Source organism: Sceloporus occidentalis, unplaced genomic scaffold (genome assembly GCF_023333645.1).
Source record: "Sceloporus occidentalis isolate IW3139 unplaced genomic scaffold, rSceOcc1.0.p SCAF_1, whole genome shotgun sequence".
Lineage (NCBI taxonomy): Eukaryota > Metazoa > Chordata > Lepidosauria > Squamata > Phrynosomatidae > Sceloporus > Sceloporus occidentalis.
Genome location: NW_028316981.1, coordinates 31,407,539 through 31,656,859, shown reverse-complemented (window position 1 = coordinate 31,656,859; position 249,321 = coordinate 31,407,539). Strand labels below are relative to the sequence as shown.

Here is a 249,321-nt window from a genome sequence, read left to right as displayed (position 1 = left end):
AATTATTTCCAACTTCACATGTGGGGAGAACAGAAATTATATTTCTTGCCCTTCTACAGATAGAAGAAGAATTATGTGATCTTGTAGCACCTTTAAAACTAACTGAGGAAACAAGTTTGTAGGATAAGATTCCATAGACTGGGTCTACTTCATCAGATGAAACTGTTGGGGACAGTGTTTCTAACCATTCAGGTGATGAGGGAATAGAATATCTACATTGTTCGTCTAGTTTTGTGGAGATTCTGCCACAAAACATGGCAGGACATGACTATGAGGGACTAAACTGTCTCATCTTGTTACCTGAGGGATATTATCACTGGATGTTAGATTTTTCAGTGGAATTTGGAAGTGACAGTGAAAGCAAAACAAACACTAGCAAAAGATGAACAATACAAATACCAAAAGACTCCAGTTGTACCTTAAAGGAGTAATATTTATTGTAGCTTAATCTTTTATGGGCTATTAGCATACTTCATCAGATGCATTAAATGTTACTCACAATTTCAAATATACAATAGATATGGTTGTTAAGGGCCAGGAGGGAAATTACATGCAGAAAGTATTAACAGTGATTATTATGTTAGTAACACTGGCGATTCACAGAACTGTTGCTAAGATCACAAATGACAATTAACACGTTGCCTAAATCCCATTCTGATTAGAGTTGACTCACTGAATCAAATAGAGCTACTTAGGTGTTGATTTAATGGCTCTACTCTAGACAGGACTAACCAAGAGGATGCTTCTAGTTATATGACAAGATACCTTCATCCTAGTTCAAGCCTCTGGTGATAAACTAGACCTTTCTGATGAATTGTAACTCAGTGGTCCACAATTTTCCTTTCAAGTTTCTTTGTTCCACAATGGCTTTTTTTAAGGCCATAGTATCCTTGGAAGTTGAAATATTCTTCCACTGTTTTTCTTTCTTTGTAAAAATACTGCCATTTCTCATGTCCGATTCTCCCATACATTTATTCTTTCCGTGAGAGATTTGCTGGTTTGTGCTGGAGTGAATGCAAAAGAGGATAGCAAAAAGAATATGGCATATATCACATCTTAAGATAAGCAAGTGAACGAATTTCTGATGGTGTGGGTGACATTGGGAGGCCCTGTACTGATCTGCCAAACTGGATATATACAGAGTTGGCACCTGTGTTTGTGGCCTGAATGGGACCCTTTTAATCACATTTGACAGTAATTTTACCTTTTCTCCAGATGAAACCCCTAACGCTTGGACTTTATCCACATCCTCTCTACCAGACATTATTACAGAGACAGCACCATCTGGTGGCTTCAACTCTAAAATTAAGTGAAGAAAGCTATACAAAATATTGTGATATTTTGTTCAAAATAGAGAAAACAAAAAATAGAAATCTTGGAAGCTTAGAAAATGAAGATGGTCAGAGCCTGGAAAAGCTACTTTTGTTACTATATCTCTCAGAATCTCCAAATCAGCATGGTCTTTCTGGATGCTGTTGTTCAAAAAGTAATCCTTTCAAGCAGTGATGAAGATTATGAGGCAGAGAGTCAGGGTGCCGTAGTGGTTTGAATGCTGGTCTACGACTCTGGGAGACTAGAGTTCAATTCCCGTTTTGGCCATGAAACCCACTGGTTGACCTTGGGCATGTCACATGCTCGCGGGGGAAGGCAATGGCAAACCTTCTCTGAACAAGTCTTGCTAAAAAAAAACAACAACCATGATATGCTCCCCATAAGCTGGAAATGACTTGAAGGCACACAACAACAGCAGCAACAACATGGTCCAGAAAACAATGAAATGGTATTATAAGGATATGTTTTTTTTCTAGATCAGACCCAAAGGCCTGTCTAGTCTAGTTCAAGGTTTCCCACAGTGCTTGAAAACAAGATTATCTAGAATAGATCCATTTCAATCTGGCTTCAGACCTGGCTATGGGGACAGAGTCAGCTTTGGTCACCTTGGTGGATGATCTATGCAGGGAACTGGACAGAGGGAGTGTGTCCCTGTTAGTCCTGATAGAGCTTTGAGTGGCTTTCGATACCATCAACCATGGTATTCTTCTAAGGACTAAGGACTTAGTCCCACTTACCATGTAATTTGGTTTCTCATCCAAATTGATGAATCAGATCAGCCAAGACCTTCATTCCCACTAAGTGTGCCAATTTCATTAATTCGGATCAGGCACCTGGGTCCCAAGGGGCCCAGGGGAAGGCCATCCATGGCTTCATCATGCATTCCTCCTCCTCCTCCTCTTGGGATGCTTGCCCTGTGGGGTTCTTCCAGAGGCTTTGCAGGCTGTCTGGACTGCCTCTGCCATCATTCCCTGTTGCCAGCATATGGTGCAGCGGCGCGGTGGCGCAGGGCCCATGAGCCTTGGTGCTGGAGGCGGGGCAGCCCTGTCCGGAGCCCTCTTCGCTGCCTGAGGAGGAGGAAGAGGAGGAAGAGCGGGGGCAGCCTTTTCGTATGGCTGGAGGTAGGAGATGGCAGAAGGAGGCCAGGGGCAGAGAAGGCAGAGTGGATGGGCAGAGAGGCAAGAGGTCGGGGTGGAGAGGCTGGAGGGGGGGGGCCGCTGGGGCAGATTTGAATCCGCCTGGTTCCCATTGGGCTGAGTCAATTTATTTGAAAATATATCATTTCAGCCCAAAAGGAACGGAAAAATCCAGCATCTTTTTGACACGAGTTGAATGGGGGAAAACCATGTCCCCCTCTTGCTGAATCGGGTCTAAACCAATTCCCAAGTGGGGACGATGGTGGTTTAAACCAGATCGTGGTTTGGTACGATCCGGTTTAAATCATAGTGGAAATGACCCCTGAGCTGCCTTTCTGGAATGGGACTTGAGGGCACTGTTATATAGTGGCTCTGGTCTTTCTTGGAGGGGTAGATTCAGAAGGTGGTGCTGGGGGACGCCTCTCTGACTCATTGGCCACTGGCCTGTGGAGTGCCACAGGGTTCTGTTTTGTCCCCTGTGTTATTTAAAACTACATGAAACTGCTGGGAGAGTCATCTGGAGATTTGGGGTGTGGTGTCACCAGTATGCAGATGACACCCTGTTAGAAAATGACATGTATGTGACCACAAGATAGAGCTGTAGCAGAACCTATTACAGTTCCAGTGGCAGTTGACACTTGTATTATGGAATGGTGATGTTGTCAGTCCTTCAGAGAGAGAGAGAGAGAGAGAGAGAGAGAGAGAGAGAGAGAGTCAGTTATGACAGTTGGTGTTAGAGTAACTGCCTCTTTGTTTTTATTGTTATGGTTGTTTGGTTGGCAAAGTAATCTATTTATTAAAGTAACTTATTTATTAAAGCCCTCGTGTAGAGTGAAGGCTTGAAGTGCTCTTGTTGTTATTTCTCAAGCCGGGAGCTTAAGGCCGTTTGCAGTGGTGAAGGAATATTTTTCTTCTTGGCCTGAATATCTTTGCAGACATCTCTTCAGCTTCCTTCTCCCTGGCGTCCTGTTGACGTGGTTCAACTCTGCAGGTGGTCGTGGTGGACACAGCATGTCTTTCCACGCCCTAACACATCCAACTCCATCTCTCCTTTCCATCTGGTTCCAAGGAAGCTGCCTCTGTGCCGAATCAGTGTCTGCTGTCAGTAATGGACTGCATGAGGGCAAACTTAATCAAGACAAGACAGAGGCACTCCTAATCAGTCGGAGGGCAGATCAGAGAATAGGAATTCAGCCTGTGTTGGATGGGGTTACGCTCCTCCTGAAATCTCAGGCTCACTGCTTGGGTGTGCTCCTGGACTGAGCCTGGATGCCCAGGTCTCAACAGTGGCCAGGAATGCATTCCCACAATTAAAACGTGTGTGCCAACTTGCCTGTTCTTTGAGATGCCAGAGCTGGCTATGGTGACACATGCCTTGAATACATCCTGTTTGTACTACTACAGTGCACTCTATGTGGGGCTGCCTTTGGAAACTATTCAGAAACTTCAGTGAGTTCAAAATGTGGCAGCTATAATACTGATTGGGGCCAGTTACAGGGAGCATATAACTCCCTTGTTGAAACAGCTTCACTGGCTACCAGTTCGTTTCCAGGCACAATTCAAGGTGCTGGTCATGACCTGTAAAGCCCCACATGGCTTAGGTCCAGACTATTTGAGAGCTTGTATCTACCCATATGAACTAGTGGGAGCCCCAAGATCTTCAGGAGAAGGCTTTCTCTCAGTCCTGCCACCATCACAGGCTTCCTTGGTGAGGACAGAGGAGAGCCTTCTCGGTGGCTGCTTCCACCCTCTTGCATGCCCTTCCATGAGAAGCAAGGCCGGAGCCCTTCCTGTTTTCCTTCTGTCAGTTTTAGTCAGGCAGGCATTTAACATGTAATCATAGGATAACTTTTTTTACATGGGTGTATGCTATATGGGGTGGGTATCATGGTTTTACTGTGGTTTTAATTTTGTATTGTTCTTATATGATGTTTTGTTTTATTGTACTAAGTTTTATTTGTGAGCTGCCTTGGGTCCTTTTCTGGGAGAGAGGTGGCATAGAAATAAAATAAATAAATAAATAACAGTAAAAAATAAGGTACTTCTGGGAAACCCACAAGGAGCTTCAATTGAGCCTTTAAAACTCCCTGAATCCATCTGAAAACCCAGGCAACAATTCATGATTTTGACAGCCTCCTTGGCATTGTTTGGCAAAAAGAAGTAAAACTGGATATCATCAGCACAGTAGTGAGAGCCACCTCCAAATTCTGGAAGGCCTCTTTTTATGTAAATGTTAAACAGTGTTGTGTAGTGGTTTAAGCATTGGACTAGGGTTCAAATCCCAGCTTAGCCATGTAAACCCACTGGGTGTCTTGGCCAAGTCACACTCTCTATCTCAGATGATGGCATTAGCAAACCCCCTTGGAAGACACTTGCCAAGAAAATCCCATAATAGCTTCACCTTAGGGTCACCATAAGTCGGAATGACTTGAAGGCACACAACAACATCATGAGGGAGAAATTAAAGCCCCATGGAACAGAGCAAGAGTCCTCTCAGCACCAACTCCTGGAATACTCAGTTAAGGAAGACTAGGATGACAGCAACAGAGGCTTCTGCTGCGCTGCAGAAATAATGCAATTTGACACCATTTTAATTTACCATGGCTCCATCCTATGAAATCCTGGGATTTGGAGTGTGTTGTGACACCAGAGCTCTCTGACAGAGAAGGCTAAATGGCTCACAAAACAACAAATCCCTGGATTCCATAGCACTGAGCCATGGCAGTTAAAATGGTCTCAAACTGCATTAACTCTGGAGTGCAGATTAGACCTATGTTCCATAGGGTGTGCTCTGATATAATTTAGGTTTTAAGTCAGAGGTGGAGAACATGTGACTTTGCAATTCCAATCAGCCATAGTCAGCAGGGTCAATAGTGAAGGATCATGGGAGTTGCATCTCTGCCCATCCCTCTCATAAGCAGACTATGGGTCTCAGCACAGTAACGCTAAGAAGATTGTTGCATCACAGAACTGTTCTTATACTATGTATAAGAGTATTAGACAAACACCACAAACCTCCTGGAACTTTTCTGTTTAATGGCTGTTTGACACCATGCTTACATTTCTTTCTCTGTACTGTCTCTCACCTCCCACTTCACCTATAGAAGATCTGCCAGCTGAAGATAACGCATCATGCATCTGATAATGTGGCTGGTCCTGCACAGTATATGTCACAACAAAGGTGTTAGTCTGTTAAGGAATTGTAGTCTGAATTTGTTACTATGTATTTAGACATACAAAAAGGCAAAGGAAGCCATGTTGATTCAGTTGGGGGGGAGACCATATTGATATAATCAGGGAATATTTGTAATAGGACCAACGTCACAAAATAACAAAGAAGCTCTCAATGGTCCCAAACACACTGCAGAAATAATACAGTTTGAGACTGCTTTCATTGCCCTGGCTCAGTGCTAGGGAATCCTGGGAATTGTAGTTTATTGTGGAACCAGAGCTCTCTGACAGAGAAGACTAAACGTCTCACAAAACTATAGTTCCCAGAATTCCCTAACATTGAGCCAGTGCAGCCAAAGCTGTCTCAAATTGGATTATTGCTGCAGTGTGTTTTGGACCATGCTACACCATATTATTATCCAGCTGGATCAAAATTTCTGGACAACTCAAACTTGCTTGCTATTCCATGACTTTTTGATGGCAGTGTATAGACATACATGAGGCAGTGTGGTGTAGTGGTTTGAATGCTGGACTATGGCTCTGGAGACCAGGGTTTGAAGCCTGATTTAGCCGTGTAAACCCACTGAGTGCGCTTGGGCAAGTCACACTCCTGTCTTAGAGGATGGCAATGGCAGACCCACTCTGAAGAAACTTGCCAAGAAAACCCCCGTCGCCATAAGTTGGAAATGACTTGAAGGCACACAACAACAAACAACAGTATAGTCAGGAACTGGAAGCGCTGATAACTTCGACCAGGCAAAAGTAGGCTGGCAACTGTTTGATGTTCCCTGCAGAATTAAAACCAAAACCAAAACCCCAAGCAAGTAATAATATGCTCCTCTCCTGTCCCTGTCAAAATGTCCTCCCACTTCCCAACTAAGAACACTTCACATTCCCCCATCAGATAAAATTTGCCCATGCATCCAGCAGAGGACACTCTGGGTCCTGCATTTGGCATCTCTGTTTCCTCCAAAGAGGCATTAAAGGAAAAATAAAACAAAACCCCAACCTGACAGTTTTCAATAGCTGTAACTTCCGGTTCTGATTAAAGTCTTCAATTTGCCTCTTCTTCTCCTTCGTTATTTCGCATGCTGAAATAATTATTGCCTATTGGGATAAAATATCTATTGCTTGTGGCAATAAAACTGTGGAATGTAATGTGTTTTCCCTGCTGTAATATTAAAAACCTATACACAGCAGAACAGCAAGATCACTAAAGAAATTGACTCAAGTTATTCTAAGCTTTTGGCCTTTGGGACAACTAGAATAAAAAAAGGCTAAGAAGAAATGCATTATCTACCTAAAGAGAACATCTGGATATATTATAATGCCTCGCCAAGGCTCCATCTGCACTGCAGAATTGATACGGTTTGATGCTGCTTTAACTGCCATGGCTCAATGCTATGGAATTCTGGGATTTGTAGTTTTGTGATATTTAGCCTTCCCTGTCAGAGAGTTCTGGTGCCATGACAAACACATCACAGGAGAGGGGGGATTCAACAGGTGATCGTTTTGCTATCAGATCATGCATTTGCAGAAGTTTCACCCTCGTAAATCATTGAAAAGCAAAGGGGCCAACTTGCTGGGAACTTGTTTTGGGGGCAATCCTTACAGCTCTGCTTTGATTTGTCATCTTTTCTATTCCATCTGTGACACTACAGTTAAGAGACGACAACAAATTCTAATAAACCAATGAATGATTCCAACAAAGTTTTAATAAACAAATCCATAATTGCAATAAGAATAAGAATTAAGAGACAATGAAAAAGATGAATAATGCAGGGTCCCAACACTTCCAGCTCACAGAGCACCTTCAAGGGAAAAAAAGGGGGAGGACATGACCAAACAAAACCTCAAAACACTCCATTGAAATATATAAAGGCAGATTCATGCCTCTTAATTGAAGTCATGCTCCAAAATTCCAAGTGTGCTCTTTATAAGGGTTTTGGACTTCAGCTCCCAGAATCCCCGGCTACTGGCTGACATGGCTGAGGCTTCTGGGAGCTGAAGTCCAATAATCTCTTAAAGGGCACAGTTTGGGGACCACTTTCGAGAGAAAATAGATCTAGGTTGGAGCAGGACTTTTAAGCAGCCTGGATTTGAACTGATATAGGAGCATTGATTTGGCACCATGCCCCTACCATACACTCACACATAGGTATATGTCTGTGTGTGTGTATATATAGACATATACGTATATCTTGTGTGTGCATGTGTATATATGGCTGATACAGGCATGATGCCAAATAAAAACGCCTCTATGTTGATAGGAGTGTTTCTTTTGCACCATGCCCCTACTATACACACACATCTATGGATGGAGCCAAGTAAAGGCTCCTACAGCAAGGCAGAGCCAGGCTTCTTGAAAAGCCCGGTCTGCTCCCGATGGAGAGAGAAGGTGTTGTGTTTGTGGGGCAGCGTCCTCCTGAGGGAAGAAGGCTGAAAGGGAGGGCAGGGGCTGCCACAATGGCGGCCTCCTCCAGGCCAATGGCGGCGCTGGAGGCCCGGATGTAGAGTGCTGCTGCTCTCCTTCTCTCCTCCCCGCTTGCTTCCTTCCTTCCTTCCTTCCTGTTCCGGGCGAGGGCCTGAGTCACTGCTCCCGGTGCCTCCTCCGAGCCTCTCTGTCTGTCTCCCTGCCTCCCTTCGCCGTCTCCGCCATGCCCCTAGAAAACCTGGAGGAGGAGGGCCTGCCCAAGAACCCGGACCTCCGCATCGCCCAGCTCCGCTTCCTCCTCAGCCTCCAGCCCCGGCGCCCGGAACCGGCAGCCCGGCAGGAGCTCATGGACGCCATCCGGAAACACGGTGGGCCTCGGGCGGGACATATATAGGGACACACCGGGCAGATAACACGGTTTGGAAACGCTTTGGCTCTTTCTCTGAGTCTCCGCTATGGAATTCTGGGAGCTCCGCTCTGGGCCCCACAACAAACTCCACCTCCCAGAATTCCATAGTGAAGATTCAGACAAAGAGCCAAAGCGTCCAGTGCAATCTTGATCCTTAGGTGGAAGTGACCATGTTCTCCTGGAGTTTGTTATACAGTGGAAAGGAGAAGCCAGACTTCAGGAGAGCGGATTTCAGTCCTTAGAGAAGTATTGAGGGTGACCCCAGGGTCAGGAATACTAAAAGAGAAGGGAGTTCAGGACGGATGGGACTTTCTCAAAGGAGAGATGCTGAAGGCACAATCTCAAACAGTTCCAGAGAGGAAGAAACATGAGAGATGTCTCAAGAAGCCAGGATGGATGACTAAGGAACTTTCAACGGAGCTAAGTTTTATATGGAGCGTCTATAAGAAGACCCAGTAGACTGGAGGAGGGCAAACATTGATGTTTATCACACTATGCTCTTAAAGAGCTACTATTCCAGTGTGACTCCTCTAGCAGCCTCCTGTTGCATGCTGGGATTGGCAGTTTTTAGGAGGGGTATTTAGAATTCTCAGGCAGAGAAGTTCAGCTCCTTAAAACTGCCAATCCCAGCATGCAACAGGAGGCTGCTAGAGGAGTCACACTGGAACATTACCTCTTTAAGAGCATAGTGTGATAAACATCTATGTCCCCATCCTATATCTGTGCATTTCATTTTTCTGCCCTAAGTGCAGTACCTTACATTTCTCCATGTTGGATTTCATTTTGTTAGCTTTGGCCCAGCTTTCTACTCTGTTCAGGTCATTTTGAATCTTGATCCTGTCCTCTGGAGTGTTAGCTACTCCTCCTAATTTCTCCACACAGCCTCTGCCCAGCTTCAGAAGGTCAGGGGTAGGGGAGGTGACCTATCTAGATGACATGGGGAAGGGGGCAGTACTGAGTAGCCCCTTCGACTTAGCCAGCAAAGAACCCCCTCCAGATCTAGCAGCCTTGCTCCAGGCTATCATCCAGGAGGCTACTGTCATTGCTGCTGCAGTCCCTTTCAGGTCCAGGATCCACCAGGAGGATGAATGGAAGCAGGTAGCCATTGAGTCTCTCTTTTGCTGCTCAAACCCTACTGGTGCATGGGACCCCATGAGGCACGGGAGAACGTTTTGCCGGATCCCTCACCTCATCCCTTTTGAATTCTGGTGGGAAGAGGAGGAGGCCTTCTCTTCTTGCATAGTCTTGGCCATGTGACTGATAAGAAAACTAAGTGGGGCCTAACAGAGGTCGAGGGAGAAGTCTCAGCCTCTGACAGTAAAACAGCTTCACAGCTCCTCCATAGGCCATCCCCAAAGAAAGCAGCGTCATACCTCTGCCAGAGAAAGGATGGCATGTCGCACACCTCTCTGAGGAATACAGAGTGGGGCTGTGTCCTTCTGTACTGCCTGTTCAGAGGTGCAGGAGGAAGAGCTTTCTTTGGAAAAGGAGAAGCAAAAGTCCTCCGGCCCCAATTCTGTTTGGCTGTTTCAAACCAAAAATAACAAATCTATGGTGTGGGTTAGTTTGAGAGAGAGATATGCTTACACAGTAAGTTTTGAACCTGAGGAAGGATTTGATCTCAGGGTCCTCTTGTCTCCATTCACCTCTGACCACTGCACCACATGGCTATTCTGCTACAGGCTCAAGTAGAAGAACCAGTTTTCACTGTATTTTCTTCTAAATGTTCTACTGCTGTGCTCTTTACAGTTGAAGTCTATTTAACCAATCCTGTGACAATTGTCTTTTCAGACATGGCCCCATACTATGAATCCCTCTGCAAGTCTCTTGACTGGCAAGTAGATACCGATCTGTTAAATAAGATGAAGAAAGCAAATGAGGATGAGCTTAAGCGCCTTGATGATGAATTGGAAGACGCAGAGAAGAACCTGGGGGAAAGTGAAATTCGTGATGCCATGATGGCTAAAGCAGAGTACCTCTGCCGAATTGGGGACAAGGTAGGTGCAGGGCTCAGGATGCATAAACAGCTGAGTGATAACACTTGATTGTGCCCATGTATTCCTCTAAGTAGCATCTTGAAACATGCTTGGTTGGGATGTTCTTGTTTGAGGTTCTTATGTATCAGAGTAATGATCATGGGGAGAGGAAAGGCAGGATTTTCTGAGGCGGCCCTGCTTCTGCAGCAGTGAGTTGCCTGTCATGCAGATAGAATCCTGTGGCACTTTAAGGCCAAATTTTATTTGGTTTAAACTTTCATGGCCTACAGCCCTGTGTTCATCAGCTGCATGTGATTAATTGGAATCTGATCACTGAAAGTTTATGCCAAATAAAACTTGCTATCCTTGAAAGAAAATGTAGTAAGTGGAAGGCATGGGTAGACCATCTTACTCCCACCCCCACTGTTTTTTATGTAGCAATTGTGACAAGCAGCATTTTAATCCTCACTGTCTCTCATAAATTAAGGAACAGCAGTGGTAAACAAGCAAAAATATAATGGTAAACCTGCTGTTAATGGTTCTCAGATTCTAGCCTAGTTCATTAGAATCATAGAATTGTAGAGTTAGAAGATACTACAAGGGCCATGCCTAGTACATTTTGTGGTGAGTTTATAAATTTTGACATGGCCCATTCCTTGGTTGTATTTTCCACTAATCCTTCCCATCCATCAAAGACTCTGCATGTGTTAGAGTGCTTTTGATGATGCTATATGTTGAGTAACACCAGCATTTTTTCCTAATGTGCCGAAGACTAGTGGCGTATTTGTGCCCTTTGGTATCACCTGCTATTTTCCCCCCTAAAAATCACCATAGGCTGACAGCCATTGACTCGCAGACTGGCACAGGTCCATAGACCAGCACTTTGAGTAGCACACCGTTAGAGGAAGATTAGGAATTGTCTCCTACTACCCTGGGTTTTGGGAAAACGCACTTACCTGTTCCAGATAGCAGTGTTATAGAGAATTAGCATGCCCCCTGACCTGCAGGAAGTGCCTCTGCTCCAAATCTCAGCTTGACATAGAAGAGCTCTCCTGCATTCTCCATATTTTATGGGACTGATGCTAGCAAGATGATTTAAGAGAATGTGGCCTTTATTCAGAAAATCAAAGGGGTTAAATCATGATTGGAAAGTAATAACATCTTTCAGATTTCTTTAAAACTGCCAGATGAAAGATGATCTCTGTCAGCTAAGTGAGTGTGTTTTATTAGGATGGATTTGCTGAGCTGTGAGCACCTCCATGACCTACATTTCCATAGGCTGAAAAGACTCTACTTCTTGTAGTCACTTCCCTTTCTTTTCTGAGAGGTAAAATCTGGTGAAGGATCTTGGATATTGCATGTGAGGGCAGGGTATGTCTGTTACCAAGGCATATCTGCAGAGTCTAACATTAGCACATTGTTACATTGTTAGGAAGCTGCTTTGACAGCCTTTCGGAAGACATATGACAAAACTGTGGCTCTGGGACATCGGCTGGATATTGTGTTCTATCTGCTCCGAATTGGCCTGTTTTATATGGACAATGACCTCATAACACGGAACACTGAAAAAGCCAAAAGGTACCATTTCTCTTGTTTTAGCACTGTGTAGAGGGGTGTTCAGTTTATAGTTCAGGGGACTTGGATTTAGGAATCTGAGGTGTGTTATATGTTGGAAGCATACAGCTTTATGAAGCACAGTTATAAATGCCCTTTATTCTGCAAATGATGCAAAGTATTAGAGGATAGAGCTTCAGATTGCTTTGACCATAAATGGTTAACTGCAAGTTTTTCAAATTGGTAAAACTGATAGGGAAGCAAAATAAAAGTTGGAAGGTTAAAAAAAAAATCAGCACTGTACTGTATTGGAACATTTTATTATTCAGACTTAAAAATTGTATGCAGACCTCAGTATTTCCCAGAAACAGAAGAAACTCATATTTTTTAGAACGCTCAGAAACTAAATGTCCCTGTAGTATAGTTAAAGAGTATCCTAAAATGAGATAACTTCTCAGTAAGACAGTTTTTAGACATGTGATCTCATAAATACCCTGGAGGCACCAGATCTCTTCTGATGTCAGATGCTAAGCAAGGTCAGCCCTGATTAATACTTGGATGTGAGGGCACCAAGCAATCCCAGGTCCTTGAGGCTATATTTCAAAAGAAGGCAATGGCAAACCACCTGTTGAATATTCCTTGTATAATAAAACTTCATTAAATTCTTAGGTTTCCCATAATTCAACAGGCGACTTAAAAGTGTGTGCATGCATACACAAACACGTACAAACAGAAGCTGTTGCCTTTACTTCATTTGGGCATCTAAGTAAACATACATAGGGTTGGATAAAAGGGTTTGTCAGAACTGCAGACAAAATTAGCAACCCTGTTAGACAAAAGTCCAGACACCATGTTACACGATATAGATTATGTCTCCCTTATCTGAAACACTTGGGACCAGAGGTGTTTTGGAGTTTTTGGGGTGTGTATGTGTGGCATTTTAGAATACCTATATTTGCATATACATGCATAAGGCACTATCATGGAGATGGAACCCGGGTTTAAACATAAAATTCATTTATATTACATATACACCTTATAGAGATAGCCTGAAGGTAATTTTAAAAAATATTTTTTAAAATAATGTTATGCATGAAACAAAGTTTGTGTACATTGAACCATCAGAAAATAAAGGTGTCAATATCTCATTAAAAAGGCTTTTTAATATATATACTGTATATATATAGAGTTGAGAATTCTGTATAAGGGAGACTCAATCTCTAATATGATTGGTAAACGCCCAGATTGTATTCCTGGCCACTAGGGCATGACTTTCTTTGCTTAACTAGCTGTCTTCCAGCAGTTCTTCTTTAAAGAAGTGTGTGCATTGCCAAGGACTGTAGGATAACAACACACCTATCTGTTTTAAAAGTCTAATAGAGGAAGGAGGAGATTGGGACCGACGGAATCGTCTTAAGGTCTACCAGGGTCTTTACTGTGTCGCCATTCGAGACTTCAAGCAGGCAGCTGAGCTCTTCCTGGACACAGTTTCAACATTTACATCATACGAACTTATGGATTACAAAACCTTTGTCACATACACAGTCTATGTCAGTATGATTGCATTAGACAGGCCTGACCTTAGAGAGAAGGTAAGCCAAGCAGCTGCTTTCATAGAGAACCTGCAGAGCGTGTGTTTCCTTATTCCTCTTATGTCTTACGTTTTGGTTTTTGCCTAATCTTCCCTAGGTGATCAAAGGGGCAGAGATTCTAGAAGTGTTGCACAGTTTACCCAAAGTGCGGCAGTATCTTTTTTCACTCTATGAATGCCGGTATTCAGTTTTCTTCCAGTCACTGGGTAAGGCAGTGTTTCTTCTTTTTTCTGGTCTGCCAGATTTATTAGACTGAAAGTGGCTGACATACATGTCCAGTTCTCACGTACTTGCCTTATGTCTCTTAAGGCTGGCTTTCTGAAACTTTGTGGACTATGTACAAGTACAAGATGGCATGAGATTTTCCAGAAACAAGCAAAATGGACCAAAGCTGGTTCAGGTTATGAGCGGTTTAATCCTCATGTAGTGGAAGGCTGAACATGTGAAAAGGAAGGCAAAGTGTACTTTGTGAAACTGAGACTATGGTCCAAAACACACTGAAGAAATAATTTAGTTTGAGACCACTTTAACTGCCCTGGCTCAGTGCTAGGGAATTCTAGGAACAGTAGTTTTGTGAGATATTTAGCCTTCTCTGTCAGAGAGCTCTAATCCCACAATAAACTACAATTCCCAGGATTCCCTAGCACTGAGCCAGGGCAGTTAAAGTAGTCTCAAACTGGATTGTTTCTGCAGTGTGTTTTGGACCTATGTCTGCTCTCCTTATTTCACTATTGGATCTCAGCTGGGGCATACATTGGGTCCTTGATACCTGCTAGGGTTTGGTTCCAAGACTACCTGTGGATAACAAAGTCAGTGGATGTGCAAGTCTTATTATTAATTAGTTTATAATAATTAATTAAACTGCTCGGATTCCCAGTGATTGGGCAGTATATAAATAAATCCTATTATTATTATTGTTGTTGTTGTTGTTGTTATTTACAATTGCACTGTGAAAGGATGTCCCTTATATAAAATAGCAAAATCAAGGTTTGTTTTTTGGAATGTATAGCTTTTAAAAATATTTTCAAGCAGTAGATGGTTATATCGGTGGATAAAGAATCTGTGGATATGTAGGGCTAACTGTACTTTACACCATGTTAACATTGTTGCATGGCTCCTACCTGTGTGTGCTGAGTATTTCTTCTTTGTTGGGTGCATTAGCCACAAAGAAACGCATGCTGATGTTGGCAAGTGCACAGGTTTGCCTAGAACAGCTCACCTAACATGTCAATCCAACCTTAGAGCTAATTCTGGCAGGGGTAGGGAGCCTTCTGTGTGATATTGTCTTTATGTAATGTTTCTATATTTCAGCCACTGTAGAGCAAGAGATGAAGAAAGACTGGCTGTTTGCACCTCACTATCGTTATTATGTTCGAGAAATGAGAATCCATGCTTACAGCCAGCTCCTAGAATCCTATAGGTCACTTACGCTAGGTTACATGGCAGATGCTTTTGGAGTCTGTGTAGAGTTCATAGATCAGTAAGTATTTTTTCTGTTCCCCCTCCCCCAAACATATTAGTTCCACAGCATTCATATAGTCTGGTTTCTTCTATATTAGCAGTAACATCAGACAGAAAAAGAACCATCAGATCACAAAACTAGGACAAGACTAGCACAAGACTAGGGCAAGCAATATTTAAAAATGTTGGAATTAGACTAAATGGTAGGAAGGTGGATGCTTTAACTGTGGGTTTCTGCACTGGGAAAAGATTAGATGACTGTTGAGATGTTTTCAATTCTTCAATTGTATTATGTTATTAATTGTGACTGAGGAACAGCCAACTTTGCTTTCTTAGGAAACAACAATCTCACATTTTATCAGGAGAACTGTAGGAAGGGAAACATGGAATGGTTATCCCACTGCTCCATTTCAGATGTATTCAAAGATTTTACACATCAATTCATGTGAAAAAACTGGGATAAATCTGTTGTTTGCCTATTTCCTCTCTCCTGCATCTCCTCTGTGACTTGTTATCTTTGATAGTGACTGAACAAGCTATGTCTGAAAACCAGATTCTTGCTGGACAGTTTCCAAGAAAAGATGGCTGGGTTGGGTACCTGTGGGGATTTCATTAAAGAAGGCACATCTCATTTTGTGGCGTAGGACTGCATTAAGCGATGTGGGTGCCTTGTCCATTTCCCTGTTTGCCTGAAACTTTTTACACTATTACAGTACTAACTTGCATTTAATCACTGCTTCCCAAATATTTTATTTTTCTTATATAAAACATAAAAACTAACATTATCTTGTTGTTGAACACTGGCTAATTTTTAGTGTTGGTAGTGTGAACGGTCTTAACTGGTACAGAGATTTGCTGCAAAACAGCAACCATTTTGTTCTTGGACCAAAATTACCATTCCAGTGTCCAATGCAAAAAATGCATTTGGGCTGTGTATATAACTTCACTTATGGAGGGGAGTCTAAAATCTAGGTCTGTTTTGTTATTGATGCAGTGAAGTGCCTTCAGCAGGTGATTTTTTTTCATACTATGTATTTATTGTATTTCAATACTGCTTTAATTGTCATAGTTCGATCTTACTGGATCCAGAAATTTGTAGGTTGGGGAGGTATTTAGAATTCTCTGTCAGAGATCTCTAGTGCCTTATTGAAGTGCAAACCATAGGATTCTGTAGGTTGTCGCTGTGACAGCTAAAGTGGCGGGTGTGTAGTGCAAAAGAAACCAGTTTCTCTTCCATTGTTTCATGGGATAAATGTATTCTCATGGTGGTGGAGTGTGGGTGAAAGGTTCACGATATGATAAAACACCACTTTTTAGTAGGTGGAATTTACTGAAAGGAGATGCTAATGATGGCAACCAATACAGTAATAGTTACATAACCACACCAAAGTAGTCTAGGTCAGTGATGTCCGAAGTCTGGCCCTCAGCTGCTGTTTTGTACTTCAGCTCCCCAAATCCCAAACCTTTGGCCAAGGTGACTGAGGCTTCTGGGAGCTGAAGTCCAAATGGAGGGCTAGAGTTTGGACATTGCTGGTCTAGGACTGGGTAGTCCACAAATGGGAGTTAATTGTCACCAGCATGTTGAGCTGTTTTAAATGTGTTTGTATAATGTGTAAATGAAATGATTTTAATTCTTTTAAAATTTGTATTGGTAAAGTTTTTAACTAGTTTTATCTGACTGCCTCTGATTTTCTGGCCCTCATTAAAGATGGTTGTGTTGTATTTTTACAGTTATTCATCATGTTCTGACTTAAGGTAATGGTATCCCTGATCGGATCAGGCCCTTTTCTGCTATGATTATGACATGCTATACTCTATATAACATGTGCCATTCTCCCTATATAGCTTGGTTTATAATACCAAGTAACTATGGCACATCCATACACTGATGCAGCTCAAAGCTGAACAGGGGTTATGAGCAGCACCTCAGAAGCTGCCTTTATCCTGTTGTGATTTGCCAACTGCAGTGCCTGAATTTGATAACAATAAACAGATTAGCATTTTATTGTGCAGTTGCTTCAGTTTTGAGCAGCCTACTAGCATGGCTATAAAATGTCACCATGGCAAGTTTATTCAAGGGGAAATTCCTCCCTTACCATAACCAAGAGAAGTCCTAAAACATGTGGTTGAAAAATAGATGCTTTGGGACACTAATGCAGTTTTTTTTCTTTTGAAAACAGGGAGCTTTCAAGATTTATTGCTGCTGGGAGATTACACTGCAAAATAGACAAAGTCAACGAAATAGTAGAAACCAACAGGTACCAGTCAAGTTTCTTACTGCATTTGGGGACTATATGTGATAGTTACTAGGAAACATATATAAATTCTGGTGTCAAATGCCTGCCAGCCTCTGTCTAGCTGTTTTGAGCAGGTACTGACACAGTACTTGGGTGGAAGCCTTAGCTTGGGAGTGGATGGTGATTTATGCCTATGTTCCTGAGCTCCAGCTTTAAATATCCTTTGTATGATTGGCATTATAAGGAACAGTGTGTGTTTAACATTCCAGCTTTAGGTAACCTTCACATCATACACTCCTCAGAAAACTTGGGCATTTTCTGAAGTGTACTTAGTAGTTTACTACTTAATTTTGCCACACTGCAAAATTAATATAGTTTGACACCACATGGCTCTGTCCTATAGTATCCCGTGATTTGTAGTTGTAGCACCAGAGCTGTCTGATGGAGAAGACCAAATATCTCACAAAACTACAATCACAAGAATCCATGGCAGTTAAAGTGGTGTCAAATTGTATTAATTCTGCAGTGTAGATGCAGCCCAAAACAAGTGTATTTAAAATACATGGATGCTGTCTGCATTTTGCAGGAAAAGATACTTGTGAACCAGCTACCTTTGAAAGAAACCCGTATGCCATTCTTGCTTGCTTACTGCGTAACACTAGAACATAGTTTGAAAGCCAGTGATGTAGAATGATTTCTAAATTCTCTTTTCCCTCCCATCTGTAGGCCTGACAGCAAGAACTGGCAGTACCAAGAAACAATAAAAAAAGGAGATTTGCTGCTAAACAGAGTTCAGAAGCTTTCTAGAGTAATTAATATGTAACTTTTTTTAAAAAAAAGAGGAAAAGACGAATGCATACAAGAACAGTTTTGCAAATAATTATCATTGTATAACTTGTTATTCTATAGCTAAGAAAATGGCAGCCATGGCGTAGGTAGGAATTTTACAGGCTATTTCATGGTGTAAACAGAACTGTATAAATGTTCCGTTCATGTTTTCAGATCAACTTCATTTATTAAATGTGGAATACAGTTGACTTGTTTCTTTATTTTTGTTTTGGTGGAGAGGGTTGCATTAATGAGCTCTTTAAAGCTTAGTGTCTAATGCATTTTTATTTAAAGCTTTTTCACCAGAGACAGTTAGTGATGCTGTGAGAGAGAATTTGTAAGCTGACTGAAGGTCTGATATTGTACACATTAAACTGGGGATAAATCTCACTGAACTGTAAACAGGCATATACAGGAATACTTCATAAAGGGGTGGGAATTATGTGGCCCTCTAGATGTTGAACTGCAATTCCCAGCAATAACAATAGCAAGCACAGCAGCCCCAACAAGCATTGCCAGTGGGAAAGAACATTAGGAATTGCAGTTCAACATAAAAGCCCTACATATGCCCCTGTACATCTGCAGGACCAGTACACATGGTTTCACTTATCTACAGCTGAAAAAATATTCCCTGTAGGAATCTCTAGGTCCTCCAGTGCAACACTATGGTCAACCTCACCCAGAACTCATTCATTTCAACAGCATTCACTATTATCCATGCTTTCACATTTCTGTGGTAAATCCAGGAACATATCTGCTGTAGATACTGGGGTCATACTGTAACTTTTTTCTAGTGCTCTGTGGGACATAGCAATTTCAATTATTTCAGAATAAAATACTGCTTAAAAAAAGAAATGCTGTTGTAGCCAGTGACCCTGGACAATTAATCATACAAAAAGAAATATGTTGCTTTGATAAGTTGCTGACTTGAGTGCTTGGTTGCCAAAAAAGACTGGAGTGTGAAAACACTGGGAGCCAGAAGATAGATGGCACAGAACAGTTCAAGATGCTAATACAGTTATACGCAGTTATCTTTGGTTCCAAGATACCCCATGGATAACAAAATCAGTGGATGCTCAAGTCCCATTAAATATCATGGCATAGCAAAATGGTGCCCCTTAAAAAAATGGAAAATCAAGGTTTAATATTTGAAATGTACATATTTTAAAAAAATTTCAAACCATGGATGCTTGAATCAGCGTATAAGAAGGGCCGACTGTAAACAACCAAAACCAAAGAACTGATGTAGGATGTGGAAAGCAGTTCCAGAACAAATTATTTTAATGAATTACCAGCAGATGGCAGATGAGATGCACAAAAAGTTTAAAAAGTGCATCTAACACGAGTGTGAGAAAGCTGCGTACACATGCTGGATCAGACCTGCTCTGCACTTTAACCCCTCATGTCTGCAGGAAACATAGGGAAGGTGTGTTAGCTTCCAAGTAATTAAGCTAATCCTGTGTTTCCCAAACTTTGGACCGTCAGATGTTTTGGACTAGAAGTTGTAGTCCCAAACACCTGGAGAACCAAAGTTCGGGAAACACTGAGCTACACTTTCTAGTTAAAGCTAAGAAGCTTATCTTGTGGGGCAATGCTTGTAACACACTGTGTATTAGATGTGTGTCCTAAAGAGATGCACTTGATAGAAGACTACATAAGGTGTACCTGTAACTGACCTCTTTGTGAGGAAGCTCTCTTTTGGCAAATTTATAGTTCAAAACATTGAATGGCTCTTGGAGGTCACCTTGTACAATCTGCTGAATGAGGAATGCAGTGACAACACTGTGTTGATGGAATGGTTAGTTGTAACTGACTATAGAAGAGCTAGCGTTGTCCGAAGATGACTCCAGTGGTCATGTGGCCAGCATGTCTGCACTGAATGCTGTTACCTTTCCACCGAAGTGGTACCTATGCTTTCGAACTGCTAGGTTGGCAGAAGCTGGGACTAGTGACGAGAGCTCACCCCATCATGTAGCACTCAGGCCTCAAACTGCTAATCTTCCGGTCTTTCGACGATCAGAATTGGCGTCTTAACCACTAAGTTACCGCATCCCATTATATTGTCTTAAAAATCCATTCCACCCATTATGACATACTGAGGAAACAAAACATGAATAATTCCATCATTGTCTTAAGCAAACCTTTTGTTTTAATGGTTACAGGCCTCCTGGTGTGCTAAAAGAATGAGCAAATATTTTTAATCTGAACTATCCAATCACTGCTTTCTGTATGATAAGTTTTATGGTGTGCCTAAATGAGTGAAACACAGATCCAGTTTAACATAATGGCGGAAGGCACTAAATTTGGGGGCTTGTTTATTAGTTGCCACTTAAAATGCTGCCCAAATCCTCTGCTATAAATAGAGAACTGAAGAGGAGGGATAGTACAGAAATGTGGGAGAAACTATTTCATAGTGAACTGAAGGATACTTGTGAAAAATTATTTCCCCACTTCCAAAATCTGGGTCAGTGTACTTGAAGAACTCTGGTTTCCCAGTTTCAAAGAACTCAAGTGAATGTCATAAAGCCTTTTTTCCCTTCATGGGAGGCTACCAGAAATGCAGAAAAGCCAATTGCCTCCCTGAACCCTCTAGACTCTATGGAGATGGGGTGCCTATGAACTCATGTTAATATCACAAACTCCTTTCTACCTTACCACACGATCACATATGACAGGTAATCTAATGCTTACAGAAGGCTAAAATACTTTAGACACACCATTAGGTATCGTAACCTCTATCTTGAGCCTAAACTATGATCCTTGCTGGTTGAATTCAAGATATAGCCGTGTTAGTCTACAGAATTAGTATGTAGGGAGACCTTGTAGCACCTTTGAGACTAACTGAAGAAGTAGTCTCAAAGATGCTACAAGGTCTACATATGATCCTTGCTGTTCATCTCAGAAACGGTCTTAAGGAGACACTCAAACCTGCTTCACATTGCATTCATTTGCAGACAGAAGCTAAGTCCCCTCCTTCAGACATTCTTGGTTGTCATTATGAAGCAGAAACATACTGTGCATAAAGACATCCTAATTATTTTATTGCTTTGTTTAAGTCACATCTTGTTTATTCAACAAGTTAATTTCCTGGTCATGAAGCAAAAGCACAACTTTTTTCTTATAAATAGTATAAATTATTTTATTTACAGAAACTTGTTACAAAACAAATAGACTATATATTTATCTTCTTTTTTAAATATCCAAAGTAATTTTTTTCTACCCCATGACATTTGTTCATGTACTATACAGCAGCCAACACAAAAGTTCAGCTCTGAGCAGATGCTCTTGAATATGTATACAAATTATCAAACTATTCACACATTTTACACAGGAGATTGCTTCCCCACCCCTCTCTGTGGAGCCAGGCTCAACTCCAAAAACAAGAAGCTTCCATGGCCTACATTCTCATTGACATTATGTAGTGCTCATTAAAAAATAACAACAATAATAATAATAATCACCTTTCATAAAAAGTAAGATATTTTGCACAAAGCAGTTAAAATAACAGGTTTTCTGCTGAAGGAAAGCAAAACAATCTTTTCAAGTCCAATCCCCTTCACCATACAATTCCCCATTACCCAAGAGACAAACAGAAACAAAAGAATCCTTGGCAATAGTAACTCTTGCCGGAAGACGACTTACCGGAAGATGATGGGTTGAAATCACACTAGGAACACAAGCTTACTGCGAACCTCTCCCATTCCTCACTTGAATGAACAGAAAATTGTGCCTTTGCAGAACCCTGTTCATTTTTCATGAAGTTTATAGACAGAGGTTGTTGGTGGCTAGTGTTGGTAGTCTGCAAAATTGCTTTTGAGAGGTAACTTTTTTCCTCCATAATACAAAATAATGATAACATTCTGTATCTAAAGTTCTAGCTGACAGCAACAGAGGAACAGTTATTCAATTTTTTTCACTGAATATATCTCCAGAACCTTTGGCATTATTTATGAACTGGGGACTTGCTTCAGACTGATCTACTGCTTTGCTTTGCTTTACTTTTTATTATTCCCATGCATCCTCTCTCCCTCATTATTGGAAAGTCATATGTAGGTGGGAAAAGCAAGCTCCATTATTTTAATTCAACAGAACATTCAAGTCTTTAAAGGAGAAGCTGTCTAAAAAACAGTCCAAGCTTAAAATCTAGATATATAAATCAGGCACTTTCAGTTTTTCCATTAGTCTGAAACCATGTAAAGACTCACACAAAGGTGCACGCATGTGGGCACACACACAAACACACACGCATACACACACAAACGAATGCCAAAAAGAAAGAAAAAAAAGCAGTGTGTCACAACTAAAGGTTGTCTTTTGGGACTCAGGCAACTGTAAGCAATGTTGTGTATACCAGAGCAGGCTAACAGTATGCAACCAAATGCCCCACAGCCTTGCCACTTAGAGGAGTGGCACCTGTGGGCACAGGGCTGCAACGTCGGAGCCTTCCTTTGTATCCAGCAACTCCCAAGACATTAAAAAAGGGACACAGCTTTCCCCACTTCCCAAAGCAGAGACATCCCTTAAAAACTGTAAATAGGCATGTTAGCTATTGGCTTGGCAGTGAACCACTTCAAATGATAAAAAAGGGTATTTGCTTTTTTTTCTTTTTAATTAATAAATACTAGATGATTTTCAATTGTACCAAAACTGGATATAAGAAAAAAAGACCTGTGCAAAAATACATATTTAAATATGTACAATCAATTAACAAAATATGTCTTCTGAAATAGGGATACTTCAATATTTATAATAGAACAAGAAATTCCAAAATAAAGATACAAAAGTATGGGTTTCATTATTTCATATAATTCTTTGTTCATCATTGCAACATTTTTTTTAGGTTAAGAAAACTGCAGGAGTCATAATGAGAAGCTGGAAAGACTATAAAAACTGTATCTTAAATTAATACCAAAATCTTTCTAAGAAACAACCCAGCCACTGCAAATCTTGCAAGATAAATTAAATTTGAAATTTCCTTAATTATATACAGTAAGAATGTTGTCAGACATTAAAAGCTTCAAAAACAATAATTCCATTTATTACTAAGCTCCCCAAATGGAATATTGTTTGTATAATAGTTAAGCAAGTCTACACTGTGAGGGCAGGCATAAATTAAGACGTCCTCTAGTTCTATTCATGGCAAATTTTAAAATTATAAGCCATTACAGACAAGTACAGAACACAATTCCTCCCTGGAATGTCTTTTACATACCTGCTTCCACCACAGAATGCACCATCTGGGCTTTGTGCAAGAGCATGGCTGTGTTTCTATGAATTTCCCATCCTTTCAACATGGCTTTGTAATGCAGACATTCACAGTGGGAATTGGGTCCAAGGCTTCAACCCATTTAAATTAAACACAGTGGTTAACTACTAGATTTTCCATAGAGATCTACATGTCTTTCAAGGAGCCTGGGACTTGCTGTGATCTTTTCAGAGCATTTTATTTATAAAACAAACACGTTTTTGAGTACTTAAAGCCACTAAAGTTTTAACTTATGAAAAATTTGTTGACCTTCAAAGGTAAATCTATCAAAACCAAATTGCACTTGTGATTGAAAATACCCAACACATGGGATGGCGCCTGTGTTGATTTTCTCTCTGCAGGAGCAGATGCATTACTTTGGTTGTACCCTCCCACTCCCCAAATAAGCCAATTAACAATTGGTTTTAAAATTTTACAGAATCATCTATAAACTGAGGGGTTCGCTTAAAACTTCCCCGCCCCCCAGTATGCAATCATTTTAAATATTTGCATAATCATCACCATTGAAAGTACTTTTTTTTTCCTTTTCTTAAAAACAACACATGATCTTTTGTAATTTCAAGGCTTTAGAGTTGTCTGCATAGAGTCTTGTTGCTTCACGGTGTTTTAGTAATTCAGTAGCAAATTTCACGTCGATTTGGAAACGTCAATAGTTAAAATTCAACAAACAAAAAACCCCAAGGAGTTGCTGCTCGTGGTGGCTTTAGGATCCCTGATGTGCAATTTGCCACCATTGTAGGGAGAAAGGCTGGGCTGCATCAACAAGGTAGGCTCAGATTGTCTAATCTCAGCAAGATCTGGTGGCCCTTTTAAGGCAGAAGTCTACAGGCACATCCTTTGAGAGCTACTCCTGCATGAGCGCTGTTGATGTGATTCAGACAACCACTCTTCTTCCTCAGATAGTTAACCTTTTGGCCACATGATTACCAAGGGCTTGGAGGGGCTGAACCAAGCCCATAGCTAGCTGGTGTCCTCCATCTTGCCTCAGTTGATTGCTGCACAAATAAACTCACTGGGGAGGAAATGGCTGTCTGAACTCACAATCCAACACACTCCATTAAATGGATTGCAGGTGGTTTTTTAATACATATATATTTGCACTAGGAAAGCTCCTCATGGATTATACCCTATGGTTTGTTTGGATTTATACTTTTTGCTCTTTCCTTCATATAAAAGGTTTTAACATTCTATGTTGTATTTCAAGATTCACTACTGCTGGAAATAACCAGATCAAAGGATAATATTAAAGCCCTTCTAAGTTTTGATCCCTCCCCTAAAAAGTTTCTTGTGGGGTTAAAATCTAGAATCAGATAACATGTTTAAAAACACTCCCCTATTGTGTTCAGGATGGCGACACAACGGGTTCAATATAACACTGAGCTCAGAATTTGAACTGGCACTTAATGCAGTCATCAGAAAAAATCTGAACATGGGAGTTTAGAAATTGGTATATAGTATCAACGTACTGCAAAGTATTTCTAGGGAGGAAAAAAAAGAATCACTGAGAATTCAGTGTCTTACACTTTGTTTCAGTTTTGTACATTTATGTTTCAGTTTTTTATCCTCCGTGCCCACCTGAAAAGGTTGGATGCTACAACCGACTTCAATTGGCATTTTCTAGTTTCTCCTCCACTTACTCCAAACAACAAAGGCTTATGGCATACAGTATAGGTCAAGAAATGTTTTCTTTGGGAATAGTTTTAGAGGTCATTCACCATCCTGAATTTGAAAGTGGTTGATGTACATTTTAAAATTAAAGCAATTTTGTTTAAAATCAAGCAGGCACAGCCCTCCTCCAAACAATGCCACTGGCAGCCTCCGTTCATTTCCATGGGACTTTCAGAGGGCCCTCCCTCCCCAGGCTCCCCTGGAATGAACAAAGGATTTTAAGCAGCTATGCTTGGTGGGTGCTGCCCATACAATTATTCTGTACCATGTTATTTTTTTTCCTTTAAATTAAAACTTGCTTTTCTTTTTGGGTGATGGCCACATCACTCGGGGGGGGGGGGGGGAAGGGGGGAGAGCATGTGTTTGTTTTTTAGAACTCCTGACAGCTTCTTATCCCAAATCATTTTTATCCCCAAATGCTGGGTAAATTGTTTCTAAATTGTGCTATTTTTGCATTCCAATCAAGGAACATTACTATAAACACTAAAGCCATATTCCCTTCTTGAGGGCTTCTTTTTTTTTATTGTGCCTAACACATTGTGCCCCCTTCTTGAGGGTTTTTTTCATTGGACAGTGCCAAAATGGCAGTTAGTTATGCCTATGACACCATTAGAAGAAAAGAAAAACAAGTCCACAGTAATGTTCTTCCCCAAACTTTGCTTAGCCCAACCAATCTAGACCAAATAGTGGCAAGATGATGTATTCCTGTAAGTAAAAATCTGACAGGGATTTGTAGCAAGATGTCCAGACCACGGGTAACACTGATAGGAACAATCCTGTGGCTGGACAGCAATCTAGTGTCCATTTCCAAGCTTCACTGCTACAGACATGGCTTCAGGGAAACTCCTTGATTGGGTGACAGTCCAGTAGATTTCCACACCTGAGGACCGCGGGAAGCTGGGAGAACTCAAAAAGGCATCTTGGAGTCCAGAATTTCCAGATGGAGTTTTTTTTCCACGTGTAGTGAAAATAATCCAGTTCTATCACGGTACTGTCAACTGTTAGGGACGAGCCTTTGGCTTTTACACAAATGGAGGGAAAGGAAAAAAGAAACAGATAAATAAATAAATACATGAAGAGGTTCAGCCATACTCTGTGATCTAATCTTGGATACTAAACATATAATTTAGCAAAATCCAGTGACACTTGTAACAGCCAAACCCTTTGTTTAGGAGAGTGAACTGTTTTATTCCCATTAGATTACCATCAATAATATTTTTAGAGAGTTCTGTGTTGCAAGGCCTAAATACCCTGAAGGCCTCAGATTCTATCTGATCTTGAACACTTAGCAGGGTCAGCCCTGGTTAGTACCTGGATGGTAGGCCACCAATGAACACCAGGTGCTATAGACTATATTTCAGCAACTGGCAAAACCACCTCTGAGTACATCTTGCCTAAGAATACCCTATGAAATTCATGGGATCACCATAAAGTGACAGGTAACTTGAAGGCACAAAAAGCAGAAAGAAACCCTCTGACCTGTTCTTTAACAAAGTCCTAATGGCCTCTAAAAGATTAATAAGCTTACTGAAGAATAGCATGACTATATTCCATTGACGAATCTTACCCACTGGCCTAGAAGCCATCGTCCATTAGTTCATTTTTACTGTTTTCCAAACTAATCATCAGCAACATTTTTGCTTTTGACAAGTAGACTATATGTGGTTGTTAAATTTAAATGCATGATATATTTAGATAACACACACCTGAGTTGATTTCAGAGACACATCTGACCTGTTTTAAACTGCTGGTGTTTGATTCAGAGCCCATGGATTATCTGCTGCTGGCTGAGAGAACAAAAAAATCCACAGGTACACAGCTATCTTTGCCTTTCCTGAGTTGATTGGAGGGAAGCCCTGCAGGATATGCTCTTAATCCCTAACAGAACATGCTATTTCCTACTCAATCCCAATCTCAAAAGTTGGAACAGAATGAATTATGAAATGCAACCACATTCATTGTGAAAGAAAGGTTGTGAAAGAACAGTTGCATTTTAATTTCCCAAAAGTCCTCCAACACATAATAGAGACAATCAAGATACCCATCATCATTTTTTCAAGCAAGACAAATATAAATATGAGCAGCATTTAGAACAGGAATTGTCCAGCAATAACAAATTCATCTGTATATAGATTGACTTGAGAGCCAGTGTAGTGTAATGGTTTGAGTGTTGGGCTACAATTCTGGAGCCCAAGTTTCAATTCGCAATTCTGCCAGGAAACCCATAGGGTGACCTTGGCAAGTCACATGCTCTCAGACTCAGGGGAAGGCAATGGCAAACCTCCTCTGAACAAATCTTGCCAAGAAAACCCCATGATAGGGTTGTGTTAGGATCGCCATAAGTTGAAAACAACTTGAAGGCACACAACAGCAATAACAATGGGTTTGACTTAAATAAAATTTCATACCTGATGAAGGACAGAATTGTTCATCAGTCCTTGTGTCCCTGGGATTGCACCAGTGTGTTTTGTGTGAATGTTGTTCACTGGTGGCAATTTGGCAACCTTGTTTGCTTTGCTGCTGCTGTTTATGCTGCTTGAACCAGGCGAGCACTTTCTTTTCTTTCCTATTAATTTATCTAGGGAAGGATGTGAATGTGAAAACCCGCTGTGCGAGTTAACACTCAGTTCACTGGACTGGTGAATGAACGGCCCCAATGAGAGGGTGGAATCGCCACTGTTCACCATCACGCTCATTCTTTTAATCGATTCTGCAGGGCTCCCACTTGGAGGGCCCCTCCCTGATTGGTCATGTTTGAGGCTAACAGAGTTAGCTTTACTAGTCATACAATTGAGGCCAACACTGTGGGATGAAGACATCACAGGTGAGTGATAAGAAGCCCCAGAGTTTCCAGAGTTAACCACACAGTTTTTCCTAAAGGACTCTGTGGAATGAGAAGAAGGTGCTGGCAGCGCAGAACTGTTTTTACGTTTCTTTCCTGAGCTGCCGCTACTGCTGTTGCTACTGGTACTGTTACAGTTGGTGCTGCTAGCGGAAGGTTCCTTAGGCTTAAAAGACTTGCTGGATTTTAATTTCTGAGGTTTGCTGGACAGAGGTGAAGGTACTGAGGAAAGCACTGGAGGTGTCGAAGGGGACGTAGACACTTGTCTTGATTGCATACTGCAGGCAGGTTCTGCTGCACCAAAACTAGCAGGGTTGGCATTTAGCGTAGTCCCATGAGATGGTACTGATTTACCACTAAGAGATAAACAGGAAGGAGACACAAGTACTGGTGGAGACATAGCTGTGGTGGGTTGGTGGAAACCTGTTGTGCTGGCACCGTATTGGGACACAGGCGTTGAGCTTGTCCGGTGTGGAGCACGTACAGATGCACTGTTACTTGTTGCTGGAGGAATTTTCCTGGAGGGCAAGGGGAGAAAAAGAGTGCCGTTTGCAGATAATTATGTTATGAAGCCAAATATCTTAACTACAAGGCCCTAAGAAGAAACACAGGATGCATTCACATAAACAAAGCTCTTTCTCTAAGCAACCCCTCAGGGCCAGCTAAGGATCCCTGGCAGAGCAACGTAGCTTATCTGTGCTTTCCTCTTTTCAGGGTGCCAGAATCCTTGATAAATATCCTATGTCCTGAGGTTTGAAGCTACCAAATAGCATTCAGGTCTTTCCGAATCAGCTCCTTTCTATCAATTGCTTGTTGTAGGGAATTCTGATATGTTTTCAGGTTGAAAAGAAATGGACAAGAAACAATTCTAGAAAATAAACAATTTAACACCTAGGTCTCGTAGAAACAACCGCAATACCAGATATGGATCCCACAAAATCATGGATAATTTCAGTTCTTTCAAAAATGTTTGGTTGCTCTCTTGACCAGCAAATGAAAGCAAATTTTCCTTGCTCACCCTTTGAGTATGTGAGCAACAACATTTGACAATGAGACACACTGAAATCTCTTCAGTTTCTACTTACTTCCACATCTGTGAGTTAAGATGCTTGTCCACCATGACGTTAAGTGCACATCGGATATGGTTCCATCGTCTGTCAAACACGTAGTAACCTCTTCCAATTTGTCGACTACCAAATGTGCAAAACTGGGGGATGAGGGGGAGGAACATTCATTTTAGTGATTTTCTTAATTGAAAGCAGCATTTCAGCAAATATAAATGAATCAAAGGTAAACATGATAGTTGAAAAAAAACAAAAACAAACCCCAAATGCATTGACAAAGTCATAAGCCTGATTATGTGTCATTATAATACAAGAAAGAACACCCATTTGTAGCATGCAGGGCACATGTGCCTCTGTATCAGTGCAACTAGCCTGCTATTTCATTTTCGATCTGTTTACTAGAGCTTGGTAGCTTCTGTTGTCATACTACAGCAACCATGACCAATCCCAATGCTCTGTAATTAGAAACGTATTTTAAATCCAAATCCATAGGTGCATTTTGTTGTTTCTCCTTCTACACAATAAAATTAATCTGTAATCACAAATTTAGAAAACAAAGCCATCTCTCAGAAAATTCAACTAGGAACATACAGCAGCTGGTTGAGGATGATGATCTGAATAAAGACAATCCAGTTTTTCAAGTGGCTCTTCTTTTTCATCACATTCTCCCTCATCACTGGATAACCGAGATGCTGGCTCAGTGGCAGGCAGGGGAGCCTGTGGAGATTCATGGACTGACAGAGACTCACTAGGGGCATTCCCACTCTGTTGGGCTGGACAGCCTGGAGGCCTTCATAAGAGGAATCAACAAATAAAAGTGAAAAATTGCAGGCCAATATACAATGTTGCTTAAATATACCATTAAATGCATTTTTGCACACATCCTTCTATCATACCGAAAATCTTTCATAGACAATTGAATATGGCAGTGTACTATGGTTTTATTTGTGCAACATGAAATTCACAGAAAATGAGCTAACAAGAGCAAATTAAACCAACACCAGTCAGAAATAAACATGGTTTTACTAGGTTCAAGACAAGTACTCAGTCAAGACAACCTTTCATAAAAAAGTGTAGTACAGAAAGAGAGAGATCTCTCGTTTTATAAGACAAAGGCAACAGTCACACTGATTAAGAGAGAACTAGCACCAAGGCAATGGTCAGAGCATTAGACCTAGACACCTATGTTTGCATCCCAACTTATCTCAATAGACAACCTTGGATCAGTCACTCATTCTCGGGCTAACCTACCTGAGAAGATTATTACAAGGCTAAATGAAAAGGGAGACTATGTATGCTCCCTTGCCTTGAGCTCCATGGATAAAAGGTGACATTAAAGTGAAACAATCAAGTGAACAAGATAAAATCCCATTCCCAACCCAAACTCTTTCACAACAGTGCTAACAGGGACTGATGCTGTAGTTTCTCTAACCATTTCTTTTCAAGCAAAATTTGTAAAGTGGTAAAGATTAGAGAGGCCAGGATTCAAACTCAAAAATATAACACCTTCTCTGCCTGCCTCCCTGCCTCAAAGGTCTATGGTACATATAAGCCAGGTCTATGTACACTGCCCTACATTTCTTGAAAAAACACTGGAATAATGAACTAAGTAATAAGGAAAAGGGCCAGAGTGAAAGAAGTATGTATTGTCCAAAATCTGAAAAATCTGAAAAAACACAAACAAATATCTTCTAAATTATGTTAACACTTTTTGAGATAAAAAGGCTGGCAAATTTTAATATTCGTTTTTACAATTTAAAAAAATAACCTACAAGAGGTTCTACATTATGTAGAAAATAGGTGAAAAAAATCTTATCAATCAGCTATAAACTGGAAAATACTTAAGCCTCTCACAACTATGATCCTTTCTTCCTTAGCACAATTACTAACAGTCTTTCCTCAAATTTCTTTTAAGCAAGTTGCACAAAAGGGCAACTACAGTGTGTTTATTGCTGAAAAAAATCCAAAAGAAAGCTGACTGCACAAAGTATTTTACTCCTTTATGTGGTCATTTCTGGTCCATAATTCAGAACATACTAGATAGAATGATGACCAAGCTCTTGTCAATATTTTCAATCTTCAGCCTGTGCTATATTAATGCACTCATGTTTTCCAGTTGTAGAATAGGTCACAATGACCTGTATCTAATCAGCATGTTTATATATTACATCCAATATTGTAGATAGCATGCTTCTCAATGAACACAAAAAGAACAGTACTTTTGCACCTATATCCCGCTTGTGGGCTTCCCATAGATAACTGCTTCACCACTGTGCGACTAGAACACTGGACTAGATAGACCTTTGATCTGATTCAATATGGCTCTTATGTTCTTATTCATTTTGAAAACATCTAAGTGTTAATTACACTTTATTGACCTGTTATTCTGCCAAGTGTAACAAGCAAGTCAGCTCAGATCTAACAAGGGCTTTGTGGGAATGCCTGACCCCAGGAACCAAGCGTGGGCCTGGTCAGTACATGGTTGGGAGGCAGTTGGGAATCTGAGGGTTATAAAATAATCTCACTGCATCGCAAAAGTGCAAATTTCACTTTTCAATTAGACCATCAACTAAAGAATGATAACAGCTACAAAACACTTTGTTTGCTGTATGTAATTATCTCCAGAGGGATGATAATGTTGAAATAAGGACCAATGCAAGTAGTGGTAGCAAAAGCACTATCAGTGGAAGAGTTGGTGCTACTTGACAGACTAGACAAACATTTTCACAACTCATGATGCAAAATGTCATTCTTCGCTTGTGTTTGTTTACCAGAATTCTAATATTCAGATTGTATTTACCTTGGAAGACTGGGGGTATGAGGTTTGGGTTTATTAGGTACTAAAGGCTTTGATTCTGTAGGAATAACTCCATGAGAATTTTGGTGCAGCTCCTGGGAAGTTCTTGAAGGTGAGGGATGTGGTTCCCTGAGAGGGGGCATCTGCTGATGATGATCCAAATGGCGGAGTAATTCTTTTTCCCTGGTTTTGCTTTTGTGCTCAGCGAGTAATAAATCAAATCGCTTTCTCCGACCCTGCACAGCTCTCCGTTGAGTTAGGGAATGTGTCTGTAAATCAATGAACTGAGATTACTCCAAGTTGAAGAGAGATTGTAGAAAATAATCATTCAGTACCTACAAAGGCCTGGAAGTCTTATGAGGCCAGGGGCAAAACCAAGGCATGTAATGTAGCTTCTTACAAAGTGCTTTAGGTCAAACTGGAATTTGGAGTTAATGCTAGAAGGAAGAAGGAACTGACCAGGGAGGAACTCCTGTCTAATCCTCAGAGTTCAGGATTGGACTGAAGAAAGAATAATGCGGACATGGAAACAGAGACTTTAATGCCTATTAGAGTGCCATCTATCCAAAATATGTGAACTGGCCTGCAGTGACACACCACATGTTAAACTATCAGAAAAGACCTGTGAAGGGCATGTGCTATCCTTGCTTCTGACATTTGACAGCTATTAAAAGGGAGCATTCAGTTCATAAAATACTATCCCAGTGGAGCTTTTTTCCATGATAAATCAAATTTAGTACATCTGGTATTAGCTATATGTACTACAAGACTAGCCAAGAATTAATATTCCATCATGTTTCCAAATTCCTAAAAGTTGTGAAATTCCTAAAACCAGGACTCAGTCAACAGAATTATTTTAACAGCATAATTTAATGTCATTAATACCCCTTTAGGCACACACTTTGCAAATACATTAAATTGGCTGGTGCTCCCTCTGCTGACAAAACAGCAGTCATGCACAGTCATGGAAGGGTTATTTTGTTCTTCTGCTTGTTGTTGTTAGCTGCCCTCGAGTCGCTTCCGACTCATGGCAACCCTATCCTCCACTGCCTTGCCCAGATCCTGCAAGCCCCTGCCCATAACCCCCCTGATTGAGTCTGTCTGGTTTGTGGTCTTCCTCTCTTTCTTCTACCCTCAACCTTTCCTAGCACTAATGTTTTTTCTAGTGATCTGTGCCTTCTCATTATGTGGCCAAAGTATGATAGTCTCAACTTGATCATTTTAGCTTCCAAGGAAAGCCCTGGTCTGATCTGTTCAAGAACCCATTTGGTTTGCTTTCTTGGCTGTCCATGGTATCCTAAGTACTCTTCTCCAGGACCACATTTCAAATGAGTTGATTTTCTTTCTGTCTGCTTCCTTCACTGTCCAGCTCTCACATCCATATATGGTACAGTTAAAAATACTATAAAGTTAAAAGGCAATATGCATGAAGCATACTATTCAATCCTAGTCACAATTTCTTAGTTGTACATTATCTCACATAATAAATGAGAAAAAAAATGTCTGGTAAGTTGGCTGAGGCCATATTTAGATATAAGATTATTTCCCAAATTACCTAAATTATTCTCATTTCATATTTTGTTTTATAATAGAAATCCCCATATCAGAATTGCTTGTGTGCTTGCCCTTGTTTTTCCATTTCAAGGAAACCATACCTAAATAAAATTGTTATTACATTACGTCTCTTGGCTGCCCCAATCTTTTCAAAGAGAGAGACAGTGAGATAAGAGAACATTTGTGGTGTTCCACCTGGGCTCTCAATAGCCCCCCAAAAGAAGCACATGCACAGTCTGAATACACTTTAATGAAAATTTTGAATTTCTTGTTGCTACCAGGAGATTTTGCTGCCCTTCTTATTAGCTTCTATTTAACCATATCATATGTTGCTTTTGGGGTTGTTTGGGTGAATTTTTGACTTCTCTGTCCTGATATTTTTTTTAAAAAATTGTTCATCAGGAAAGCATCCTACCTTGCATGTCAAAGACCTAGTACAGGGTTTCTTGGTTTCTAAGTCAATGACGCCACAATAGATATCAGGGTCAAATTCTCTCTCTGTGAAAGGCAAAAAAGGAACACAATTATAATATACAGTCTGTTAAAAAAACATAATACATTATTATTATTATTATTATAGTTTATTTTTATAGTACTGTAAATGTACACAGCGCTGTACATACAAATGATCAAATTAATAAAAATGAAACCTGCCAACGGCGTACAATCTACAAAATATGTATAAAACAATAGGTAATAATATAAAATAGAATTGGTTAAATAAGTAGGCAACAATTAAAAACAACATTTACTATCCAATGAAATATCAGATAGATAATTACACAGTGCCTGGGAACGCTTCCGTGAACAAGATATATCTATTGGCAGGTGTAACTAAACTCAAAATTGCTTTCAAATGTGAAATATGGAGGTCTTATTATCTTTCCATTAAAAAATAGCCAATAGTGCACTTGGTTTCCACTCCCACTTGCAGACCTCTGTACACTTTGAAAGCCTGCTCTGGATGCTGCAAAACTCTCTGGAACAGGTTTTTGGAATCTTAGAGGGCTATACCAGGACGTTGGGAAGAAAGTTCTGAATCCATTGGTGTCCGATGCAGAATCATGCTATTGGATCTTGGGCATAAGAATGATTATAATTACATGGGCACTGTACTATAGTTTCAAATAATATTTAAGTTCAGTGTGAGTCTGTTACACCCCTGGCTCTGACAAATATAGAAAATGAAGGCAGCAGGTATAACATTTGGATATAAAATGGTTTTTTGTTTCATCTTTGTATGTCTACGACTGGCAAAATCTGAAGAATGTATTCCACAAAAAGTTTCAGTGACCCAAAGAAACCTCTGAATACATAGATAACACAATGGATTGTGTGATTTTCTTCAATTCTGAACAGAGCACTCCCAGAGTCAAAGCAGTAAGGCAACATTCAGAGCTTGTCACATCAAAGCTTTGAAATTAAAAACCACAGAGCAAAATCAAATGATGTGTGCTGTTTTTAGGCTACTTCTTGCATGAGGAAAATGATTTTATACCTCTGCATTAATCAACCAGGATTAAACTTTGTTTATCCCCTTATGCTCTTCAGGATCTACATGAAGATCCTGGGTGATGTCATTAGGAGTTCTGGGGTGAGATACCATCAGTATGGAGATGATATTCAGATCTTCTTTTCCTTGTTGTTGGTGGTGCTGGGGCTGCTCAGGTGCTAAACTGCTCCCTGGATGCTAGACTAGATTAGGCCAATAAAGGTGAATGCTTTTCTGAAGATGCCAACCACAGATGCTGGCGAAACGTCAGGAAGAAAAGCTTCTAGAACATGGCCACACAGCCCAAAAAACCCATAAAAAACCAAAGGTGAATGCTGACAAGATGGAGACTCTGCTAACTGGTGGTTCATAGATCTGGGAATTGGGTAAGCAATGTGCCCTGGATTAGGCTAAACTCCTCTGACTGAAGGAACAGTGCCCAACTTGGGAACATTTTTTATAACTTAACCTTGAGACCCAATTGGACTATGTGGTTTGAAGTGAGTGGGACCAGTTTTGACAGGTCTGCCAGCTACAGTCATTCCTGGATAGGGGCAACTTCATCACATATTAGTAACCTCCTGGTTAAACTACTGCAATGGACTGTGCCGGGCTGCCCTCTTAAGACGACACAGAAGATGTAGTTACTGCAAAATGCAGCAGTTACAAAACCTACAGAAGCAGATCATATAACACTTGTTCTGAAGAAACTGCACTGGCTACTATATGTTTCTGGTCTAAATTCAAGGTGCTGGTAATAACATTTAAAGCCCTAAACAGTTTGGGACTTCAGTATTTGAAAGAGTACTTCTGCATATGCCTGCCTGCCTGCCTGCCTGCCTGCCTGCCTGAAGATTGAGACCTGCTGGAGAGGCTCTCCTTTGTGTGTCCCATCAGTGGAAGCAATAAACTGTTTGAGGACATGGGGGAGGGCCTTTTCAGCTGTAGCACTCCAGTTGTAGAATGCCCTCCTCTTGGAGGCCCAAATGGTACAGATGTTGGCCTCATTTAATGCCAAATTAAAATTTGCCTTTTTATGAAAGTCTGTGGGGCTTAGTGATTTCACCCTAAGTGTACAGATATATGATTTTATTTTCAGCATGAACTGTTAAAATTATACCATATGTAATGTTTCAGAATGTTATTTTTATTGCAAGCCTCCTAGATATCTCACAATACACGATGGGAAAGAAACACTTGTAAATAAATAAATGAGAGCGTCACGCATGGTACTTTAGCTCCCAGGCAATAACAGATGATATTGAGCATTTAGACAGCACATCTAAAGTTCATGATGTTCCAATTATCACAGTAATTTCAAACATGCAGTTTTCATATTTACCTTTTTACATATTAGAAAAACATACTTAATTTTCTTATACTGTTAGAATTTGGTATCAACAAAACTCTAAAAATTACCTGATAATCGTTTGTGTAAAAATTTCCTATTGTTTGTACCCTCGTCTTGTTTCTTTTCCAAGTATGGAGGCACAGAGAGAAGACCTTTACCATTCAGTATCTGTCCAGGGGAAGGCAAGGGTGGCTTTGGTATTGAGGGATTAAGGCCAGTCTTTATTGAGGAGCTCACAGTAGTAGAACAGGTTGGACCAACAGCAGGTTTCAATAATGCACCATCTATCTTTGGATGTATTTTTTCCACTTTGACAGATGGAGTCATGCTGCAAGAAAGAAGTATGAGGAAAGACCATATGTAATAGTAACATAATAATGTCTCTCTTATCTAGAGTGTTTTAAAATGACCATGTACTGAATCTCAAATTTCCTTCCATTTCATTAAATACGTCTATATTCTAAACACTCCTGGAGTCCACAGCATTGGAGCACTTTACTAAATAGTACAGTATGGTCAGGCATCTTGCTTAGTAACTTCAGAGGGCTCTGGTATCTTGAGTGAAAGATGGAAATTACATAATGGAATGGCTGGTTTCCCTTTTATGAAAGATATACATTTCACATGATCAGGATTGTCTCCCTTTATGAAGTACACAATACTTCTCATTCAGATGCTCACCTTCATACTACCTCCATAAAATAATTTACACAAATTCTGACTTTAGTGCCACATATCTCTATGATTTCTACTATACACAGTACAGTGAGCCCACACCATATGCGGGCTCCTTATAGGCGGCTCTCAGCATACGCTGAAGCCGCCCGGTAAACGGGCGAATGCCTGGTGCGCGCACATGACCACATGGTGAGCACGAGGCCCATTATATCCAATGGGGCTCGTGGATGGCGCACGTGGCCGTGCAGTGAGCATAAGCCCCATGGGATATAATGGGGCTCAAGCATATGCATTCTTTGCTTTATGCGGGGGGAGGGGGCGCAGAACAGATCCCCCATGTAAAGCAAGTGCCCACTGTATAAATATGTGGGTTGTACCTCTAATTCTATTAAGACTCAGAAGCTATAGTTAATGCTATCACTCATTTTGAAACTGTTTTGGGAGAGTTTCTGTCAGTATTTCCCAAACTTTGGTCCCTCAGATGTTTTGAACTTCAGTTCTCAGAATTCTTGATTGTTGGTTCGACTGGCTAGGGCTTCTGGGAGTTTAAGTCCAAAACACATGGAGGACCAAAGTTTGGGAAACACAGTTCTATGTCAATAATTTTAACGATTTTTGTTTTTAACAAATACTTCATGCCCCAGTTTAATCTAACCATGTCCTGTCTATATGTACCACTGCTCAACTGTTACTGATGGGAAAGAAAATGAAGTGTGGGACAAAATCACATTACATCTACTTTGCATTTTAATCAATTGCTGGTTAGTAGCCATTGACCAAATTAAACATTCCCTCCAAGAACAGGCACACAGATGTCAGTATTGTATTAGAGCCAGACAGAGATAGACAGATAACTATCTCTACTCTAACTAGAGTTAGTATACACAAATAGAGATAGCATTTGTGTTAGTCCTAAAGTTTTATTCTTTCTCGACAAAACCATACTCACATTTTGTCATGGGGACCTTTGCTATGTACCAGATGTATTGGCCTATTGTTTCCACCAATTGGCAGCTTGTCTTTGGGTGATTTCAATAACTTGGAACTGGATGATGATGACACACTAGTACCTCCACCACTAGATGACCGATTGCTCCCCCCTCCACTGCTACCTTTGCTTTTTGAAGACTGAGATGAAAAGAGGGAGAATACTGAAGAGGATGTAGGGGTTAAAGGCGGTTTGCTAGAGGAGCTGTGTCTTCTTTCTGGAAGGAAAAAAAACCATATTGATGTTAGTGAAAACTGGGAACACAGAAACATTTCACCAAGCAAGCTGAAACTTCTCTTGCTTCACTGGCGAAATTTAAACAAAATCTCTTTCAGAAAGCCTTCCAGGATCAATTATTACAATGTGTTGGGGTTTGGGCACTGTGCCTGCCATTCTTATACATTGCTGCTGCAATATTATTTACTTTGTCACATATTGCTTTGCTACTTGTTTTACTTTTTGTATTCTACTCACATTTTGCAGCTCCATCCCATTTCTGTTGATGCTATGTGATTCCAAAGAAGAAGGCAGAGAGATAGTGCCACAGATTTCAGATGCCCTACCTAAAGCTGTATGCTTGATAACTAACTTCCAGCTTTTCTGGTGCCAGGCTAAAGTATATATTTTTCATTCATGTTTTAACAAATTTAAATTAATTTAATTAAATCTAAATTTATAAAACTTCAGTCTTACTAAGTGAAAATGCAGAATTCAAAGATATAGCCGTGTTAGTCTGTAGAATTAGTACATACAGAGATCTTGTAGCACCTTTGAGACTAACTCAAAGAAAGTAATTGGCATCATGAGCTTTCATAGACTTCAGTCTACTTTCTCAGATGCATTTGATGTAATATTGATACTTTCTAAAAATGTCTGTTGGATCTTGACTTTATTGTTGTGTATTAGGTCTTTAAATGTCTGTGTTATATATATAGCACGGCACCCTGGAATCCTATACACAAACCAATACCTGTATTGTGCATTAAAAATAAGACTTTTTTTGCATTGTGACAATACAAGTCTGAATGTTCCTGTTTCTTTACTGTAACTTGTATTTTGGTCATGACCTATAAAGCCCTAAACGGCTTGGGTCTAGACTATTTGAGATCGTATCTCCCATTTGAACCTTCAAGAGCCTTATGATCTGCAGGAGAAGGCTTTCTTCAGTCCCACCAAGATCACAGGTTTGCTCCCACCCACTGGAATGCCCTTCCTCGGGAGGCTCGGCTGGTTCCCTCCCTGCTGGCCTTTCGCCGGCAAGTAAAAACATTTTTATGTCAGTAGGCTTTCTGTACATAGCAGGGTGGTTTTATGGAGCAGGTGGGTTTTGAGTCTGTTTTTAATTTAATTGTATTTTATGTGATTTTATATTATATTTTATTGTATGTATGTATATAGATGTTTTAATTGTTTAAATTTTATAGGTTTTATCTGTGAGCCACATTGGGTCCCTCCAGGGAGAAAGGCAGGATATAAATGATATAAATAAATAATAAAATAAAAAAATATATATTTTTACCATAATCATCCCACCCTCCTCAAAACATCACTCAGAAGGGAAAGATACAGAATTTAGTTGCCATAAAACAGACAACTGTTGTGACATGGTGGCTAAAAGAGTCCAAACAGTAAATCTGGATGCTTGAATTAGGCAAGCCAACATTGGGCTCAGTCCAATTCCACACCATTCAGTCTACAGGTATGAAGCTGACCTACTTTGTTAAAATATTATTGAAATTATTCACTCATTTATTTAGGTATTTATATCCTGCCCTTCAGCCCTAATGGCTCTCAGGGCGGCTTACAATTATTATTTTTAATCAGACAGTTCCCTGCCCTCAGGCTTACAATCTAAAAGACATGAAACAAAAGGAGAAGGGAATGGTGATGGGAAAGGGGATGAGGTCCAGTGGTTCTTCTCTCCTTTATTTATCTAAATTATGCATAATACATTGATTGCAAAGAGAACTTAAACATATTTATACACCACCCTTCAATCAAAACATTTTGGCAAGTTACAGTATTGACAAAGCACAACAGAAATAAAACAATATACACTGGTCCCTCAACATTCTCTGCAGTTTGGGGTGACAGACCCCCATGAATGTGGGAAAACCCCAAATAAAAAATATTATTCTTTTTACCTGAGAGAATACCTCTTTAGGAATCTCCAGGTCCTCGAATGCAATTGAATGGTCAACATCTGACAGAAGTTGGTCACAGAATCATGTTGGAGGACCTACAAATGCCTAGAGAAGTGTTTTCTCTAGGAACTTCTAGGTTCTCCAGCAAAACTCTATGGTTTCCAGCAGAATTGCACTGGAGGACTTAAACATTCCTAGAGAACATATTAATCCAAACTGCAAATAATCAAATCACAAAAGTCAAAGCCACAAATATGGATGGCCAGCTGTAGTAGTTAAAGGAAGTAACAAAAATTGGGGGGGGGGGGGGGAATCGGTCGAGCTGAAGTAAAAGTATTTCTAACATATATTAGCAGCAACCACCATTAGAAACTCTTCTCCCCATTTACAGGAGGTGGGAAATCTAGTGTCACAACCAAGAACTCAGTAGTCACCACTCTCTCCATCCCAGATGGTAGTGGTACCTAAAGGAGATAGTCTGTGTTAGAGAAGGTATATTTGCAGATACCTGCATCACAAACTGAACAGGAATTTAAAGCTAAGCCGTAGCATTCTAAATTGTGCTCAGAAGCTAGGACTGAAACTAGGAAATCTTCAAGTGGTGGGATATCTTTCCAACAACCAAACACTATTAGTAGTCTAACAGCTGCAATTTTAATTGTCTGAAGTTTGGGACAGTCTGGAAAGGCAGAATTAGTTTGCAGCATAAGTGAGAATCATCCAAAATTCTACTAGTTATGTTGAATATTCTAGTGGTTTTCCCCAATGAAGCAGTGAATAGCTATATGGTGTCAGCACATGCATCAAATCTGAAAAATGGAAAGGCTTCTGTATACACATGGGAGTGTTTCAGTAAATTTGTGAAGGGTTGGGATTTTGCATTATTCTGCCATATCCTTGCACTTCATCAGGAGAACTGAAAAAATTGTGCAGGGGTCTGCACTTGTTTATGTCAAGGAAGTAATCTGTAACTATACGCTTTAGAGTTTGCATGGCAGCCAAAATGTGCATATTCCTTTTACATAATCAAGTTGCCATTTCACACTTTATCAATTGCATTGAAACAAATTCTCTAAAAAGTCTCATCCTCTGTGGAAGGAGTCTTGTTCACAGCATTAACAACACTGCCTTCACACATCAGCTTTTTTTGTAGGTGAGTGTTAGGTTTACGAACACTGGCATTGGTTTTGAGTCATCATGATCTGATTGGTTAACCATTTACTGTCTTCTTTCTATCTTGCTTCTTCAAGTAGGTTTTGAAAACTGTTATTTTGCAGACACTTATTTCCTTTGAAATTGCTGCTATAACATCAAGAGCTTTGGAAATACCCTTTCAAAATGAATGCAGAATAGCATTTGCTGGCTGTAACAGCTTTTTCATTATGTGTACCAGAAATACAAATCTTGGGTGAGTGATCTGTTGTAGACGTCCTATGGTTTCAGGGCGGCATCAGGGTCACTCTCAAAGAATTTGAAAAGTTCTACTAGATCTACACATGCTAGATACTCTACCCAACATTGCACAACAAGGCATTTCAGTTTAATGACATTATTTTATTGAAATATTGGATTATAAGTTAATTAGACTGCATCACAAACTTGAAAGAACTGCTTAATATAGACATTCTCTTTGCTGACAAAGAATGTACTATAACTAGATACAACTGGTGGCTGAAACAATGGACATAAGGAATTTTTTTTGTTTTGCAGCAATTTCTGAAAACCATCATATTTTCCTGTATAACACTTGTTTTACAACAGCCCTAATTTACAATCTGTTTTTCATCAATCTCAACATTTCTCAAGGTTTGCAAGATTATATTTACAGTATCATGTGTAGATGGATCAGGAATCTGTGCCATTTTTAACAAGTGCTCTTGAATACAAACTTCTAGAGTCTACAGAACAAACAGTATGACAGACAAGTTCCCTCTGTCAGCTTTGTCTTCAGCTAAATTGACTTCTTCGACCTTCAGTATAAAGAACTGGCAGTAAGGTAGAATTTGCCTCTGTTCTACTAAGCGCTAACTGCCTCACAATTGTGTGCTCACTTCTCCTGAGGCAATTACTGAAATTAACTACCCTGGTCTTCAATGGTATGCCAAGAAAGTAGTTAAGTTTGACTTTAAAAATTAAAGTAATATCTTTGAATATCACTCTTCATATGAAAATGGAAGATAGCATATCAAAAAGAAACTTTCATTCTCTTCAAACTATAGGTGCTAAAAGTCGCACACAATCTTTGTTTTTACAGAAAGACCTAGGGCCAGTCAGTGAAAACTACTTGTGATGCCTTTACCAGCAAAGTCTCACACATCAGACTTTGTTAGTACACAGGTTCACATGTGAAATGTTAAATAAGATGATTTATAATGGCCATTTTGCACAGCTGGGTGGAGGTCTAAAACTCTTCCAGCTTATACTCTTCAAACCATTTCTGAAATGAAATCATCCTCAAAGAACTCAATTATATATATAAACTATTAAAAACAAACTATGGGAATAATGGTCTCCAGCCATGCAAACAAAAATTTACAGGTCCCCATTATCAGGTCTAAGTTATTAAAGTTTCAATACGCTTCCTGGGCCTTGGAGAGCCAGCTCACTTTCCTCTCTGCCACTTCTCATGTCTTGCCTTGGACTTGTCTAAGCTGCCATAAAATTTAGGTGCAAAAACTTAGGCCTAACCACAAAAAGCACTGATAACACTGACCAGCTACGGAGGATGGCAGGCCACTACAGGAGGAAAGAAAAGATTATCTTTCTGAACATACACGCTCTACTTCAAATTACAATTATTTCTATATAATTTTCATTGTGCTGTGTTGTAACTAAAGATCATCTGATAAAGGTATCAGACATTTCTCATCCTGTCATCTGTCTCACTGTCCTATTGTCACAGGCGCACTAAAAGGAATGCTAATGGTACTTAACAAACACCCCACTGCCAGGCTACAACAACACAATAACTGGTGTGAAGTAACAATATTTTAATCTGTAGATAAGTTTACAGATTCTTTCTTGCTATGGATTGGAATTCCTCTGACTTGAAAGGTTAGAGACTGAAGATCTGCTTACAAAGAATGAAAATGAAATGTAGTGAGTGATTTAATTCCGAGTTTCTCCTGCTTTTTTAAATATGAGTAATTTAGGTTAGAAAAATACCACAAAAACCTGAGTTGACTTATCCATGGGTAGGGTTGCCATAAGGCAGGACCTCCAAACTGGGACAAATGTAGGACAAATGTAGGGCCAGATTTTCAAATGTAGGACACGTTTTTTAAAAAATGGAGGACACATGAAAAAATTGATAATTTTTTTAAAAATGTTAATATAAATGCATGTTTCTTAGGCATGCTCAAAATGGAGGACATTTTGGCATTATTCCTAGACAGAAGGCTGAAATGTACTTCTCTTTCTGGCCAAACACCTCCCCCCCCCAAATTCTACAAGAACATTTCCCACTTCCAAGCTAGCATTTGCAAGATCACAGGCAGTCCCTTGTGCCACTGCAAACTACATTTCCCACTCCCAAGCCTTCTTAGCAATTCCCCCCTTCCTCCTTTTCCTTGCCCCCTCCAACCCCCCCAAACCCCTCACCCCCTCTTTTTCCCAGGTATGTCTCAACTTAGGAGGGATTTATGGGACAGATCCAAAGCCTTTTTTCTTTTCTAATGGGGGCAAAGCCTTGAGAAGCCCTGGACCCCTGAGAAGAAGAGGAGGGGGGCTTAGAGAGAGGAAGAAAGAGAAAAAGAAGATGAGGAGGGGGAAGAAAGGAAGAACAAGGAGAGGGGGAAGAGGAGGAGGAGAAAAACAACGGAGTAACAAGAAGAAGAGAAGGAGGGGAAAGAGAAAGGGGGAAGCAGCTTGCCTGAGTGTAAATTCCTCCCTGCTTGGATGTTGCCCAAATAAGGAAGCAGAGGGCTGGCCAATAGAGGCAGGGCAGTGCAGCAGACCCCGCCCCTGCTGGTTTCAGTCCTCCTGCTGCTGTTCCAGGCATGCTTCACAGGCAGCACTCTATAGAAGGCAGGCAGCAGCCCTGGGAGCTCAGAGTTGGGCAGCCACCCGGGGGCGGGGGCGAGACGGGACCGGGCACGCCCCCCAGGGGGCGGGAAAGTCCCGCCCACCACCGTGAAATGGCAACCCTATCCATGGGTCAATGTAAGTACTGTACTTTAAATCACACACAAATACACATGCATCCCCTGGTGAAAGGCATGAGTTTATTTAATCTGCCCTGGAAGCATTGACCTCCCTCCACTCTTCCATCCATCCATCCTTCAGTGTGAACACGGTTATGCCTCCTGCAATTTTGTGTTCTTTGGCATCAGTTTCATTTGCTTCATTCTTTGGATCCTTTGTTACACGACCCTAAATCTTATTCTCGACTTATCCACAGGTCATATTAAAATCCATCATTTTGACCCCAAAACCTGCCCTCGACTTATACATGAAATCAACTTGTAGTTGAGTATATACGTTAAGTAATGCAACTCTTTTTAAACTGAAGTTTTTAAAATACTATTCTATTTGATAGAATAACAACATTCTATTCAGTATGCAGTTACCTGGGTTTGTCATGTAACCCTGTTAATCATGTTATGAAAGAGGTTGCTCCAACTCCACCAACTGATCATTCACAAGACTATTTCTAGAATAGAGCCTCCTCTTCTACTTTCCAGAATTTGTTTCCCTACCGCAGAAGATAGCTACTTTCTTTAGTAAACTGCTACTGTTTCATGGAGAGTCTATGTGCAAAGATGATTCCAGGAAATCACAGGGAAAACAGTACCATCGGGTGAATTTTGGGTAACCCTGCATGTGCTTTGCTCTACTCTAAGATTGACAGTCCAAATGAGATCCTTAAGACTAGAATAACTTCTTCAGAAATATCTAACACTGTTTTGGATCAAAGAACTGTTTGGCTATTTATAATTATATACATGCATATGGATTAGTTGTCTTTGGTGAGGTTTGCAGAATGTATTAATAGTGGATAAAAAGCAGCTTTCTTGTTTTACATTAAATTCTATGTTCTTGTACAAGGTCCATTGACCTGTCACATATAGAAATACAAACCAGAAGTCCAAACACAAGTTTACGACTCATGTTATAATAAATCAATTTCACAATTTTGTATACTACAGATTAAAAAAATTATTGAATTTTGAGATGGATGGCAAGATGCAATTGCCCCTCCTCATATGGGAGAATTTCTTCCTGAAAATATAATACTCCACAAGATAGAGCATGCTTTGAAACAGCAAAATTAACATTAAAAAGTTAATCATTTGGAATTCCATCAGAATTTGGATCAAGAGATTTAAATGTTTCAACGTGGTGCTAAAGAACACTATTTCTCCATTTACCTGGCCCTGCTGTATCTTTTCTGACTGGCAAAAACTAATTTATGGTGGCCATAGAGTTTGCATCTTTCCCAGACTTAGTGTTCAAGATCTTTTCACTGGCAATATGGGGAACAATGAAACCATAAACTGACTATTCTTTCAAAGAATAATTACCATGGCAGTGTCTAGCCACAAAAAGAACTACAGTACTACATTATGTACATATGATACACGTACTTGTTTTATACAAACTACATTTGCCTTGCCACTTTATTTCAAAGACTGTACAAAAAAATTCTGAGCACTGTTTATTTGTGTATGCTAAATTCATTTTTACACAATGGGAAAAAAAGTGTAACAATCAATATGTTTGGTCCAACCTTTCCCACCATCACCCAAGCCAGCACAGGCAGAAAGAATAGTAATTCACACTCATTAGATTAGCTAGGTAAATGTTTAGCTAATTCATCCCATTTTTCACAACTGTAAGGCTGCTTAACTCCTCTACTCCATTAACTAAAATCCTACTAGGTAGTTACTGGAAGAGTCAGTAATTGTCTTACTGCAGTAATTCAGACCTTTCCAACCATCAATCCCTGTGATCTCAATGCTCCCTATTCAAACAAAACATTATTTGTTGTAACAATTGACAGTTATTACAGTGTCATAATAAATACTGTCATAATCTTATATTCTAAGTACCTCAATATCTCTGGGCAAAAAATTAGTAGGGACTATGTTTTTGCACTGATAACATTTTCGGGATTTCTTTTTAGGAATATAGTCATAAATACTTATATACACTTCAAAACAAGAAAAAAAGCAAAATCTTTTCACAAATTTTTATTAAGTGCCAAGATTCTGTAATAAATATCTAATAAAAATAAAACCCAAATAAAAACCTGTTACAACACGCTAACAATTCCTAAAATAACTCCCTTTGAACTTATAAAGGCTTGTGCTTTCTTACTTAATAAATCTTCCCCCCTTCCCCCAACAACACAGGCCATTTAGCCTATTTACAAAACTACGTGCTGTGCAAGTGTATTTGTGTTTTACAGCCTAGTAAATTCTGTGCTTCTAAATAGGACAAAGTACTAAGTGCCAAGTGTCTTTTTATAACAATGGCGGGAATCCCAGAGTGGATTTGCTAAGTTACTATTTGGAGGCCTGAAAAGTTCAGAGATGCTTTATGATATTGTTAAAGCCAGTATTAGTCATGATAGAGCCCTTATATGAAGCAAAGAAATATTGCTGACTATTTCTACCCTCTTAACTACTATTCACTTGGCAAATTCTGTATCCCAATACATGTCACAGTTAAAAATAGTATCTGATCCACTACCAAGTTACCAGCCTCTTCCATTTTACATCTTCCTAAAACGACAGAAGAGTTCTCTCTTTATAACAGAACAACAAGGATAGGTGGAGAAAAATAACAGAAGTACTCAACTGTGGTGATGGCATTTTGACAAACATGTATCTAAGTACTGTTTGGTTTTGTTTTGTTTGCTGGACTAGCCAGTCAGTGTTAACTGTTTAATAATCATTTTGGCAGTAAGACCATCAATGGAAATTTTGCTAAGTTCAATATTAAGGCAGGAAAGATAAGGTAGAAAGATGCCAAGCTGCCTGAAATAAAATGCAAGCACAAATATTTCTGGCAATCATGTGTTCATGAAATGAGCTATGATACCTAGCAAAATTAAACTCCATAAAAATTCTTTTGTAGGAGACTGGGTTATACAAATGCATATTGTATCAGTTTGAAGTATGCAGTGAAATGGGGTGAAATTAAAGCAGAAATTGCTCTACTCTAATACAGGGAATAACCTCTTAGTATAGCCCCCTAGTGGACCCTTATACATAATATGATATAATATACATCACAGGGAAATAAAGGACTAAACAAATAATGCAGCTACCTTGTCTGAGTGGGTGATCATTAAAGAGAGGAGTTAGAAGATAAGAATCTGCAGCATCTCCAATAGTCAACGTATAGCTAACACAAGTACAGTCAGATCTCACATAAGTGAAATTAAGTGCTGAAATAAATTGTTACATAGTGTCAGTTATAAATTGACTTATTGCAGATGGAAGGTACAACTGTATAATTTTAACCGGAGTATACATGTAAGAAAATTGAAAAGCCTGAAAGGCATGAAAAAATAAATGTTATTTGAAAATCTATGTTTATATTCAAGAAGATGTATAGGAAAAAAGAGAACAAAAATAGGATATGCATTGGAATTATTCAGGTTTAAGAGAAGCAATATAAATTTAAAATATTAACAAGGTCTGTTGGGAAGGAAGTCATGTGTTATGTGTTAGCAGTCAAGTTATGTTATAGCATAATTAGTGAGGTTAGATTGAATGTGTAGTTGTAAATTTGTATGTTATAGTGTGTTATGGTTTCTGTCTTCCTGTTTTTTGAATTATTTACAGTGAAAAATAAATTGAATTATGGTGTGTGAGGTATTATTTGCCTGCAAGCCATTTCTGATTTATGGCAACATCTAAGGTGAAACTGTCACAGGGTTTTCTTGGTAAGTTCTTCAGAGGGGGTTTGCCAATGCCATCCTCTGAGGCTGAGAGACTGTGACTTGCCCAGTACAATATAGGCATCCAAACACTTTAAGTTAAAAGCATGCTGTATGAGAGCCAGCATGGTGTAGTGGTTTGAGCATTGGACTACGACTCTGGAGACCTGGGTCGATTCCTTGCTCAGCCATGAAACCCACTGACCTTGGGCAAGTCATACACTCTCAGATGAAGGTAATGGCAAACCCGCTCTGATCAAATCTTCCCCAGAAAACCCCATAATAGGTTTGTCTTAGGGTTTCCGTAAGTTGGAAACAACTTGAAGGCACACAACAAGAACATATGACAAAAACGCAACACCCACTTCTTGTGAATGATGTGACAGAACAGATGCCAGCATACAGGATTTCCAAGTTGCTAAAAACAAATATTTTAATAGTATGATGTCACACTTGGATGTAAATATGTGAAACCTTAAAGTATGAAGTAAGAGTTCACTGGGCATGAATGGCAAAAAGACATACCATCGTAAAGAAACTAAACAGCTTGCACACTTCCAGTCTTTACAACTCAGAGAAATATGACAGTGCCCTAAAAATTTATGTTACTTTAAACCAGCAACATGTTTTTATTAAATCACCTCAGTTGACAGAAACTGCCATTTGGTTCCTCCTCTCCCAGAACTGTCTCCCATCAGCAGCAGTTCAACCATCCTAGGGGTGGCCGGAGGACAGCACTGAGACACTGATTGTGAGTTTCTGAATGGCAGGGGGTTGGACTGGATGGCCCTTGGAGTCTCTTCCAACTCTATGAGTCTCCACTGCTTACTTGGACTGATGCAAGTTAGCACCTTCATTCCCAGAATGATCTGACATGGCAGACCGGTCATTATAACATTCATGTACCTTATCAAGTACTATGTCCTCAATTTGCTTGTTCTCTTGTTCCCATTGGTTTTGTTTCATCATATATATCTTGCATTGTAATCCTGAAGATGTGAGCTGGCATGGTGCAGTGGTTTGAGCACTAGACTAGGACTCTGGATACCAGGATCTGAATCCTGGCTTGGCTATGCAAACCCACTGGGTGAGCTTGGGCAAGTCACAGTCTCTTAGCCTCGGGGAAGGCAATGGCAAACCTCCTCTGAACAAATCTTGTCAAGAAAATCCCATGACAGGTTTGCGTTAGGGTCGCCATAAGTTGGAAATGCCTTGGAGGCACACAACAACAACAACAACCCTGAAAGACAGGGACCATCTTATCTTTTAAATCTCAGTTCCATGCTTAGAAAATGTTAGGTCATTTATATAGGAGCAGAATATAAGATCAAGGAGATGTAGTAGAAAGGAGATGGCAGGAAAGCTCTACTGCATGTGCAGCCCTCTGGTTGTGCAATGCTGGCTCAGATTCACAGTCTGGGTTAAGTGATACAACTCTTCAGATTGTAGTTAAGATTGCACAAAACAACTGTGGTCACAAAACAGAGCAAGAGACAGATTACGGGACCATTGGTTTATGGAATGCTGTGGCAAAAAATAAAAAAGGACTTATCACTGAAAGGTTTCTCGTTCTCCAAAGAAGAAAATGAAAATGAAACAAGAAAAACAAGGTATAGTCTGCTAAATGGAAGTATTTTACTGTGCAATACAAAATGACCAGCATGGGTTGTATGATAAATTAAACATAAAAATACTTCTTAGGTCCAAAGTACACGCACAGCAACAAAATAAAAACACAGTAAAAGACCAAATCTAAATTGTCTTATCCAGTCAAACTTCAGAATGTAAAACAAGGACGGGCAACCTTGGAGAATCTGAGACAACTCTCCTCCTGACAATACTGGAAGTGGCTTAATCTTTGATTAAAATGTGTTAGCTTCTGTAGTTGTGAAAATAATGTACCCCTCCTCCTTATTTTAGGGAAGAACTGTACCTGCTACCAGGCTTCTGAGGCACAATTCTCCCTTTTCTCACAAAAATACCAAGTAGAGGAAGTATTCTATGACATAGCTGTGTTAGTCTGGAAAACCAGTATGCAAATGGACTTTGTAGCACCTTTGAGACTGTCAGAAAGCAAGCAGGTACTTTTGTAGACTTGAGTCTAATTACTCAGATGAATGGGGTGGAAACAGACTCAAGTCTGTGAAAGCTTTTTCATTTCAGTTGGTCTCAAAGGTGCTACAAGATTCCTTTGTATAAAGAGGGGAAGGGTGATGGAGTACCAGGAGCTGCAAAGAAATGTCCTTAGGAACCACATGATCCTCATCCCTGCCACAGAATGATAAAATCAAAAACAAATGATTTTAAATTGCTGTCAACGTATTCAAAAGAGAAGAACACCATTCACAATACTTCACCATCTCACCATATATTAAGCAAAAGAATAAAAATGGAACTTTTTTTATCCACTGTACTTTTCAAAAAATCCAGGTTATGATGTGTTGCAGCCCCCCTGTAAGGGTTAAGAGATGATACATAAACATTTAAAATAAATAATAAATAAAAATACACCCACTAGAAAAAAAAATCCTGAGTAAAAAGAGGAAAAGATCCCCAAAGGGCTCTCAGTTTCAATGCAATAGCAAGTTGGGGACTTCAAAGGGAAAGACAGAACTTGGAAAATTCTAACCCGTCTAGACACAAGCAATTAATAACTACAAAGGTTGTTTGCAGGCAACTGTTAAGACATGCAAGGACTCTTAGATAGTTCTTGTGATTCTCCATTATACTTTTACATTGCCACTGAGTGAAAGGGCCAGTGCTTATTATACCCAAGGAATGAGAAACAGATCATGGGTACACATGATCTGGATTCACCACCTTTTCCTTGATTAGTGTGACCAATAGACTAGAGGAAAGAATGTCAGCTTTCTCTTGAAAATCTCGCAGTGTGAGATTGAAAGCAAAAAGGTATTTCATAGAACTGGAAGAGACCCCAAGGGCCATCCAGTCCAACCCTCCTGCCATACAAGAATACACAATCAAAGCACCCCGACCACTCCACCACCCTCCGAGGGAGTGTGCTCCACACTTGAACAGCTCTTACTGTCAGCAAGTTCCTCCTGATGTTTAGGTGGAATCTCTTTTGTTTTTTGTGGGTTTTTCGGGCTATGTGGCCATGTTCTAGAAGAGTTTCTTCCTGACATTTCTCTGAAGATGCCAGCCACAGATGCTGGCGAAACGTCAGGAAGAAACTCTTCTAGAACATGGCCACATAGCCCAAAAAACCCACAAAAAACTATGGATGTCGGCCATGAAAGCCTTCGACTTCACATTGGAATATCTTTTCCTGCAGCTTGTGTCCATTGTTCCAGGTCCTATTCTCTAGAGCAGCAGAAAACAAGCTTGCTCCATCCTCAGTATGACACCCTTTGACTTTACAGAGGCTTGATGGCCATCTGTCGGGCATGCTTTAATTGTAAGTTCCTGCATAGCAGGTGGTTAGACTGGATGGCCCTTGAGGTCTCTTACAGGTCTGTGATTCTACAATTCTAGTATTCATTAGCAGTCACCAATGTAAGTACTAAGTAAGGCTCATCCTGCTTAGCTTCCAAGATCAGCCAGGATCTGGTGCCTTTACGATACTGCAGAGACATTTGGCTGACTTGATACCATGGAGAAACCCACCTCTTAAGTACACTTATGACTACTAAATTTCTGTGGCTCCGCAGCAAAAATAAAAAATATGTGACAACTGTTATCATCCAGGAAATGTCAGGGAACATATAAAAAGAAGATAGAGTTATACTATTGTTATATCTAAAGAGATACATTTCAGATACAGTCAAGTAGCAACATCAATACAAGAAGGAGAGCAGAAGACTTAAGACTGGGACTTCAGTGCCCAACATAGGGCCTAAGACCCAGCCCCTCCCATAACTCATCTGTACATAATTATGAAAACATGCTAAATAGCCAAATGAATTGTACACACTTATTAGTGTATAATAATAATAATAATAATAATAATAATAATAATAATAATAATTTATATTACAACAATACAGGTAGCTCTTCAATTTCTATTGCACAGAATACAGAATCCTGTTAGCAACCAAGTACTTTAATGAACACTGGCAAGAGGATGTCTTCCACAACCATTCTACCTCATAGTAAAACATATAGGGGATAAAGGCTTATTTTAGAAAGGAACATCTGCATCCCAAAGAAATCAATCTCTTATTTTTTTTTTTTACACAGTGTCTAATGGGCTGGATTCATATCTACAGAATCTGGGAGAGGATATACACTGGGCCTTTGGTATATGCTGGCCTTTGGTTCCAGGATCGCCCATGGACACCAAAATCTGTGGATGCTCACCTCATTAACTACAATGGCATAGTAAAATCGTGTCCCTTATATAAAATGACAAAGTCAAGGTTTGCATATTGGAATTTATATTTTTTTAAAATATTTTAAAGCCGCGGATAGTTGAATCTGTGGATGAAAAATCTGTGGATACAGAGGGCCGAATGTAGTAGCTTCTTGCCTCACAGGGCTTTTTTAAAACCAAAATGTAACAAGGTTAAAATGGAAAAGCTTTTTCCAATTAAGAAGTGCTGTATAAAATGACAAGTGAAGTGATGACTATATAATATTCACAGCAGTACACCTTTAAAAATTCAACCACAAATTTAAAAATTAAATCTCAACCCTCAAGGTTTGCCTGTATCCATAAAAATCTTCCACATTCTATAACATTGTGAGTGAGCTGTATAAAAATCTGTAAACTTGTCTATAAAGATTTCATGCTAGATGAATTTTGATAATTGAAGAGACAAAAAGAGTCCAAATGCTGAAACTATGTATTCTATAATGCCACACTTTTTCAGCACCTTAGGTAATTTTAAAGAATCTACTAGTCTACATGTATAATATTTTAAATTCCTACAAACGTTAGTTCATCAAGATTTGATGAAGAGAAAGCTGGCCTAAAATGAGTAGAGACAAAAGTAGAAAACTGCAATGTCAGCAGATGGTGTATCACTAGCTCTCTGCAAATGAGTCTTCTCAATGATTCTTGAGCAAAGAATGTCGCTTGACTTCACTATCTGAAAATCAACTGAATTGGTTCTGCAAACAGTATATGGATACAGGTAATTTCTATCAATGGGACAGGGGAGAAATGTGTTGCTGCAATGATAGAAACTGCTTCAACTTTTAGCAAAGTTAATATTTTAACTGACATCTTCCTCAAGACATTAAGGTTGAATACAGAGGGATCCACATGCATGAATTTAACAGGATCTTAAGATTTCAGCATCAACAAGGAGTGCAAATGGTTTAAAACAGCACAATGCAAAATCATTATAAAGAGACTGGAGAAAGAGAATGACAGCTAACTACAAATATAGTTACAAACCCTAGGACATGCACATTTACTGTCCAGCCTTTTCTGGGTCAGCATATAGCTTCTAACCACCTGGTAATATGGATCTCAAACTGAATCTCAAAAGCAGTATCTTTGGAATTTAAAGTTGGTTTCCTGGACTGAATCTCCCAGCAGCCATATGGCCAGAAAGAGGAGGGTCCTACCTGCATGAATACTTGTCTATACCATATGAACTGAGGACAACAACCACAACGTTGTGATCAAATGCAGGGCTGTAACTAACTTCCCTCCTCCTGTATTGTTTTTAACACCTTTACCTGATGAAGAAGCCAGTGGAGGTTTGAAATGTTGCAACATGTATAATGTGTATTTTGGCTGTCCCAATAAAGGTATCCATGTCTTGTGGATTTGGGATGATACTGCACCTGGTAATATGGTATGAGATGATTTAGATAATTCTAATCCAGATTATGACCTGGTATCAGGACAGAGGCTGTCTGAAAACAGGCTGCATCTACATGATCTTGCTCACAAATCTCTGAAAATTTGCTCCAATTTTCCTGGTAATGTACTTACCGTTAAACAGTCAAGCACACGAGAGACAGTCTTTTTTTGGTGGTGGGTTTACAGCTATGAAACTAATTAACTGATTGATAGCCCACTTCCAATACAGGTATTTAAAACAGATAAGAAGACTTCTCTCTTTATAGTTGCCTTCAACTAAGACATTGAGTGACTTAATGAAAACAAGGTTCTTTTTAGCAGGACACAACTTGCTGACGTGCTTCTAGTGAGTATTTATTTCTCTTAATGTACGTTACTCTGTGAAAGCATAGCTCTGAAGAGTGACTTGTAAGTATTTTGAAATAAATAACAAAGGAATGAATGAGTTCTGGTGAAAGTTGTCTGCATTAGCTACTACATTTATTACTTTATAAGCCAACTCCCATTGCTGACAGTAATGCTGATTTTTTTAAAAGTATGCCTGTAGGAAAGAAAGAAGAAAACCAGGACTGGAAAGACCCTACACCTAAAAACATAATAATGACACCGAGTCCTGGCTATTACTAATAGTTTCACAATAACTATAATTATGTCAGGGGAAACTATGGCTAAATATTACACAATCTGCACGATTAATGTCTTGATCCGTATCATGAACATGGATCATCAGACAAATAAGGGTAAAGAGGTAATATTCCCTCTATCATTCTGTGTGTATTCTAACCAAAACAGAGTAAGTGAGAAATGCCTCAATGGTTTTTGTTTTTTAAAAACACCATACAAGAGACCTACACACAATGAGCATAAGCCTTACTCTCCTTCTGTACATCTGCTCTCTTCATAGAACCATGTCCTGTTACAGTACATACAGCATGCATGGAGATTCAGCGTTATGTGACCAATATTCTACTCCTGTTCTCCTGTTTATTATACTACATCTGATACAGACATTACAGTTTAAATGATCATTGTAACAAACTGAAAACTAGACATAAACTTAAGTCCAATGGCTACCTGGGGAGACAATAATTATGCTCAAAAGAGGGAATGAATTCTACATGAAATGATACCCTGAACATTCAAACCACTACACCACACTGGCTCCCCCACAAGTATTACCAACATTAACAAATGCATCACATGATTTATTTGAATACTGCAGATTTTTTTTAAAAAAAATCATAACAGAAGGAGTACAACATTCATTAACTGAATTAATTCACTGGGTATCTTTTATATATTTGTTTTTAGATCTAGAATTCATTTCTCCTCTTCTTCCAGATTTTATCAGACAACACAAACAGACCCTCTGGTCTCCTTTAACATCTGCCAGCAGGCTGACACAGACTTGAAAAGAGCTCTACAGATAGTTATGCTGCTTAAATACATGCTCTATAAGCTAATCTTGGGAATGCAGTTACAAGACACTGTACAGGTATATCAGCTAAGATCAAGGAAAGGTTTACAACTGGATAATGAGACAGTGCAGCCATAAAGCCAAACCACTATTTGGATGTCCAAAAGTCTCAGGGATGCATACTGTAATTTCCTCACTTCCTGCTTGTTAGTAAACTGTTGTTTACTATGTATGTAAACCAGGACTGGTAACAGACAGGCAAGAATCACAATGGGAAAGAGTAGGCAAGTGACCATGAGGCTCTTTCACATACTTGGAAAACATGGTTTTGTATCCACCTCTAACCAAAATATATAAAGGGGGGGAAAAACCAAACCATCAGCATAAACAAGACACTAGTTGCCTTAGATTTAGAGAATGATTTACAACCAGACAAGTTATAGAAAATCATCTACTGCCTGCTTATTTTAGTTCATGGAAGATGTGATTTCTGCCACTTTCACTGACAACTAACCAAGCAGGCAAGGTTTTGTAATGAACACACCACTGAAACACTACAGCAGTTCCTATATTTTGAGATGAGAAGTGATTTCAGCTGAATGGCAATCTATATTGCTGTTAAAGTTAGGTGAGGGACACAGGGGCACAGTAGTTGTGTCCTGGGCATGTGCCTTTGTTCCGTTGTTCTCATTTAGGAATTTTTCAGATTCCTAAATTTCTATTATTATAACCTCAGAGAAACAAAAAATCATATTTTTTCAAGAAATAAATATTTTGTTGTTGTTGTGATAATAGCTTACTGAACACTATTATTAACCAAAGTGTAACTTTGGGCCCAATCTTGGGATGAAAGTGAAATAGAAATAAATCTAATATACAAACACCATCATTTTCAAGCCAAATCTTTATAAATGTAATTAGCAGTCATATGAGGCAGCAACTTTTGATTCAGGGCAAGAGATGTTTGGTTATCACAGGGAAGATTCTTTCAATGCAGTGCGGTTGTCAAAATTTTCTAGACTCCTGTTGTAATGTTACTGTGTACGCAGCCTTGGAAGATTATCAGACGCTTTAGCATACAGTTAGGTTTTGGTTGCTGATATAATCATGCCATGACACAAAGTAAACAACAGGAGCAAGAGTTCCAATGTTTGCATAGGATTTATGTTTCAACATTTATTTTGTTTATATACAGAAGTAAAATCCAACAAGCTGTTATGGAGGGGAAAAACACTTCATCATGATAGAAGGTTGAATACAAAAAGTGAAAAATAAGTCAACATTTAGGGTCTTAGGCTGCAAGCCTGTACTCAACTTGGAGTTAGTTCGATTTACTTCGGTGAGGCTTACATTTGAATAAACACGTATGGGAATGCACTGCCTTTGTCAGAAGCATATCTGCAGACATCCTGATTAGGCCAACTATTTATTTATACATTTTAGTGGTATGGGAATTACAATAGTAAATGATCACCGTCCTCTCCTGTTGCAAAGGAAGATGTTGTTTTTTTTTTAAAAAAACAGCTCTCTGGTATGTAAATTTATATTACTCAGCGGAGCTACAAAGGGGAATTAATTATGCTCTTCAAGTGGTTAGCTGCTAATTTAATCTATGTGCTTATTAATACATTTTTAAAAATGAAGAAAAGCATTTTCTTCTAAATAATTACCTGAAAGAATTGCCAGACACTAGCCAGCTTCATTTGTTACATTTTGTTGCTTCCTTCATTTATGTGCACCTTCTTTAACACATGTGGATTTCAAATGTCTGCACAGAAGCAGTTTGAAAAGAGACAGCAGTGTTTGCTGAATTTATTTTGATCACAGAGGCATGTTAATGACAGTTATGATTAACAAAATAATGATTCAGAAGTCTGAAAAATGCAAAATGTTAACCATGATATTCTAGACACCAGCTTTGTAAACAACTGCACATCTTTACAATCCAGTTTGAAACGCACTACTATGTTCCAAAATACTGTGCTAGCTCAATGCAAACCTCAGCATTTCGTCTGAGAATAGCAAACTAGACTCCCATCTGCTTTTGAACTTTGGCCAAATCACATTTCAGAATGGCTTATGTGGGCCGCTTGCAGCAGTTAATCCCTCATTTTGAGATTATCCACTTTGATCAACTAACTCTGCAAAGGCCATCTACCCGATTTCAACACTATGCAACTGCACCTCTGGCAGAACAAACAAACAAACTTAGAAAAATGTGCAAAGTGTAAGTCTCTGAGCTTCATGTCATGTTAGTACAAAACTATACCAACCTTCTGCAAACTCCATTCAGATCTGGGCTCCCTGCCAACTCTTGCCTCTGAAAACTGCACCAGAAAAGTTACCCAGAGCTTTCAAGCTCTGTGCAAACGGGAAAAAAAGGAGGCTGTTCTAGAAAGCCTTTCCGTTTGACTCCCCCATTCACATAATTTGATTGTGCTTCACTGCACACTTGCTACCAAAGCTTTGCATCATAATTTGAGTCTGCCCACAAACCCCAAACAGGCTCCATGTTTGGGTTTATGTAACATTTGCTGTTACAGTGAAGTGCACTTGAGTCACAAAGGTCCTTGCAGATAACTAACAAAAACAGGGAGGTGGAGTCTAATTTTATCTAACTGTGGTCACACCAGGAGTCCTTGCTGATGTAAATTAATCCCTCTGTTTTCAGACAACCTGCCAGAGTTTGAAGAGGGTGTGCTTAAACAATTTGCTGTGATAATGTGCTAATCACTTACTGCCCCAATTTGTTTCCTTTAAATAATACTACCAGCCCCCACACATAAACAACGCTTGCTACAGTCTGCACTATGAAAATTCACACAACACTGCAAGTTTCCAAGACTGTTTTATACAAGTTTTCTTACATCAAAAAACCTGTCATACAAAATTACTTCATATTCTTATGCTCAACCTCACCCAGATCACAACAATGCTGTTTACAGACACTATGCACGCCTGGTTTCAAATTTAACAAAACAAAACAAAACACACACTATTACATTTTGCGACTTATTGTTTTTCTCATTTTCCTCTAATGTCAGAAAAGCTCTAGAGAAAAAGGATCATGGCAACCTAGGCCCATTTACTGGGATATCATTTCTTGTTTCCTCATCCTTCAGGAGGATGAGTAAATTTTAATCATCCTTCAGAAGTAGAAGTACATTATGGACAAGCCCTTTAAAGCATAAACCCTTTGGAAACTGCTTTGCTGAAGGTGTTTTACATTTGCATGCACCTTAGTCAGAATCCAAATTACAGTACAGCTAGCTTTAAGGGCCCAGTAAGGTTTTGAACCTTTATTTCTCAATTCTCCAGCCGTGAGACATAACAGGTTCCTGAAATGCTGAAGCCATTGGGAGGGGGAGGCTATTTTCCCACTCCCAGTTCCCAGAAAAAAGAAGGAAATTGGGGGGAAACTGGAAAAACATGCAATACTTATTTTTCTATCAAGCTCAATCTTATTTCAAACCTCTACCAACAAAAAAATGTCCAATTACTACTCTACTATGGACATTATACCATTTAGCTATTTGGAATGCTTACTGAAATTTGAACATATAAAAAGTTTCATTTTGTATGAGCAAAACTACGAATGTATCCTATATTATTAAACAGAGAATTGCTATCTACTCTAATCTAGGTTACTTACGTATATACATTTTCGTAAAAAAATAAAACAGAAACTACTAGTTTTGTAGTAGTAAGCAACCATAGTTACAAAAGAAAGTCACAGTCTTAAGGACCAGGCTAATAGCACATTTGGGTAACAGGTTTAGCTCAAAATTGAAAACGCAGTGGGCCTTTGATGTCAGCTTGGGTTTGGTTCCAGGACTCCCTGTGGATACCAAAATCCATGGATGCTCAAGTCCCATTAAATACAATGACATAGTAATGTGCTATCCCTTATATAACATGGCAAAATCAAGACTTTTGGACATTTAAAAAAATATTTTGAAGCCACGGATGGTTGAATCCATGGATAAAGAATCTGTGGATATAGAAGGCTGACCGCACTGAACTCTTTCACTGCTATATTGCCACAAGCAATAAGCTCCAATCCCCTCTTTCTGTGTATCCTTCTCATGGAGATGGACCATCCACTAGGATGCAGAAACATCTTGTATTTGAATGTTATATACATTTAAATTATGCACAGAAATTATTGCTCTGCAGTTTAGAACACTATTTCAGTTACAAATCTTCATAGCATATACTTCCTAGGAAACTAACTGAATAGACTAATTCCAAAAAAGAAAGTATTTTGTTGAATTTTTAAAAATATATTCCCCAAAGTTTCAATGTTTTCCCACATGAAAAACTGAAACACTGGGATTGGGGGGGAAAATCCTTCCCCAAACTTTTCCAGTTCCCCCCCTATGCTTCTGCCCCACAGTACTACATAGAAACATTTGAAACTTCAAAAGCAATTTGGAATATGGCTCTGGTGGAATGTATGCTACCTGAAGGGGAAAAAGACAAACATACCGTACTAGCTTTCAGGCTTTGACTCTTCATTTGTTCCTCTGTTTAATGGTTGCTGCCTGTTCCATTTTTCTTTTACAAGTATAGCACCTGAACTCACAATTAAGAAAACTGCCACCACTGAGTCCACTACTGTCCCTGTTGACTGAACTTATTTCCTATCATTTTATACCTTTCAGCAATCATATTCCCAAGGTGGAACAGGAGAAAAGGACTTATATATACAGCAAATTTGTATGTTTAATGTTCACCTACTTAACAGAGTAAAGATGCTATTCTATAGAAACTTACCAGGAGAATTAGACTCATCAAACTCAATGGGACTGACATTTGAGTACACATGTATAGAATTGCACTGTAAATTGAGTGTATTAACCGCTTCCTATGAACACTCCTCTACACAGAAACAATGCAGAGAGAATTTAGATCACTGAAACACATCTTTAAAACATTTTAAAATATAAAACATCTTATTAAAAATATTTTAAAACCCTGTAAAATAATGTATAGTTCAGAAAGCCACACATTAATTTGACTATATAAGTTCTGAATCATATTAAGTCACTCCATAAATAACCTATCCAATATTTCAGTCCATGTACATTTGACTACTGGAAAAACTGCTGAAATACTTAGATATCATATAAAATAATCCAAAAAATATAAATCACATATATATTTGTATATTTGCTAAACGAGATCCCAGTAGATTTAGGGCTTTCAATTTTTCTACAAAATCCACATCACTAGTTTTAACTCAAGATATTAAATATTTCTGCATTGCCATGTAAGGCTATTTAGGTATTTCAGAAAAGTATTAGGGTGATTTTAAAAGACAAAGCCAAAGCAGTTAAGCCTTAAATTGCACTATTTGAGTTAAACATATAAAACCTGGTACACTTAAGACTTTGATCGAAATTAAACATTTTCTATGGGCATCAGGAAGCAATGCATTCTGCTGCTCTTAGGCTGGAGAATGTCAAATGTATTATTCTGTTTTCTAATCAATGAGGAGAACAGGTGTAGACTATAGCTTTGTGGTTAATCACGGTTTTTTGTTCAATCATGTTGTATATAACCCTTACTTAATGCCATATTAAAAAGATTTGCTTTTAGTATGATTGGATGAGGCCAAAGGAAACCAGGAACAGATTCCTCAGTTAGCTCCCGTGAAATATTTGCCAGGCACTTCAGGGAAAAAGTTGCTCATATTTACTCAGCACCTGTTGCCACACATATCACAGACTCTGGAGAAATGTCCAGTAGATAGTCTAGTCAGTTTTTGTGGGATCAGTTTCCAGGGCTATGGCCTACTGATATAGACAAGCAGTCTGTCCAAGCCATATGGAACCTTCACCATTGACCATCTTGAATGCTAAGCTCTGGTAGAGTAGGACTGATTGAGTGGGTCCAGAGGTTGGTAAAGGCCTCACTCTGTCAGAGGGAAGTGTCTGGTGCTTTGAAAAATGCCATTGTACACACTTTTCTGAAAATGACCACTCTGGACATAAGAGTGTGGTGGAGTTTCCAGCTTCGCATGTTGTTCAACAGAGGTTGGATGGCTTTGATTCTGTGTTTCTGAATGGCAGAAGTGTGTTGGGCTGGATTGTCCTTGTGGTCTCTTTCAAGTCTACGATTCTAAGTGAGAACCGCTACTAATATCCCCGTATGGATAAGGGGATGCGGCCATGTGCATGTGCCGCCATTGAGGACAATGGGGGTTTCCCTTCTATAGATACTTAAATCCGTGGATGGCAAGTGGAATATACAGTGTGACCCCGTCCAGGACTGGATGGCAAATCTCCATCCCTGGACTAGCTATTCACACATACAGCAGCCACTATGAAAACCACTTATTACATTTAGCGAAATGCTTCACTGAGATGTAACACAATACCCGTGCAAATTACTCAATGTAAATACATATGGAAGTAGAGGTATTCACCCCTCAATAAACTTTGTGATACCTCAAATCATAAATACAAATCTAAATTAGATCATCCCCTATGAGTGTCGTACCATTGCATTTGACCCAGATCATCATTTGAGCAAAGAATAGTGTCAAATAGAAAAGTGGCCACTTAATGGTTGTAATATGACCTTGTTCTTTGCTAGGAAATGGAAAGAGTATGATATGTGCACAAGGAACATATTTCCAACAGTCGCAGATGCATCTGTGACACTGGCAAAAGCCCCACGACATATCCCTGACAATACTATGGCACTAACTGAAAGGCCTATAATATTTGTGTATAACAGAATTAACTGTCTGGTTATCTAGGTGAGGGGTTACACAAGGAGGGCCACCTACACTTCTCTATTAAGGAGGACATGAGTATGACTTTACAGGAACTAAGCAGAGCAGTGGAGGACAGGGAATCTTGGAGACGTCTCATCCACAGGATCGCCATGGGTCGAAATTGACTCGAGGACAAGTAACAACAATAACAAAAACTTAAGTCAGTAAAAGCAGCACCTGTTTGCTAGAAGATCATAATCCCTGTGGAATACTTCATCAATAAAGGTGACTTTCATATGATGTACTCAATCTGCCAGTAAGGAAATGTAAAGAGAAAGTTATTACCAAATCCTGTAGAATGAAGTTGGGTGAGGAAAGGTGGATATAAAGGGCAAGCATAATAGAAACAACTGGCCAAGTTCAAGAAATGTTATAGAATCTAAATTATGTCTTGGAACCAGAATTTTCTTTCTGCAGATAGAAGGGTTCCTTCTATTAACTGAAAGCTTCTGATTCTTCCAAGTATGTTGCGGATGGCATGAGATGGAATGCAATTTTAACACCTTCCTCCTTCTACTGCAGTTTCTTAGACCTACTGAAAATCTGATCTGAAAGTTTGGGTAAGCACTCCAGAACAATGCAGGAGGTGGTGCTGGGGACTACAGAATAAGCCAAAATACAAAGCTCTCACCTGGTCTGAATAAACTTTGGAATTAACCCTGTAGGGGTATGAAGGTATGCAGACATTTATGCATATATTAAAAGTATTGCTTTTAATTATACTGTTTGAAGATAATTGTGTCCAGGAATAATATTTGAATATCTGCAGCAATATTATCAGAACAACGTAACAAGTATCTTCCATACAAGTATACCCCTGTTAACAAAGTAGGTGTGTGTCTGGATACTATCTCTTTAACAGAAAATTTGGTGTCAAATGCAGAAATAACATGGAGTATATAGAGTTAGATTCCTGCACAACAAAGAAGAAAAGCAGCTTAACATGTTTCAGCAAACCTTTTATTCAGAACAAACAACTGCACATACGAAAGGAAACAACTAGGTCAGGTAAGCCTTGCATAAGTAAAGAAAATATTTTGAACCTTCCAGAGACCACCTGAATGCTTCTGCCATTTTGGTGGACAAAAGTTTTGATCTATGCTTTTTCAACATGCTAGGGGTTGCTGGTTAGGCTTATCTACTCTTTGCTTTTCTCCTTGTTTTGTTGCTGATGCATAATCAGCAAAGAATTCTGGAGGCAACTGCTCTTTACCTTGTGTGTTATTGGCTGACACACATAACATATTTTATTGTTTGTATTGTATTGTTAAAATGTTGTACACCGCCCTGATTTTTAGAAGGGCGGTATAGAAATAAAGCTATTATTATTATTATTATTATTATTATTATTATTATTATTACAGCAGGATTGGCTTGTATAGAATCCAATTTCCCCCCCAGCTCAAACTTTATTACATTGTTTACTGTATATGCACTGCTGTAAATTGACATCAAATGCCTTGCTTCTCCAGTCCTCCTTCACCATCTTCCCAACTGCAGTGTTGTTAAGAAACTTTCAGCTAGATCAGTGGTTCTCAACCTTCCTAATGACGCAACCCTTTAATAGTTTCTAAAAAAAAATTTTTTTTAAATCCATGTTGCTGGAAGGCAACGTTAAAACAGAAGAGGCGTTTTGAAGGAACAACAACAAAAAGTGACCAGGCAGGCAATCGTGACAGCCTTTATGCCATTTTCTGTAATTCTACAATCTGTTCTGCAGAATAACATTTCAAATAAATTAATCAATGCTAATAGAGTGAATTAAATGATTTCAATCATCGATGCTAGTGTTAACGAACTAATCTTCCCAGTTTCTAAAGGTTAACACTAATCAATTTTAAAGCCCAACATTCCAAGAATTGGTGTTTAGCCATAAAACAAGTACATAATCATAACTACTATGTCCATATGCTATGAATTTGCATGCATAAGGTTGCAATTTTTTTTGGATTATTAATGCTTCGTGTTAATATTAGGTCAGTGATGGCAATAAAATGATTTTTCAGATATAATTGTCTTGCATTGCTTAACAGAATTTTCCAATGAATAACTTGCATGTATACAGTATTTATTACAACTGATAAGATTTCACATTACATGTGAACAAAAGTCACATCCGCTATTTTATGTTTCTTGATCACATAAATGCAATTTAAATTTATCATCTGATTCTCCTGGAACCATACAATCTCTGCTGGTAAACAATTTAAGCAAACATCTTAGAAAAGATGTGAACTCTTGAATCCAACATCACTTTTTTGTTCCTATATGATTTTCAGCATCTTTGCCTGATAAAGAAGTCAGCTTCAAAAATGAGCATAACATATTTTGAACCTTTTGGTTGGCATAACAATGATAGCACCATGATCTGTATTTGGGATTTTATTGTATTTTGTTGCATGGCCAAAATGCCTACCCCTGATTATATTCTATGTAGAAAATATTCATTTAAAAGTGCAAAAATTAAAAACAGAAGGAACCAATCATAAGATCCTTGTTGAAAAAGCTGTCCATGAATCCCATTCTATCGGACAATTACCAGCCTGTTGCCAATATTCCATTTCTTGACAAGGTACTGAATTGTGTGGTGGCTTCCCCGTTTCAGGGACTCCTATATGAGATGGGATTATCTAAATCCATTTCTATCTGGCTCCAGGTATGGTTATGGAATGGAAACAGCTTTTGTCACTTTGATAGATGACCTATGGAGGGAATTATATAGGGGGAGTATGTCCCTGTAAATGTTGCTGGAGCTCTCAGTAGTTTCTTATACCATCAACCACGGTAGTCTTCTGGGCCACCTTGCTGGGATGGGACTTGGGGTACCGTTTTACATTGACTCCATTCCTAGCTGGAGGGGCAAACCCAGAAGGTAGTGCTGGGTGACTCCTACTCAAACTCTTTGGTGATTGGGCTCCATAGGTTCCATTTTGTTCCTCATGCTATTTGGAGAGGTTGTCCAAAGTTCTGAGGTGTGGTGTCATCAGTATGCTGATGACACCCAGCTGTATCTCTCTTTTCTACCTCAATCAAAGGATGCTGCTTCAGTTCCAAATCAGTGTCATTCGTCAGTAATGGACTGGATGGCAGCAAACAAAATGAAGCTTAATCCAGAAAAGAAAGAGGTGTTCCTCATCTCTTGCAAGTCAAATTATTAATAGAGACTGAACCTCTGCTGAATGGAATTACACTTATTCTAAAAAAGGAGCTTCACAGTTTGGAAGTACTCCTGGACGCAGCCTTGAACCTGGATCCTGATATTACAGTAGTGGCATTAGCAGAATTAAAACTAGTGAATCAACTGTTCTGACAACATCTGACCTATCCATGATGGTGTATGGCTTAGTTACATCTCATTTGGATTACTCTAACATGCTATGTATTAATCTACCTTTGAAGAATGTTCAGAAAGCTCAGCTGGTCCAAAAAGCTGCAGGCAGGCTGCTAACTGGGGTTGGGTACGAGGTGCACACAGTTCCTTTGTTACAACAGCTCCACTGGCTGCCAGTCCATTTCTAGACACAATGCAATGTGCTGGCTATGACCTATTAAGCCCAATAGGCTTTAGTCCAGGCTTTCCAAAAACTGTACGTATCCCCATCTGCCTCAACTGTAATATCTTTGGGGGAGTACTTCTGTACTTCTCTCTATCCCACCATCTCCGAAGGCACATTCGATGAGAAAGTGGGAGAGGGCTTCTTCATGTATGCTTCTAGACTCTGGAACTCCCTTCCTGGGAAGGCTACACTGGCTTTCTTTTTGCTGTCATTTTGTCATTAAGTAATGACCTTTCTATTCTAGCAGACACTTGGGAACTGACTGCTTTATATGTAGGGAGATCTTGTAGCACTTTAGAGACTAAATGAAAGAAAGAAGTTGGCAGCATGAGCTTTCGTCAAATAAAGTCTATTTCCTCAGATGCAGATGACTGCTTTATATAATCAGTTTTCTGTTAGTGCTCTACTGCTTTTAATCTGTGCTTTTAAATCAATGTTTTATATGGTTTTAATTCTACAGACAGTTTAATATTATTTTAATCTTAACCTTTTGTTTGTTTTTAGTTATTTGTGACTTTAGTTTTATTTCTTTTTATTCTGTAAAACAACATGCTAGGTGTCTAAATCCCACTCTTGGGAAAAAGATGGGATATAAATAATGTATAGTGATGGATTGACTGATTGACTGAAGATTGCTCCATAGAGCAGGAAAGAATTTCCGGGCACTGCAAAACAAGTGGAGTGAGCTGGATACTATGTTAATGCGGTACTACATGTACTCAAAGTAAGGACAAATAAGGATAAGTAAAAACATTGGTTGTCTTTTCTAGGCACTGAACAAGGAAGGTAAGTTACTTATGCTTTTCAGGTTTTCAAAATTCAGTACATTACTAAACATTTTGCTGTCTAAATGGCAGCATAATACATAAATGTGACATCATTTCTATTCAGAACTAGCAAAACTCCAGGAACAACCAATTTACAGATCAGACCATAAGGCTTTAGCCTAAAGCCAGGTGGAAAAAAAGCTTTAGTACTGGATATACATTCAACACAACAAGAAACAAATAAAGATAGCAAAGAATCAAGCTCTGTTACCCATTACATAGTTGCTATTAATAAATATATGTAAAATGCCTTTATAATCACATTCCACTTGACTCTCTTCAAGCAAGAGGCATATCTTTATCCATTTCTACTTCCACTTGAACTACCACCTGCTGGCACACGCAACTGAAAAATCATCAGAAAACTCAAAGGAAAGAAAACAATGGTCTTGGTTTGCTCTTTCTGTAACCTAGCATGTTATGAACACCCCCAGAAGCCTTCCCATCACACACACACACACACACAGATACACACGAGAGACAGAGAAAATGCAATAGAGCAAGAAGCCTCAGGAAAGCCACCTGAGCATTTCAGATTTAGTATCTTTGCAATGCCACTAACCAAAACACAAAATATTTCCACAACCTTATACAAATTAGAAAGGGCTCCAACTCCGAGAAGCGCAAGCTTAATCTACAGGTTGCCAAGCAACTGAGCAGTCTCAACTTCCCTGTAACTGTCTCACATCAAGCTGGAGGCTAAAATCAGTTCTGCAGAAGTTAATCACTTGTCCAGGAACACTGACATTAAAAAAAAGGGGGGGGGAGGGAGTTCAAGAAGAATAACTATTTAATGTCTTGGAATGGAAGCACATTTTATCTTCAGACCAAATGTGAGAGTCAAGAGTCAGGCATGAAGGAAGCAGCGTCTAAGGCAAGTTAAAATGTGGAAAAACGTAAGAGTAGTGCTGGACCAGCCAAAAGCCCATGGCCTCCACTTTTCTGTACCCACACTTGCTAACCATATGCCGATGGCAAGTTTGCAAGCAGGACATGAATGTAACAGCACCTTCCTTTCCGCATCTAGAATTCAGAGGCATACTGTTTCTGACAATGGAAGCACTTTCTTGCCATCACAGCTTGCAAATACTTAGAGCATCCATGAAAATTGGGTGAACAGGGGAGACTACAAAAGGGATGCAGAAAGAGGTGTAAGACTTATAAGTCAGATACAGAACTGAATAGAGTATGACCAAGGACCAAGGACAGAGAAAGAAATTAAAAGAGCCCAGAATGGATTCTTCCTAATTTTTCTCTCTCTCCTTTCCTCGGTCAGACTCTGTTCAGTTCTGGATCTGACTTACACGTCTTCTACCTCTTTCTACACCCGCTTTGTAGCCTCCCCCACTCACCCGACTTTCATGGATCTTTTAGTATTTGCGAGCTGTGATGGCAATGAAGTGCTTCCAGTATGCTTCTGAATTCTAGACACAGAAAGGAAGGTGCTGTTACATTCACATCCTGCTTGTGAGCTTGCCATCGGCATATGGTTGGCAAGTATAGGTACAGAAAATTTGAACCTAAATGGTCTCAGAGGACTCTAATACCTTTCACCAGATTCAGCTTGCTTGCCTGCCAGCTATGGCCTTCATCGGCTGGTTATTATCTCTGAAGTCCTAATTTTCTTGAGTTTCAAAACTTCTTCTGAACAATTCTTGCCAAGAAAACCCCATGATAGGTTTTCCTTAGGGCTGTTGTAAATCGAAAAAGACTTGAAGGCAGAAAACACACACACACCAAGTATATGATCCTCCTGTATCATCCTACCTCTGCCCCAAGAACTTCAGAGGAAGCCCTTTCCTATATAATATCACTGAGGAAGGTGCATTATGCACCTACAACAGAGTGAGCCTTCTCTATGGTAGTACAATGGGCCCTTGGTATCCACTGGGTTTGGTTCCAGGATCCCCCATAGATACCATAATCTGTGGATGCTCAAGTTCCATTATATACAATGGCGTAGTAAAATGATGTCTCTTAGATAAAATGTTTATTGGAAGTTATATTTTTAAAAATATTTTCAAACCATGGATGGTTGAATTCATGGATAAAGAATCCGTGGCTATGGAGAGCTGACTGTACCTCAACTTTGGGATGCCCTCCTGAGGCAAAAAGGATTGGCATCTGCATTCCTTTTAGAAACCAATTTAAAACATTCCTGTTTGATCGAACGGTTGGAGAATTTTGAAATGTTACAAGTGGATTGAATTCAGCATTAATGATTTTAGAATGCATTTTATTTGCTGGCTTTATGGTTTTTATCCCTTGATATTTTTTTTAATGTTATGTGCATTGCCTCTGCATCACTTTTGGCAATGGAGCAGTACAGTAAGATTTAAAATAAAGCTCTGACTAATGGAATCAGGAACAAAAATTGGAGAGGGTGAGATGACTTTTTATTATAATATTGCAACCATTTATTTCTATAGAGCCATCAGTGTACATGGTGCTTTACAAAGCAAAACAATTAAAAACAGCCAGCCTTGTCAATCTACAATATATACACACTCTGTATAGTGTGTATAAGGAAAAGATGGAGTAATATCAATATAGGAATGGAGGACTCTTGATAAAAGCAGATAAACTTCCTATAATGAAGGGCCGATCTTAATTTTTTTTATGATAATGAATTATGCTATCAACAAAAATCTTGCATTTCCATCTTCCAGGATGTACAAGGTCCTGAGAATCATTTAGATCTATTTACTAAGAAACGCTATGTTTTGATAAACTAAAGATTATTAAAATATTTCAGTATCCCCAAATTTTGATTTATTTGATTTGAGATGTTTACCTACTCAGATGGTCAGGTGAGCTGGCAAATTCAGATGCAAATAAAACTTTTATTAAATTGCCTACCTTTGAAACAATATAAATTTGAAAACCACAAAAATGAACAAACCAATCAATGTAAAGTGTGCAGATTCATTTTTCCCTCTTCCCATTAGTGCCTTAAGCTATTTTATTCTGAGAATGACAAAAACTTAAGGATCACACTATTAATTAGTATTACATTGAAATAAAAATGTCAAGGAACAGAGCTTTCGGGGCTGGGTAGACTAAAAGTAGGCCTCGGAGATTAGGCTAGCTTTATGTGCATGATTTATCTGCATCTTATCTCTTGCTCTGTTTTTCTGCTAAGTTCTGGTGAGTAGTACATTGACATGACCAGAATTCTCTTCATATGTCAATCTTCTGATAAAAACTAAGATGACACAAAGGGCAGGCAGAGGTAGAAAAAAATAAAATGCATCATTTGTTTCCCTTGACATGAGGGAACCTGCATGACTAATGTTAAAAACAACATAGTTTTAAGCTGTCATGTTGGGAAAAGGAATGTCTGAAGCAGAAACACTGCCATCTTTCCAAATCTATTTCTTGATGTTATGTGTCTTCAAGTTGTTTCCAACTTATGATGACCCTAAGACGACCCTATCATGGTGTCTTCTTGGCAAGATTTGTTCAGAGATTTGCCATTGCCTTCCCCTGAGGCTGAGAGCATGTGACTTGCCCAAGGTCACCCCGTGGGTTTCATGACCAAACTGGAAATCAAATCCTGGTCTCCAGAGTTGTAGTCCAACACTCAAACCACTACATCATTTCCCACATTGTTCTTCACATTATATCATGCGCATAAACTCTTAATGTTTTGGTAAACAAATTATCACAACATTAACAATGAACTGTTGACATTGCCCCAAAGTGTAGAATTTTAGAGTAAGTCCTGCAAACTAATCCAAGTGGATGGCAATCACTTATATTACCCAATACATAACTTGGTGCCATTGACATATTTCATAGATGTTACAGAGCAACTACTTCTGGTAAATGCAAAGATATTTCAAACTTGTATTGATTTCTTTCACATTTCCCCATATATCTGGATTCATGGGGAAAAGCAGATAAGAAATCATCACTGTATATTTAAATTAACAGCATGCCACATATGTAAACGTTTCCGACAACCTTGCAGAATTAAAAATCCTTAACTCTAGATTATGAATCTGTAGTTGCAATGCGAGATGCCAGCCATTTGGCTTCATTATAAAGAACAGAATTGCTACTCACATGTACCAAGGTTCTACTGAAAAATCATCTGTATGAGCAAGGACCCAATGCCAGGTTGATTGCCAGACACCAAACCAAGTAGGTGATTTCTTTTTTTAAAAAATATTTTTGTTGGTTAAAATCGTCATTTATTACATCTAAATTTATAATGCGAATACCTCCATATTTCTATTTACATCTTATTCTACAATGTTCACCACAATTACAGTAAATTATAGTATTGCAATCCAAACTCCCTTGCCTATTTTTTGTCCTAATTATCATAGTTTACATTAAGTAGGTGATTTCTATAGGCTTCTCTCTCCACTTCTCTCTCCAGAATAACCACTGCTAAAATCAGACTTTAAACCAAACATGAAATAAGCTTAATTTCAGTTTTTATGTCCATCTTCAAAGTTAGATGGTGCTAAGTAGTCATCCTGAACCAGCAGTTGCCAGTAACCAGGGAAAAAAGAATAAAGCAGTACACAGTCTAAGGGAGAAGGATGAACTAGGAGGGCAAAAATCATACAAGTCCATGGAGTGCTCTAAACACACCTCTTAAACAGGGATATTGGAGATTGGCCTACAATTACCAGGCAGAATTTTTCAGTAATCGCTTCACTATAGCCCACCTCCTTTTTAGAAAAAACATAACCCTGCTCTGCCACAGAGCCTTTCACCACAATAATCACCCACCACAGCTGCCCACTCAAAGTCCCCCCCTCTGGCAACTTTTACGAGCCAGAAAAGACAGGTCAACACACGTGTAATAGCTCTCACCTCTCCAAGGATTCTGTCCAAATCCTCAAGCTGCAGTAAATTAAATATATCCAATAACACAGAACAAGCAGGAGGCCATGTCACATCCACTGGACCTGTTTCAACTACAGCAACTGAATCAGAGTGGATGGGAGCTCTTATATCTGCAAAGTGTAGTGTGACTTCTTCACAGCATGATGAATGACCCAGGAGTTCACAAGGTATCACTTTCCACCAAGCCTGAAGAACAATTCAGCAGCTAGCCCTAGGAAACCAAATGCCTTACGATTTCTGATGCAGTAAGAACTATCTACAATTCAGCCCAGAGGCACTCTTGCATAGTGTGCCAATCAGGAGAAACATAATAGAACTGGGGGCCATTAAAAACATAAATTATCTTCCTCAGAAAGATGACGTTTTGTGGAAACACACATACTATATAAGAATAAAAGTCAATTTCCACAAGACTTTCCTTTTTACTAGGTGGATCTCCCATTGCATGTTTTCCTGGGACTGCTCTATACGATAGTCCTCCCCTCGACTCTCTTGGCAGCAGCTGGTTTCACTATACCAGAAATACAGAATAGGAAAATGTACCTTGAATGTCCAGAATTTAATGAAGCTTTCCATTTTTACAGACATTTTGAAACTTCCTTACCCACACTATTACGTACTTGAATAAATCCTCAGTCCCCAGATGCAGAATATGCTGCTTATTAAAACGAAGTGTACCCACTCATCAATCCTGTCTGAGAGCCATCAATATGCCCATGCCTACTGCAACAATATATATACAATAAAGAGAGGAGACATTTGACAAGAACACTGACACCTAAAATCCAAAAGTTTCAGACTGCAATCCTACACCCACTTTCCTGGGACTAATCTCACTGTGCTTTGTTTTGTTTTGTAGGCATGCATAATTGCCAAATAAATTGACAGCTGCACTGTCAAATAAATTATCTTGATCAGCTGCATCTTTCAGTAAAGCGATAAACGGCTACAGGAAAGACTGAAGGACCTAAAGAAATTCCAAATAATTTTTTCAACAATACTTAAAGCCTCCACAGATAACAGTGGAAGACCTGGATCAAATCAAAGGTAACGCTTGAAAGAAAGTACAGTTGGCCTTTCTTATACACGGATTTTTAGTACATGGATTCAAGCATCCATGGTTTGAAAATGTTCCAAAAAAGTATAAATTTCAAATATCAAACCTTGATTTTCCGTTTTTTATAAAGGACACCATTTTGCTATGTCATTAAATTTAATGGGACTTGAGCATCCACGGATTTTGTTATACATGAGGGATCTTGGAACCAGACCCCAGCGTATAACAAGGGTCCACTGTAATAGAAAATGTTCACTATTCCATTATATATCAACCAAATAGTATCAGACTGTTACCACAATGGACATGCATCATTGTGGTCCACAAATACTGCTAATTCTAAGGCACCCCCCTCCCTAAAAAATGAATTAAACTTGAAAAATCCAGTTATTTTAGAAGCTTTTAAGACATCACTGTAACTTCTGTGGACCACAAGAAAATGGGAACAAAGTACTATCTTCATGTTTGCACACTCATACTCTGCCTCTCCTTCTCTGGCTTCACTATAAGGAAGAGACCAAAAATGTCTGCTTTTCAGATTGAACAAATACAGTATAGCATGTCATTCAAACCTAATTAGCCTTAACCAGAGACTGGAACATTAGGTTTGAAAATTTATTTGATATGGCTAAATGTTAGAAATTGGAAAATTAATTCACTAGCAACACACTAATAACCAAAATTGTTTAATTAGTTACTTTTCATCAATTTACTAACTGATGCTAAATAATGGGATTTACAGAGAGTGACATGCAGGTTGTCACTCTGGCATATACAGTTCAGTGATCAAGTATCTTACAAGCCCACTCCTCATCTGATCTTAAATGTATAATTAAGGAAGTCTATAAGGATGAAGAAGACATCATCACTTTAACCAGTTTCAAAATGGAGTTGAAGACTATATTATTCAGGGAAGCATTCCCAGGCATTTTGTGATTGTTATCTGACTGTTATTTGATATTTGCTTTGATATGTGATATTCGATGTTTTTAATTTGTTGTTTGCTTGTTTTATCTAATGCTATCTTGTATAATTATCTATTGTTTTATAAGTATTTTGTTATTATCCTGTAGAATGTACACCATTGCCAGGTTTCATTTTTATTGATTTTTTAATTGTATGAACAGCGCTGTGTAAATCTACAGTGATATCTAAATAAATTTTAATAATAATAATAATAATAATAATAATAATAATAAATGAAGAAGAGAGGGGCAGGTGAAAAGGAGAATGCAAAGGGTGAAAAGAGAGAGGGAGTAATCAATAAATCGGGGATAGGCTTGAAGAAAAGTTTATACTTTACTATCCAATAGCGTAGCTCTGTGCAAATAACACACTTAAAAATGGCAAAAGATTTCATTGCAACTCACTCCAGATATTATAATGAGGAATAACATACAATAGAAACCAGGCTGGAATTTAATGATTGCATAGGGAGAAGGTACTGTATCCCCACCACTCAGAAATATTCTAAACTTTTTGTTTTCCTTTAGGTCCTTTTCCTTTAGGGGAGGGAAAACACTTGCATTTCAGCCTAAAAGGCCTTTCCTAACGGGTAGGCTTGCCATATCCCGGTGGGGGGCGTGACTTTCCCAGTTTTGGACCATGCCGCACGGTCACGGTCCGGTTTTGCCTCTCTCCCGGGATGGGTCCCCCCCCCCATTAGAGCGCTGCCGCCATTTTTTTTGTTTGTGTGGTGGCTCTTGCCGCCGCTGCCGCTGCCAATGCGGCTGTTGATGTGGCCCCCCTGGCCGCCGCCGCCACCGTCGCGGCCTTTGGCACCCACCCGGGCCCTGTGCCCTGCGCGCCCACACTCACAGTTCTGCTGTGGCAGAACTGTGAGTGTGGGCGCGCAGGGCTCTATCGGAGGCTGTAGCTCGTCCTATGGCTGGCAGGCTGGCCACGTGGGCCGCTGAGGGACTGAGGCAGCGGGCAGAGGTGGGCAGCGAGAAGCAGCCGCAGCAGCAACAGAAGCAGCCGACCACCCGCCTCTACCTCCTCCTCCTTTGCTGCCTCCTCCGCACGCTCCCTTTCCATGGCCATGGCTGGCTACCCTCTTCCTCCTCCTCCTCCTCCATGCCCTTCTTTCCACGCATCATGCGCCGGCCTAAAAAGGGAGCTTGTCCCCTTAAGGAGGCACAGCCTCGGAGGAGGAGGCGGAGTGGAGGAGGACTCTGGGCGAGGGGAAAGGGCTCTTTCCTGGCCCCGTATGGCTCCAAGCAGCAAGAGAGTGCTTCCTACTCATTTAGGTTTTTTTAGGACTTCAACTCCCAGAAGCCTCAGCCAGTTTAGCCAACTAGCAGGGATTCTGGGAGCTGTAGTCCAAAACAGCTGGAGAGCCCAAGTTTGGGAATCACTGACAAGACGAAAAGCAGGAGGAGGAGAGTGGCCATTTCTGGTCAGCCTTCTTTATTTATTTCTTTTTTCAGGGCAGGGTTGTGTAAAAGAGTCAGTCTGGCTTCAGTGTATTTATTTTTATTTTATTTTACTTTTGGTTAATTTTATTACTAAAAATATATAAGTTTCCCTTGGTTTTTTATTTTATTTTTGGTTAACCTTGGTTTTTATTTTATTTTTGGTTAATTTTATTATTAATAATATATAAGTTTGCCTGTCTAGGAATAATGCCAAAATGTCCTCCATTTTGATCACACCTAAGAAACATGCATTTATATTAACATTTTTTTTTAAAAAAAAAATCATCAAATTTTTCTCGTGTCCTCCATTTTTTAAAAATGTGCCCTACATTTGAAAATGTTATCCTACATTTGTCCCGGTTTAGAGGTCTTGACTTATGGCAACCCTACTAACGGGTCCAAATAAAACAGGTATACCAATTAACATAGATAGGTTCAAGGGCATTACTCCTTTAAAAAAATGTGGTGCCAGAGGCAGAAATCACATCGAAAGAATAGGGATAGGTTTCAACACCACCAAAATTAAAATTAAAATACAGCTTCAGCAAACTTTTTATTCAAAACTAACAATATGCATATGTGAAAGCAAAGGAGTCTCCTTTGTAGATTTTTAAACAGAGGCTGGATGACCAACTATCAGGAGTGTTTGACTGTGTCTTCCTGCATGGCAGAATAGGGTTGGACTGGATGGCCCTTGTGGTCTCTTCCAACCTTATGATTCTATAAAAGGTAACTACCAGGTAACATAAATCTTGCACGAGTAAAGCAAAATGCTTTGAACTGTTTAATGCATCCAGATATGATTTTTTTTTCAACTTCCACTTTTGTTATGATTTCCATTTTGTTGGATAAGCCTATAGATCTATGCTTTTTAACATGGCAAGGAAGCTTCTTTGTATATACACGGGGCCACTTTGAAGATGATAAATGAACGAACCTCTTCTGTGAGGTTATTTGGAGATATGGTGAGTGAGGTTGTATATTCTTAGAGTTCCACTGTCTATTTGTTACCAAGCCCAGTTCAAGGTATATGATGTGTGTGTGATTCTTCAAGTCATCTGTTGACCTATGGCAACCTCATGAATTTCATAGGGTTTTCTTTGGTGAGAAATATTCAGAATTGGTTTTGCAAGTTCCTTCCAATAAAATATAGCCCACAGCACCTGATATTCACTGGTCATCTCCCATCCAGTTACTAATCAGAGCTGAACGTGCTTAGCTTGCAAGCTCAGATGAGATCTGGGGCCCTTAGGGTATTGTTGCTGTTGTTGTGTGCCTTTAAGTCATTTCCGACTTATGGTGACCCTAAGGCCCTAGAGTTTTCTTACCAAGTTTTTCAGAGGGGATTTCCCACTGCCATCCTGAGGCTGAGAGAGTATGACTTACCCAAGATCATCCAGTGTTCAGTTCATGCACAGAAGACCCAGTGTGTTTTTCCATGCTCAAGTCAGGATTCAAACCCTGGTCTTACAGAGTTCTAGTCCAGTTACACCATGTTGCTAGCTCTAAATTAGACAGACCGAGTGCCCAAAGTGCAACCCAGACCCTACTTATTTATTGCAAAAGATTCGAAGTGACCTGAACGGACTGGAAAGCTGGGCCAAGGCTAACAAATGAACTTCAACAGGGAGAAATGTGAGGTACTGCACTTAGGGTGGAAAAATGAAATACGCAGATATAGGATGGGGGACACCTGGCTGAATGAAACTACGTGTGAAAGGGATCTAGGAGTCAAGTAGACCACAAGTTGAACATGAGTCAACAGTGCGATGCGGCAGCTAACAAGGCCAATGCGATTTTAGGCTGCATCAATAGAAGTATAGTGTATAGATTAAGGGAAGTAATAGTGCCACTCTATTCTGCTTTGGTCAGGCCTCATCTGGAATACTGTGTCCAGTTCTGGGCACCACAATTCAAAAAGGATGTGGAGAAACTGGAGCGTGTCCAAAGGAGGGCAACTAAAATGGTGAAGGGTCTGGAAACCATGCCCTATGAAGAACGCCTTAGGGAGCTGGGTATGTTTAGCCTGGAGAAGAGGTGATATGATAGCCCTGTTTAAATATTTGAAGGGAGCAAGCTTGTTTTCTGCTGCTCCAGAGAACAGGTCCCGGAGCAATGGCTGCAAGCTCCAGGAAAAGAGATTCCACCTCAACATTAGGAAGAACCTCCTGACAGTAAGGGCTCTTCGACAGTGGAACAAACTGTGGTGGAGTCTCCTTCCCAAGAGGTCTTCAAACAGAGGCTGGATGGCCAACTGTCGGGAATGATTTGATTGGGAATTCCTGCATGGCAGGGGGTTGGACTGGATGGCCCTTGTGGTCTCTTCCAACTCTATGATTCTATGATTCCCTTCGGTGCTGCATCATGTGGATGCAGCACCGGAGGAGCGTCATGATGGTGCGTGCCACTGGACCGGCATGTGACAAAATGGCTCCCTGGGGGTGGGGTTAGGGTGTCCAGCGTGTGGACGCTGCGCCCTAACTTCGCTTACAAGTCAGCACAAATATAAATAAATAAATAATGTCCAGTCCTATCTAGGTTGCCAGTTCAGATATAAGCAATTCACAAAATCATGAATATATAGGGACTTACAGACTGGCAAATGCCAAGATCTAGGAAGCAACCAGATTTTTGAACTATTACAACCAAAGGAAGAGAGTATGGCTTTCTCCAACTGTGCCTTGTTTTGCCGCATATGCATTAAGTCATCATTTACCATTTTTAAGTGAACTAATTCAAATACTGATAACAGTTTTTCATATTGTGAAGTCAAAGTCTTTCATGGCTGGTATCCATAGTTTTTTGTGGGTTTTTCGGGCAATGTGGCCATTTTCTAGAAGAGTTTCTTCCTGACATTTCACCTGCATCTGTGGCTGGCATCTTCAGAGAAATTGTTTTCTGAATTTTCCTTCCACCATAGATCAAGGAATAAATGAATGAGTAGGAACGAATGAGTAGGAACTTGAGATGGAAATGCACCGGAGCAGGTAAATAATACAAAATGGTAGGGCCTCTCTATCTCTCTTTTTAATTTCCAACAGTTAGCAGCTATACCACAGCCAGGGGCAGAAGGAATCATCTGGCAAGCTGGCATCTGCCAAAGAGCCACAAGGTGGCATGTTATTTAGATTGGCACTTGAAGCGTTAGCAAAGATGAAAAGAGATTCCTCTGTCTAGGACCCAGTAGCAAAGTGCAGAGTCTCTGCAGCGAGGCTCAGGCTGTACCCACCAGCTAATGAGCTAAATGAGTCATCCTCCTCCCTTCCAGGCCTTGCCCTAAGCCAAGCAGTTAACGCATGTCAAAAAGAGAGAGACTTTCTGTCCAGTAGCACGGTGTGAACTATGACTATAACCTCTAGTTCTCAAGCACAGACCAGAAAAAACAAAAACAAAATGAAACAGAACAGAACAGAGAAATACAGTTCTACAGTATTTCAGCAAATGTATCATCCCATGCTAGTAATGGATGGTATTCTACCTCTTGCTTCAGTAAGGAAGCTGGGAGTCCCTTCTAAGGTATGGACCATCCAGTTACAATGCAGCCTGCCCTAATTCTCTTGGGCAAAATCTAACTGCTCACATCTATGCATGAGGCAAATCCTACATGGCATCATTTATGAAATTCTGTGGGGTACTTGGGTTACCCCTATATGAGGAAACAGCACATATTTTAAGGTCAATTATTTTGAAATTAAATTAGAATAATCCCACTATAATTAGCTTATTTACAAGGTTACACTACTACAGCACTGTACTTTTAAATGCAACAGCTCCCATAAAATTAATGGCAAAAGAGTGGTAAAAGTGACAAATGCTACTGGATGATGGGTCTCATAAACTCACATTTCTAAAAAAAAAAAAAGAAACAAATAAAAAAGGTAATGGAAAAGATAAAAACAAAGCATTCTTCCTTGCAGGTCACCATTTGCTAATCTTTGTTTACCATGCCATTGCCAAAGTTAAAAACAGCATTTGTGTCTAGTGGGATCTTAACAAATAATTTGGCTAAAACCAAGCCAGACTCCATGACCTCCAACAAGAGATAGCAAAAACAACCAAACAAACAAACGAACAAAAACCAGAAACTTAAAATGTAACACAAGTGTACTTTGACTGCTCTTTGCTCTTGCAGTTAAAAATCAAGCAAATCACAAATTGGTGTGTGTGTGTTGAAGAGTGCTAGAAACATAACAGTCTAAATAAACAAATCCTTACAGTCCCATGAGTGCACACCTACATATATGTCCTATTGCCACTGCAAAGCATATATATATTCAAATAGGAGAAAATCAGCTACATGCATAATCTGAGACTAGTCTGCAAGCTTTCCTGACCAAAGAAGCAAAGCAGCCAGGTAGACTTTCATTATGCCAGTGACCAGATGCTGTTAAGAGCCCCTTCTTCCAGCTTTCCAACTGTCTCTGCTCTGGCCTCAGAGAGATCAGAAGAGCAGTCAGGCAAATCTCTATCAAACTAGGCCTTTGCTGCTGATTCTCTCCCCTTTCCCCCCTTCCCCATCCCTTATCTTTCCCCTGCAGTGTCTTATTCAGATTGTAAGTCTGAAAGCAGAAACTGTCAAATTAACTATTGGTAGGCTGCTCTGGGTGGTGTTTTGGCTGAAGGGCATGACACAAACGGTTCAGATAAACAACAAACAAATAAATATGCAACAAGCAAGAGTCAATCTTCAGCAGTGCTGTATCTGTTGAATATCCTCTCCAGAGAGTCACTCCAAGGTCTACTGTATAATTTGTTTGGCACCAGATGAGGACCTCTTTATCATTCAGAGCATTTCAGAACTAGAACACCAATGGCTGAAATGCTAAATTTCAACCCCAAAGATCAAGATGTGCATGCAAGGACAGGTTGCTTACCTGGAACTGTAGTTCATCAAGTGGTCATATGAATTCACACAAATGAGTTATCCTGCACAGAATAACTCATTTGTGTGATTTACAGAGACCACGAAGAAAGAGGCAACTTGCTTACCTGTAACATGTAGTTCTTTGAGTGGTCATCTGTGAATTCACACAAATGGATTATTCTGCTCAGGATTATCCATTTGTGTGATTCACAAAGACCACAAAGAAGAACTATAGTTGGAAGAAACCACAATGGCCATCCAGTCTAGCCCCATCATGCAGGAATATTAAGGTACAATACACGTTAAGGAAACTATCACACTACTGAGATAAGGCTTAATTTTAGCACAAATCACAGTTACAGGTGTGTGATGAAATGACTATATTTTCCTACTCTTTTATAATCAATTCTACATCTGAAAAATACAATGACAAGCATGTGGGGCTTGTCAAGATACACCAAAATCATCATCATCATCATCATCATCATCCAAGAACATAAATGGTGAATGAATTATGAAAAGGATAAGCAGTATCTATTAGATAGTTATCCCTCAACACTGTCTTATCACATTCAATATGAGGTTAGGCGCTGCCTCTTTCAGGATGAAATTCCTAGAAGTGTCTTAATTTGCATCAGACAAGTAGTAGCTTGACAATCCTTATGTTAAAGTGAATCTCTGGAATTGCACTATTTTGCTGAGCTGCTTTTTTCTGAACATCTCAAAGTATCCCAGCACCTTCTTGTGTATCCAGCCGCTCTGGGCTCAAATCCAGTTCTTTCTTGCCAGCCTTCTCATCACATGTCACCTTCCTAAACTGGTTTAAGTAGACAGGAAATTTGGTAGCTGCAGCAGAAACTTCAGATAAAAAGTGCTCAACAAATCATGCATCCTCATCCCAATGCCTGTCGGCAACCAGCATCAAATGTTCCTAACAATAATGGGAACTCCTCAATGCATTTTAGTCACGTTAAATATGAGAGCCATATTATACATCTGGTGAGTAAAAACACGGTTGTTTAGCTACGATGCTGATCCCATCTCATATTTACAAACTTAGCTTTGTTTTTTATCCTATTAGCTGTTTTTTATGCACTCACTTCATCTTTGCATTTTTGCACAATCAAGCAGTATATGGAGAACAGAAAATTCTCCTAAAAATGCATTATTTCACACACTGTATTAGTACTGGGGGCTATAATACCTGTTAAAATGGACGGTTCCAAAACAGAAATTGCTTTTCTGTACAGCCCTATAACTTGGAGGCATGTTTGTTTAATAAGTATAAATACACAGTTTAGGATGTGCCAAAATTAGTATCAATACCTCGCTTCTAAATACTCATTCTTTTTCTTTGGACTTAAACAGCATAAATATATATATTATATAATATTTACAGGCATTCTATTTTTAAAAAACAAAACAAAACAAAACCCAAACACAGCTTTATATTTGTTTAAACAGAATATCTGAGGCACACCAAATTTCCTGATTTTTTTTGATGAGATATTTAATGAGTTATTTCTCTAAGATAATTGAATAATACTTCAATTGAACTTACTGTATAATATTTTGGGTAACTGAATAAGTTTTGAACTATTTATACAACATGCAAAGTTAATAGGACACACATTTTATTTTGTTTACTGAACACGAGTCAAACACAAATACCAAATCAGACCCCAAAATTATTTTAAACAATGGACTTCCAGCCACTGCCCCAAAACATCTATCACTACAATCAACTACTACATCTAAATTAATGTAAAAAAACCTGTGTTGGCTAAGGGCACGAGCCCATCTTGTCCAACATTCTATTCCCACAGTGGGCACAAGCAAGACCTGAGTGCAATAGCAGCCATTTATTGGAGAAATAATGGCTGGAAACCTCTATGGCAATTGTGAATGCATAACCTACAGTTTTCCCATTCCTACTTAGTGGGCAGAAGTCACTGAGGTCAACAGGGTGCCTGTTCATCTGTTGACTGGGAAGACTTGACGTTCCCACCCCAACTTGTGTGAACACTCTGCGGCATGAGGGGGAATTATAACAGACATCCTACTTCTGCCTGTCAACACAGAGACTGCTCAAAGGAATGGGTAGAAATGGCAGTCAGCTGCTTCCCAAGTGACAGGGGCAGACCACCATCAACCACAGATGCGGGGGCTAGGCAAGGATTCATTGCACAGCACCATTAACTACGTTGCTTATGCATATGTATCTCCCATTCAAGATTCTGGCCAATGTCTCTTACCGAATAAAATACACACCAATTTTTTCAGTGTATGTATTTGCTCCTTATTATTTATTATTATTAACCTTTATTTATGAAGCGCTGTAAATTTACACAGCGCTGTACATGCAATCTTTTTAGTTAGACGGATCCCTGCCCTTGGGCTTACAATCTAAAAAGACATGACACAGAAGGAGAAGGGAGTGGTGGAGGGAAAGGGTAAGAGGTCCAGCAGTTCCTCTCTACCTCCGAGGCCTGGACCAAGGCAGATGGACTGGAGGGAGGGCTTGGCTTCATAATGGATAGTTAATCTTCCAGGGAAAATACATACTCTCAGTAGGATAATGCATATACAGTACATAGCAATACAGGAAATGGTTTGATAAACAGGCACAAGAACATCAAATAGTAAGCAACAATTATGCAATGCCTGGGAAGGCTTCTCTGAACAGGAAGGTTTTCAACTCCGTTTTGAAGCTGGTTAAAGAAGTGATGGCTCTTGCTTGTGGGGGAAGAAGGTTCCAGGAGTGAGGGGCAGCAAGTGAAAAGGGGCGAATCCGGGATGGGGCAGAGGAAATCCTGGGCTGAGACAGCAGACCTTGACTACCAGAACGGAGGGCCCTGGTGGGAAGGTGAGGAGAAAGAAGGTCTGATAAGTAAGGAGGGGCCAGTCCATGGAGGGCTTTAAATGTCGACAGCAGGAGCTTATACTGAATGCGGAAAGGGAGGGGGAGCCAGTGAAGGGATGCCAACACAGGAGAGATGTGGTCAGCGCAGTGGGTGGAAGTGATAATGTGTGCAGCTGAATGCTGAACAGAGATTAAAGGACGGAGGTGAGAAAGAGGAAGCCCAGCCAGGAGGACGTTACAGTAATCAAGTCGTGAGATCACTAGGGCATGGACCAGGATCTTGGCAGTAGAGGTGGAGAGATATGGTCGGATTTTGGCAATATTGTACAAAAAGAATCTACAAGCCTTGGCTGTGGTCTGGATCTGAGGGATACATGACAGAGAAGAGTCAAAGATAAAACCAAGACTGTGGGCTTGCTGGACTGATTGAATAGAAATGTTGTCCACAGAGACAGAAAAGGAGAGTTGAAGGGTGGGCTTAGGAGGAAAGACAAGAAGCTCCGTCTTGGACATGCTGAGCATCAAACGCCGATGGCGCATCCACTGCGAGACAGCTGTGAGGCAAGACAAAACTTGCTGTTCAAGCCTTGGAGAAAGGTCAGGGGTGGAAAGATACAGCTGGGTGTCATCGGCATACAGATGGTAGGAAAAACTAAAAGAGCTGATGAGTTTTCCTAAGGACAGTGTGTAGAGAGAAAACAGAAGGGGACCCAGAACAGAGCCCTGGGGAACTCCAATAGATAAGGGAACAGGAGAAGAAGTCTGACCGCCAGCAACCACTGCAAAAGATCTGCCAGACAAGTAAGATCTAAACCAGTCGAGAACAGAGTCTGAGAACCCAAGGTCAGAAAGTATATTAACTAGAAAAGAGTGATCAGCGGTGTCAAAGGCTGCAGACAGATCAAGAAGGATGAGAACAGAGTTGAACCCATGGTCAAACTCCTTCTGAGTTTGACCATGGGTTCAACTATGCCCAAAGACACCCCCCCCCCCCATGCACAATGAAAATATTTTATAATAAGAAGACTTTAAAAAAATACCCACTAGCCCCAAAAGTTTAGCAAACCCTCTAAACATTACAAAGAAACTTGATTTGGGGCAAGAATGGAACAAATTATATCAGGCCTATTTGACAGCCAGATTATCCAGTAACATGAACAATAATGGCAGCCTTTTATTAGACAATATTAATTACTAATTTAGAAGTACAAGGAGAAAATTTATGCAGTCTAGGATCACCAGTACCTTAAAGAAAACTTCACATTTACAACAACCTAACAGGTAATCAAAACTTTGTAATATATATTGCCATATCAAAAATAAAACATGGAACATATTTTAAACCCATTACATAGATGTACGCATGACTAGAGTAGGCCTTATGGTTCACACTGCCTGTAAGTTTTTAGCTGCTGGGTAATAAGTAATGGGTACATATTGTCAAGGCCTTCTCATATCACTTGTTCATTTATTTTTGTTGGAATTACTATTCAAGTAGTAATACTTTATAAAATGATATGCTATTTTAAAATAATTAAGTAATTGGTTACTGAAAAAAAATCCTACACTGAACTTGAAGTGTAAAGTGTTTCTGGGGGACTCGCCAGCGTGTTCCTTGCAACTGCTACAGGATTTCATATAGCCTTGCCAAGAAGAAATTAAATCAGACATTACTAGAACTAGAGATTAAAATCCAGCTGCCAGAATCTGGAGTTGCTAAACTACTGTTGTAGGAATGGAGAAGTATTTACATGGAATTGGCAGGAGTTTCTAATGGATATTTGCTAAACTGTATCATTAATGCAGGCCTTTTGGTAGTTAGCCACAACACGTGCTTGTCTCACATCAGCTTGATTGGCTGAGGGTCCCTTTTGTGAAGAAGCAGAGGCACTACAGATTTTATTTTGGCAACCAGATCACAGCAGATGGTGGATTTGGAGTTCCTGATACTACATAAAGCCCAACATGCTTTTCAAAAACTATTTTTACGCTAATTGCAATTTGAGGTAAAAGTATTAGCTAAAAGTGCCTTATTCAACTCTAACTGATGTCATGGAGTGTATCAGTGGGACAAAATCATGCCTAACTGACTTTCTACAGCCCAGCACTATCTGTGTAAAGGCAACATTAGGTACACATGTACTTTTGTAAGTTCTTCATTTGAAGTATGCACAGATGACTACTATAGCCAGTATTCTATCCCAAACATCATGATGAGGCCCCCACTCTGTGTTGCTACAGTGCTATGCACCACAAGTCTGGCCTTTAATTCAAATTCGTGTCCACATACTGACATCCTCTATTAAGAGAGGCATTACTTTCTACCACCCCTTGTTATAATGAAGAGTCCTCAACCTATCTCATGAGTCTTCTCCCACCTAACCACTCTCTACAGTCACTACTAACTCAGGACATAGTGACAACTTCCATGAGATAAAACATGGAAGCCATGTAAAAAACAAATTCTAAAACTTTTCCGAAGGGGATACATGTACATTTCCCCAAGGCAGAGGTATACATATTATCTGTGTACAATGTGTACAAAAACATCCCTGAAAAGTAAGACAGAGAAGGACAATTATAAACACTTACTAGTCATACTTAACATTAAGTGATTTAACTATGCTAATATGGGCTCAATGAAAGCTGAATCTGTCTAGCAAAAGCAAAGTCTTCAAGGCTTGCCTAAAAAGGACTAACAGAGTGAAGTCTGCATTCTCCTTTAAGGTCAGACCTGCACCATGTTAGAGATACTGCATTCTGCTGTCACTTTAAGAAAACATTTAACTTCATCTGCTGGCAAAACTCCCCAACACTCCAGCTGCTACTGCAACATATACACATAGGGACAGGAATACCATGTGCAATGGGACCAAGAGCAGCTGCGAGCCATGTTTTTTCTATATGTTTGGAACTTCAACTCATGGTTTTGGCCACAGTTATCAAAACTCATGGCTTGGTATTATCTCTTAAAGAGTCAATTCAAATCTCTGGGGTATGTTTTCTGTAAACATAGAATGAGAAAGAATCCTGTGATACATTAAAGACTAACATATCTATTACAGTATGTAGAGAGACCTTGTAGCACATTTGAGATTAACTAAAAAAAGAAGTTGGCAGCATAAGTTTTCCTAGACTTAAGTCTACTTCCTCAGATGCATTTGGTGTCTACGAAAACTCATGTTGCAAACTTCTTTCTTTAGCTAGTCTCAAAGGTGCGACAAGATCTCTCTGCGTACTGCACACCGCTATATCTTTGAATTCTATATTTATTATAGTGTAAGCTTACCATATCACCATCAGTGGCTCCCAACCTTTCTATGCCCCACACCCCAGGAAATGCTTGATTAATGTTCACACCCCCTACAACAGTAACATCACATTTGAAAATGACAAAGTCTAATTTCTAATCTTTGAGCCACAAACTGAACCACATATAATTCTGCAGGTGAACAAATTGTACATAGTGCATAAAATGCAAATTTCAACTGAGCAACTAGATTCTAATTTATTCAGAAAAAAATGAGCAATGACTGATGTCTCGTCACTCAAGGACACAAACCACTCTTTTTGCACCCCATCTCATGCCCCCTGAGCTAAATGAAAGAGTAATTCATCTTTATGGAGCTAGAAGAAGCTATTGCTCCCACTGCTACAACAGACTAGCTTTAGCAGAAACCGAGTGACACTGTAAATACATTAAGAACAAAATTGTTTGATGCTGTAAATACAAGGGTGGACAAAGGTAATCACAGTTACTCTAATCCTTCCAAAATTAGTAGATGCCAATGTTTCCTTTCCCTCCCAGGTAGCTTTTAAAGTTAAACAGTTATGTCAATATTCTCATAGATGGTTATGAATATCTGGCTTAATATCTTGAGACTATTAGAGTCCACTATAATTCTCTCTAAGAATGTTAAATTGACATACAATACTTTTACAAAGATACCAGAATAATTTCATCTTTCAACTAAAAACCCAAGGTGTCCTTAGATTGCTTCAGTTCTCTTGATCTGGTTTGTTTTAATCAGTGAATGCTTGTAAAAAAATAAACTTTTCAGGGTATGATCGTTCATGAAATATTGCTAGTACCCATGTACAGATGAGAAGCATTTGGACATCTGGACTGTTTGTATTAGTGGTTTATTGAAATAGGTCCTAAAGTGGAAATAATGGTAATGATTGGTTTTGCTAACAGTGTTTCTTAAACTTTTTGACACCCTTCCCATAGTTACAGCACAATGCTATGACATGTTTATTCAGAAGTAAGCCCCACTGAATTTAATAGGATTTATTCCCAAATAAACATATACAGGTTTACAGCATAAGTCTAAAATCTAAGCAGCATGCTGGCAGAGCTCATGTCTTTGCTATAGCACCTATGTTGCAAGGGATATTCCTTCAGGAGGTACAGGATGTCCCAAAAATGTCACACACTGACATAATTGGAGGATACACCTGCATAAGTCAGCAAGAGAGTCTAACCTGGGTCTATTTTCTGGCCTTGCTAAGGGATCCAGCTCCAGTGATAATGTGGCTCTAACAGATGACTACAGCTGCATCCACAATGCAGAAATAATCCAGTTTGACATCATTTAAATTGCTATGGCTCAATGTGAGACATTTAGCCTTCTTTGTCAGAGAGCTCTGGTGCCACAACACATTACAAATCCCAGAATTCCATAGCAGTTAAAGTGATATCAAACTAGATTATTTGTGCAGTGGGGATCTAGCCTATGTTATGTGGGAAGCCTCTCCTGCAGGCACATATATAAGGATACTAGTATGAATACACTCTTTTAAGAGGTCAGAACATTTCTCCTGACCTCTTTCTGAAAGGAAACAGAGGGAACGCTCATTAAGATAAAAGAGCAGCACCTCCTCAGCTTCTCTACGAATGAGATTCTGGTGATGGGGCAGTAGGAGAATCAATAATAGGATCAAAGTGGATTAATGACAGCCCTAGTAGACCTTTAACCACCCAGGGTGCGGGGAAGAAAAACTGCATCTACTTTATCCTGGAATACTGCATCCCCTTTCACTTGTTCTATGGCCATCTCCATAGTTTGAGAAACTAAGCTGCAGATTGATAATGACAAAAAAGGTCACTGCAAAGATCATGAAGTCTACAGAGGCTAAGAGCTATTTTAAGACAATCACAGACTTATTTTCTCCAGAAAATTTTAACATATACTGTGTCCAAGATAAAATCTCCTGAAGGTTTATAGTATTTGCTAGAACAATTTTTTTATTAAAATACGTGAATATATTAGGAAAATTTGGGGGACAAAGATCTGGATGTCTGACCTTTTAGATTCTTAAAGATCTTTTTGGAGATGCTATGTATTAAATGCACTTTTCCTGATATTCCTTGGAGATAAGAACCAGACAGCTGCAACAGTCCAATCAAAATGACCATGTTTAAAAACCATTTATTATTTACCAGCAAAAATGATCTATGAGAAGCAGTAAAAGGTGCACACGTGTGTATGAACATACAAATGAGAATGATTTAGGGATAAAGGAAGCCAGAAATAATGCTTGGATAAATTGCAATTATAAAAAGCAGTGGATAATTATGATTCCAATAAATAATTTGTATTCATGTTTGCAGGGTGGTGAGGGACACATGATGTCCAAAACTGTTAGTGTGGTAAACTTTATGAAAAAGAACCAGCTTCTGTTTCAACAGCTTAGATTTTCCACCTCTGAAGTATTATTTATTTCTATGGCAACCCCCCCCCCCCCCAATTCTCTTTTACCACTATATACTGGATTTATTCACTCCAGAAAGCCACAGCTCTGAGTTTGCAAGACCTGAAAAGGGCAGCTGATGACTGGGGCACTTGGAGATTTTTCATTCACCATAAATTGAAATGTACTTGACAGTAAACAATAACAAATTATTTTATTTTTACCTTCTCACTAGGGTTTAAGCCACCTGTGGGGATGTTTAACTGTAACACCTCTTCTGGTAGGCTTATCCAGATGACTTTTAAATTGTCAATTTGAAATGATGAATTTTAGATGAGGATTGTTTTAATATGTGTACATCTTATTTGTCCTTTTAAACTGATCTGTGTTTTAACTTATGTGTTTTAACTGAAGTTATTTGTTTGTTAATTGTTTTTGTGCCCACCTCAATCCATGGGGAGAGGTGGGAAAGAAATACTATTATTATTATTATTATTATTATTATTACTGATGGAACTCTACAAAGAACTAATTGAAGAAAAGCCAAGATACAAACACTGAAATCATATACATGTCTACTCAGAAGCAAGCCCCATTGAATCAACCTGAAGAAACAATTCTATGTGCTCTGATTAGCAAGTAAATGTCATTGCAACAGGACTAACTTCTAAGTAATGAGGCACAGGCTTATGCTGTACACACAGAAAGGGTGCAAAAAGGAAGATCCCCCCCACATCATCTCTATTCCTTGTGCATGTCTCTGACTTGAAACTGAACAAAAGAAATAAAAACATGGACTAATCATATCAAGCAAGAATTAAAAATAAAGGGGAAAAGTATATTGATTATATATTTGCTGTTTACAAATACAGGAAAAAGAAAGCTGATGGCTGTGCAAAGTAGTAACTGACAATATTAAGTATTGCATCAGTAAACATTCTTTACAAGCAAACTGGAAAGACTTCTTAATGGTAAGTGAGAACTGACTGTAACTACTGCCTGTACCTTAAGTGGTGCGGAAAGCCACACCTCTTGCTCAGTCAAAAAGTGTGTGTGTGTGCGCGCGCAGAAACAGGAAAGGGGGGGAATGATAGTGTGCTCATTTCTTTCCCACATGTGTTCAACATCTGGAGAAATAATTTGCCTTTCAAAGTATTGATAAGCTTTTTCTTGCTATCAAAGGCAGAATCAAGGGATATTCAGAGAGCTGAAAACTGAACAAAGGTAACCCTCCTTATTAGGGAAACAAGGAATCCGGCCATAAGGCAACCTGAACTTCTGCTCCCAGACTACTAAGAAAATTAATTGAATATGCTAATATGAATACTTTCAATGAATTGTGGCTACATAAATGCAACACATTATTAGCGGTGGACAGATCAAAAACCTCCTAGGTAGCAATAGAAAATTGGTAGGGTGCAAAATGGATATGAACCTAAAAGTATTTGGTTGTGTTAGGTGTGTTGCACAAAACAGTTCACAAGCTACAGGAATTGCTCACAGGTACTGACACTGCCAGATGCTTATAAATATGACCCTAAGTGAAGGTATAGTTTTTTCCCCTTTGTTTTTACTGTACTGGTTAGTTATGTGAAGCCTGGGGGTGGGATAACAAAGGGAAAATTCTGGAAGCTACCCCTTTTCCGTTTTTGCCCCAACACCTTTTTTCCTTTAAAAATGGTGAAAAAATATGGATTGTGGAATATTTTCTTTCAAGAATGGTGAATAAAGTATTTAAGAGAAGGTATTGATATATTTATTCTCTTCCCCCTCCCCCCCATTATTTCTAAAAACTATAGAGCAGGTAGGTACACATTGGTGTAAGATTATATATTATATCATTATTGTTCCCAGTCTTCATTTCCTTTTCTCACTTCTTTTGATGGGAATGAGTGCTTTATATCTGCTTGGAAGATTAGCAGAGACAAAATGATTTTCTTTATTTAGTTTCTTCTGTTTTTATGTTGTTTTGTTTCTCATAAATTGGCAAAGGCAGAGGTTTCTTATAATTCAAGTGTTTGTTACAGTCCATGACTTAGTAGTTCCATTTCTAACAATAATATTTTAGAAACTAGATTCTATCTGCAATTATTTCCTGGAGAGGGGAGAGTATCAGACATGATACTTTATGTCAAGCCAAGTTATACATAATGCATTTTACATTCCTAAAATAACAAAGTAACTTTTTGCATCCTTTCCATATATTTCCATTGTTTTATGGGGGTGGCTCCAAATTACCAGAAGATTTACACTTTTACCATTAATGTGGGCAGAGGGAAACTGTGATCTGCTTTCTAGGGGAACATAACTTCAAATCTATACTTTGTATAATAGTATAATAGTAAGAGAACCCTAAGACATATTTAGAAGCACCGATTCTGGATCAAGAAGAAATGTTATAATTCAACTGCATATGGCTGTTTATATAAAGCTACCTGCTAATAAAACCTTGCTAGCACTACACTGAATTGCTACTATCATTATACCAGCTCTGCTGTAACCATCATAAAATGGTTGCATAAGAAGCTTGATGCTGAGCCAACAACTGAGCCTAGCAACTGCTTGATGCAGACACCACTATCACATTCTAGAGTCAATAAAATAAAAGCCATAAATTTTGTATCAGACCTGAAAATTGCCAAAACATGCTAAAATAATGTTATTTTAAACACTACAAAATTTATTGTGGAATGGAAGGCAAGTAGCTTGAAGAGCAACTGACTGCTTTGAAACTTTCTGAAACGCTCATTAACTACAGTCAGCTCCCCACATTTGCAGCTTTGACTTCTGCAGCTTTGATTATTCAAGGATTTGATTAATATATTCTCTCTGGGAATCTATAGTTCCTCCAGCTTGACTCTATGGTCAACATTCAGAAGACGTTGCACTGGAGGACCTACAAAACACTTTCCCAGGCATTTGTAGGTCCTCCAGGACAATTCTATGGTCACTTTCTGGCAGATGTTGACATTGCGCTGGAGGACCTAGAGATTCCTAGACAGGTATCCTCTCGGGTAAAAAAATGTTTTGTTTGCCCACTGTACACAATAAATAAAGAATTAACTGAGTGCAATACATTTAGATCTTCTCAGCATAATCGTCTAAACTAGTGTTACTTTGTGCATTCAAACTAATTACTCAAAACAACAAGCTTCCACTAAAAAAATTCATAATGTTGTACATATGACCAAAATGTTCAAGTTCGCTTTTTCTTAAATTAGCTGTATTATTACAACTGTTCAAGCGATTTCAAAAGCTTCCACTAGGTTCTCTTTATACATGAACAACACACATTGCTTGAAATAACGTTAGAGAATAACAGTGTTACACTTCAAATTTAAAAGTTACGTAACTAATTTTCTTCATCGAGGGAGCACCATGCACTTGGTAACTCCTTGAAGAAAAGGGCTAGAAATGTGCAGGTATGCAGTTTTTATAATTTCACATAAAAACTAATTCACATTCATATTTCTACTATATTTATATAACAACATATGCACCATCAGCTTTAAAGATCAGAGAGAGAGAATCAAAAATTGCCAGGCTTAATCCTGGCTTCACCTCACCCCTAATAATTAAAAAAAAAGGTTCAGCACTTACCATAATGTGATTGAAATGCCTGTGGTTTCACGACCTGATTACAGTGGTTACACATCACCAAATAGAAGTCATCATGAGCTGGACAAAGACCAAATATTGGCATATCTAGAATAAAGAGACAAATGGTGTGTCAAAAAGCTACTCACTAGAACTCCGCAATTTATGGAAAACAAACATATGGTGCCATCAAAAGTGAATCACTGAGGCTCAGATTTTCAAAAGTAATCTATGAACATGAAATTGCTATGAAATATATTACAAAATATACTATGATGTCTCCGTTAGGATAAGTTATAAAAGTTCTTTATTTTGGTCATTATCTACATGCAGAATGATTTTACATCACCTTAAGCATCTTACTTTTTAAATCACCTTACATATAAATGTAAGGTGGGCAAATCACATACATCTAGACATAATTTATAGGGAGACAGTGACTTGAATGCCATCACAAGTTCTGAACATGAAGGTTTACACTGCATGTGAAGGTTTAAACCGAATAGAGGTAAAGGAAAATATGAAAATATTTTAAGTTTTCAATCCTTTGCACACTTCCTTTCAAATTTAACTGCCATGAAAATTGAGTAATATACCTCCTCACAACCACACAGGTTTGGGTTGAATATATTTTGAAGGAATTATGTATCGTAACAGTTCCATTCCACAGCATACCATATTCAAACCATTTATTACTGTAAGTGTAAATGAATGAAGAAGAACTGTCAAGGAAACAAGGGACATTCCATCACTCCATATTTTTGAATATGTTCATAAAATCCAAATGAGATTAAAAAAACTTTAAAGGATTTTCAGTGCTGTCTAGATAAAACAAAGTCTACTATATTCCGAGCGCAATACAAGGTGTTGGTTATCACCTATAAAGCCCTAAATGGCTTGGGCCCAGGGTACTTGGAGAACCGCCTCTCCCCATATAATCCGCCCCGCACACTCAGATCAGCTGGGAAGCATTTGCTGACAGTCCCAGATTCTAAATACGCCACAACATCGCGTAGAGCCTACTCCATCTCGGCTCCTTTGCTCTGGAACGCGCTTCCCAGTGAGCTCCGCTCGGCCACCTCCCTTGAGCGGTTCAGGAAGGAATTAAAAACCTTCCTGTTCCAAACAACTTTCCCCTAACTTTCTCCCTTTGTAGCCTTCTTCCTCCCCCTCACTGTCATTATTTTGTTATAAACATCTTATGCTAGTTGGATATTGCTTGTGATTTTAATGTATAATTGTTGTTTTTGTGGATTGTATTTTTATTCTGTACTGTTATTGTTGTAACCCGCCTTGATCTACGGAAAGGCGGGCTATAAATAAATATTTTATTTATTATTATTATATTAGACAGATACACTGTTAGAAAACTTAATTAAACTGGATTATTACTTTTATAAGCATATCCTGCATAAAAGATTAAATGCTGTGGAATCACTATCACACAACTTCCAAACAAAACCATATAAATGCTGCTTGCACAAAAAACTAACAAGGCTTCTGCAGATATGTTATAGTTAAGTGAAGTTCAAAGCTGTCAGATTTTTGCAATCACCAAGGGCAGTTCAAGAACTTCTGGAGACCCAAATGTTTCACCCAAGTCTGTTTCAACCTGGGCAACTGTGGTTCTTTTAAACATTTGTGATCAAACCAGGTTATGAAACCAGAGTTTGTCTTCATTTTATTCTCACTACTTTTTCTTGACATTTTCAACATTTTAATTTCACAGAAAATTACAGTCTATTTAAACTTACTTTAAACTTGTTTAAATACACAAGATTGAAGCCTCTGGGCTCCTTCATGATCTCCCTTTATGTCTGACTCAGCCCTCTGTGCTTAGGGCATGGCTGCACAGGTCCTACATGTGCCAGTCAATCTGTGAGTCATCCATTTAATTCGGATATTTGGCAATACTCAGTAATTAAAATAGTTTAAGAAGTACACAATGAACAGCTAAATCATCTCCTTTTTTAAGGCAGCAAAACAACCTGTGTGGTCAGGGCCATTCTCAGTTCTGCAACAAAATTAGCATAGGTATATCCTATGATAAAATGCCATTTAGAAATATTCTGACATTTAGAATTATTTATTTGTGCACAAAGAACAACAAAACTCATGGAGCACAAACCCAGTTAACAACTTAAGAAGACAGTATAACCTTCATCTTATAAAGTGGTCATCTCTCACTCAGCACTGACTGTTGGAACAATAAATCTACCATTGAATACTTAAACAGATGTTTATAGCCAAAAGATTAGCCACCATGCCTCCACAAACAGAGCATATTCCTCATTAGTTCTAGTATGAGGTACTACTGATGCTAAAATAAAAGTAAAAAGTAAAGTAAAGTCAAAGGCTTTCATGGCCAGCATCCATAGTTTTTTGTGGTTTTTTCAGGCTATGTAGCCATGTTCCAGAAAAGTTTCTTCCTGATGTTTCGCCAGCATCTGTGGCTGGCATATTCAGAGAATGCTTTGCCTGGAAAAATTGGGTGTATATATACTGTGTCAGCCTGGGAATGCAGGAGTGATTTGCATGTGTATTGTTCTGTGCTGATGGCCAGCCTCAGGCTGGGAGGCTAAAGCAAATGAGGATTAATGTCTGCTAATTGGTGATCATTATCTGCTGGGAAAGCCCCTGACTCTGAATGGTTTCCCATTTGCATTTGCTGAGTCCTTATTCTGCTCAGGACTGGTAGCCAAATTTTGTTCACTTTAAGGGTTTCCTCTTTTCTGTTGAAATTGTCCAGGTGTTTGTGGATTTCAATAGCTTCCCTGTGCATCCTGACATGGTGGTGGTTGGCATGGTCCAGCACTTCAGTGTTTTCAAACAGTATTTTATGCCCAGGATGGTTTGTGGCATGTTCTGCTACTGCTGATTTTTCTGGCTGGCCCAGTCTGCAGTGTCTCTCGTGTTCCTTGATTCTTGTTTGCACACTGCATTTGGTGGTCCCTATGTAGACTTGTCTGCAGCTGCATGGTATGTGGTAAACTGCTGCGGCTGTGAGAGGGTCTCTCTGGTCCTTGGCTGAGCGAAGCATTTGCTGGATTTTCTTGGTCGGTTTGTAAACCATTTGAAGGTTGTGCTTCCTCACCAATTTGCCTATTCTGTCTGTGACTCCTTTGATGTATGGGGATTTGGAGTAGCTACAAATGGTCTTTCAGTGCAACTTTTAGTTAAAGTTGACCACAGAGTTGCACTGGAGGACCTATACAGTCCTAGAGAGAACATATTAATGAAATCCGTGAATAATCAAATTCACAAATATCAAAGCTGCAAATATGGAGGGATGACTGTATGTAATGAGATAACTTGGATATCGGACCAAAGCCTAAACACAACATTAATTTATGTCTCATAAATCCACATCACCTGTACACAACATTTTAACAATTTTGTACATGAAACAAAGTTTGTGTACAATGAACCATCAGAAAGCAAAGGTGTCACTGTCTCAGCCACCCATGTTGACAATTTTGGATTTTTGAGTATTTTGAATTCCCAGATAATAGCAAGTACATTTCTAGCACTCCCTAAGGAGTGTACAATGTGTAAGCTAATTGCCACCAACAAGCTGGGTACTCATTTTAGCCACCTTGGAAGGATGCCAGGCTGAGCTGACCCTGAACCCCTGACCTTGTGGTTTGTGAGTCAGTGTCTGCAGTACAGACATTTAACCACTGTGCCACCAGGGCTCTTTTAAAGTGAACTAAGGGATGTTGACCTGTTAGACAGAGCTGCATGGAAAAATGGCCCGTTTGGTCTGCTACATGAATAAAAGCAAAACAGCAAGATTCTTATGGCACAACTGAAGAGACTCAAATACTCAAAATATAATCTTTAAATTTAATATCCAAAAAAGGGCTGCCATCCACATTTTTATTTTAAGAGAACCACAGTTGCTCAGGTTGAAATAGGCTTGAGTGAAACGTGCAGTTCTCCAGAGGTTCTTGAACTACACCTGTTGAACTCCTCTTTGCTGCTTCTTTTCCGGCTGGCTTCAAGTCAGATTGGGGCTGCAGTGTGCAGATGCCATAGCCCAAACCCGGCTTTAGAAGGGGCGGCCTGAAGCCACCCCTTCAATGCTGCTTATTTCGGCCCAATATCTGTTTACCAAGCTGTGAAAATGCAGGAATCTTGGGCTCCCATACTCCACCCTTGTGCATCTCCATTATTCATCTGTGTGCCACATTTTAGTGCCTCCTGGATTAATTAACCAGAGTTTTATTTTACATCCCAAACTGAAAACTACAGGTAAGAGTTTGAAACAGACTGTGATCTGAAACCCTGAATTAGCTGTAACAATGAATTGGAGCAACTGCAGCACCTACACACTTTCATTTTCCATTTCTCTTCTTGAAGTTTGGTTTACCTAGTTATCATTTCAAAATAATGCCAAGTTTAAACAATCTTCAGTTACATCACAGGGCACTTTAGTCAATATTTCATGAAATGGTTGAAAAACAGACGACCACTGAAACATAATTTTCTCCAAAGTTATTAACTTCTTTTAACTTTAATTCAAGAAGGAAAACTTTTCAAAAATGCATTAAAAGTTACACCAAGACAGAAATCAAACATGCTGCCCCTCCAGATGTTAATGAACTGTAACTCCCAGCAGCCCTAGCCACCACAGCCAATGGTGAAGAAAGCTCTGTGTTGTAATTGATCAACATCTTGAGGGCTGATGAATTACAAAATCTCCACCTCATTTTTGCTTTCATTTGTAAACAAATGCAAATAAAAAAATGTTCTTGTTTTAAAGCTGGAATTTCCTTTGCAGAAGAGGGGTCTGTATGCTACACTTAATATAATAATAAGTCTAAGGTTTCCTTTTGTTGGATGGACTGGCATTTACAGGTCAATAGAAGAAATAATAGATGTCTACTCAGTCCAGCCAGCCAAAACTAGCTGACCCTTGTCAAAATATTCACATCATGTATAGAAACCGAAACAGGTTTTAGTTTGAACTTTCAAATTACCCAGCTGCACGAAGCCATTCAGTTTCTGCATAATAAAATAGTCCTATCACAGAAAGGATAATTTCCTTCGGTTTTATTGTTAACATAATAAGGTTATATGGAAAAAATATCAAAATCTATAGTCATATGGGTGCATGATTACATTGCACTTGTATTTTGCCACATCTCTATTCCAACTTCTACAACACCAGACAGTCCTTCTTTTAGTAACACTTCAAAAAAGAAAAGAAAATCCATTACACAAATGTGCTTTATTTATAATTTTCCCAATTTTCTCCAGTTTACCAGGTGGCAATCCTGTCAATAAGACTGCAACTATCCTTCTACATTATCTGCAAAGTATAATCCACCTCTTAGATTTTCCAGCATTTATATTCATGCATCATCTACTACATTCCTGTTTAAATTTTTACTAAAGATTAACAATCTAAAAATCTTGTTCCCACTGAAATATTTTAAAACTTTCTGGTTTAAATAATAAAATACTGTATACTAGATGTTGACATGCATGTAATGTAGAAAAGAGATTTGCATTCTAGTCCAACTTCCAGCAATGGAACATTAAGCATTGCTATAATTTTAGTAATAAATATTTACTAATATTTCAGGAAGAGAGGGTCACTTGCACACAGTTAATTTTGAAACAAATTTGTAATAGAATATCAAACTACTTAAAATTAAGTCCAGTATCACATTTTATTCTCACTCCTCCTGCCACAAATGATACATCTTTGGTATCAACAAACATTATGCATCTTTCAATCAATCAGATGAGCTCAGAGCTTTCATTCTTTAGCAAGTGGAGGAAGAGGAGTGAGGTGAGATAAGAGACTGGAGAGACACAAGTATCTTCCATTTTGCCTAACAGGCTCAAGTCATGAGAATGACTATAACATATACAAGGGAATCCTTTTCCGATAGTCGTTCCAGAGGCAGGCAAAGAACCTTCTATTCCAGCAGGTTTTTGGCAACCAACTGGTTGCCTTTTAATGGATGGGTGCTACTCTTTAATCCTGTCACAATTTTTATACAGCAAAGAATGCTTTAATATTTTAATTTGCTTGAACTGCCCCAAGTCCTAGTCTTGAGAGAAAAATAGGATGTAAGTAAAATGAACCAACTACTAAATAAAGGGACATGCCTTAGTGTAGGTGTTGCAGTTGAAATCACCTGGAGCAAGATCATTTTGCTATGATTCACTGTTGCAACGAATTTATGGTTTCAGATCAAAGTTTGTTTCAAACTCACTCTGTAGTTTCCAGTTTGGGATGTAAAATAAAATTCTGGTTAATTAATACAGGAGGCACTAAAATGTGGCACACAGATGAGGGATGGAGATGCACAAGGGTGGAGTATGGGAGCCCAAGATTCCTGTATTCCTCAGCTTGGTAAACATATATTGTTATGTTGTGTGTGGTTTGTTGGTTTACTTGAACAGTCTTATACAGAGAGTTTTTGGTATTATAAACTAGCCTAGATTTAAAAAAAAAATATAGAGCAAAATATTATTGATAGAGGATTGGTGTTAGATCTTCAGGAGTGGGTGAAAACAAGTTGGAAAAATATCAGCATAAAAACCCGAAACAACTCTCACGATCAATTTAATGGGTGGCAGCTGTCCTTTTTATAACCTGAGACTTGGATTTAATTTTAAAAAAGAAATAACTCCTAAAATACACTGACAAATATAGAAATTGGGCTATCAAAATGAGGTAAGCATATCTATTTATATGCTTTTGGGATTCCAACACAACATTTAAAAACCTGGTGTAACCCATCTCCAAAATCCAGCAAGGCACATCCTACTGCAAATAAAATTGAAGCATATGTAGGTGCTTGAGATATTGGTTTTATACAAACTCTGCTCAGCCATGGAAACCCACTTGGTTACCTTGGGCAAGTCACATTCTCTCAGGCCTGTTACAGACTGCCAAAATAAAGCTGCTTCGGGTCTCTTTCGAGGTATGCTATTTAAATGATGCATAGGTCCTAAGAGTCCGGAGGTCGCGCCAAAGCCACACTCCATTCCTAAGCACCGGAGTGCAGCTTTTGGTGCAGCTTCCGGATTCTTAGGATGCATGCATCATTTAAATAGCATACCTCCAAAGAGACCCGAAGCAGCTTTATTTGGGCAGTCTGTAACAGGCCTCAGTCAGAGGAAGACAAAGGCAAACCTGTTCTGAACAAAACTTGCCTTGAAAACTCTATGACAGGGTCTCAATAAATTGGAAATGACTTTAAGGTGCACAACTACAGCAACAAACATAATAGCAGATTCTATAAGGCTACTGACAGAAATTTAGGATATGCTTGTGTTGCTGTTGTTCTGTCTCTTCGAGTTGTTTCCAACTTACAGTGACCCTTTGGCAAACCTATCATAGGGTTTTGATGGCAAGATTTGTTCAGAGGGGTTTGCCTTTACCTTTCTTTGAGGCTGAGACAGTGTGACTTTTCCAGAGTCACTCAGTGGCTCTTAGGACATACTACTTTATTTTATTTATCTGTCATTTTTCAAAATATTAAACCCAATGTACATTACAAAATTATACAAATACAAAATGTAAATGTATAAAACTCCATTCAAAGTGAAATAAATATATGCAAAAGACCTAACTGGGAATATTAAATTCTAGCACACCTTCCTAGATGGAGAGTTTCTGCATTTCCACTTCTAGAAAAGCACTATTTCTTTAAATTAATAGTTTAATCAGTGAACAAAACATATTGCACAACTGAGAAGGATACAATATCAACTTGTAATTAACTTTTGGGGCAGTGACTATCCCCACAAAGCACAGTTTCTCAGACCCATAAAACAATATGTTTCAATTTTTAGTGCCTTCATTTTTATACCATTTCAATATTCTACAGGAATACTGTTGAATGGTTATGCTGTTAAATATTTCTATATATGGCAATCAAAACAAACTCTGAACTCATTTGAATAACTACTGAAATAATACTAATTACATTTTTAACATGTTTCCCTCACAAAATAGGTCAAATCAATGACATGAACAACCATTAAAACTTTACAGCTAATTATAAAGCCTGTAATATTACAATGTTACACAAAAGCCAAGGAAACATGCTAAAATCAGACATGCTTTGTAGTTATTGATCTGGCCTGAGTGCACACAGCAAAATATATGGGTAAAGCTGCTCCTTAAATTATGCTGGCACCAAAAGCTATACAGATTTAATAACGAGTAAATCAGATTCAGTGGACTTTTTATATATGACTTGGATGAGTGCATAGAGACAGCATGGCTTATCAAATCTGCAAAAGATACAAATCTGGTAGAGATAACTAATACCATAGAACAATAAATCAAGATTCAAAACCATCTGGTCAAAAACGTCTCTGCCAAAACCAGCAAAATATAATTCATCAGAGATAAAAAGTATTGAAGTACAAAATAATAAAAACATTAGCATAGGATGGGGGAGAACTGGTTTGGCAGCAATCAATGCAAAGAGGAGCTAGGTGTCTTCATTGATCACAAGCTGTACGTGAACCAGTAGTAAAATGTAGCTTCAAAATAAATAATGTAATTTTGAGCTACATTAACAGAAGCACGGTGTTCCAAAAAAGAAGTAAAAAATTAAACAACAGGAAAAGGGAAACAGACAAATAAAGATAAGAATAAAAGAACTAAAGCTACAACAACTAATTGCAATAGGATCATTTTTCTTAGCTGCTGCAACTACAGTGGGATCCCAGTATCCACATTAGTTGTCCCTAATGGCAGTGCGGCCATGTGCATGCATTGACACTGGAGACAACGGAACTTGAGCACCCACAGATTTTAGTATCAGCAGAGGAGGGGAACAGATCCCCCATGGATACTGAGGGCCCACTGTACAGTGGCTATTACTACAGTGACTCCTTGGTATCCGCGGGTTCAGCATCTGTGGATTTGAGCAACTGCGAAGTGAAATGAAGAAATATATTTTTTTTTTCATCTGCGATCAACTGCAGTTAGGCCGAGAAATGGTCGTAGGGCAGTAGCAGAGACTGAGGTGGCAAGGCTCCAGCACCAGGAACTCGTTGCTCCTCTTCCTGCCACAGTGATCCTGCTCTTTCCTTCAAAAGATGGTAGCTGTGGCAGGCATGCTCCCAGAAGCATGTGCTCCTAGTGCTCGGGGCTACCTGCCACTACCTCCCACCCTTTGGTTGGTGGAAATCAATCCCAGGAAGGAATTAACAGGTGAGGCAGAAGCAATAAACTTCTGGCAGTTAGGGCTTGCCACTGCTGCCTCCCCCCATCCTGAAACTTTAGCCTATTGCAGGCAGGCAGGTTTTTGGAACCTCTGGCACAAGCACATACAGTACTGGCCAATATCATCCCAGGATTGAATTCCATAAGCCAAGGGAGGTGGGGGGGATATGCCAGGTGCATAATTTTCCTGCTTCCTTTTGGGAGCATGCCAGCCACCACATCTGCCTTTTGAAGCAGCATCACTGCAGCCAAAGAAGATAGAATATGAGCCTGATACCTGGGCCTTGTTGCTGCAGCCTCCACTATTACTTCCCTGGGACCACTTCTTGACTTGGCTGCAGTCAATCACAGGTAATTTTAAGTTTTAAACATTCACCTGAGCTTCCATATTTTTTGGTATCTGCAGGGGGACCTCCACATACACCAAAGGCCCACTGTACTACTATTAGATTTATACAGTGATTCATCAACACATTTCCTGGATGACTCAGAAAGAAACTGAGTTGGAGGAATTCTGGGATTCTGGCTATAGAAAATTGAATTACATCTTCATTTGTTTCACAGTTCATTCATCTGAAGAGAACTCTAGTTCATGAAACCTTATACTATAATAAATGTGATCACTTTTAAGGTGCTACAACATTCTTTGTTGTTGCTGAAATACAGGCGCACTACTCAAAATGGTTTAGACACAAGTATAATTTAAGTACAGGAAAGAAATCTTAGCCTTCAAGTAGATAACTTTGCTTTGTTTCACTATAGATGGGCTGTTCATACTTTTGTCTATAAAGCAGAAATAATTTTGCAGTGCAAAAGGCACAGCTGTTTTATGACCAAAGGCTTTGAATTTTGATCTTCTAGCCATGGTCAATTGATATGAATAAGCACAATGGAATTTAGAAATATTAAAAAGATGTCTCTATCTGAAGTGTAATTTCTATCACAGAGCACCAGCAATCTCAAAAGCATGGAAATTCTTATTTTACCTTCTCAAAAAGGTTAAATCAAAGGGTGACAAACCCCATTTCAAGACTGTCAGCAATAAAATTAACAAGGTGACACTTTCTCCCCTTTTAGCTCATGCACAAAGCTAAGGAATATACTACCCAAAGAAAGGGAGTTTTTATGAATACTATAGAACTTTTCAACTCTAGAGGAAGTGCTTAAAGATCACAAGAGAAAATATGATCACTTTCACATTTTTAGATATAGGTGTCATTACCTGTATATCTTATTTGTCCTTTTAAGTTGATGTGTGTTTTAACTGATGTCTTTTAACTGATGTTGCTAGCTAATTGCTGTCCCCTGCCTTGATCCATGGGGAGAGGTGAGCAAGAAATAACAACAACAACAACAACAACATCAGCAACAACAACACAACAATAATTCTACCAGTATATCAATACAGTATTCTACATTTTAAATGCAAGCACATATAAGAGAAGAGGAAATATCATTATTTGCATTTTTCACCAAACCTCAGAGCATTTCAAGCACCCAAAGCACCATATAATTTCACTGGAGCCCATAATGCAGGAGGGGGGGAAAAGAAAGCACTCTGAGGGCTTAATAAATCCTGGAAATACTATTGCCCTGTCTGTGGTTTAAGGACAAGAAAAATGCCTCTTGGAATACAGATACTAGGTTTAGTAAGCAGATGCCTTCCTTGTTTCTTTAGGTCAATGGTCTCCACCTTTGGTCTTCCCAGATGCTTTGGACTTCAACTCCCAAAAGCTTCAGACAGTGTGGTTAATGATCAGGGATTATAGGAGCTAAAGTAAAAAAAATAGCTGGAAGGTTGTGAACCACTTATCTTACCAAAGAAATACCAGTCACTGCACTCTGTCTCCCTTATTCTTCTAACCATAGAGACAGATGTTTGCTCTTTGTAATAGAATTTTAAAAGCATTCATGGCTAAAATGGTTAATTGTATATTGTTTTTAGCTGATGTTTTAATTGTTTTATTATAATATGTTTGTTAGAATTTATGTGAATCACCTTGGGTCTCTTTCTGGAAGAAAGGTGGCATAGAAATCAAATAAATAAATAAATAAATAAATAAATAAATAAAGAAAGAAAGAAAGAAAGAAAGAAAGAAAGAAAGAAAGCAATTTTCTCATCTACAGCTGCACAGCCTTATAACTTACAGGTAAAATTCCTGTCCTCTTTTTGATTTTTTCTTCACCCACCCATTGTGACTAGGACATTTCCTGGCTTTGTCTAGGAAGTCATAATTCTCTGAAGCAGACACAAAGTCACCATACTCTAATGCAGAACAGGAAAGGACCTCTCTTAATTCAGATGTCAGTGCTACTGTACTTTATTTGTAAAATTCAGATCTAGGTTATGCTAAAAGACCATATCTGTACAACAACCCATACATACATTACAGGTTAGGACTGCATTTTTACAAACTTCTTGCAGAAGTAGCTGATACAAATACCACATGAACTACAGTATTTAAATCTTAAATTCATGTCTGCATAGAAAGTAGCATAGCCTACAGCAGTGTTACTCAAAGTGGTGACCTGTGGACTGGTACCAGTCCATGAGCTGCTGCATTTCCAGGAAAGAAAGGAACAGTTCTGGTCAATGAACACAAATATGGTGCTGTAGTCCCCGGTACACTGCAAAAATACCTCTTTCTGGCCTGTTACAGACTGCCAAAATAAAGCTGCTTCGAGTCTCTTTGGAGGTATGCTGTTTAAATGATGCATAGGTCCTACAAGTCTTGAGGTCGCGCCAAAGCCGCACTCCATTCCTAAGCACTGGAGTGCAGCTTTGGTGCAGCTTCCGGATTCTTAGGATGCATGCATCATTTAAACAGCATACCTCCAAAGAGACCCGAAGCAGCTTTATTTTGGCAGTCTGTAAAAGGCCTCTGGTTTCCCACATCAGATTGTTAAGAAGTACTGGCCTACACTCACACACCCAAAATGCTGCAATTAGGATGACCAGACATCCTCTTTTTCCAGGACATGTCCTACATTTCAATCTTCTGTTCAGGAGGAATTTCAAAATGTCCTCCATTTTGAGCATGACTAAAGCATGAATTTATATTTCTCCAAGGTCCAAAACACACTGCAGAAATAATCCAGTGTGAGACCGCTTTAACTGCCTTGGCTCAATGCTAGGGAATTCTGGGCACTGTAGTTTTGTGAAACATTTAGCCCTTCTCTGTCAAAGAACTGTGGTGCCACGATAAATGGCATTTCCCAGAATTCACAGTTCAAGTAGTCTCGAACTGGATTATTTCTGCAGTGTTTTTGTTGGAAGATTTTTGCATTCTCTTCCCCCGCCCCACCTTGAATAGATAGGGATTTCCTGCATGTAATGCTCTCTCTCTCTCTCTCATTCAGACTAACCATGTGACCTCACTGGAATGGAGACATATTGGACTGCAAAAGAGGGGTCCCTGTTGAGATGCAAATGCACTTTAAATTTCCTGAACATTGCTGGAAGGAAGAGGAGCTGCCTGCAAAAGATATCCTCCCCATCATAACATCTTTACTAAGGACTGAAACAATATGCAGGCATTTGACTAACATCTCCAATTGTTTTTCCCCCCCTCCTATTTGGTTTGTAATATCTTGCCTGATGCAGAAGCCCATGAAGCTTTGAAAGCTTGCAACAAGCATATTGTGCATTTTGGTTGCCCAATAAAAGTATCACTGATGGACTTTTTATTTGTATTTGTTAAATGGCCAACACAGCTACCCCTGCATATTCACTAGCTAGATTAGGTTGTAGCCTTTAGATAGATAGATAGATAGACAGATAGATAGATAGATAGATAGATAGATATTGAAGTCACTAGTAGACTTTTGTTTTAAACTACAAGCTACATGTGTTATTTTTGAGTCAGTCTCAGTTCTTAGGAAAGCAGAGTTAGACAAAGGCACGTTTTTGCTATTCTGCTGATTTAAAGCTAGACCCTAACAGGCTTGGCTTTGATATTTTTGATATTTAAATATTTTTGTTTCCTTATCAAAGGCTGAACCCTTGGGAAACTTAAATTACCCTAGTTTTAGACCTTACGAGTTTTTAGCTTTTATTTTGTAATGCCCTACATTTTTCTTGAATATCCTACATTTTATAGTGCCTTATCCTCCTTTGCAGTTATGACAGCTGGTCACCCTGGCTGCAATTAAACTTTATTGGTTAGTCCTAGCAAACTCTGCCCCACAAGGGAACATTTCATGGGCTGTTATCCAGAGTGTTAGCCCCATGAAGTCTCAGAAAGCATGACTTTGACACCACACTATGAAGTCTTGAAATCCTGCAATGTAATTTTGCTAAAGCAAAGATTTCTAACATAGTTCCCAAGTTATGTGATGAAAAAAGCTTTCCAGTCTTTAAAACATGACTGGGAAGAGTGCAGCTTGCAGACTAACGTTCTTAAGAACCAAAGAACACATTTCAGAGGGGAAAACTTGCTGCTCAATTCCAGAATTCCTAAATTAGAGCTATATATTGGGATACTCCTTGAAGTTACTTACAACCTATAATATGTCACAGTACCTTCTATTAATGTTTGCCATGTGTACAATCTATAGAGAACCATTTTAGTGCCTGGGAAACAGTACAGGGGGCTGGAGTTTTAGGTTGTTTTTTTTTTTAAGGAGAAACCAGAAAAAGGAAAGTTATCATTTAATTTTAGAACATTACAGACATAATGACAGTGTTTCTTTGCACCAATTTTCTACCAATAAAAAGATACTTCAATTACAGGCTTCTTGCCGTGGCACATTCTTTGATCAAAGTTGCTTAAGACAAGGGACAGTAACCATACATTAATGAGGCTAACCACTAGTAGAATCTGGCTTTAAAAATATTTTAGGCTGCTTTTAGGGATGGAACTCTGTAGCTAGTTAGTATGAGAAACAGATTTGAAAGCCATATAATTCCATTGATTCAATTATAATGAACAATCTTGCATCATCTTAAAAACTAATTTTCATGTGCCAGAATCACATTAGTTGGCTCTAGTCAGTCAGCCAGTTTATAAATAAGATGATAAGTCAGGAATCCATTTGAGTTTTGACATACTAGTTTCAAGCAGTGTGTTAGCATAGAATGCTGCTTGCAGCAAGAGCGACTAAACAAGCCACAGTTTTGCTTTTGCGCCATGGTTTGTCATACCATCCTAACATGGGTGCTCTCTCTTCTGTTTTTCTTCCAGCAAACCAGGGAAAGAATTCAGCTTGTTTTGCTCCCAACTAACCAGAGAAATGATCTTACTCTAAAATGTTTTCTATACCTCACAGATAGTTTCCTGTTGAAGGTCCTGTTAACCAAAATTTGTTATAATGACTGTTACCTATACATCTGAGATATTATTAAAAAAACTAGTCAGACGATCCTCAGCAAAACAATTATGTGACCAAACTGGGAGAAGTCATGGAATTCTGCAGCATTTTCCTAAGTAACTTTTCCTCCTCCTTCTCCTCTTTTTGGAAAAAGGGCAGGGAGGAGATGCATTTTGGCATCTTCAAGACAGACCAAGATTTTAGCATCTATAAGACTGATCAAGGTTTTGTGGTATGGATGAGAATATTTAAGTATAGAAACACCCTAACTACATTATCTGGGGCAGAGTCACATGGCCAGTCAAGGTAATATATTATGTAACAGTAACATAACAAGCTTGTCATGTACAGCTTCTTTTATAGGGAGAGCTTCTGTATGACAAAAATATTTGGTGATAAAAAAAATGATAAGTTTCAGATGGTCAAGCCACCACATTCTATTTGCAAAAACCACATGAAACGTGATTATGTGCATGCTTAAAATGTTATAATTAAACTATAATTACAACTTTGTAATTATTTACTGCCATCAAATTGACTTCAACTTATGGCAACCTTATGAATGAGAGACCTCCAAGCTGCCCTGTCAGCAACAGCCCTGCTCAGATCTTGCAGACCTAGGGCAGCCATGGTTTCCTTGACAGAGTCTATCCATTCCCAATGCAGTCTTCTTTTTTTCCTACTGCCTTCTACCTTGCCAAGCATTACTGTCTTTTATAGTGAGTCATATCTTCTCATGATATGGCCAAAGTATGACAGCCACAGTTTATTCATCCTGGCTTCTAGAGAATTCAGGCTTGATTTGCTGTAGGACCCATTTATTTGTCTTTTTAGCAGTCCACAGTTATCCATAGAACTGTTCTCCAGTACTACATTTCAAATGAGTTGATTTTCTTCCTATCAGCTTTCTTTCTTTCTTTCTTTCTTTCTTTCTTTCTTTAATATCCAGCTTTCACAACCATACATAGAAATTGGAAATACAATGACATGGCTTCTCATTTGTTTCTGCTTCACTGTGGGTTAACTAATTCACTTCAACCATTTAGTGACCCGAGAAGCTGCAGATGCAGCTAAGTAATTCACATCAAGCATTCTGAAAAGTAACAGATCAGGTTTATTTGATCCTATACTATTTAACTTGTCAATAAACACAACACAATTCATATTTGTTCAGAAATAAACTCCATTTCAACAGGGCTCATGGCCAGGTAAGTCTCTTGACAGCTGCAGCTTTAATAGTAACTCAGGAACACAGTATCTATCTTTACAATGCAGATCTGTTTCCCTGCAATTTGAATACAAATGGCACAGGAAAAACTTATTCATGCTCTACTTTCTATGAGAAGGCTATACTTGGATTTTTTAAAGTCTCCTATAGCAATTCGTCTCAAACAACCCCAACCATTCTAAAATATAAATAACTTCTGAAAGTATTTTACAGTAATATTCATGCAAACACCCACAAAAGCCAAATAGTAACATCAGCCTAAGACAAAGGTTTGGGTGAATAAAAAGGATTTTGATTTCATACCAAAAAGATAACAGGAGATGGCACCAGATGAGTATGTCTCAAAGGCAATGCTTCACAACAGAAAAAGCTCAGGCATGACTCCAAACAGGCCAGCTTAATACACAGACAGGCTTATGTTAGTGAGACTTGCTGATTGCAAGCCATTCATGGTTTCAACTGGTTTATTACATCTGTAGGCTGTCCCATAACATAACATTCTCAGAGAGGCTTATGAACAAATGCAAAAATAATGGAAAAGAAACATTGGTTATTTGTGAGACATTCAATTATAGCGGTGAAAGATGAACATCCTGAGATGGGCTGCTCCTCTCTCTCACCCTGATAGAGTGGAATGTTATACATCTTTGAGGAGTGCCCTCTAGTTGAGCAACCTGTTGTAAGGTTAGTCTTCACTCCTACCTCACACGTCATGTTTTTGTCTTGCTCCTCTTTGTCAAAATGAAGACTGACCTTACCAGGCATTGCTCTCACTAGGGAGCACCCCTCAAAAGTCTGGACCATTCCACCATCTCAAGGTGCTGGGAAATAGAAAATCAGCATAAAATTATAAAGAGAATAAGCACAGCCAAAAACAGACTTCAACTCAACCCCAGAATGAAAACACATTATTTTTTTTAAAAATTAGAGGCCCTGACCACTGACCACTTAGGTCTCTATTTGATGCTGCAAAGGACACAATGATACCAGGGAAACCAATCTGGGAAACTGTACTATAACTGAAGTGTCACTATCAAAATGGCCCTCAACCTATTGATTAACCAACTTGCTTCACCTGGTGAGAACCTATAAATAAATCTCCGATTTTAAGTAGGTAGAAAAATAAATCTAACAGAAGAAAATAGTCTTTTGGGTAGCCTGGCCCAAAGTATTTGCATTTTAAGGAGTAAAAGGCTCAGAAACAGATTAAAAGTCACTGCATTTTGAATACAAGTTGAGCAACACAGCCAATTCCAGTGAGAAGCTTTACTCTTCTACTTTGTGTCTGTTATAACACTTTATAGAAATTTTAGAGAGTGTAAATGTCACGTTGTCCCAGTTCTCTCATATATGTCTCCTCTTTGATGAAAAATTAAAGACACCTGATTACACCTTGCAATCATTTGTCTGCAATATACACAGGAAGCTGCTTTGCCCATAAGGACTAGTCCATTCGCTTCAACAGTGCAGCGCTAGCCTTTTCACTTTCAGCGAAGAAAGGGGATTCCCTGAGCAGGAGTCCCATGTGCTGTGAGTGACAGATTTACAAAGGAAATGCTTCTAAGCAATAAACAGACACTTTGACTATAGACATGTTATCTTTTAGAGATTTTGGACATCACAGGATTATTTCAAGATCCCAAATGTTTTCAGTCATCATCTCTTACCTAGTTTGTACAAGGTTTGTACTTGGTTTCCATGGCTGAGCAGGGATTTGAACCTTGGTCTACAAGTCATAGCTAAGTGCTTAAGCTGCTACATCATGCTGGCTCTCACATCATGCTGGCTGTCCATTTTGTTGTAGAGCTACTGCCACTCATTATGTATAAACAAAATGGAAATCAACTACATACAGGCAATAGATACCAAACCATAGCTGACTGACTTGTTCTGCACTGGATGAGATTCAACTTCCTCCACACAATTCATCAGGTTCATTGCCTTCTCTACAAAAGTACATCTGACAAACGTATTTTGATACAGTAACTTCTTATATGACAATAGTTTTCCATACCTTTCTGGCTCTGATGGCCAGGTGTGGGCAGTTCTTGCCAACACGGACCAGTTGTTCACATTTCTATATGCATTTTGAGTATGCATTTTAAGCAATTTGTTTCAAACAGACACATCAGTCACAACCATAATTTAGTCCATTAAAATTCATGGCAACTTGATCTTTTTCTTTCTGACCAATAGCTAAGAATTGGTTCAAACTTCAAAGACAGCAAGAATGTTGAAAGATAGGCCAAGGAAGATGTGCCTACTACTTTTTTAATTTTAAGTTACTTCAGTCCTGTTTCTTAAACCAAGGACTAAAAACTCTTTACAAGAGAATGAAAGAAGGAAAAAGAAGGGGGAAAGCATTTTAAAAAGGGATAATGCAACTGCTGTCATCAGTGCATACTGTGATTATTAACAAGGTGGAAAATATAAAACACCACAGAACATATAAAATGGAAAGAGGCATTCTGCAATTAGAATGCACATTAATGCTTTAGTGACAGATTTTTTTTGCATCAGCATGGTCTTGGACAACATAACTCTTGAGGTCCCCCTTGAACTCTATGATAAAAATAAAATAATAAATAAAAAGATGAAATTTTCCAATATGTTATAATTACAAAATGTAAGCTATAATGAGTTTCAGATACATGAGAATTCTAAGAAGATACACTACAGCCCACTGATTTAACTTTGCTGGTAAAACAACTGCTCAAATTTTTGATTTTAACTATGACAAAATAAAGCTAAACTGCTAGTATATCAGCCATTATGAAAAATCAACCTGTTTTCCTTCTTTAGAGCAAGTTTTAATAGAACTGGTGACAAGGTGACTAATTAATGTAGGAGAAAGGTACTGAAGGTGTTGCTTTATATAATAGGGAAACATAAAGTCTTGACTTCTCTACAGAATCATATGGGTGACAATATCAGGCCCAAAACGTAATTAGAAGGGATATACAATTGTCCCCTATCCCCACATCAAAATGGAGATGAAGAATGAAATCAAGGTGGCATCTAAAGGAAATAATGTTGAATTAATTTAACTGTCCTCACATTCACCGGATAAATCCATGTTTGGGTCATAAAAAGAGGTAAAATTTCTAGATATATTAAATAACTATATTCTAAAACAGGGAACTGACCAGAGGGAAACAAGCCTGGACTTAACTCCTAAGAGGTACTGTCTGAGACTGAGTACAGAATGTGAGTGTTATTCAATGGGCTGGAAACACAATTATATCAGTGCTGTCAAATATAATTTATATGTATGTGAGCAGGAAACTCCAATACAGAGAAACCCAATTTAAAGTGGCAAAACAGGTAAAAAAGAAAATTGAAAGGAAAGTTAAAAGGATCAAATGTCTCCATGCTGCTTGGGGTCTGCTTTAATACCATTTTAATAGAGGCCCTGCTGGAATACGTACCACAGGTTAGGAAGGGGAGTCCAAGGGGTCACCAATATGGCTTAACGCAGTGTGAAAGAATCTAGTGGAGATAAATTTACTTACAGCAACTGAATTTTCTACCAAATGAAATGAGCTTACAAGAACACAAGCTTGACAGAAGGAAACACAAGAAGAAAATAAGGTATAAAGAAAAAAGGAAAGAGGATATTGATAATAGCATCAAAACCACCAAGATATATCTTCAGATATATCATGATCAAGAAGTCAAACAGTTTGATTGTTGGGTGACAACAAAATTAAGAGAGTTTTACAGGAAGATAAGGAGACTGCAGAATCTCTGAACAAATTATTTCCATCTGTCTCCACTGATGAAGAAACAGGGAAATGCCTGTGCCTGAACATATGTTTCCTAGGAGCCAAAGCAAGCAATGAGAACAGGTTCTAGACCTAACTAACAAATTATAAAGGAAAAACAATAACAACACCATTTGTGGATTATATCTGAGTAGACATTTGGCTTCTTTAACCTGAATTTAAAAACACAAAAGTGAAATTGCTGATCTTCTAATTAAAATATATAGCACATTATTAAGAAGCACCTAGTACCAATGGATTGGAAAGCTGTTGACACAACACCAATTTTTTAGGGATCCAGGGGAGATTCAAGAAATATACTAGGAAGCTCAGTTTCTGTTCAGATAGACTAGCAAAATTATCAAGCTTATAGAAGTTGAAGTGTTACTGAAAGAGACTGAGCATGACTTTTGCAACCGCAAGTCCTGTTTCACTAGCCTTTGAAGAGTTATTTGGAAGCATTCATAAATACATGGATAAAAATGAGCCATTACAATTTGTTTACTTGGATTTCAAAAAGCTTTTGATCAAATCCTAAACCAAAGATTCCTGAGTAAACTTGGGAGTCATGAAATAAGAGAAGCTCTCTTCTGAACTGAAAACTGGTAAAAGAAGAGGAAGCATGGAGCAGGAATAAATGGTCAGTTCTAACAAAGGAGGGGTGAACAGTGGAATTCATTGCCACAAAATGTAGTTATAGCTGCCAATTTAGATGGCTTTAAAAGGGAACTGGATACATCAATTGTATACTAGTCATATATACTAACCATCATTATTAGTAGCTGTGGATAAACTTTTTCTTTGTGCACATATCAAACTCTTATTTCACATCACCTTCTAGTTGACATCACCATGTTTTGTATCAACAAATTTCATAAATGAATTATGCAATGCACAAAGTACTTTTTAATTGCCTGCTAAACAGTGTCACTGAATCCTGAGTTTTAGTTTGAGATGAAGAAAAAAATGAATAAATCTTTATTTGCTTTCTATCCTACAGTGATACAAACCATTATGTCCCCCCTTCTCTTTTTTCCTTAAGCCCATAGTAACAGGGATGAATCAAAGTGGCTTTGGCGCGGTTTCCGGACTCTTAGGACGCATGCATCATTTAAACAGCATACCTCTAAAGTGACCCAAAGCAGCTTTATTTTGACCTGTCTGTATGGGCCCAAAGAGTACCATCAGACTAAGTATCTGTTCCTGCAGGGGAAGTGCAACTCCATTAAGAATGTAATTTCTGCAGAATCACAGGCAGTGCACTGACACATCAAAAGTACATGTACAGAAACCATACATACACTTGTAAATGTAGGAATTGTTTTTGATTATGCCTCACCTTGCCAATGTTCTTTTGTTGTTTTAGACAACAAAAAGAAAATAGAACTTTTAGACTGCTATCCCTCTTAATAAATATTTTGTGTATACACTATTATGTACACACAATACAGGTTGTGTGTACTTATTACACAGGCTGAGTACCCCTTATCAAGAATTCCAAAATCTGAAATACTCCAAAATCAAAAATAGACTGCATGCCCCCCCATGGGGGGGGAGGGGGAGCTGAGATAGTGGCACCTTTGCATTCTGATGGTTCAATGTAAACAAAGTTTGATGCACAAAATTTTAAAAAAATATTATGCATAAAATTACCTTCAGGCTATATTTATAATGTGTATACAAAACATAAACGGATTTCATGTTCACATTTCGGCCCCATCTCCAAGATACCTCATTATGTATATGCAAATATTTCAAAATAAAAAAATGAAATGCAAAACACTTCTGTCCCAAGCATTTTGGATTAGGGAGACTCAACCCGTATCATTTAATTGTGTAAAACTACTACTACAGTAGGGACACAGTGTTAAAGTGTTTTAATATGTTAAAGGAATCCCAGACAGCTCTTTAAACTTTGGCCAAGAAGCTGCAGAAACTAGTAGGAAAACTGAGTCAAAGTTACTTTCAGGTCCAGTTCCCTCAGGTATAAAAGGAAATTCATACTAATTTACATGGTGTAAACATTATTGGCTATTGGAATGTATCTTCCAGTTCCAAAACATATATGAGGAAGCAGATGTTAGTATCATATCCTCAACATTTTTACTAAAATCAAGCTGCATGCTTCTGTGCATCTTATGCACACATTATAAACATAGATTCACACTTTATAAACATAGCCTGAAGGTAATTTTATACATAATATTTTTGTATAATTTTGTGAATGAAACAAAGTTTGTGTACACTGAACCATCAGCAAGCAAAGGTGCCACTATCTCAGCCACCCATATGGTCAATTTTGGACTTTGGTGAATTGACTATGTTAATGGTTGATGAATTAAAAATACTATAACCTTTCAGAACCTACATGGAAAATTTGGAAAATGGTTTACAACTATACTCTCCTCAGCGCTCTCCATAAGGAAACACATTTAAGAACCTTTTTTCTTTGGACATGAAATGTCACTTTTCAATCGCAAAAATAGGCAAGGTGTTAACTGGTTTTGCACAGACATCTTATTCTGCTATTTTATTCTCAGCACTAATTCTAATTCTTTAAAAACATAAATATTTGTATAGTCACTCAACTGACAAAGCTGTATCATTTCAAAATATACTATGATAAACTAAATGGTTAGATTGTAACCTATTATGTAAAGTTGGTCTTGGAATGGAGTTGGAAAGACAACCAATAAGGCAACAAGTACAAGATTTTAGTTCAAGCATAAGATATTCTAATTATAATTATGCCTACTTTACTTTAACAACTGTCTGCTGATAAACTATATTGCTACATATATATAAACTCTATATGCATACAAATAGTATACAGGACTATGTATTAATTCTCTGTGTGCATATGTTGTGTGTTTTCAAGCTGTTTCTGACTTACGGAGAGTGTCAGGTGAACCTATCATGGGGTTTTCTTGGCAAAATTTGTTCAGATCAGGTTTGCCATTGCCCTCCCCTAAGATTGACAGAGTGTGACTTGCTCAGGGTCACCCATTGGGTTTTATGGCTGAGCTAGGAATCAAACCCTAAGCTCCTGAGTCGTAGTCCAACACTCAAACCACTATGCAATGCTGGCTCTGTACTAAATTCAAAAATCACAACTCTTGTCCTCATTGTGGTTTTAGTTTAGCATATATCCATTAAGAGGAGATGGGATGCCTATCAGTTTCAACAAAATCATACAACCCTGTTATAGAAGTAAAGAAAAGTATAAACCTATGTATTTAAAATACATGAATCTTGTTCATGGAACATTACTTATTAAATTTTCTGTCTTTTTTTCTTTCTTTGCATATGGGCTAGGATATATCACTCATCCTCCACCTCTCAAAAAACAGGCAAACTGAAGTCATCTACTTTCTTTCAATTAGTACTGAAAGCTGGTGTACGTGTCTTAAATAATCCATTAAAATCCACTCTTGATACTTCTTTTACTCCATTAATTAAATAAAACTTTGCCTGAGGTATATACTCTCATCTCATTCAATTACTATTTTGTACTTTTATAAACTGCATAAAAATGTTATTTTCCTGGTTAAACAGAACTTTGTAAGTTTGCTTGAAACTTCAAAATGAATATTTCAAAATTATATAGGCTAGTGCTTGTTGTCATGATAGAAAACTCCCAACAAGTAACACAGAGATGTGTAAATTTTGTCTCCCCACACCACTGCTTTATCAGTCATTAACACTGACAGTCATTAACACTACAGAATAAGAATAAGATAGAAGGCCTACATTCAAATCTCCACTCAGCTCCACAAAGTCCATAGGGATATATGATGGGCCTGTCTGCCTGTCCCTTCCTCAAATTCCTCATTAAGTTACTACCTTTCAGAATTGTTGTGATGAAAATGAAGGGACAGAAGGACCCACGTACACTGCAGAACCATGTACACTGTGCATTGATTTTTCCATAGCAATGACAGGCTAAAAAAGTAGTACTAGCAAATTTTTTCATGAATCCCAGTGACCTTAGCCATTTATTCCCGAAAGTTCCTCAGATATTCTTTCAATTCTGACATGCTACTGGACAGGTTTCCTTGGAATTGAAATTCTTTGAAATCATCTGTCTCAATTGTGCTTCCTGAAAACAAGTGCATACAACAAAGCAAGAATGACATGTATATATTTGTCACAACTTTGCCAACACGCACAGCTGTATCACCTTTCTATACATTAACCCTTAGATGACATCCAGAAGTAGCTAATAAACGGATTCATCCCTTTCCAATGACTGCTACACTGCTCGTTCAAATGGCCAGGTTTGCACCACCATTTTCCAATTTAATTATCTCTGCAAACCATCTGCCTCTCATACATGTAAACATAAAAACTAAGAAGTCCTCTATTTATTAAAGGCTCCCATTTTGTTTGAATGAGGAAACTATGGTTTACAGCTTTGGAACAAGTTGAGATTTGAAGTTGGTTGCTCTGAAATCTCTAAGCAGTGTTTCCTGGTTCGGATGAAATGGAACTGTAGTACTGGCTTGTTAACTCATACACGCAAAAGGAAGAGCAAATGAGCTGTATGTGAGTCCAAAAGGTTTGTTCATATCCCAGCTTATTAAACTGAGAGATCCAAACACAGCCATTTAAACCAAATTTACACAATTGACAGCTACCATGTCTCAAAAAGCACAACATAAAGACAAAACACTGGTCTAAAATACTCCTAAATACTTTGTCAAAATGTTAACTGTAAGTAATCATTTTCTGAGTAGCCATAAAACTGTCTCTAACTAAACAAACAAAACAACTTTAGTACAACTGAGGAGAGTTGGTTCTTTGTTTCTTTCAAGCTGTCAATATGTCATCAATGATTGATTTAGACATAACATGGAAAGATAAAGTAAGAAAATGTGCATCAGCTAACCACTTTACAGTGTTTTTTGGTAACCTACATAAACCCAACTCTCCAGTACCCCTGCTGTACATTTACCTTCCTTGTAATATTAGAATCCAAGATCCTTCTACGAAACTCAGTACTGGAAGTCTTAGAGGAGACCAGATGCAGGACATAGGGCATAGTTAGATTACAGAATGCGTGACCACAAAATATAGATACAACTGTTGAACTGGATGGCTTTAAAGAGAGAAATGAACTAATTCATGGAAGATAAGGTTATTAATGGCTAATAGTCATGATGGTTATAAACTACCGCCAGTGTCAGAGGAAGCATGCCTCTGACTATTAGCTGCTGAGGGCAAATTTGAGAGAGGGGTAGTGCCCACACATGTCTGGTTGACCACTGTCAGAAATATAATGCTGGACTGGATAGGCTGTGGTCTGACACATCAGAGTTCTTCTTGCATTATTAAGGACCCTTTCACACTAAACAACTACTGTATAGTGTTATGATTCCACTTTAACTGCCATGATTCCATTCTATGGAATCCTGGGATTTGTAGTTTAGGAAAGGGCATTTAGAATTCACAGGTAGAGAGCTCAAGTACCTCACCAGACTATAAATCCCGGGATTCCATAGGACATAGCCATGTCAGTTGAAGTGGAATCACAAAGCTATAATTCTGTAATGTGACAGGCCCCATTATCTGTTCCTTTATTCCTACAAAGCAAGACAAACAAACAGTTGATATCCCTGCTTAGAGTTCTGCTCAAAAGCAATCATGACGTCCACTAAACACTCTGAGCCTTCAAAAATCAGAGAGCTAAGCCTGTAGGCAAGATTTGGGTCAGTGCATGAACGCATCACGACACCAACCTCCTTGTATTGTATTGTATTCATGTTTAACTTTTCCCACCAAACTAAGCAATATTTTGATACATTATGGTCATTTGACATGCTGGTTTAAGTTTTTAAACAAGTATACAATAATGGTTTCAGAAAGACACAGGTCATACCACACACTTCCTCTGTAGCCATACATTTAACTGTTGTTGTTGTTGTTGTGTGCCTTCATTTTTTCTGATTTATGGTAACCCTAAGGCGAACCTACAATGGGGTTTTCTTAACATCTGTTCAGAGTGGACTTGCCTTTGTCCTCCTCTGGACTGAAAGAGTGCAACTTGCTCAAGATCACCCAGTGGGTTTCTATGGCTGAATGGTGACTGTCCTATAAAACAGGACATCTCTGCACACCAGACCCACCTTCTCTACAGAGTCGCATTGCTTCTCGGTTTTTCCCATATTCCTTGAAGCTTTCTTCCAAGGCTGCTCCTGTGTAAATATGACAACAGATAGAAGAAAGGCTTTAGTTTCTTCAGTTCTTACAGAGTTGTGGCTACATAACAGAAAAAGCCATTTTTTGTTTTTCAAATCTAAAACATTCAGTGCAATAACAAATATAAAACAGACCTGCCTGAAAAGTCTACAACACAGACCCTCTCCCCTATCTCACATAAACAAAGGAGCATGAATTCATTTGAGAGACAAAACCAATTTAAAGTAAAAAGACAAGCTATGAAAGTTTTTTGTTTGCATTTCAAATGCACATACTTACTGTAACAAGCCCACATGATAAATCAAACGATTGCTTAGGACACACATACAGGAAGGTATGCCTTTTCCATACCAACCTGCCCAATCCTAAGATAGCTAGAGGTTCTTCTATATACACCCATGCCAGGATAAGTTTATTATCCTGTCACAAGGGGAAGAGCCTCTCTGTGCCAGTGCCCCCTTTAAAGGTCCCTCCCCAGAGAGCAGCTGAAAGTGATGCTATTAAACTAATTTTTTTTCTCTAGAAATTTTAAAGTTGGTCAATGATTTTAGTATCTTTTAAAACTGTTCTTGCTTGCTTTCTAATTAGGGCTGTTATCTTTTTTAGGATAATTCATTTTATTCATTACCTTGTACACTGCCCCAATATCTTCTAGTATACAAACAATGTTAATAAATTAATTAACGAACATGCCATGATCCTAAATGATATGAACATGCAATTCAATATGTACGTGTCTTTCTCTCTCACACACACACATACCTGTGTGTATTAGTATCCTGGAATACTTTTCACAGCCAGTGAATCCTTCAAATATCATGTGTGTCATGAGAATGAATGGCAGAAACATACCAGTGAATGTAAATTGGCCTCATTCGGACATTATGCTAAACAATGATTTGGCACAATGTAGAAGAGGCTTAGCCTCTTCCCTGACACAACATTTTTGTGCCTTTCCAGCTCCCATGCAGCTAAGGAGTAAGAGTTTGGAAGCTTCTTCTTTAAATTATCCACAGCTTCCTGGCTAGCATTACAAACTATAGCTGGTTTAAGCAAGTCAGCATTGAAAAAGTTGCTTTTTTAAAATTAACTACAGTTAATATTAATAGCAATACATTATTCCCATAATACAATAAACTATAGCTAACAATGAAAGCAGGCATAAGAGACAGGCAGAAAACATGGCACAAAGACCTACTCATGGTGTACTAAACTGGTAATGAGGCCTGCCAGATGTTGTTTAATTGCAAGACTCAGCAGCCTTATCTAGCACAGTCACTGGTGAGAAACATGGGCAGCAGCATCTCAGCATCTGGAGGCCTACAGGATTTTTCACCATGGACAGCATGGCATGGACATACAGCCACGGTAATGTTAAAAACAGCAACCATATCTACGAACAAGTTGCATTAAACCCTTTTGGGACCACCATGAATGGGTTCTTTTGCTTGATAAGATTTTTTTTTTTTAAGGTGGAGAGACTAGATGCTTTCACACACCTGCAAACAAAAAATGCCAAATCGAATGTATCTCTGACAGAAACCACACCTGGAAATGTGCAACTACTCTCTTGGTCACGTGGGTCAATGAGGTACCAGACCGAATTGAGATGTGCATTAGAAAGCAGGGAAGACACATACCTAGGCCTAAGAAACAGGAAATGCCCTGCAAATCTACACTGTAAACACAACACAGTTTGATACAACTTTAAGTGCTGTAACTCCATCCCATGGAATCCTGGGATTTGTAGTTTTACAAGGTCTTTTAGCCTTCTCTGCCCAAGAGGACTGGTGACTCACCAAATTACAATCCCAGGATCCTGTAGGATGGAGCTGTAGTCAGTTAAAGTGGTCTCAAACTGCACGGTTTCTATAGTGCAGATGCACTGAGAGAAGATTACTTGTGTCAATTCCTGTATGACTTATGATGACCCCAAGGCAATTCAACCAATCACAGTGTTTTCTTGGCAGGTTTCTTCACAGGGGGGTTTGCCACTGTTGCAAATGCTCTGAGGATTATCTTTGTTGTTGCTGCTGTTGTTATGTGCCTCCAAGTCATTTCTAACTTATAGCAGCCCTAAGGCAAAGCTATCATAGAGTTTTCTTGGCAAGTTTCTTGGGGGAGGGGGAGATGGATTGCCATTGCAAATGCTCTGAGGATTACATTTCTTGTTATTTTTGTTATTGCTGTGTGCCTCCAAGTCATTTATGAACCTATTATGGTGTTTTCTTTACAAGTTTCTTCAGTTTACCACTACTATCCTTTGGAGCTGAGAGTGTGTGATTTGCCCAAGGTCACCCAGTAGGTTTTTTAATGCTACACATAGATAAACTCCTGAGGCTGGCCAGTGTGTGTGTGTGGCAGTGGACCTGAAATAAACCTGACTTTTCTTGCCTACTGTCCCTTCCTCACAACCTGGGACACTTATTTATTTAAAATGTTGGGGCTACCTCCTTGGGACCTCTTCCCCTCCCGCAGAGGACCAGTTGCTGCTGGCCATGGCCTCTAAAGCTTTTCTTTAAGGAATCCTGCCTTTCTCTTGCACTTCTTTTTCATCTGCCTTAGCTTGGCCCACAGGATCATAGAACTAGAAAAGACCCCAAGGGCCATCCAGTCCAACTACCTGGCTCCCAATGTGTGGCTCAGGTGGGATAATAACTTAATAATCAGGTGGCGGTGGCATCAGGTTCTTTAGATAAATGGTGTTCTCAAGGGGTCCCATTCAACTCAGGCAGGAGAGGGACCCACAGTGATCCCTCACAACCCCTTGGGGGCCTGGCCAATTATCAGGATCCCTCATGTTTCTCTCTCTTACTGTATATTTCCTTTGCTTAGAATAAAACTTTTAAAGGACCCTGCCTCTCTCTTACACTTGGTTTTCACCATGTCTTGACTTGGCCCAATTCTTCCCTAGGCTGCCAAGTGAAATCCCAGTAGCATTCCTCAGCAGGGTCCCAATGTGTGGCTCAGGTAAGATACTGTAAGTTAAAAATCAGGTGGTGGTGGCATCAAGTTCTTTAGATAGGGGTCCCAGGGGAAGAGGAGGACCACTAGAGAACCCCTTGGAGGGGGATCTGGTCACGACCTCTTCCCCCCATCTGTCCTATACCTCCTTTACTCGGAATAAAGCTTCTCTTTAAGGGACCCTGCCTGTCTCTTCCATTCCTTTTTCACCGTGTCTTGACTTGGCCCCGTTCTTCCCTAGGCTGGCAAGTGAAAGACCAGTAGTGTTCCCCAGCAGGGTCCCAATGTATGGCTCAGGTGGGCTAACAAGTCAGCCATCAGAGAGTGGGGGTGGCAGCAAAGTCTTTAGACACAAGATGGTCTCAATGGATCCCAGGAGAAGAACCCCCTGGAGGAGGCCATGACCTCTCCCCCCCCCTCCTATATCTCCTTGACTCAGAATAAGGCTTTTCTTCAAGAGACCCTGCCTCTCTCTTGTGCTCCTTTTCCATCAGTTCACAGACCCATAGAGTTGAAAGAGACCTCAAGTGAAATACCAGTAGCATTCCCTAGCATTCCCTGTGTGACTCAGGTGGGATCATGTTAGTCATCATAGGAGGGTGGGGGTGGCAGCAAAGTCTTTAGATAAGAGATGGCCTGAAGGGGTCTCAGGAGAAGAAGGGGACCCACAGAGAACCTCTTGGAGGAGGGTCTGGCTATGACCTCTTGCCCCCATCTCTCTCCTATACCTCCTTTACTCAGAATAAAGCTTCTCTTTAAGGCACCCTGCCACTCTGTTGCACTTCTGGCCTTCTAGCCCCAGTCCCTGCCATACAGGGAGACACAATCGAAGCACCCCAAAAGAGATCTTCTCTGGGCTGGCAAGAAAGACCCTGTGTGGCTCAGATGGGATAATAGGTTAGTGATCTTAGGAGGTTGGTGGCATCAAGTCCTTTAGATAAGAGGTGGTCTCAAGGGGTCCCAGGAGAAGAGGGGGAGGACCCACAGAGAACCCTTGGAGGAGGATCCAGCCATGGCCTCTTCCCCCTCTCTTTCCTGAGATTAAAGTTTCTCTTTAAGGGACCCTGCCTGTCTCTTGCGCCCCTTTCCCATCAGTCCCTAGAACCACTGGGTTGGGAGAGACCCCAAGTGAAATACTAGTAGCATTTCACAGCAGGGCCCCAATGCCTGGCTCAGGGGGGCTTACAAGTTAATCGTCGTGGGAGGGGATGGTGGTGGTGGCGGCATCAAGGGCTCCCAGGAGAAGAACCCCGAGGAGGAGGAGGAGAGGGGTGGGTTGCCCAGGACCCTTCCTCCCGCTCTGTCCCCTTCCCTCCCCCTTTCAATCCCTGAAAGCGGAGTGCCTCCTCCTCCTGCTGCTGCTGCTGCTCACCGTCGTTGCCGTGAAGTTTGGCCGCGTCCACCCAGTGGCTCCAGGGCTGCCCCAGCATGGCCTCCGGGCTGGGCAGGCACCGCCGCTCCCCAGCACCAGCGGCAGCGGCAGCAGCAGCCGCCGCCGCCGCCATTGAGGCGCTGTTGGGAGGGGGGGTGGCGGCGTTGCTGCTGCTGCTGCTGCTGCTGGTGGCGGCGGCGGCGGCCGGGCTGACGGTGGCAATGGAGAGCGTCGTGGTGGTGCTGGCGCTGGAGCAGAGGCCGCTCTCTGGCCCTCCTCCTCCTCCTCCTCCTCCTGCTGGCCGGGGCCGCCTCTGCTGCTGCTGCTGCTGCTGCTGGTGGTGTTGCTGCTGCTGCTGCTGCCTGCTCGCCGCCGCCGCCGCCGCTCTGCGTTGCTCCCCTCTGACGTCACCCGCGGCCCGCGCCGACATTCTTTCCGCCGCCGCCGCCGCCGCTACAATGCAAGCAGAAAAGTCATCTTTTAAGGTGGCTTCTTAAGGAGGCTCCCGGAGGAGAGCCCACTTCCAAACACAAACATGCCAAAGTAAAGGGCCTGCGTCCCTAGCGAGAAAATAGCCCTCTTTGGCAGCGCCTTTGACTCTTTGCTATGGAATTCTGGGAGTCCGGGCCCCACAACAAACTCCAACTCCCAGAATTCCATAGCAGAGTCAAAGGCGCTGCCAAAGAGGGCTATTTCTCGTCTCCTATTCACCTCAACAGGATGGAGGGTCATCAGGAAGCCTCCCCGCTCCAGGCTCCATCTCAGCTGCTGGCTCCTGCTCCTCTCTGCCTGCCTTCCGTCCTTCCTCCCTTTCCTGCCACTTGGCCCAGCCCCGAAAGTTGGGAGAAAGGAAGTCGGGTTATTTTCGGGAGTCCCTCGGAAGGTTCTTAAAGGGGAAGGAGGACGGAGCAGGGCGGCAGCAGAGGAATCAGAATGGGAAGAGATAGGCACAGGAGGGAAAAGCAGGGGCAGTGCTCAAAGAGAGAGAGAGAGAGATAGCCCTGTTAGTCTGTGGAATCAATATATGGAGAGGTCTTGGAGCACCTCTGAGACTCACCGAAAGGCAGAAGTTGGCAGCAAGGGCATTGCTAGACTCCAGCCTACTTCCACAGATGCATTTAGGGTGAGCTGGACGAGATCCTCAACTCTAAAGGCAAATAACCCTGAAGCCTCGGAAAGCTCACGCTGCCAATTTCTTTCTTGCAGTTAGTCTCAAAGGTGCTGCAGTGGCTTCTCGGCCTTTTGGCGAAGGTCAAGTGTGTGTAAAGGTGCCACAAGACCTCTCTCTCATCCGCTTCATCCAAAGTGCTGTACTCCCTGCCATTAGCTACGGGCGCGAGAGCTGGGCAGTCAAGGAAGCTGTCATGCAGGGCTCCTCTGCCACTGTAATGGGTTACACAGGAGTAAGGTTTGGGGTGCAGTTCTCAAGCCAGAAGGAAGTGCTGCCTGGAAGAAGTCCTTCCTTCCTCCCAGACGGATTTAGGGCAAAGGCCAGTCCTCCCTGGCACCCATGGCTTCCCACTTAGGGCGACCCCAAGGCATCCTGGTTTTCTGCTTTGAAAAGGTTTCAGCCAGAGGAGGCCTGCCTTTGCCTTCCCCTGAGGCTGAGAGAGTGTGACTTGCCAAGGCCTGAGCCGGGATTGGAAACCCTGCTCTCCAGCATCCCAGTCCAGCACTCAAAGCATGTGCCTTGTCTCTTTAGAATGTAAGCCTGCGTCTTTTTCAGCCTCTCTCCCTGGACGACCTTAAGAGGAGGCCCCGCCCTCCTTCCTTCCCACCTTAAGAGTTTTCGCGTCAAGCCACCGAGGCTGCAGAGAGGAAGCCAGCAGGAAACGGACCCGGCTCCTCCTCCTCCTCCTCCTCCTCCTCCTCCGCGGACACCTTCCTTTCACAAATGTCACCCGCCGGCTTTGGCCTTAAAAGGGGCTCATTGAATATTCAAATCGCCCCTTTCCGTCCGCCAATCGGATGCCGGCAAGCGGGGCTGGGCGGGGCAAGGAAGGACCACCCAGCCCCTGCGAACGCTGGGTTTTGCATCTGTCAAAATCATGAATGGAGGCCGAGATTGACACATTGACTGTGCAAAGGCAACACGCCCCCAGCTCCATGCTATGCGTGGCTTCCCTCCTCCGGAAAAGGTTTGAAACTTCAGGAAGAGAACAACCAGTGGGAGTCTGTCTGCTTAACCCTTTCATGGTCCCAAACACACTGCACTGCAGAAATAACCCAGCTTGAGACCGCTTTAACTGCCTTGGCTCAGTGAGTGCTAGGGAACCCTGGGAAATGTAGTTTATTGTGGCACCAGAGCTGTCTCTGACAGAGAAGGCTAAAATGTCTTACAAAACTACAGTTCCCAGAATTCCCTAGCATCACTCAGTGGGCTTCTGCCTTTAAAAAAAACCCCTCTTTATTTCATAAAACTAATAATAAAACACAAGCAACGCCTCTGAAAGGGAGTACAGATAATGTTCTCTTATATCAGTGGCACACAAACTGTGCCCTGTGAGAGATTTTGGACTTCAGCTCCCAGAAGCCTCAGCCATGTTGGCCAATAGCCTGGGATCCTGGGAGCGGAAGTCCAAAAGCCCTTATAAAGAGCACAGTTTGGGGAGCACCTGTTTATATATTTATCAGTTCAGGGCATAAGGAATCTTTGCAAAATGTATTTAATATGATATTAAATATTATATTATTATATAGTTATATTATATTAAATATTATATATAACCAATATTACTATATTTGTTTTTCTTTGATATTGGTGGAGTGTTGGGGACTATGTATCTGATGATTTGTTGTGCAGGTTTTGTATTTCCTTTTATTGTAACCCACCTTCAGCCATGAAATCTACTGGGTGACCTGGGCAAGTTACATGCCCTCAGCCTCAGGGGAAGGCAGTGGCAATCCTACCCTGATCAAATCTTGCCAAGAAAACCCAATGATAGGTTTGTCTTAGGGTCACCATAAGTTGGAAACAATGTGAAGTCACACAACAGCAACAACAACAATGTTCTAGGATCTAATAACCCTAAATGAATTGAGGCTTCAATATTTGAAGGAGCCCTCTCCCTATATATGCCTGTCGAAGGTCAAGACCTATTCAAGAAGCCCTCCTTTGCGTTCCATGAGTCAAGGCAATATGGTTCGGGAGGATATGGCCCTCTTGGTTGTGGCGCCCCAGATATGGAATATCCTTTCCTTAGCTGGCACCAATGTTTATGTCATTCTGGTGTCCAGTGAACACATGGTTGTTTACTAAACCTTTTGGGGCCTAATTGGTTTCATATAAAACCATTCATGTACATGACTTCAAACTGTTTTAAACTATTTTAGCAGTTTTAATCTGTCTAATTTTAATTTATTAATTTGTGTAATATATTTTGGTCCATTTAAATTCATTTTATTGTTTACATTATTTTAACTTGGTCCAGTATATTTTATTATACACAACTTTGAGATTTTTAGTAGATCTTCAGTAGATATTTCAATAAATAAAAAGAACAAAACAAATATATACCTGTTGTACTCAGGTGGTTGAGTGACTTTTGGAAGGTTCACATGTACATAGGACAGTAGTCTGGATATATTAAGGGGATTCCCTATCTTGGTATAAATGTAAAAGCCTATAAACCAAAGTTAAGGAAACATCCCACCACCAGCACATTAAATTATTTTGAGTCAATAAAAAGGAAAAATTGGGAGGGGATTTGGAATGGAAATGTCCTTACATTTTACTATATCTTAGAGGCCTGGCATGTCTGGCACACTGAATCTGAATTTGGAGCACTGAATCAGAGCATTCCTCTGAAGCAGATAAGAAAGTCTGGGGGAGGGGAATGGAAAAATTTGGAGGGGGGAATAAAACCTTGTTTGTTACAGAAACTTTTTTTTCAGAAAAATGGAAATTTTGATTATGAAATATTTTCTTTTAGAATGATAAATAAGTGAAGATGTTAATATATTTATTACCCCTACATGATTTCTAAAAGTGACCGTACATAACTGGTCAGATAACTTCTACATAAAACAAAGTACAGCCATGCTTAATCCAGACAAGACAGATGTGCTCCCAAGTGAACTAAAAGGCAGACCGGCTCTCACCTCTCTCCTGGATTCATCTCTGAGCCTGGATGTCCAGGTCTCAGCAGTGGTCAGGAGTGCATTTGCACAGTTTAAACTAGTATGCCAGCTGTGCCCTTTCCTTGAGATGTCAGATCTGGCTACAGTGACACATGCCTGGATTACAATCCCATTTGGACCACAGTGGGATCTCGGTATCCGCGAACGTGTGGTTCCATGGATGGCAAGCTCAATGATGGCATGTGCACGCAACCATGCCATCACTGAGGACACGGAACTGAAGCCCTCCCTCCCTCCCTTCTTTCCCCTGCCCTCCCGCTCTAAGGCTTCTGCCCTGGGCTTGGCTTTGGGGGCCAAGACTGGAGCTCTGCTGGCCAGAGAGGGTTGGAGCCGGAGCCAGGGCTTGGGTCTCAGAGCCTGGAGGTTCCTTCCTGGGTGTCAGGCCTGGGGAGGGGGGCTCTGAGACCGATGCCAGCTCTGGCTACCTCTGGCCGAAGGGGTTTCAGCCTCTACCACTGAAGCCAAGCCTGGAGCAGAAGCCTCGGAGGGGGAGGAAGGAGGGAGGGAGGGCTTCAGTTGCATTGTCCCCAATGCTGGAGCAGCTATGTGGCTGCTCCCACCATTGGGGTCAATGGGACTTGAGCATCCACAGATGTAGGTATCTGCGGGGAGGTCAGGAACGGATCCTCTACATATACCAAGGGTCGACTGTACCCTACAAGGGGCTACCTTTGGAAACTGTTAGGAAACTTCAGCAGGTGCAAAATGTTGTGGCCAGAATGCTGACCAGTGTCAGTTATAGGGAGCATAGAACTCCCTTGCCGAAACAGCTTCACTGGCTATTGGGTTTGTTTCTGGGCACAATTCAAAGTGCTGGTCATGACATATAAAGCCCTATACTGCTTAGGTCCAGACTATTTGAGAAACTATGGCGCAGGACAGACTGTCCAGAAAGGATGGTCTCCTGGTGCCTAGCTTTGGTCCATGGGGAAGCTGCAGCCTCCAGACCGCAGGACTTCCCCGCGGACCAAAAAGAACCCACAAAAAGCGGGTTCTTCTTGTGGTGCAATTATGATGCCGCAATGCGCCAATGGCACACTTGTGACATCGTAATGGTGCTGCGACATGTGAACGCTAGACGTCTGTCATGTAATGATGGTGGTGCCCATCTGTACAGGGTGCTGCCATTTTGACGCCCTCGTCACGTGTGAGGGGCGAGGGGCGTCTACAAGCATTGCCCCTCGCACGTGATGAGGGCTTCCTATTGCACCTGTCTGGACCGGGCCTATATCTACCCATACAAACATGCTAGAACCCTAAAATCATCAGGAGAAGGCTTTCTGTCAGTCCTACCACCATCATAGGCTGGCTTGGTGAAGACAAAAGAGAAAGCCCTCTTAATGGCTGCTTCCACCCTTTGGAATTCCTTTTGCAGGAAGCTAGGCTGACCCTGCTTTCCTTTTCTGGCCAGCAAATTATGTTTTGTTTAAGCAGGTTTTATAATGTAATTGGACCAGGGAGGCTTTTTTATTGGGATCTGTGTTTTATTTTTTTATCTTCTGTATGTTTTAAAATAATTTTATATTGGTTTAATTGTGATTAATTTAAATGTTTTAAAAACTGTACTGGAGGATTTTAATTGATCTCCTTCTGTGAACCAGTCTGGGTCTCATTCTGGGAGAAAAGCAGCATACAAAATAAATAAATAAAACCATTCAAACTGGTAGTCTACAGATCAATGTCTGTGCATGAGCTCTCCAGTACCAACGCAAGTGAACTTCAAGGAAAGAAACAGTTCTAGACAACGGCCATAAATGTGACACTGGCCTCTGGCACATTAGAAAAGAAAATGCCAGTGCCCCCATATTAGTTACTAAAAACTATTGGTTGAAGTACCATATAAAATCATTGTAACTTCCTAGTCCTAGTTTCCTTTTTATACTTCTTATATGAATGAATGCTTTAAAGCTGTTTGCCACTATGGAGCATTAGAGGAGACAAAATAATTTTCTTTTTTATACCAATGTTGAAGGTTTCTTCTGTTCCTACTCTTTTATTGCTTGAGTCTCATACACTGCAAATATAGATTAATTTCTATTCATGGGCTCATTACAGGTCACAACTATGTAATCCATTTGTAATTATTTTCTGAATAAATTCAATTTTTAACATACAAAGCATGATAATTTTATAACAAACCAAGCTATAGATAATGTATTTTATGTTCTAAAAGTAGCAAACTAACTTTTAATCTGTAAAGGTATTAATACTGCATTTTTTCATTCCTCCAAAAGTTACTTTTTTCCCCCATGACTTCAATACTTCTGAAATTTTTTATCTCTACTCTTTACAGAAGTGGAGGAATTTTGTTGCATTTTTGGGAAAATTGATACACAAATATATTTTTAAATGTTTTAAGTGTATAGACTAAACACACCCACCCACCCACACACTTTCTGATTCCTAAAAATATTCATCTTATGTTTACAGACATATTTAAGTGCCATTTGAAATATCTTGGTTGCTCTAATTTAGGACATATAAAACAATCTAAGTAACAAAATCAAAGCCATATTCTTAACCAAGATCTAGTCTATTCAGTGCTTCCAAAAGTCTAATTACCATTTAAGATGAATTATGATATATAGATGCACACACAGAGAAAGTCTTATCAATGCTAAGAAAGGAAACTGAAAATATTACATATTATAATGTTCAGAAAAGAAACTGAAAATATTACATAAAACATGGTATTTCAAAACAATAGCTCAATATATCCCAGGGTGCATCCAGAAAGACTAGAATGTTTTTGTTCCTGTTTTTCCCCAATTGTATTTTGGAAATGCATACATGTTTTAATTGTGCCAGAATATTTTCTGTCATCTCCTAGTACAATCAGAGACATTTTATATCAGCTCCTCAAATCAGTTTATTTTAACCAAGTATAAAATCAGAAAGAATAGGAACAAAATCTGGGAGTTTTCAATCAGTCTGGATCCGCCCTTTACACACAGCACAAGCAAACTTTACAAGAGCAACTTTCAAGGCAAGCTTATCATAAGAATGAGGAAGAGGGAAGATGCTGGGGTGGGGGATAATGACACTGTTCCACCTTACATCTTAACTATTCTAGTTTGATGGAAGTCAAAAAAGGAGACATAAAAAACTGCAGTAACTACAGGACCATTGCATTAATTTCCTATGCAAGAAAAGCCACACTCAAAATACTGCAGCAAAGACTTCTACCATATATGGAGCGAGCAATTCCAAAGGTGCAAGCTGGGTTCTGGAAAGGAAGAGGCACTAGGGATCACACTGCAAAAAATATGCTGGATAATGGAGTGCACTAGAGAACTGCAGGAAAAAAATTACTATGTACTTTATAGATTACTCCAAAGCCTTTGACTACATAGACCATGAAGAAACGGTTGGCTCTCAAAGAAATGGGTATACCATTATATTTGATTGTCTTCATGTGTGTGTAACCTCTACACAGGGCAAGAACCTACCATTAGAACAGAATACAGAGAAACAGAATGGTTCTGAGTTGGAAAAGATGTCAGGCAAGGTTACATGTTATCACCCTATTGGTACACCTTAGATGCAGAAAATATCATACATAGAGCAGGCTTAGACTCAGAGGAAGAAGGAGTGAAGATTGGAGAGAGACCAACAATACAAGATATACAGATGATACTTTATTACTAGCAGAATACTTCAAGTACTTGAAACAATTACTAAAGAATGTCAAAGAAGAAAGTGTGAAGGCAGGGTTAATGATGAACACGAAGAAAACTAAAAATAATTACCATGGAGGATTTATAAATTTAATCTAGAAGACAATGAAATTAGTAGTCAAAGATTTCCCATACCTTGGATCAAGCATAAATCAAATTGGTGACCGCAGACAAGAAATCAGATGAAGACTAAGACTAGGAAGGGCAGCTACGAACGAAACAGACAAGATAATAAAAAGCAAAAATAAAACACTGTACACTGAAGTAAGGATTGTCCAAACCATTGTACTGTATTTTCCAGCACCATGCAGGGATGTGAGAGTTGGAGAGTGAAGAAAGCTGACAGAAAGAAAATCTACTCATTTGAAATATGGTGCTGGAAAAGAGTGCTAATGATAGCTTGGACATCCAGGAAGACAAACAAATGGGTACAGGAACAGATCAATCCTTTGCTCTCTCTAGAAGCCAGGATGGCCAAACTGAGGTTGTCATAATTTGGCCACATCATGAGAAGGCATGACTTACTAGAAAAGACAATAATGCTTAGAAAGGTAGTGGGTAGGGGGAAAAAAGGTAGACCGCATGCTGGGTGGATAGACTCAATCAAGGAGGCTATGGTTATGAGCCTGAAGGCTATGCAGAGCAGTTGAGGACAGGAGATCTTAGGGATGTCTCATCCACAGGATAGCCATAAGTCGAAGCTGACTTGAAGGCAGTTAACAAAATAACAACAAAGTTGCATGTAGCACATAATCTCACCTGTGTCTAGTAAGCTGGCCTGCTCCCTTCATGAGTGGTATAGGGCATTTTGTAGCTGCCACTCCAGTCAGCTACTGTATGAGGGGGGAAGATCTTATTTTTCATCTCAGCAACAACATTTTTTGGGCTGACTCTTCTATATTTGTATACTTCTATATTAGCATTAGAAATAGCATGCTATATTTGTGCAGTCTTAATGTGTTCTAATTTAGTAATAGTTAGATAAAGCTGAGATAGAATATCTGGTTTTTTATCTTGTCATCTCCGGATGAATCTATACCATGCTGTCTACAAATATTTTAGCAAACAGTTGCACTGTGTGTTCAGAGAGATGAATCCCACAATCCTTGGTGAAACTGCAGGAGGTGTTATGTACATCTACCAGATTACAATGTGATTAACAGGCAACCCTAAAAACACTGTTCCTAGCACAGGGATACCACTTGTGTCTGCAGTAATATACAGAAGGCCCTTGGTATCTGCTGGGCTTTGGTTCCAGGACACACACACAAATATCAAAGTCCGTGGATGCTCAAGTACCATTAAGTATAATGGATAATAAAATGTTGTCACTTATATAAAATGACAAAATTGAGGTTTGCTTTTTGGAATGTATATCTTTTCAAAATATCTTCAAGACATGGATGCTTGAATCCATGGACAAAATTTCCATGGATATGGAGGACCAACTGTACTGTAAAATAGTTCCTGAAATCCCAAAAGGAGGGAAGAAAAAAACAGAAAAAACTAATTGCTAATTGCTACCCCACCTCTCTAATGAAAACACCATTTGAGATATGTTAATTTGGAATAAAGGCCACTAATTTCAGCGAGACTCAATTTTGTTTAAATATCTTTTAAAGAATGCAATAACATAACTTAATAATAAACAATTTTACTCAGAAATAAGTCCCACAAATTGAGCGTGATGTGCAGCTTAATTCTATCCATATTTACTAAGGAACAAGTATTCTGTTGGGCTTCCTATTAATAAAATGCACCACAATCAAAATATAATCTTTCCATATATCATCCTTTCAAAAAAAAAAAAGACATAAAAGGCTGTATTTAGCACCAATACTATTTTATCTACACTGGGGCTGGTGGGGGGGGGGGGGGGTTGAGGAAACAACGCCTGGCCTGGCATGACTGTGAAGACATTCATTGCCAATATTTCTACTGACAGCTGATAGGCTTGTTGTATGGCACACCCCAAACGGTCTAGAAAAAACAGTTGGCAGAATCCCATGCTTATTTAATAACTATTGACAATGAGGGTCAAGGAGGTTAGGGAATATCTTATTATTGTTTATGTAACTGTTATATTGGTCTGCTGTTACCCACCTCGATCCTCAAAAGGGAGAGGAGGAATACAAATAAATATTTTATTATTTATTATTATTATTACTTATACAAAACAAAGATTATGGAGCAAATAATGCTAAATACTACCAATGTGTTATAGACAGTAAAATATAACAGAACTCCATAGGCTTCCCCCCCCTTTCCCCTATGTTCTATTTGACAATACCAAGCAATTCAGCCACAAGTTAGGAAAACACAGACGGAATACAGACTGCCCAAAAAGGGCGGTCTCCCGCCGCCCTGGTTTGCTCTCCAAGGGAGCCACAGTGGCCAAACCACGCAGCTCCGTCGCAGAACAAAAAGAACCCGCAAAAAGCGGGTTCTTCTTGCGGCGACTTTGTGACACCACAATGCGCCAATGCCACACTTGTGGCATCACAAAGGTGCTAGGATGTGCAGACGTAGGCATCCGTCATGTCAAAATGGCGGCGCCCGTGTGTATAGGGTGCCGCCATTTTGACGCCCCTGTCACGTGCTAAGGGTGAGGCCGATATGGAAGGTGCGTCCTCAGCCAACCCCTAGCTCGTGACGGGGGCGCCGCAAAGGCCCGTCTAAATCGGGCCACAGTGAATTTATTAGGTACTTTATAATAATGCTACACATTACAAGGACAAATTTAACTGAACCTGCATAAAAATCTTGTAAACAGCCCAGCAAAAAATAGAAATATACAGCCTATCCACCAAATTTGCTGTAAAATATCCCACCGCCATTAGTACTGTATGTTTTATTAAAGTGAATTGTATTTTATTAACCTTATTGTATTGATAATATGCTATTATTTTTATTGAATGTACTTGATATGTTTTTATTGCTGGAATAATTGGTTTGTTGTAATCCCACCTTGATCCACAGGGAGAGGCAGGAAATAGAAATAAAATTTATTATTATTATTATTATTAAATCAAAAGGATGATTTCCAGTTTTTCAAAGAAAAGCCCAGAAGGCCATCCTGAGGGCCTTAAAACCTTATAAATTGAATGAAGCGGGAATTGCTGTATTTGTCAAACAATAACAATACTTCACTTTCACTTGAGAATCTGTATTGTCTGAATATTTTGAATTTTTAACTGAAATAGATATATTGAGACATTTAAACTGTTATATTGCTCAGAAATCATGTTGTGCAGGACAACACTTGATTTAGAATGAGAGATTTAAAAAAATATTTTAAATGATTTCATTAGATGGATCAAATTAACAAAATACTATCAATAAAACAATTGGCTGAGTATTCCCACCACGGCACCACCTTTCTGAGGCTTTGGGACAGTGTGCTCCTGTGAGGCAAGAGGTTATGCTGACAGTAGCAGCACTGCTGGTAGGGTCCCCCATGTCAGCCATGCTGTTGCTGAGGAGCCAGACTAAATGTGTCAAACAGCTACTGAGCAACAGCAGGACTGGGCTGTGTGACACTGGTCCAGGATCTCTCAGAGAACGGCAGTGGCACCATAGCTAACGCTTATCAGCATTTTGCAAGGAAACCCCTTTTGAATGTAGCAGCTACTGAAGAAAGTCAAGGAAGAAAGTGCAATGGCAGGTCCACAGCTGAACAATAAGAAAAATTAAAGCAATGACCACAGATAATTTAAATAACTGTAGACAATGAAAACATTGAGATGGTCAAAGATTTCCTATACAGTAGAGCCAACATGGTATGGTGCTTTGAGCATTAGACTGTGACTCTGGAGACCAGGGCTCGAATCCTTGCTTGGCCATGGACACACACTGGGAAATGCTGGGCAAGTCACACACTCTCAGCCTCAGAAAACTTTGTGTCAGATTCACCTTAGAATTGCCTTAAATTGGAAATAATATGAATCCACACAACAACAACAACAACACTGACTCAGTCATTAATCAGAATGGAGACTGCAGCGAAGAAATCAAAAGAAGACTAGCACTTGAAAAGGCAGCCATGAAAGAACTACATAAAATCTTCAAGTGTAAAGATCTGTAACTGAATACCAAAGTCAGGATCATGCATGCTATTGTATTTCCAGTTTCTATGTACAGCTATGACAGCTGTACAGTCAAGAAAGGTTATAAGAAGAGAATAAACTCATTTGAGATGTGGTGCTGGAGAAGAGTTCTGTGGACACCCTTGACTGCCAAATGGACAAATAAATGGGTCTGAGCTCTCCTTGAAAGCTGACTAAACTGAGGCCATCGTATTGTGGACATATAATGAGAAGACAGGACCCACTAGGAAATATAATGCTTGGAAAGGTAGAAGGCAACAGAAAAGAGAAAGACCTAATTGTGGGTAGATATATTCAATCAAGGAAGCTACAGCCCTGAGTCTGCAAGATCTGAGCGGGGCTGTGGATAGGATGATTTGGTGGTCTCTCATTCATAGGGTCGCCATAAGTCAAAGTCAATGACAGTTAACAACTAAGGGATTTTGCCAGAATACTCTGGGCTGCCCTGGAGTATTCTGGCGCCGAATCCCACCCTTACCTGCTGTGGCGACTAGTGGCTGCCTTTCCACAGGATTCCTGTGAGCCTGTGGTACCAGTCACTTGGAAGTTAGAATAAGGCATCCAGTCTCATTCTGACCTCAGTATGACTAGCATCCCCAAAACAACTTGGCAGGGATGCTTGCAGAGACTGCATGGTAAGGCAGCTACCTGTCATTGCTGCATTTTGCTGCAAGTTTTCTGGAAAATCTGGAGCAAACAGTAAGCATTTGTAATGCAAGGTAACGTGTGAAAACCTCAAATCAGATCCATGTGTTATATAAACAGTCTGGACCCGATTCAGAGATTTGGAGCTACATAGTGTAACAGCACACAGCCAGCCTGGGGGAAATTTGGGGTTTATAGGTAATGTAGACAAGCCCAAAGTCTGCAGTGTTGGGAAGCTGCTCATATAACAAATTGTCATTCATTCATTCATTTTATTTCCCACATTACTCCTGGCATAAGACCCATACAGGAATGTAGCAGTCATTCAGATGGAGCATTAGCTACTCAGAATGGTAGTTCTAGAAATACGGAGGCTGTTTCAGACAGCCTCTATGTGGTTATTATAATGTTACGCCTTAAGTCTTACTGGAATAGTTTGCCTTGTACATTAGCGTGTAGTCCAAGATTCTTAACCTGTAGCTGGGTTGCTAACCTCCAGGACAGGGATGTAGCTAGGATTTTAGGAAGGGGGGGGCAGACTAAGTGCCACCATTATAATGGGGCTTGAGTGCGGCGGCACAGCAGCACACACCATTCATTTTTCTAATGGAAGGGGGGGTCCGGACTCCAAGAACCCCCCCCCCCGGCTACGTCCCTGTCCAGGAGGTGTGTGAAAAAATGGGTTCCCCGCCCCTTTAATTTCCTTCTTGTAACTTTGGAAGTTTTCTTTGTGAAAGCCATTGTTTATAGGTCACATTATGCTATTAAGCTATTGTTTCACTTATTCAAGGGAAGCACATAGGGAAAAAATCTTTAATTTCGTTCCTGTTAGCTTGAAAGTCATCTTTGTGAAAACATTATTTTTATTTCTAATTATGTTATTAAGTATGCAAAGGGGTCCTGTAGCACCTTTGAGACTAACTTTGTGAAAGAAAGTGTAGCATAAACTTTAGTAGACTAGAGGGCTGTACAGACTGACACTTTGTGCCGGCATGTACGCATTCACACGCTCAAAGTCCTTACCGCCTGGCCGTCATTATAGCAACAGCAAGTACATTTTTATATCGCTTATCAATGCACTTAAGCATTCCCTAAGCGGTTTACAAAGTGTAAGCTAATTGCCCCCAACAATCTGGATACTCATTTTAGTGACCTCTGAAGGATGCAAGCCTGAGTCGAGATTGAGCCCTGGCTGGTACTGAACTTGCAACCTTATGGTTTGAGTGAGTGGCTGTAGTACAGGCATTTAACCACTGTGCCACCATGGTTCTGTGCCCAAATGACGCTGCGCAGAAGGGGAGTCATGAAGCCACACCACAACACTTTTGATGCCCCTTCCAGGATGCAAAAAAAAGCACATGTGGTTGTTGCAGCCTCCATCTGAGGCCCGAAGGGGCAGTGTTGAGCTGCCTGTATGTACAGCCCCTTAATCTACTTCCTCAGATGCATGAAGTGAACTTGGAAGAATGAAAGAATCTTTATAATCAGGATGAGTGAGAATCCTTTCTCCCGCTTTCTATCTCAAAAGCCTTAACTTACATTAAGCCACCTTAACTATTATTATTAGTTCATAACTAGTTCATAACTGCCGAAATAATCTATTTGACACCATTTTAACTGCCATGCCTCAATATTATGAAATCCTGAGATTTGTAGTTTCTTGCAGCACCAGAGCTCTCTGACAGAGATGGTGCAGATGTTTCATGAAACTACAATTCCCAGAATTCCTTAGCACTGAGCCATGGTAATTAAACTGGATTATTTCTGAAGTGTGGATGTAGCCTAAGATGGCTTTTAAAGAGCTATAATTAAGCTTGTACTGGGGAGGAAGTGATTTGTTGGAATATTGTATTATATTTTATTTTTTAGTATGATTGCTTTCAGAGTATTTTAATATATATACTGGCCATGTTCTAATTACGGGAAAAGCCAGAATGCTTAATGAGCATCATTCATTGTATAACAGGCAGCGCTCCTTGTATAACAGGCAACAGCTCCTTCTGTTATTTTGTTCTTCTAATATACTTAATGCACCTAAACATTTTAAACACATTGATTTACGAATCTGAACTATTTCTTCCATAATAAAAATAAAAGCATCCACTAAAAAAAATTGAAGTGTTTATGGATTTCTTATTTTGGTTTTGTTTTGTTTGTTTTTACATAAAAGAATTTCTTTGGTGGCCTTATAAAACTCACATTTGGGATTTTAACTCAGGATTAAATTTTTGAAAGCAACATTATACATCAAATAAGACCATTAACTTGAAGGCACATTTGAATGAAAGATATCAAAATTTTCACTATCTTACTATAAAGACAAAAAGCAAAAGTCTATTTAGCACAGTTATGAAAGTGCAATTCAGCCTTCCTGACTGATGAAATATCATGGTATCCTTCAAACATGTTCAATTAAAATTCCCATCATTTGCAAATATCACAGCCAATAGCTATGCTGACTGGGTAAGACGGCAATTCCAGTCGAACATATCTGGAAGGCACCACAACAGGGCTGGCTGGTGTTAAACTATAAAGGTTTAACTAAAAATACTAGAGTATTTTAAAAGGCATCAGAAAACAGTCAAATACTGAAGTGAGAGAATATCCTACCATTGGTGAAATCCCATCAAATGTAGCTCAGGGCCACTCTTGTTCTAGAGCAGGGGTGGAGAACCTACGGCCCTCCAGGTTCTAATGAGCTACTATTCCCATCATGCCCCACCACCAGCTAAGCTGAAGGAAGTTTTAGCCAGGCTCCTGAGGGCTTGGTTGTAGCTCCTTCCCTTATGCTACATGAAGCATCACCAAAAGGGTGAACAATACAAACAATACAAGCTGTGTTGGGTAAATCTATGGGGTAGCCACCCAGGACTGAAATCATAACCTGTTCTTGATGGAGTTGGTCTTCTTTGTGTTTCTGATTTAGCTAAGGATCCCTACTTGAACTTAGGGGCTTGACACACAGGCAGCTCCCTGCCACCTATCTTTGCCCCGCATCGTTGCTACAGCAACCAAATGGCCCAGCAACAATGCGCTCCCTCTCAGGAGCAGAAAGAAGCTGCCAAAAGCAGCTTCCTGGCAGGCGTGCAATTGGCGCGCTTGTGCGCCCTGATCGCATCATTTCCGGCCACCACCGTTTGGGTGCTGTGCCACGCGGGCGGCACCATGATTGCACCATCATGGTGCCGCCCATGTAGCCAGAGGCAAGCCATGATGGCGGCCTCCTCGCATACTAGGGGCCCAGCCTCATCTAGCCCTAGTTCGCGGTGAGGACACCGCAAAGTGCCCATTTGTACCAGGCCTATCTCTCAGTTAGAAATACTGTAATGTGTCCCATTCTGGGACTGCCTTTGAAAAGTGTTGAGAAGCTACAGTTAGTGAGAATGCAATTCAGTATATATTATCATATATTACCCAGTAGAGTATAAAAGTGATCAGTAAATACTATAAATAAATAAACAAATGTTAGGTATGTAAAATATTTTCATATACTAAAAAAAGTTATGAAGGTAAACATTGCCTGCCAACCTAGATTTTCATGTATTATAAAACATAAAGTAGCACCCCCTTCCTGGCAAGCAAAATAAAGATGGCTACTCTGACAGCTCACAGTAGATACTGCAACAGGTGCAAATTTTTGTTGGAACTGAAGATGAAAGGTCATTATAAAGGTCTGTCATATCTTAAAATAATATCTTTAAAGTGTATTTATCAGTAAGTCTTTTTCAATGGCTGTTCTCACCTACTACAGAACTCTCTTTCCCTAGTGATGCTTTGAAGATAATACATTTCTTCTAATAAAATCTAATCATCTGAACTAGGCTTGGTGGCAAGAACTAAGCTGATATATAGATGAGGTTCTAATGCTCAGTTTTTTTGTCAGTTTAATTTTAACTGCCCTTTGTATAAGATTTTAACATGCTGTTATCTTCCCTAATTCTCTGGTATGTTTTACAAATCTAAAACAAGAACCAGAATAACAGGTTTAGTAGGTAGCTATTGGTGAGTCACTGTTTCTAAACAATCCATTCCTATCTACAAAATCTGTATTTATCTACAAGATAAAGGTAAGTATGCTCTTCCCTCAAAAATGTATTTGTAACTTTAGAGAAGATTTTGTAGATTTTTTATATTTTATAAAGATTTTATATTTAGGGGAGTTTTAACAAAGTTGTGTCTAAGTTTTTGAAGTTAAGATGAAAGCCAACTTGTTCATAATTAGTAAAGGTTATTACGACCACTTCAGAACAACCACACCAGGCACACAATGTCCTTTCCATATTTTATTAATTACACATTTGGGGTTATGAAAAATACTAGTTGTTGTTTATCTTTCAGTAATGCCTGATATTCTATCTCAGTTAGAAAATACAGAATGCAGACAGCAGCAGCTGTTTTAATGATAGCCACATAACATTTTAGCTAATTCTGTTTAGAAGTATCTTTAAGCAGCAAGGAGAAGAAAATTACACTTGCATGTGAAACTGACACCAGAAAACAGACAGGTACTGAGCATATGATTCTAAGACTGCATATGAGACTTCACGCATGCCATTAAAATTTTAGCTGCCTCTCACCCTGGGAAAAAGAGGGGGTATAAATTAAATAAATGAATAACTTTTTTACAACTATAAGAAAATCTCCTAATCATGAGAACTATGGTTTCATGCCTGCTTGTTTTCACTAGCCACAGGTTAAACAAACCACCATTCCCTGAGGTTCAGTATGGAAGACTATGGTTAGCTTAAAAAGGAAAGCAGAAGTTTTTCAACTCTTCTTTTGGTACATGAAAGAAGGGAATGAGGTGTGTAAGAGTCTGAGCTCATGCAGAACTTACTCACGTTGTACATACACTTATACTCTGTTTCACCCACAGAGCTCACTCTACCAATATTCTCTGTTGCTTGCTTACTAATTCTACATATATTGATTATTTTTGAGAAAAGATAGTCCACATATCCCACAAGGGCTTGTCTAATATCTAAGAAATGAGTCAGTGACTTCCTCCACCTATAACTCACATTAAACCTGATCCCACAAAACTAACAGGGTAACTGTCCATAAAAGTTAGAGGAGGTGGCAACAGATCAGTGTTAGGATGCATGCTTTGTATGCAGAAGGTCCCAGGCTCAATGCTCAGCATTTCTAGTTAAATGGATCAGATGGTATGAAGGACCTCTGTTTGAGATTATGGAAAGCCACCAGCCAAAGCAGACAATACTGGGCTAGACAGACAAATAGTGTGATTTGATGCAGGTTGTTTTCTGTGTTCCAGAAATAATATGGGTAGGGGCTGGAGAATACTGTTACAGAGAAGAATTCTTCAATAAGAAAAAAGATAAGAAGTTCTGATGAGCAAAGGGTACTGAATAACACAATTTCACTCCAGTTAGTACCATGTCTCACCCATGTTACACTGAAAAGCCTCAATGAATATGGTGCTAACTGTAGGAAGATTTTCATTTAACCAACAACATTAAGCTGCAGCACAAGTACTGGTTTCCTAGCAACTGAGATGGACTTCAAAGGGAAATCATTTGTTTTCAATGGAGTGGCATTCCCCTTGGCAGGGGTGTTACGTCCCAGTAGTAGTACAAAGACTGAAAGAGTTCAGGGTACAGGTATCTGGAGAACTGCCTTCCCCATATGATCCTACCCAAGATTTAAGATCAACTAGGGAAACTCTTCTGGTAATGCAATGCAACAGTGCAGTTCGTAAGACTACCAAAAGCGGCATGTTCTTCTCAGTGATTAGACTATAGAGGTCTCCTCCTCTAGTAGTTAAGTTGTTCTACATACTGTTGTCATTCAGGTGTCATGTAAAACATATTTTTTTCAGGCTTTCAAAGTACAAGTACATATTTTATTTGTTTTAATGCTTTTCTTTTATTGTCACTGTGTGCCTTCAAGTCATTTTTGACTTGTGGCAACCCTAAGGAGAACCTATCATAGTTTTCTGGGGAAGTTTCTTCAGAGGGGTTTGTCATTGCCATCCTCTGAAGCTGAGAGAGTGTGACTTGCTAAAGGTCACCCAGTGGGGGTTTTTTTCCAAATGCTTGAGCAGGGATTTGAACGCTGGTCTCCAGTGTCATAGTCCAAAGCTCAAACCACTACACCACACTGGCTTTCACATCACATTTTATTAAATGTGACTTGGGATTTCAGAGCTGTGATTTTTAGTGTGGGTTATTATCCATCCTGGGCTGCTATGAGGAAGTTTGGGATACAAATCAAATCAAATTTGAAACCACTATGTTATGATGACAGTCTTATTTCTTTTTCTTTTTTTTAAAATCTGCTCTGAATATATTGATCGTACACTCCTATGTGCGTGTGTGTCCCAGCTTTCAAGTTACCTGTTGACTTACGGTAACCATGAATTTCATGGGCAAGGAATACTGAAAGGTGGTTTTGCCAGTTCCTTCCTCTGAAATATAGCCCACAGTGTATGGTATTCATTGGCAGTCTCTCATCTAACTACTAATCAAAGCTGACCCTTCTTAGCTTCTTGCTTAGATCAGACAGGATTTGGTGCATTTAGGGTATTGGGATATGAAGGAATTCGCTTCACGTCATGCTTGTATTGCTCATAACCCAGTACTACAGTATTAGAGGCATTGGTCTTTAAAAGGTTGGTGGACCATTAACTACATTCAGTGAACCAGATATAGGAAACTTTTAGCCCTCAAACATTTTGAACATCTCCCACCATTCCTTAACATTAGCCAAAGTAATTAACCTGATGGTAGTTGTAGGCCAAAACATATGGAGAGCCAGAAGATCTATGATTGTAAGTTCTCCACAGTAAATCATAATACTGACTAGTTGCTAGGTTTCTTATAAAGAATGGAATAGTAGGTGACTCGCGGTATGATTTAGCAAGGTACTTATAACACCCTTAAGCAAGAGTGTATACTTGGGATCACTTAACACACACACTGTGCTTTAATGATTAAAGACATCTCAAGTATGCACTCTTGCTCTGTAAATTTAATGTATGTTGGAGGTCTGCATAGGTTTTAAGGTGTTTTTTTCTTAACAGAGTGCTTAAGACTGAAGTCAGTATGTGTTTCCTTCCTCTTTACAAAGAAACCAAAAAGAAAGAGGGCAGGCTTTCTCCTTACAGCAAGAACAGTAGCTTTACATCACTGTGATTGATGCTGGTATCACTTACCAAATAAATAAATAAGAAAAATCAGGATATGTGCAATCACAAAACCCCATCTCACAAAAATTCAGTCAAAAAGTAGCAGTATTACTATGCCTTTCAAACAATTTGTGAGTTTATCTTTTTCATTGTTTTACTGCCCTTTGTGTCTCAGTGTCTTCTCCATCTGTAAGTACGCAGACATAACAGTTGAGAAATATATATATATAGGTTAGTAGGTCACAGTACCTTAAAAGTCTGGTAAAACTCAGGGTTGGTTTATCAATTGATCATCATCTGTCTGCACCATGGAAGTTTCCTCTTTCTTATGTTTGGTTAAATCTGCAATGGAACACATGGTAACACTCACTATTACAGTAATAAGATTTATGTCATCTTATCTTATAGAAGTGAAATTAACTGATATTACTCTGCTCTAAGATGACCACTTAATACGACTACTGCAATTACAATGACTATGGCCACAGGTTCATTGGAATACAATTATTTGAAACTAAGTTCTCATCATCATCATTCTGCCTTTTATGCCAGTTTAGGATTCAAGGAAGCTCAAAACAGATTTTTTTTAAAAAAGCACAGTTAAAATTAACAAAATACCAAAGTTAAAAAATAATAAAACGTCACAAATTTAAAACCATTTTATAATAAAGTTAAAATGGACAGTTCTGTATCAGAAAAAAAAAGGATCACCCATTACATTTAAAATATTTAGATTTTTGAAATATTTATAAAGAAATGAATTAAGAGACTCTGGGTTCTTTCACATACAAAACCAATGCCCTCATGATCCTTGTTTACAAGTAGTAAGGAAAGGTAAGGCCAGAATACTAAAATTAGAATTTTTAATTTTTTCTTTGAAAAAAGCTACTATAGAATGCTCTAATTTGTGATGACAGAACGGCAGCAAGCTCCCAGAAGCAAGCCAACAAATAAACAATACTGAAATATTTAACTTACAATCACAACATTTCACTGTCAACAGCTAACTTTCAGTATTGTTAATTCAACTATCTCAATACTGTGGTAATGAACAACCTGTAGAACAAACTCTTTCCACAATAAAGAGTACTCAAAGGCTGCATGCTTGTATTTGACTTCTCCATTTGATGTTTCTTTTTCTCTGTAATTACAGCACACAAGCAACCAGACTTCTTATTTCTGCCCTAACAGTCAATCGCACACTATTGTCTGTAGCAGGTTCTTTACCATCTGCAGTAATTTTCCTTGAAGCTTCCAAATAATCTCCAGAAGTAGACAGAATTATTAATGAGATAATAAGATGTGTTGCTATATAGTAATTCTGCTCTTTAAACACATACAGCTACCTGAAATACAGCTGCAAAAAATCAACACGTTGATTTTATCTCACCAAAAAAATCCTCTTCCTTGTTTACTTATTTTCAAACAATAACTACAGACTTAGATAATTCATATGAATAGTCAATAAGAATATCCCAAGATTTTTTTTTACAATTCATATAAAACTTTGCACTGAAAGAACAAAGGAAAAAAGTTTGTAATCTTACAATAGATCCCCTATCTAACTTGATTTTTCCTGATTAGCAGTCAGCATAATAAATAATTCCAAAAGGTTTCATAGAAAGTAAATCAGCTGCTGTATATACATCCTTCACTCACATTTCCTCCCTTACAAAATTCACAAGATTATAAATCCCAACAAAATAGTGTCAAAGACATACATTCTGTGGAATGTAAAACACATCTGCATACGTCTGAGCGAATAATGAACTAATGACTGGAAAGCATATCAATTAATTTTTTTAAAAAACCCAAGCTATTTTTAAGCCTACAAGTGGAAGACAGGAGATTTTTCACGAGTAAATAGTCATGGATCCCCTAAATAAGATATTTCAAAAGAGTTTCCCAATGTCTCAACGTTACTGCACGTTCTTCTGTGTAGTTTTAAATTTATTACCCAAAGAAAACAAAAGGAAATTATGACTCCAATCTGACTAATAATTTAGATGCCATACCACTAACCTTAAAAAAAGAGGTTTATTCATTTACAGGTTCATCGCCACATTGTTATTCTCAATGTAAACAAAAGGCAGCGGCATGCACCCCAGGCTAAGGATGTCAGCATTTTTCAAACACCTTTCTGACTGTTCCATTTTATGGTGATGCAATTTGACCTACATTTTCAGTGGCCAAAGAGAGAGAAGCTACAAAGGGAGGTGGAGATGGGGGGTGGGTGAGAGAGATTCTTTACTCACTATTCCACTAACTGGGGTTTTAACTGACGTTACAAAGGATCTAAAATAACAGGAGCAGAGGGGAGGGGAAAGCTATTTCAAGTGTAACTCTACTATGCTTGGGAGGGGGGGAACGTAGTAGGAAGAAGGCACAGAGTAAACATAGGATTTTTGATCTAGTGACAAAATGTAATGTCCTCATTAAGCAAAGTAATATGTAATCCCAGAATGAATGTTGAAATGTGGATGCCAGAGAGAGGGAGCATTATTTTCAAACAGGGCTCTCATCAAAAGAGGTATCTAGCCTATTCTGACATATACTAACATTAATATATGGCACAATTCCAGCATTACTAGTAAGTCTTTATTATGTGAAGATTGTGCTGGCATAAAAAGATGATGCGCTGCGCTGCACTGCATGCACACAAATTCTCCTTTAATTTGGTTTTCCAGCCTCTAGAATCTTTCAGAAATCACTTGTATTTAAATCCTGATCACCATATTTATTAACTAACTGTTACATTCGTGATATATTGTCAGAATCACAGATACAAAAATAATTACTGAAAATGTGATACACAAACCATTTATTCAGTAGTAGTTATAGTTAGTCTTTTATCTTAATCTTTCTAAAATTATTGTGAGTTGCCTTGAATCTGAACTCGGGAGAAAGGCGAGATATAATTCAGTCAATCATTAACAGTTAAGAAACAACAATATTCCCCAGAATTAGTTCTTTGTGCATAAAGGAGTGCCAATACCTTCACATGGAGCAGAGGCAAAATTTACTCATTTTAGGGGATGAAGCTCTGTATAAAAAAGAGATTTAAAGATCCCATTTTACTTGTGACAAACAGCATCTTTTCAACCAATTTGCAAATCTCTACTGCACAGATTAAGCACAGGAATGAGGAACATGGAGTAGTATAAGAACCTTGTTTTCCTTTCCCTTATTGCTTTCGCCTTCCTGGAAGGATGGAATAAAGACTTTTTATGAACTCTGTACTTTAACTGCCAGCTAAGAGAATCTATGTCGATCTTTGTGCACAACAGGCCTGGGTATGCTGGATTCATCACTACCACCATCCTGGTACACACACCCAAATCTGTTTGAAATGTCAGTAAGTTCTAGCCACAAGGAACACTCGAGCCTAGCTTCTCTGGAATAATTTTGCGGACAAAGCATTAACACTCCAGAGTTTAGATAGCATGTCTCATGCTATCCAACACATGAAAACTTACAGATCTGAAAAATAATTATTTGCTTAGTTATAAAGCATGGCATCCAAACAAGCTCTTCATACAGAACAAGAGTGACTTGCAAGAAAATACTACAGTTCTATGCTGCCTGCTAGAAGTTAAGCTCCAGTTCAAGGTTGCATCCAACCAGTCTCTCTAAGCAGGACATCAACTCTCCTCCTCCTCTGTTGTATTTCACACCACCCCAGTCCCAGTGTAATTTTATCCCATGGTTTACTGGGTATGTCCTATCCTCACTGGGCTATTTCTATAAAAAGATTCCCCCCCTTCTGCAAAACTTGGGATTCACCCAAATAGGCAAGTACAGTGGGCTGTTGCCATCTGCAGATGTCAGCATCCGCGGACAGCAAGCCTAGTTGTTCTCAATGGCGGTGCATGCATGCAACCGCACTAGTAATTGCACACATGTCATGCTACCATTAGGTACAATGGGACTTCAGGTCCCACATTTTTTCTTATCCGCAGGAGGGTTGTCTGGAATGGATTACCCTGTGAAGGGCCAACTGTATCCTAGCCTTGTTTTTAGTGCTGTGATCTGTTTTACATCCATTCTAGGAATCTTCAGATTCATGATCAGGAATACAGGTATAACTCAGTTAACAAAGCTTCTGGCAGTGACGTTTCTCTTTAAATAAATAAATAAAGTGCCCCCCTCCTCCCATCTTCTAGCTAGCTAGATTTTCCCCCCAGTCACATTGGCACTGAGAGCATGATGAAAGAAGTCTGGAAAAAACAAAGACTTTGGGTGTTGGTTTGCAGTACTGTGTCTGTAGTAAATTATCAAATAAAGTTTGAGCTGGGAAAGAACAGGATTCTACTCTAGTGAATTCTACTATAGTGGTGTGTGCCTGCCTACAACAGGCAAGGTAAAAAGTTGCTGCCTCCAGAATCACTTACTGAGCATGTGTAAACAGTTGAACATAAGAGAAAAGGGGACAGCAGATAAGCCTTCCTTATCTGGTCTCCCCACCATGTTTTTTTAAAAATCCCTTAGATCTAACAGTTTGGCAATCAAAATATATATCATAAGTGAAGGATGGTAAAAGAAAAAGTAGTCTCTGGTGCTTTTTAGAAAAAACCTCCAAGTTTCCTCATAAGAGCACAGGAGAAAGCCTAGAAGAATTTTGTATAATCTACAGGCAATGGTATCTCTGCAACAGAGCCACTTGTACCTCAATGTTATTGTTGTTTCACTCCAATGGAAGTGTTTTTATTATCCTACATCTGGTAATCAGATCTGGAGACCAAGCTACTGAAACTTAGCAGCTATATGCATGCACATGATAGAATACTAAATATATTCTGACAGAATGCTTTACAATAGCTAGCAGACTTCCATGTGAGTCTCATGTGCTATATTCTTTCAAAAACCACTCAGTCTGGTTTTTCTACTATGTTTATCTTCAACAGAAGGTAAAGATCCTGTTGCACTTATTACACACTGAATAAATATTTCAGTCATGACATTTTAGACAGAATAGAAATATTTACTACTGGCTTCCTGTTTCTGGAGATCCAAATGACAGTTTATAATGAAGATGCCAGCCACAGATGCTGGCGAAACATGAGGAAGAAAATTTTCTAGAACATGGCTACATAGCCCAAAAAACCCACAAAAAAACATGGATGCCAGCCATGAAAGCCTTCGACTTCACAGTTTATAATGACTTCACCAAACATTCAAGAATAGAGAAATGTGGAAATCAGTTATATATTTTGTTCTAAATCCAGTACTAAAATAGAGATGTTCTACGGAAACTGAGGCCTAGGTACTCTAAAGCCACCAGATTCCGGCCGATTTCAGAAGCTAAACAGGATCTGCCCTGGTTAATACTTGGATGAGAGATCACCAATAAATACCAGGTGCTGCAGGCTATATTTCAGAGGAAAGAACTGGCAAAGTCTTCTCTGGGTATTCCTTGCCTAAGAAAACATCACGAAATTCATGAGGTCAGCAGGCGACTTGAAGGTACATATACACAAACATACATGGAAACCCAGCAGGACAGCATCTCAGTTCATCCATATAACCTCTCCCCATAAAACCTGTATGAGGTTGCGACTGAGCAAATGACACATTCTCGCTCAGTAATATTTCCAGGGGTCCATTATCAAATACATGGCTATTAAATCATTCCACTGCCATCACAAATGTACAGTATTATAAATTCTTGTTATTCAGTTCCTTTTCCAATTTTGGTTACTCAAACTAAGAAAGGTTACCATTTTCAAGAATGCCACATAGCCATAACAGAATTATATGGAATGAAAACAACCACACTGCTATTTCTGTAGCCCTTTTTCACTCACCTAATCATAGCATATTTTTGACACAGCTATTACTTCTTTCTGTCTTAAAATCAGCATCACATTGGCATTTGGTCACCAGCAGAAACTAGGTAGCTGTAGCAGGAAGGAGGGGTCAAACCTCCTTTCATTTCAACTGATGGAAGTAGATGCAGCAGCAAAACATCCGTCTGGATGCTGGCCACCATGGACTAGCTTGGTCCCTGGTACACATTTGTATTTTCCCTCAAAAAGCATGTGAAGTTTCTTGAGTTTCTCAAAAAGAACTTAAAATGTTGCAAGTGGCTTCAGTTTTAGAATACAAGGGGGGAACAATTTAAATGACGGCAGGACCTCACAATTTTTTTCACCACAAGAAATGTTTACATATTAAGTATAAAACAAAATTGCCTAATAATTATTTACTCTGTATGTGAATGAATTCTCTGTCACTGTTACTACCTACCCAGAATGGTTAAATCCCATCAAGTTGACTTCGACTTATGAATGAGAGACCTCCAAGTCACCCTGAATGCATCTACACTGTAGAAATAATGCAGTTGGACACCGCTTTAAGTGCCATGGCTCCATCCTACAAAATCCTGGGATTTGTAGTTTTGTGAGGCACCAGCCCTCTTCAGCAGAGAAGGCTAAATACCTTGTAAAACTGAAAATCCCAGGATTCAATAGAACGGAGCCACAGCACTTGAAGTCGTGTAAAGCAGCTTTATTTCTATAATATAGATGCAGTCCCTATCAAAAACAGCCCAGCTCAGGTTTTGCAGACTCAGGGTCGTGGCTTCCTTGACTGAGTCCATCGATCTGGAATGAAGTCTTCCTCTTTTCTTACTACCTTCTACTTTACTAAGTCTTATTGTAGCAGCAAGTAAAAAATGCTGCCACTAACATACACCTACCATATGCTACCTATAAGTGGCACATTTAATATAACATTACATACAGTAAAATCTATGACAAGAAAGTAAGTTTAAGAATTCATATTCTCAAGACATTACTTGATTTCATAAGCAAATGAATTATTTGCATATACTTTCTCTTTCAAACAATGATTAACTTTTGTAGTTGCTCTTCCTAGACTCTTAAATTCTGGCTGTGGAAGTTCTTATAAAAATTTTAAAAGCTTTTGGAGGGAATCTTTTCCCCACAGTGAATGTGTAAAAGTTTATCTAATGCTATCCAAAGCTCCTTCTTTCACATCTGCAGATATTAATTATAATAAAACCCAACATTTTGGACCACATAATGAACAAACTATTAGGATTATTAACAACAACAACAACAACAACAAGGATAAAAGGACTTGCCCTGAAAATGTTACTGACAGTACAAAGCTCAATTCACATTCCTGCTGACGTTTCTGATGATAGTGGATGAGCAGAGGGAATAGACACTAATTATTCTGTGTGTGTGTGTGTTTGTATTTGTGTGCCTTAGCAAATAAAGTGAGGAGGGCTGAATGACTAGGAAAACTTAAATGTATTGCCTTTAAAGCACTTAACTGAAAAGGGGAAAATCACAGATGGATAATATTTGTTAACTATTAACTATAAAACCTTAAAAACATGTTCTAGTCAAACACTATCAAGGACTGCAAGATATATAAGCCAAAATACTATCAAGCGCAGTAATACAAATTAGTCAAAATAAATATCATAGTACACAGTACACTGAACATGAGTTTGGCTTCTTGTATCAGTTACTCAAGAAATCTGCATCTTCTAATTTTCAGCTCTGTACAAAAACAAATTAGGTACTAAGTATAACTGCACAGTTCCAGTGAAATCAAGAGCTATTTTCTCTCTATATATGTATTACAATCTTACCTCCAAATATCATTTCTATGGTTTTAAGTAAATGGAAGTCTAACCTACCACAAAACACTTCCTTTGTGGGGGACAGAAAAGCATTTTGTACACCCATTAGGTAATCTTTAAGACTAATCAGTTCACCTTGACTTTATCTCATCAAAGTGAATGAGAACATTTATTTTAAACATTTATAATCTGACTTTTAGGGTAGACTCCAAAGGTAGTAAAAAATTAAAACCAAGAAAAAAATCACAACAAAGCACAGATAAAAATGGTAAAAATAATATCTAGCCCTTCATTTGGTCTATGAGGAAAATAATTTAGCTGAGAAGTATGTCTTCCAATTTTTCAAAAGCTTCCTTTCATCCTATTCAGAACAATGCTGAACACATAGATACTACAGTTATGTGAACACTGCACTAGACTTGTTCAAATTCCAAGTAAACTATGGGGCTCCTGCTCACACTTTGTATTAACCATTTAAAAAATGAAAATGCTGGTTCGCGAAGAAAAGCCATACACACACAAACAATAAAATTGTAAAGTAATTTTTAAAAATACGTAATTCAGTTCTTCATAATATAGTTATAGTATTTAGTTCTGTAGCATCAGTTCTATATGCACAAGGATTATTATCAGTTATTTTATAATATACAGTATATAATCAATTTTTGCTAAAATCCTATTTGCCTAAATGTAACCATCTCACTGATCTTGATGCAATTTATTTTTGAGTAGAAATGTATAAGACTGTGCTGTTAATCTCACTAATTTATCCCTCAGTCATGCATTTTTAATACACCACATTTACAGAAATCCTATGCGTAGCTTCTCAGAAGTATCGTTACATTCAAAAGGACTTATTCTAGGGTATGTATAAGACTGCTGCCCAAATACCTTAAAGGCACCAGATTCATTCAGATGTGGAGGCAGGGTCAGCTCTGGTTAGTACTTGGAAGGGAAACCATAAAAGAATACCAGGTGCTGCAGGCTATATTTCAGAGGAGTATTCATTGTCTAAGAAAATCCTATGAAATTATGAGGTTGCCATAGGTTCACAGGTAAATTGAAGGCATGTATATACATACATCTATAAGATTAAACCTTCAGTAACAAAGAAGGACAGTAGTACAGAAATATCACTGGAGGTATGTTTTTAAAACCAGCCATTTCCTAATGGTTAATCAGCAGGCTCAAACTAGCCGAATGGCAAATGTCAAGTTATCATCACCATCACCATTAGCATTAACAGATCAATGGCACTTTTCAGCTCTAATGTACATTTATATTATTTAATAGATTTTCAGGTCATCTATCACTCTAGTAAAGGTGCAGAAAATATAAAAGCCTGAAATGGTCTTCCAAAGACATGTCAAAAGATAACAAAGTAAAACTGAATGATGGAAATAACAAAACCCAGCCAAATCATCATAGTCCAGTGGTATGAACCAAATTATCTTCTGCTTTGCAGTTTACATAAGAAAAATCACTAGCTTGAATGCTGTCAGTTAATATATAAAATTAATATCTTGAAAAAGAAGTACTGTTTTTTGTGGTGTTAGAGAAAATAAAGAACTTGACAAAATATCCCTACCTACACTTTTTCTCATGCTATGAGACATTAAACAAGTGTGTGTAATCCTAGGACAGGTAGTTCCTCAGGCTGAGATCCAAGCCTTTTTTTAAAAGCATACCTGATTGTAGAGATACTGCTGCATGACACATCTTGTTATGATTCAAGAGAATAATGAAGGAGTGATTCTTTGGTACAGTGACATCAAAACAGTTGCAGGGTTTACTTTACTTTTTAAGAAGGAGTGCTTATTTAGTAACACCAAAATAGTTGCAGAGTTTACTTAACTTTTAAAAACATTTGAAGCAGGTGTGGGAGATCTTAATTCATGAAGTACTCCTGTGGAACTACTCCATTTAGTTCAACATGACTTGCATTAAGCAACTGAAAATATACAACTGTAACTCTTGCACACTAACAAATGAAAGAATCATTCTTGTATGCCTTCAAGTCATTTCCGACTTATGGACATCTGGGGTTGAACGTGTGTGACCTGCCCGAGCTCACCCAGTGGGTCTCCATGGCTGACCAGGGAATCAAACCTTAGAAATAGTTCAGCTTGGCATTACTTTAACTGCCATGGGTCATTTTTGTGGGGTTTTCGGGCTATATGCCCATGTTCTAGAATAGTTTATTCCTGGGGTTTCGCCAGCATCTCTGGCTGGCATCTTCAGAGAATGCCATGAATTCATTCTACAAAATCCTAGAATTTGTGGTTTTGTGAGGCACGAGTACACTTTGGCAAAGAAGGCTAAAGACCTTACAAAACTACAAAGCCCAGGATTTCCTAAGATGAAGCAATTAATGTTTTCTCAAACAACATTATTTCTATACTGTAGATGCACCCATAGTCTACTCAAACCACTCTACAATGCTGGCTCTCATCTTTATAACCTATAAATTTAAGCAAACTTTTAGTTATTGTGGTTGCAAACCCAACCTCAAAAGTAAAGCCACAATATTTACATTATGAAACAACAGTTCTTCAGCAAGGTATGACCAGGCTATGGACTCATGCAACCACTCAGCAAGTGCACTGGACCAATTAGCAAAAGAAGAACCAAGTTGTCAATCCAGAAGGACAGCAAGAAAATATTTTGGTTTCCCAGAAACCCTCCTGGTTTCCCTAAAAATGTTGTGCAGAGAAAATATTTATTGAATGTTCTTCATTTGTGACCTAACAATTATCTCAGGATCCATGTGAAACCCAATATTGTGAATATGATTCCACATGTAATGGATTCTCCTAGACCAGGATTGCCAATACCTGGGCCCTGCTAAATTGGGGAGAAAGTGTGAGAAGATGAGAGGGAATTGGTTCTTTTTTTTTTTTTAATGTGCCAGGAACCAGTACCATATGTGTACAACTGTTTCTTTCTTTCACTGCAAACTGAAGGGATAAAAGGCTTCAGCAACAAAAAGGTGTTTTCTCCAAATTTGCCCAGTTCTGGGTCATTCAAGAGGAATGTTTAAAAGGAGGCAGGAACTCCTCCCCACCATTTTATTCCCTTTTTTCAGGAGTTCAGATCTCCAGTCCATTCTCAAGGAGGCCCTGCAGGATGCTGAAGGGGGGAAAATTAAAATTTCACACAAGGCTTATCTTTGTCAAGGAAACCATGAGGAAGCTGAAGAAACGAAGCAGTAACTTCACCTCAAGAAAAAGTTAGTCCCTAATCCTTAACAGTCAATCCCAAACTTCACTGACTAGCTATCTGTTTCACAAGTTGTTGCAAGTTGCTGTAAAAGCATAGATTATCACTAGTGATGCAGTCCCTTCTCTAGTGGAGGGCTAAACAACCTACAGGCCAGCAACTACTCCTTATCTACCCACCAGCACTAAGTTATGTTTCTTTTGATTCCAAGTGAATGCATTTTTGTCTTCTCAGACATGTATAGATGTTCTACATCTATACCGAAATATTTGCTGCTGTCTTAAGTATGTTTTCTGTTATTATTGTTTGTATTTGGGGTATACCATGAGACAACATAACTCATTACAAAGATGATAATACTTGGTAAAATGAGAGGAAGAAGAAAAAAAGGAAGAACTCATTCAAGGTGGATAGATTCCATCAAGGAAGCCACAGCCCTGAGCTTGCAGGACCGGAGCAGGGCTCTTGATGACAGGGTACTTTGCAGGTCTTTCATTCATACTGTTGCCATAAGCCGTAGCTGCCTTGATAGCAATTAATAACAACAATTTATTTTTGTGCTTTCATTATTGTTTTAATAATTATGTTTGTTAGTCAGAATATATTTAAAGTGTGGGATCAAAAATGTTGTCAAAATAGTAATAAAAATACTGCTGTACAGTATTATAAACGTGATCTATTAAAAGGAAGGATGACTGTAGCTTTTAATCTAGAACACTGTTGTTGTCTGCCTTCAAACTGTTCCCAATTTATGGTGACCCTAAGCCGATCCTATCACAGGCTTTAATTGGCAATATTTGTTCTAGGGACAAAGTGCCTTTGCCTCCCTCTGATGTTGAAAGAATGTGACTTGCACAAGTTCACCCAGTGGATTTCCATGGCCAAGTGTGGATTCAAACTCTGGTTTCCATCATTGCAAGTGAATGCTCAAACCACTGCACTATGTTGGCTCAATCTAGAACATACTGGCCTACTGGTTTCTTAGTTCTCACATAGAAGGGAAAAAGTAGGATCAACTTCTGTAGTCTTCCTCCTGGGGAAGGCTATCATTATTTGCCACAGGCAACTATCTATCTACAAGTATGATTGACAGCATCAAGTACTGGTATTCAAGCCTCAAAAAAAAACCCTGTTCATTCACCAGGTGGTGCCCTGCTTCAAATGTGGGATTAGCTCACAAAAGAACTAATTCACAGCAGAACACTGTGATTAACCCTGAAAAGAATAGTACAAAAACTGGACAGAACCCACAGTTAAGGAACTCCTTCACTTTCTAACTCTTACTTTAACTCTGCCTTTATTGGATACCTTTTCATCTATGATTTGTCTATAACCATTTTATACACATCAAGCATCAGAATATTAATGTTTTTAATAAGGCTGCTTTATTAAGATCTTGCCTCTTGGCACATCTGAAAAACAAAAATGAAGCAAAAAAATCAAGCTTTTTACATTTCTGCCTATAATATACGGTAGGAGTCCTGCTATTGGGGAGGGGGGGGGAGTTGGAAATTCTAGCCAAAATCTTCTTGAACCACATAATTCTGAACATATCTAATTTATATTTGGAAATAACGAGAAGTGGTATCTTCAGTCCAAAATATATCAATTAGCCCACATCATTAATGCACTACAACAGCTGGAGTGACAAAAACACATAACAGGCATGGCTTTGGAGCACCAAATCAATCAATCAATCAAAACAAATATAGTATATAAGTAAATGAACAATACCACATATTATATAAAGGGATTATAATATTTAATGTTACCAGATAAGAGAGCAATAGCTAAAGAGATCTTATAGCACTTTTGAGACAAAGTAGATGTACGTCCAAAACACACTGCAGTAATAAATAATAGCTTGAGACTGCATTAATGGCCCTGGCTCAGTGCTAGGGAATTCTGGGAATTGTAGTTTTGGAAGACATTAAGCCTTCTCTGTCAGAGAGCTCTGGTGTCACAACAAACTACAAACACCAAGACTCTCTAGCACTGAGCCAGAGCAGTTACAGCAGTCTCAAACTGAATTATTTCTGCAGTGTGTTTGGACCCAAGTTTATTAGAGCTAGAATAGTTCCTAAATAGTAAATATGGTGGACCCTCCCTTACGCATATGCTTGAACTCTATTAAAAACAATGGGATGTGTGTTCTTGGCTCAGGGTGGCTTCCACGTAAGCCGCAAGCCACATATAGTGGGTCCGCGTATGTACAACTGAGCACTAAATTTAGACTCATCCAGTCCTTTGTATTCACCAACACTATGTATGGATGTGAAAGCTGAACAAAAAAGGTGATAAAAGAAAATTAACTCACTTGAGATGTGGTCCTGGAGAAAAGTGCTGAGGATAATGTGGACAGCCAAAAAGAAAAACAAATGGGTCCCTAAACAGATCAAGCCTGAAATCTCCCAGGAAGCCAAGGTGATCAAATTGAAAATGTCATACAGTGGGCCGTCCTTATCCATGGATTTGCCATCTGTAGATTTGAGCATCTGCGGATGGCAAGCCCGTATTGTCCCCAATAGCAGTGTGCACGCAGCCATGCCACCATTGGGGACAAAAGTCCCTCCCCCCTCCTTCCCTTCCATCTCCCCTCTCCTGCCCTCTCTCCACCCTCCCCCTTTCCTTCTTTGCTTCTTCCCCAGCTTGGCTTTGGGGGCAGATTATGCCTCCCAGTCAGATAAGGCTAGGGTCGGGGCCAGGGCTGAGGCTTGAGTCTTGGAGCCCCTGTCCCTAGGCTTAGCACCTGGAATGGCCTCTGGGCTCCAAAAGTCAAGCCTTGGCCCTGGTCCCAGCTCCCTCCAGCCAATGGTGTTCCAAGGGAGCCAGGGCCAGGGCCGAGGCTTGGCTTTCAGAGCCGAGATTCTTCGTCATGGGTGCTGGGCCTAGGGACAGGGACTCCGAGACTCAAGCCTCACCCCTGCTGACTGGGTGACAGACTCCACCCCCAAAGCCAAGCTGGGTCAGAAGCCTTGGTGGAAGCAAGGAAGGAGATAAAGAAGTAAGGAACGAGGGGAAAAGGAAGAGATCCAGTCCCATTCTCCCTAATGGAGGCATGGCCACTGGTGGTGCAGTGGTTAATTGCCTGTACTGCAGCCATTCACTTACAAACTTCAAGGTTGCGAGTTCAATCCCAGCCAAAGGGCTCAGGCTTGCATCCTTCTGAGGTCGCTAAAATGAGTACTCAGATTATTGGGGGCAATTAGCTTACACTTTGTAAACCACTTAGGGAGTGCTTAAGTGCGCTGATAAGCGGTATAGAAATATACTTGCTATTGCTATTAAGGACAATGGATCTTGAGCATCTGCGAATTTTGCTATCTGTGGGGTGGTGATAGTGTCCGGAACAGATCTCCCATGGATAGTGAGGGCCCACTGTACTTTGGTCACACCATGAGGAGGCATGAATCATTGGAAAAGACAATAATGCTAGGAAAGAGAGGAAGAGCACATGCCAGATGGCCAGACTCATTTATGGATATCATGGGCATCAATCTACAAGACTAGAGCAGTGAAAGACAAGAAGTCTTGGAGGGTTGCCGTGAGTCAAGGTCGACTGAGAGGGCAGTTAACAACAAAGACCAAGTTTAAAAAAACTTAGGCTACAACTTCTTTCACACAGTTAGGGGGAAAACAGACAGGCACAAAGGGGCAACTTGAAGCCACCCCTTCCAGAGACAGATTGGGGCCACAGCAAACAAGACACTGAGGCCTCAACCCGCCTTGAAGCCAGACAAAAAAGGAGTGGATAAGATTTGATCTGATTCCACCTCAATATTAGGAGGAACTTCCTGACAGTAAGGACAGTGGAACAAACTCCCTCGGGGTGTAGTGGAGTCTCATTTCTTGGAGGTCTTCAAACAGAGGCTGGATGGCCATCTGTTGGAGATGCTTTGATTTAGATTTCCTACATGGCAGGGGGTTGGACTGGATGGCCCTTGCGGCCTCTTCCAACTCTACGATTCTATGATTCTATGAAAAGCCAACTTTTCCCACTCTGCAGCGGCTTGAAGCCAGCTGTAAGACCCTCTGGTGGCGTGCAGTATATTAAACACCATATTGCCGCCAGAGCATCATGAAGCTCCCCATGTCTGGGTAACCGGGCAGCATCAAGCCAGCTTCCAGCCATCATTGGGACGTGCAGCATCTAAATGCAGTGTGTTGATGACACCTGGAAGTGGGCTTTTTTTTTTACCCATCTGTTTGGGCTCTTAGTTTCAAAGATGCTACAAGATCCTTTTTTGTACTAGTGTTATCCAGGCTAACATGGCTATGTCTCTTCTTTTAACATTTACAGATGAAATTCAGATGTTAAGATTTGTATAACATTTTTAATACATTTTAACTTTTTTTAATGTGGAATGTTTTTAACTTTTTTAACTTTATAAATTATTCAATTATTTTTAAACAATTAAATATATCCATACCTTTTAATGCTTTTGCACTGTTTTTAATTTGTACTGTTTTAAATTTGTTGTTGGCTGCCTTGAATCCATATTTTGGAAGAAAGCTGGGATATAAATAAAATAAAAATAAATTAACAACAACAGCAATAACAATAATATAAAATTTAACTATTATTTTTTTAAAACATGAGGAAAAACAATTTTGGTGGAAAGTAATCTGACATTTTGGGCAAACTGAAAACATGCAGTACTTTCTTCTGAATCTTTAGCTTACTTTATTGTTTTAAGAACACCAAGTATATCACTTACAACTTGTCATGTCTACTTGGAACTTAATATGTCTAAGCAAAACTTTCAGATACATCCAGTCCACTTCTGTATATGGGTCTTGCTTAGAGTTCAGTTCTCACCAATTGTTTCATACTTTCTCATTAAATTAATGTTTTAGAATTTACAACAGGCATTTCTCAGTTTCTGTCCTTCTCCCATCTAATCTTACTACTCTCCAGCTTCTGTAGTAATCTCTATGTCTCAACTGTTTGATATAAGAGGAGAAATGTGGGCAAGAAGTGTAGGCTCCTGTTATGAGGACAGCAGCATCTTCTACATACAGAAATGCTTTTTGGATTTGAGTGCTGAATATATACATGATATACAGAATACTTGCATAATTACACAAAAGTATATACAAGAAATATTATTTTCTAATATAATAGATTATCATGCATAAAAATCCTGAAATTTCACCAGAAAAAACTTGTGACGCACCAGATATTGATGACTCCAGTTCCAAAAGCTTCAGGCAGATTGGCCATTAAGGACTCTTTAAGTTTGGAACCAAACTATCTTAGAAGATCAAAGTTTCCCCATGCTTGTACTGCTGAAAAAGGATTTATTGTGTAAACTAAATTGAGCCCCGTTGGGAGTTTTCTTCAACCTCCCTATTGATCTGTTAGGGTTCCCCTTCAGTACCACACATCTTGAATAAGTAAAATCTTGTCTGACTCATTCCAAAGCAAGAACCAAAGATTGAGTCTTTTATATTTTTTTCCCAAATTCTCCCAAATTCCCACTGGAAAAATTGCACCCACCACCATAACCACCACTACCACTTCTGCCCCAGAACTGTATCCTACCAAGTTCATGTCTGTGTTGGGGCAGAAAACAGAGCATCCTTTAACAGAATGAACTGCCTTTCAGCAAGGGTAAGTCAGACCTTGTGAAACTATTTATCTAGTTAGTTATTATTCTGCCTTTCTCCCAATACAAAAACCAAGGCAGCTTACAAGAAGGTTAAAACAAGTTACAGCTGAAAACATGATGGCTGAAAAGGTTTTAAAAAAACAAAACTATCACATTAAAACACTGCCAATTTAAATCATTATAAAATTATTTGAAAGAATAACCAACATGTATACTATTAAAATACCCTAAATAACCAAATACCTATTTAAATAAAAATATCTACATTTTGACTAGTACATCTTTCAAAATTTTAAATTCTGGGGACTGTACTTACAAGGTATGAGTAGCAATTTCTTAACAGTACAAGAGAAAGTATAGCTTGTTCAGCTGCTAACGACAACCCATGATTTTAGCCTGCAGCCATGTTAGCCAAAGGTCTATAAACATTTTCTCAAACCTTGGCTATGTCATGCTGCAGTGTTACAACAACACACACCAAAATGAGAAGTGTTTCTTTAAAAAAAACAAAAAAAACCTCAAAGATGTAATTACACTGCTGTCCAAAACAGCAGCATTCAACAGCATTTCAAAGGTGGCATAGTACAATTGCAAGGTAATCCCCCAGATACAATAAGCACAAGCATTTTGTTGTACAACATACAGGTAATCTAAGGCAAATTTTTATAAACTAGTATCATTTTGTTGCAACTGAGATTTGATCATCTCACAAGACAAATATAAACTTAAGCAAAAAAGCAAGGCAAAGCTGGAGTTACTTAAGACTGAAAAATAAAACTATTGTATGCTTTCATAAAACTTCTTTATCTAGAACAGGTTGATAATTACCTTCATTTTCTCTGATAAAAATGTTAAGAAGGTGACAAGAGAAAAAATATACTAAATAAAACTAAAGGAATAAGTAATTCTAGGTGAAAACAAAGGAAGATACCGATAAGAATACAGTGGGCCCTTGGTGTCCACTGGGGTTTGGTTTCAGGATCCACTGTGGATACCAAAATCTGTGGATGCACAAGTCCCATTGAATACAATAGCATTGTAAAATGGTATCCATTATATAAAATAGAAAAAAAATCAAGGTTTGCTTTTTGGAGTTTATATTTTTTGTATATTTCCATATGTGGGTGATTGAATCTGTGGATAAAGAATTTGTGGAGAGGGCTAACTGTACAATGGTATCCTAGTATTATAGAATTAGAGGAGACTACAAGGGCCTGCCATGCAGGAACTCACAATCAAAGCACTTTTGACAGATGGCCATCCAGCCTCTGTTTAAAAACTTCCTAAGAAAGAGACTCCATCACTGTCCGAGGGAGTATGTTCCACTGTTAGACAGCTCTTACTGTCAGGAGGTTCCTCCTAATGTTGAGGTGGAATCTCTTTTCCTGTAGCTTGCATCCAATGTTCCGCGTCCTATTCTCTGGAGCAGCAGAAAACAAGCTTGCTCCCTCCTCAATATGACATCCCTTCAAATATTTAAACAGGGCTATCATGTCACCCCTTAACCTTCTCTTCTCCAGGCTAAACATTACCAGCTCCCTAAGTCATTCCTCATAGGACATGGTTTCCAGACCCTTCACCATTTTAGTCGCCCTCCTTTGGACACGCTCCAGTTTCTCCACATCTTTATAAAATTGTGGTGCCCAGAACTGGACACAATTTTCCAGGTGAGGCATGACCAAAGCAGAATCGAGTGGCACTATTACTTCCCTTGATCTAGACACTATAATGCAGCCTAGAATTCCATTGGCTTTCTTAGTAGACACATCACATTGCTCATGCGAGTTCAGCCTCTGGTCCATTAGGACTCCTATCTCTCTCTTGCATGTACTGCCATCAAGCCAGATATATCCGATCCTATATCTGTGCATTTCATTTTTTCTGCCCACATATAAAATCCTACATTTCTCCTTGTTGAAATTCGTTTTGTTAGTTTTGCCTCAGGTTTCTAATCTATTAAGGTCATTCTGAATTCTCATTCTGTCCTCTGGTGTTAGATATTCCTCCTAATTTAGTGTCATTTGCAAATTTGATAAGCATGCCCCCTTTTCCATCATTGAAGTGATTAATAAAGATGTTAAATAGCACAAGGTCCAGGACAAAACACTGTGGCACCCCACTGGTCACTTCTCTCCAGAATGAGGAGGAGACACAGGCCCGAAACAGATGGGCAAAAAGCATTGGCTTCAGGACACTTTGGGGGCATGATGTGCAGATGATGCATACCCCCAGACTGGCTGGAAGCAGCACCAAAGCTGCCTAAGGCGGCCCAACCCAACTACAAAAGGAGTGGAGAAAAACCACTCCTTGTAGGCAGTCCATTCCAGACTGCAGCAATGGCCAGCCTCGGGACTGCAACATGCGGTCGCCACGGCCCCATGCAGATCAGGGCTCGCTTATGGCTGGAGCAGTCAGAGGCCTGCTTCATCCCACTGTTGAGTACCCTTTGGGTTCAGTCAGCCAACTAATTACTGTACAAATTCTCCTAACAGTCGCATTGTCTAGGCAATGTTTTACTATCTTTTTAGCAAGGATAGCATTCCACTAACGGAAGCAGTGCTATCAGACAAAGGTGGAAGAAGATTCCTTTTCGCTACCTATGGTAGTTCTCTACAAAACCTCATGCCCTGGGAAATCCACCAGAGCAGAGCTAAGGGTGATGGAGGGAAAAGAGAGAGAAAGCAGCCCATGACACTACTGAAAATACACTCTACAATACTGTATTTAACCTACAGAATTATGAGGGAGAAATAAAGAATAAAGTTTAATAGTGTGACACCCCTACTCAACCCAAGCCCTCATGTTGAAAACACCTTTATAATGTTAGGTAGTTTTAGAAAGAATGTATCAAAAGCTGAAGGATGCACTGCTATGAAACAGAAAGGACTATACTTTTGCAGAGCTAACAATCACAGACCAAAAGTACAAGTGGCAAATTCAATAATGTAACATTTGTGCTGTTTGCATTCTATTTGGACAGCCTGCATTGCCACACAAAACAAACATTTAATATCCACAGAGGCAGAATTAGAAGCTGTACTGTTAATTCTAAACTTTAAAAAACTCAACAAAACAAATACACATCGAATCGTAAAAGGATTAGCAGTTTCTATAATGAACTGTTTCTATTTTTTAAAGAACAATTTAATAAGAGGCATCACTTTATCTTGTTTATGTAGGAAGCCCCTACTCATACAAGACTGGTTTACATGCATTAACTATTATTTTTCTCACACTATCAAGATAAAGCAACAGAGTCCACTTCAATAAACAAGTGTTATTGCAAACTGGCAGGTGCAAACACAGGCTTCTTTATGGGATAAAATATGAACACCATAAGAAATTATATGCAAAAATACAGACTGAAATAAGTACATTAAAATCAAAATGTGTGTGTGTGTATATGACAGCATTCATATGATGAAGTCAACGCTAGTCCACATAACATAAGAAATTTGTTAATCTTTAAGGGAACATTTATTTTAACAATTATTTATTTAATTTATTTAATTTATAACCTGCTTCTCTCACACCAGTGGACCCAAAGTTGACATAAGATTGTACTGTAAGCTTTCAGGCTATTGTGACAGCAGCACAACAGAGGCATATGACTGTTGTTTCACAAAACACTACCATGGCTACTTTTATCTTTCTATTTTAACTGTTGTAAGATCCCCTGAATCCCTGAAGGTGGGATAATAATGATGGCTGGAATGGCTGGTTACCCCCAGCTAGAGTAGATCCCCTGCATCAATTGTTGGAGGGTGAATTAATACAAAGTAAATCCAGATTTAATGAGCCTACTCTAGTCAGGATTTAGGCTAATAACAGTAATAATAATAATAATAATAATAATAATAATAATGGCTATCACTTTGGAAATTGCTACAACTGAGATGACCACAGTTCAAGGAATGGTAAAAAAACCTGTCTGCTCATAACATGTATTTATAATGAAATGGCACAGTTAATCTACTGCAGTCCTAAATAGTGAATCAGAGTGTGGGGATATGTAGGGATAAGTAGGGACAAATCTAAGGACTAACAGGACTGTTTGGAGGAGTCAGCCTAAGGATCTCCACATGAACCAATAGGAATTTTGGCACTAACCAATGGAGACTCAGACAGGCCAAAATAAAGCTGCTTTGAGTCACAGTGGAGGTATGGTGTTTCAATGATGCATGCGTCCTAAGAGTCCAGAAGTCGCACCAAAGCCACACTCCAGCCCTAAGGACTGGAGCATGGCTTTGGTGTGGCTTCTGGACTCTTAGGACGCATGCATCATTGAAACACCATACCTCCACTGTGACTTGAAGCAGCTTTATTTTGGCCTGTCTGTAACAGGCCTAACTTTCACCTCTGGCTGGCAAAATGTACATTGTTATATACAGCACAGTAAAAGCATCTGGTATTTAATCTATCCAGGTTTTCTTACTATCATGTCTCAGAGTAACATGCAACTGACAAAAACTGTAGATAATTTGTGGGATTAAAAGACGCTGAAAGTTTCCAATGAAGATTTGTGCACTTTCCCTCTGAACAATCTCCTAATACTGAAATCTTAAAATGCATCTGTACAACCACTAACAAGATCCACTAATTAAAAAGTCTAGACCATACTTGCAATGGCAAATAAAACTTCTATGACTAGAAGGGCTTATTTTCAGGAATGGCCTGTGGTTCTGAGATATCAGAGTGATCCTGAACAACAGTTCCTGTGCTTTTTTTTTTTAATGTTATCCTTAGGCTCAGAATGAATCCCTGAGCAAGTTTACATTCAAAGCAGGATAAACTTCAAACCACTGCACCTTCATGTTTTCCTTGTTAAGGTTCAGAAGATTATATAACGTGCCTTGAAATCAACAAAACAAAAGAAAAGTCCTATAGAGGAACACAAGCATTTTGAATATTTGAAACAGAGAAATGAAGCTAGTCATTTTAAAATATCAGTGGGAAAATCAATGTTTCGGTCACTGAAACATACAGGCAAGACCATCAAACTTCTGAAACACATTCTCCTGAAGAAGAAGAAGAAATAGATCCCATAGGATACAGCTCATGATTCTTGCGCAATGAAACCCTGTGGTTCCACAGGCCTATAACTTTCACTACTCCTACATGCTTCAGCACCCTACCGTTCTTGAGTTGCTTCAATATTCCTTTTACATTTCTCTTCTTTCAATAAATTTCCTTAATGCTGCTCTCTCTCGCCCACACTCTCAGCCATCCCAAATAACAGCTGGAGCTTTGACTATGTCCAGAGGCAGTTCTGTAGACCAACGAGAACATGATTAAAACAAGGCATACTTCTGCCTGGCATCTCTCAGAATGAACACCATTCAACTGTCCATGGCTGGTGTTTAAATTGTCAGGAAACGGGCAAATAGAGTCCAGAAGACCAATATAAATAGGAAAATAGTAAACAGTTACATAAAACAGTGTCAGTCTTCTTCCAACATTTCTAGTGTGACAGCCAACATTTCGCGTTTGACAATATATATGTGTGTGTGATATGCAAAAATGAATATTAATTTTGACAACCACCCATAGTTTTCTGCTTGAGAACACAGTCTTTACCTCAGTACTGGATTCAATGGGATGTCATAGATATCCTGACAGTTTAACATGCCCAAACATCCCTGACATCAAAACAAAAAGGAGAAGGAATTTGTGACCCAATACTCTCCTGGTGTTTTAGTTTATCAGTAGGAGCCTATCTAAGTAATACGATCCATAAAGCTACAGCGATACTGCAACAGAAGCAAATGTGGCCAATGAAACATATACAAAGGGAACAGAAAAGAAACACAAGGCAGTGTCAACAGCAAAGGGCCATTCTATGAGGTTTCACAAATATATCAAAGCAAGAGATGCTTATCGACAAGAGCTCCCAACAATAACATCGCTAGGAAACAGTAGGAATAATGCCAACAAAAGCAGAGTCAATCGTGTTAATGGTAATTGTAGACTTTAAATGGAAATAAATGGCAAAAAGAGGATTTGTGGTCGTACTTCAGAAGAAAATGACAGAAAATAACTGGTTTCTTAAAGTAGCTCAAGATACAAGAGGAAATAAAACCGTGAATTTAAAAAAGGCCATTATACCAATGATGTCAGGGGCCCTCATAAATAAAATGACTGCCTCAACAATCGTAAAGTGAGAAAAATATGGTAGCAAATGCAAGCACAATACTGAAACCGAATCACCTTCTTGCAATGGTGATGGTAAAAATGGAAGGAGTGACTAAAACATCAACCATACCGGACGTATACTTAATGGATATGCCGTCCCATTGATACACGGGAAACAGAAGAGCTGTCATAACCAGCGTAGAATAAAACATAGGAACAACAATAATGAAAGGTGCAAGTGACGTGGGAAGCACATCAACATGAGGAGCATTTGCAGCAATGGTGCCACATGTAAAGTTGTAGATGGTTCTGACAGGCCAGGGAAGCAGAGAGGTGGTAAACAAGGAAGGCTGTTTCTAGGTCAGTGCAAAAGAGATGGCAATGGGTGACCCAATGTCGTCACCCTAAAAACAGGACAAGACACCGCAAAAGGGAGGATATTGGAGAATAATGCACATAAAGGAGGAGAAAGCACTGCAAAATGGCAGACATCCAAGGGGAAAAAAGGAGGACATGACCAAAGAAAAGCTAAGAACACTCATATACAAATATAAATCCATGCTTCTCAGTCCTGCTCAAAATGGAGGACATTTTGGAATCCCTCCTGGGCAGAAGTTTGGGTGAGCAGAGGTCCTAACCCTAAAAGGAGGACAAGGCATCACAAAAATATAGGGCATCCAAGAAGAAATGTAGGACATGATGAAAGAAAAGCTACATGCGCTAATCTATGTATAAACCCATGCTTCTTGGCCAGGCTCAAAATGGAGGGCCTTTTGGGATTCCTCCTGGAGAGAAAGTTGGTGGCCAGAGGCCCTAACCCTAAAAAGGGGACACCCAAGGAAAGAAAAGGGAGGACATGACCAAAAGGAGGGCTAGAAACAACCACAGCAGCAACAACAACTACACTCCTGTATGGCTATATCAAGCCAAGCTCCTTAGGTCCTGCTCCAAATGGATGATGACCTTGTTGGGCTTTCCTCCTGGCCAGAAGCTTGTGTGGGCAGAGGCCCTGGCCCTAGAAGGAGGACAAGGCACCCAAGATGGAGGACACCCAAGAAAACAACAAAAACCAGGGAGGGAATGACCAAAAGAAGGCCCAACAACAACAACAACAACAACAAGAAGACTCTTCTATGGCCCTATCAGCCCAGGTGCTGCTCAAAATGGAGGAGGGGGCCCCTTATGGGAGCCCAGTGCTGGGCAGCAGAGGAAGGCTGGACGGAGGCAGAGGGGCAGGCCTTGTGTCTGCTCTCTGGGGCCGAAGGGCGTCCAGGGGCAGAGGCCCCAATGGCTGGGGAGGGGGAGCAGTGGGGGCTCCCTCCGCCCTCAGGGCTGCCCCGAGGCGCCTCCTCACCTGCTGCTGCTGCTGCTGCTGCTGCTGCCCAGGAAAGAGGAGCAGGGGCAGCAGCAGCAGGAGGAGGAGGAGGCCCGGGCTCCCTCCCTCCCTCCCTCCTTGGCGTGGCTCGCGGCGGCCTCTCAGTGAAGAGGCCCGGGTTCAGGAGGCCCCAATAGGCGGCGGCGGCGGCGGCGGCGGCGACGGTGACTGCGCCCCCTCCATGGCCCACGAAGACGAAGACGACGAGGAATAGGACGCTTACCCCGCCGCCGCTGCTGCTGCTGCTGCTGCATTGTGGGAAGCGGGCGCCTGAGAGTGAGACGCCTCTCTCTCTCTCTCTCTCTCTCTCTCTCTCACTCGCTCCAGCCTCCTCTGTCCTTCGCCGCCATCATCGCCGCCGCCATGGGCTCCGTCACCGACGGTGAGGCCACAGGCCCCCTTCCTCCCTTCCTTCCTCCCTTCCCCTCTAGGCCCCCGGCTCAACCAGGCCTCCTCCTCTGCCTCTGCCCTCTAGCCCTCAGTGTTGTCTGTCCCTGGAGGGGAGGCCCCCGAAAAGAGCCTTCTTCTTCTTCTTCCTTCACTGCGAGGAGGAGCCCTCCCTCCCCCCCAAGGCCCCAGGGCTCCCTCCGGGGTTCTTCGCAAGGGCCTCCTCTCCTGGTGGCCCGGGACTCTGGGGGCGGCCTTCGTAGGAGTAGCAGCAGTATTCAAACCATGTCTGTTTTAATATCAACATTGTGGGCTTTAGTTATTTCTTTCATTATTGTTATTATTATTGTTATTATAATTATGATCCTCCTTACTGCTGCTGAATGTGGCTGGAGGCCTTATTTCATAGATCACCTTTATTATTATTATTATTACTATTGGAATAATGTCTGTTTTAATTAAAGTTGTGGGTGGCTATTATTTTATTATCATCCTTCCTACTGCTACTGAATGTGGCTCAGGGCCTTATTAATCACATATATATATATACTGTATATATAGTTATGTTAATATATTATCTTCATTATTATTAATATTAGAATAATGTGTGTATTTATTAATGTTGTGAGGGAGGGTCATTATTTTATTACCATCCTTACTGCTACTGAATTTGGCTTGGATACTATTATTACTATTGTTAATTGCTATTAATTATAATATGAAGGGTAGGCACAGCACATTTATTATTGTTTATTTTATTATTTTATTATTATTATTATTTTATTATTATTATTTAATTACATTGCAATTCTTCCCCCCCCTAATAATTTGAAACTGTGCCTTACTAAAATAATGTGTGTTTTAATGAATGTGTGTGTAGGGCAATTACTTATTATTATTATTACATTGTTGCTACTATTATTATTAATAATAATAATTAAAAGGACTGACACAGCACCCATTATTAGTGTTATTAATTTTACTTTGTTGTTATTTAATTACATTGCTCTCTCCAGTTCCTAATTTGAAACTGAGCCTTCTTCCCTCAGTCAAGGAACCTTAATTTTTGGTTTTTAATAGCCCTCATGCACTGCAGAAATAATCCAGTTTGACACCATTTTAACTGCCCTGTCTCAATACTGTTGAATTCTGGGAACTGTAGTTTTCTGTTACCTCAGAGCACTCTTGACAGCGAAGGCTAAATGGCTGACAAAACTGCAGTTCCCATAATTCTGTAACACTGAGTCGTGGCAGTTAAAGTGGTTTTCAAACTGGATTATTTCCGCAGTGCAGATGTAACCTTAGTTGTGTTTACGGTTGTTCTGCATTCATGGGGCTTGTGAGGAGAGCGCAGCAGTCGCTGTTACCCTTTTGTCCCCTCCTGGGGCTCCTATGAGACCCCAGCTTTACTTTATTTCTGGCCACAGATTCAGTGCTTCTCGGTGAGAGCCCCCTGGCCCCCCTTTTATAGTTGAATTATGCAGAATGTAAAGAATAATCAATTCTGAGAGGCCAATAAACTCCCTCTCAGGTCCCATATTGTGTGTGTGTGTGTGTGTATATACATTTGGTCTTTTCCATATTCCCTTGTATCATTCTCTCAACGCACACTTTTGGATTTTTCTGTCTTCAGATAGCAGCGTTAATAGTAATACTAATGGCGGTAAACTCCTGGCATGATATTGTGCATTGCAGCAGGATCCAGGTTTCTCATTTACATTTATTATAGAGTGTACCTAAGAGGCTGGAAAATTTGGATAACAGCATGGTCTCTAAGAAGGAGAGACCAATGGCCCTTGTTGGCTGGGTCTGTGCAGTTGGGGGCGAAAACGTTTGGAGAACTGTGTGTTCCCTATCTCTGTTCTCAGACTGTTGTTTGTTTATTTAAACTTTTTATACCTGGCCCTTTACCAAAAAAAGGCTCCTGAGTGGCTTATCCAGCAGGCATAAGCTCCATTGAATTCAGTAGTGCTGTCTTCTAACTAGACTTGTGTAAGATTATGCTCCTCAGTGTGACGTATGAGATGAGTTGCTGATTATATAAATCAGATAGGGTCATTATTATTATGGTGTGCTGGTTCAAACAGGAATCACTACATAGGATTCAGGTCTGTTACATGCTTCCCACTAAGTAAGCCCATTGAAATTACAGCCTTTTAAAAATATGTATATATTAAAATATGTTTTTATTAAAACCATGCAATCATGTATAAATCAGAAATCAATACACAACATCTCAAAAACCCATTGATTATAATTGCATGAGTAAATTAAAATTCTTCATGTTGTTATCTTATGAAAATAGTGTATTAACTTTTTTTAGTGAACAGGGCCATTTAAAGTTTTTTTTCCATTAAAAATGAACAGGTTTAGTACTGAGTGACTACCTTAACTATTGACAGTGTCTGTGACCATAACCAATATATTGTTAATTTAAAAATACTGTTTCTTCTTTAGATGAAGTTATTCGCAAGCGGCTTTTGATTGATGGAGATGGTGCTGGTGATGACAGACGAATTAATTTGTTGGTGAAGAGTTTCATCAAGTGGTGCAATTCTGGATCTCAGGAAGAAGGGTATTTTTCTAGCTTATCAGCAAATGGAAACTAGGAGTATTTTATCTAACCCGAGCACTCCATAATATCTGTTAGTGTTTAAGGGGGCATGGGGTTGTTTCCAGTGACATTTAATAGTGAATTTTCAATATACAGTTTATATGTCACCGAACACAAAAGAACCTTTTCAGGAAAACATATATAATGAAGTGTAAATGACTAAAAATAATTATAATACACTAGTTACTTAATGATTTGACATTTTCAAGTACAAGTTATTCAGCACTCTATAGAACTGCAAACATTTTTGGCAGGTATTAGTAATGCGTTGTGTAGTAAGTACTGAATAATCTGAAACAGGCTAACCACGCAGAATGCCCTGAAGTACCCATAGGTAAAACAGCAAGAAATCTTATCAATTAAAACACTTTTGAAAATCTTCACGTGGAATCTTTTTAGCGCAGTATATGCATAGTTGCCACCAATTTGTGATGTTTTTTAAATCCCTGTCTCTGATTTTTTTATTATTATTATTATTATTGTGATACTATTGCTTTCCTGGCACTGATCATGCTACATTTTGTTTCCAAGGAAATTTTATTCTTCCTATAGATAGTGGATCCATTACTATGCAATTCACATGTAGAATGTTGACACAAAACTGTTCCAGTACTATAACCCAGGATATGTCATTGCATGTCACTTCATCACGATCATATTAAACTGCTTTGAAGACTTAGGGCTGGAGCAAACAGGCATGAAAAGCGGCCTGAGTTCACTCGGGCCAGAAGTGGGTCTGAACCCCACTGACCACACAGCTTGCTCCCAATGTGGGCTATGTATGGAAGGAGCGACCCTTGCTGCCAGGAGCTGGATTATCCTGGTCTCCTTTTTGCTCTGTTCTTAAGGACCGTAGCACAGTTTCAGTACAGCTTCCAGCCACTTTAGAGGCTTGTGTCATTTAAATGCCACACCTTCAATGTGACTGGAAGCCACTTCATTTTGACAATGTGTTTCATCATCATATCACTCTAGCACATGAAAACCTAGTATCATAGAGTTAGAAGAGACCACAAGGGCCTTCCAGTCCACCCATGCAGGAATACATAATCAAAGATCTCTTGACAGATGGCCATCCAGCTTCTGTTTAAAATCCTCCAGTGAAGGAGATGCCATTACACATGCTTAAGTTAAAAACAGCTGGTAAAATCCATCAAGGAAAAACAAACACACTTTAAACTTTCATTGGAAACTTTTACGTTGTTTCAGATCTTTCCTTTTTTCAAGAAAAATAACAAATGACATTGTGATTGTTGCTAATCTGTTCTAATAGTATGTAAACTGGACATGGCAATATTGACATTGAATAGGAACTTGGAAAGCTGTTCACAAAAACAAAAATATTGTTGGGTCCAGGAGGCAGTGATGGTATGAAACAAATTTCCTCAGGGACAGGAAGATGTCAGAAAAAGCATCCCTGACCTAGAATATAGCAGTCTTTCAAAATTGCTTTAGACAACCACATTAACCAAGAAAAAGATAACATATTAATGTATTAAACTCTGCTTGTAATTTATTTATTGTTGATGAATACTTCCACAGGCCCAGGCTGTCTGTATCATGAAGTAACATTTATGCCTGAGACGTCTAAGACTTGCAAATCCATTCAGTGGAAAATATAAATAACTTAGGGCTGTCAACTAATGAATTGTTTTTAGTATTTTATTTATTACTTGGTTAATGATAAATAGAATTATTCAATTTAAATAGATATGCATTTTACATGTTACATATTACATTATATTGGTTTCTCATATTTTCTTAAGGCTGATATTCTAAAAAACAGTTCAAGTTTCAAGCTCCCCATTTATGGGAGACCTAAACAGTTTAATGGATATTGTTTAAGGAACATGATTTAATCGCTTTACAGGTGAAGCTTCTTTGCTGCTCTGAATAAACAACATAACGAAGAATCCCGTATGAAGTGTAGTATATATATATATATAGAGAGAGAGAGAGAGAGAGAGACATTGGGGTTGCTGCTTTACTTGATCAGTTGCTGCTTCCAATGTACAGTGGTGCCTATTCTAATAAGGTTTTTGGAATTAAGATTACAATTGTATAAGCACTAACCTAGGAATAAGTGTAATTGATCTCAAAGGAATTTCTGTATAGATCTGAATAAAGTCATACCGTAAGGCTACAAATCTATATACATGTGTGTAGGAGGAAGTAAAGTGCACCCATGTCATACGCGGGTGTGCCTTACATGGCTTCCAGCATATGCTGGAAGCCATGCCGGAAGAAGGGGCACTGCGCCCCGGAAAGAGTAATGAGGCACACGCCGCCGCGTCGCTAAGAGCACAAGCTCCATTGGCTTTAATGGGGCTTGAGCATACATGGAATTTTCCTTACGCGGAGAGGGGGGGCGGAACGGAAAGGGACCACTGTACATATGGAATCTAAGAGGTGAAGCAGATGGGCATGATGGAGTGGCCTCTGGGAGCTCTGCCTGTGATCGTCCCGTGATTGATCGGGGAACACAGTGACCGCACGGCCCGCTGTCAGCGCGGGCTGCTACAAGGAGTGGATTTTCTCTGCTGCTTTTGCTGGCGGCTTTGGGCCACCTTAGGCAGCTTCAGAGTGGCTTCCAGCTGCTCCAGGGCCATGTGTCATCTGCACACCATGCCCCTGAAGCAGCTGGAAGCCCCTCCTTTTAGCCTGTCTGTTTCAGGCCTAAGTTAACATAATTAGGACTGAGCTGCATGTGGCGAGGATAAGTTAGAGATATTTTCCTCCCTCACCAATTTTCTAGGGCAGAACATAGAACAGCCACAGCATGCAAAACCTTTTAAACCATATTTTTATAGTTGCACTGGAGACCAAGACAGCTGCTTTACTTCTCTTAGAAAGCAGCATGCTCCATCCCTTGCTGAGAGGCTGGTTAAAGGAACCATATTCAGGAGTAACCGTGTTGTCCAGGCAGCAAAATAAAACAAAATTTTAAAAAAAAGATATTTATTGTCCTATCAAAAGGCAGAAAATACATCATACAGGCTTTCAAAGCTCCACTGACTTCTTCATCAGGCATCAGAACTTCAGAAAAGAAGAGTGGTGGTGTTAGAACAGTGTTGCCAATCACCATTGAAGGGATTCCCCTGATTGGCTCCCCAGAATTGGGCGGGACTTCCAGGGCAGGGTTGCTGCAAGGCACTATGGGAAGTCAGAAGGGAGTGGGGACTTCTGGGATGGGAGCTATGGGAGGGGCAAGGTATTTATGGCCATTTGGGGGGGGAGGGAGGGCTGATTCCCTGGAAATTCACCCCAAAACTTTTTACCTGGAAAATAAGCAGAAAGGCTTTTTATTACATGGAAGCCGGGGAATTCCTCGGAAATTGGCAACACTGTGTTAAAGTCACATGCCTACATTTTGTATCAGATGTTGTTTCTGTTGTAGTTTAGCTGTTCTGGAAGAATCTCATTGCAGGCAGAGGCCACTCCCTTTCTTGGCCATGTAGAGACCAGGAACAAAGGGCAATTAAAGACAGGTAATAAAATTTCAACTCCATCAGCAACAGAAAAGTAACTTTCCTTGAAATCCAGGATGCACCTGTACAAAGCTAACTACCCCTTTCTTAGGCAGAGAACATTGAGTTTTTCAGGAAGGCCCTGTACTGTTGCATCTGGAAAAACCCTTAAGTGTTGCATATGTAAAATGTGCCATATGTACACCAAATCAAAGAATTTTACCTTTGTTGAAGGTAAAAACCTCAAACAACTTACTGTAAGTCCCAAAATGCTTTCATTTGGACTATAATTTTATTTGGACTATACTTCATTTGCCCTCCAAGACAAGTGAACTACAACAGAAACAGCATCTGATACAAAGTGCAGGCCTATAACTTTTAACATCTTCACTTTTAATCACCTGTATAAGTTTTTAATATATTTTGCCTCATGAAGAAGTTGGTGAAAGCTGAAAAGCTTGTGTGATGTATTTTCTGCATTTTGGATTTGGGATTTTGTTGGGTTTAAGGAAGACTCTCTCTTCCTTTTGCATTTATTTTCTCTCTGAAATTAATTCACACCACTTAACCTAGATATTTGCAAAACAAAAAGTAGATTGCTATAGTTAGAGATTGGTATTACTGCCTTTTAAAAAAAAGACTATTATTTCATAAAACTAATAATAAAATACAGAAAGCACTAGTTAAGAGCAAGTACCTTTGAAAGTGAATGCTGTACACAAATAATTTTCATTTATATTAATTGGCACTAAGGTTCAGTTAAGGGTAGAGCCTCTAGGAATCAAATGTATTTCATATGATACAAGTTTTTTGAAATGCATTAATACAATAATTCCTTTCTCTGCTCTTATAGTTACACTCAATACCAACGCATGCTGAGCACTCTGTCACAATGTGAATTTTCAATGGGGAAAACTTTACTTGTTTATGATATGAACATGAGAGAAATGGAGAACTATGAAAAAATCTACAAAGATATAGGTAATCAATTAATTTCCTATTGAATATTGGTTCCATATGTAAACAGTTTTAGAAAAAGAAAAAATAGGTCAGAGATTTTCATAGTAGCATTAACTATCTTTTTAACTAGCATATATACTTGACTATAAGTCAACCTAATGTATAAGTCAAGGGCAAGTTTTGGGGCCAAAATTATGAATTTTGATATGACTCATGGATAAGTCAAGAGTAAAATTTAGGGGCATGTAACAAAGGCTGTAAAGGATGAAGCAAAGGAAAATGATGCCAAAGAACTTAGAAAATTCCAGCAAGGCATAACTGTGCTCACCTTAAAGGCTGGCCGGATGAGAGTAGAGGGGGATCAGTGCATCCAGGACAGATTACGCTCTTGCCTTTCACCAGGGTATGGTTCCTTTTGTTTTAACAATACTTAAAGTACAGTACTCATATTGACCCACGGATAAGTCGCTTCAGGTTTTTGGGCTCAGTTTTTTTTACCTAAATTTAGACGTATACATGAGTATATACAGTAGATACTGTATATACTTACTGCAGCGCTTTAAAGTAGATAATCTTGATGGTGTTTTAAATTGACACCTGAAGCTGCAAACCTAATCCAGAAACAACTTCTTGCTTTATTTAGGAGTTCTTCCCTGATGAAATTCAGTCCAGGCAAATCTGAGGCCTGCCCATAATTATCCATATATTGGTAATCTTCTATGGAACTGTCCAGTGTGTTGTATGCAAAAGTGGCTTGGAAAATAGTGTCCAAAACACACTACAGAAATAATCCAGTTTGAGTTTTAACTGCCCTGGCTCTACGCTAGGGAATCCTGGGTATTGTAGTTTATTTTGGCATCAGCTAAATGTATCACAAAACTATAGTTCCCAGAATTCCCTAGCATTGAGCCAGGGCAGTTAAAGCGGTCTCCCTGGATTATTTCTGCAGTGTGTTTATGTTTCAGTTTAGAATACAACAGGTGAGATCACTAATTGGAACTGGGCAGAGTGTGCATGTCTTGCCAGTGCTTTGCCAATTTCATTGGTTCCTAGTCCAGTTCAAAGTCCTGGTTTTGACCTTTAAAGTCCTTCATGGTTTGGTACAAGGCTCATGTTCCCTCATGTGCATGGTTGGACTACAAGGTCTTTTGATGTCCTTTACAAGGAAAGGTGTAGTAGAGGAAGGTTCTTGTCAATGGTGGCACCCTGTCTACAGAATGCCCTTCCTCGGGAGGCTCATCTGGCATCTACATTGATGTCATTTTGGCACAATTGATAAAAGTTTTTCATTTCTCCAGAACTTTTAATCTGTTCCATTTCTAATTTGTTTCATTATTTTATACTTCTTTAATATGTTCACTGTTGATCTGTTTTATTGTAGGCATTATTTATTATTGTTATTGTTGTAAGCTACCAAAGAACAAGATTGTAGGGTAGTGTATAAGTATTTAAAATAACATAATCCTAGATCCTCATGCAGGACTTTGTCCAGTAAACATGGCATATTTTATTGAACTTAGTATAAATGTATATTTTCTTTGTCTGGCATTTTTACAGAAATAATAATTTCAGATTCTGAGCACTCTTGACAGTAATTACAGTATTAGAATACACAATATATCATCATTTATAGACTTACAATTATTGGCAATGAAATGTGTAAACCAGGTGTTTGATATAATATTACCACTTTTGATACAAGTTCTTGCCATGTAATAAATAGGGATTTTGATATTTATAGATTACTGTCAAATCACTTTTAATTGTATTTCTTTTGAAAGAAAATAGCATAGCTGCAGCACACGAAAAAATCGCTGAATGCAAAAAGCAGATTCTTCAGGCAAAAAGAATACGGAAGAATCGCCAGGGTAAGTTAGCAATTGTTCTAGGAGGAGGTATACAACAACATCTGGTGCTTATGGTGAGGCTTCTAAATTGTCGTGATTATTTTAATTTTTTAAATGAAAAACCTGGTTGTTAAATAGTGAGCAAAGCTGAATATGACAAAGCAAACCATAGAGTGCTTGTTCTTTTGATGTGGCGGTAGAGATGGAAAATAACATCTTCCAGGGTTGGATCAGGCTACTCAGGATTGTGTGTAAAGTATAGAACAAATTTCAGTGTACTTTCCTCTAGGGCTGATGAACATATAGGTGGTTCTGGTCATGCCAATCAAACATAGCTTGCAAATTGCTGTCTGGTACAGTGAAAGGTGTGAACTTCTCATAAGAAGGATATCTGTGTTGAAAAGGGAGAATGAGGTAAAAAGGTATTACATGTGGAAATACTAGGAAGTAGGTGGTTATTCTGAGTTATAAAGGAGAAGATATTGATATGCAAGGTAGTTGAACCATTGCTTAAGTATTTGTCACCCTAATTATGTTACTTTAATAACACTTCTAAGTGTAGGCATGTGATTATAATTGCTAATTGTTTCAAAACTTGGGGATTGGGCAAGCTATACATGCAAAATTAAATGAAACAATAGTTCACCTTGTGACACTGGGAATAACCTGGGTGTGATTCTTATAATCACTTTATCTTTTTCAGAATATGATGCTTTGGCTAAAGTGATACAGCACCATCCAGATAGGCATGAAACCCTGAAGTAAGTATGAGCTCAACAACTGATATAAAATAATATGATAATTTACCACAGATGGAGTCATATTTTTATAATTCAAGAAGTATATGCTAAGAATTGTTGATATACAAACAATAGATCAGAATGATTTGGAAGTACATCATAGAAATTAGTACAAAAATATGATGCAGTTGTATTTATATGATTCTAGAAGTACAGTATAAGCTAAGAATCACTGATATATAAACAATGAATCAGAATAATTTGGAAATACATTATAGAAATTAGTACAAATAAGTAAGAATGCTTGTGTGTACTAAAGAAGGTTTAATAAATAACAACAACAATAATGATAGAAGATAATAATCACATGACAATAATCACTTTCATTTGCGATTGTGCAGACACAGACAGCACAGCTGCAGCCGCACTGCAGAAATAACCCACTTTGACACCACTGTGACTGCCATTGCTGAATGCTGTGGGATTCTGGGATTTATAGTTTGTTGTGGCAGCACAGCTCTCTGACACAGAAAGCTAAATATCTTAGAATTACAAATCACAGAATTCCATGGCATTGGGCCATGACAGTTAAAGTGTGTCAAACTGGATTATTTCTGCAGTGTGGATGCAGCCTACATTTAGTTGCCTCTGGTTATCCTATTTCCTCATCTGTCCTATCAAATATGAAGGATTGGGCCATACTTTCCAGGCTGAGATGATGCTTCTAGAATTGCCCCCTGCTTGTTGAATTCAAGAATTCTGCAAAAACAGTATTCCAGGCACACTAATTTTAGACAGACTCTGTTTTAATGCTGGGTTCTCTGAAAGCTTTCAGTCAACATGTTGTCAGTTTATTAACTGAATGCTTGCTGTGGTAAGCTAGGTCTCTCTTTTCCACCAAGAATCACTCCTGGACTATGCTGTTATCGACCAGAGTATAGATACTCAGTTTGAAAGTAGCAAAGACAGTTCTTAACCAAAGTATTTATTTCCTTTTCAAAGCTTTGGTATATAAAGTCAATTGCAAAAAGAGATATAAAGTTATTAATAGCACTATCAAGCATAGGTATTCATACCAGTACATGGATATCATGCAAAAAAAGTTATGTTTTTATGCAAGCTCTGGCAAAATATTAGCAAATCAAGGTTATATCACTCAAGCTTTACACCAACCAGATCTGCACCTTAGGCTAGTACTATTTTCTGGCAAGGAAAGACTGTGCCTCTGTGTTCTGGTTTGGTTTTAGACAAGATTACCACTATACATATGAATAGCTTTGCAGAATGCAAAGCCACATGTCCCCAGCTTTTGATAATCACCAAAGTCCACTTTTCAGTACCTAGTAATAATAATAAATGTGTGAGATATGTTCCATTTCCTTATAAATCAGGTCATAAATGTGTGTAGGCATGATTAATATGTGCATCCAGCAGGTCAGATTAATTGTCCTGGTGTTCTTTGTCTGAACCATGTAGACATCTGTTGTCCATTGTATGCCCTTATATATATGAGCATGTAGAGAGATCTTGTAACACTTTTGAGACTAGCTGAAAGAAAGAAGTTGGCAGTATGAGCTTTGGTAGACTTTGGAAATGCATCTGAGGTCTACAAAAGCTCATGCTGCCAACTTCTTTCTTTCAGTTAGTCCCAAAGGTCCTACATGATCTCTCTGCATACTGATTTTACAGACTAACACAGCTATATCTTTGACTTCTACAGATTAGTTTGCTTAGGAATTGCAGTACCAGCTGTGGACTGCTGCCCTATTCCTCTTCCCCTTTATGTTTAAGCTTGAGCTTGGTAGATAGAAAGCATAGTTTCAGGGTACATTCTTTTTGTGGCTTTGAGTTCTTCCAAAAAAATTGAGTAGTTCTCATCTGGGCAATATATGCCAGACAGCCATGGGATTTGCAATTTTCGTTGCCTTCTGGTAATGTGAGGCACAAGGGTTCCTAGTAATGCTGCTGTACATTGCTATGGTCTAAGGAAACCTGCAGTCATAGCTACTCTTGTTACTGCCTCTGACATGAAGGAAAAGCTAGGGGGCAGAAGTATTAAGGGCTGCAGCCTGGATCTGAACCAGATTATAATGTGCGGAGCCCCATTTTGGGAGGTGTTTATAATAAGGCTCAGTTATAGTAAGTTTAGACAATCAGAACAGGGGGAGTCTATACTCCAGATTCTCCTGGGTTTTAATTGTTGTCCCTTCTGTTGTAGCTTGGTTTTTCAAGTCACGTGAGATTATCACATGGGAGACAAGCATCCTTCTCCCATCATTTAATCATGTGATTGAGGGGAAGATTATCACACCCCTGTATGCTTAACCCGTTCTTCTCCCATCCACAAACAGTAATGGACCTATCATTTGGTATTAACGGGAAAAATGGAATAAGCACACGGCGGTATGATAATCTTCCCCCGATTATGCAATTAACATGATTTAACGATGGGAGAAGGATGCTTGCTGTGTAATAATCTCCATAGTAAAGCTTTTCTTCTACCACAATAAGATATAGTAGCTGAAAATTGAAAAACCGCTCCACAGTATTAGTAAATTAGTTTGTTCATTTTCTCGTGATCATTTGCATACCTATCTGCAGTAAATTCTGTGAGTGTATCCAGAGTCCCATATAATCAGGTGTTGTTGGATGAGTTTAAGTCATTGAAGATGAGCCCAGGGCATATACAAGTGTCGGACCTTCCACCTTTATGTTTAGCTCAGTTCTGGTTGATAACATGTAGCATGAAATGTTTACACACTTGTGTGTCTTGGAGCACTTTATTTCTTTTCTTTGGCCTGTTACAGACAGCCAAAATAAAGCTGCTTTGAGTCACAGTGGAGGTATGGTGTTTCAATGATGCATGCGTCCTAAGAGTCCAGAAGCCACACCAAAGCCACACTCCAGTCCTTAGGGCTGGAGCATGGCTTTGGTGCAACTTCTGGACTCTTAAGACGCATGCATCATTGAAACTCCATACCTCCACTGTGACTCGAAGCAGCTTTATTTTGGCTGTCTGTAACAGGCCTTTGTTTTTCCTGAGAGGGTGTGGTCCTGGCCATTTTAAACAAAGAGATCATGAGGCCACTCCTAAGTCCACTCCTAAAGACTCCTGTTACTGTGAGGATTGTTTGGACTTCAGGCTGGTCACAATGTTTTCATCTTGAGCAGGGTGCTTAGGAAAATGGTTCAAGAACAACTCCAGATATCCTTAGACGATTATTATGATTTAGATTCACATGAGTCTGGCTTTTAGATGTTGATTTGATACAGAAACAGCCTTTCTCAAAGAGGAATAAGGGAGTGCAATCTGGGATGCTTCTACACAGTAGAAATAAAGCAGTTTGACATCACTTGTAAGTGTGGCAGCTCCTTCCTATTGAATACTGGGATTTGTAGTTTTACAAGATCTTTAGCCTCCTCTGCCAAAGAGAGCTTGTGCCTCACAAAACTACAACTGCCAGTATTCTGTTAGGATGGAGACATGGCAGTTAAAGTAGTGCCAAACTGCATTATTTCTGCTGTGCAAATCCATCCCTTGTTAATTTTTCTGAGCTCAGCAGCTTTTGATACCACCTATAACTTTCTGGACTGGCTATTCAGACTAATTCCATTATGACTAGAATGGGTGCTTGCAGAAGGTGATGCTTTGGGACAATTGTTCCAGTCCAGTCCAGTCGCAGTTCTACTGTAATGCCTTTTTGTTTAGCAGATTTTTAGCCTGTATTTCAGTTTTTCCTACTCTCCCAAGGCAGTTTATAAGGTTTGTTTGTGTAAGTATTTATACCCTATTCTGTATTCAGACATCTCAGAATTGTATACAATAAAATCAGTTTTAAAAAAAAATATTAAAACAGTCAAAGATAATTTGCAGTTTAAAAGCATAGTAAACTATAACAACTGAGAACATATTAAAGCAGTTAAAAGCATGTGTTTGCACAAACTGAATAAGGTCATTATGCAATAAAGGCTTTCAAAGACACCATCAACATCAAATAAAAGTTGTTCTAAAATTTGAGAGTATAAAATTAGTAGACAAAGAACATCATTAAAATTAACAGCAGCAGATAAAACCATAAATTCTAAAATGTGTTTGCTGTCTCCTGCTTGTAACCAAAAGGTTTTTACTCTGGGGCTGACTTAAGCTGCATCCACACTGCAGAAATAATCCAGTTTGACACTGCTTTAACTGCCATGGTATAATGCTATTGAATTCTGGGATTTGTAGTTTTCTAGGGTTTGTAGTTTTGTGAGACATTTAGCCTTCTCTGTCAGAGCGCTCTGGTGCCACAATAAATTACTATTCCCAGAATACCATAGCATTGAGCCATGGCAGTTAAAGTGATGTCAAACTGGATTATTTCTGCATTTCATGTGCAGCCTAGTTCTTGAGTTTCTATAAAGTGACCTTCATTTTATTATAATTTTATATTTATATAGAATTGTATGTTTTATATCATAAGCTGCCTTGATAAGACTGCAGTCTTGAAAGTTGGCTAAGAGGAAATGCACACGACCAAAAAATTACCCATCTGTGGACTGGAACATGAAATTGCCCAATTGTTGACTAGCACTGTAGAGTGGAACATTCAACAAAGGAGTCATGCATATTTCCTGAAGGATGTTATTGCAAAGATTTAGGGCTGTTATAGAAGAAGACATATCCCTGGTATTCATAGATTAATCAGAGACCAGAGACAGTGTCCCATGTGACTCGCAAATCTCATGCAGACTCATATGGGTCCTGCAGATAACCTAGTCCCAAAATGGCTAAGACTAAAGGATAATACCAGTATCTTAAATGAGGCCTGGAAATTAGTAGACAGTCAGTGCAATTGTGAAAAATAGGGATAATATGGATCTGAATGGTTAGCTCCTAAAAGCATTCTCACTGTTGTGTTTTGTACCAGCTGAAGTTTCCAAGTTGTCTTCAGAGGCAGAATTAAAATACTGGTGTTCATTAACAATATATTATTACTGTTACTGTTTTCAGGCAGTTAGAGGCTCTAGGAAAAGAGCTACAACATCTTTCACATATCAAAGAAAATGTTGAAGACAAAGTAAGTTTTTTTTTATCCTCCTATTTTTTATAATGGAATGATGTGTACATTGTTATATAATTACTCATTGATACAGAACAACAGAAAGTTTTGAAGGAAGATTTCATATACTTCAGCATTTTTATTTTATTTTTGTTTCAGCTGGAGCTGAGACGAAAACAGTTTCATGTTCTTCTGAGCACCATCCATGAACTTCAGCAAACATTGGAAAGTACGTTTTTCTCTTCTACCTTGATTTCTTTTTCTGTGGGTTCTGGGTTGATTCAGAACTAATATTCCTTATCCTCAAAACCATGAGTTTGAAGATTCAGAATGCTACATGGATTTATATGCTTTCCTCTCACACTCAGTCACACTCGGTGATTAGTCTTGGAACATCTTTGTAGTTTGTCTAGTTGTAATGACAAAATGTGCTGTGCCAAATTAAGAAAGTGAGGACAGTGATCATCCAAGACTGTAGAATGTTCCTACTACTCCAAACCACAGTCAGGGTTTCCAGAATTTCTGTCTGAACTGGCCCATAAACTTAGTTAATTCCATGGCACTTTATTTGTGAAAAGGTTGTAGGATATACCTTACATGTATTAAATTTATGATACTTTTTTTTTGCTTTTATTCATTGAAAATATTTTAGTTGTAACAATATCTATGGGCCCCATCAAATATTGTGTGACGATATTTCCACTTGTTTACCAGAACTTTTTCACAATCTTCTCCTTCTTGAGGCCACTTGTATGTTTTCCAAATTTCCTCTGGAGGGTCAGGTTGAGGGTACAGAATAGAGTCTATCCTACTAAGGTCTGCCATTCCATCCATCAGGTGGACACAATTGAATTTTGACCCATTTTATTTTTTGTAACTATAGATACTAAATATTTATTTATTTTTAACAAGCAAAGCATTTCTGCCTAGCTGCCTGAGACCCATTGCATGCTAGACATGTATGGAGAACTTTTTGTACTGGTGAGCTGTGTAATGATGGAAATTGTTACTGAATAAACTATATGCTAATATTAATTTAGGCACATACATTGTCATGGTTTTTATTTAATTAAATGTGTTGTATTTAAAACCACACAACAGAGTGAAGTATGGTAAATTATAGTTTTCAGTCAGTTGACTGGTAAAGTATTGTCAATAGCCAACTAATTGTCAATAGATAACAGATAACTGTTATCTGTACTTAAGAATTCATTTTAACATGAATATTTTATAATAATAAACATAATATCTATTTCAGATGATGAGAAACTTTCAGAAGCAGAAGAATCTTCAGATACTCCAATGGAAGCGGAAAATAAACAATAATGGCCCAGAACTCAGCTCAAAAGTCAGCTTTCTTTTTTTCCTGAAACTGATGTCAAATTAGAGGTCTGGTTTTTTTAAAAAAACTTTTTTTAAATAATACTTTTTGTTCTGAAAACAACATCATGTTTCCATTGGAGAAAATTTGTTTTAATGTTTGAAATAAAATACTAAGTTACCTCTTTTTATACTGTAATTAGAATTGCAGAATAAAGTAGTTCAGCCTTTGCTTTGTGCGGAAATTTGTTGGTGTTCTTGAACTGGATTACCCAGTAAAAAGCCACATTCCAGTGTCATTTGGAGTGCTACTAATAAATAAGATCACCCTCCTTTTTTGAGCTCCGGTTATTCAAAATGTGAAGTAGCATAACCTCAGTTGGCAAGATGTTTAAATATAGAAATCTTTATGATGTTTATAATAGAAAGGCAATATCCTTATTACCATTTCAAACAACAAAATTTACAAAGGAAACACATATTTTTCAATTTATGCTTCTTTGTTGTCCTCAAGGAGACTTTTTGAAACTGCTTAGAGGACTGGAGAATCTTGTTTCCCAAAGACTCACACTGTTGCAGTTCTGCACCTCTCAAAGCCAACAGTTGTACAGATTTTTCACTGATGTTATCCAACAGGTTATCCACCTAGTAGGAAACATATGAAAATGGGAAGTGTAACAATATTTGAAGTGATAAAATGATAAAAGATTTTATTCAGTGAACAGGGTTGTTCTGAGTGGTGGTGCTTTTAAGCATGGTAAAAAGTAAAAGCAGTTTATAACAGATACAATAAGATGTGTGTTCATCATGACAGTAACATCAAGTAGTAATTAAATATATGAGTTGGATTTCTCCATTCAGATTTCACATCCATGAATTCACTGAAAGCACGCTTATGTAAACCACCACCTGTCATCTTGAACCCCTCTGTATGATAGTATCAGTAATACTGGCCTTCCTTATTGTATTGCTTTAGAGACTGTGATTATCTATGTTTGCAGTACTTTATGCAGAAAAGATAAGGTGCTCTCTCTCTCTCTCTCTCTCTCTCTCTCTCTCTCTCTCTATATATATATATATATATATATGTGTGTAGTTTAAGAACAGAGGTGCGGTAGCTTAGTGGTTAAGGTGCCAGTTCAGAAGATCGGAAGGTTGGCAGTTCAAGGCCTGAGTGTCGCATGATAGGGTGAGCTCCTGTCACTAGTCCCAGCTTCTGTCAACCTAGCAGTTCAAAAGCATGCAACTGCAAGTAGATAAATAGGTACCACTTCAGTGGGAAGGTAACAGCGTTCGGTGCAGTCATGCTGGCCACATGACCACCAGAGCAGTCCTCGGACGATGCTGGCTCTTCGGCTTAGTAATGGAGATGACCACAACCCCTATAGTCAGTTACGACTAGACATTCATTTTATCTATCGTTAAAGGATAAGTTGTAACCACATACGTGGGACACTTTAATTTGGATGAAAATATCAGTTGTTTGGTTTGAATGAAGTCAAACAAGACATCACTGGTAGAAGACAATGATGCAGCATCTCATAAATACAAAATAGGCTCATAGGTAGCTATGGTAAAAGAGCAGCTAATTGCATGGGAATAAACACCTGTATAATACCTGTAAAACAGATTATTTGAATTCTGAGTGAAACTCAAAAGACCAATGGGCTGTGCTCTGTGCAACTTCTGGGAGTCTGAAGACATTTCCCACACACTGGTGCCCCACAAAACTGTTAAGATATCACTATACTTTTACTCCCAGGGAATGGGATTTGCAGGATTTTCTGTTTTAGGGTGCCAAAATTATTTGATCAGCCATGGGCATCTTGAACTTTGGGGAACAAGGCTGTTTACCCTCATGCAATGAAATATCTGGAGCTGGTCCTGAGAGATAAACCCCATAAAATGAGTTGGAACTGTTTTTCAAATATGGTAATTAGGACCAGGCTGACAAAATGGTACAACACATTGTCTGCTAATATGCAAGTAGAAGAGCTACAGGTGAGTAACAATAGGAAGTGCAAAGTCTGTATTTCATCATATAATTGAACAACAAATTATTTTAAGACACCTGCATTTGAAGGTTCTCTAGTGTAACATCTGAATGGTACCACACTGACGGCATACTTTTTTTCTTCTTTTTGAACACTGGGATTTTTTTCTTTTTCCCCAGATATGAAACCTAGTAACACAATGAGAAAACATTACAGAGAACAACATTCTGTTTCCACATGAACGAGGACTTCCCATGATTTTTTATTAAAAAATAAATTCCCCGCACATGCAAGGAATTTACTGTTATACACACTCTTTCTTCCTAGGACCATCAGCAGACAAGACTTGCACCCAGAGCTTAGGGCATGTTTGTTTCTTGGAATGATAAAGGACAGCAAACATGGTGTTAGGCAATGAGCTGCTTGAGGACACAATGCAAATATTGAAAGGTTCCCCCCTCCTTAATTTCAGCACAATGGACAAATCAAAGGAACAATTTAAACGTAGATTCAGTCAAGGGTTTGTAAAGTACAGTTTTAAGCCTTGGTCTTGCTTAGAACTCTATAAATATATTGCAAGCCAACAAGACCATTTAACGCAGAGAAGTTCATTAGAAAACTATGGCTGAGTACATAAAAATACAGTACATGTAAGATAGCTGTAAATGTATATGAAATGAATATTAGGGGTTTTAGTTTTTATTGTGTAATGTCCTACATTTTTGAGGTCCCTTGTCCTCTGTGGTTATGACATCTGGTCATCTTGGTTAAGGGTTACATTTATTCAGGGCTGTACTGGCAGGTGTCACATGGTAACAATGGGTTGGGTCAGAACCACCAATAGATGGGAACAGACCAAAGTGGGATAGGATTTGTAGTACTTTGCACCTTACTTCTTCCCTCAATCCCATTCTGCCATAGTCTCTCTGTCACTTCACTACCCCAACTCTGTAGATGGTGTGTGTGTGTGTGTGTGTGTGTGTGTGTGTGTGTGTGTGTGTGTGTTAATATACCTCCAAGTTGCCTGTGACTTAATGTGGTGACACGATTAATTTAATAGGGTTTTCTTGGGCAAGGAAGTGGTGGCTTTGCCAGTTCCTTCTGACATACAGCACCTGTTATTTATTATGGTCTCCGATCCAAGTACTATTGTATTTGGCTCTCACATCAAAATTCAATGTGAACCCTATGTACTTGGTAATTTCATACTATATATTAAGGATAAACCTTATTGGGGCACCTGTCTTTAATAATCCACATTATCTTTAATAATCCACATTTAAAATTCTGTTTGTAGATTTGTTAATCTATTAAAAGATTGCTAAATCCCTTTCAGGACATAAATCAGTTGCTTTGAGTCCCTATGTTGGGAGAAAGGCAGGATGATAGAAGAAGAAGAAGAAGAAGAAGAAGAAGAAGAAGAAGAAGAAGAAGAAGAAGGAGAAGTAGTAGTGGTAGTAGTGGTAGTAGTAGTAGTAGTAGTCATTTTAATTATGGAACTGATTAAGTAAGTAAATAATTATAATCAGAGGAACATCTTTATGAAGATTAGCTTAAGATACCGAATTTACATGTTCATTTTTTTAAAGCAGGAGGGTTAAACAAGTATGTGATACTATGCATGTTAGCAAAATAACAGTAGCAGCAACCTGTATGTTTAAGGTATCATTAAGGGGAAGAGACAATGGAAGAGATCCAAAACTCCATAGCAAGCTCCTGGGCATCTTGCAATAAACTGTTAGTACTGTAATGTGATGGATGCAACCTTGATCTGATCAAAGCAATTTCCAGAGCACTTTATACAAACACTCCAACTAATATGCTTAGTTATGTCACACACGCACACAGACTGCCTTTTATGTATACATATATGTATTTATGTATGCATATACATAACACACACAGCACAAACATGTTTGGTGCTATGTAAACACTTTCTGAACAAATTAAAAAAGGACAAAGCTAATTTCATATCTGACCAGGAGGGGGTAGCAACAACCAAACTGATTTGGGAAATCTCAGCTTCCCCTACAAAAATCATCTGTTAAAAATTGGGAAACCAAACTCTTATGTCTCAAGCATATATTAAGAAAACTAAGGTTCCCTTTACATTTTATTTTGAAGAACGAAGGCCCGACATGCTGCAACTTTGCTTTTTAATCCAGTCTTCCTGGTTTAGTAACCTTTATTCTCATAGGTCAAGTGGTAGTATAATAGAGTGTATACTAATCCAAAAGACATCTGCACTGTATTAACCTCTATACTTCTGTATTTAGCAAAAGAGTTGCACAACATGAATGAGATCAAGTGCTCTAGAAGCAAGAATCATGCAGCCAGATGATCCTTCAACAGTAATTAATTGCTCTCTTTGCTTCCTTCTTCTTTTACAATATCTTGTTTGAGATGAAGTAATCGAAATACTGAAAAGATGGAAAAATGAACAAAACGTGTGGAAGTTAACAGGTCAAAAGGAGAGGAAAAGTACCGATGAAAACGAAGAACTAAAGAGCGACTTTTATGCAGATATAAATTCCTTTTGGGATTAATGTTTGTAATGGATATTTTTATTATTCTCTACCTTTCTCCTGGTGTGAGACCCAAGGCAACTTACAATAAGATTAAAACAAGGCAAAGGTGAAAATTGATAATAAAAAAATTAAAATGGTTAAGCAAGTTATCATATTAAAATGTGATAAAATAGCACAAAGTGCAAAATCATTTAAAGGCCTAACAATAAAGCTTTAAGTTATGGTGTTGGTTTTGACCTATAAAGCCCTAAATGGCTTGGGCCCAGGGTACTTGGAGGACCGCCTCTCCCCATATAATCCACCCCGCACACTCAGAACATCCGGGACCAAATTGTTGGAGGTCCCTAGGTCTAACCTTACCCGGACCTCACAGAGGGCCTTTACTACTGCTGCCCCTTTACTTTGGAATAAGCTCCCTGCAGAGCTTCGCTCCGCCGCCTCATATCTATTCCGGCTGGCCTTCCCACCTTAATTTGTTTGTCTATTCTTCCTGCCCCCTTTTTTCCCTTCTGACCCTGGACCGATGGAACTTTTTTGCATTTTTCTTCTGCCCCTGATATATGTATTTTTTATTTTACTGTTTCCTGTTCCTGTCTTTTGTTTCTTGTAGTAATGGTTTTAATTGTATACTGAATTTTTAATCCTGTATTGTAATGTTTTTATAAATTTTGTAAGCCGCCCTGATCATTTCTATGGAAGGGCGGGGTATAAATAAAATTTATTATTATTATTATTATGATATTAAAATGCCATTAAATAGCACAAAGTGTAATATCATTTAAAGGCATCACAAATAAAGTTAAAAATACAGTGCATATACCCCCAATAAAACATCTCCTTTCGACCGATTAAGACGAGAGAGGCCAGCCTAGGAAAGGGAATTCTACAGCCTGGGAACAGCCACCAAGAAGACTGCCCCATGTTCTCACAAAATGGACCTCTAATGGTGGTATGATCAAGAGAAAACCCTCCCCAAATATGGTGGGGACTTGTTATGCGCTGGGGTTTGGTTCCAGGATCCCCTGTGGATACTAAAATCTGTGGCTGTTCAAACCCCATTAAATACAGCCTTTAGGGCTGAAGAGCGGGGTATAAATACTCTAATAAATAAAATAAAAAATAAATACAATGGCATAGTGAAATGGTGTCCCTTATATAAAATGGCAAAATCAAGGTATGCTTTTTGGAATTTATGTATTTTTGAAATATTTTCAAGCTGTCGATGCTTAAATCCATGCATATGGCGGGCTGACTGTATTGTAAGAATGGCAGCTTTCTATAGGAAATGACAATCTTTCCGATATTCTGGGCCTAAGAAGAAAATATACTCAATTGAGATGTGGTGCTGTAGAAGTGTTTTGAGGATACTGTGGACAATGTTTAGTGCTTAGTTTACTCATAAGCAGTATAGAAAATTATTTGCTATTGCTACAATGCATATCAACAAACTGTATTTTTCAGGTGATGCAGGATGCCCAAGATGTTAGTGTATTGTAAATGTATTAACATAGCACCTGCATTGATAACTATATCTGCTCTGGTCAGGCCCCACCTGGAATATTGTGTCCAGTTTTGGGCACCACAATTTAAAAAGGATGTTGAGAAACTGGAGTGTGTCCAAAGGAGGGCAACCAAAATGGTGAAGGGTCTGGAAAACATGCCCTATGAGGAACGACTTAGGGAGCTGGGGGTGTTTAGCCTGGAGAAGAGAAAGTTAAGAGGAGATATGATAGCCCTGTTTAAATACTTGAAGGGATGTCATATTGAGGAGGGAGCTAACTTGTTTTCTGCTGCTCCAGAGAACAGGACCCGGAACAATGCATGCAAGCTACAGGAAAAGAGATTCCACCTCAAAATTAGGAAGAACTTTCTGACAGTAAGGGCTGTTCGATAGTGGAACACACTCCTTCGGAGAGTGGTGGAGTATCCCATCTTAGAGGTCTTTAAGCAGAGGCTGGATGGCCATCTGTCACGGATGCTTTGATTGAGATTTCCTGCATGGCAGGGGGTTGGACTGGATGGCCCTTGCAGTCTCTTCCAACTCTATGATTCTATGATTCTATAAATGAATGTAAAGGGTGGCATAGATGAATGGGCTCTGGGCCTTTACATGTCACAGAGGTAAAATGCCCATTCATTCTGTAGTGAATAAACTGCAGTTTAATAAACCCAATCCATCCAATTTTCTTGAAAGACTGTCAGCTACCTTTTGGATCCCAGGAGACAATGACACCACAGAGATACGTCTAGTCATTCTTGTCAGCCTTCTTGCCTCTATGTTATGTTGCTCCACAATGTTCACATCCAGCTGAACTGATGCTTCAAAAGAAGAAAGGATAAGAGGAGCTAAATGTAAACAACTGTATTTATCAATTGTTTCTATACAATTAATTAACCCAGAGTAAATGCTATTGCTTTACTATGCCAGGACAAGAACATAACGAGGCCTTAAGATTTATTATCTATCCTGGAGGACATTTTGAAATTCCTCCTGGACAAAAGGTTGAAATGCAGGACATGTCCTGGAAAAGGAGGCTGTCTGGTCACTCTGTGCAAGGAGCACTGCATGTAATAGTCCCAGAACCTGCATCCTCTGTTGTGAATTAGGAAAATTAAATTACAAGACTATCTCAAGCTGGAGAAGCAGTGTTTATACCTGTCCTGCACCCATTTGCCCTAAGGGGAGAGGGAAGGAATTACACACAGTATATAATCTGCAAATGTTTCTGCGCAAAGCAAATAGCATTGCAAGGGCAGTTTAAATCAGGAAAACAAGCAAGGTTCTCCCCTCCACACTTGTTATGATTAGTTTTACCCTAAATGTATAGACTTTAGTGTGCTGGGTCATTGTATAGGCACTCCTGAAACATTTTCAGTAACTGGACTAAAACATGAGCAGGCCATTTGACCAATCTGCTCTATCTAAACGATGCACAGGAAAACCGATAATACACCAATGACCAATTGGTAGTGCACAGAGATGGGGAATGTGTGGCTATCCAGACATTGCTGAACTGCATCTCCCATCATCCCTTATTGCTGCCTATTCTGCCTATGGCTGCAGTCCAACAACATCTGGAAGGCCAACCATGCTGTAGCAAGCCAATTACCATTCTGAGAAACTTTCGTTCCTTTCTGTTTTGGAAGTACTTTTCGTAAAGAGAATTCATAAATAGTCTTTGGAAGGACCTGGCACTTGTTTCGGATGGCAGCTGATCTTGGCATTAGTGGCTCACTAGGATCATCACTGTGAAGCATGACTTTCTTGCTTGCCTTTTGATGGAATGGGAAGATTTTCCTCACTGTTGTCCTTAGAAGTTTCACAAGGCTCTTTTTCTTGCCTATGTGGAATTCAAGAGATGCAGAGCCACTGGGAAACTCTCTTAGAGGCATCAGTGTACTCTGTTTAGTAGGCATGAGTCTTGGCTGTCTGAAAACAAATAGAAAATAATGAGTCATTACTAATTTTTATAATGAATAAGGTCTAATCTGCACTTCTGAAATAAAGTAATTTGGCATCACTTTAACTGCAATAGCTCAATGGTATAGAATTCTGGGGTTTGCAGTTTGTTATGACACCAGAGCTAGCTGACAGAGAAGGCTAACTATCTCAAAAAACTACAAATCACAGAATTTCATAGCACTGAGCCATAGCAGTTAAAGTGTATCAAACTGCTTTATTTCTGCAGTGCACATTAGACCTAAGATATCAAAAATTCTAATTTATGAAGCCAGTTCAGTGTATTATTATAAAACTGAAACTAATTTTTAATCGTGAGTTTTAGGATTCCAAACCATTTCAGATTTTGTTTTTGCAACTGGATCCTGTGAGATACATTTTGTTTAAAATCCTTCAATTAAATTAAACCAAAACTTTAAATTAAGGTTTTAAAATTAAGTATCCTTTGCTGCAATCTGCAGTCTTTTATTTAGAAAATGCTCTTTTGCAGTCGCCACATCCAACATGGCTTATAATAATTTTAAAACATTCACAAAAAATCACAAAACATCCGCAATATTCACAAAAATCAAATTATTAAAATCACAATTTAAAAATTTATGTAACAGAAACAAAAACAAATCCCCCTCCTTATATAAAAAAAGCCCAAACAAACCAGGGTATCCACTTATGAAAAACCACTCAAGCCAATAGACAAATGCCTCCTGAAGTCAACATGTCTTAAAGATAAAGAGAGAGCTGATAAGACACACTGGGGAATTTTTACATCTCAGGGTGCATCTACACTGTAGATATAATGCAATTTGACACCACTTTAAATGTCATGGCTCCAACCTGTAGAATCTTGGGATTTGTAGTTTTGTGAGGCATCTCTTTGGTAGAGAAGGCTAAAGACCTCATAAAACTACAGATCCGGGGATTCCATAGGATGGATCTACAGCACTGAAAGTGTTGTCAAACTACATTATTTCTATGAAGCAATACTTTTTAGTTTAAGGTATATGTTGAGAATTATTGTCACTCACCTTTCACTCCCTCTTTCTTTTAGTTGGGCCATTTTCTTTACAGCTTGCTGTGTTTTTCCACTGAAAGGCCTTCCCCTGCAGCACCTAAGAGAAAAATATCTTTGGTTGCACTGCATGTCTCCTTCCTTTTAAGATAGCTGAGCTGCTTACATTCCAACAACCTGGACCTTTACAGGCATTATGTAGATACTAGCATGGTAACTCCCAGGTTTTGTCCTCCCCTGAACCTAGATCTTTCCTTGTCTGGTAAGGATTCAGACACATTTTGGAATAGCCTTATTTATTGAGTGCCACAAGGTGGTAATAATTTGTCAGAGCCCTGGGAAATTCCACAATGTTCAGACTGACCAAGCACAACACATTACTTCTCACGGTTGTGATACATTTTTAGAATTCAAGCAACTATTCTGAAAAGGACAGAATGAAATACCTTTCATTCTCTTACGTCTACAAGGGTGTGGATTGCCATCATGAACACTTCTGTTGGATTCCTGGCACAGTATAAAGACCTGATGTTCCTTGACCAGCAATGATTTCACTGGTGTGAAGAGTCTTTCCACCAGTGCTGAGCTCACTTATTTCACACTGTCACTGCAGTGTCACTGTGTCACTGTGGACAACCCATTAGCTGATGTCCAAACATCTTGTGAGGAGCCATTTCATACATAGATGGGTGTGTGTGTCAGAGAACAGACATGCAATTCACCACTGTAGCCATATTGATGGCATTACCATCTTGTTAGAATTGGACTGTGACTGTATGGAAAATGTTTCTGTTGTCTGTTATACCTGTGAGATCCTTCCTGTTACTGGTTTTTTTAAAGAGGTTTTTTAAAGGTTGTTTCTGCTGTTACTAAAACTGAAGTTTGCAAATAAGTTTTTGAAAAACATTTAAAAACCCAAGTACCTTCACAGAATGATTGGTGGTGTTTGACAGTGGAATATGCTGCCTTGGAGTGTGCTTCTTTGGAGGCGTTTAAACAAGAGGCTGGATGATCATCTGGCACCATAGTTCAAGAAAGATTTGATAAGATGGTGTATGTCCAGAGGATGGCAAACAAAATGGTGAAAGGTCTGGAAACCATGCCCTATGAGGAGCGGCTGGGTCTGTGTAGCCTGGAGAAGAGAAGGTTAAGGGGTAACATGATAGCCATGTTTAAATATTTGAAGGGGTTAATATTGAGAATGGAGCAAGCTTGTTTTCTGCTGCTCCAGAGAACAATGGATGCAAGTTAAAGGAAAAGAGATTCCACCTCAACATTAGGAAGAACCTCCTGACAGTAAGGACTGTTCGACAGTGCAACATACTTCCTTGGAGAGTGGTGGAGCCTTCCTCCTTGGAGGTCATTAAGCAGAGGCTGGATGGTCATCTGTTGGGGTTGCTTTGATTGTGAATTTCTCCATGGTAGGGGGTTGGGCTGGATGGCCCTTGGGGTCTCTTCCAATGATAAGATTCTATGTATATATGATATAAAAAATTAAGAACCACTGGCATATGTGCAAACGCTCCTGTGTCCTGATTTGGAAGGGTTATTCCCGATTAACCTTCCACTGTTCCACTTTTTCAATTGTTTTTACAATTGAAAAGGGGCGGGTGGAGGCTGCTCCAAAGGGGCGGTCTGTACCGCACCTCTGAAATGTTTGAGGCTATTTATGTAGCATGTTCAATTTAATGTATAACTTGTCACCATATATTTACAGAGTTTGGTAAAGTTACTTTTTTGAATCACAACTACCAAACTCCTTGCCCTCATATCTGGGGAATTCTGGCAGTTGTAGGTTAAAAAGTAATATTACCAAGCTCCGAATGTTTGAATTTGTAGAGAAGATATATGTCCCCAGTTGTGTGGACTTCAACAGTGATCGTGGAGTAGTGCTTTTTCAGCAGCAGAGGGCAGCAGAGGATAGGAATATCATTTTTGTGACTGCAGGTTTGTTATGTGACATAGCTGTGTATTGGCAAAACATATATACTGTGAAACAAACCATTATTTGGAGTGTTACTTTTTCTTTAGTGTTCAGCTATCACATCTTTTAAAAGTACATCAGAACTGAATATATTCTGATCCCACCTGTTCCTTACAGTGCTTTGATTGTTTTGCCAGGCTCTCTGGAAAACTTGGCATCTAGATTGGACCACATTTTGGTTACATTCATGTTGTGCTGGCTTTTGATATCAGCAAAAGCAGAATGAGTATGAACCTGACACTGCATGGTGTCTATTAAATAAACACTATTCCACATCTGAAATTTGTCTATACTTTGAGAGATGCTGTGTTGTTGGAGTACACTTCCCATTATTCCAAAAGCATTATCAGTTCTAGTTGGGACTGATGGAAGTCACAGGTTCCCCACAACTGCACTACAATCTTTTCTTTTCATGAGCCCAAAACCTCTTTAAGGACCATGGTCCAAAACACACTGCAGAAATAATCCAGTTTGATACTGCTATCGCTGCCCTGGCTCAGTGCTAGGGAATCTTGGGAATTGTAGGTTATTGTGGCACCAGACAAAGAAGGCTAAATGTCTACAGTTCCCAGAATTCCATAGCATTGAGCTAGGGCAGTTAAAGCAATCTCAAACTGGATTACTTCTGTACTGTGTTTTGGACCTATGTCATCTGTTATATGAAAGCGAGTTCTGAGTTCAGAAAGGACCAGAGCCATTACAAAACCGTTTCTCTTCCCAGTCCTGCCGGATGCCATGGTTGACGCTATCAAAAGTAGTCCAGCAGAACCAATAGGGGCACACTCTGTGGAATCCCATAAAAATGTATACAGCAGTCTCTGTCCTATAACTAGACTTGAAGCCAGGCTCCTGTAGCTGACACTACCATACACCCCAGCATCTTATTCAATATTAAAATATTGGAGACTGGCTAGAAATTATTCAGTTGGAGAGGGCAGACATTAGGAATGCTTTTATAAAATAGTAGTTTGAACTACTATTTGGGCATAATAGAATAAAACTTTATCCCAAAAAGGTATTCACCATTACCCTTACTTAGTTGGCCAGTATTCTACAGTCATTTTTATAAAATATGAAATGCAAATTCATGTACAAATGTGATACTTTTGTCCACTCTGAAGATCCTGTCCACATTCTCAGACTAAACAAAATGAAAAGTATTCATTATATCTGGACAAGAAGATGCTAACATGACATCTGCTAGAGCTATATGGAAACCTGGCATCCAAGTCAGGATGCATCTAAGCAATTTCATTCACAAAATGCCACGCAGGTTATTAGAATGGGCTATTTGCCCGCCAACATTTCACTGTACTGAGTAACACCATCAGAGGGGGTGACACCAAAATGACTTGCCAAGGAAAGGGGTCTCCCCCACCTCATCCCTGCCTCATCCCTTCACAAAGCATGTAGCTGACAACGAAACCCACCCACCATTCAATTCACATAGCTCTCCACTGACCCACCCACACAACTCTGGACTTATCTAGTGCCAGAGTTAGCGGTATGCTACACAATTCCTCCTCCTCCTCCTCCTCCTCCTCCTCCTCCTCCTCCTCCTCCTCCTCCTCCTCCTCCTCCTCCTCCTTCTTCTTCTTCTTCTTGGTCTTCCCCTCTATCCCCATCCTCATCCTCCTCTACAACCTGCTGTAGGTATGCTACCATCTCTGCTCCTTCATTGCAGTTTGACAACATGCTATTTTCCTGCTTGGGGACCTCTCTTCTTCCTTCTTCCCATCCAGCTCAGTTTAGCTCAACTCAGCCCATGGCCTTGATTTTTTTGTTTTTTGTTTTGTTCTTAAAAGAGAGCTGACAGAGCCCATTAGGGATATGCAGGGCCTCCACAGCCTCTCCTTCTCCCTCCTTTCACCTCCTCAAGTGAGCAACTTATAGTGCTTTCTAGCTCTGAACATTTGCTCAACATTTTGCCACCATGGCTGAATTTCACCAGTAATCATCACCCACCACAACCCCACCTCAGCCCTCTTCTCTTTGCTCACTACTGCCCCTGCTATCACCCCAGCAGATAAACAAACAAACAAACAGCACCAGACACAACCAAACCAAGCCTGGAACATCCCCATTTCAATGCAAAAACATATCTTCTTCCTTCCTCCTCACTCTCTCCAGAGCAGACCAAACAACCACCTTAATCTCAGATTTGTAGTTGCAAGATGGATGGGAAAAACAAGAGGTGACACCAATCCTAGTGACATCACTGCCCCCCCCCCCAATCCATTCAGCCACCTGGACATACTCAGATGACCCTATGCAGATACAGAGGTGGCACAGGAGAATGATTTCTTTCCTGCCATCTCTGAGTAGGCATTCAGATTTGTTCTGGCCTGTGTTTCATAGAACCTCTTCAGTATTTTCAAATTATCCCAACTCTTGCCACCGTCCAAAATGTTTCATTGTCCTGGAAAACCATCAAATTCATTTAGCTCTACTTAAGGGAAGGGGATGCCCAGACGGTATACTCTCTGGACCATTTCCTCATTCCATGAGCCAACCAGGGATTGGCTAGAATAATCTGCCAAAATGAAGGGACATTCACTCAAAGTTAACAGAAAGATGAAAACTGAACCCATTAGCTTCCTGGTGGGTGGATTAATCCCCAATGTAGCAGAAGCTCCCAGTTTCAGAAAGAATAAACTCCAATAAACTGATAGTGATCAGTCAAGAGACAGCAGTATGTAGTGGTTTGAGTGCTGGACTAGGACTATGGAAGACCAGGGCTCAAATTCCTGCTTGCCCATGAAAACCCCATGGGCAAGTCACTTTCAACCTTATAGAAAAGGCACACAACAGCAACAGAAGCAATAGCAACAACCTGACCTGTCTGTAACAACACATGACAACAATTTAACCCCACCCATCCCAAACTCAGATTACTATCACCCTACCTAACACAAAAAACCAGGTCTGTATCATGCAACATGAGTAGGTTAATAAAGGTTGCCATGAAGTCTTAAGCTACTCCTCATAAGGCAAGCTCAGCCCAATTGTTCAGGCCTTTCAGTATAACAAGCCAAAAGGAATCAAGCACCACCACTGAGGCTCAGACCACTCTAGGTGGCTTAGGAAGAAAGACAACTATATAGCAGTATACCCACAGAATCATTATTTTGTCCCAAGCACCCATTTCCCTATATGGACACTTAAACCTGAAAATTGTGGGATAGAGCACCTGATCAGTGGGATAGAATTACCATAGAACATGCAATGCCACTTTCCTGCACCCTTCCCAGGTCTTGCCTGTTGCTTCCCAAAGTACATGTGGAGAGAGGGGTTCACAAACACATGCATGCACACGCATGCACACAAACTTTCATCCAAATGTTGCAAACCAGATTGGCATTAACAAAGATTGCCAGCCTTTCTTTTGTTTCAACCCCATGGGGCTGATGCAAGTGTCAGGTGGCTGAAAGTTCAGGGTGGGAACGGAGTGTTGAACCAGGTCCTGCTTTTGCTAAGGGGTTCTGTTCTCTGGTCCGTAGAGAGTGCATAGGGAAGCCATGGAAAACAAGCATGGAGCAGGATACTAGGGTGAAAGGAAGTACATTTAAGAAAGCTTTGTGTTCCAAAGCCTTTCTTCCAGCTATTCCTTGTATAAGATATTGTCTGAAATTTCTGTGTTGCCAGCTCTGCCTGAATAGAAGCAAAAGAAATCTGCTCACACTTCAGTGGCCTGGGTTGAAGTTTCGTTTGTTTAATGTCAAGATTTGCCAATCATTGGTTCTTTCCTGAAATGCCGCTGTTAGGTTGGCAATGGGAGGGGAGGAAAAGCAGTGTCACATTTTAAAGCAGTAACTAGAAATTGTTGCTGGCTTAGGAAGTGAAGCTGACAAGTTTGTATGGGTCACTTGGAAACAAACACCGTCACTCAGAATGTTTTCCCATTCATGTTGTGGAAGTGTTTGGGTCACCCTTACAAACATGGGAAGTCAATCAAAGCAGAAGGCAATGCTGCACATGGAAAAACAAGCCAAGGAGGAACTTTTCTGTCTTTTCTTAAAAAGAAAAAAAATTAAAACATTTTTGATTATTTCTTTCTGCCTGGATGCCACACAGGGTGTGTGCCCCCATCTTCTGCTTTCAATGATATTAAATTTGAATGCATTGTCTTAATTCTATGTATTTCATTCTGTGATGTGACTGTTTCGAAGGGGTGAATGTCTGACTTAAGGGACTAAAAGTATGGTAGAACCTTCCTGTGTGACTGTTTTTTCCAGTCCATTGGTTAACTGGAACTGCTGCCCCCGCCAGAACCCCTGATGCAACTGTGAAGGACAACTATTCAGGTGAATATACAATTTACTGTACAAATGGAACAATCTGGATACCATGAAATTTTGGGAGCTAACAAGAAAACCCATCTTGGATTTATAGATAGCAAACAGGGCTGATGGGAGGGGGGAGTTAGTAAAAATTATCTGGCCCTGGCAATCTGGAAGGGGCCCCATGGCCCGACTGTGTTGTATGCTTTTATCTTTCTCTGTAGCACCATTGTTTCTTGATTGTTTTGGACCATCATTGTAAAAATGATGAATTGTGAAGAAAATAATAGTGATATCTGTGACAATGTGCACACCTCAGTGTCAGTGTGCCTATGGGCACACACTTTTATTAGTGTATGGCTCAGGAAGCTCTAATCTGTGGGAACTCCAATTTGTGGATGGCTAGCCCCTCAATACAACGGGCACACTGTACATTTTAAACATTTTTAGCCAGTCCACCAGAGGCTCAAAACCATTGCTGGACAGGACAGGAAATCAAGCCATACTCATAGAATTATAGAATCATAGAATCATACAGTTGGAAGAGACCACAAGGGCCATCCAGTCCAACCCCCTGCCATGCAGGAAATCTCAGTCAAAGCATCCCTGACAGATGGCCATCCAGCCTCTGCTTAAAGACCTCCAAAGAAGGAGACTTCACTACACTTTGAGGGAGTTTGTTCCACTGTCAAACAGCCCTTACTATCAGGAAGTTCCTCCTAATGTTGAAGTGGAATCTCTTTTCCTGTAGCTTGCATCCATTGCTCTGGGTCCTAGTCTCTGGAACAGCAGAAAACAAGCTTGCTCCCTCCTCAGTATGACATCCCTTCAAATATTTAAACAGGGCTATCATAGCCACTCCTGCAGCAGTGAAGCAATGCAGCCTGACTTTTGTCCCGTGTGCACCAACAATTTGGGCCAGGTTGGGGGTGGAGTCAGGGCATAATGTTTACACGAACATGCCCTGGCTCTTCCCTCAGGGTGGTGTGATGCCACATGCTGCACTGCATGGCTTACGACATCATGGCGCTCCCCTGAAAAGCTGTGCCACCGCAGCTATTGCACCCTTTCCAGGGCGCAAAAAGGAGCCACTTTTTGCTGCTCCTTTTTGCGATTTGGAAAGCCCAGATTGAGGCTATGGCGTGTGGTTGCCATGGCCCCAACCTGGCTGTAAAAGGGGCAGCTGCATGGAAAAAAGAAACATTCTCCCCCTCCAGCTGACGCTGACTCTGGCTCTGGTAAAGGCAGAATTCTTATTCAGGACCATCATTTTGCCTTCCCAAACATTTGATTGATTGATTGATTGATTGATTGATTGATTGATTGTATTTATACCCTGCCCTTCAGCCCTAAAGGGTATCAGAGCGGCTTATTGTTATTATTGTTACTGTTGTTGTTGTGTGTTTTCAAGTCATTTCCAATTTATGGTCTCTGGGCATATTACTGAGATGGACTGAACTGATGAAGAAGCTTTGTGGTATTGAATATTTTAGTCTTAAGAACTCTTCACAGAGTCTGCATTTATAATGCAGATTTTAAATTTAGGTCTATTCAAAGATATCTTTAATTTTTTGGGTTTTTGTTTTGTTTTGTTTTGTTTTTGTCTTTTACCTTGTTTCTTTTTCTTTTCTGGTTGTATGGATATGTTCTTATTAATTGTCTGAAATAGAAAAGATATTTAAAAGCTGTCATGATCTTGCCAAGGGGGAGAATTTTTTAAAACTTCCTTTTCCCCTCATGTACAAATTTATACTCAAATTGGGGAAGAGAGGGAGAGATCAGACCTGATTCTTTCATTCTTCCTATAGCCTGTATGGTGTGATGCCCAAGCAAGGCAAGTCTTGTTTAAGGGAAATATGGGGTGAGAGTAGGCACTAGGATCCCATTTGATTTTGGAGGCTACTGTAAGTAGAGTCAATTCTGGTTAGTACTTGGATAAGAAACTGCCAACGAATACCAGGAAAGAACTGCAAAAGCTATTTCTTAGCTACTTACCTAAGAAAACTCTATGAAATTCATGGGGTTGCCATGAGTACTTTGATTGTGTGTTCCTTCATGGCAATGGGTTGGATTGGATGGTTCTTGTGGTCTCTTCCAGTGCTATGACTCTATGATTCTAGGTTGACAAGTGACCTGAAGGTCATACTTATGGGATGAGGGATCAGAGATTTGTGGGTAGAGTTTTGACATTTGTATTGAGATTTACGTGTGTCACAAACTACACTTCCCATTTTATTCATAGGATATAAAATCTGAGAATTTCTTTTTTAAAAAATAGTTTTAAAAATATAATGCAAAGAAACTGGGGGAAGGGAAGGAGAAAAGAGTAAAAGGCAAGACATAGTATACAGGATATGGGCATCCTAAAGACAAAGGATAGGGTCGTGTACTAGGTATATATATTGGGGCTCTAGTGGTGCAGTGGTTAAAATGCCTGTACTGCAGCCACTCACTCACAAACCACAAGGTTGTGAGTTCAATACCAGCCAGGGGCTCAGGGTTGACTCAGCCTGGCATCCTTCCGTAGGACGCTAAAATGAGTACTCAGCTTGTTGGGGGCAATCACCTTACACTTTGTAAACTGCTTAGTACATTGGTGGGGGTATATAAATGTACTTGCTATTAACATTCACTAATCATATGTCCAAAATTATATTTTCTTGTAGTTAACTGTTGTACAACACATGTTCCTTTGTGGCCAAGGTGGCAGGATCATCCAGCCATTGGACAATGGATGGTGAATGCATATCTTTCCGACTTTTCCATACAAGCCTTTCAGCAACAGTTAAAACATACAAAATCCATCCACAGTGGCCATCAATGAGATTTCAAGCAGTGGGAGTATAATGTAAAAGTACACCTGCATCTATAAATGTCAGCAATTCTTCTACTACAACATTAATGTGTTGTAATCCAGCCAGCCAGACTGTGGCTGAGAGATAATAAGTTGCCTCAAATCACCTAATGCGCCTTCCCTGATTGTCTTCAGATGTGCTGAACTGCAGTTACAATCATCCCCAGCATTTGCCATGTTGGCTGGGCACAGTGGGAGTCGTAATCACTTGTCAGATATCATAGCTACCTCAGGGCACCACTACATGGGACACTAAGAAGCTTTATCCTCCAAAGATCAGGCATCATTTAAGAAGCTGTTTGCCTGCTTTCTTTGGAAGGATAGGCTGCTAGGCAGCCTTTTCTGGCAGACAGCACAGCTCCATTTGCCAGAGATCAGTTGCTATAGTAACTGTTTGTGTTACTTATATTATGGATCAACCTTAATCTTTACTATTTGCACTTAACAGATTTCTAGATAATGTGGCCCAGATCTGTTTGCTTTATAGACTTATTGACCTTTGGGCTCTGTTTGAATGTTTGTGCCAGCACTGTTTGCTTCCAGTTTCATCTACAGTAAATTAACCTAGATCTCTGGAATAACTCAGTCCAAAGTTGGTGTGTATATACAAATTAAAGGGCTGTTGTAGTAGCCAAGCAACACAGTTAAATACCACCCTGAGATCATTCTACTTGCTATAGAATTGTTATCTTGCAACATCTATTATTCCTGGAGTAATTCAATATCATCTCCAAGTTGCAAAGAAAAGGGAATGACAGATACAGTATCATTAACTACATGCATTAATTGCTATGAGCCTTATGGGCCAGCAGAAGAGTAGTCCAGGCTGAGTTTCTTTGTTCACATGTCAGATGGAAATTGAAAACACTTGGACTCTAGTCAAAAAGACATTTGTTTTTGTTTTCAGTATTTTCTTTTTGTTTTTATTTTTTAATAGAATATTTTATTATTAAAATATCATGCAAATATATACAACAGGGGAAAAAACAAAATTACAAAAACAAAAATTACAAAATAACTTACACTTAAATACACAAAAAATTCAAAGCAGAAACAGAAAGAAAAAAAAGAAAAAAATCATTAAAAACAACCTTCCCATCCTTTAAACTGAATATATATAATATATCATTTATATGACTTTCCTTTAAATCCTCTTAAGTTTCCTTACAAAATGTTTCTTGTTCCTTCTTTAAATGAATCTTCTATTTCATACATAGCTACATAAATTCTATTATTAACACTATTGACATCTTCCCTTAAATATCCTATTCTCAAATAGTTTTTATATAATCCATAATAATCCTTTATACTTACAATTACCAATATTTTCTTAACATCTTATTTCTTAGCATTTTAAATCAATCTTATTAATCCTATGCATTTCTAGTAATTCTTAATCAGATTTCATTTTTCTTTTCTATCAGATACTTCATAACTGGTTTCCATTGTTTTTCAGCTTCATTGAAAGATTCATTCTTAAGTAGATATGTCAATTTATCTGAAATCATCATATCATATATCTTATCATACCATTCTTCCAATGTTGGATTTTCTTTACATTTCCATTTCCTTGCAAAGACCATTCTTGCAGCGGTTATCATATAAAATATCATTTTGCCGTGCTGTCTTTCTATGTTTCCACCTGTTATTATTCCTAACAAAAATAACCGTATATCCTTCTTTATTTCAATACTTAATATTTTCTCAATTTCCGTTTGTATTTGTTTCCAGAATTTTCCCGCTTTTTCATAATCCCACCACATATGTTTGAAAGTTCCTACATTTTCTTTACAATTCCAGCATTCTAATTTCCGGTCTTTATTTATCTTGTTTCTCTGGTGTCAGATACCATTTATATTGCATTTTGTAGTAGTTTTCCTTTATATCAGCACAGAGTGTGTATTTTATTCTTTTATTCCAATTTTTCTCCCATTCATCTAACATTATTGGTCTACCTATATCTTGTGCCCAAGTTATCATAAAATGTTTTATTGTTTCACTTTCCATTTCCAAATCTAATAATAGTTTATATAATTTGGATATTTTGTGTTCTTCATCACAAATTATTATCTTTGCTAACTGCGTCTCTTCCTTTTCAATTTGTGATATTTTAGAGTCTAATTTGTACCTTGCCACCATTTGCATATAGAGAAACCAATTGCAATTTAAACCTTCTTCTATTAATTCTTCCATTGTTTTTAATCTGTATTGTCCTGATTCCTTTTTTAATAAATCTTCGTATGATATCCAATCTATTTTTTTTATTTTTTCCCTCCTAAAAAACGCTTCATTAATTGATGTCCATCTAGGAATTTTTTGTATGATATGGGGTTTATAAATTTATTATAAATAATAAAATTAGGAACAATAAAGAGATCACAGGTATAAAAGTTAAAAATTCGGAATTTAAATTAGAAGCTTACACAGATGATTTAGTATTGACATTATCAAACCCTTTAGAAACCATACCTCTAACATTTGGAATTATTAAGGAATTTGGCGAATTGGCGGGTTTGAAAATCAATAAAAATAAAACAAGTATTTTGACATTGAATATAAATAAAAAAGATAAAGAAGAAATTCAAAAGGTATCAGACTGTGAAATAAAAGAAAAAATTAAATATTTAGGAATTCAAATTACAAAAAAAAATTCAGATCTGTTTAAAAACAATTATGAACAATTGTGGAAAGAAATAATGAAAGATTTGCAACATTGGAACAACTTAAATATCTCATGGCTAGGAAGGATTTCTACTATACAAATGAATGTAACCCCCAATGTACTCTTTTTGTTTCAAAATATACCAATAATTATAAATGACAAACATTTTAAAATATGGGAGAAGGATATAGTTAATTTTATTAGGAATAATAGAAAACCAAGAGTTCAATTGAAAATTTTACAAGATAGAAAAGAAAAAGGAGGATTAGGCCTACCAAATTTTAGGATATATTATAATGCATGTTGTCTCAATTGGATAAAAGAATGGATACAAATTAAAAATCATAAACTATTAGAACTAGAGGGATTTGATAATATTTATGGATGGCACGGATATTTAATATATGATAAGATCAAAGTAAATCAAAATTTCAACAATCATCTGGTAAGGAAATCTTTATTCAGAATTTGGACAAAAATCTTTTTGTTTTTAGCATATTAGTATATTATTTTGGTATTTTAGTCTTTTAGCATTTTATAGTGTTGTGTTTTATCATTTGTTTTTGTGTGTACGTGTTTTATGTACCTTTGGTGAAAAAGGTGTTATAAATAAACATGATTATGATTATGATTATTACATATTTGCTGTTGTGTGCCTTCAAGTCCTTTCCAACATATGGCAACTCTATGCTGACCCTAAGGTCATAGCATAACATAAACACCCTTTCCTTATTTGAAGCCATTCCTGCAGCTGTAAGGCAGTGAAGTAGTTGAGCCAGGTTTTGCCTGGTGAAAATGCTGGGTTTTCTTCAATAGCAAGGTCTGTGGTATCTACACTCCCCCTTTCAGGCTCCCTTGTTCCCTATGAATTTAGCTGCAATCCTCAAAATAGCTGGAGGGAAAATGGATTTTCCCAACATCGATATATCGTTGTGAGCTGCCCCAATTGTAAGGCAAAATATTCCCTCAATTTTTTTTATGCTGAAACAGACTAACATGGCTATGTTTTTTCAAAGTACTTTGAACTGATCTAGTCCCCATTGGGCTATTATGTCCTGGTAGTGTTTCAAAAGAACTGTTCCTGTTGCAGATGTTAGGACTGTTTGGTTGACATGGATCGACGCAGCCACTTGCATTTTAGGATTCTCCTTGAGGAGGCAGTTATGGGTACTGTCATGAACAGTGACTGAGCTTCAAAATTTATGACACTGCAGAATATCTAATCCCTTGAGTTATGGATGTGAATTATGGATGTGAATGAATGAGTCCCTAGACTGCTTGAAATGCTTTATTCATTATGTAACTACTGAAATGCATTTTATGTGGAGATAGCTCTGAAGACATTGTAAGCTTCACTTTGGCCAGAATGAGATTGCTAATCATTGTATTAGCTTGAAAAAACTAGTTGCTTTATAATTGTTCACATTCCTTTAAACACTTAATGGCTAGAGTAACTGATTAGAACTTATGCAGTTAATCAATATGTCTTTAGCTGAGTAATTATACTTTAATTTCCTTTATGGAAAATATGATTAAACTAGCTGGGATATGGAAGTGAAACTATACATTTTAGCACTGTGGGTTTTGTTTCTTTATTCATCAACAACAGCAACAATTCTTTATTATGGTCCAGAGACCCATCAAAATTAAATTCATAACATATAAAATGAATTAAAAGCACAAGGAATATTTAGTAAATTCATACAGACAGAGCTTATTTCAGTCATTTCCCCCTGGTACAGAAGTTCTCTGGTCCTGAATGTCTCAAACAAAAACTTGACAATCTTTGTTCATTTGTGGAATATTTGTGCAAGTAGATCTGAGAAGAGCATTCTCTATGTGTTTCTTTCATCTTACAACAAATATTGGGCAACTAAGGTTTTTTAGATTTGCTATATACCTATTAATTCCAAAGGTGAACTTAGAGCCTTCACAACATCACACGCCATATATTTGTATGAAGTTTGAATCACTTAATGTCCTGTTCTTATTTCTGTAACATTTAAAGGGTCTAAATAAATTAAGTAACACCCAGCTGAGCTGAATGAAAACAAAACAAAAAACTAAAACAATAGGTTGAAAAGCAACCTATTGTTGCTGTTATTCGCTGTAGTGTTGAAAAAGTGGTATACTTATTGTGTTGCTTGTTGCTTTTCTATTATATGTTAAAGAAAAAACAGGACTGATAAGAGAATGGCAAGACAACATGACAAATTACTTTCAAATCTCTTCTAAAAATGCCCACAAAAAGTTAGTTTTCAAAATACTTTGAATGCCTGGTTTACTCATTACATCAATAATGTCTCTCTTTCTCATTATGTTATTCACGAAATGTAACTTGGTGCATTAGTCTCCATAGGAACAAGTTGCAGTTAACTATTTTACTGGAAGCAACGGAGAACTAAGGAGCCAACAATTTCAGCAAAACTAGAGTGAAAGGAGCAGATTTTATGCTTGTAATTCTGAAGTCTATATATTTACCTCAACTCAGTGGGGCTTACCTCAAAACAACTGCATGCAGAAATGTACTCTGCAATACTGGACAAGGCATGGTCTTCAGTTGTAAGATCAGTGGCCTCAAATCTGGATTTAGAGCCATTTTGAAAACTAACATCAAAACCATCCTGACATTTCCTTCCTTTTACCATCCAGTCTTCCTAATGAATTGAACAAGTCGTTAAAAGTGATCATTAGTGGAATATTTGTTTAGTGCTTACTCTTCCTCGTCTTCTCTTTTGCCTCCTCTCTTCCACTTTTCTTGAATTAATATTTGGTCAATTTGCATTTTCCTTGAATTTATTCTTCTAAAACTACAAGAGTGGGTTCGTCAACATGTCCCATTAACCTGAGATGACAATGGTAGATTTTTAAAGGATTTTTCTTTAAAGGCAAAAAGCTTTGTAGACTATTGTGGCTTAAGAATGAACTTGTAAAGTAACAATGAAAGAAAAAAAAATACAGCCAAAGAGAATGGATCAAAACATTCTTGTTCATATTTATTTTGACAGCTTATAAAGCATCAGTAAACAAATGTGTCTCTGCATTTCTGTTACATCATTATCTGTTGTTAGCTTCTCCTTCCTTGCTTGTTTGCTTTACAGTTATTAATTTCACTTTGGAGAGAGAACTGGGCATTCAGTCAAATAAAAGCAGGGTGATTTCATCAGGGAACAATAGCAAGATGACAAAATGTAAGTGTAAAAGAGGCATGGGACACTCTTCTATATTACCTACCAATTGCTACCTGTCAAAGTAGGAATTAGCTAAAGAAAATTGTACTGAGTCTGTGCAATGGCAAGCTGCATTCTGGAGATCGCTTGGTATCCTGTCTTTTTCTATTAATTTCCATATCACATTAAAACAAATTTCCATATCACATTGACCCTGTTAGGGAAGGTTCAGAGATCACATCAGTCAGGAAGGTTGACAAGAACCTTATTGTCTCTCTTAAGAATACAGAGCAGTCACAGAAACCCTTGAACAAACACACAATACACAACCAACCTGAAGTTGCCTGATTGACATTTGTCTGAGTTAACAACCTGTTCAGGACTTACCATACCACCAAATTTTATGTGAATGTGTGTGGGGAAAAATTATAGCCATTTTTGATATGGTATTCCAGTGCCTGTTAGTGGGTAGGACTAATGATTTAGATTCCAAAATTTCAGTTCAGCTTAGTGATCATAGATTTGATCCAGAGCTGTGTCTCCACTTTTTGTGGGTCATCTCCAGTTGGGTGATGAGGGGGAAATTCATCTGTTTTGGTGGGCTCAGCTCCAGGAAGGTGGAAAGGGCTACATGCTGTCATGTTTTACTAATGTTTACTAGTTAATTTGGATAGCAAATGTCTATGGAGAAGATCTATAGTTTTCTGAATAAAAGTTTTCTGAGTTATCATTACTGGAGTTTGGATTTCTGAACTAAGGGCTCCTGTTTGTAGTGATTCTTTGGAGCTGCACTAGAGGAATTCTCAAGTAATTATTTTACATGGGGATGTGGTTTGCTGAGTTGACTATGATATGAAGAACAATTTTTCTCCTCTTTTCTTTTTCTTAAAAAAATTGTCTTAAAAGTTGTAATTCAAAAGTGCAATTTCACTGATTCGCTATAATGTTATAACTCTAAGGAAAAAAATTAAAAAGAACGGAGGAGAAGAGAATTCTTATTTGGAAGGGCGACACCTTCATTTTGCTCCTCCAGCCTAAAACTACATCTCTATGGCTATGCCCAGCAAAGACCCAGCGTTGGCCAGAGAAGCAGTACTTAAGTATAAACCCTGGTGATCCCTGTCAGGGCTGCAAAACACTAACCTGAGATCAGTGCAGGAATATTGCCCTCTTTCTTATATGTTATATTTTGTTTATATTTACAATATGCTTGCCATTTATTACTTTTTTCCCCAAAAGAGGAAAAGTGAGAGAAATACTGAGATTAGAAATATATCCTGGGGAAACTGGGCAGCTCAAACTGAAGAATGGAAGAAGAAGAGGATGATGGAACAATTCCTACAGAAACCAGTTTGTCCCTAACTTGAAATTAAACTTCTTAGCATCTCTAAGAAAAGGCAAAAACTTTAAACCCATGGGCCAAATCTCAAGATGTGGCAACCCGCTTTATTGGAGATATTCCTTTAAAAAACATAGACATCTCCATGAGAAGTAATTATACATCAGGAAATTATACTTCAGCAATGTCCATAATTAAGGAACAATCTGGATTTTAATTATAAACTGCTATATTCACTGGTTGATATTCAGTCATCAAACAAACATTAAACTTAAGTGTGACCATTTCCAAGGTACATAAGAGGCTATCAGCTTTATTTATGATTATAGTCTATTCCCTTAGTTTATGCTGTGGGGGGGGGGGGGGGAATCATGCTGAAAACCTCAAATGTTAGAACGGAAATATCCTTTTATTATAAATTATTCAGAGCTGTGGAAGTTCTTTTGATGAGCATGTCTCCTTTGGGCCCACTTGAGCTCTTTTTCCATGATATTTTAACACCAATGAGAGTTGCACAACGTACGCCAGAAATGAATTTTGTTAGCTTCTGTAGAGGAAAACACAAAGCCTATATAAGTTCTCAGTATTAAAGAGAGATCCAGATTTAAGGTAAGAAAGAAATTCCTTATAAGTTTTGTCATGATACCTCTCTAATGAGAGCATGAGAAGAAAATTGGGCATAGAAGGCCAAGTGGAAGAAGAGAGACATCTCCATCTGAGTAACAGCCAACGGACCCCAAAGCAAGGAAAGGAAGGCATTGTTGGATTTTATGTCAATCTCTCTACACATATATTTCTACTGCTAATCCTTTGGTTGAGATTAATGGCACATCTGCACTATAGAAATAATGCAACACCACTTTAAATGCCATGGCTCCATCCTACAGAATCCTGGGGTTTGTAGTTTTGTGAGGCACTAGCACAATGTGGCAGAGAAGGTCAGAGATCTTGTAAAACTACAGAACTCAGGATTCAATAGGATGGAGCTACAGCACTTAAAGAGGTGTCAAAATTCATTATTTCTACAGTGCTGATGCAGCCTTAGACTGTCCAGTCCTTTTTTTTAAAGTGATGGAATAGGAGGAGTCCATTCCATTGCATATCTAATGTTGTGGATACTGCAGATTCTGCAGAGTCTGTATACATCTGCTTTTCAAAGAGAGAGAAGGACTAACACTGGATCATCTTAGGATAGGTTCGCATATTCAATCCTCTATTAAAACAACATTAACAACAAATTTAGTAATTTCTTCAGATTAAAGTAATCTAAATCAGTGCATCTCAAGCTATCTAAGGTAAGGGGGGGGTAACAATAGGAAATTACACATGTGAGAAGGGGTCACACTGACCTGAGGACATGTGGGAGACCTAGATAGTACAGTAAAAGTTAAATGGGTTTGCTGCTTACTCCATCCTCCCCCAGGCTTTCCGCTTAGCCTCTCTGTCTCTATTCAAAAAGAGTCCCATCAAAAAGCAATTAGAAATCATACCTCTGCCTCACCCCACCCTTTCTGTCCAGCTTTCTAGGGGTTGTCTCAAATCCTATAAATGTTTAATCACTCTGGAGTTAAAGCTGTCAGCCATTCTGAAGTCCATTTGTCAATTCCATGAGAAACCCATCAAATCTTTATTACACTGTGGGATAGCATCAAGCAGCCCTCAAGTCCATGAAAACATATATATCAGCCTCAGACATAGCCAGCTTGTACTCATAGTTGCTAATATTTGTCCATGGACCCTGTGTGCACACAAAGTCCCTCTCACTAACCTTGTTGTCCTCAAATTTTGTCAGAGCCACTCTTTGTCTTCCATGGACCCCTCTTCAAGATGATAATTATCATATTTTCAGATTTTGAATCTCTCACTATCTAACTTTTCACACCTTTCTTTCTGTTAGCCTCATAGGAGCCCTGGTGGCGCAGTGGTTAAAATGCCTATACTGCAGCCACTCACTCAAAACCATAAGATTGCGAGTTCAAGACCAGCAAAGGGGCTCAAGCTTGACTCAGGCTTACATCCTTCTGAGGTCGCTAAAATGAGTACCCAGATTGTTGGGGCAAATTAGCTTACAGTTGTAAACTGCTTAGACACTGCTTAGGTGGTATGAAGTGGTATATATAACTGAAGCTTAAGGTTGTATTTGTTTTGTGTGTTTGCATGCACCTTTGTATATTTTCAAAATAAAACTCTTGTATTAATTGAAACCAGAGTCTCTTCAGAGTAAATCCTGGTATACATAGGTGGAAAGATCCTCTTAAGTTACCCACCTCTCTCAGGGCTCCTTTTGAACTAATAATTTCACCAAAAAACCAAGGAAACTCTGACACTGTTGGTGGGGACTCCAAGTCCCCCCACTTTTAGGGTAACAAAATTCCTTTCCCTTGATTCCCCCCCCCCCAAAAAAAAAAAATCTTGGCATCCTATGGTCACTTGGCATCTTATGGTCCCTTAAGCATGGTGATACTTCTGTTTTGCTTCTTAGTAACACCATACTATTGGCACTAGGTGAGTTTGCCATTAAAAGAAGTGATTTTTCAGTAATAACCAACAGGTTAGTGTTTTGGAGATTTAAGGGAGTTCAATATTTGGTTAAAGTGTGGATTTATCAAGAAGGCAATTTTATGAAAGATGCTGACAAGCTGAGAACTATTCAGAAGAGATTTGTGAAGATGATAAGAGGAAACTGGTTTGTTTGTTGTCCTTTAGCAAACTACATCAAAGAGAAATGCCTTGGCTGTTTTGAAGATTTTTTTTTAAAAGGGTGCACCAGAAACAAGACAGTTTTATCTATTGAATACAATGCCAGAAATTAAATTAATTAATAGATAAAACAATGGATTTTCAGGGAAATAAACTTTTACTTAAAGTTTGAAAGGAGCTTTCTAGCTTTCAGAATAGATGAGTTGGAAAATAAAATGGTATGAGAGACTGTGAGGTCCTTGCAATGTCTCAAGAAAAGCTTTATCCATGGTCAAGAACAGACTCAGAAATCTTGCTCTCCTGAAACTTGCTCTCACACAAGTCAAGGTACATAGCACCCTATAGTCAACCAAATTATTTTAGTCGATAAAGCAGAAAATTTCACAACCACCTTTCCTTGAACAAAAAAATGTAATCTTATTAAATAACTGACAAACATGCTACCCTTTAATGGTTTCCAGAATATGCAGTTACCTGCACATCCTAATTATTGTTTAGTCTCACTCTTCTGAGATAATTTTTTGCTAAGTTTGGGGCGAAACAGATGGTCAAAATAAGTAGATTTCCAGCTGGCTTCTAGGCAGGGAGTTTAAATGACACAGTCATGGAAGCCAGCCATAAACTACTCTCAAACCACCCTATGAGGAGAAAACCTAAAGAAGCTAAACTTTTAAGCTTCCTTCTGGAAAATATGCACCTTCGTTCATATGTCTAAATGCACCACCGCCAAAGTGGCTCTTAAGGGGAGCTTTATCCTAACTCTAAACCTAATTATGCATGTAAATGCTCCATTGCAGAAGCATATTTAAATGGGATGGAGCTGCTGTATCTAAGCAGTGGGAGTGGCAATGCCCAAAAGAGAAAGTGTGATACCTCTCATGGAGATGAACATACACAAAGCAAATAGTCAAAGAGGGGGCATGAAGTGAAGGGGGAGTGAAGAAGGGCATGATTGTACCTTGCCAGCATCTGCATGGGCACATCTCTGCTCTGATGCCCTGTTCTAGTGAAACACTGCAGATGCGAATGTATGCAGGTTCACATGGATAGCCATCCAATGGGATGGCAGTCGCTGGTGGTTTGCACCTGTGACGGTACGCAGGAATGGTGGGGGAACAGCAAAGAAATTACCCAGTGGCATGGCTTGAAGTTGCACCATGTAGTCATGGCATGCACATTCCAGCAGCCTTGAGAGCTGGTAGTGTGGTTGGTGGGGTTTCAATGAAGCTTCGGAAAATGTAGCTTCAAGCCACTTTTTCCTGCCTGTGTGTTTCACCCCTTTGAGAGGTGCAACCAGCATCCCCCTTATGTTTGGAAAAGGAGCCCTGGTGGCACAGTGGTTAAATGTTGGTACTGCAGCCATTCATAGCCACAAAGTTGTCAGTTGAATCCCAGACAGGGCTCCAGGGCCCACTCAGCCTTGCACTCACTAAAATGAGTACCCAGCTTGTTGGGGGCAATTAGCTCACACATTGTAAACCACTTAGGGGTGCTTAAGTACAGTGATAAGAGGTATAGAAATGTATTTGCTATTGGTATTGCTATTAATAATAATTAATAATAATAATAATAATAATTTGTTTTATTTATATACCGCTATTCCAAAGATCATAGCGGTGAACAGCAAGTAAGCAAATAAGCTAATTTGCCCCCAACAGTCTAGGTACTCATTTTAGCGACCTCGGAAGGATGCAAGCCTGAGTCGAGCTTGGGCCCTTTGCTGGTCTTGAACTCGCAACCTTGTGGTTTCGAGTGAATGGCTGCAGTACAGGCATTTAACCACTGCGCCACCATGGTTCTGTGCCCAAATGACGCTTTGCAAGAGATCCTCAGATACTCTCCAAAATTTCACAGATGAAAACCAGGCTACATGTGCTCAAGTAACGTCAGAGTATAGTTAAGATGGCACTAGTAATTAATGAGGAAGAACAGACAGAGGCTGTATCAGTTTGCTTTTGCCTTAGCCTACTGGAAAGGGCACAATTCTGTCCTCTCCTCTCCCTCCTGTAGTTGAATGCAACTACATTTACACTTTGAGCTCAGTTTGCAGCAACTGAGTAAGCTGAGGACAGAGAGGGAAATGGGGAAGAGATGAGAGAATGTGGGACATTCTAAAAGTAGCTGGAAAAGTGGGACTGTGTCTTCCAAATTTGGGCAGTTGGTGGTGTGTTTTGGGGCACAATAATGAGGCTCATAGAGGCCCCTAAAAATTATGTCATCCTGAGCAATTGGTTATGTGTGATTTGTGCAGTCATGACACCTAAATGCAGGAATATTTTTAGTATTCTTTGAATCACCATGAGTCAGACCTCTTAAGACTTTGGATTCTTTTGTACTTTGTTATCCTGTGCTAACCACACTGTGCTTAAGCATCCATGAGTTTTACAGTCTTATAATTGTGCAGTAGCTTTTCTCTTTTGTACTGGGCACTCCATGAGCAAAACCAGGAAAAAAAGATCAATCAGTGCAGCTCCAGGGCATTCCTATATTCCCTTTTAAACTGGATTTTGGTGGCTGCCTGCAAATTCCAAGTTGTGCCCAGGGATAAAAACTTCATTTGCCACTAGGTGGCAGACAAGTTCATAAGATTATATTAGCAGAGCAAAAATGCCTTCATTAATATTTTGACAGGGTTAACATTTTTGAAAAATGTACTCTTCTTGCTTTAGCCAAGGTTGGACTGTTGGATTCGGGGTGATTTCTCCAAAGTTTGTACAGTGGGCCCTTGGTATCCTCTGAGGTTTTGTTCCAGGACCCACGTTGTATGCTTAAATTCCTTTATATACAATGGGGAAGTAAAATTGTGTCACTGGTATAAAATGGCAAAACCAATGTTTGTTTTTTGGAATTCATATGTTCCTGCCCGCTTCGGGGCTGTTCCTGCCCCCGGTCCACCTCCCTCCAGCAGCGGCGGCCCCAGCGGCGGCGCAGCAGCAAAGGCTACGCCCAAGGCCTACAAAAGGCCCAGGAACATCGCCTGCAAGCGCGGCGGCGGCGGCGGCGTGGAGGAGAGCAGCGCTTCGGGGCTGTTCCTGCCCCCGGTCCACCTCCCTCCAGCAGCGGCGGCCCCAGCGGCGGCGCAGCAGCAAAGGCTACGCCCAAGGCCTACAAAAGGCCCAGGAACATCGCCTGCAAGCGCAGCGGCGGCGGCGGCGCGGAGGAGAGCAGCGCTTCAGGGCTGTTCCTGCCCCCGCTTACCCCTAGCCCTGGGATTACCATCTCCCCATCCCGGCGCCATACCTCCGGTTGTGGTGGTGGTCCGTAGGAAGTCCTGACTTAAGTGCAGGACTGTCCACAAGCTGCAGTACCTTTTTTCTTTTTAATGTTTAACAACAAAAACAAAAACAATTCACAGCAAAAATACTAAATATATTTTTAAAAAAATAGAAAAGGTGAAAGAAAGAAAACATACAAAGAAATAAGAGAAAAATAGATACATGTGTACATATAATTAAAATTAAAACTAAACTAACACTGAGCTATACTAAAACTAATGTATACAATGCTAAAATATTAAAGTAAAACACTAACTAAGACATAAAGGGGCTCTGACCTGCTGATCCAAACTATAATGATTGAAAAACTGAATCTAACATAGAAAACTTATTATTCTACCATTACAAATCCAACTAAATCTTACTAGGGTTGTTAATACCCATAACCACAAATTATTGCATTTTTCATGTTCTTATTTTGTCCTACATTTGTCCCGGTTTATTTATTTATTTAAAAAAATATTTAATTATTTATTTTTTGGCTTTGACCCCCCCAGTTGTCTGAGGGACAGCAACCCGGCCCCCGGCTCAAAAGGGTTGCCTACCCCTGCTCTAGAGTAAAAAGAAATCCCTGCCCCAATGACCTTACATGCAACAGACAGAGGTGTAATAACGGAAGAAAGGGACATGGGAGGGCAATCTCACTATGAATTTGGGCCTTCTTGGGTCAAATGAGGCCCAGGAAAGCCTATTCTTAACAACAGGGAGCAGAAGTCACTTGTTTTTTCCAAAAAGGCACTCCTGGGCATAAACGCCCCCAATAAGCCCTAGAGCCAATTTGGGGGCAAAACAATTTTTGAAAGAATTTTTTTTCACCCCTGGGAGGACCAGGGGGCCTCTAAATGTAGTGGAAATGTCTTCCACACCTCATACACATCATTTTGGGAGCACTTTTGACTCTGGGGTAATACAGCCTGCAGCCCATGTTTTGCCCACCTCAGGTGTACATTCTGTAAAACAGAATAATAGTTTAACCCCAATGACTTCACCTTGTTGTTGATATATGAATGAATAGGAATGTAGTGATTCATCTTAAAGCGTCCAAACCAATTGGCACATGCTGTATTGCAAATAAAGGAAAGATCCTACAGTGCAGATTATCCACAAACTCAGCAAACTAGGCAATCTAAATTCTGTAAAATCAGCAGAAGCATAATGAAGACATTTTAATTGGTATCATCTGACTTCCTTGCCCATACCAGATATCCCCCCCCCCCCGGTTCCAAATAGAAACAATGGCTTTAAAAATGACAGCAGTTTTCTCTGATAAGCTCAAATGAAATGTACATATTCTTTTACTGTAGTAAAAAAACCAAAACCAAAACCAAAACCAGATTAAGTACATTCATACAACTCAGTTTATTTCTAAATACATTAATGCTCAAAATACACATTACTTTGGTGGTGAGGGAATGCAAACTTTGTAAGGTATTAAACTACCTTCAAAGTGTTTTCTTTGTTGAGGAAACAGCACATGTCTGCCATTTGTCTGGACTTTCAAGTTATCCAGGTGAAATAGGCCTTGAAGCATTCCCACAAAATGGAGAAAGACAAAATGCAGAACCTTAGCAAAACATGAAGACCTTTAAAATGCCAAAACTGTGTTCCTAGCCCTAATACTTAGTCCCAACTATGAGTAGATAGGCCCATTGAATAAACTGAATGTATAAATGAATGTTAATTTTGTTGTTGGTATGTGTGCCCTCAAGTCCCATCTGACTCATGGTGACCTTAAGGTGAACCTATTATAGGATTTTCTTGCCATGTTTTGTTCGGAGGGAGTTTACCATTGCCTTCCTGTGAGGCTAAGAGAGTATGACATGCCCAAGATCATTCTAGTTGGAATGTGGATTGAGGCCTAACATGTTTGTTATGTCATAACTGTTTGTGGACCAGAGTCCCTTTCATTATATGAAGATGCATTCTCCTGAATTGCAGGTATATAGAGAGATGGGCCTTGTCTGCACTGGCCGGGATACTCCAGGGGGCAGTCCAGAGTTTGCTGGCCCTGAAAATGCCCCAACCTGCCCCCACTATCTGGCCCTCCTTTTTGTGTCATGACAGCTGTTTGCATGGGCACCCTGCTGAGCCACTTGCCATGTCCACCACCATCACACGTCACTTGCTTCTGAGGTCAAAACAAGGCATTTAGCAATGAGCATAAAGCTGGATACCTTGTTCTGACCTCAGAACAAGTAGTACAGTACATGGTAACAGTGGACACTGGGTGGCCCAGTAGGATGCCATCGGAGACAGCTGCTGCAGTAGAGAAAAGAGAAGACTCTGGAGTTTTCTGGAAGATCTGGAGCAACAGGTATATTATTTTAAACCATTTCAATGCTATAATATCTGGGTTCTAGTGCCTGCACTATGTGCCTGATGTTGTCCGGACTACCCATGCCAGAACCAGCTCACACCAGTTTGGGATGTATGTTGTCCAAAAAGGACAATGGCAGAACAGAGGAGAAATGGGCCTTTTAGCTTATGAAGGTAAGACCATAGTTTGAAGTGAGCAGCATAGTAAACAATGAGGTCAGAGAAAATAATGTGGTTAACAGTGGCCGCAGGATTTTACCAGTTATTCACAAATATTTACAATATTCACAAATATTCTACCATTGCTAAGCTCATTGCTACCTATAATGTTTACAGCTCCAGTGCAAAGAGTTAAATGTAACACCACCTGACTTCAGCTAGATTGCACTTTTAATGACCTTATGATGTCCAGGGAGCACAACTGTGTCTATTTGCTGATAATAAGGCAAGCCAGTTGCTCTGAGTTTGAAGTTATTGTAATCATTTCTCATTGGCTTGGATGGCTGTGAAAACTCATGTGTACATCTTTCTGGCTCCTTCAGCTGACTTCCAGCCTCTCTGTTGCGTAGTAACAATTCCAGTTCTTCTTTAAATGTTAAATATTTGGACTGTCCAAGCGATCAGACACATTTCATTTGTAAACAGAACATAGCTCTCATGCACAATTCCTTTACCTCACTTTAAAAACTCCCTCTCCCAAATCATACCCTTGCAACATGGATTAGATATATGGGAATCCTCACAGACAAAATCTCACTCCACATACTGTTTGTATAAAGGACATCACATTTGGGACATCTTCAAGAGTAGTTAGTTTATTTCAGCAAAGGCTATTCTGGGCTACAGCCTGCACCTTCTGATACACCTTGAAAAGACTGAATAATTTTTATGGGGCTTCTCTTTTATGTATGCATGCATACATTTACTGTCAGTGCACATGATGTTTAATTGATTTATTAAAAAACTGATAGTCTTTCTTTTTTTAAAAAAAAAACTTTAATTCAGTGTGCACATTAAGTGTAAAGATCCAAAAGAACAAATTAAAACACACTTTATTAAAATAATAATGGGCTAGATCCTAAAATAGGCTAACTGAAGGTCATTCACAAAAAAAAAAAATTCCTTTCCCTCTTCACTGTTTTCCATCCTCAAAGCCATCCTGAAAAATACGGCATGGATGTATTGCTAGGGGACAGGAGATCAATGCAGATTTTATATAGCATTTAATGACTTTTACGGGGAAGATTATTCATTTCTGCCAACAGTGGCATTTTCCTGGAGTTTGTATGTTAAAAATACTTTGTATTTTTACTAGTTCTTTATTGATTTCTCAACAAACTGTATCATATTTGGGACTGAGGATACAGGGGCAATGTCTATAAGAGAGTTCCTCAGTTCTGAACACAGTGAAAAGAGGTAAGTAGAATGGAGTTCAGTTTATTTTTGAAATTAGTGGATTTGGGTGCTTAAAATTTTCATTAAAAATATTTTCCACTCATATTTGCTGGAAGAAAATATGAGTGGAAAATATTTTTAATGAAAATTTTGCTGGAAGAAAATGTAAAAATATAATAACTATTAGATTAGCAATAGAAAGAAGAGCTACTTTTTATGTGATAGCTGGACAGTGAAGAAAGCCGATAGAAATGTGGTGCTGAAGAAAAGAACTAAGAATACAATTGACAGCCAAGAAGACAAGCAAATGGGCCCTTGAACACATCAAGCCTGAACTGATTAGAAAAGACAATGATGCTAGGAAAGGTTGGAGGCAGTAGAAAGAGAAGAAGACCACATGCCAGATGAATGGACTCAGTCAGGGAAGACATGGGCCTGGGCCTGAGGACCTGAGAAGAGAGGATGACTCCAGGGGGTCTTAGAGATGTCTCATCCACAGGAACATCACAAGTCAAAGTCAACTTGAGAGCAGTTAACAATAACACAACACATATGAATTACTCTATTTATATGCTGAATATATCAATCATTTTTCCTCTGTCTCTTAGGACATTATCACATGGGAGGAATATCTCTCAATTTTGAAAGAAAAGAAAGTGGAACCAGTTCAGAAATGAACGCAATTACGTGGATGGTTATCACATCACAGAAGAACACAGTGCCTATCCCAAAGTCAAAGCAGTGTGAATGCAAAAGAAATTATCATATGAGTATGTACCCATCACAATCTAGAATTCGAATTAGCATCCCTGCACATGCGCAGTGAGGGCAGAATCGGATCATGACCTTTTTACACTTCCGGTGGGGTTTGCTTCTGGTTCCCATGGGTTTGTCTTGTTTCATGTTATTTGTTCATTCATTACCCTTTATTTCACATTATTTAGGGAATTCATCAATTCAAAACCAGTCCAAAGCAACCTTGTACTTGGTTTGCGCATTGGACTATGACTCTAGAAAGCAGGGATCAAATCCCACTGGGTGACCTGGTGCAAATCATACTCTCAGTCTTTTCAGAAAATGTCAATGGAAAACCCCATCTGAATAAACCTGCCAAGAATACCCTGTGACAGAGAGAAAGGGAGAGCCCTGGCCAATCCCTTCCCTCCAATTGGAGAGAATGAGTTTACAAAGGGAAAGAGCCAGAAAGGGCTGAGAGGAGGAGGGAGGCAGTGTGTGTGTCTCTGTGGGGAGGGCTGCTTCATCCCCAAAACAGCACCAGAATTCCGAGAGGAACTTTGTGAGGCTGAGAGAAAAGCCCCCCACACCCGGAGGGAAGGAGGAAAGGCTGACTTTGGGGAGGCCAGAGCATCCCCCCCCCCCCCCCAGCAGCACAACTGCCTTTACTTTTCCCACCCCTTTGATCTCAGAGGGAACAGCCAGGGAGCACAGGAGAGAAAACTGCAGCCAGCAAAAGAGCAGCCAGCAAAATTGTAGTCTGATTCGAAGTCTAGCCAAGGGCAACTGAGATATGTGTACCATACCTGGCAAATTCAAATTGAACGCAACTTTGGAGTGGAACAAGATTTGTAAATTGTATATTTCCCCAAATTTACCCATCTCTCAGATGCCCCAGGATTGGGTTTGAATAGATTTAGGATTGCCTTCGATTATATGTGATAACCTCTTGCGCAAAAATGTGAAACCCCATGATTGCACCCAGGATGACACTGCATTAACCTTCCAATTTCCCCTGTGTGATGATGTCCTCTGTCACAGAATCTTAACTTGAAAGGGGTCACAAGGGTTATCTAGTCCAACCTTCTGGCATGAAGGAATACACAACTAAAGCACTCTTGAAAGATGCCTATCCAACCTCTGTTTAAAAAGCTCCAAAGAAGGGGCTTCCACTGTCATACAGACTATTCCATTGTCGAACAGTTCTTGCAGGCAATAAGTTCTTCCTAAGGGGGGGGGGGACTCTTCTCAAGAAATTTGAAACTGCTGGTTCATGTTCTAGTCTCTGGAGCAACAGAAAACAAGCTCACTTCACCTTCATCCTCTCCTAGACAAGTTTCACTTATACAGCACCTAAATGTTTCTCTAGATATGCAGAGACTCCTTGAGAAATTCAGTGTTCCCTGCCTACAAAAGTAGTAGTGAGTTTCGCACAGGATAGGAACAGATGAATCTCAACAGTGGTTATTTTTCTGTTACAAACTGAATTGATTTATTACTTATCTTTAATTGTTCTTTGTTTCTAATCTTCACATGGCCAGTAAGGGAAATGGTCTCTGCCTGCATTGAAATGCCTCAATACCATCCTAACTGACAACATTTCAGGAAGAATCTAGGCCTGTGATTCTTATCATCATTACCACTTTTCTTCTGTATGACTATCATATCTTTGCCTGATGAAGAAGCTAATGAAGCTTCAGAAGCTTGCATAATATATTTTATGCTTTGGAGTTGATCCAATAAAGGTATTGCTGCTCGGGGATTTTAGATTATGTTGCATATGACATTCCTTTGTTTATTTAAAGATAGCTATAATGTCACTTCTTAGACTTCTCTACTCCAAGCTAAACATATCCAGCTCCCTAAGGTGCTCTTCATAAGGCTTGGTTCCAGAGCTTAGATTATGTTGTTCACCCTTCTCTGGAGACATTCCTGTGCCAAAATATCTTTGAACTATGGTACCCAGAACTGTACTCCTGGAACAACATTCCAGGGGAGGTCTATCCAAAGCAGTATAGAGTGGCACTGTTGCCCTCTTAGGTTGCCAGATCTCAGGGCCTGGGTCTGACTCTCCAGTCTTCATGGGTTATATCTATGTGCAGTTCTCCAGTTTGGTGGATTCTGCTCAAAGCAAGCAGAAAGTGCTGTATGCACATCTCCAGCTAAGCTATTCGAGCAGTGATTCTCAAACTTTGGTCCTCTAGATATTTTGGACTTCAACTCCCAGAACTCCTGTTGGCCAAGCTATCTAGGCTTTCTGGGAGCTGAAGCCCCAAACACCTGGAGGACCAAAGTTTGGTAATCCCTGTATTAGAGCATTAGTTTGTTACAATTTGCAAGACTTAACTGATTGGTTGCTCCAACTTGTAAAGACTCTGTAGTAAGCTTCCTCCTTCCCTTATTCCTGGCTAAAAGGAAGTAGGTTAGATTAAATGTTCCTTATCCCATCACCCCAAGTGAAAAGGAATAATCCTTGCATTTCACCTGAAACAGCTCATTTAGGACTCATCTGCACTGCAGGAATAATGCAGTTTGACACCACTAACTGTTATGGCTCAGTGCTACGGAATCATGGATTTGTACTTTGTTGTGGCACCAGAGCTCTCTGACTATATATCTCACAAAATGACAACTCCCAGAATTCCACATCATTGAGCCATGGCAGTTAAAGCAGTGTCAAACTGCATTATTTCTGCAGTGTCTGTTTTAATTTCCAAACAAGTCAGTTTTTTTGGCATTCTCTGTGTGTGTATATGTGTATGAATAAACAGCTGTGAGCAACTGTGGTTAAATGCATAAAACTTCATTAGATCATCAGGGCCATCTTGCTAGGTTTTAGGTTTAAGCCTAGAAATCCCAGGGCCTGGAAGAATCCCAAACTGGCAATTCCAGCCCTCCTCTGGAATGCCTGAGTCTCCAGGGTCATCCTTTCCCCCCTCCTCATTCATAAGCTTAACTCTCCCCAGCTCTTAAACACACACACACACACACACACACACACACACACACACACAGTATATCTTATTGAAGACAAATGAGCTAGAGGTATGTCTAAAATTTAGACACATTTCACACATTTGTCCCCAAGGAAACTCTTGTAGTACAGGGAATTTGAGGTGGCTCATTAATTCTAATTACCTCAACACTGACTTCACTAGCCCTTACCAGATGCATCAGGGTTACATATTTATGATAATAAGACTGTACTGCATTCATTAGTCATTTCCCATTACCTGAATATTACAAATGCTGGGTTCTGTTTAAAAATACAAGCTGTGTCTTTTTATTTTTATTTTAATCACAGCATTTCTCACTTGGGTGACTTGGCCATAAATTAGCCTGCTGGGAAAAAAACACATGTGTAATTCCTTTTGCTCCCTCCCCTTTTTGGCTTAGTGAAAATCAATATTATTATTCCCAAATGGTATCCAAAGAGCGCATTCATCATATTCCCAGAGAGACTGTGTAACTTTCTGATCACCCAAAAGAAATATCTTGATTCAGCTCTCTGCTTTGTAGTGGCAGGCACTTTAAATATCTGAAGAGCTGTCAAGGAGATGATGGAGTAAGCAATTCCAAAGCAGTTGTTTTAAATTATAAGAAAAGAGATTCCACATACATTTTAAGATGAAATTCCTGATGGTAAGAGCTGTTAGGCTTTGGAATAGCCTTCCTAGGAGGATGGCGAATTCTCCTTTTTAAAGAGAGGGTGGATAGCCACATGTGGATTCTGTAGAGACAGAATCGTCCCTATAAAAGTCCCTGAACATGCCACATATTTGACCTGGAAAGGACAGTGTTCTTCAACGAAAACTACTACTTCTACTGAGTTGGAAGTAGTAGACAATAAAATTGGCAGAAGTTATCCAGATAAGAATTGTTTCATTGTCCCACCTACCTAAATGTAACCTTTCCTTCATCAACAGTTTTTAAGCAGAGATTAGATGACCACCACTGGAAGCACTTTGGCTGTGGATTCCAACATGGCAGGGGCCGGATTAGATGGCTGTTGTGATCCCTTCCAATACTATGACTATTAAAGGATCAGTTGAAGCCACACTTGCTATAAGTGGTGAATTTCAAAAATATTTTTTGAGAGACAGCATTTATGCTGTGGAGTGTTTTCAATCAGATGTAATTTAGCTACAATGACAGACAAAGGCCTTGTTTGCACATCACTGTCAGTCAGAATTGCTGAGAATTCTAGTTTAGCATAGCTGAAATCTGGATCTGTCTGCTGCCCTTTTCTGCACAGTGGTACATTATGAATTAATGTCCATCCAAACCTGAGGCCTCTTCCTGAAATAGAACCAGGATCACTAGGTGCATCATCTGACAACGTGACAGGAAGAAAATATAATAAATATCTCTCGTTATATATTGGAAAGGCAATTATTTACCTGATTTTGTCATTGTATTTGGCTCTTGGCTATTTCCTGATGGTAATAGTGAGTGATCAAGAGGGTCTTTCTGTAACTGGATATTTAAAGGTGTATTTTGTATAAAGAAAATACAAGTACCACATTCTTAATTGCATGTAAGTATATAAGTATAGTCTTCCCGTCTACAGATTACACTTGTATGCCCTTAGATGGTAGATCTGGGGTGGGGCTTGGAGACAGATATTACGGTCAGGAATTATTGTGCTAATTGCTGATGTTGCCTGACAGTAACTGTGTTGCTTGAGCTTGTTGCTGATCCAGCTGCATTAATGGTAGGGATCAGCCCAGTGAATGTGTGTATTGTGGATGAGGGGTATCCCAATACAGTACAGGAAAATGTTACTTCAGTATTCCCACGGAAGTGTAAATTAATACAGGGAAAATTCCTGCTGGAATCCTCCAATTTTTAACTGGGATGTTAGCCTTTCCATAAGTTTAGGAAAGTCTTGTCATTAGTCTGACATGATTGGAAGTGGAGCCTGGCTACATTAGAAATGTCACAGACAGATACATATGTCTGTGGAACCAAAGACCAAACTTTACTGATGCAATAAAAGCAAAACTATGATGTTCCTGCTGAATTGTATATCATACTTAATCTTGTTACATTTCTAGCCTTTTCAGTATTGAGAAAGACAAACTGGTTCTTACAATTACCCCCCCCCCCCCAATTCAGGGTATAACTGCCATGACTGTGTCCTACAGAATCCTGGGATTTGTAGTTGGGTGTGGCACCAGAGCTCTCTAGCAGATCAGGCTGAATACCTCACCAAACTCCAGATCTCAGATTTTTGTATGGAAAGTATTCAAGTCTGGTACAATCTCTCCAAAAAACAACTTTTTCAAGCTCTGTCTAATTTTTTTTTTTTTTTTTTTTTTTTGGATAAAGGATGCATACTTCGTGATCCTCAATAACCTAAGGCCCTTTCTCACTACACAAATATTGCACTATGATTCCACATGGATGCTTGTAGTTTAAGGAAGTGCTAGGGCTCTGGCTGAGAATTCTATATGCCCCAACCTAAACTGCAAACATAGAAGGGGGCCGTGGCAATTAAAATGGAATCATGGTACTATAACTGTAGTGTGAAAGGGCCTCTAGTATCCATGTTTTGCAGCTCATGGTACTCTGATCACGTCTAGAATGAACATGAAATACAATGGATTTATCACTGTCCAGGCATTCACAGTTAAGTCTTATAGCAATGACCTGAAGTCCAGCCATTCCTGGGATTATAAATATCCATGGACTCAGGGTCAAGCTACCCTTCTGTGATCAATATGTCTATCGGCAAGCTGGTGACACTTAGTTTCAAACTGGATGCAAATAATCTCCACATGAAAAAAGAAGCCCCAGGCCAGTTGCATTAGCTGACTGACATTGGTGTGATTGCTTGAAAGCATCAAACCAGCTGCTCTCATATAACTCACAGAAAAGTGAGCCTAATAAATTGGAACAAAAGACAGTTCCTTAGAATGGACAGCTCTGATGCTGGCAATTTCAGTATTTCCAACCTTCTTCAGGGGAGTCCACTGTTTTTGCCTGTGCAATTGCACCTAGCTAGCAATGTAGTGATATTTTTAAGTGCAGGTCCTCAATATGACAATCTCCACAATCAGACTGTAAAGGGGAGCAGAATAAAAATAAAAATATTAAAATCTGAAAAAATGCACACAACAGTTTCCACCTCCATCAGAAGCAAGTCTTTTGTAAAGACAATAATGGTTTGGAATTACCAAAATGTGGGAAGACCAGCTAACTGTCTCCACTTCCATTGACTTGTGCAGCGTGGTTGCATTTTCCTTTGCTTCCAACACAGGGAAGCTGACCACTGCTCTGCTATGTCTAATTTGCATATACAGTCAGCCCTCCAAATCCATGGGTTCAAATATCCACAGCTGGATAGCTCAATATCTGCTTTCTGAGCAGCTTTAGATGTCAGCATCAAAATGTTCTTGGTTGAGTCCTAAATGACCTTTAGCTGCATCTGCATGTTCAGATTAGTATTTTAAATGTACCTCAGTTCTCCCATTAGACTGAAACACAGGAGCCCCATAAAACTACTTTACAAAAGTTTCACCTGAAATCACCCTAATATCCAAATCCAGACTGCATCTTCAGCACACAAATAATTCAGTTGGATACTGCTTTAACTGCCATGGCTAAATGTGTGAAATTCTAGGATTTGTAGTTTTGTGAGATATTTAGCCTTCTCCTTAGAAAGCTCTGATGCCACAGCAAATGACAAACCCCACAATTTCATAGCATTTAGCCATGGAATTTAAAGCACTGTATTAATTCTGCAGTGCAGATTAGACCATGGCTGAACTACTAAATTGAAATATGCAAGAGCTTTGATTAATTCTTGATACTATAGTGTAGTTTCATTGTTCACTATTGCTATACTGTTAGGTAATACAAGATTTAGAACTTTATCGCATCTGTATTTTTTACTGTTATGGGAACTGGAGGAGGACGCTTGTGTGTGCGCATGACCGCCCCATAACGGATTTTACCGCACACCAAAACGTCCTCCAACAGGCCCCGTTCCATCACCCAGCAGCAAACCGTCACCGTTCAGTGCTGACGGGCGCCATTTTTGCCTGACGGAAGAAGTTGCTGGGTGACGATAAAGTTCTTAGATTATGAAGACCCACTCAGTCTTGCAGTCAGCAGCACCCACAAAATAACTGATTGTGTTTTTGACAAATCCATGACATGCAGGTGAGAACTTTAAATGCACCTTTACATTTCTCACCATAACACGCTCCTGCTGTCCTTTTGACTTATTCTTTGTTGAGATGTTTGCCTTGGGACCTGTCTTGTTTCTGTGCCTTCTCTGCAGCACATGTTTCATTCAGGTGGAATAATGAAGGCTGCTGTTGCTACTTTGAGCTGTTTGTTTCCCAAGATGTTTTTCCATATATCAGTTCTGGTCTCAGTCTCTGTGAAGATAATGAGCCATATAGAATTGAATGAACCTGGTGTTCTATTGCTTTCTGTCAGGCAAAGAGCTTCTTGGTATTTCAGTGAGAATGACAGTAAGGAAGTAAAATGAAACCTTAGAGTTGACCAATGTAGGTTGGTGATGGAATATGTGATCACACTGCTTGATGATCACACTGCCATGTCTCTTCTAGGAAGACAGTGATAGTTGTTATTTAGTGAGTGTGTGCTGAGAGGAACTTTGGCCACTCAGATGTTTTCAGCTACAGTTCTTATAATCCCTTACTGTTCACCATGCTGGCAGGAATTTCTGGAAGTGGACATAAAAAAATAAATAAATCTGGAGGGCCAAATGTTCCCTGCCCCTTTAAAGTATATGACATCCCCAAGACATTGCCCTCTAACTTTAATAAACTCCCCTGGGTAGTGTTCTCCTTTACAGTTGGCTAGTTGGATTCTCAGAATAATGTTTGGGAAATGTTACAGCTCCCTTTGTTTTTAACCAGTAACTGCTATAATCACCGCAGAAACCATATCTGTCCATGAATTCAGTCCAGTTTTGATTAAAGCAAATTATGTTGCTGCCATTCCAGAAACATCTGAAAGTAGAGTAGCATAAACTATATTTAATAGCCACTTTTTTGTTAAAAGGTCAGAGAATGGTGTGATATTAATGGGTAAGAAACATCTGTAATAAGCAGAAATGGAATATAGAATCAAAAGCATCAAAGCTAACCTGCATTAGTAGTTAAAAGTTAAAAGTTTTTTTTATTCTTTTTTTAAAATTAAAATACAACATTCTTATAATATTCAGAGTTTTGTCTTCCTTCATCACTAAGAACTCGGTTATCATCTTATGGTTGTAGCAGAGAAGAGCAAGGAAATCAAATCTTAATACTGAAAGAGAATATTAAAGAAGGATGTAATCTGATAGATCACCCAGAACATGGGTGTTACACAAGTGCTCCAATTCACTGTCTTTGGACATTTGAAAGTTTGGACATCTCTTTCAGCTGGGGACTGAACACTGCAAAGCTGCATTACAGTAAAGCTGCACTGCAGCTCAAAATATCTGTTCATCTGCTATCTCAGGACTGTGTATTCTGACTGGCAGTATCTTGATGTAGTCTACCTTGATTTCAGTAAGACTTTGACAAGGTCCCCCATCATATTCTTGCAAACAAGCTAGTAAAAGATAGGCTAGACAATGCTATTGCTAGGTGTATTTGTAATTGGTTAACTGGCTGAACCCAAAGGGTGTTCATCAATGGCATTTCTGAAGAGTGGGCTATAAATATAATAAATAAATAAATAAATTTCTGGAGAGAAGTAACTAGTGAGTTCTATTATGGGCCCAGTGCTATGCAACATGTTTATCAGTGACGTGATGATGGAATAGAGGGCATACATCAAATTTGCAGATGATACCAAATTAGAAGGGGCAGTTAATACCCCAGAGGACAGGATCAAAATTCAAAATGACCTTAATAAGATTAAAAAGCCGGGCCAAAACTAACAAAATGATTTTCAACACAGAGAAATGTAAGGTACTATACTTAGGCAGAAACAATGAAATGCACAGATATAAGACGGGGACACCTGGATTGACAACAGTACATGGATCTTGGAGTCCTAGTAGACCACTAGTTGAACATGAGTCAACAGTGTGATGCAGCAGCTAAAAAAGCCAATGTGGTTCTGGGCTGCATCAATAGAAGTAGAGTGCCTAGATCGAGGGAAGCAAGAGTACCACTCCATTCTGTTTTGATCAGGCTTCACCTCACCAGTTCTGCACACCACAATTCAAAAAGAATGATGACAAGCTGGAGCATGTCCAGAGGAGATGAATGGCTTGGAAATCATGCCCTCTGAGGAATGACTTAGGGAGCTGGGTGTGTTTTGCCTGGAGAAGAGAAAGTTAAGAAGTAACATGATAGCCATGTTTAAATTGAAAGGATGTCATACTGAGCAAGTTTGTTTTCCACATCTTCAGAGAGTAGGACTTGGAGCAATGGATTCAAACTACAGGAAAAGAAATTACACCTCAATACTAGGAAGAACTTCTGGCAGTAAGAGTTTGACAGTGGAACATGCTCCCCTGGAGAATGGCGGAGTCTCCTCCTTTGGAGGTTTTTAAACTGAGGCTGGATGGCCTTCTATCAGGGGTGCTTTGATTTTTTATTTTTTATTGGACTTGATGGCCCTTGAGGTCTCTTTCAACTTTATGATTGTATGAAAGGCAAGTTCTTTCATATCACCAGGTATTCAATCATTGATAACTGGAAATTTTAAGGATTGGATATGGGGCCTTCTGCATGTAAAATAAGTGCCCTAACTCTGAGCTGTAGTGATGAACACTGACTTTAACAAGGACAATAATGTCGCTAAAGTGAAAATAATACAGTTAAAGAGGCATTGACTATGGGCCAGTTTTGGTTCACAGTCATTTTTCCTCCATATTCTGGGCTCACTGGCCCAGCGAAGAAGGAATGACCTGGGAGGATTTAACAGAGTATTCTGCCAAATCCTACTGTGGAACCAAAATCTCAGTGGGGAGGAGTTACTTAGCTCAAAAAGGTCAGACAAAACAAAAAAGAATGTCATGTACAGCTGGAAATCATAATACTGACCTGGAACTGGGGGCCCTTGCACCGTACAATGTTATGGAACTATTATTATATTATAATATAATGTAATTCTTGTAATATAATCATTTTATTATATTATAGTCAGATGTCAGGTTTGTATATAGTTTTTAATACATTTTAATATTTTTAATTCATAGTTGTTTTAAAATTAAAATTGTTTAATTGTTTTAAAAATTTATATTTATATTTTTATAATGCTTTTCTATTGTTTTTAAACTGTACTGCTTTAAATTTGTTCTCAGAGGCCTCGAGTCCCTCTATTGAGAGAAAGGTGGGAAATAATAATAATAACAATCATAGAATCATAGAGTTGGAAGAGACCACATGGGCCATCCATTTCAACCCCCTGCCATGCAGGAAATCCAAATCAAAGCATTCCTGACAGATGGCCATCAAGCCTCTGCTTGAAGACCTCCAAGGAAGGAGACTCCACTACACTCCGAGGGAGTTTGTTCCACTGTCGAACAGCCCTTACTGTCAGGAAGTTCCTCCTAATGCTGAGGTGGAATCTCTTTTCCTGTAGCTTGCATCCATTGCTCCGGGTTCTGTTCTCTGGAGCAGCAGAAAACAAGCTTGCTCCCTTCAAATATTTAAACAGGGCTATCATATCACCTCTTAACCTTCTCTTCTCCAGGCTAAACATCCCCAGCTCCCTGAGTCATTCCTCATAGGGCATGGTTTCCAGACCTTTCACCATTTTAGTCGCCCTCCTCTGGACACGCTCCAGTTTCTCAATGTCCTTTTTGAATTGTGGTGCCCAGAACAGGACACAATATTCCAGGTGGGGCCTGACCAGAGCAGAATACAGTGGCACTATTACTTCTCTTGATCTAGACACTATACTTTTATTGATGCAGCCTAAAATTGCATGGCCTTTTTAGCTGCTGCATCGCACTGTTCACTCATGTTCAACTTGTGGTCTACTTGGACTCCCAGATCCGTTTCACATGTAGTTTCATTCAGCCAGGTGTCCCCCATCCTATATCTGTGCATTTTATTTTTCTGCCCTAAGTGCAGTACCTTACATTTCTCCGTGTTGAATTAGCTTTGGCCCAGCTTTCTAGTCTATTCAGGTCATTTTGAATCTTGATCCTGTCCTCTGGAGTATTAGCTATTCCTCCTAATTTGGTGTCATCTGCAAATTTGATAAGTATGCTCCCAATTCTGTCATCCAGGTCATTGATAAAGATGTTGAATAGCACTGGGCCCAGGACAGAGCCCTGTGGGACCCCAGTGGTCACTTCTCTCCAGGATGAAAAAGTGCCATTGTTGAGCACCCTTTGGGTTCGGCCGGTCAACCAGTTACAAATCCATGTAACAGTTAATAATAATCCTCATTAACTTGCATGAAAACAGAAAGAAATTTTGAGTGGGCTAAGCAATAAGTGAAATTTGCACTTAAAGGCAAATATCAAGGATTCACAGCTGTTTGCCAAAAGAAACCCAGCAAAGCAAGATGGGTCCAGTGACTCTTAACACCCAGTTTGTTTTGTGAAAGGGAACAATGTATGGGGTTGTTCCCTCAATTAATAATAATGCACTTCTGCTTCTAAAGTAGGGTGGCAATAAAAACAGCATTGAAAAGAAAGAACAAGAAGGAGAGATGGGGTGGGTTGGAGAGAAGAGTGACAACATTGTGTATCGCCAGTTCTCATTTGGTATTCCTCATAAGGATTGAACAGGCTTTTGTTCTCCGCCCTGTTATATAGCCTTGTGTATTGCAATGCCAACAAGAAACTGAGCCATTTTTGGTTCAAAATTGCCTTGTATGTATGGAATCTCAGTAGCTATGTAATTTGAACACAATTATATCAAAGCGAAATATTTAAAGCAATTTTCCCTGATGAAGTTTGACATAAACATGGATTCCAGCATGGCAGCAAAAGGAAAATCACACATAGGTAAAATTAATTTTCTTTTAGCCCGCAAAATCATTTCCCCTTGTTTAACAAAATCCAGAGTAGCTTTATGATAAACTGAAAAGCTCAGTCACATTGTGCTGAAAACCTCAAAGGAAATGCAATTCACTTACAGCAATTTTCAAAGAGCAAACCTGGCAGCCTTTTCAGGAGGTTTCATAATGGCTCTTTACAAATTTGAGCTAAAATGTGCTCAAATTAGCTTTTGATGCTTTAGTGAAAGTTTAATTTGATACTCACAGAAATATATTAGCTTTCAATTATATTTAACAGAGTGTTAAAAGTGAGAAGGACAGAGAGTCTGCACACACTTGTGCAACATTAGCTTATTTTTAACTCACTGTAGTAGTGTGGCCCAAGAGTTGTACAAAAAGATTGTAGTTGCTCCATTCTGTCTATTGGTAGGGCTGTTTCAAAGGGCATGTAGCTGGTCTTGATCAACTGTATAAGTCACCATAAATGAGATTCTGTGATTTTGTCAACATACTAGCTGTGACATATAAAAAAGGTCAACACTGCTGCCTCCCAAACCCTTCACTGCTCCTAGCAATGTTAAGCACTCATTAGCTAGCCTCAAGGTGCATCTACATTTGTAGAAATAATGCAGTTTGACACCACTTTAACTGCAACGACTGAATCCTGGGTTTTATAGTTTTGTAGCTTTATGAGGCACCAGCACTCTTTGGCAGAGAAGGCTAAAGACTTTGTAAAACTACAGATCCCAGTATTCCATAGCCTGGAGCTACAGCTCTTAACATGGTGTCAAACAACATTATTTCTACAATGTAGATGCTGCACCTTCATCTTGCTGCATTTACATGAATGTCATGCACTCCATTTCAGACGCTCCCAACAAATCCATACAACATTCCAATACTCATTCATATGGTTATCTACTCTCCATGGTTGTATGCAATTGCAATAGCTTTCTTGCTGCCTTTGTCCCCCAACAGCCATCATTAAAATTCTGCTTACCACCTCTTCTCCATACTCAAAGGTTAGAATTTGAATTGACATTCTCTCACACAAATGCGTTATATAAGTCTGTCTCTGGATTCTCCACTCCAAAACATGCACCCGAGGAAGTAGGCTCAAGTCTATGGAAAGCTCAGGCTACCAACTTCTTTCTTTCAGTCAGTCTCAAAAGTGCTACAAGATGCCTTTGCATGCCGAGTTTCCATACTAACGGATATATAATTGAATCCTATCAACAAATCCATTATGGACTTTTTTGGGTCTCAGATTTGAATCTGTTGACACAAACTTCAAATGCTCCTCCCCTGAATTACTTTTGGACTTTCTGTGTTTCTCCCACTGCACTGCACATTAAAACATGAATATGATAGAAGTGATGATGCCAGCAGCATTTTTATAAACTCCAAAGATTCTGGGAGATTCAGTGAAGAAGGTGTAAGGATACCAGACTGAAGGCTGGCAAAAAGTAGACTGGGATTCATTGATAGCTCTCTGGATGTTTTGCAGGAGATCAACATGATTTCTGACTCCCAAATAAGTAAGAATAGTTACAACAAAAAGCATTTCTCAAATTAGACTAGGATAGAGAGAGACCTGGTCTGACTGAAATCAGAAGCAAGAGACATCAGGGAAGAAGCAACGATGGGGTTAGGGGATGTGTGGCTCTTGAAATGCTGCTGGGTTGCAATTCCAATTAGCCTTCAATGTCAATTATCTAGCCATGGCTAATACAGTTCAAGGACCTAATATCTATGATATTCCTGACTCCTGGGCTTAGCATAGCTCTTAATGCCCAGAGCATGCTGAACCTCAATCCATAGAATCTGAATGGGAATCCAAGTCCTATTATAGAACACAAACATACTACAGTTGTCAGCTTTGGGACATAGGCCTTGTCTACACAGGCCAAAAGGCCAGTTTTCCACCCATTCTGGCATCATCATACCCCGGTTCTGGTGTGGGGAGTCTTGACAGCATCAGACATGTCATACACTAGAACAGCATAACAAAGCTAATACAATTTTTAAGAACTTACCTGTTACTCCAGATCTTCCAGGAAGATCCAGAGCCATCAGTTTCTGCACTGTGGTAGTTCTCTGGACAGGTGTCTGCTGAGCCACCTGATGTGTCTGCCACTGACACAGATAACTCGTTCTAAAGCCAGAATGCAGCAAATGGCATGTGACTATCACTGCACACCTAATTCTGACACAAGATGCAAGTGACCTGTGGCAGGCAGCTCAGTGGGACACCCATGCAGACACTGCCACAATGTGGAAATGGAGGCCAAGGCAGCAGGAACAGGTTGGGGCAGCTGCAGGATCAGAACATTCCAGTCTGCTGCTGGATTATCTTGGCCAGTGCTGACAAGAACGTAATGGGGCTGGTTTCAAGATGTATGTAAAGAAGTTCATTTGTCATTCAGATTTATTGATACATGAATGCCCATTCATCCATCTCCATCCAAGGTCACTCCATTATCTGAAAATATGTCAGATGGATAATTGCACATAAGAAATTCAGTGGAAGATGCACTTCTCAAATCTCTTACATATAAAGAGATCCAATTGTAGAAGAATTTAATAGTCAGTTAAGTCACAGTCTCATTCTAACAGCTCCTGCCTTTCCCTCAGTGTGGAGTAATTAGTGAGCTGCTGCTTTATGTGATTCTGCCCTGCTATATGGCTAAATAGAAGCTACTGGTAATCAGCCTTACAAATCTAGGACATAAAAACTAATAGGCCTTCCCTTGTAAACCCAGCTTTCCTTGTTGGGAAAAAAAGGAGAGCCATTAATTCTGCATAAATGAAATAAAGTCGCTGCAAATTAGCATCCATAAAACCTTGCTCTTTTCTTCTAGCACATCTTAAAGTTGGAAAAGTGGCTGCCACTGACAAAGAGTACCCATCAATATAGACAATCAGCCTGATGAGATATTCTTGGTATATCCAGTGTCTGGAATGATAGAAGTGATGACACAGCCAGACTAGGAATCTGTCCAGTAATACAAAGTAATTGTTGACCTTGTTGACTGTGATCCAGTTTGAACAACTGCTACTCTGCAGTTAAATTCAAGTGGGAAACTAAAAACCAGTAAGCCAAACAGTTTTTAAAAACAACAAAAAAATGTTTTTTCATAATGTATGAATGGGTATGGACTCTGCTAGAAAAGGAACATCAAAGGCAGCTGGAAGTTGTACAAACTATGTTATTTCACAAGGTACTAAATTACACAAACAACAATGTCTCTGCCCCATCATCTCGATAGCCCCATAGGTTCATGGTTGACCTTAACTTTGTTTTCATTGGACATTTTTTTCTTCTGAATCAAACATCAAAACAAGCAGCAAGAAAAGCACTCAGATCAAACATCCAACATGACCACATTTAACAAATAGTAGCTTTTGAGACAGGGAAAATAGGATTTCTTATGGAGAAGAAGAGACAATAAGTGTGTAAGGGGGAGATGATTAAAACCATGCAGAGAATTAGGGACCATATGGGTTTAGCTGGAATAAACCAGATAAAGATATAAGAATGTCCCAAAGGCAAGGAGAGCTGAGGAATAATTTAGGGTTTCATAGTATCATAATTAATTTTATTGAATTTATCACAGGATAAAAATATAGTACTACCCCCCCTCCCATAAAAAAAAACTGAACAAAAAGGTCACATTTTGCATTGAGTCAAAAAACATATTGGCTGGTATCCTGTATTGCAGTTACAGATTTGAAACCTAGAGTTACTAATCCGTAATTGCTCCATATTCAGTAAGACTCTGTATTCACGGATGTGGCACTATTCCCATGGATGTAAGCACCCTAGCCAAGCCCACCTTAACAGCTAGTAGCTGCAAGGCTGAACAATCAGAAGCAGGACTCCTGTCACAATTCCTCATTGCAACCTCACTCATTGGTGGGAGGGGACTGGAAATGCCACCCACCTTGTCATCTGCTGAGCAGCTGAACAGACTTCCTTCAGCCAGTGTAGCTGCTGGCTGTTAGGTCTGTCCTGTAAAAAGAGAAACAAATACATGATGGATAAAGAACAGTAATGTTACAAATTGGCAGTGTGACAATCAAATCAAGGTTGTATGTTGTCTGCATGAAATTAGCTCCCATTACCTCATGAGCTGAAAAGATATGAAAAGCAATGAATGATAGGGTCCTATTTAAGCCTAGCGAGTCCCTTGATAAGTATACCTACCGTTTACAAGAATACCTACTGTTTACAAGAACTGATACATGAAAATCAGGGCAGCCCCAAATCATACACCGTGTTTCAGTGGAAGCAGAAGCATGGTAAAAGGAGGCCTGTTACAGACTGCCAAAATAAAGCTGCTTCGGTTCTCTTTGGAGGTATGCTATTTAAATGATGCATGGATCCTAAGAGTCCGGAGGTCGCACCAAAGCCACACTCCATTTCTAAGCACTGGAGTGCAGCTTTGGTGCAGCTTCCGGATTCTTAGGATGCATGCATCATTTAAACAGCATACCTCCAAAGAGACCCAAAGCAGCTTTATTTTGGCAGTCTGTAACAGGCTCAAGACCCAAATGTGAAAAACAGACTTGAGAAGAGACCAAAGGTGTTCAAGTCTTCTCTGCCAACCTTTAGGAGATGATACAGCTTTTTTAACCCACCCTCCTCATTCTTCTGGTAGATCAAAGTCATGACAGGTTGCTCTGAAAGTCCACTTCTGAGCAAAGGCCTGCAGGCACTTTTAGCTGCTGGATGTTGCAATGAATGCATCACAAAGAGATGTACAACTCCTGTGGTATTTCCAGCTGTGCTGTGCGTGAGTCTGGATATATATGACTGTTATCTTCCCAGCTGTAAGGAACATTTTAATTATCACTTCCAGTGTAGGGAAACTGTAACACAGAAAGCTTCTTTACTGATTATAAGTTGCAAGCCTGGAGTGCTTTCATCTCTAACCCTGGGATGTAATCATGAAAGGTAACTCCTTTATTTAAGAGGAGTGTCATATAGAAAACATAGAGACAGGCTATGCAGAGGTCAAAAAATGTTTTAAAACAGCAGCCACTGACTCTATGGTTTGTCATTTCTCTTCTTTTTCTTTAAATACAATTTAGTCTGGATCAATGAACTGCAAACAATTATGAACCATAGTAATTACTGAATAGTAATTAGTGATTAGTTTCAACTAGCATTAACCCAACAAATGGCAGGGGGTTGGACTGGATGGCCCTTGTGGTCTCTTCCAACTCTACAGTTCTATGATTCTATGGAATCAGTAAGATTTATCTGTGTGTGGACACTTGATTCCATACATCTATTCTAGCTGGGCAGGACCAGTAGGATTCAGGCCTCAGATATGCACTTAATCGGTGTTACCTGATCTTGGTGAATAATGACAGTTTAACCGTACTGAAATCAGTCAGACTTAAGTCAGCATATCTCTCATTAAGCAAGCAGCAGAGGAGATCAAATGGTTACAAGAAGCTAAAACAAACAAACAAAACAACTTCATTTATATACCGCTTTGTACTGAACTAACAGTGTCTAAACAGTTTACAACTGTAAGGAGGGCTCTTCAGCAGGTAAGCCCTCTTAGCCTGTCTGATGGACCATTTTTGCTTGGTGTGCTACAAAATGGGCATGTCTGACTTAAAGTATAATATTGGGAGCATGCACTCAGTTACTGTTACAAATAGAAGGAATGTACCTTATCTTCTTTGTATCTTTTACACATTATCACAGTGTGGTTAAACCAGTTATATGTGTCCAACCAAAGGCAGGGCAAATTCAAATCATTGGACTACGAATAAGACCTGGCATAAAGATGACAAGACTTTAGAGGATAAGCAAACCAGAGCAGATGTCACGTTCACATACTATACTTCAGAGTTCTGAAACCTTATTTGATGATAGCTTCCCTGGCTAGGGAATTTGAGGAACTATAATTTTTGAGAACCAGTTAGTTTCTCTGCACAATTCAAAGTGCTGGTCATGACCTATAAAGCCCTATGTGGGTTAGGTCCAAACTATCTGAAAGACTGTATCTCCCCGTACAAACCACCAAGGATCATAAGATCTATGAGGGAAGGCTTTTTCTTGGTCCTGCCACTATCATGGGCTCGTTTGATGAGACACGGGGGAAAGCCTTCTTGGTGGTTGCTCCCAACCTCTGGAACTCCCTTCCACAAGCAGCTAGACTGCCCCCTCCCTGTTTGCTTGTCATCATTTGCTTTTCAACAAAGACATTTTTATTCAACAGGCTTTTTAATTTATAATACTGTCACTGATTACACAGTGTGCATGCTCTAGTTTTTAACTTTTGGATATTTTATGTAATTTTATACTGTTTTTAGCTAGATTATTTTAATTGTTTTTTATTTTTTTATTGTAAAGATCTAAACAGTTTTATTTGTGAGCTGCCTTGGGTCCCTTTCTGGGAGAAAGATGCCATATAAACAACTAACTAACTAACTAATCCCCATAATAACTTCTTCAAGTTCTCTGTACTTTGGCTAAATGGTTAAGGGTGCTCCTGGATGGAGTGTTTCTAGTTCCATCAGTGAAAAGACATTGTGTAGTTTTGTTTTTGTTATTTGGTGTCAAGTAAATTTCAACTTAGGGTAACCCTATAAATGAAAGTTTGCAAAGGGATCTTGTAGCCCTTTTGAGATTAACAGTGTGAAAGAAGTTGCAGCATGAAAGAAGTTCTAGCATAAGCTTTTGTAGACTTGGTTCACAGACCAAGGGGCTCGACAGACGTGCAGCTCCGTGCCACCCGTCTTTGCCTTAAGTTGGTGCTGCAGCAGCTGCATGCTGCAGCACCAATGCCCTGCCAAAAAGAAGCAGCCTAGAGCAGCTTCTTTATTCCAGCACCACAAACAGGAAAGGGTGCTGCCATGATGCCACTTCCTGTCTGCAACGTGTGGGCGCTGCACCATCATGGTGGCCCCTGTGTGGACTGGAGACTGCCATGATGGCGCCACCACTGTGAGCTAGGGTTTGGGAGTGTGCGGTTCCTGTGTGCTCCCAAACCCTAGTTTTTGCCTGGTTACGGTGCTTCCTGCCCATCTGAACCGGGCCCAAGCCTACAAAAGCTTATGCTACAAACTTCTTTTGCACAGTTAGTCCCAAATCCAGGCTGCATCTGCATTGCAGAAATAATGCAGTTTGACATTAACTGCCATGTCTCACTCCTATGAAATTCTGGGATTTGTAGTTTTGTGAGATGCTTGTCAGAGAGCTCTAGTGCCACAATACATCTGAGGATCCCATAACATTGAGCCATGCCAATTAAAGTGGTGCCAAACCTGCATTCTTTCTGTAGTGCAGATGCAACCCCAATTGTTCATCTCAGCTAGAGAAGGCCCATTCAGTGGAAACTCCTCAAGTAAGTACCATTGATTCATTGGGTCTACTCCAGTTGGAACTAAACATTAGAGGTAAATTTAAATTTTAATCCACCCTCCTAAAGAATAGCTTTTGAAGGACCATAAGAGACTGCCTTATACCAGTCAAGACCAATGTTTTTCTGCTCCAGGACTGTTTGCTGTAGCTGACAGTTGCTCACTACAGTCTCAAATAAATGTCTTTCCCATCACCTATTATTTGAACCTTTCAATTGAAGACACCAGGAATTGAATCTGACATCTTCTTCATCTCCTCTATATGTCCCCTATCAAAGTGGAGCACTCATAGAATATATCAGATGGAACAGATTGGCAGGCCAGAATGTTTGAACAATCCAGGACAAGAAAGATGGAAATGCACTGTTAGCAAAGGGTAGGCTATAAATCAAAATGAAGAAATGGCATTAATAAAGAGGTCTCAACTGTGACTTTAGATTTTATGTTGAAACTGTGATTTGAATTGCAGATTTCTCTGGCCAGGTTGTTAGCCATTATATTGTACCAGCTTGAAGCTTTTGCATATGGATCTCCCACAAATGGAGGAACTTGTATCAGGAACTTCCATTCTATAAGGGGTCCTGGAGTGCAGATTAGAATATATTAATCATAAGAGTTTATCACATGGGATGCTAAATGCCTAAATCCCATGCAGAAACAAGATTTAAGTCCTGGAAAAATCCCGCAAAGTGGGATCATATACAGACTCATTGGGGGCATTGAGCATTAACATGAAAATGACCTGCACAGAAAGTGGACAAAATCAGCTGCTTTTTACTTTTGGGAGATCCTGAAAGTAAAAAGCAGCCGATTTTGTTCACTTTCTGTGCATGTTAATGCTGGATTAATGCTCAGTGCCCCTGATGTCATGTGAAAATGATCCCACTTTTGCAGGATTTGTCCACTTTCTGTGCTCATTAATCCTGCTTTTGAGAGATTTTCCCATTATAAATCCTGTTTCTGCATGGGATAAATAAACTCTGTACTTCTTGTTTGCATTGAGGGGAACATACTGTGCTCCAGCCTTCTTCATACATTCATATACACTGCTTCTCTAAAAGATGGCTGGCAACTAAGGAGGTTGAACTAGATGATTCTTAAAGTTCCTTCTAGTTGTACAGTTCTATGATCCTGTACATGCCTGAAATAAAACTGGAGAAAAGATTATAGTTCAGGCGATGTGAACATTACAATCCTTGGCTGGGCTGCATAACTACTGACATTTTATAGTGGCCAAGAAGTTCATTTTAGAAGGTAATAAAATAGCAAGAGATTCAGCCTTAATGGTCAGTGTGCATATGGTCTATATGTGAGTATATTGCAGTATCTTTGTTCAGTTCTGTCTGTCAGACACAGGATGCTAATGTGTGCATCCTGGATTTTGGATTTTACTGCTTTTTCTAACTGTGATGCAGTGCCAAAAAACTGAAGAACTGAGATGGTTCAGTGTCACTCATCGCTTGCCCAGCACGTAACTGGCCCTAGGACCATGGAAGTGTGAACACAGATGAATGTTATAAATGTGGGATAGATGGACTTCAGGTTGGCTGGGAATTTGGGAAATTCTAATCCAAAAACATCATTTTCCCAGTATATCATCAGTTGTATAATTTGGTTTTTATTCATTTATCATGGGATACAGAATGTTTGCCTTTTAACCATATTATGACATTGATTTATTTCCTTTTAATGTTTTAGGTACTCTGATTTTCTGATGCTATGCTGTTCTTTCTATGGCACTAATTTAACTCTGTATTTGAATATTCTGTGCCCATATACTCTCTTAAATGCTCCTGTGTGCCATACCTGACAAGTAAACCCATACTTTCAGTTGTATATCACCAATTGTTCCAGAAGCCTAGTTGGGAAGCTAGGAATAATCAGGATGGTAGTTCTATAACACTTATCTGGGAGGAAGCAGATCTTAAAAGTAAATATTTACAAGTAACAACTACTTGCAACCAATTCCTTTATTTCCAGTAGGGATGGAGTTGTTACACTGCATGATGTTTGTAACTGTATAATGGATTACAACATCCCTTCTGTAGTTTAACTTTACATCTACGGTTACCATTGTAGTTACCATTATAGTTATGGGCTTTGGTCTCATTAAATAGTAAAGAAAAATGCCACATGGTTCAAGTGCTGGTTTGTGCTAACCTATGCTCTGTTGTAGTGTAGATACCACAGTGGTGGAGATGGGAGAGCAGAGTATTTTCTACCACAAGCCAGCAGCTTGTAGCATTTAGATGTTTTTTTAAAAAAAAATCCATGCAACTAATTGCTTCTGAGAATTGAAAAATACTTTCTTTTTTAAAAGTGAGACTATAACAATAATAGTAGTTGAACAACATAGGTCCTGTCTAAATCCATCCCTGCTAAGGAAAGGATAATCTAGCTAGGTTGTATCCTCAGTGAAGAAATAACCCTGTTTAACATCACTTTAACTGCCATAGCTCAGTGCTATGGGATTCTGGGAATTGTTGCTTTGTGAGATACCTTGCCTTGTCTGTCAGAGAGCTCTGTGCCACAACAAACTACACATCTCAGGATTCCATAGGATGGTAGCCATGAGAGATAAATTGGTGTCAAACTGGATTATTTCTGCAGTGCTGAAACAGCCTTAAGCTCTTCAACCCCACTCAGATTGGAAATTCCTCCTGTAATGACACCACCACAAACTTGCCATTTCACTGTGGGCCAATGGAGACATGTTTTAGAACCACAAAACGTACTTGGACAAACTGGTCAACCAGGGACCATTTTCAGCCCAGGCCCTGGACTGGCATGATGTGAACCCTCTGTGACCTCCCGTCATCACTGTGGATACAAAGGGAGAGATTTTGTAGTATGTAGACATTCCCCAAACAAATGGAAGAGGACCTGCATAGAGATGTACTGCATGGTCAAGAATGTTCTATGGAAAAAAAAAACATTGAAGTTCTGAACACCCCTTAGAGTCCATATGAGCTAACTATCCTGTCAACATGAAACCTAAGGTCCAGAGCCACAATATGAGCACTAGTTCTGATGATACTGATGAGAACTGCCTGCCACCTGAAAAAGTCTACAGTCTCCTCAGTATAGCAGTATATTGGATTAACTTATACCCAAGACTCCTGTAATGCAGGCAGCAATAAAAAAAATCCTCTCTTCCTCAAGGATTTTGGGTTGTCTTGCAAAAAGAGAGGCTTGAATAATAATAAGGGTTAGAATGATATAATCATAGAATCATAGAGTTGGAAGAGACCTCAAGGCCCATGAAGTCCAAATCTCTACCATGCAGGAAGACACAACCAAAGTATTCCCAATAGAGGGCCATCCAGCATCTATTTAAAAACTTCCAAAGGAAGAGACTCCACCACACTCTGCGGCAACATGTTCTATAGTCGAACAGCTCTGTCATGTTCTTAGTAGGTGTCTGGGATGAGATGCACAAATATCTTGAAAAGCTGAAGAAGCAAATATCCAAGGCAAATGTGGAAGTTGGCTTCAATTGGAGATTCTCCAGTACAAGTGAGTAGACACCTCTCTTGCAGCAGGAGGCTGCTGCCACTGTGCAGAATTAATGTAGTTTGACATCACTTTAACTGTCATAGCTTCATCCTATGGAATCCTGACCATCACTTTGTCCATCCCTGATCCAGGACAAGTGGTTCTTCCCAACCCTTGACATGCTGAGACATAAACACCTGTGTGAGAAATCTGGAACCCATCTTCATCTGTTTAGCTCCATTTTTTTTTTTTTTGCTGTCTTTCTCAGAATCCCATTGTCTCTCTGCTTCTGTCCCAGCTTTGTATTGGCTTGTGAGAATTTTTCCTTCTCAAATGGAAATTTGTGTTTATTTTGTCACCCATTTTTAAATGTGTATATACATTTTTATTTTCATTCTTCTCAATTTACACATTTTAAACCTGCTTCCAACTGAAGTGTGTTTATTTGCATTATCCAAATAGATACATTCTTTGCATAATATTCTTGTTTAAAAAATGGCAGGGGATCAAATTTGACTCATGTATTTTCTTCCCTCATAGGACGTTGAAAGACACATACGTACTTTGATTGGCCTGGATCTACTGATGAATGGTGAGTCCACACTGTTGACTCACCAGATGATTCAATTTGTACCATTGCTTCAGTGCCTAAATTCTTTTGAGTGGGGTTAACAATAGAATCCAGGCCATTGCTAGCCTCACAAAACACAAATTACATACATTTCAGTTAATGCAAAATTATTTTCTCTCCCTGTCCATGAATTAGATAAATTTGTGTTTGTGTGTTTAAGAAAATATCTGTTAATGCAAATTTCTTGTCTCTCCTATGCATGAGCCCAATCTATGAAATGAGTACCATGCTGTGCCATGCGGCTGTGTCCTGTATTTCTGCATTTATCGGGATCATTTTTTGAGACTGGTAGACTTGCTAGGGAGTGCCTATTAGGATAGTGTGGGCATCTTTGCCTCATCATTTAGCCTAGAGGGACTCATTACGCAACAGGACCTAAGTTGCACAGGGCTTCAAAGTCAGAAGGTGGTTGGCTTCAGGCTGACTTGCTCTCAGGAATCGTTCATTTTGCATATTAAGCCCTTGAATAACCATAATCACTGAAAATGTTAATGGCAAAGATCGGTAGGTTGCCTCGTTCTTTAAAAAGCCAACATATCCGCATATAAGTAAATCAAGGAAGAAGAGTGGAAGGCCTTCAGTTTATCTATTTGCAAACAAACTGGAAATGCAATTACAGTTGCTCAAGACCATACCTGTAAGGAAAAAAAAAAAAGCTTCTTGTAAGAATTCTCCCTGAGAATTATTAACACAGTTTTCCGGGATCCATGGAAGGAAGGTGGTTACTCGATTTAAACTTGGCTGCTTGACAAAGCTTCCAGTAGTTGTTGGCACAGCTAATACAAGTTGGCAGTGGGAGGGGGTGAGGAAGAGATGCTGTTGTGTCCCAGAAGGCTCTTCTGGGAGATAAGCATACTGAGATTATTCATGAATGTTTCAGGTGAGAAACCATTCGTCATTTCTGAGGGAACTAACCTTTATATTTGGTATGGCATTCTGAGCTTGTTTGGCACTTTGATCTTCTCTGTGTAAATTAACACTGCCATGCCCCCCTCAGTGGATTAAAATATATAAATGGGAAGAGCAACAAATTCTTGTAGTATATCCTCACCACCTAAAAAGGAAGAAGGAAGAGGGAGAAAAAGGAATGTGGCAGCACCTTTAAGATTAATGGGTTTTTATTTTAGTGTGAGTTTTCATGGACATAAACCTATTTCTTCAGATGTAGTACAGAGTGATATTAATGCCTCAGATATGAAGCATATTTATACAGTTATGGGAGTTTTGTGTCTTTCTGAATCCTGTTGCATTCTATCCTACTCTCACAACTGTATAGATATGATTAATATAACTCTGTACTGCTTCTGAAGAAGTGGGTTTATATTCACAAAAGCTCATTGTAAAATAAAACCCAGTTAGTATGAAATGTCCTGCCACATTTTTATTTCCCCTTTCACACCTTTTCTCCTCTTTATGCTGCAAGAGACTAACATGGCCACTTCTTTGAAAACTCACTGTCTAAAGCACTGTTGGGAAGTGTACAGCCCATGGAGAAGCCCAGTGTGGCCCTTGGGACCCCAGCCCCAGAGAGTGGTGGAGTCTCCTTCTAAGTTGTTTTTGTTTTTAACAGAAGCCGGGCAGCCATCTGTCAGGAATACTTTGATGATGTCTTCCTGCATGGCAGTGGGTTGGACTGGATGGTTCTTGACACATCTTCCATCTCTACAATTTTATTCTATGATTCTAACAGGGCCTGAAGGCAACAGACCTTTCCTTTTGTTGCTCTCAAGTGACTAGTGTTCCTGGCCATATTGCCTCTTAACCCAGGGGCCCTGTTTAACACTGCAGCCTACAAGCTAATGTTGCCTCTGTACTCCATTCTTCTGCCCTAGGAAGCCTCCCACTAATTCTCAAAGGTTCAACCCCACAAGTTTTCAAAAATGGCACAACTAGGCATTTTTTTTGCCCCGAAATCATGCAGAAAGCCCCCACCTCAAATGCATGAAAACACATGAAAATATCCATGCTGCATCCAGAATCATCTCAGAACCCTGTGGTTTCCCCCCATATACTTTTCTTTTTCAGTCCCTCCTGTCACCATTTTGAGAAGGGCTGCAGGTACAAACTGAAGTATCTGAGCTTGCTGTGTGTGTGGCCTTCATGGGGATGGAGGGGAATTGTACCCTTGCTTTCCTCCAGTTGCCACACCTCCTGAATAGCTATCATGACTAGTAACCATTAATAGATTCATTCGCCATTATCCCTTTCTGGAGCCTTGTCTTCCTTTCAGGCATTTTTGAGGGCTAGACCACCTTAGTATTGGCAGCGATGTGCCTTCCTAGCTTTGTGTGGGTCACTAGTTTTCATAGTTTACAATAAATATCAGGGAAGAAGAAAGATGAAGCCCTTTTGTGCAAACCTCCTACCTAGACTATGGTTTCTCTTCAGATTGTATACATCTTTTGCCTTTTGCTACCTAGAGAGCAACAGTACTTGACAATACTTCACCTGGGGCAAACATAAACAGCTTTCAGCTAAACTGCAATGACAGAGACACTGTTGATGCTGCAGTGTGGTTTGAGATTGTCTCTGGTAAAAATTCTTGTACTATAAACTTGTACTTTATGGATTTTATGTTAACAGCAGTTTTCTGATTTCCATGAGCTGAGCTAGACTTGCCTTTCCCCCCCTCAGAGAGAGGTTCTGTGCTTTGAGAAAGGCACAGAGAAATGTAATGGGTGAAGGCTTTCCTGGCATGGATCTCCAGTGGTAGGAGACATGTCATCCATTGATCTTTCCTTTTTATGCACTCAACAAAGGTACAGAGATTCTGCCTTTGTCTCTGGAAAGGTAGATAATACTTGTATGCACTGATTCGCCTATAGGGGAAAAAGTGTTGTGGCATACTTAATTTTTCAGAGATTGAGAAACTTTATCCAGGGATTTTACTAAAACGCAGAGCACTCGCATTTGGGAGTCTCCATAGCCCCACCTAAGCAGAACATATCCATAGAATTGGCTAATCTTTCTCTCAAAAGAAATATAACACTCACATGAAGCTGCCTTATAATACGATTAGTAGAGCAATCTGTTGTCCACAGGAGGTGTGTGCCTCACTCTAAAATGGTGGGTTGTGGACCTTCCCATGCGCAGGTCCATCTAGCTAAGTATCATCTTGGGTATTTATCAACCTTTGGTTCTCAAATGTTGCCCAACAACTTCCATAATCTCTGTTCTCTTTGGAAGATGCTCTCTAACATCTCAGGCAGAGGTTCTTCCCTGTCTTGTTAGTCAGTCTCTATCAGTCTTGTTAACTGCTCTGTGAAGAAGTTATCATCCCTGCCCTTTGGTGTATTTCAATACAGTTGTTTCACTACATTTAATAATAATTAATAATAATAATTTTGATTTTTCTATTTCCCACCTCTCCCTGCAGATCGAGGCGGGATCACATCAATATCAGCAATACAATTTACAAAATACACAACAGATTAAAAACATCATTATATAACAACAATATACAATACAATACAATACAATACAATACAATACAATACAATACAATACTAGTCAATACTAGTCAGCCAGAGGAGTTACAGTAGGGGAAAATTACTTCAGAATAGTGAGAATAAGGACTGTCCTATGAACTTTTTATGATATAATTTTTAAAGATACTGTTAAATTAATTTAATTGATTGATCATAATATTTTTTTCTGTTCTTTCCCATACATTTAATTTCTACTTTGCACACTGTGTACCTGTCTGCTGTTACTCAGTAGTCTTCATATATTCGGATTTTTTTTGGTGGTTGATAGTTGTGTTCTTCTACTTTCACCATGGCAAATTGTAAAGGACTATACTGTTATGTGAAGAGGACAGAATCAAGTGTTTAGACCATCAGTCTCGATTCAGTGACCAGTCTTTCCATTCCTCTCATCCTGGGAGGAATTAGTATCTCTTAAAAACAATACATAAGATATGATATACATGCAATTACTTTGGGTAAATACTGTAGAGCGCAGTGGATACCAAGGACTAAAAATGAATAAGGCTGTCAGTGTTTTTTACACAGAATATGGAATAATAATAATAATAATAATAATAATAATAATAGGATTTATTTATATACCACCCAATCACTGGGAATCCGAGTGGTTTACAACAGAGGGGATAATAGACGGTTCCCTGCCCTCAGGCTTACAATCTAAAAAGACGCGACACAAAAGGAGAAGGGAATGGTGAGGGGGGACGGGTTCAGGTCCAGCATTCTTCTCTCTCTCTGAGGCCTGGACCAAGGCAGATGGACCGGAGGGAGGGCTCTCCATCTTCAGGCTGGCCCTGATGGAGCTGAGCCAGCCTATTCTCTCCCTCAGAGGCTGAAAGATGACAGTTATGGAGGGAGGGTGCTCTACCTTCAGGCTGGCCCTGATGGAGCTGAGCCAGCCTATTCTCTCCATCACAGGAATTTAAACATAGACGGGCTGCCAACTTGAACAAGTGTTCATTTGATCTAATGTTGCTGATAGAAAAATCTAATAAGGAACTTAGTAAAATTAAGAAAAAAATAAATTATCTAGAGTTTTCTTTGATTGAGTCTATTCATCTTAAATGTGGTGTTCCTCTTTTTGTATTGCCTTCCACTTTACCAAACATTACAGACTTTTCTAGTGAGTCCTTTCTTCTCATGATATGGCTAAAATACAACAACTCAGTTTAGCCATCTTTGGCCCATTCCAGACGCACGCCCCTAACCCTAGTATGTACTGGGTACATAAAAAATGGCTGCACCCATTCCACACGGGCACTGCCATCTTGACGTCACGGACGCATAGCATCTGGATGTCGCGCGGCAGAAGTGACACTGCAAGTGCACGACTAGCGCCTCATGGCACCACTTCCGGGGCGCAAAAAGAAGCGCCATTTTCGAGCTTCTTTTTTGCTGCATCCGGGAACCGCACAGTTTGGCTGCTGCGGTTCCCAGACGCAGCAACCGGCAGCGCCAGCAGACCGCCACTTTTAGGCGTTCTGTAACCCGCCTCTGTTTCTAGGGAGAGTTGGGGCCTGTTCTACTCTAGGACCCATCCATTCGTCTTTTTAGTGCTGCATGGTATTTTCAGAATTCTTCTCCAGCACCATATCTCAAATTAGTTTATTTTCTCCCTGTCAGATTTCTTCCTATCAGTGAATAACAAAAACAACAACAATAAATCATCTGTCCAGCTTTAACAACAATACATAGAAATGGGAAATATGATGGTGTGGACAATCCTAACTTTAGTAATTTAATGACATATCTTTACACTTCAGGATCTTGTCTAGTTCCTTCATAGCTGCCCTTCCAGGTCCTAGTCTTCTGATTTCTTGAGTGCAGTCTCTGCTATGATTGATGATTGAGTCCAAGGATGGAAAATCATGAACTGCTTCAATCTCTTCATTGTCTACTTCAAAGTAGATTGTTTGCAGTCATAATTTTTGTTTTCTTGCTATTCAACTGTAAACCTGCCTTTGTACTTCTTGCTTTCATCTTCTCCCATTATCTTTCCATATCTCTGATATTTTCTGCTAGTATTATGGAACTTTATTGCATGGGCCCTAGAATGGGCCCATTGCGTTCCATAAAGGGGGCATGACGAGAATGGGATGGGATGAAGAATGCATCTTACTGCACAGGGAAATGCCGCTGCTGCCGCCGGATGTTCCTATTGCGTTCTACATCCATCCCAGAGGATGCAGTAAGATGCGTTCTTCGTCCCATCCCATTCTCGTCATGCCCCCTTTTTGGAACGCGATGGGCTCATTCTAGGACCCACTGATATTTCTTTCTCCATTTTTCATGCCTCTTCCTCTGAGTCCAATCCTGCTTTTTGTATGACATTCTCAGCATACAAATTAAATAGATAGGGTGATAGAATACAGCCTTATCTGACCCCCTTCCCATTTGGAAACCAGTCCGTTTAAATTACTGCTACAACACAGACTTACACTGCTGCTATTGATCTATTGAACCCACTCCCTAGAAGCCAAGATGACTAAACTAAACTGAGACTATCATACTTTGGACGCATCATGGGAAGACATGACTCACTAGAAAAGAGAATAATGCTTGATAAGTTAGAAGGCAGTAGGAAAATAGGAAGACCACATTCCAGATGGATAGACTCAATCAGGGAAGCCACAGCCGAGTCTGCAAGATCTGAGCAGGGCTGTTGATGACTGGGTGACTTGGAGGTCTCTCATAGGGTTGTCATAAGTCAAAGTTGACTTGACAGCAATTAACCAAAACAAGGGTCACAACAAAGTCGACTTGAATGCACACAATAATAAAGCTTTGGAAGGTAGTACCAAAACTGCAAACTGTCCCTGAAGTTATATCAGTATAACTCATTGAAGAACCATACCACTATATGAAAAACAAAACAAAACAGAACAAATTATTAGATGACTCCAGTGCCCTTGCACAGCCAATCTCTACCTGCCTGCTGTCTCATCATGGTTCCTGTCTTGAGAGTTTGCTATTTGCAGCCTAATTTGCAAAGTTTGTTTTAACGATAACAAGGCAAACTCTTTCAGCTCATTGCCTGTTGAAATAATCCCCACTGGCAGGTGTGCAGGTGCTGTGTACAACTCAAAGCGCCTCTTCCCTCTTATTAAGCTTAAAAGTCAGGAAGCTGTTCAGAGCCACTCGATATCCTGGCTGTCAGCCACACTCGGGGCTGCTTTGTTCAGTGGATGCAAAGAAGATCCAGCCGTGAGATGACTGGAATGTGACGCGGATGGAGGGGGTTGTGTTTGCAATAGTACCAGCCTTGGTCAGCCAGGCAAATCTCATAAAAGGACAGCCTTGAATGCCTCTGTTTATTTGCTTGCGAACTTGAGCATAAAATTGAAGAAGTGTATTGCTTAATTGGTTAAAAGCAGAAGGTATATGTTCCAAGAACAGATTAGCTATGAAATGGCCTAATTAGATGCAACTTTTCCAGGTTTAAGTCCCTTTGGAAGTGACAAGAGAGACCCTTATGGCTGCATAAAAGAAAGGCTGCATACCATCCCCAGCTGCCAATTTCTAAATGAATTGTAGAGGCTGCAAGAAGGCAGTGGACAAGGATGAATGTATAAAATAATCCTTCACTCTTTTGCATGAACGTCCATTTTATTTCCAATTCTTTTGCACCCTACAGCTGGGATAAAAGAGGAGCAAATTAGCAAACTACAATAATGTATATTAGTGGACAGGAAATATTGAGCTGTGTATCCAAAACAGCTGTATTCACATGTCACACTAAACAATGGTTTCATGCAGGGCAGGCAAAGTGCAGACTATGGGCCTTTCATACTATCTATAGTTGCAATACTTTGATCCCACTTTAACTGTCATGGTTCCATGCTATGGAATCCAAAAATGTGCAGTTTAGGGAAGGATATTTGGAATTCTTAACTAGAGACTCTCCTGCTTCACCATGGTGCAAATCCTAGGATTCCACAAAATGTTGCCATGGTAGTTAAAAAGGAGTCACGATGTTATAACTGTGGCCTGTTACAGACTGCCAAAATAAAGCTGCTTCGGGTCTCTTTGGAGGTATGCTGTTTAAATGATGCATGCAACCTAAGAGTCTGGAAGCTGCACCAAAGCTGCACTCCAGTCCTTAGGACTGGAGCATGGCTTTGGTGCGGCTTCTGGACTCTTAGGATGCATGTATCATTGAAACACGATACGTCCTAAGTGACTCGAAGCAGCTTTATTTTGGCCTGTATGTATCAGATGTAAAAAAGTTCCCTGGGGACTGCATGCACCCTTCCCCCAAATTGAATCTCAGGCTCAAAACATTTCCCACTCTTCCCATTCTACTGAGGATAATCTCCTACATTTTGCTGGAGTTTCCCAGGTCAGCTGTCCTGAAGGAGGGAATTCAGCATATTTGCCAAATCTGCCTGTGGAGTCTTTGGTCTAAACTACATGGCAAAAATAATCCAGTTTGACGCTGCTTTAACTGTCATGGCCCAATGCTATGGAATTGTGGGTTTTGTGAGATATTTAGCCTTCTCTGTCAGGGAACTGGTGCCAAACTACAAAACCCAGAATTTTGTAGCATTGAGCCATGGCTGTTAAAGTGGTATCAAATGGCATTATATCTGCAATGCAGATTAGACCCTAGACTCAGGACAGCATCACCTCTGTTGTAATCATGATGCTGTCTCACGTTGTCTTCAACCCAACAACCAGAGCAGGACATTCTCTTGATTCAGTTGTTTCCCTGAGTAGAGAAGTCAGTCATCTGGAAGTAAGTGAGACTGGAAGAGCCCTGTTCTCATGGTAAGGCCACTTCCTAATGAAATTCTTTAGTTTTTCTCTGCAGGGCTGTGGGGCTGATATGGATGTTCTGCCCTGGAGACTAATGTAATTCAGTGCATACCTGAAAGCTTAGGGCAATTTTCCAGTAGGTGGAGCATGATAATGCTACCAAGGCCCTGGTCTTGCTCTGGCAGAATGCGATGAAATGGAACATCATCATGAGAACTCATCAACGTGTTCTCTAATGCTGTGGAAGCCAACACACTTCCCTGATAGTCTGAAGAT

At 39.4% G+C, this 249,321-nt stretch overlaps 3 protein-coding genes across 4 annotated transcripts; 2 read left to right on the top strand and 1 right to left on the bottom strand.

Annotated features, from left to right (window-relative positions):
• Positions 1–8,195: 8,195 nt before the first annotated feature.
• On the top strand, positions 8,196–18,337 carry LOC149321291 (26S proteasome non-ATPase regulatory subunit 6-like). 2 transcript variants are annotated; one of them, XM_089518998.1, is made up of 9 exons: positions 8,196–8,441; positions 10,274–10,479; positions 11,891–12,036; positions 13,385–13,604; positions 13,702–13,810; positions 14,916–15,084; positions 16,797–16,820; positions 17,246–17,323; positions 18,029–18,337. In XM_089518998.1, the coding sequence occupies exons 1-9, from the start codon at positions 8,297–8,299 to the stop codon at positions 18,123–18,125; spliced, it is 1,194 nt and encodes a 397-aa protein (XP_089375124.1). In that variant the 5' UTR covers positions 8,196–8,296; the 3' UTR covers positions 18,126–18,337. The 2 variants fall into 2 exon arrangements, with proteins under 2 accessions (XP_089375124.1, XP_089375125.1); XM_089518999.1 differs by lacking the exon at positions 16,797–16,820 and having other exon boundaries at positions 8,197–8,441.
• Positions 18,338–21,152: 2,815 nt separating this feature from the next.
• On the bottom strand, positions 21,153–150,680 carry LOC149321290 (ataxin-7-like). Its single transcript, XM_089518989.1, has 14 exons — positions 150,638–150,680; positions 141,584–141,676; positions 121,620–122,072; positions 117,211–117,279; positions 91,582–91,686; positions 47,248–47,367; positions 37,792–38,047; positions 36,233–36,492; positions 33,737–33,819; positions 31,771–32,036; positions 29,562–29,760; positions 28,992–29,113; positions 27,473–28,424; positions 21,153–26,083 (listed from the first exon to the last, which is right to left on the bottom strand). The coding sequence occupies exons 3-14, from the start codon at positions 122,047–122,049 to the stop codon at positions 26,066–26,068; spliced, it is 2,880 nt and encodes a 959-aa protein (XP_089375115.1). The 5' UTR covers positions 122,050–122,072; positions 141,584–141,676; positions 150,638–150,680; the 3' UTR covers positions 21,153–26,065.
• A 14,696-nt stretch (positions 150,681–165,376) lies between these two features.
• LOC149321289 (THO complex subunit 7 homolog) lies at positions 165,377–181,909 on the top strand. The gene is made up of 8 exons (XM_089518976.1): positions 165,377–165,669; positions 168,132–168,249; positions 172,609–172,736; positions 174,497–174,583; positions 175,266–175,323; positions 180,296–180,362; positions 180,504–180,573; positions 181,603–181,909. The coding sequence occupies exons 1-8, from the start codon at positions 165,651–165,653 to the stop codon at positions 181,668–181,670; spliced, it is 615 nt and encodes a 204-aa protein (XP_089375102.1). The 5' UTR covers positions 165,377–165,650; the 3' UTR covers positions 181,671–181,909.
• Positions 181,910–249,321: the final 67,412 nt, after the last annotated feature.

Bases quoted from the DNA above. Each gene is read 5' to 3' on its own strand.
- LOC149321291 (XM_089518998.1), top strand. From the start codon at position 8,297: ATGCCCCTAGAAAACCTGGAGGAGGAGGGCCTGCCCAAGAACCCGGAC. The intron at 10,480-11,890 runs GTAGGTGCAGGG...TTACATTGTTAG, and splicing joins TCTGCCGAATTGGGGACAAG to GAAGCTGCTTTGACAGCCTT. The intron at 12,037-13,384 runs GTACCATTTCTC...CTGTTTTAAAAG, and splicing joins AACACTGAAAAAGCCAAAAG to TCTAATAGAGGAAGGAGGAG.
- LOC149321290 (XM_089518989.1), bottom strand. From the start codon at position 122,049: ATGTCGGCGCGGGCCGCGGGTGACGTCAGAGGGGAGCAACGCAGAGCG. The intron at 91,687-117,210 runs GTGGGTCTGGTG...TCTTTATTCTAG, and splicing joins AATGCGACTCTGTAGAGAAG to ATATGCCAATATTTGGTCTT. The intron at 29,761-31,770 runs GTAAATACAATC...CCTCTTATGAAG, and splicing joins CATACCCCCAGTCTTCCAAG to GCCTCCAGGCTGTCCAGCCC.
- LOC149321289 (XM_089518976.1), top strand. The intron at 168,250-172,608 runs GTATTTTTCTAG...CTGCTCTTATAG, and splicing joins TCTGGATCTCAGGAAGAAGG to TTACACTCAATACCAACGCA. The intron at 172,737-174,496 runs GTAATCAATTAA...TTCTTTTGAAAG, and splicing joins AAAAATCTACAAAGATATAG to AAAATAGCATAGCTGCAGCA.